General features: G+C 38.7%; 5 protein-coding genes and 1 long non-coding RNA gene across 25 annotated transcripts; 2 read left to right on the top strand and 4 right to left on the bottom strand.

Moving 5' to 3' along the window:
• The first annotated feature begins 2,011 nt into the window (after positions 1-2,011).
• map1aa (microtubule-associated protein 1Aa) lies at positions 2,012-32,993 on the top strand. Of its 3 annotated transcripts, XM_056258981.1 has the most exons (8): positions 2,012-2,210; positions 3,555-3,656; positions 20,551-20,633; positions 22,608-22,748; positions 22,864-29,863; positions 29,969-30,201; positions 30,406-30,602; positions 32,957-32,993. In XM_056258981.1, exons 1-7 carry the CDS (start codon positions 2,027-2,029, stop codon positions 30,559-30,561), a joined length of 7,899 nt encoding a protein of 2,632 aa, XP_056114956.1. In that variant the 5' UTR covers positions 2,012-2,026; the 3' UTR covers positions 30,562-30,602; positions 32,957-32,993. The 3 variants fall into 3 exon arrangements, with proteins under 3 accessions (XP_056114956.1, XP_056114955.1, XP_056114957.1); XM_056258980.1 differs by lacking the exon at positions 32,957-32,993 and having other exon boundaries at positions 30,406-30,945; XM_056258982.1 differs by lacking the exons at positions 2,012-2,210; positions 3,555-3,656; positions 32,957-32,993 and adding an exon at positions 12,068-12,162 and having other exon boundaries at positions 30,406-30,945.
• Positions 32,994-35,092: 2,099 nt separating this feature from the next.
• On the bottom strand, positions 35,093-36,086 carry LOC130091224 (uncharacterized). Its single transcript, XR_008807786.1, has 2 exons — positions 35,465-36,086; positions 35,093-35,428 (listed from the first exon to the last, which is right to left on the bottom strand). It is a non-coding gene; the product is annotated as an uncharacterized LOC130091224 (long non-coding RNA).
• Positions 36,087-37,017: 931 nt separating this feature from the next.
• Positions 37,018-70,155, bottom strand: ppip5k1a (diphosphoinositol pentakisphosphate kinase 1a). 10 transcript variants are annotated; one of them, XM_056258990.1, is made up of 32 exons: positions 70,092-70,155; positions 62,295-62,778; positions 59,973-60,168; positions 59,253-59,343; positions 59,051-59,136; positions 58,383-58,537; positions 57,271-57,372; positions 56,955-57,116; positions 56,706-56,827; positions 56,486-56,587; positions 56,217-56,303; positions 56,048-56,123; positions 54,689-54,798; positions 54,056-54,141; positions 53,843-53,968; positions 51,238-51,359; positions 50,963-51,145; positions 50,711-50,852; positions 50,374-50,597; positions 48,890-49,017; positions 48,683-48,797; positions 47,420-47,527; positions 47,143-47,256; positions 46,897-47,037; positions 46,645-46,738; positions 45,672-45,797; positions 45,302-45,331; positions 44,259-44,321; positions 40,593-40,772; positions 38,560-38,697; positions 38,294-38,407; positions 37,018-37,617 (listed from the first exon to the last, which is right to left on the bottom strand). In XM_056258990.1, exons 2-32 carry the CDS (start codon positions 62,442-62,444, stop codon positions 37,025-37,027), a joined length of 4,266 nt encoding a protein of 1,421 aa, XP_056114965.1. In that variant the 5' UTR covers positions 62,445-62,778; positions 70,092-70,155; the 3' UTR covers positions 37,018-37,024. The 10 variants fall into 10 exon arrangements, 9 of the variants coding, with proteins under 9 accessions (XP_056114965.1, XP_056114964.1, XP_056114967.1 ...); XM_056258989.1 differs by lacking the exon at positions 70,092-70,155 and adding an exon at positions 69,381-69,473; XM_056258992.1 differs by lacking the exons at positions 44,259-44,321; positions 45,302-45,331; positions 70,092-70,155 and adding exons at positions 41,357-41,416; positions 69,381-69,473.
• A 442-nt stretch (positions 70,156-70,597) lies between these two features.
• Positions 70,598-78,081, bottom strand: mtfmt (mitochondrial methionyl-tRNA formyltransferase). The gene is made up of 9 exons (XM_056259011.1): positions 77,592-78,081; positions 77,296-77,496; positions 77,020-77,142; positions 75,187-75,289; positions 74,405-74,480; positions 74,213-74,304; positions 74,045-74,123; positions 73,271-73,347; positions 70,598-70,970 (listed from the first exon to the last, which is right to left on the bottom strand). The coding sequence occupies exons 1-9, from the start codon at positions 77,789-77,791 to the stop codon at positions 70,773-70,775; spliced, it is 1,149 nt and encodes a 382-aa protein (XP_056114986.1). The 5' UTR covers positions 77,792-78,081; the 3' UTR covers positions 70,598-70,772.
• Positions 78,082-80,332: 2,251 nt separating this feature from the next.
• znf280d (zinc finger protein 280D) lies at positions 80,333-100,942 on the bottom strand. Of its 2 annotated transcripts, none has more exons than XM_056258999.1 (18): positions 100,791-100,942; positions 100,010-100,175; positions 99,696-99,922; positions 99,324-99,426; positions 94,434-94,664; positions 94,018-94,065; positions 93,832-93,917; positions 92,159-92,385; positions 90,045-90,202; positions 89,299-89,399; positions 89,077-89,223; positions 88,350-88,484; positions 87,984-88,195; positions 87,467-87,607; positions 87,322-87,384; positions 87,109-87,227; positions 86,991-87,018; positions 80,333-81,157 (listed from the first exon to the last, which is right to left on the bottom strand). In XM_056258999.1, exons 2-18 carry the CDS (start codon positions 100,173-100,175, stop codon positions 80,719-80,721), a joined length of 2,631 nt encoding a protein of 876 aa, XP_056114974.1. In that variant the 5' UTR covers positions 100,791-100,942; the 3' UTR covers positions 80,333-80,718. The 2 variants fall into 2 exon arrangements, with proteins under 2 accessions (XP_056114974.1, XP_056114975.1); XM_056259000.1 differs by having other exon boundaries at positions 94,434-94,661.
• A 1,840-nt stretch (positions 100,943-102,782) lies between these two features.
• Positions 102,783-220,518, top strand: tcf12 (transcription factor 12). 8 transcript variants are annotated; one of them, XM_056259002.1, is made up of 21 exons: positions 102,783-103,005; positions 103,919-104,011; positions 104,331-104,403; positions 136,052-136,125; positions 144,935-145,037; positions 176,731-176,792; positions 183,559-183,691; positions 183,951-184,003; positions 201,098-201,197; positions 202,818-202,957; positions 203,075-203,219; positions 203,641-203,711; positions 207,219-207,321; positions 212,030-212,103; positions 212,809-212,880; positions 213,286-213,477; positions 217,183-217,297; positions 217,483-217,642; positions 217,869-218,101; positions 218,728-218,878; positions 219,661-220,518. In XM_056259002.1, the coding sequence occupies exons 2-20, from the start codon at positions 103,940-103,942 to the stop codon at positions 218,868-218,870; spliced, it is 2,118 nt and encodes a 705-aa protein (XP_056114977.1). In that variant the 5' UTR covers positions 102,783-103,005; positions 103,919-103,939; the 3' UTR covers positions 218,871-218,878; positions 219,661-220,518. The 8 variants fall into 8 exon arrangements, with proteins under 8 accessions (XP_056114977.1, XP_056114976.1, XP_056114979.1 ...); XM_056259001.1 differs by having other exon boundaries at positions 207,219-207,360; XM_056259004.1 differs by lacking the exon at positions 212,809-212,880 and having other exon boundaries at positions 102,786-103,005.
• The last annotated feature ends 5,007 nt before the right edge of the window (positions 220,519-225,525 follow it).

Here is a 225,525-nt window from a genome sequence, read left to right as displayed (position 1 = left end):
TGTGTGTGTGTGTGTGTGTGTGTGTGTGTGTGTGTGTGTGTGTGTGTGTAAAACAGTGAATGTTAAGAAGGATACAGAAAATGCGTTTGTTTTTTAGCAGACACCAAACAACATTATAGCACACAGGTCACATGACTGGCAATTATCATGTAGATGAGTATACACAATGTTCAGATTACCCTGTAGAACAAATGCAATGATCATCAACAAAAGATGTCAATAAGGGTCCATAAATAGTCAAAGCAAACCGGTATGGGGTGAAGTGTGTGTAAAGAGATTTGTGTAAGTGGACAAACATTAGGACCATCAATGAGGAGCAAAGATGAACAAGCCCATCAATCGGGTCACTATGCAGAATTCTTCAGTTAAAAAAAAGTGGAATTAGGGTGATCAGAAGTGGCCAGGGTGGGATGTGCAGCAGTGTAGGTCATTGGTGTGGCTGACATTATGACTACTACATAACGCTAAAATAATATAGAAACGTATTACTTAACTATATCTATCCCAACAACCAAAGAAGCATTGCCAAGACAAGAAGTGCTTCAAACTAAACTGAAACCAAATATAACACTAAAGGAGCTATTACTTATATAATATTGACTATATCAAGTGCACTCCAGAAAGCTGACCAGTAGGACTATATGAGTGTGATAAGAAAGAAAAAAAAGAAAAAAAATCAAAAATAAGATGTCCAGTAAATAGGACCGTGAAACATCAAAAAATGGAAATATCAAATGAGATCAGAAATGTAGCCTACTTTGTCCAAAATATCAATATTATTGTAGCTGAAGATATTTTTGAACTTTTGGAAATAATACAAACACTGGTAAAAAAAAAAAAAAAAAAAAAAAATTAAGGGAAGCTGTCACTTGAAATGTACAATATCAATAAAAATGTAACGTGTGTGTGTGTGTGTGTGTGCGCGCGCTTGTGTATGTATTTGAACATGTACACATCTGTGTAGCCTATATTTGTTAGATTACCTACATATTGATTTTGGACAAAGTATCTGATCTCATTTGATACTTTTTGATGTTTCACTCTCAAGCTTACTGGAAAATGTCCTATGTTATCTTAAGAAAGTATTGGTTTCGTGTCTGTGTGTTGTTTTTTTTTATTTTTTTTTATTTGACGCATAAAATGGGTCCTAACAAGTGAACGCCATGTAATGTTTGTTCGTTGAAATCAACAGCAGAGGGCAGTATACAATCCTTCTCCTCATGTTCCAGTGCCTGCAATAAGGACTTTGCAGTGAACCTCTTAAAGAATGCTGACTCATGACTAGAAATGTTATACATCAGATATCAGCCAGTAAAAAGCCATACTAACGCAAACAACTAAACCCTGTGAGAATATTAGCTATTTTTCATCTGCAATGGATAAACATTGCACACAGTCATTTGCAAATGTCAGTCATTATTCATTTATGGAAAATAATCGGGTGTGAATTACAAAACTCCAATTTGAAGATTAATAATGACATTAAAATTACAGTAGCGAGAATTGGCATATTTGTTCCTTTGGTTTTTTCTCTCTCTAATACTAAACAGCTGTTGGACTAAAGACCAGGATATATTTCAATTCAATTACTCAAAAAACAATGACGAGCACAACACTCGTCTCATTGTGTTACAAGTTGTTGTTCCAGATAAAGTATATGATGCTCTGTAAGTATTGTGTGGCATCTGATTGCCTCCTGACACAAATCAGATGAACAAATCTTGACTCAATAAACATCAGTGTTTGAACATCAATTTACTCTGGATTGAATCCGGGTTTCTTTTGCAGTCATTTGCAGATGAAGCGTAAACAACTCTTTCTCCCAGGTGTCCCAGAATACATTATTGATAGGATAGCAAAGTTGTCATGATGAAATGTAGGCATTTGTTGGCAGCATTATCCAATAGCAGGACGTGTTTTCCGAGCCACTCTCCCCGCTCCTCCTCTAGTCCCGCCCCCTGAGTGGGCTGGAGGATGCAGTTGTCATGGAAATGCAAGAACTCCCTCAGCTCCAGATTCGGTTACCATGGAAATGCCGCTCGGAGATGCTGCGATAGGTCCTCATGAGAAGCGGGAGATTATTCAGCACCCTGGACAGCAGCGGTGTGTCGGTCCTCCTTTCTGCCAGACGCGACACTACATTCTCATTGTGGTCGGAGAAATTTCAACAGATCACCTGCTAGATTCAGTGAAAGAACACATTAAAAGGGGTGAGTCGACAACTTTGAGGTTTTCAACTACCTATGGGTCAGCATGAAGAGTTCAGTAATCACACATAGACCGTTGCACACTTTATTAAATGCAGCACCGCATGAAGAGCTGTTAATAACTGAGCATTCACTGTAAAAAAATGTTTTGATTATTTTAACGGTTAAAGAATGTAAAAATGCTACGGTAAAAACCTGTTAATTGGTTAACAGTAAGTTTCCTCATATCCACTGAATAGATCTAACTTTACATTTAATGTAATTTTACAGTAAAATCCTGTTAATTGTATAATTTGTAAAAATGTATAATTTGTAAATTGACATTCCCTGACACATTGACAAAGCTCTTCATAATTTGGCTCCTATCTAGCTCTCAGATCTTCTTCATTGTTACACTCCTTCACGTTCGTTAAGATCATTCTCAGCAGAATTATTGGCTGTTCCAAATTTTAAGTTGAGTACATTTGGTGGTAGGGCTTTCAGTTGTGCAGCGCCAAAATGATGGCATTCTTTACCATTGGTCATTCGCCAGTTGGATTCAATTTCCCTTTTTAAAGCTCAGATTAAAACTTATCTGTTTAGAATAGCTTTTAGTGATTTGATTGTTAGATTCGTTGATTGTATGTTTGATCTGTTTGTCTGTTTCTTTGCATTTTACTGATTTACTTTTGTGTTGTATGGTGTCCTTAAGTGCCTTGAAAGGCACCTTTAAATACAAGGTAGCCTACTATTATTATTATTACATTTTATGTATTTTCATTGAAATAACTGTTTCTTCTTAGTTTTTTTTGTCTTATCAGTATTATGTTACATCTAATGTTGTTAAACTGATGTTTATTGCTTTATTTTGGTGTCTTGTGCTACCATGATGGTGTTCAGTGTTTGTGTGAAACACTCTATATTAGCACTTCCTCAACTTATGGAAAAGGTGCTAGTGATGAACATTGATTCATCATGTGACTTTTCTCATCACCACTTGTTTTGGTGGTTTCAGTGTATTACAAAGGTACAAAACAGACATTAAATAATGTTGGTAGATTAACATTATATCAGTTTAAAAAATATTTAGGTCAAATCTGTACAACCTTATTCTTTACAATAAATGTACATATCTTGCTACCATATTTCTACAATAAATTTCTGGTAACCACAGCTGCTGTTTTTTTACAGTAAATTTCACAAATTGTTGTACAATGTACAAAGACATGTATATCAGATGATATCATAATGTATTTTTTAGAAGTTATATCAATGATAAATTTGAAATCTCTGTATAATATTGGATATTGAGGATTGTAGATATTTTATCAGTGTGTTCTGTTGATTTAATAAATGTGCATCTAACAGGGATTCTGTCGTGGGATATTGATTTGACCATTTGTGACTTGAACAAGGAACTGAAGCTCTTTGAAGCAAGACACTCTGCCCAGTTCTCGTCAGAGGTGAAAGGTCAGTTATTAAAGTTTCAGAAAGATGATGTATGAGCTTTTAAAAATTATTGTGTGGGGGGTAAAAAAATTAATTGTGTTATTTTAACAAACAGCATGTAATTTCAGATAACCATGTTTTTTTTATTATTATTATTTTATATAGCTTTGTGTGTTTGTTTGTTTTGAAATCATACAAAACCTAATATGTTTAAGAAGCCTTTGATGTTGTGAGATTCAGAATCTGTTTGCTCTGCCAGAATCACAGTATTTGTGAAAGCAGGAAGCTTCCTGACATTTGACAGCTAATAATTATGAGAAGGTGAGTGTAAAACAACAGTTATGTGAAATCACATGGAGGAAGATTAGATTGCATTGATGTAAGGTCCTGCCAAACCCACCGGAGCTCTCGCAGCCAATGAAATGGCTGCATTCTGTTAATGCGCATTGTTGGAGTGCATTTGTTTATTGCACCTCGTTTAATTCCCTCATAAATATTCTACTTTCAAGTCAGTGTGGCTCTGTTTGCAGGATTGACATATGTAAATTGTTCAGCTGAGTACATGCATTTTGGAGTGTGTGGTGGATGTTTTTTGCCCATGTTATCTGTTCTTGTGCTTCAAGGATGTTCATAATTCATAATTAAGCAAGACTGAGATACACATGCCGCCAGTTAGTTTGTATATCTCTTCTCCACCAATGAATATTGTTCCACTAGAATCGAAAGCATCAAGCTTTGCAGAGACACATTATAGCGACACTCCCAGTCCCGGGACTGCAGGACAACTTGATAGTTTCACTTTAAATATATGCTCAACTTGTATATTTTATTACAGGCTCCATTATACTGTAAGTATGAAGAAGAATAAATGGTAGGCTGATAATGTTTGGACTTGAGTTATAAAAAAAACAAATAGTATGTGGTTAACTAAAAAAAAAAACATCTATTATAAAGCACATAACGTTTGTTATTTTTCTGTCTGTATTTAAAGTGTTGGCATTTCTGAGCAGCACAGCTGATAACATCATGTTATGCTGCATACTGCAACCATCAGCAGATATGAAGCTAAAGAGGATAAAGCATTAAATCTAAATTTACTTCCTCTGCGACGTGGCATACCAGCACCCACACACATACTTGCAAGCACATGATTGCATGGTCACTCTTATCACTCCTTGTTTTGTCACCTAATATTTTCCTTGTCTTTCTTAATCTCTCCATTCTGAGATGATGTATGTCATGGCTGCAATCTAAACTCTCTGTTAGCCTGCCTCCAACCATATGGTTCCTCAAATGTGACTGCTGACTCGCTATCTATCGCTGCATGAATTAATCATCAGTGTTCAATTAATCATCCTTCTTTATGTATTGATGATGATATCTTATATAATATATCTTCCAAATGACTTCCTCCTCTTTCTATTCACTAGAGAAGCAGTCCATGCGAGTCCCTATCGCTGTATAGTGAAGTCTATAATGGGCTTGGGTGTATAAGAGTGCTTGCATGTGGGATGCTTTAACCATTTCAGCGCCATCCCCAGGTTTAAATGCAAGAGAATCTGGGTATTGTGAGCTGTCTTTTATCCACCTGCGTTTAAAGACATCAAATAAGGTGGATAGAGTTTAAGAAATGAAAGACAAGGAGACTCGGTTGTATCTTCAGCAGGATTCTTTATTAAGATTGGAAGCTGCAGTCATCAAGTCTGAATAAAGGAGCTGTTGTACATTATATTTTATAGGCTTTTGGTGGGCAGTCCTTAAAGGTGTGGTCCTTACACACAGCCTTAGAAGTGACCACTAAAACAAAAGCATCTAAAGACAATACAGAAACTACCCCTGGCTATGAGCTAATAATATTCAGAGGTGACCTCTTTAGATCGAAGGAATAAAAGAGAAGGATACACCCAACCTTAGAAGTGACCACTAAAACAAAAACATCTGAAGACAAATACAGAAAATTACCCCTGGTCGTGAAACTCCACCTATCTCAAAGAATTCAAACAACAGGATCAACGGGTTTCACAACATTATTAAAGGATTTGAGCACCATCACAAGAACTAAGATAAAATCAATATCACTTATACAGTTGACATCAAAGAGGAGAGAACTTGGGTTAGAAGAGAAGACACAAACGGTTAATTGTTATTTCAGTGTCTTTTAAAATTATATTCCCACAGAACCATAACATGCTTGATATGGTTCAAGCCAAGGGCTAATGCAGCTGTACATAAAGAGTATATGTTATAGTTACTAAAACCATAAAACAAATGTTATACTTGTCCCCGGTTTCACAGACAAGGCTTAAGCCTGTCCCAGAGACTAAAATGCATGTTTGAGCTGTTTTAACTGAAAGCAACTTGTACTGACATATCTTAAAATATGTCAGTGCCATTGTTTTCTCTCAAGATGCACACCAGTACTGCTACTTAAATTCCCTAATTGAACTAAGGCCTAATCCTGGCTTAATCTAAACCCTGTCTGTGAAACCGGGCCTTGACGTACTAAAATATAAAAAAAAAAATTAAACTAAAAATGGCAAAATTACTAAAACTTGAATTAAAATTAACATGCGAAGTACAAAAATAAGAGCTGTTTCAAAATATGAAAATCTCGATGCTAAAATAACACTGCTGATAAAATAAATTTTACTAACAGTGGCCTATTAAGTTATTGTTAAGACAAACTTTGTTTTAATGGTTTCCCCAAGCCATGTGAGGGGGAAAAGCTATTCTGCTGTGTGCACTCAAGTGAAAGATGCAATTAGCAGTCTGAATAAGGGCAGGACATAAAGTGATATAATGCTCCACCACTACTGAGGGACAAAAATGCTTTGAAACCATAAAGGCTTTTTCTCACTCTCAAGGGCAGACTTTGTAGAGAGCCAGCAAAGTGCAAATCCAGTGATCTCTATGGTCCGTCAACCTCAAAAGACCAGTTCAAACAGTATTTGGGACCAAGGAAACTTAGTGGGGCCAAATACTGTTTGAACTTGGGCGTTAGAGGTGAATCAGTGTTGCTACAAGTCTGAATGAACTAAGCACATTGAGAAAGCTCTCCCACATGGGGTACAGGAATCAGCACGGTCATTTTTGCATTATTTATACTAATATTTTGAATTAGCTTTCATTTTTATATTCAGGTTTTTTTGTTGTATTTTTGTCATTGTGTTTCTGTTTTTTTATATAGCCTATATATTTTTCTATTTAGCTTTAACTTTTATTTCCGTTTTGTTTTAAGTCATCTTAGTACTTCATTTTAAACTTATTTAAAACTTCCAACATTTTTTACTTTTTTTGTTTGGGATTTTTAAGTTTAGCTTTTTTCGTCTAATATTTTTATTTTGTTCTATTTGAGGTTTATTTCAGCAAAAACAACACTGGGAAATGGAGCATAAACGATGATGTTTATCTCAACTGTGATTTCCGATAGGCTGAAAAAAATCAGGTCATTTTTTTTTTCAAATTGTTGTTCACTGGGTCATTCATTTTCCTTCCTGAAGAACCTGAACTAAACATCAGCGTATTTGAAGCAGTATGATAACTTTTGACAGAAACCCACACTGAAGTATAAAAGAGGAGTGTCTTCTTTTGAAAGCTTTCAGCTGGCTATACTGTAGGCTACATTGATGGTAAACGGAAGGTAGTTTCTATAGATTGTAAATCTGGCACATTCATATGTAATTCAGTGAATTTCTATGACAGAACCCCTGCATCCATTTAGTAACAGAGTTTGATCTTGTCCAGAAGTGGACTGAACCTGTGAAATACTCCTGTCTACTACTCCTCTAATTCTGGCTTACAGGCAAAAGCTGCAGCTTTTTCAGCAGAGAGTCTTGGAAACAAGATGTTCTTTGTTTTTACATGCGGCGGGTCTGCCTTTTTTGACAGTGACAAGTTGTTGTCTTTGTAAGCTGTGGATTTTTCTGCTATAGTGCACACAGCGAAACTAACTTCTATCAATAATGAATTCCCATATTGATAACTGGGTTACAGGGTGGATATTACATTACATCCAGTTATTTCACAAACCATGAAAAGCATACCCATCCCACAGGTGCTTTACAAAAATACTACTGAAAAAATGCAAACCTGTTGCACCCAAAAGCACGTCATTTAGTGTTTCGCCACCTACACAACGTTTCAAGGGTTAATTTATTCCATAAATTCCATTATTCCTAAAAAATATGAAAAAAGGTTTTTCATTGTAGTATAGTGTCAGTGGGGAGATGTATTAGTCCATGTCCCGCCACCATATGTGGAGACAGACTTGCTGGTTTTGTTTGCGGTGCATTTGAGACAGAAACTGACAGGGAGACGTGTGAATAAACTCTTTCAGTAATGAGATCAGGGGAGCATCTCCTCTTCTCACTCCACACAGAAGCGCTCCCTCCACTTCACCTTGGGCTCTGACAGGTGCCAGTCACTCTGCTGCTCTGTTCTGTACAAAAATGGCTTGCATTGATTTAGCCAGCAGTGGAAGTTGATGGATGAGGACTGAGCATGCTCGGTTTGGCTGGGCTGCCACTCCTGCCGCTGTGCTTGGAATACTGATCAGGATGTGAGTGCAGTGTCATCATGGCTGACTTGGAAATGTCAGAGCACAAAACCGAGTGACTTTTAGTTAATGCAAGGTGTTAAGCACGTGAATAAGAGCAGTTCTGACTTTGTTATTTTTATTTGTATAGGAAGAAACTGCATCCTAATAAATGCATGAATAAAAATATGCCATGGATGGATGGGGTATTTTTAGAATAATTCAGATGGTTATTAGACAAAAGATAGGGGTGAATCTCAATGGCAAAAAGTCTCCCGCAATCACTTGAATTCACCTATATTTATATGTATATAGATATACATACACATGTATTTATATATACTTATGTATATAATATATGTATATATATGTATATGATAAAATGACTGCATTGACTTTGAAATAAATATTATGATGAAAGTGCAATCTAGAATTCCCATATGTGTTGCTATTCCCATATGTGTTGTTGCCTCCTGAAACTTCAGCCAGGGATTTTACAACCGACACAGATGGATGGGTCCTTGAACAATCATTAGAGATCCCTTTACCTCCCCAGAGGCAGCAGGGAGGAGGCTGGAATGGTCACCATGGCCCCAGCTGTCTCAGGCATTGTTCAATTCATTTGGATTTTTCAGCAACACGCTACACGTTAATGACTCCGACCACAGCTCGCTGCTGTAATAGCCCTTATGTTTAGCACGTTTGGTTGTGAAAGCCTCCAAATGTGCAGTTGGGACTTAATTGCATGAGTTTCTATGTGATGCTCAGAGCATAATTAAATCAATAAACAGAGGAAATTGACAGGGCGGAGAAAAATGAGTGATGAGTCTATCATCACAGGAGCAACTGCAACTCACTCTGATAGAAGACGAGGAGACGCCATTCTCCAACCTAATTCAATAGCTTTTACATTTGTTTATGAACATTTCATCTTATTATATGATATCTAATGGGAGTTTAAATGTAATTAGTTCACAGGTGAAGCTATTTATACCATAATTTCTCTTTATCTACTAGGATTTTATTTTGAAATAAAATGCTAAAAACTGCCAAATCTAATCTTGGGAAACTATACACCATTGAACATGGAGCTGATTTTTCACAAACAGCCCTGAAACTTGAGCTGTTAGGTGAAGTGTTGATTTGTGATTATCTCACCTCAACGTTAGCATGGGAAATGCAAATCTTCTCTAAGACAAGAGTGTAAAAGTATAAATCTCTCCACTTATGAAGCCGAAGCAGAGAGCGCTTTTACATTGGTCTGGTCTGGTGTGTTGATTAATAATTCAGGATGGGCTATTGATTCTGCTCTTTTATACCCCTGCAGTCTGCACATGAACACTGAACGTCAGCATGCTGCTCATGCTCAGGCGACTCCAGTCTGCTTGATGGTGACATTGATTGCAGGGCTGGATCTTGCACCACACACACACACCACAGTGAAACCTGAGCCCACGCCCAGACTCTGGACCAAAGGTCTTAGCAAAAATTGGGGGGGGGGGGGGGGGGGGGGGGGGGGGGGGTTATTGTTGTAGTAAGCAAAACCATGATTCCCCACTGCTAGGGTGTAGAGCATTAAAATAGTGTCTGTAAAGAATCTTGACCATAGGAAGACTGTTTTGACATTTGACGTGCTAACAGAACACATGATAAATCAAGCTTTCCATCTACATTTTTCTGCTGCAAAATTCTACAGAAGAGGCTTTAACTCTGTGGTAATGTGCTAATGCATCACTGATTTTGCAAGAGCAAGCTTTTATCTTGGGACTGTATTGAATGGATGAAATAACTGAGATAATTCAAGAGATGGACACAGGCTGTCTAGCAGCAAGGGTGCGGCAGAGCCAGACTGCTGCTTTGAACAGTTGCTTAGGATATGTCTGGAAGTGTCTATTTATAATCTTGTAATAGCATCAATTTAAATTTGATTTAACAAATGCAAACCCTTTTTGTAGCAGCTAGACGCGTTCATCACCTCCGGCTATTAAAAACTCAATCCCTCTATTAAAAAACATCTTTCAAATGGAATTAGCTAAATCATGATTTTCCTCATTTATAGGTAATTTGTTTTTTGTTTTTAATGCAGTATGAATATTACTAAAATCTCCAGATTGGACAGTGTCCTCACACTCCTACTGTAAACACAGTTCTGCGCTGGCTCGCTGTCAGAGAGGTGGTCAGAGTCAGGCAGACTGTCTGTTAGAGAATGCTGATGGAGTGCAGTTAAAGGGGCAGATTTTGGCAGTCCTTGCCCTGCAGCTGTCGGTCTGGGATCAGCTGTACATAAACTGCTAAATGGCCCTAACTTGTCATTCTTGACAATTACAGCACCTATAGGCTGAAAAAGAGAGAATTGCTTATGTTCATGGTGAACATAAACAATATTGTTATAGAATATATATGTAAAAAGAGACATGCAGGGCCTCTTGATATGCAGAGCTTTACAATCTTGAAAGTGATTTATTAGACGGAAGGAAAAAATGTCCGATTTTAATGTGTAAACTCCTAACCTAGTCTCAAGAGAGATTTTGGATTGTGTTTTGATCTTCAAGATGACCAAGAGTCCAGTATTTGTGTATTATTATTATTACTGTATTATTGAACAGATAGCAAAATGTAATAAGCCAACACTTAAAGAGTGGTGAATCTTTGTATTAATAATAATAATACATTTTATTATACAGAGCGCTTAAAATGTTGTTATTTAACTGACCAGTCTTGGGATGGGTCATGGTAAAGGTATTTCATGATGCAAAATATTTATGCATATTTTTTAAAATGTTTTAGTCCATTGGATGTAAAACTAGGGTGAATACAGGCAAAGTGGAACGCCTTTCAGTGCTTTCTCAAACTCAGAACCATTTTTTTTACCTGCTATTAGCAAATTGGGCTCCCTTTACCTCAGTTCACTGTAAATTTATAAATGTCATATAAGTGATTAATTGGAGATACATTTTGCATTTCAAAAAGTTATGAAAAAAAACTGTTCGCTAACAGAAATTGTTTCCAGTATCTCATTGAAAACATTAAATTTTAATAATTTAGTTAGTGCTTGCCAAACACAAGTTACTTCCAGACTACTGTCAACATTGTTACTCTACCTTGGTAACAGGGTTTGACGGTAACAGAATTGACCATTTTAAACTTTTTAGCCCAAAACTCCACTTGTTAGCATAAATGCTAAGAGCACATGGCACTAATGAAATCATGGTTAAAAGATGTTGTTTAAAACAACCCACTGTTGTGTGATCAGCGATAAATTCTGTTTTCCTTTTGATATTGTGGTAACAATTGTAAGGTTTTACAAAATAACTCTTGGTGTAAGAACTTTTTGAATTAAAATATTTTCTCAGAGAGAGCACACATACCTTTCAGTGCTTTAGATCTTATCAGTGAGGGGAAAGTGACATCATTTATTTTACATAGTTGTGGGAGATAATTCCACCAATTTAAAGGCAAAGTATGGTACAGTAACACAATTGACCAAGATTTATGGGCACATATTTAAGAAAAAGTAATTTTTTAACAATTTAATGTTGTAGAATTAGGAAAATTACTATATAGGTATTTTATAAATAAAATAAAGGAAATATTACCAAAAGTAAAGTAGCCTAAAATTAAATATTTTGATTACACAATGATACATGATGGATAAAATACACGGACTAATTCGGATAACAAGATCATGATTTTCAGCTAGACACATTTTACAGAAAATATTATACTGTTATGCCCTGTAACATCTTGTGATCCATGACAATGAGTAACAAATAATTAAAATAATTAAAAAATAAAACTTTAAAAAAAGCAGAAAAAAATACGACTTTGACTATCACTGAAATGTGATCACAATCACATTGTTCCATATTTCTTATTCCTCAAGTGTCATCAAGTGCATGCAGGCTCATAGGCCACACCCACACCCTCTCGCGCACTCGCGTGTCTGTGTGCGCGCTCTCGACGTACGATACGCACAGCTCAGCATCAGCAACGGTAGGTCTAATCTGTCATATAATTCTTCAGATGTTTGATTATTGGCATATATGGTTCAAATATCTTGATCTCTGACCGAGGTTATTCATTCATGATATGTGCAGTATTGCTGATCTAGTATCGTGTCAACCGCTTACACTGACTGTCTATAGGTCTGTATCGCTTTTGGCTTGTTCACGGATTTATCTAAAGGTCGCAGAAACCCAAGCTGTTGTAAAGCGTGAAGCTACGATTATGCCATCAGTGAAAGTGCATGAAAGTAGTACAGTACGAGGAATCTAAGATGCCAAGGTGATAAGCAAAAATCTTCGACAGCATAGGGAAATATTTGAGCTAGAATATGAGGAAGAAAATTACATTTTATTTATTATTTGTTTCCTCACTTTTGCTAGATTTGTTTTCTATTTCAGCCCATGTTCTCAAGCCACTACAGTTGCGGAATTTAAATTTTTTTTGCAAACATTAACGAATTCGGATTTTGTTAGAAATCTCCCCAAAAATCCTTTTTTTTGTGAAAAACACATTATTATTTCACCGTGACCCAGATCTTAATTGTGATTCTGACTATTATGGGAATGCAGCAGGGCATCTGAGGAATCATCCGCGCGCTCGAGTGCGCGTCACCGCGTGAGATAAAAAAAAAATGTGCGCCGATTCCACAGGCCAGACATAAATCTCATAGATTAGTTAATTAGGTATCTCTGTGAAGCAGAACCAGAGTGATGGACTGAGATCTTTGCTCGTTGTAAACAGTTTCATCTTAAAGGAATAGTTCACCTTGAAAAATCAGTCATCATTTAGCCTACTCATGCTTAGGCAGGGCAGGCTATAGTGTTTCAAAAGCGAATTACTGTGGAACACATGCGGAAACAAAGATCATCTCTGGGAAAACATTAGCATCTTTTTTTTTTGGGGGGGGGGGGGGGGGGGGGTTTCATAGAAGAAAGTCATAGAGCTTTGGACCAGGATGAGTAAATGATGACAGAATAGTCATTTAATATGGACACACCTATTTGTCATGTGAAATGATTTTAAAAATATTGTCTATCTTGTTTGGTATGCTCATAACATGTCAGTTGAGCTGATACAAATAAGTGCTACAGTTTGTGTTTAGAACGGCAGTGATTGAAACATAACTTGTGATGATCTCTGATGTGGATTGTTTAAAAAAGCTATCAGACATTTGCTTCGCTGAGGTCAGATGTATTGATGGAAGGAGAGAAGGATTTTACTCCAGCAGCATCCTGTCCCCGTTTCAAATGACTGTGTGTGTGTGTGTGTGTGTGTGTGTGTGTGTGTGTGTGTGTCCTTGTAAACCCTACATTATGGGGACAAAATGTCCCCACAAAGATGGTAATACTTGAAATCCTTGTCCTTGCGGGGACATTTTTTGGGTCCAGCTGGAGAAAAGCTTGTAAATCATACTAAGTGATGTTTTTTTGAAAAATGTAAAAATGCAGAAAGTTTTGTGTGATGGGCAGGTTTAGGGGCAGGGTTAGTGTAGGGGGATAAAATATAGTTACAGTATAAAAATCATTATGTCTATGGAAAGTCCCCATAAAACATGACAACACAACGTGTGTGTGTGTGTGTGTGTGTTTGTTTACCAGTCCTTTACACCTGTTATCATTATTGTTCAAAGAGCATGGCATGACCAAAAGCACAAGCACTGTTTTTTGTCCTTGGTCTTTAATCATCAAAAGCGATTATGGATGCAAATTATTTTTGTATCATTTTAAATGATGCCTTGAAGCTTTCAGTTTACTTGCATGTAACAAATAATTTCCAAAATGGGCACTTTAAGGCCAGTGCCCCTTTGTGCTTTGGACAATTGATCCCTTTTAGTCATTTATTGCGCATTTAAATGAGCCATTTGTATTAAGTCAACTCATATTCCGCATTCATTCGCTCCAGCTGTTTACAGTGTAATGGGGTCCATTACACCGCAAGAGCACATATATGAATGAGAGCTCAACACTTGACTTGCTTCTCTATAAGGGGACTCTGTCTCCCTTGCTTGTTAACAAGTATTTGATCGAGATAAACTTGTTGCAGTCAAAGGCACGGATAGGCCAGTTCCAATGTAGTGCTCAGAATTTCACTGCTAAGATTAAGTGGCTTTAATAAGATTGCAGCTGCTTATTATCACTATAATCACTACCCCTAGATAACGGTTTAAAAACTGTTACACACCTCCTCTCTCTCTCTCTCTCTCTCTCTCTCTCTCTCTCTCTCTCTCTCTCTCTCTCTCTCTCTCTCTCTCTCTCTCTCTCTCTCTCTCTCTCTCTCTCTCTCTCTCTCTCTCTCTCTCTCTCTTTCTCTCTCTCTCTCTCTCTCTTCCTGTCTGTTCGTATCACACACAGTGTGATTCAGAGACAGCTGAACAGCAATCAAGGACAGGGCAATGAGATAACATTGGCTCAACAAATGTAATACTTTTGATTCACTTTAATGATAATGAAGTGTTGAAACATTCAGCCACGAGGCGATCACATTTACACCTCATTTTCCCCGATGAGTGAAGAGCCGGTCTTGCAAGTATAGTTGCAAATATAGTCAGGAGCAACTTCCATCTGGTGGAAAAGCTAAATTAGACCTCAGATGTCGCTCATATTGCCATATCTACTTTGAAATTATGATCTTTTTACACAAAAGCATGTGTCACTGTTCCAAAATGAGCTAATTTGTGATTTAGGGATAAAGATTTTGGAGGCATCAAAGGCAGATATTAAGTGTGACTTTAAAACTCTTTAAGCCTGTGAGGCAATCAGTCAGTTCCACTAATTTCTTGCTGAAAGCGTGTCAGTCGCCTGGATAACTTGTGCTTATCATTTAATCCTAAAAGCCAAAATTGCTTGTGAAGCTTAAAATGCACAGAGTAAAGATCTTCTCTGGATTGTTGTCAAATACCAAATTAGTCTTAGCAAGTGTAAAATACATCTGACCCCATTTGTCAGTGTTTTACATTCTCAGTTGAGTGATACTGAATTAGCTAATTTTAGAAACCATCTGCTGAGCTGCTAAATATTACTGTAACTGTGTACATGATTCAAGTGGATACAAATCACTTATGAAAAAAAGTGGTTCTGAAATAATATTTTATAGGTTTAATAAACAGTTTATATATTTATATATTAACTACGGGCAATTTATTTACTGTCTGGTACTGAAATAACAGAATTTCATATCATCCAGATCATAATAAACAGAGCATGTCCGGCGCCTGATTATTTGACTATTCTTAACCTGTAGTGCAAGCCGATAACTCACAGAATAACCCATGCTGGCTAACTGTTTGTGGAAAGAAATTAATTTAATCGTTTGCTTTACAACAAATTTGTTCCATTTATTATTAACTTACAAATTAGATCATTTCAATGTAAATGAAATAAACAGATTCCTAAATAAAAATCTATCTTTGGAATAATGTTCTTATAAAAGCACAAACCATTTCCACATCCTGACATGAATTAGAGTAGAATTTACAAATGCATTTTCTTCAGAATGGTAGTAAGGTGAAGTTGTGTGTATGCTCAATGTCACAGGAGACCATGCAGCCTGATTTAGCTGCTCATAATGTTATCTGTTCTCCATCTCAAAGCAAAAGCACATCTCAAGGTCATGTTGACAACAGCTGTCCAAAAGCATCTTATTGATTCTGAAGGAAAGGATGTCATAATGATGTCAAATGTCTTGAAAGTCAAATTTCAACCCAGCATAAATGACCAGAATTATTTGGAGTTTAATATAACAAGCTACAATTCCTTAAAAGGTTTCCATTTTCAGATAAACATTGAAAATGAAATGATGCTGTTAGAGTCTGAAGGTTAAACTGGGTTAGCACTATTTTTAGTCCACTGCTACCATCCAGAGTCCATAGTGTGATCTGCCAGAAAATGTTATTCACGGTCTTACATTAATTTTTTTATTAGACAAAATGTCTTTTTTATTTTGTGGGAGTTTGTCCAGACATGCTTTAAAATGTAAATTTATCATAGCCTTTAAAAAAAAAAAAAAATCGGTCATTGATTACTCACCCTCGTGTCGTTCCAAACCCGTAAGACTTTCGTTCATCTTCGGAACACAAATGAAGATCTTTTTGATGAAATCTGAGAGCTTTCTGTCCCTCCATTGACAGCTACGCAACTGACACTTTTGACGCTTAAAAAAGTTCATAAAGACATTGTAAAACTAATCCATATGTATGAAAGTCCAAATTGTCTAAAGAGACTCGATCAATTTATATGATGAACAGATTGAATTTAGGCTTTTATTCATATATAAACATTGATCAGCAAAAATACAGACGCTCAACCGAACCTGCTTGACATGTAATAACAAACCACTTGCAGAAGCTGAAACATGCTGCGCAACAGGAGAATGAACCTCATTGGTTCTTGAGGAAGTTCAAACATGCTGTGTAATACGAGAATGAACCTCATTGGTTCTTGTGAAAGTTCAAACGTGCATAACACACAATTAACCTCAATGGTTCCTGCAGAAGCTCAAACGTGTTGCGTAACACGAAAATGAACCTCATTGGTTCTTGTGGGAGCTCAAATGTGCTGCGTAACATGGGAATGAACCTCATTGTTTCTTTTGGAAGCTCAAACATGCGTAACACAAGAATTAACTTCATTGGTTCTCGCACGCCAAGCGAACATGCTTGTGCTTCCGTTTACCACAACTGATGTGTGAGTTGATGAATGTTTACAGTGGTGGTCAGAATTAATGGCACCCCAGGTAAATATGATCAAAACTGGCTGTAAAAAATAAATTGCATCGTTTATCCTTTTGATCTTTCATTAAAAAAATTACCAAAAATCTAACCTTTCATTGAAGTAAAAGAATTGAAAGTGGGGGGGAAATCACATTATGAAATAAATGTTTTTCTCCAAAACACATTGGCCACAATTATTGGCACCCTTTTATTAAATACTTTTTGCAGTCTCCTTTCGCCAAGAAAACAGCTCTGAGTCTTCTTCTATAATGCCTGATGAGTTTGGAGAAAACCTGACAAAAGTTCAGAGTTCCAAGTTCCATTCCTCCATACAGAATCTCTCCAGATCCTTCAGATTCCCAGATCCATGTTGGTGCTTCTTCTCTTCAGTTCACTCCACTCATCAGGTCAGGGACTGGGATGGTCATGGCGGAAGCTTCATTTTGTGCTCAGTGACACATTTTTGTGTTGATTTTGATGTTTGTTTTGGATCGTTGTCCTGATGGAAGATCCAACCACGGCCCATTATAAGATTTCTAGCAGAGGCCGCCAGGTTTTGATTTTTTATCTGTTGATATTTGCTAGAATCCATAATGCCATGTATCTGAACAAGATGTCCAGGACATTCAGCAAAAAAAAAAAGGCCCACAACATTAAAGATCCAACGGTTTATTAAATTGTACACATGGGGTAATTTTTATCCCTGTGTGCACCAAGCCCATCTAGCGTGTTTGCTGCCAAAAAGCTCTTTTTTTAGTTTCATCTGACCATATAATTTCGTCCCTTTTGAAGTTCCAGTCGTGTCTGACAACTGAATATGCTGGAGTTTGTTTTTGGAGGAGCGAGGAAGATTTTTCTTGAAACCCTCCCAAACAACATGTGGGGATGTAGGGGTTGTTTGATGTTTTTTTTTTTTTATAGGCTTTCTGACCCCAAGACTCAACTAATCTCTGCAATTCTCCATCTGTGATCCTTGGAGAGTCTTTTGCCACTCAAACTCTCCTCCTCACCGTGCATTAAGACGATAGAGACACATGTCGTCTCCCAGACAGATTCGTAACATCTTTAGTTGATTGGAACTTCTTAATTATTGCCCTGATGTTCAAAATGGGGATTTTTGCTACAATTCTTTAGCTATTTTCTTACAGCCACTTTCTATTTTGTGAAGCTCAACAATCTTTTGATGCACATCAGAACTATATTCTTTGGTTTTACTCATTGTGATGGATGATTAAGGGAATTTGGCCTTTGTGTTTTCTCATATTTATACTCCTGTGAAACAAGAAGTCATGGCTGGACAAGTTCATGTTCCTAGTCACCCTGGTGTGCTAAAAAAAGGTAAACATGAATGGGAATATCCTTCAGAGATATTTCACTCGTAAAAAATTCTAGGGGTACCAATAATTGTGGCCAACGTGTTTTGGAGAAAAACATTTATTTTATAATGTGTGATTCCCCCATTTTTGGGAGTTTGGGAGAACTAGCCTAACCCTTTAAAGGTGACATATTATGGCCCGTTTCACAAGATGTCATATAAATCTATGGTGTCCCCAGAATGTGTCTGTGAAATTTCAGCTCAAAATACCCCCCACATCATTTATTATAGCTTGTCAAACTTGCCCCTTTTTGTGTGCGAGCAAAAAACGTGACTTTTGTGTGTCCCCCCCCTCCCTCCCTCCTCCTCCTCCTTCTCCTTCAGAAGACGGCCATCTCCAGCAATAACAAAACATGCCAATCTCATCAAAATCTCAGAAATAACCAGTACAGTAGTGGAGTGCAGCCTTACATAGAGACTCAGGAAGAGTTTGCAACTTTTAGACTCCACCTGGACATTTCTGAATGGTTAGTGGATATTTATGTTGTCGTTGAGGAGTTACATTGATTCATCTCATCGACTTGCGTGTACCGTCATGTTTAACTTTTACACAAGTTGACACAGTTCCCTGAGGTCTTTATAAGACAGCTGTGACATTTTTTGGTCAGTGTTCTGTGCTCGTCTGTGCAGCCAACAACAGAACAGTTTGCATGTAGCTGTCACAGATAAAGGCGTATTTTCTTTCTAAATATGTCAGTTATTTATTTGTGAAAAGGTATTTTGTTTATTACAAATGTTGTGTGATGTGTTATGAATGTTCATTTGGAAATTGTATTTGAGTATTGCAGTAAGTTGGTAATAGCGACACCTACAGGTAAAAATGTGTAGTGTTATAACTTGTCATGTGATTTAGCTAGCTGTGTGAATATCAGAACCATGAGGAGATGTACACGAACTTAGGTGTGTCTGATCGAGAAGAATATTTGCATGGAAAAAATGTCTCCAAATGTCTCTTAATGTCCCCTGGATTTCTGATTAGAAGGCATGGATTTCGTCTGTTAATTTGCAAGTTAATGTGCTTTGTGTGTGTTGATACTGATTTAATAAGCTATGGACTTGGAAACTGTGATATGGACAGAAATACACTTTCACATTACATTATGCATCTAAATGTAATTTTATTTGTTCCGTTTTTCACGGTGTCATGATGTAAAGAAGTTGAAAGATGTCAAACAATACCCAAAGGGTGTCACGATGTTCTAGTGGTCTTGAAATAAGGTCGCGATGGCGTGACACAAGACTTCTTATGCAAAGAAGATATTAAACGTTAAGACATCAGTTGAAGCGTGAATCTTTTAATCGGAAGAAAACCTTAAGGAGCCGTTATATTGCATGTTTTGCTCGAACTTTTGCCATTGCGTTAGAACTGGTTACACTGTTATCGCTTGCAAAAACCAAAATTGTTGCGCCGTGGGTGGAAACGTGCAGATTAATGGGGCGGTAATATCATAATAAGATCCCCTTCCTACGTCAGAAGGGGGGCAAAATCTGATCGGCCTATTTTTTTAAATGCTTGCAGAGAAATGCTAACCAAAACAAAATTACTGAGTTGTCACTTTTCACGTTTCCTGGGTTAGTAGATGCACCGGGGACCCGTTTATAGCACTTAAACATGGAGAAATGTCCCCTTTAAGGTACTGAGAGTATGTGAGGACTCAGAGCTCAGTCAATCCTCAGTGTGCTATTTAAGTCCACACGCCCTTGCTCCTATCTCAATGCTGTGAAAATGACCCTATAGAAACCCTATATAGAAAGATCTAAAGCAGTGACGTTTTTAACAGCCAACGAGAGCTATGTGCTTATTATAGCCTAATGATGCACAGGGTCACATTTGTGTGTGTGTGTGTGTGTTTCAACTGTGCGATGCTGGATTTACATTTTCAGCTAGAGAGAGGATTTTTTCATCCTTTTCAGAAATGCTGCAATGCGTCGTGCAGCACCAAGACTGGGTCAGTGTAACGCAGCTGGCGGCAATAGCCACCTCACCATCCCCATGGCAACAGCCAATAGATTTGCTTGCAGGAGCTTTGCAATATTGTTTTGATTGCATGGAATTGAGAAGACTGCTTTCACAGGATTAGTGTATTCTTGCACAGGAGCGGGAAGAGAGAATGAATGGTAAACAGTAATTAAATGCATGGAGGCAGTCATTGCATCATTCCAGTAGGGTGCAACCTTTATCTCTAATGTTTCTCAAAATCAGATGCAAAATTCTTCAAAATAAATTGTATTGTCAATAATTTTTTTTTTAAACATTCGTTGTTTTCAAAAAATTTTTTCAATTTTCTTTTAGGACAGAGACTTTTGCAATACAAGAGTGATGTTCTGGAGACTGTTGTGTTGGTGAATCCTTCTGAGGAGAATATTGCTATAGAGGTAATTGTAAAAAAAGAAATTTTTTCTCTCTCCGGGTTTTTTCAACATTTTATTTGCATGCAACCACATACGCATCTAAGATATCAATTATAACGTTAAATCAATTATAACGTTAAACGCACAAAATGTAAGATTTTTGCATTAAAATATCCGAAAACCACTAGCACAGTGTTATATATTTTGTTGTCTTGTGTACTTACATTATCCCAAATGTTACCAACGATGTTTAAATCAAGAGAAATCAGCTATTTTAACCAGTGTAATGTCCCTTCTCATTGCTCCACCTGTCAATGACGTCATATCTGTTTTACCCTCGATTTCACTTCCGTAGAAACCATGGAAACACCACAGATGCTTTAAAATATATTGTGTTTTATTTGACAGGTGAGCAACTGTTTGGATACCTTTATTGACAGAAAACTAATCATTGTTACAGTATATAGCTCAACACGGTTAGTCTTATTGTTTGAATCTCTTGTTTTCTTGATTTCCCGCAAGTAACATGTTTGTACAATGCATCGAATAGACAACAATTTTGTCTTGGCTAACATAGCATAATCAGAAAGAGCTGTATTTGTTGTAACAGTAATACATTTTCTCTATCATACAGTATACTTTAAAATTAATCGGATGCCGTTTAGCAACACAAGTCATCCAGGTTATATTAATATTATATTCTAATATCGATCTAGTTTACTTCAATGTGCAACAAGTGTCTCATACAGCCACCGAGTACCAATATAACATAACTTTCAACATACATAGTATCCCATGTGCACAATACATACTGTATTTTTAGTTTGATTGTTCTGACCCCACAATTTTAATTCATTAAATAAAGTGACCTGTATGAGTAATAATTCAGCACTTGCTGAATTTTTCAATATAATGAAGTAAAATAATGTGAATTTAAGTCATCAAAAGTAACTGCAACAAAATTCAAGTTCAGGGAGCAAGGAGGCGGGAACTGGCAAACGTTAAATGTAACTTTAATTGTAATAGACATAAACAACAAACCGAAAGGAGTGCCAGCACCCGACTGCGGCATATAAGCATAATTAAAACAGCAACGTAAAAAGCCCCAGGCCTGGGTGGTCCTCTCTTGCCCTTCACTGTCGTCATTCCTTGGGACCCTGCCATACTTCATACTACAGTAACATTAATAAAACTTAGGCCCTGTTTTTACACCTGGCATTAAGATGCGTTTTGGTCGATCAGATCACAAGTAGACAAAGGAGACACATACCCGTTTACATCTGGTGTTTTAATCCGTCTCTTTTGTCCACTTTCAACCACTTCTGTCCTGGTTTCTTTGAGGGGAGGGTCTATGGGTGGGTAAATGTATAGGTTTTTTCAGATCTTTCGATGTAATGGACGAAATAAGCTCATGCAATTTACATATGTACGATGGATAAACAGAGAGCAGAAGCTGTCGTTTCTCCTCTGAGAGCTGCAAGACCACGCGCAGGCCGAATGCTGCAAGTGCGTGTTAGAAATCAGGAATGGTGAAAGAACATTGTGCTTGGTACATTTTTCATCTTCAAACCAAACTTGGGTCTTCAGCTGACAAAGTTTAAATCCTACCGGGTTAACGCTCTTCCCGTAATGTTTACGTGTTAAGGACCTCTAGAAGTGGTCAAGCTCAAAACGTTTTAGACTCCGTTTTTAGCACCTGTATTTATTTAGTGTCGTCCACTTGTGATCCGATCGATTAAACCGCATCTTAATACCAGGTGTAATGGATGAGCTGTGCCTTAAGGCCCTGTTCCTTAAAATGCATCAGCTCATCTATGAACATGATTTCTGCCTTGAGTCCCGTCAGATTGCTTTCCATCTGCTGGCTGTGGAGGTGAAGACGACAACTCCCATGATTTCACGCTTATTAATGGCATCATCAAGCTACACTTTTGTTATTGTTAACTTACATACTGTGCCTTTAAATATAACAATAAATGCATTATTTTTCTTTTCTAGTTCAGAACACTGCTCTGTGACTCAGCAGGATATAAGTTATTGGTCCTAAGTGGGCAAAGTACTGAACAGACTGGTGACATTATCCTGCAAAGTGGAGTGTTTGGTTGGAAAAATTTCTCTGACATTCTCTCAAGTCGTAGGGTAAGTAGCTATTGTACCATTACCAATCCCATAATACTTCACACAGCACTTAAGCATTTCCTTTTTATTTTTATTTTTTTAATTGAACTTTTAATTTTTCTTTCTTTCTTTGTAGATTAAAGATCTCTTAAACCAGCCATCCACAGGTCAGCAAGCCTGTTTGACTGTGTCCTGTAAAGGAGAGGGGGGCTGGAGCTCCCTAGGGTACGTACAGGACCAGAGCTTATTGAAGTACAGACTGAACCCTGAGCCTGTGTTGCCTGAGATGGAAGGTGTGAGCGAGTTCACAGAATATGTCTCTGAGACAGTGGATGTTCCCTCTCCTTTTGAGCTCCTGGAACCACCAACCTCAGGAGGGTTCCTCAAGTTGTCCAAGCCATGCTGCTATATCTTTCCTGGAGGACGGGGCGACTCTGCTTTGTTTGCTGTCAATGGCTTTAATATTTTGATTGATGGTGGATCAGACAGAAAGTCTTGCTTCTGGAAGCTGGTCAGACATTTGGATAGGATTGATTCTGTTCTCCTTACCCATATAGGGGCAGATAATCTCCCTGGCATAAATGGACTGTTACAGAGAAAAATCGCAGAGCAGGAGGAAGAGAAGAGCCGTGGTTCAAATACCTATGGAGACTGGATGAAAAACCTGATCTCACCAGAGCTTGGTGTTGTGTTCTTTAATGTTCCAGAAAAGCTGAAGATGCCTGAATCCACACTGAAAGCAAAGAGGAGCATTGAGGAGGCCTCTCTTACATTGCAGTACCTTCACAAACTAGGCATCAAACCTGAGCCTCTATATAGAGTTGTAAGCAACACAATTGAGCCTTTAACACTCTTTCACAAGTTGGGTGTTGGGAAACTAGACATGTATGTTCTAAATCCTCTCAAGGACAGTAAGGAAATGCAATTCTTCATGCAGAAGTGGGCTGGTAATAGTAAAGCTAAAACTGGCATTGTTCTGTCCAATGGCAAAGAGGGTGAGATTTCTGTTCCTTACCTCACATCAGTGACAGCTCTGGTTGTGTGGGTACCTGCCAGTCCAACTGAAAAGATTGTGAGAGTACTGTTTCCTGGAAATGCCCCACAAAACAAAATATTTGAGGGGCTGGAAAAGCTGAGGCATCTCGATTTCTTGCGTTATCCAGTTGCCACTCAAAAGGACATGTCATCTGGAGCTCCACCTCCACTAATTAAACAAACTAAAATGAAGCTGAGAACTGATAGCAAAGAAAGTCTCAAATCATCCACTAAAATGTCTTCCACTACAAAAGCGAGCAAGAAAGAGGCAAATGAAGATATTGAGTCAAAGAGTGAATCTGGAAAGGAGAACTTGAAAGTTGAAAAGAAAGAGAAGAAAATGAAAGAGACTGTTAAAACTCCAAAACCACTGAAACCTAAAACGGCGTCACCCGATTCACTTAAGCAAGAGAAAAAGAAACTACAGAGAGAAAAGTCACCTAAAAAACATATCAAGGAGAGGGCATCTAAGATGGAGGAAAAGAAAGATCAGGAAAAGATAGACGCAAAGAAAGAAAAAACAGATGTAAAAAAAGAGGGCATAGTTAAAAAAGAACTCAAAAGTAAAGAGGAGAAGAAAAAAGAAAAAATTAAGCCAGAGTTGAGAAAAATCACAAAACCTGACTTAAAGCCTTTCACCCCTGAAGTCAGGAAGACTCTGAACAAAGCAAAGGTTCAAGTAAAGCCTAAAACAGAAAAAACTAAAGCTGCAAAGGAGCAAGAAAACAGGCCAGCTGCTAAACAAGCTTCAGTGGTGAAACAGGAGAGTGATAGGTCCTTAGTCTCCTCCCCAGAGGATCTTACCAAGGATTTTGAAGCCTTGCGACTGGAAGAGGAGCTTTCCAAGCCCAAAGAGAGTAAAATACTCCCAAATCTTCTGTCAGCAGTGGACACTGTCGTCCCTCACATTGAATCTCCTGATGAGGGAATAACTACAACTGATGTTGAGACAGAGTCCCCTCATGAGGAACAGGTGCCATATGGAGTAATCACAAATAAACACCCCTCTAAAGCCACTGATAGATTTGAGGATGAATGTGCTACTACAGAAGATGACATAGAGGATGACTATGCCACAAAACTGAAAAGTGCTAAAACATCTGACTTTGTGGAGATGGGTGAAGTTAAAAAATGGCAAGAAAATGCCAAAGAAGATAAAGAGTTTGAAATGAAACCCAAAAAGAGTGAAAGTGAAGAAGATGAGGATGTGATTGAGAAAGCAGAGCTTGAGGAAGCAGAGGATATAGTTCACGAGACGGAGCTCAAGTACAAGTCAGACGAGGCTAGGAAAGAAAAACTTGGAAAGGACTGGGAGACAAAACAAAGTGACATTAAATCTGCCAAACCACTGGGTGCTGCAGAGCATGTTTCTTTCATCCAAGATGAGACCATTCCAGGCTACTCTGAGACAGAGCAGACCATCTCTGATGAGGAAATTAATGAGGAGACAGAGGAGAGAATCCCACATCTTCAGTATGATGTTGGTTCTTATGACATCTCAGTTCCTGATGAACCAGGGACTTTTGACACCATCCATGGCATGAAACCACCAACCATATCTGTTGCTTCTGAGTTATCATCAAAGGGTTTTGCACTAGACCAGGAGCCAGTTCTGTCAGCTTATGCATCCAATATAATTGCGGCTCCATTGGCTGAAGAAGAGCATATATCATCAGCCACCTCCATCACCGAATATGACAAATTATCATCCTTTGCAACATCTGTTACTGAAGATCAGTCTATAGCATCTGTGACAGCACCACCTACAGAAGATGCAGGAAAAAGCTCTTTACTCTTAGATACTATAAATAGTATACCATCATCTGTACAGACAGATGCCACTCATGGAAAGGAGTACCTCCACTCTGCTGGAACTATATCTCCAACTTCTTCCTTAGAGGAGGACAAATGTTTTAAATCACCTCCTTCAGAGGAATATCTACCCATTGTTCCAGAAACAGAACCTACAGTGAAGGCTACAGTTCCCACAAATTATGAGGATGAAGAGGATGAGGAAGAGGATGAGGATCAGACACCAAATGTTGATATGCCACTTGGAAAGATCCACGAGGGTTACGCATCTGCTGCGATGCTCCAAGACATTGAAAAAGCTTCTGATAACTTTCCCTCATCGGCTGCGCCTATTTCTCCTCCTGTGATGTATTTTGGCACACAAGAAAAAGATGAAAAGGGACTCTCACTCTCTAAGGATGAATCTAAATTGGGCGCCTCTGATAAAAGTTTGTCCTTCTCACCAAATTTGCCTTGCACCTCAGAGACGAGTATTATCTCAGAGAGTGAAGAAAGATGCCTCAGCCCAGATGACAGCACTGTGAGATTTGCCTCGCCCACACAATCAGGACCAACCAGCAGTAGCTACTCTCCCACTGAGGAAAGGTCACAAAAGACACTGATTATGGACAAAGATGAAAAAATAGACAGGGAGACTTTTGACTCTCAGAAGTATATGACCCAAGATGCTGCTGCTGACAAAATGTCTGAAAGTCTGAAAAGTGTGAAAATAATTGATGACGAAGTGGACCCTTTTGGAAAGGGGTTCTCTAGCACTAAAGCTGCAATATGTGACTCTGAAGAGGATGAAGATGAAGAGAAAGATGATTATTATGGAAAGGGAAGCTCTAAAGTGTGTGGTAAAGCTAAATACATAGAGGAGAGGGAGTGCACTTTTCTTGATGAAGAATATTCCAATGATGCAACACTCCTAAAAGAGGAGAAGCTGTTTGAAAATGAGAAAGAATCTGTGGATAAGGAAGATAAACCACAAAATGTGACCTACTTGGGCCATGAGCACAAATCCCAGATGCTCAGCTCAGGAGAGGAAGATGAAAGTGAAACTGAAGATGGTACTTACTCAAGCGTAAAAGGACCACAGGACAAGTTAGATTCCATGTCAGCAAACCAAGGCAAAAAAGATGCGTCATTTTCAGAGATAGATGACCCAAACGTGATCTCTAAAGACAGCGATAAAAGTGTCCATTTCAACTTGTATTCCTTCCCAGAGTGTGAGAAAGGCCTCAAAGGGGAATTTGAGAGGGTGGTTAGGCAAGATACACCCTATGTCGGGAAAAGCTTTACATATTCTGATGTGTATGACAGTAAATCAAGTTCAGTGGATTCCTACTCTCCAAATCTGCCTGCTGAGCACACTTTTGATGATACTGATGTTACTCTAAAGAAAACAGAAAAGGAGGATTCCCTAGAATCTTCCACTGGCAAAATGTATGACTTTAAAGCATCAGATGCAAAGGAAACATCATTAGCTTCATATAGTGAAACACAAAGTGTCTATGGGACACCACAGTTTAGAGATAACACTGAAGGAACATTCTCTGAGAAAATAAATAAAGTTGAAGAAAAGACAATTGAAAAAACCTCACCTGCTTCAGCAGAGAGAGACCCCTTTTCAGTTAAATTTGAAAACCCAGATTTCAGTGGAATGGCAGAGGTTGGTGCATCACAATCAGTCCATTATGCAGCTGACAGCTTCATCTCTGATTACAGTGCTAAAAGTACGAGTTCTATGTTAGGCCAATCTACATTTAGCACAAAAGAAGTAATAGCTGGAAACATGAAGATGTTCGCTGATGGAGAGGATGAGGATGAAGAGGACGATGAAGAGGACGATGAAGATGAGGATGATGAGGATGTAAGTGATAGTGATACTGAGAAAGGTGCCAAAGACAGACAAGAGAAAGATGCCCAGTGCCCACTGACTAGTGCTATCAGCACTGTACCTACTCAATTCCAGGATGAAAAGAAAGACACCATTACTAATGACTACAGCTTTGGCTCTGAAACTTATGGGAAATTTCTAGGTTCAACAACATTTGAATCCACTCTAAGCCATGAGGGCCCCAAGGACTCATTTCAAACTGTTAAAGGTGATGCCTCATCTTTTCCCAATGAAAGTCAAATGACAATCTCCTCTGGATTTGAACATTCTTCAAGTGAGCAGAAAAATAAGTTTGTAGAAAATGATGAGAAATGTGTCAAGTCATATTTGCCCCTCTCAACAAAGTCTGCTGAAGATAAATATTCTACTCACTATGATGGCAAAGATATTGAGTTTGACAAGCAAAAGACACCAGATGCAGCAGAGAAGAAAACAGCAGACCCTGTTTCATTGGGCATCGGTTACGCAACTATGTCAGCCACAGCATACTCTTCTTCCTCTTCTTACAGTCATTCTTCATCAGCCTCAGCATCTCTGTCCACTAGCCACCAGTTTGGGGATGAGTTAGAGACTCCAGCCTGTACTGGAATAGAGTTCTCATCTCTCAAAGATGAACATTCACCAGTAGTTGATTCACCCTTTTCCAGTTCTGGTGGGCAGGTTAAGGATGAATATTTAGAAGTATCAGAGAAACTGACTCCTGCAACCACTACTGCTGAATCCACCCCTAGTCTTGCAAGATTCTCACCATTATCACCCTTTGAGGAGATCAAACCTTTCCCTCCACATGCTGGTACTTGTATAAGTGATAAGAAGGATCCTGCTTATTCTACAAGCAATATATCAGATCAAGGCCCACAAACTCAGTGCTTTTATAAGCCGGAGTGGGATGAGGACTCAAGATTACAAGCTGAATTTGGTGCAACTGGACCTTATTCCACAATCCCTCCGACCACACAGAAAGATAGCATGCCTGAAGATCTTTATGGTGCTTCATCAACACTGACATTTGAGTGCCCTGAAAAACAGTACTATGAAGACACAGAGAGTAGTGAAGAGGAGGATGATTATATGTACGAAACTGAACAACATAAACTTCAGTACCAAAGATCTACACTTACAGCTCAAGCAGACAAGAAAGATGCCACCTTTTCCTTGGGTGAGACAATAACAAAGGACATATCTTCTGGTTTAGGAGCCACTATTCCAGATGCCCTTACCTCATATCCTTCCTCTTTCCCTGAGGCCATAAAACCAGACACAACAAATGGGCCTGCTGAAGTTAGTTTGAGTGCACCAGAGGCTTTTGGTGTAACCAGCAAGTTGGGGATAGGCTTGTCAAAAACAGAGACAAAAGGCCAAGAATTTGATGTAAAGAAAATTAGGAGTCCAGGTGAATGGGAAATGCAGCAGAAACGAGACATCTACCCAGGGGCATCCCCACCTCACTATCGACATGAAGATGAGTATGAAGAAGAAGAAGAGACTGAGCCAGAGCACCCAGCCCGTCCTCTTTCCCTCTCCACAGACCAACCTTTCCAACCCTCTTATTATGCAGACGATCCAAGCAGACACGATGATGACTCTGACTATCCTAAAGATGTTGGTATCCGTCCACATTCATCCACAGCTTCCCCAGGCTATTCTTCCTGTGAGTACAAGCAGAGGAGAGGAGACACATCTCCATCCTTTATCAACCCAAGCTTATGCCAACTTTCAAGTGACGAAGAAAATGAGGAACAGAGAAGCCAAGCATCTGATCAACAGCAACCTTCTGGGAAGACAAGATCCGACAAACAACCTCGCCACCACTCTCACAGTCATCATGGCGAGGACAGTGAATTGCAACACTTCTCTGGAGCCTTGGCTGCTGGGATTAGTGCCAGTGGGGAGGACACCCCTCCAACTTCTGTCAGTGAGCCGTTGCATTCCCAGTCAGATTCTGATGTTCCACCAGGTACGGAAGAGTATCCATCGATCACAGCAGAAAGAAACAATGACTCTGATGAGGATGCAGATTACCTGCCTGTAGATAAATCATCTGGAGCTTATGGGGGGAAGCATTACTCATCTAGGTCGCCGAATAAAAATCAAGATCCCCTCCCGTCACCAATGAGGGACCCTGCTCCTTATTCCCCTCACCCTGATGTATGTATGGTTGACCCCGAGGCTCTGTCAAGCATAACAGACAAACCAGTCAAGAAAGATACCAAAACAAAGGGTTTACGTAAATTAAGTAAGACAAAGTCCTCATCTCCTGCTCGGAAGACTGGGCGGAAGAAGTCCCCATCCAAGGAACCCTCCACTCACCCCACCTCTCTTAGGAAGAAGGACATGGATGATGATCTGTCAAGGTCAAGCCACAACACAGGCAAAGGCCTTGTCAATGGCCTTAAGAACAGTGCAGGTATGAACAAACATCTTCTATATGCAGATCAAGATGAGCTGTTGTTTTGTTTGCCAACATTACACTGACAGCATTTTTTTGTGAATTTTAACTGTTTCTTAAAAGGTTCAAATTCTGCAAAATTCAGTGCAGCTGTGCCCCCTGGTCCTCCTATCTATGTGGATCTGGCCTACATTCCCAACCACTGCAGTGCTAAAAATGTGGACCAGGAGTTTTTCAAACGTGTTCGCTCTGCATATTATGTAGTGAGTGGAAACGACTCCAGCAGTGGAGAACCGGGCCGTAGTGTACTAGACGCCTTGCTAGAGGGAAAGGCACAGTGGGGATCCAATCTACAGGTATAATATTTGTTAATTGGTCTCTCTGTTTGTCTCTCTATAGATGTCAACATTGGAAGTTTGTCATTTGCTGATTCATTTGATGGATATTCTATTGATGCTATGCATATACAGTAAATGGGGGGTCAATGAATGAAGCTCACTGTGCTATTACTAATACTTTGCTATACTATTTCTCTTACTCTTACACTGTACTTATTGTAGGTAACATTGATACCTACTCATGACACAGAAGTGACCCGTGAGTGGTATCAGCAGACCCATGAGAAGCAACAGGAGCTGAACATCATGGTCCTGGCCAGCAGCAGCACAGTTGTGATGCAGGACGAGTCATTCCCTGCCTGCAAAATAGAGTTCTAAATTCAACATGGCTCCCAGGTTCACATCTTTTCTCTCAAATGGTCCGTTACAGCCTTGATTGTAGTTTACTCACTTTTTATTTTTAACTTCTCATGGTTTAAAACAGCACATGTTGTCTATTGCCCTAAAATCCAAACCTAAATGATCATTTCCTGTGATGAGTTTAGCTACTAGAATTCAAGAGAACAAAAGGAAGACGTGCCTTCACTTTTCAGGGTGGCTTTTCCCTTTACGTTGTACAATACATACATAAGGTAATAGATTTCTTGCTGAAAATTCTTGACCCTTAGATTTTGGGCCAAACTTGTTTAAACTAGTTTTCATGGTCACATTCCCAGTCATAGTTTTATACTGAACAAGGTTACCAAACGAGTGTGATAAATACAATAACAAAGTTGATATACTGTATAGCCTTGTTTACAATGATATTTAACTGAAGCACAAGTATACCTCTTTACTTATTTATGAACAAAAGCACCAGAAAGTCACCAAATACTGCTTCTCAACCAGATTAGATACCCCTGCTTTCATCTGATTAGTTCATGTACACTTTCTCATTTGCTTTGAGGCCCTGATTTATATATCATCCTCTTACATAGCACAAACACACACTCTACATGTAAAATAATCTTCTATTAATCAAGGTTTCCCACATTCAGATACCTACTGTGCAAATGGCAATTGAGGCTATATAACTCCGCAGAGAGTTTAACAAATACCTGGGTGCTAGTCTTTCACAAATAGGAATTTAGTTAACAAAAAAGATGAAGAGATTTAAAAATAATTAAATAAAAATGCATATGCTGGACATGTAGTTGTGCTGCAACTTATGTGCTTTGCACAAAATGACTTTACATTCCTGTCCTTGCTTTGAATTTGTATAGTAGAATGACAGCATCAGCAACATTAAATTAATAATAGTAATTAAAGATTGCTACTAGATCGGGACAAAATTCTGTTTGTAAATTAATGCTGAAAAACAATTGAATAAAGAATAATGTTTAGATGGTAGGTTTATTGTCAGCACTAAATAACAGAGTGGAAGTTTTGGAGTCAAATCTTATTTTCTCATTAAATGATGTATAAAGTGTATGTTCACAGAGTTTATGATTATTTTTAGTGTTTATGACATTGAGAAGTATGTTTTATTCCTAATTTCGTCCGATTTTGAAGAAACTTCTTTAGCACCTTGTAATGATTTCCCCTTGATTTCTATTGGTTATAAAATGTATATAAGACAAAATTGCTTAATGTAAAGGAATGGGAAGAAAGGATGACTGAGAAAATGCAAGCCAATGGAAATGCATGGTATTCAATGAATACAATTATGTATGAAAGTTTTTTTCCATGTTTTTGCATAGGGTTATATGAAAGAAGTGAGCTACGGATACTGCACTTAAACCTATTCCAAAAATGTTATTGTGTGTTTAAAGTTATTCAAAGCACATTGTGGCTTTTATATGAGACATAAACCTTTATCTTGACCGGTACTGCAAGAGCTGTTGTTTTCCAATCAATAAACGATGAGGATATAGGTGACATTTTGAAGTATACAAGTAATTTCTTGATTCAAAGACTGGCAAGTTCACTGTAAAAAGTGATCAGTTGACTTAACTTAAAAAGAGGGGGCTTAAAATTATTAAGTTATAAACTTAATGCGTAATTGAAAAAATTAAGTTATGTGAACTTGACAATTCCACATGACTTCATTTTTTCAATTACGCTTTAAGTTTATTTACAGGTATCTTACAGGTAGTTAAGTCAACTGATCACTTTTTACTGTTTATTTTTTTTGTCTCTCTGTTCAGAATGAGCAGTGATGGACAGAAAACATGCTGTCATAATACGCCCAGAATTGCAAACGTTTTTCTTTGTGCATTTTTAAATATGTAAGGTTAAAAAATATCTGATCATGTGACACTACTGCTCTTGTCACAGAGCAGGATCAAAGATGAAAGGAATAATGATCTTGTATCAACGACTGATGGATAGAAAACTGTGTTAAAGTACTGTATGCGCTGCATGTATATTACCATGAGGTAACAGCCTGAACATGCATTTAAGTACTGCTATGCTTTTAGGTGCTTGGCTCAATCCATTCCTATATTAAAGAAAGAAGGTTTTAAGGGAAAACGTCTTTTTTTTTTAGTTCCGTTCCATTTGGGTCCAAATTGAAACTGTAATATTCATACTGTTCACAAGATTTTAGTTTTTACAATTCTGATTTACATAGTCTCTCTTATTGGTCAATAAGATTTGATTGTTGACCTTCATCATTGGAGAAAAATCTAGACAAAATGACAGAATACTGTATGGTTCAGCACACTCCTTTATATTTCTCTGAGGATAAATGTATGAGGATACACGGTTAATGCTTGCCTCTAATGTTTTTAAGGTGCTGTAACTTTTGAGCTACTGGTTATTTGGCTGTGCTGCAGAGATGTTCTGCGTGACATGGTGAAACCCAGATGTGACTTCGCAGTACCACAGAAAACAAAACAAACACATACAAGTACCAGACTGCAGACTGCCAGATCAAGTGACTAGATCACTGATCACGTTTTATATTCAAGATTTGTAAGTGTCTTGTGTGATTTATTTATTTTGTTTGATTTTTTTTTAAGATGACAACTGAAAAAGTTTGAAAAATAAAATAGTCGTGATGTGCTGTGCAAAACATCCCTTAGTTGCAATGTTGAGTTTGCCATCTCAGTAGAATCAAAACTGAAATATAGCATTCCATTGAGCCTAGCTGTTTAATGCATGTGATCTTAATTTCGAACTTGTATGTAATAGTTCATAGTTATATTAAATAAAGTACTATTTTAAACATATTTAAATGATAATTGTACTGAAAGGCACATATAACCAGGCCGCGCTATCATTTCCAGCGTGCAGTGTTGTTAAGAAAATGTAGACTTGGATTTATTTTTCATTTTCCATGTTTTCATTACGTTTGCTTTTATTTTTCTCTCTCTTTATGTGCAATACTCTGTATCTTTCTTTAAGCTCTCTAAATGAGTGTCTACAAATGTTGTAGAAAGGTAAACCTGATAATCACTAATAAAATATGTTAATGGAAAAATATCAACAAGTTTGAGCCTTTCCTTGAGTCAGCTGTCAGAATCATGGAATGTCTCCCACGGAAATCTAATGCGAGTATACACCTTATTTTCATTGAAATAACACTTTTATTTCAATAGTCCACTTTAGACAGTCTACTAACTATAAGTAACTTTGCAACTACATGTCAACTTATTCTACTAACCAGTCTACTAATACTCTAATGAGAGTTTATATGTTATGCCCTAAATTAATACATGATTAACTAACTGTATTTTTTCTATGTACATTTCTGAAATGCACTTTCTGTAAAGCTGCTTTGAAACAATATGTATTGTGAAAAGCGCTATACAAATAAATTTGAATTGAGTTAGTTGACAGGTAGTTGCAAATTTAATTACAGTTAGTAGAATTTTTAAAGTGGAATAAAGTGTAACCACACGTTTAAAATAAATGAAAAGTACATACGTCAAACATTATGTACTTTTATACAGAGTTATGTTAGTAAGATACTATTATAGTTTTTATCAATATGTTGAATTAGTTTTAATTTCAGTAAGGTTTAGTCATTTTGTCATGTTTTTGCCATTTTTATTACTTTATTGTTATTGTAGTGGATCAAGACCAAGTTAAACTAATGTTTCCTTGGCAACTAGTTGAAATTATTTTATAGTTTTACATAGAGTTTGAGATAAAACACTGAATATTGAGTCCTTTATTTCGATTTCAAGCCTGAAAAGACTCGTTTTGATTCATTTACTGCAGTAAACATCTTGAATAAAATTAAAGCAAAGAATGTTCTAGAACACATTCACACGATTCGAGGGTTTGAAAGAATAGGGGATCAGCCTACATAGCAGCCTCCCTACCGAAAAGCGAGCTGAATTCACATGACGATGACATCACTGTCTGGGTCACATGCCTATTATCTCTTCTTCCATCCATGTCTGTTTCTGAGAGAAAGGCATGGAAATGAACAACAGCCTTGTGTTAAAGAAAACAGAAAGCAGTGCTTGGCACAGCAGCGGGAAATGCCAACAATGCCCTACTGTTCAGTGATCCTAATCATATGGAAATACATACATTTTGGATTCTGTTTGCTGGTGGGACTTGAATTCAGATGTGATACTATGAAGATGGTTCACTATGCCTTGTTGAAGATGTGTTTCGGTTGCGGTAAACAGAATGAAAACCCTCCAGGTGGTGAAGGATAAGAACCTCGCTGTCATGCCAACGAGTTACGAGGATGAATAACGGTTAGAGATAATGATGCTTATACAAGTGTACACTTGTTGAGACAGTAAATTAAGTATTGCAAATATGGAAATGCCAGACCTAGTGAGGAAAATTTACATTTTTTTGTCGGTTCAAGTGAAATAAGGTCCACTTGTCAAATACAGAGAAACCTGGTGCTTGATTTTTATATCTAATCAGTGCAGTTCACTCATAAGAAGTTATAAAAAGACAATTGTTTTCTGTAGACAATGCCATTTTTATTTGAAACACTAAATCAAAGTGGCATTTAATACTACAGCACAGACGGCATACAGCACCAACAGTACGACACGTTTGAGTTGAATCTATCAGAGGCAGATGCTTTAATGATTATAGAAACAGTTGTCAGTGGGTTCAGTGTGCTTCGCTGTACTCTGAGCAGAGTGGAATAATTCACAGACGCTGCTGGAGGTTGGAAGTGAAATGCTCGTCTCTAGATTCTAGAGGTCTTGCAAGCTCAGTGGTCCTACATCAGTGAGAGTCGGTTACTTTTACACGCACATTCTGCATGCTCAGTAAACAACGTCCACTATCCAAGGTTTACTTAATGTTTTTTATCCTGAACAGGTTCAGATCAAAAGAAAAAGAGTACAGTATATGCTTCTGAAAAGCAGCATCTTTCTCTCTTTTTTTTTTTAAACAGTAAGCAGACAAAACTTCTTTTTTTTTTTTGTGCGTCATGGTAATCTCGGTACACGACACTCTTCATTTGATTCCAAACGGGAGGGTCACGGTACAAAAAAGTATTTCATTTGTCAAAAAGGTGAAGCGAGAGAAATGTAGTTGAAATGAAGACCACTATTTCATTATTTAAAACCACGAGAGCACTGTATGTTTTACAAAAATAAAAACTAAAATATCAAAAAAGGAGACTTACTCATTTGCAGTCTCATTGTTAAAAGTAAGCTGCATATTAGTCAATAAATATATATATAGACTAAATATATATGTATTTTATAATGATTTAATAAATTATGACAGTGGTATAGCAAGCTTTGGCAAACAGTAATAAAATGGTAGCGTTAATTTAAAGGAATAGTTCAAAAAAAAAAAAAAAAAAACATTCTGTCATCATTTGCTCACTCTAATGTTCCAAACCCATTGGACTTCTGTTCATCTTCAGTCTCAGAACACAAATGAAGGTATTTGTAATCAAACTTGAGAGATGTCCCTCCATTGAAAGTATATTTCACCTTTTAAAAAAGTAAAAGAAATATTGGCAAGTATTCTGAAAACACATGATTTCTTTATATGATGAACAGATTTAATTTAGGCTTTTTTTTTACATAAAAACATTGAGTAATACACATACATGAGCACATCAAATATGGAAAATTCCATTTTCCATATTTGATGTGCTCTATGTATGCGTGTTGATCAATGTTTATGTGTGAATAAATGCCTAAACTAAATCGGTTCATCATTTAAAGTGATCATGTTTCTTCAGAAGACTTGATTCGCTCGATTCATACATTGGATGGATTACTTTTACAACGTCTTTATGACCTTTTTAAAGCATCAAAGTTTCCTAGTGGAGGGCCAGAAACTTGGGAGTCAAGGGCCAGTCTTATGGTTTTGGAACGACGAGAGTTTTTTCAGAATCTTCGTTTTTGGGTGAACTATCCCTTTAATATGCATTTAGCTGTGTAAGTTCATTATTCAAGAGCTTGACTAAGTACTTTAGCAAACACAAACTAGTATCAAATATCACGTCCCTTTGAAAAATATCTTCCAGACCAGCTAATGAAAAAAAAAAAAATGCAGTCGTTTGGAGACAAGGAAGATAATATGTGCACATAAAAATATTTCAGTGCGTCTAACAGCTTATGTTTGCTCACTGGCCGTAGGACTAGAGTGATGCTTTACACGGGAAGCATCTCTGAATAACACTACAGAATTAAACACAAGGAGAGTTTATTAAGATTTTTAACAGGAGCATTTGAGCTTCAAGTTCAAAAGGTGACAATCGCAGGGAGGGCCTCCATTTATTCCCTTAAATTACGTAGGGGAATCCCACTTTGACTTGCTTAGGACTTTATGAAGGTCTGAGGCACTACAGCGAGAGCATGCTGGGATGGGACGAAGGACGCACGTATATGGGGGAGCTGCCCGGTCTGCGTTTCCTTCACGGCTCAGGCACATGTGGAGCTCCCACCTCCAGTGGCGTCCCAGGGTGTGGCAGGGTCTCCGGGTTCCCCCCCCACACATCAACCGTTTCCTGTGTATCAAAGAACTCATCCGGCTCGTCGGGCGTGAGTGGGGTCTGGGCGCTGGAGCCGGCCTCTGAGCTGCTCTCTCTGAGCTCCAGAAGCACAGGCAGGGAGCCGGGCATCCCGCAAGAGGACTCCGTCAGCGGCGAACTGTCTGCCATGAGAGAGCAGGGAGGAGTGGGCTCCACAGGGGCCGGACTTGACACTTCATCACGGCAGGGCCTCTCTGTCAGACACTGGCCAGCAGAGTCTGTGCCGTCCACTTCTATTTCACTGGGTTTCTCCGGGATGGGAGATGGTATGGAGGGGAGGGGGTCTTCAGAGGGGAGGCTGGTTTCGGACGTGGAAGACACACAGTGGCTGTTGTTGTGAGGGGTCGGGTGGATCTCCTCGCTGCTCTGCGGCGTGAGGGTGATCTTCTCACTGAAGCTGAAGCGAGGAGATGTGTCAGCCGTGGTGGGAGACGAGGGGCCGGCGCTCGACACTGTACTTGAGGGACCACTGCTGTCTGCATGGAGAAACACACACACACACACAGGTGCCATGTGTCTCTCATACATATGTGTTTGTGTAAAAAATGACTTCAGATGACAGTTGATTTACTATGTGCTAATTAAATAGATGTTTTTTTAAATGCATCAAGAAAAATCCAGTAACTTTATTCTACTTTGACATGTTTTTTGCTTTTTTTACTAATTCTATCATCATGAGGATCCCTTTTTTGCCTGTTCAACCCCTGTTTTCACTACTCCTTGATGTATTAGCAAAATATACACAGTTTTATTTAAAAACATATGAAAATTAAAAGCTAGCATTTATCTTTATTCTTTCTATTTATATTTTTTTGGATTTTAGTGGACATACTGTATTATTAAAAAGAATCAGCACTGTTACAATGACTTTGTATAGTAAAGAACTGATCATTGAAAAGTGTATATTTGTAGAAATCAACAGTAAATCCTTATTCTAAGAAGCAAAATCGTGAGCACGAGGCTGTCGTGTACTGCCAATCCTGTTACCTTGCATAATTATATCCCAACATACATGAAAATGTATGAATTTAGCTTGCAATGTGTTACATAAGTTGGATGGACCAGTTGTTTAAATATTAACAAATATCATTGTCCCATGCTGAGTACTGAGAGTATTCTCCATGTGAATTAGCTTAGGGTAGCAGTACTTACACCAGGGCGGCCGATCAGATCGCTGGCGCATTGAAACAGAGGAGGACAGCACTCTGTGAGGCATGTAAGATTCCCCTGTGGGCTGATTCTGGGAGTCAAACATGGCTGAGAAAGCTACAGAAGCGGAGACAAGCACACACGGTTAGGACACAAGTGCATTATATTACAGTATCAAAAGAACTGAGAGTGACCTAAACCTATGCCATGTTATTAGTCATTTCCTGGGTTACTTAAATCCATGGAAAGAGTGGTGTTATGGGCATCACCTCTGGTTGTCCTGGTGTGGGAATCTCCTGCATTCTCACACACGGCCGTCAGGAACTCGTTGACTTGTTTTAGTGAGAGCGAATTGTGGAGGGTCTCGAGGGGGTAGATGGAGGGCACCATGGAGCAGCCTTCAAAACCTACAGATGAGAGAAGTGATGAGAGAAAACAGTCCTCTATTCAGACATCAGTGTACACCTAAGAAAAACTAAAGTGTCTATAACCACTGAACCAATGACAATGGTCATTTCACCTACTGCCAAACCCTTGTTAGTGACAGAATCACAAACAGAGTCACAGGCGGGAAACATTCAGACATACATGCACACAAACAAACCAACCTCATCTTCCTTACCATTCATTCAAGACTTGGCACGTACAGTATTACATAGGAAATCTAAATCTACATTCAAAAATGAAGACTAATACATAATCTGGTAGTAATGTAGCTACACACACAACTTCAAGTAAAACAAAAAAGCTCCATTGTTAATGAATTGTTAGTCTCTATGCACTTCTTTTAGTTGGAAAAACCAAACTCTTAATGTAGATGAAAGCAACACACGTAAATTAGGAGGGAGCTGGCAGAGACGGCAATAAAAACAGGAATGGATGTGAGAACTGCACCTGCAGATCATCATGTAATCAGTGCATGACTTTATAAAAGGAGACATGTATTTCATGACAAAACATCACTTCTGACTATTACTTATGAAAATGGAGAATGTAAACAAAAAACAAGCAAGAGTATGATTATGTATGAAGTAGCGATTTAAATAATTATTGAGAGTTTAATACAATAAAAATTTGGAAAATAATAACTCACAATTGGAACAGAAATTTACAATATTCCTTTTTCTTTCAAATCATATGCCACTATCATGCAAGTCAGTCACTGTAACTGTCACTTTGATACGTCAGAGAGTCGATGCGACTGTAAGCTGACACAGTTGCAATCAGATGCCACTGGCATGCATCTGACACACAACACACCCCAGCAAACAGCAGCGAGAGATCACTCCTAATGCTTCTCCATCCTCTTCTCTGAACAACGCCAAATTCAACATCAAAACATGTTTCAATCTGTTCTGTCCTTTCTAAATACTGGTCTGAATAGCTTGCAAGAGTACCAGCACAGGTGACCCTCTTTAGGGCTCATTTATTAATTCAATCCAGCTGGGACCATTAACAAAAGTCAATTACAATCTTTTTTATGGTGTAATTAATTTTTAAAAAATTGGTAAATGAGTAAAAAAAAAAATCTGAAATATCACCTATGCATTGGTGGGAAAATATTTCTTGCATGTTATTTAGTTCCCTTTCATTAGTTCATTTTCATTACACTTCATTAAAAGTTTGGGGTCAGTAAGATTTTTGAATGTATCTGAAAGACATCTCTTATGCTTACCATGGCTCCATTTATTTGATCAAAAATAAATAAAAACAGTAATATTGTGACTTATTATTACCATTTAAAATACCTGTTTTCTGGATATATTTTAAAATGTAATTTATTCTTGTGATGGCAAAGTTGAATTTTCAGCAGCCAATACTCAGTCTTCAGTGTCACATCCTTAAGTTTTCTTTAATGAATAGAAAAAAAAAATGCATTTATTTTTAATTGGAAACATTTTGTAACAATGTAAAAGTCTTTACTGTCACTTTTGATCAATTTAATGTGTCCTTGCTGAATAGATGTATTAATTACTTTAAAAAATATTAATGACCCCAAACTTTTGAACGGTAGTGTGTTTTTAACAAGAAAACAGCGTAGCAAATTAAACAATTTTACATTAAGCACAAGATTAATCACACTTTATTTTAATTTTATTTTCCTGATAGCCCTAAAAAAATATTCACAATCTACATAAACTTCATTAAGTTAAAGAAAAACAAAAACAAGAGCTGTGTCACTGCAAGCTGCTTTTCCCAATAACACAAGCATGCTTCAAACAGCAGAGGCGCTAGAGCAAAGCTGAGGCCATTACTGCAGTCACGGCACAGCAGGGCACGGAACGACCTCCGCAGGGCTGACCGTAAAGGTACTCTAGTGGGTCCTGGCCAGAGATTAACCAGTTGCGGAAGAGGCGGAGATGGTAGGAGCATTGATGGAGGTGGTGGGCAAAAGCACTGTCCAAACAGAACGGGTGGCCAATATTGGGGTCGTTGGAAAAGCGCCTCAGCAGCTGGGCTACCTGGTGCTCTTCCAGGGGTTCTGAGGAAGAAGAGGCAAAGCAGGGAAGAGAAGAGTGGGAAGTAGGGGTTGGAAAGCAGACGGGTGAGGGCATGGGGTCCTCATGGGTACAGAGATTACCGTTTCATTTACTCAGCATGCTATCAGAAAAACTCCCCACAATAGGTCTGACAGCGTTTAATAGACACTTCTCCACATTTAAACACACCTAAACAAGGGCCTTGAGCAACTGGTCACCAGCAGGTAATCCCAAGCAAACACACAGCAGCACTTAAGTCCATTGTAGTCCACCGCCTTCATCCACAAACAATGGTGTACAGTTCTATGCACAGAGAGTGCAAAGGAAACAGTACCATCTCCTGGAGTCAACATTCATCGCTTAAGGCACAAGACCACAAGGGATTCAAGGAACAACTCACTAAGCTATACACAGACATGGTCTACATTCCCACACTGACATCTAGAACTTCTAAACAGATCTACTTTTCCTCACACTGTGAGTTCTTCAGCATGCACACGGACACTGTGTAGTTAGGCCCAGTGGATTAACTCAATCGTCCTGACTGGATTAAAGCTGCACAGTGGGATAAAGATCTATCATTTACCTGAGCCAGACCACCATAGAGGTGGTTTAACCGCCACGGCAGAAGTGTCATCCTGTGTGCCTGAAGTGAATACAGTGCTCAGTGGAGTCAAACATCACAGCCCGACTAGAATACTACACCATGAGAAGGTCACATCATTACACAAAAACTTTGTGGTCAGTAAGATTTTTTTTTTTTTTTTTTTTAAGAAAATAATACTTTTATTCAGCAAGGATGCATTAAATTGACCAAAAGTGACAGTAAAGACATTTATAATATTACAAAAGACTTCTGTTTATTTTTAACTTTCTATTCATCAAACAATCCTGGACAAAAAAAACAACAACTTTCGACAAAAATAGTAAGCAGCACAACTGTTTTCAACACTAATAATAAACATGTCTTCAGCAGGAAATCAGCATATTAGAATGATTTCTGAAGGATCATGTGACACTGAAGACTGGAGTAATGATGCTGAAAATTCAGCTTTAAACAAGTACCAAAGGAACAAATTACATTTTATAATACATTAAAATAGAAAACAGTTATTTTAAATTGTAATAATATTACTGTTTTTACTGTATTTTTGATCAAATAAATGCAGCCTTGATGAGCATAAATATTTCAAATTTCTTACTGACCCCAAATTTTTCAGTGCTAGTTTAAACGCCATTTTTATACACCTTTAACATAGATTGTTGGTAATGTTCCTGATGGCTACTAATATTGTTAGACAAATGCCCCTTCCATTCTATTTGAATATTTAAAAATTGTAATTACTACTTATTTAAATCATTTAAAAATATTACAAAAATTATTTCGTTTGTAGAGTTTTGTTGTAAATGTTGCTAATGAATGCAGTTTATAAAGAATCCTTTTACGAACCAATGAAAAATCAGGCTCAGCGGCTTGAATGCATACTTGAGTTTCATTAGGTTCATGTCATTTGTCATTAGATCATAACCAATTGTTCCAACACAAACACACATTTGTTCATAGTGTGCATTTTCTAATTACTTCAATTGTTTTTATAGTAAATCAGTAAATTATATTTGCTACACCCAACACAACTCGTTACAGAAACCTTTTGGCCTTTTTGGATTTTAATTAAAACATTATACGATCTCTTTATTAAGCCGTTTCATCATGTGCACCATTGGGAGGGGCCCACAATGTAGAAGATTGCAGGTTTAACTATCCTTGTGGTGAAGGTTGATACCCACCTGACCCACATTTACACACTTACCGGGGAAAACACAAAAGGATAATAATTAGGCTGAATGAATTTAATTTGTTTAAATTAAAGAGTGTGCACTCGTTTCAGAGACATGAAGGCAAGCGAGTATTTCTTATTAACTACATAGACATAATTAGGTTGGAGGAAAGGCTCCTATGTGAAAGGCTTCGAAGAGCTGGATGGCTGGGAATGTGTGGTGGGTAGAGAGTGTGGGATCTGGCAGGGAATGGGATAGTGTAGGTGGATCAGGGACCATCTTAAGCTTTGCATGAGATGTACTGAACACATACAGGACTGTGTCCAAATACACCTACATAACACACTGCGGTAATTCACATCAGTTTACAAGCAGCTCTTTTGCATTGTTCTTCTTGACCTTTGTTATCACCTCCATTCAGGTTTGTTTATGCTAGACAACATCTCCGGACATCCTTTTGATCACAACATATGGAAGACGATTCTTTTCCAGAGAGAGAAATACACTGATATCATCTAAACCAACATAACATAAACATGCAGATTATGCACAGCACATGTGTTGAGAACCACAAAAGACACTGGCTAGGAGTTCATCTGTTTCTGCAAGTGTGGTAGGTTATTTTACTCTCATTTTTGAAGATTTCAATTTGAAAGAAATGCTAGTCGTTTTTAGCATTTCCAAATATAATGGCCTCTTTTTCTGTAGACAGGACTGCAGATGTAGAGCGCTGAGATTTTAAGCTGCCTCCCATGAAGAATCAAAGAAAAACAGGGTAAAATACTCCTTGGCTTCATAACTCAACATTCACAACATTTAACATAATTACAGTGCACAACCACATTGAATTTAAATAAAAAAGAGAGAAGATTAATGGGGTAAAAGAGTGTCAGGTGAACCACTTCCCAGTGAACAATCCCTGTCTGCTATTAAAACCTGTCAAAACAGTGAAAAACACTGTTCATTAATACGAGAGCTAACAGGGGAAAGGTTTAATCACCGGTGTACTGTCCAGTAGTGGCTCAGATTCATTATCTTGAATATCTATTCATAATTGTACACTTGAAAAAAAAAATCATCATCTTAGTATCTCAGTATTTTTGTTATTATTTTCATAGAAATGATCACAAACTAAATTCAATTACTTTACAACATTATACAAAATATTTTAACTTGATTTCAGAGAATATATATTCTCACTTTATTTTTCTCAGTGAATTTACTAATTGTTTTTTTAATAACTTAATTCAATATATTCTCTCGGACATACACTGCTGTTCAAACATAATGAATCTTATGTAATTTTTCTTCCCAAATGTAAAACAAGACAAAAATACTGACATAAGAACATGATATTTTTTTGCAGCGTACTACACTCACCGCCCCACAGACTTGTGCACATACAAGCACAGGAAACACAAACACGTGCTTAAACTCATCCACACAAACAGTCAATCATAAACTGATTAACATTGAGTCACTGGGTGAGAGTGAGAGTTGTCCGCAGGAGGTTTCAGATAGCGATAGTGGTGTATGTGGAAAGGGTAAGAGGCTGGTTGAATGTTTAAAAAGATGGCAGAAATCACGTGAAAGAAAACAAAACCAACATAAATTTCCGAAAAGAAAATAGGTTTCCATTGGCATGCAAAACAAAGGGAGGTGGAGGAAAAAGAAAAAGTGGAAATATACTTGAAGAGAAGCAGACGTACCATTAGTCGGATGCTTTGCAAACGACACAGAAAATCGCTTTACTGCCGGCATAGACAACAACTCTGAGGAAATAAAAAAGGTCACTAGTTACCATTTTTACAGTACACCTGTGTAGGATGGGGATGGTGTTACAGAGCTGAAGGTGTGAGACTGTCAAGGATAGTAGGGTGAGGAGTGTAGTAGGGCTGGGCTTCTACTGTGACTACAGCAGGATACAGACTCGGAAACACTGGGACAGGAAGCAGGAAGAGCAGCGTTTAGTCGCGTTTTAGCTAAAGAGTGAGAATGTTTCATATTACGAGGAAGATGTTAATCTCACAGATAGGTTCACTGAGGCTATTCCTATTTAAGTAAAAGAAGAAAAAAGAAAATGACAATAAGAAGTCTGCTTAAATGTCTTCACAGAGTCGCCACAGTAAATGAGTGGATCTATTTATAACGCTTTAGCTACAGTAATATTTTGGGCTTGTCACTTCATGGGCACTTCTCTACTATAAATACAGATGCCATCTTATCAGATGTCATCTCTCAGAACAAACAAAATGGTGGACAGAAGCATGAAAAGCTTGAGACGGTCAGATCAACCCCTCACCTATGTAATTTAAGCAGCTCTGAGAGCCTGTAGCGTAACAGCAATGCCTTCACAGGACACAACCACACACAACAGTGAAGACAAAGAAACTGGGGAATGACCAGCCAGTCCTAGAGACCAGCCAGAGGTTTAAAATGAAGCTAATAAGCATAAATATAAAGGCTCATGTATACAATAGTAACAAATGAGAAAGTAAAGTTAGAACTGCAAAACGGCAGTAAAGAAAACAGGACAGGAAATGGGAACTGAAACGGGGAGAACGCCAAACAATGTGACACTGACACCTTGTGGACAAAGTGTTTCACCAGGAGAGTAAAAACTGAACATTCTGGAAGGAATCGGTATGTAAGAGCACTCCAAAGAGCACTGAATCATTTATCAAATTTAGTAATAATTTCAACACCAATTTAATGGGTAATAGTTTGCCGTTTACTAAATCTACAATCTTACCATGTTTTTGCTTCAAACTTTTTTGGATTCCTGCTGCGGTACATAAAAATATGTGCTTCCATTTAAATGATGTCAAAAATAAAACACTGCTCACAAAATATGATAAATGACAAGAAACAAAGACAATTTCAGAACGACAATAAATGACACAGCAGACTCCATGAGCTTTTGGACACCACACATTCAAGACCATGAACATGAACCAGATCTGAAATGGTGAGTATGACAGCGAGATGTGCGATACACCATCAGGACCTGATGTAACGAGAGTTCTTAATCCTAAACTTTACAGGAAGTGCCCTTTACCTAGAGTTCCTGCATTGTAAACTCTTTTATTATCTCTGTGAGAGAAGGTGGACTGAGCACATACCGTCTTTATAGGTCAAACTGCCTGAGGAGAATTTTTTGCGGTGTGTGCGTGCGTAGTCCTGAAGGTTAGGGGCACTAGAGGAGCCCCCCAGGACGGTGGTGCTGAAGAGACCAGCGCACTGAGAGCCTGCAGAGGGGGTTAGATCACGGAATTAGTGTGCACACCAACCACATGCACTTATTAATCAAAACACAGCAGTTACTGCAGAGGGAGTGAGAGGACTATAAAATCATAATACATGACTCATGCCAAAACCATTACGGTTTGGCGAACATCAATGACAGGCTAGTAGAGCGAAATCTAATGAACAAAAGACAGAAGCAATGTTCTGGGCAGGGAAATTTTCATGGAAATATATACATTATATCTATTAGGAGCAATTATGAACACAAAAAAAAAAACCTTAGCAAAACAGCAGATAAGTATGATATTAGTGAACATTAGCGTTCACATGTCATTAATAGTAGATTACACAAATTAACTTCAAATAGTTAGGTATGAAATATGTCAGACTGCATGCAGGATTATATTTTGCCAATTTTCAACCTTGTTTGAAATATGCTTTTTTACCATGCAAAATTTTAAACTTTTAGAATTGCAGCAAATTCAAGGCACTTTCTTTCATAGGTGTATAAAAAGCCAACTAAACGGTCATCACAGATTACAGCACTAATTTATTTAAAACACAGTTTAAATAGGCTAAAGCAAAACACAGAATGATTGCTCCAAAATGTCTAAAAATGAACAGCATCATCCCACCATCATGCAACAAACTCCGTCTCTGTCTGGATCTGAAGTGTGTATCCACCAATTTCCTAGGTAACGTCTATGCAAGTGGTCAGCTAATGGCTTTTACACCGGAAATAACATGCAATATAGTGTTGCCTTGGATTGAGAGGGTGTGTTCCTGTCAGGGAGAAGAGATAAACAGCAGTTGTTGAGGCTGACTGAGGGACAGACACATGATACCAACCTAATCCGCTCTGCTTCATCTCTGGAGACTGACGTGAGCAGGAGGGGAAGAGGCGATAGCTCCCCCCTTTAGAGGATGAGCTTTCCGATAGGACCTGTGCACAGACACAAATAGAACTGTTGAATTATGGTACATAAAACCCTGCCTGATTCAGTCAATTTGACGCCACAGAGATTTATACAAGTATTTTACAAAGCACACTGTACAATGATTGGCATAGTAGGTGGTTGAGTGTGATGGCGGCTGTGATACCTCCATGGAGCCAGTCTTGCGATTCCGAATCAGAGGGGATTTCCTCTGGGTGCTGATGGCCTCCGAAAGGGGCAAGGCACGGTCGGGCTCATCTCGGGCAAGATTTTCCAAACTACCAGGGTCTGTTTGCTTTTGGTCATTCTATGTCAACACACACAAACACAGATATGGAAAATTCAAAAAACAAAACTAGCTATGATTAGCTGAACAACAACCTAATCCAATACATGATGAAATTCTGTATACTTCAGCAGAGGCTGGACGGAAACCAAATCCCATCGGAGCGCTCTCCTCCTCAGATACTTTGACCCCAGGGCTGAAATGCAGTTCCACATGGAAGCGCTCTTCAGAGGATGGGTCCTGAGTTAACACAACATCACAACTGTCACATTTCTTTGAAGAACTCTTTTGAGACTACACAGTCCCCACTCAAACAAAACATTGGCCAGCTCAGTTATGACAGTTCACTTATGTTTATTCTGTACCTCAGTTGAGTAGAACAGACAGTGAGAGCAGGATGTACCTTGTTGTTGTCTTCGTAGAGCATAATGACGATCTGGGTCATGTAGTTGAGCTCAGACACTGCACTTAGATAATCCATGGCTCTCTTCCACTGCTGGTCCTTCTCCTCCTGAAACATCATATGTATCCTTTAACAGTTAACCGAAACCACAATCAAAGGTTCTTGCTCCAAAAAAAGTGTTGCTGTTCTCTCTTATTGTTCTGCATTTGTACTTTTGCTGTAGCTTTTGTACAACTTTACCCTTGTGAAATAAGTAGCATACTTAATTTTTGTTTTTCAAGAGTACTTACTACGGAAATAATATACTTTAAAATATATTTAAGTGCAAACTGAATGTAATGTTTTCAGATGCTTAAGTAGATGTTGACTGCAATTAAGTGAAAATGGATAATAGTTTAAATTTAGCTTAAATGCATTTTTTTGACACACTAAGAACTTTAGGACTTCACAAAATCTTTATAGGTAATTTCATAAATACTTCTATTGTCTTTGAAACATGGTTAAAGTATCCTGCTAAATGTACTAACAATCATTTATGGTAAAGTCACCTTTATTTATATAGCGCAGTTCTATTAAAAAACAGTGGTGTCATCGTCCAGCTCTGGCCTTTAAAATATCTGTAGCCATTTGGAATTAGAGGCAATCACTGCATTTTATCATGCTACAAACAAAGATGCTACACACATGTAGCATGAGCATTTGTTTTTTATTTTGATTAGATTAGATTATTTTGATTAGATTTTTTAATTTGAGTGAAGAAGAGACCGTTTCATTCTAACCTTTATAGTCCGAACGAAGTATCCATTGAGTATAAACTCGATGTTTACAATAAGGTTCATTAGTTAACATTAGTTAATTTATTAACTAACATGAACTAACAATGAGAAATACATTTGTTACAGTATTTATTAATCTTTGGTAATGTTAGTTAATAAAAATACAGCTGTTCATTGTTTGTTCATGTTAGTTCACAGTGCATTAACTAGTGTTAACAAATACAACCTTTGATTGTATAACGTCTTAGTAAATGTTGAAATTAACATGAACTGAGATTAATAAATGCTGTAAGAAGTATTGTTCATTATTAGTTCATGTTAACTAAGGTAGTTAACTAATGAACCTTATTGTAAAGTGTTACCAGTGCACTTTTTACATGTGTTAAGCATAGTCATGAAGGACAGTAGACAGGACAGCTTATGTGTGCGTCACTTCGATTCTCTATTTTCCTCGTCATTTCTCTTTATAATGTACTATAATACTTACATCCAATAGGCCGCCATAACGGAAGATGCTAAGCAGGGAGTGGACGTGACTCTCACTCGTGAAATACAGCCGAGTTCGGACATGCCTGCCTGGTGACAGCACTCCACGCGAGTATCTGGGATACAAAGATATGGACAAATCTCTTATGGTCAATGGGAGAGACCAAATAAAAGAAAAAGAGATGAGAGTAAAAAACAGGGCACTCACAGAGGATGCAGCTTGTTTACAGACTCGTCCTCATGTGTTCTCTGAAGGTCCAGTAGAATTTTCTTTACTAAAGGCAGACAGTAGGCATATGCAATATCCAGCTTTTCCACGTTATTAATGCCATACTCCTAAAAAAAAAAAAAGAAGTTTACAATCAGATGTACAATAGCAAATCCTGGCTTTGTGTGGAATACTGGGTAGAGGCGTTTTGGGAAAAAAATGAAAAAACAAGTCCACGTCATCCATCCGATTTTAATGGATGACGTGGAGGCAAATAACCGCCCGACGCCTCTACAAAGTGCATTAAAATCGCTTAATGCACAGCTAGCCATGGATTATCCCGCTTATACCATATGGTCATTTGTCAGCATTGACAATTTAAAGCTGTTATTGATGATTACAGCACAATATTTGACCAAAAGGATAAAATTGATGATTCTTTTCGGCAGTTACGGTTCATTATCTAGCATTCAGCCGCTTTGAATCAGACACAGAGATAAAGTAGTGCGTAAGATTACATTTATTTGATTTTGAATGAATTAATTATAGCATTTACTTGAATTATCGAGAGAGAGAGAGAGAGAGAGAGAGAGAGAGAGAGAGAGAGAGAGAGAGAGAGAGAGAGAGAGAGAGAGAGAGAGAGAGAGAGAGAGAGAGAGAGAGAGAGAGAGAGAGAGAGAGAGAGAGATTTGTACCTGCGTCTGTTCAGTGTCTCTCTCTATTAACAACGAAGCTGTGAGTTTAATTACTTCAGAATAGCGATGTAACCCCCTCTTTGCTGAGAAATATAATGTAGCAATTCAGTAGCGAAGCTATTTTATTTCTAAAAGTCACAGGGCAGTGTTGATAAGTTTCTGTACTCCTGAATGTGTGTGAGTGGCGTTTGTGTGTTTGCTCTTCAATGAAAACAGCGCATTAATGTAGAATAGTGATTAAACTGACTTGGAAATACCTGTGCATTAAAAGTTTTTTGCACACCTTCCAGCCAATCAAATTCGAGTATTCAGAGAGACCACGGTATAACTAAAAATAAACGCTCTTTTATTACCTAGAAGACTAGATCACAGTACCCAAGAGTATCACTATTTTGTAGCAAGTCGCAAAAATAGCAAAAATAAAAACATTTTAAATTCTTGAAATAAAAAAATATATATATATTAAAACTGAAATACAATAAAATATTTTTTTAAAAATGTATTTCAGGAGTTGGACCCACTTTTACCTTCAGAACTAACTTAGTTTTAAGGCAACATTTCTTATTTACATTTAGTTTAAGTTAAAGAACTAAAATAACTAAAACTAAAGCTAAATAAAACCTATATAGACTTATTTAAACTAAAACTTTAACGAAAAAATGCTAGTGAAAATTTCTAGTGAAATACTTGTATTCTGACAAGCCCTATTCACATAAGCAACTGAAGGAAAAATAAACTTTAGCTAAGAGCAAAACATACAGGTTCACGTTTCAGAATTTCCTCACACACCTGAGGTATGACAATGTCGGCTAGAGCTCGAGAGAGCTTGAAGAGTTCCCCTGTGTCCTCCAGGCCCAGGGAGCTGTTGTGCTGCACGTCATACTTAACACAGTCATAAATGTCAGGAATCTTGCTGATGTCGTAGCGGCCGCTCTTCATGCGGAAGTCCCTTTCCAACTTAGACCAGCGCTGCAGCATCATCTCCAGTGTCTCGCTGTGGTACAGCTGTAAATCTGAGAGAGGCAACTCAAACTCATTTACTCAGGTTGTATCAAGTTTATCTGTATAGCCTTTTAAAGTGCGCTTTTCTTTTCTGTCTTTTTTTAAGTGAGCACAGAGCAATCACCTGCTGATTTGGGGTCTTCAAGTCTTTTGCGGATCTGTGAGGTGAGGCTCTGGACAAGGGTGTAGACTTGATCACACATACTCACTGGATTCTCCACAGCCTTCATAGAGTTCACCAGAGAGCTGCTGCATGTTGGAGCCAGCTGGAGAAACAAAAGAGATGAAGTGGACACAGATGTGCTTTTCATTTCAAGTCAGTGGAGGGACTGAAATACACCCCATAGTTCAAAAGATGTCTGACGCTCTGATTTACCCTGTCAAAGTCTTCTTCTGTGAAGATTTGATCTTTCTGCATGATCTCATGAAGTCTGGCCTTAACCCTCTGCTGACAGCCGCTGAGGGAGTCGATATCGTTATCCAGCAGGCCATTCATATTTGCACTCTTTACCATCTGGACCAGGATGGGTGTCAGTTCCCCTTCCAGTGCCAAGAGACCCTGAGAGGCAGACAACCAACACCAGCTTAACATCCTCTGATAACTTTATATCCCTAAACCTTAGAAGACCTGTATTTGTTGTGGCTGAGGACCTTTGCAAAGGCAGCAGCAGTCATTTGCACCCTGCCCTCATCCGAGGCATAGATCTTGAGGTCATGTCGGTAGGTGCTGTGTAACCTGAGCAGGCCACAGCCTGGAAAGCCAGCATAATCCCCTATAAGTAGTCAAGAACATAACATTTACAGAGAAAAACTTGGTGAGACTAAATAGCCATATAGAACAAGTGTAATCAACCCTGTTCCTGAAAACCCACTGTCTTTCCGGGGTTTAGCTCCAACCATAATCAAGGTCTTAACTGACAATTAGAGGCATGGGTGTTGGAGCAGGCTGGAATGAAATTCTGCAGGATAGTGGGTCTCTATGAACAGGGTTAAACACTACTATTATAGGTCTGAAGGTTAACATGTCAAAGTTAACATGTCCAAAAGGTTATTTTGCTCTAAAATCTCATTCACTCAAATTTGGCAACCTCAGACACATTGATCCAAGTTTGATGTCACTGAAAGTAAACACCTTTGGTTGTTCCATATCACACAACCAATCAGTAAGCAAAACGTAAACGCAAATCTAATTTGCAAGATAAGGAAGAATGAAAGATTATCAGTGAACAATGATTAAAATGTAAGTCTGTTCCTCAGACCAAAGTATCAGAAGACTTACAGCGCACAATATGGTTTTGTGACACTTCTATGGTGTGTGAATGACATTAAAAAAATACCGCTGCACAGAAAAAAAAAAGCAGAAATGATATCTAAGAACAAACAAGAAAATGGGAAGCATATAATACGAAGACTGCTGAATAGGCACTGGGTTTTATCCCAAAATTGGGTAACACTTAATAATACCTTACATTGTATTAACTTCAAGGATCTTATAATAAATGCTTCACAGATCTTTGGTTAATAGAGTGCTCCAGGGATGGTGTATTTTTGCAAGCCAACCCAGAAGTTTCCATCACTCTGGTTTCCTCAAAATCCATTAGCTTTTGGATTATTGCAGAAAATAAGCTCTGTGACAAAAGTTTATAATTCTTACACATTTTGTTAATCAAGATAATCTTCACAAATGAACACGTTTATGAATATAGAAGCATACATACAATCTGCAGCAGCTGAAGTTAAGCTATAAAGAACTACACCACAGTTGCATGACATCAACGTCACCAAATGCCTTTTTCAAGGCACGTAAAAGCTAAAAGAATTCATGAGTGGGGTATAACTGATGTAGTATTTTGTCATAGAATAAAACGTGAAAAATATCCCGAGCTTGTGTTAACCACAGGCATTTAACCAAAAACCCATTGAAAAAAGTCCATTGACTTCTGATCAATGAAAGTTCATAAAGTTCCTAAAGTTCATAAATGCTCATTTCCGGGTTTTAGGACTTTGCAGCACTCTATGTGCATTACATTTTTGTTTAATTAGTCATTACTCAACTGTTAGTCAGTAATTTAACTATGATTAATATATTCATATTTGAAAATGCACCAAGTACTGATTTATTAAGCATTATATAATGTTTGTAGATGACTGAATAATGAACATTATTAAAATGTCACCGTCATTAATATGAATGTTAATCAGTTAGATTTAGGTGTAATGTAGGATTAGAAAGGTGTAATAAGGTGTTGAAAGCATGAGATTTGTGGACTCTAGAAAAATAACATCTAAAGGGGTTCTCAACTCTGGCCCTCGCTCAACAGTTTTGCTCCAACCCTAATCAAACACACCAACGCAGCGCCAGGTGCGACACAAGTGTCTTTTGCTAGTTTCAGCCCGAGGCAGTTATTTTCACGTCCTGCGCCACGTTGTTCAAATAGCAAATACATTTGCGCCCATTTGTGCACCCATTTGTGCGCCCATGGGCGTGTGGGTCAGGCGCATTGTTGGCGCGTTGCTATTTTGAGGCAACTGAAATAGACTGCGCCACTGACCAACTGAAACCTGGTCTAAAGTAAACATTTTTGTAATTTAAACTTTGTTTCATTTGTGGCAGTTTGCGCGTCGGCTTGCTGAAAAGATGCTCAGCTACTTCTCTGCAGCGATGCTGTCCAGTGTGTCCAGTTTCATCTGGAATGCGAAAAAAAATGTCCTCTCTTTCGGTCTTTTCATTAATGGGAGAGCTATCTAATCAGAAAAAACACATGAAGTGACCAGGTACACATGAACGATGTTACCACAATGCATCACATTCATTTCGATGTGTGTGGAATATTTAATAAGGACTCTATACTGAATATCTATACTGAATTTATAGCATTGACTATGTACAACGGAACAAGCTGCAAAGTTGTCAGTTAGTAACTTGTATGCACGTGATGCGCAGTGGTCGCGCTGCACGCTTTTATTGACTTGTGCAGTTTAATTCTCACACTTTAATAGTATGTATAACTCCTACCTTAATATAACAAGCTGTGTTACTATGAGGAATGATTACCTCAAAATGCAGATCTGTATGCAGGTACGAGGTACTTTATCTGAATTAAATACATACATCTCTCTCACTTTTGCTCAAGTGCCAGCGATTAACCCTCAGCGTGCCAGTGTTGGCATGCCTGCCATAGGTTGCCGACCCCTGGCTTAGATTGTTAAAATAGGGCCCCTTAGTGACAGACAAACAGGAGGGTTTTTTTTTCACCTTGACCTCCAGGATACATGCAGCGGAAAGCCCTGCCGAGTTCTTCAGCCTGAACTCTGCCCGCTGGAGTCAGCTCCCCCCCCCACTTCAGCACCAGCAGTATAGAGGCGCCCTCCTTACGGGTATCTGCACACAACACAAACAGCAGCACCATAATGCATGACATGATTAAAGCCAAACACGACTGAGTTTCTTGATCAACAATCCTCGTACCTTCTTCCTCACTGGATGTTTTGGGTTGTCCATGAGGAAGGTAGGTTAGCTGCACTTTCCTATTGATTCCAGAGAAATGGCCATACCTGAAAAATAGAACAGAATAGAACAGAACAGGGACAAAAGTGTAATTAGGGTGTCTACAGACCCCAAAGAAGTTTACTTTCCACTTCCCTGTTCTTGACTGACATCTATATTAACATAGCCAGAAGCACCTGCCAGAAATCCATCCAGTGCATCTATGCCATTGCTGAATGAGTGATGCTTGTCAAGAGTTGTGAAAGGGGACACTGCGATTTCATTGTGTCATAGGACAAAACTTAATACTGAGATTCTAAAAATACTGCATGTTGGGAGTATCACCGAACATAGTGTTCATTTACAACATCCTTCACCTGAATCTCCTTTAAGACACGTTACATCTATCTCCTCAGATACACTAGAAACGTTATTTTATTTTTCTGAAAGAAAGCATCTGTTAAGAATATGATGGAAATTAATGTATTGTTTTATATAAAACCCGAGCTTGTGTCTGGAAAATATGTCGTGTCAAAAGACTTAAAAGGAGGCCACCAAGGAAGACTGGAAGTGTGCCAGTTAGCATGGCCCAGTTAACATCTTACATTAACGTACATTTCTAGAACGGTCTTCAGTTGTTCAAGCTTGGACTTCTTCTCCTCAACTTCACAGTCAGTATGCTGTCCTATATCTGCCAAGAGTGTCCTGGTAATGTCCAGAACTTCCTGTGGAAACACAGATATGGAGTAGCACAGCAGGTTTTAACAATAAATCCAAGGTTTAAATGAGTGGTTCTCAAACAGCGGGCCAGGGGCCCACTATGAGGGCTCAGCAAACTTCTAAGGGGGCCTCAAGATGACTTAAAATTATGTAAAATAAGACACAACAGGTATTGAAATAAGTTTAAAAAAATTAACCAAAATCAAGGTGTTTCTTATTTTAATTTACCCCCTCAACAACCTTTTTTTTCCCTTTGAAGCACCAGGATTCCCAGAGTCTTGGAAAACCTCAATATATGAGGAAGCCTAATTTTAAAAGTTTGATTGTAGACCTGGGCCAGTATGTATAGAACTTCTAAGAAATGCTCTTAAGAATAGTCTTAAGCTTTGACTTAAGTGTCAAAAAATTCTTAGTAAAAAGTAGGACTTCTCTAAGAGTAGGACACTTTTATAAAGAAGCTAAAAGCAACTTTCAGTGAAGTCTAAGACTGAAAACTGACCCAAAATGCCCTTAACCACTGAATAAGCCAATAGTGAGCCTGCAAGGGTGAGGTCACTGCAGCATGACACCAATCATTTAATGTAATTATAATAAAATCATTTAATTAAGACACTGAAACTTTAATATACATTTTTTTATGCTTTGCATTGTGCAAAATTATCACAAATTAGTATTGATGCTGTGGAATCTTTTTCAATTGTCTCCTCAATTTACAATTGGAGCAATGATGCAAACATGGGTTCCATCAATGGATCCAACAACTCAGGGAAGCTTGCAATCCTCATAAAAGTGGCTTGATTTTGCTGCAAGATTTGAAGATCAGTTGGAAAGTCAATGAACTGGCCAAAAGTGAGGCAAAGGAAAATTGACATTCACCCTTTATTCAAATAGTATTAAAAGTGTGTTAAAGATTTGTTACCTGGGAATTAATTCCGCTGGAATGTTTAACTTGTCTAGTTAATGGTCAGCCAGTCCAGTTTTAGTGTCAACTATTCTGCAGAAGAGTTTTCCCGTTCATGTGCCCCAAGTAAGTACATAACTGCAGTACAATACAAGTTTTTACTTTTTATCTTATTTATTTATTTTTTACTCTTTCAGTGGCCTAGTATAAATGTGTTCATTATAACTTCAGCAGACTGTTTTTTTTATTTATTGTGATTGAATTTTTTTGTGTGCTTTCTGTTTTAAAGTTGGAACATGTTTAATAAATGTTTTTTTTTTATTTTTTTTTTATGAATAAATAAAAATTGTTACCTGGAGTTGTTTGGGTTTCTTTAGCTTCAGCTTGCCCGTTTTATATCCGCCATATTGTTCAAAAAGTTCAAAAAACCTAGAAGAAAAGAAAAAGCACCATATTTTTGCTATTTGGATATCAGTAATGCTTTAAGTGATTAAGTCTAATAAGCAGGTGGCAAGAACACACATGGGATTCCGCACTTCCATCTTCATCTTCTGCTTTGGTGTACGATCTCCATGACGGATCACAGCTATTACGCAGCGCAGCTCCATCCTAGCAAAAAAAAAAAAAAAAAAAAGTAATTCTGATGCAATATCATAATAGGTCACTTAAGAGTGGACACCTTAAAAATATATGAATGTTGTTGCATTAGACAATAGAAAAAATTCAAGTGGAAAGATGAATTTTACTATCAAGTCAAATGGCAAGATGTAAGTGTACCATGGGATACGTACATGGTGCCTGATGTGGTGGGTACAATAGGAATGTCCTCTGCCTCTGTAGGTATGGACCACGGGATATGGAACTGAGGAGCCAGCTCCCTCATCACAATATTTCTAAAAAAAAAAGAAAGAACAAGCCAAACTCATCCTACTGTGCAATTTTGCAACTATATGTTAATATGTTTGAAATACAAAGATTTTGAATCTTTATCTGATGATCATTAGGCTTTACCCCAGGATCTTAGCACAGTCGTCATAGTATTTCATGGAATTCTTCACAAAGCTAAATCCGTTGACATCACACACATACGAGTGGCCGTTGGCTCGGAGGAGGTCGAATCCACACACTGTTTGCTACAGTGTAAAAAGTATTTGAGAACAAAATCAGCATGAACAGGTTAAACCCTTGAAACATTTTCAGTCTGCAAATTCTTTGTACATTCATAAATTCATTCTTGAAACCAAGAAACGAGCAGCTGACCTTGAATGCCAAACACACTTTACGGGCCACAAGCTTCTCCATGGCAGTGAGCATGACTGGGTAGCGGATTTCTTTGCCTTCACTGTCTCGCTCAACTTTCCCGTCAAGTGCAGGGGACTTACGAGCTTCTGCATGAGCGTAATCTGGCCCTACTGTGTACACCTGTAACAAAAACACGCACAAAAGAATGTTGCTGCTTCTCTAAAAATTTACAAATGAAACAAACACTTAAGAAAGCAGAACTTTGCTCTATATAGATCAAGAGCAACAGGGTAATGCAATCACTGAGTAGAAAAGATGGTAAATTATTTAGTACCTTCACATCTGTTCCATCGGTTGGCATGAACTCTTCATATATATAGGAGCCAGTTTTCCTCACACTGCTCTCTGGAGAGTAAACACTACTTCTGCTCCCAATCTGAAACACATTCACACTCAAATGTTACGATTTGCCACCGTGCAACATATTAACGGTTTTGTACACAGTTTTTCTATTAAACTATAGTTCATATCACTGTAGGCAGTTCTCTAAAGCCAAAAGGGTTGTTCCATTGGCTTTAGTATCAGTACAGAAAATAAGCTCCGTTACCAACAAAAGTTTATGATTCTTACATGTTTTGTTAATCAAGATAATATTCACAAATAACTTTTATGAATTTTGACACCTAAATATAATTGCCAAAAGTAAAAAGCTACAGGTAGGCTATAATTATATAACACCACAGTCACACAACTTCAGAGCCATCACTATTCATTTATTTAAAATCTACAAGTTGAAAAGTTTGAGCTATAGTAGTTATAGTAGAATATTTAGCAAGATCGCAAATATAACCACAACGAGGCTGTAAAAGCTGACTAATCAGTAGATGAGTTTCCCTGTTCAGCATGATAATATTTAATGTCCCAGACAACCTGTGTAGTTCCATTTAGCCACTTGTTAGCAACTGCCTTTTTCAAGATACGTAAAAGCTCAAAAACAAAATCACAAAAGGTGATATATTTTATACTGATATATTATGCTGTAAAATAAAACGTGAAAATATCCAAGCTTGTGTTAACCACAAATCTTAATTCAGACATTTAACCAAAAACCCATTGACTTCAGGACAATGGAACTGGAAGTTAAAAAATGCTGACTCGTTTCCAGGTTTTAGGACTTTCCTGCAGCACGCTATAACTCTGGTTGGTAAATATTTTAAATGAATGAATGAATGAGCTGCTAAAACAAACTGAGTAGTGTTACTAGTTGCTCCCCAACACTGAATGTAGGATAAACTGCAATTATGTATTTTTTTAACACAGCTGATGGGGAAGGCTAAAATGTCAGCTAATGTCAGCATGCTCTTCTCCGTTTGCTGTGCTTGTATGACTGAGCGGATGCAGCTCAAGCTCAATGGAATAGATAATAGGCAGCCACTGCAAAAAGACCTTCCTGAAGAGGCGTTGGCTGCCTCCCCCAGCTGAAGTTGGGTAGTAGATGTACACATTATGGTCCTCGGCAGAAACAGGCTTCTCTACGAATGGTTTTAGAAAGACTTCGCCGTTAACTTCAACTTGGTCTTCTCCCTCAACCAGGTTACACTCTGTGTCAAAACAGAAAAGAAAAGGCCAGTCAAAAAACAGAGTTCCAGTGAATAGAAACAATATCTGAGCAGATAGACCGATAACACAGTCATCATCTGAGACAGGACTGTAATGGGGATTTATAGCTGGGTAAATATAGCACTTTGATTGTCATTTGTTTTAGAGCAGAATACATTTATTCAGATCCTCAGGGAACTGTCAAAGCTGCCAAGAACATAACGGCTCAGTGGATGCCAGATGGTCACATCATGGACTTCAGAGCAATATTTGTATCCTTGGCCTGTGAAACACTTAAAATTGCTATACATGAGGGGCTATATTTACTCAGAGACTAAAATAAATCAGTGCAGAGTCAAAGCAGGACACTTTGCTAATATTTCTACTTCACTTGTTGGATGATGAAGAAATAAGCAAGCAAACAACAAAAGATATCAGGAAAAAAAACTTTAGATACTCAAAAAACTCCGTCAAATTCTGTTTGTATTTTTTTGGGAAAAAAAGCTTTGACCGACCATCAGGTTTGTCAGGGTCGCGGTTTAAAACGGCATAGCGTGGCAGATCTATCCCCTCCTCCTGCAGGATACGATACACCTCCCTCCTAAAATATGATTAACAAAGGACAGAAAAAGCCTTAATCAGGTATCATACAGGATGCTGAAATGTATGCAAATATGAGATATGCAAAACTGTGGTTAATGAAAAATATGGTTATACCTATCCTGTATGTAATACTGCATATTAAGATCATTGATGAGCAGCGGGTTACGGAGCTTTGCGTAACTCACTGCCTTATCCAGGGGGAAGCCTAATTCAAGAGAAAATATTACTGTTGGTATTACGGGCATGCTAATATAAAAATAACTTGTCAAAGACACAACACAATGGTAAACAAATGTGTAGACTGTTTATCAGGTATATTTATATACCAAAGAACAAGACTTAAGATGGTCACAATTACTGATGTTTTGCTAATTTTTGTGGGCGGATTCCAGTCAATTTAATAGGAATCAAAAATGCAATCTGGAATTTCGTATGAGGGCGGAAGATTTCGTTACGCAGATCTTAAGCAACAGGTTCAAGTTGGTCACCCAAATTCGCTGCATTAACCAACAGAAAGCTGCTTGGTTTGAAAGTGACTTTGTGACCTGTGCTTCAAACTGCACATTACTACACTATTGACAACGGACCTTTTTGTATGCAAAAATTCGCTAATGTGATCGCACATTTTTTGTAATGACAACAGAGCTTTTTGTACTCAAAAATTCACTAATGTGACCGCACATTTTTTGTCTCATTAGATTAGCTAATGATGCAATAATGTTAGGTAACTGAACAGGAGACCCCTTCAAAAAAGTTGCTTCATTGAGTGGTTAATACTTCAGTGGAGAAACCTTATCTACAACCAGCTCAAAAGGGCACAGACACAAAACATACCTTTAGAGTGAAATGAGATCAGGCAGTCACAGAGTGGCCACTTTTCCACCGGCTCATTGAGTATGACGTCCTCTGGAAAGATGACCACTGTGATGTACTCAAACTTGCAAAGACGTTCCAAGATCTGAGTCATGGGTTTGGACTTAGATTTCTTCATCATACAGCAAATCCCCACCACGATCTGACGCTCTGGAGGCTAAAAAAATAAGGATTTAAATGAGATATACATCTACCTAAACACACTTACTTGTATGTACTGACATTAGAAAAAAAAACAAAGTGGTTTTCAAAAGTTCTTAAATAATTACAGGAATTACTTGAAACATACCGAAAAACAAAAAAAAGCTCTGAAATATACAAAAATGTAAAATACTCAAATGTAAAATGTTAGGCTTCCAAGCAATATAATTAATGTGGTAAAAGGAAGCAGTTCTTTTTAAACAGTAAAACCAGTAAGGAGTTGTTGTTTTTCTTAAAAGAAATGAATTCATTATTTAGCAAGGATACATTAACTTGACCAAAGTATGCATTAACTTAATATCTATTCCAAAAAAATACCCCAGTTTCCACCAAGTTCACCATTGAATAATAAGAAATTTTACTTAAAGTCCCTGTAAAGGCAATTTCAAAAAAAAAAATCTAAACACATTATAAATGTTACAAATGTATTGCTAAAACATATTACAAAGACTGTGAACTGTGAAGTACTGAATTGTGGAGTTAGACCGTTAAACAGTTTTTCACCATTGCTATTTTCCGGATTTTCTGGGCGGGGCTAAAACGGGGCTCGATGACGCACTGGAGACCTTGAGCTCCTGGACACGCCCCTACTTGATGACGCACTGGAGCCGCTGAGGCTGGCCGCTCCTAACAATATTATAGAGCACATTCACATCAGTTTGCCGCTCAATCGCGAGTTACTGTCAGTAGTATTATTAGTTACACAGCATACAGATTGCTAGCTAGCTATGCCTTCGTCACGGAAATGCGTACTACCTGGATGCGATCACCGGATCACGTACAAAACAGATCGGTGTCCTTATTTAAATTTCCGAAAAACGATCACATCAAGAAGAAGTGGATTAATTTTGTGAAGAGCCACCTTGATGGAGAGCTGAGGATCACCGCCAATACCCGCCTCTGTAAGTGATCATTTTACACGGGATAGTTTTATAAACTTTCGTCGGAGACAACTGGGATTCACTGATAATCCGCTGTTACTGGTGAATGGGGCCGAACCGACTCCCGGCTCGACCTTCATCCTCCTGTCGCGCCGACAACTGGTGCCATCATCGGCAGTGCGTGCCCACCGTGCGAGCATCTATTCCGGCTGTAGAGTTGAGTGTGTGGCGACGGCAGCTTTCCCGCGAGTGGGCGTGGTTTCAGCGCAGCCAGTGGACACGCCCCCAGCGTTTGAGAGCAGAGAATACTGCTCATTTTTTCAAGATTTTGATAGCTTATTTTATGTACTTGCTGGCTTTTTTTATCATTCAAATTTGGCTGGGTGACTAATAACACATTTTTCTGTGGTGTGACAAACTCAAAACACATACTTAATTTTGACTTTACAGGGACTTTAAGCAGCCAATCAGCATATTAGAATGATTTTTGAAGGATCGTGTGACACTGAAGACTGGAGTAATGATGCTGAAAATTCAGCTTTACCATCACAGAAATAAATTACATTTTATATTACAAAATATATTAAAATAGAAAACAGTTATTTTAAATTGTAATAATATTTTAAAATATTACAGTTTTTACTGTATTTTTGACAAATGCAGCCTTGGTGAGTATAAGAGACTTCTTTAAAAACTTAAACAAAAAAATCCAACCAACCCCATACTTCCATATTCGAAGAGAATAGCTAACTTTCGCGTTGCAAAATAAGGTGTACATGGAAGCATGCTTCCACTCCCACTAAAACAGGTAACTGAGATGGTACAAAATAAGAAATCTCTGAGAGAAAAAAAAGACGCAAAATAGTTCTACGCACAAGAAGATGAGCCAAGTTTTGGGGCAAAAATCTGAAAAATGTCCTCATGTTCATGTGGTAACATCTTATAAAAGGGATACTTTCAGTAAACTCTAGTCTACATTGTATTTCAGTTGGTAATGGGGAACCAGAGAGCAAATATTTGATGTCTGATGTGTTGCTACCATAATTCATGCTTCTTTGGCTAGGAGTCTTTAAAGAAGTCACAGTGTTGTGTTGAATGTTACATAGAAAATATGCTTCTGTTCTCAAACTATTAAATCCCCAGGTACATGAAGGCAAAATCTCTCCATTAGACCAGACACTCAGTTGCAAACCATCCATACCGAATCATCCTCCAGGTCGTCTTCGTACAGCTCCATGTCTGTCCTCATGCTGGCGTAGTCGTCCAGGCCCTCGCTCTCATCCTCCGCGCAGCCCACGAAGAATCTGGGAGCGCCGCGCTGGCTCTCGCCGGGGCTGCTGGGCTCTGACATTACAGTCCACAGCGGCAGCGACCCTCTGCTTCCTGCCGCGCCATCTCACGCCAACACGCAGAGCTGGAGGGGCACGCGGCCAGACCAGCTCCGTACCCAGCCTGCAGGAGCAGTGTTGGGGTCACCGGCAGAGTGTGTGAGTGTGAGTTAGTGAGGTGGAGGGGAGGCTGAATGAGGCCTGCCAAAGTGCACGTAAATAGTTATAGGGAAGGATGTGAAGTGATGGACTGATCACACAAATTCATTCTTCCTAATGTTGATGTTTTTCAGAGATCTTTGAGAAGGGATCTTTCTCCATGTGTCTCCATGCTTATGAAATACAGCATCTTCTTTCCTACAAAAATAAACAAACAAACAGGCTTGATCAATAAGTGATCCAGTCATTTGGTGCACACATAACATCTCTGTGAGAGGGCTGATGTTTGTATTAGCTCAAAGTCGATTGTATGGTGGTCACTAAATGTAGGCCTAGTCCTTGTTCAATTCAATTACAGGGATAGGTCAACTGAAAATGAAAATTCGGATATCATTTTTTTTTGTTGCACAATTGTAGAACAAGTATAAAAGTTTCGTCTATTACCATCTCTGAAAACAACCACAAGTAAAAAAAATAAAAAAATAAATACAATAAAATACTACAAAATACAAAACAGAGTATTTAAGAATAAATATAATAATAATAATAATGATTATCATCATTATATTTCACAGAAATATTTCACCCTATTTTACCCAAAATAGGGTGTTGTGATAATTAGTCAGTAGTACACAGTAATGTAATGCCTGTTTCATTCATACTCGTAGCTGGAGGGCACGCTCACACAGAAAGTCCACATATGAGACTCATATGCCTTGTTTCACAGAAAAGGCTTAAGCCAGTCCCAGACTAAAATGCAGGTTTGAGCTGTCTGAACTGAAAGCAACTTGCAATGACGTATCTTAAAATATGTCAGTGCCATTGTTTTGTCTCAAGATGCACACCATTAATGTTTTTTTTCGAAGGCACGTTTAAAAAAGCTACTTCAATTGAACTAAGACCTAATCCTCCTCCTGACTCAATCTAAACCCTGTCTGTGAAACCAACCCAGGACCAGTTGCATAAATAAACATAGCCACTAACTTAAGACTGTCTTAAGAACTAGTCTGACCAACAAGCAGTTAATTAGGGCCAATAAGTCTAACTTTTCCAATCTACTTTTTTTTTGTAAATGACTTGAAAAAGTTATGACCTGGGTTTCGAAGAAACAAATTAGATGAATAACTTATGACTAGTCTAACCAGTTTATGCAACAGGCCACAGACCATAAAGTCATAAAACTTATTATGACATTCCAGGAAATCCCTTTTATGGACAAAGCATGGGCATCCATCTATTGCTGCTGCAGCAGCTGAATAAAACACAGATAGAGACGTTTTGACAGATGATACATGAAGACAATAAACATAAAATTGCGACAACAAATGGTTTATCTGTGTTCTAGACATTTTGGGTATTTTCATAAGAATAAAGCATAATGCAATGCTAATTGACACAGCCTTTATCACTGTATAATAATATCATTCTGCCACATTCTGTGATGTGAAGCCACGTCAAATCACAAAAAGAAGGTTATTTCAAACCCTACTAAATATTCTCTTTTGTAACTTGGACATTAGGTTTGTAAATGCTTCTCACTACAAGTCTGGAAAACTATTTGGTGCCTGTTGCTTTTTCAAATGTACATTAAGTGACTCTGCTGCTCCATTTCTGTGAGAGCTGTGAGGTTTTTACTGTGAAGCGAACCAATCGATCCGCTCTGATCCCAGTGCTGCACTTCACCATGAAACACGCTGTGCATGCATACATTTATTTATTTAAACAATTAACAGCCTTACGGTTTAATTTCGGTTAATCGTGCAGCCCTAGATAAACCTCATACACAAACAAGCACACAACAAACTCTCACTTCACACAAACAAGCAGCTCTGTCTTACACAACTGTATCACAGGAGTGCTACTGTGGTAAATTTATTCATCGCCTAAAACAATTGTTTAGTAGCATATGCGACATACAGGTCCTTCTCAAAAAATTAGCATATTGTGATAAAGTTCATTATTTTCCATAATGTAATGATAAAAATTAAACTTTCATATATTTTAGATTCATTGCACACCAACGGAAATATTTCAGGTCTTTTATTGTTTTAATACTGATGATTTTGGCATACAGCTCATGAAAACCCAAAATTCCTGTCTCAAAAAATTAGCATATCATGAAAAGGGTCTCTAAACGAGCTATTAACCTAATCATCTGAATCAACTAATTAACTCTAAACACCTGCAAAAGATTCCTGAGGCTTTTAAAAACTCCCAGCCTGTTTCATTACTCAAAACCGCAATCATGGGTAAGACTGCCGACCTGACTGCTGTCCAGAAGGCCATCATTGACACCCTCAAGCAAGAGGGTAAGACAGAAAGAAATTTCTGAACAAATAGGCTGTTCCCAGAGTGCTGTATCAAGGCACCTCAGTGGGAAGTCTGTGGGAAGGAAAAAGTGTGGCAAAAAACGCTGCACAACGAGAAGAGGTGACCGGACCCTGAGGAAGATTGTGGAGAAGGACCGATTCCAGACCTTGGGGGACCTGCGGAAGCAGTGGACTGAGTCTGGAGTAGAAACATCCAGAGCCACCGTGCACAGGCGTGTGCAGGAAATGGGCTACAGGTGCCGCATTCCCCAGGTCAAGCCACTTTTGAACCGGAAACAGTGGCAGAAGCGCCTGACCTGGGCTACAGAGAAGCAGCACTGGACTGTTGCTCAGTTTTGCATGTCATTCGGAAATCAAGGTGCCAGAGTCTGGAGGAAAACTGGGGAGAAGGAAATGGCAAAATGCCTGAAGTCCAGTGTCATGTACCAGCTGCTGGTGTTGGTGCACTGTGTTTTATCAAGGGCAGGGTCAATGCAGCTAGCTATCAGGAGATTTTGGAGCACTTCATGCTTCCATCTGCTGAAAAGCTTTATGGAGATGAAGATTTCATTTTTCAGCACGACCTGGCACCTGCTCACAGTCCCAAAACCACTGGTAAATGGTTTACTGACCATGGTATTACTGTGCTCAATTGGCCTGCCAACTCTCCTGACCTGAACCCCATAGAGAATCTGTGGGATATTGTGAAGAGAAAGTTGAGAGACGCAAGACCCAACACTCTGGATGAGCTTAAGGCCGCTATGGAAGCATCCTGGGCCTCCATAACACCTCAGCAGTGCCACAGGCTGATTGCCTCCATGCCACGCCGCATTGAAGCAGTCATTTCTGCAAAAGGATTCCCGACCAAGTATTGACTATTAGGGTTGGGTACCGAAACTCGGTGCCAATAGGGAACCGGTTCCGACGTAAACGGTAGTAACCAGACCGAATAAGAAAGAAAATTTCGGTGCCTGATTTCGGTGCCTAACTTCATTAGGCACACACGCGCACACACACACACACAAGGTCTCTCGCTCTCTCTCTCTCCGCCGTGCGTGTGCTACACAGTTTGGAGCACAGTTTCTTCTGTCTCGCATGCGCGCTCTTTCTCGCAAGGTTTGGCTGCATTTCACGTGTAAAATTACGTGTCAGAACGCCCTCTGGGTGTGCCGATAAGTCTGAATCCCATATAGAATCAAGCCAATTCATTGGCTGATGGCGCCGCATCGACGCACTTACGTCGTCATACTATAGAGGGGTTTCACCAACGTCACGTTCTGGGCGGTAACCCGGATGCGCGGCCATTATGGAGGCACTCGGATGTAAACAACAGCATGGATTGCACTGTTTATGTACTACTGAACACATTGTTACACGAATAAACCACGGAAAAAACACGTGGTAGGTGCGAAATCATATAGAGAAGGACTTGGGAAGCAGGAGAGAGCGCAACATTTTGACAAACTAAAGTTAATGTGGTAAAGATCCGAACGAGTTAGCTTCTCTAGCACGTAACATTACTGCAATTCTTCCATCTATTTATTATCCCGACATAAGATACGTTCAGATTGTCAGTCCAAAAAAGCACATGAAATCCGTTTCAAGTTACATCCATATGTGGTTTGAAATCCTATTCAAATCACATATCAGGACATCAGCCTCAGTCTGAACGTCTTAAAATGCAAACGTCATTTATAGGAAACATGCTGAAAGTCACTGCCGAAACAATGCTGTGTTGTTGCAAATTGCCGGACGAGCAGAAAAGTAACGTTATTATTTCTGAAACCGGCGCAGACGAGCGTGGGGAAAAAGCAGTAGGCTACATACCAGCCTCCAGTAGTCCAGCGCGCCAGTAGCTGATGCTGTACCTCTCTCAACCACAAACGCCTTCTTTCATCAGTTTTTGCACTCTTTTTTTCAACTTTTGACAGTCTATAGCACTCAACATGTTTTTTCCCGATGTGACTGATTGGTACAGACCAAAACTCGACCATTTTTTAGCAGCAATAATCACCCAAATTTGCGAGTCCATTCAGTTCAGCGGCATTATTTACGTTCTGTGCCTCCAAAATGGCCGACTTCCGGATTGATGACGCGTCGTGAAACCCCTCTATGCTGTCGCGCGCGCGCCATCTGCTCCTCAGATTTCTCTGCCGAAAAAGGAAGCTGGTCGGCAGCGCGAGGAGCTTGGCTGCGTCTCGTTCCCTATTGAGAGATATGTTACACCAACCAGAGATGTTCTCTTTCATAGGTTCACTCAACGCTGCGTAGCTAAGAAGCAGTGGATTTGTATTTGTAGGCTGCTGTATCACGTGCCGTTTGAACTGACGCGCTACAGCGATCTGTCACATTTCAAAGAGCCAAAACGTTATTTATTGTGTGAATCTCGTAAAAATATTGACAGAATCTGACAGCTGTGGATTTGTTCCATATCAAAAGTAACCTTCTCTGTCTTGTCTGTCAGTGTCCTCTTTGTCCGCGATTTTTCTGTGTGAAAAGGGTCATTTGCGTGAGTCTCACGGTCAATGCGTGAGAGTTGGCAGCTCTGCCTGCTAGTAATCTCTATTAATCTCCAGTATTATTACATTGTTTGATACAATATTGTTTCATTTGATATTATGTAAATATGAATTTTTATTTTATATTGGTTTTATTATTACCATATGTTACTTGTATTTATATTGTTTAAAGATTTAAGTTAATATTGTGTCCAGTTTGGCCCTGTAAATTAAAGGGTATTATTTTTTGATAAAGTGTGTGCGGTTTCATTTTCTTAAGTACCGATTTAAGAACCGTTTAAGCACCGGAACCGTTTAAAAAATACCGAGTAGGTACTGGAATCGGATAAAACCCAAACGATACCCAACCCTATTGACTATTGAGTGCATAACTGAACATAATTATTTGAAGGTTAACTTTTTTTATTTATTATTAAAAACACTTCTTTTATTGCTCGGATGAAATATGCTAATTTTTTGAGACAGGAATTTTGGGTTTTCATGAGCTGTATGCCAAAATCATCAGTATTAAAAGAATAAAAGACCTGAAATATTTCAGTTGGTGTGCAATAAATCTAAAATATATGAAAGTTTAATTTTTATCATTACATTATGGAAAATAATGAACTTTATCACAATATGCTAATTTTTTTAGAAGGACCTGTAGATTAAATTAACTAACTAAATAATTGATGATCTTTACAATGGAACTGAATCCACACTGAACTGTCTTTAGCTGAACAACAGCCGAAATGCATTATTTTCCTGTTATCACTGTAACGCTGCTTAGATGCAGTCAGTATTGTATAAAGTGCTATATAAATAAAGGTGACTTGGCAACTAAAACTGGTTCTAGGTTTGAATTCAATAAAATACAATGAATCTAAAATATATGAAAGTTTAATTTTTATCATTACATTATGGAAAATAATTAACTTTATCACAATATGCTAATTTTTGGAGAAGGACCTGTATGTTGCACTGTACAGCCCTGATATGAATAGAGCGGTTTAATCCAAGTCTTCCGAAGAGACATGATCACTTTATTTGACGGTAACAAAAACAAGTAGATGTCATTCTGCCTGCCGTTAAGTGCGTAAGTTATACCATTTACATAATGCTCCAGCAGACAGCGACATATGTGTCACTATAGGTTATTGGAGGTGCTACAACATACTGCAACATGATCCGTAACAATGTCATTGGCACATCCATCTGTGCCAATGGCTTTATCATTCCATGTCTGTGCATAAGATGCCACGCCACTTAATGTTAATGTACCGTCTCTCCAGTTGTTTCAGAGATTAAGGCAATTAAAGTTTGATCAAATGTTGTTTAATTTTCCAATAAAATATATTCTTACATGATTAGTTACATTTAATTACCCATTAGCAGGTTGACTCATATATGAACTGGATTTTTTAAATAGCCTATTCAAAACAACAGCACTTATGCCTGTGTCATATTGCTTAATTATCATGTTACAGCTCCTGCCCTCACGTCAGCAGATTCTTCAGTCCAGACTAACCACAGAGCTCTGTTCTCAGATATCTAAAATACATTTGTGCCACTGTAACCAACCACACTGCAAAATCAACCCTTCACATCAGCTGATTGACACACATCTACACTGAATAATATAAAATAATCTTTAAATTGTTTAAAGAGACACCCCAATCTCATTTAACTACAATGCTTTCAAGTCATTCATTTTTTACTGAATCAACTAGGTAACATGATGAAGGTGGTAGCAAGCCTGAACAATTCTGAACAGTTGAATAATCCTGTAAAATAGTTAGATATAAGAAGTACGATAAATGTGCAGGAAACCTCATAACAACACACTTCAAGACTACAAGAATAGTTTGAAAAAGCTATGCATGCATCAAGATACTTGGGAATATAAAAACAAAAAAAGACAAATTAATCGATTGTCCATTGTTTGAATCCATTCTTGCCATACATTTTATTTTGGGTAAAGCTGGTTCCATACCTAACACGATTATCCATCAGCTGCACAACGTATTAGACGTTCAGAAGTATTAGACGCTCAAAATCCCCTATTTACACCTGTTCAATTGCTCGAGGAATTCTAACATAACTTGGCCATAAACCCTGCATAAGCTGTTTTTCTACAGAACTATACAATTATTGAAAAGGTTACACGTATGTTGATCGGTTTATAAGGGACGGTCAAAGTCTATGGAATTTCACATTAACGTTACACATAAAGCGTGTTTGGCTAATATTTGAAAACATAAGCTAGTATTACACATGTGTAACTGTGACAGCACAGTCTTCGTATCAGGTAACGTTAACTTAACGGTTTCAAAGCTGTAAGTTAGCTATACCAATGAACATTGCACTGAATTTCCCATTAAAATTACATGAGCGAACAAACATAACATAACATAGAATTACAGCGTAATGAAACCCCAACCAGAACAACGGGAGAAAAATACACTTTATATAATTTCTTACAGGTTTCCATTTATAAATATGTAAGAGAAGACATAAGCAGGTTGTGTGGGCTCGCTAGCTAGCAACACGGCTATTCGTTAGCTCAACGTAAACAAGACACTATTCTTCAGCTAGCCTATTGTGACAATTGAATGACAATGGAAGCTAATTTTCGGCTATATTAAAGCTCTTCGGTTTCATGCAATAATGCGGACATAAACGGCATTTTCCAGTGATGACTTACTACGTGAAATGCGAGGCGGTGTTGATGGTTTCACAGCTGTCCTCGGATTTGACAGGTTGTAAATGAAACCGAACTTTACTTCGGACGCAAAAATAAACAAACGCTTCAGCCAATGAGAGAGCAGGATTTGCTAACAGACCTCCGTGCTTTACGTGTGAGGCTATAAAAGGGCGGGACTTACGTGGCAGCAGCGGGACTTTACGGAATATGGATAGTTCACGCAAATGTTTTTAATTCTGTCATAATTTACTCACCCTCAAGTTGTTCCAAACCTCTATGAGTTTCTTTCATTTGTTGAACACAAAATAAGATTTGGAGAATGTCGGTAACCAGAGTTGACGGTAGCCATTAACTTCCATATTATTTTTCCTACTATGGAAGTCAATACCGTCAACTGTCTGGTTACCACCATTCTTCAAAATATCTTCTATCTAGTATTTTAGATAAAAAACTATCATAAAAATGTATTGTGTAGCTGGTCAGTGAATATGAATAAATTAGAACCATTCAATTTAACATCTCAAAAATAATTTTATTGTATTCACATTCGTTCACGTCACTACCTGCAAACATACAGCCCATTACTAATTTCAAAATTGTCTTAAAACAGACAAAAATGTTTGTTACAAAAATGTTACAGTGTTGTTTATATGCGATTATTCATTCCGTGATTGCAATAAATCAAAGTGAAGTGTTATTCTGCAGAAGCATATTATTGTCCTGTCCTCCTGGCAAACGAGTGTCTTTATAACTCTGGAACAGACAGGTGTTTGAGGAGGGAGATTTCTTCAGCATGCTCTGATGTAGATATCCATTAAAGAAATCTGATGCTGACAGCCTTTTCTTGAACTTCACAGCTTCAAATCCAACCCAGCCATCCTAAAAATGATGTGGAGAAAAAGACAGACAGACAACATACACAGTGCTAATTGTTACATAATGTCAACCTTATAGTAAATGTGGGCAAACCTATGCCTGGTGGTTACACTGTTCTTTTGATATAACGATTGATTGTACAATTTAGAACTGAATGTAATAGTAAAATACAGTGTAACGTAATCTGGTACATTCTGTGTTTTTATTGTTAACTAAAGCTAAAACAATTGCAAAATAATTTTTGGTCATTGAAAATTGGTTGAAATAATATTAGAAATGATTGAAATATATATTAGAAAAAGGGAAAGTTATTAGAAAATACTTGGCTTTGATCACTATAACTAACTGTAAATAAATTTTGTTCAATTATTAAAATAAAAAAAAACTAAATGGCGATATTAAAAAACAAACAAAAATGAACAACATTTCTAAAACAAACTAAAACTGATTAACTAATTTATTCATTCATTAATAAACACTATAATTATAACTATTGAAATAGTTAATTATAATTAAAAACTAAATTATAATTATTGTACTATGTGTACTAATTCTAAATATAAATACTATTATTGTGTTATACACTTTATAGTATCATTTATTGTAGCTTGGAAAAAAAGCATGGGCTCTTCCACCTATATACTCAGCAGTGTAAAGCGGTTTACTTGGCCGCCCTCGTCACAAGGTCTGGTTGTCTCTCCAAACAAGTTGTCTCCACTTGACAACAGCCCTGATTATATACAGTTATATATCTGAATTTTAACTATATGTGTCCACTGGCACAGAGGGAGTGCATCACGAGTGGTGCACTGCTTTCAAATGAATTTTCTATGGAAACTGGACAGAAGGGGATTGAGAGCAGAACAGTGTGGTCATTAAAAAGATGGGAAAAGTTTAAGAGGAAAACTTTGATGTACATTCTATATCCACACCACCAAAGTGGCAGGCCTCTGGCTGTTTGATTAGTATTAAAGTGCCCCTATAATGCTATTTTAAAGGTTCCTAATTTTGTTTTTGAGGTCTCCTACAGCAGGTTTACATGCATCAAAACAGTTTAATTTTCTCATAATATACATCGCACATCACCATTTTTCAATGATTCTCAAACGACTCGATGGATGAATCATTCTCACCTCCTTTCCGAGAGCCTGCTCTGCTCTGATTGGCCAGACAGCTCAGTCTGTTGTGATTGGTCAACCGCATACAGCGCCTCAGAACCATAACTGAACGTTAGCTCTGTCCGGAGGCTACCGAATGCTCAGCGATTGAACTGTAAAGACAGTAACGATGACGTCGATTTTACCATATCAATCTGAGCGCAAGCCCGATGGTGAAACATTGGAAGAACTAGTTAGTCAATCTGAACCTCCATCGCAAGGACAACTTGAGCAGGACGTTTCTCGGTGATACACTAACTACTCAGTTTGCGTTACATTATGAGATGTTGCAGCTGTAATTCCCCTAACCATTAGTATTAACAAGAGTATGTCCATCAACAAACCAATGTATATATTTCTAATTTATTGGAGTGCACATGTGGGAACAGTATCAATAACGGTGCATACATTAGCCAAGCACTAACGTGATGAATGACTGATGTAACAAACGTTTGTAAAAGAAATCTTGCTCCAACCTTTATCTTTACTCAAAGTAGTACGAACGACAGACGATCTGTATTAATATAGACGCAGTATTAGGTAATAGTGGCCCACAGCTGATTAGCAGAAGTATTTAAGTGAGACAGTAATAACGTGAGTTAACCGGTTGGCCAGAAACGTACACATTATTAAACACTAAAAAACTAAGTATTTTGAACACCCGGTAGAAAATATATACATCAATAATTATTCATACTTAGAGGTTGTGATTCTGAGGAGCAAGCTGGTTAAAAAAAACTGGGTGCTGACATCTTTCTAGAGCAAACGTTTTGCGAATCCCGCGTTGAACTAAAATGACATTTGAGGGCTGGTCAAGTTGTTCGCAGGCGGGCAACGTACAACATAGGAGGGCATTATGCAAATTAATCTTCTAGTGACGTAGAACCGTAAAACAGTAGGATTCGAATGAAAAACGACTTGTATTGGCAGTTCAGAGTCGATTCTTTCTTTTGGGAGACAATAAATTTATTTATTGTGCACTTTCAACTTTACAGAAAATTTACATTCACAAACAGCTATATTACACACTGCATGAAAGGGAATATTTGAAAAACCATAATAGGGGCAATTTAAGTGTATTTCTTCTGTGCCAGTGGACACCTGTGTGTGTGTGTGTAGTAACATTTCCAAACTCCATGTGCATACCTTGCAACGAACGAGTAGGATATTGGATTCTTTCTGATAATGGACAGACCCTGGTACTGCAGATAAATATGGAGCAGCTGCAAAGAAAGGTGAAAGAAAGTGTGATCCCTTACATTACTCTTTCCAGTAGACAAACCGTTAGTTATGGCGTTTTCAGACCTGTAGATTGTTTGCTTTGTTCCGAAACAGGGACTTAAATTGCTACAATGTCTCATTATCTCCTTGGTTTAGTTCGCATTTAAAAGTCAACACACAGCGTACCCAAAATGTGTTCGTGCAAGTCACATGTGTGTAAAAACTCTCATTGGTGCAAGTGCACCTGTTCATGTTCCGGAATTATGCTCATAGTGTTCATCCATCAAGATGCATATTAAAAAAATGACATAAATTATTAACATTGCAGTACAGCTGTTTTGGAGAAGAACAATGACAATTTAACAAGAAGAGGTTCTTGGTTTTTAATTGCAAAAAGTAATTATTATACAACTTGGTTTGTTGTTCTGATGGGTCGGATTGCTTTCTCACCACAAGAGAACCGCTCCAGAGTTTTCAATCTGGCCAAGACCAATTAATTCAGACAATCATGGACCAATTATTTTAGTGTATATCTGAATGCAACTGTACATACAGTTATACTGTATATACATACAGTATATACCAAAACGAACTGAAATAAGGGAGAAAACGTGCCATATTTTAGAAAAGTGAGTCAGGTGTGAAAACGCACAGTCACGGCCAACACTTTAAAATCATCAAATAAGCAAGCCTGGTTACCTGTAAACATCACGTTGCATTGGCCAACAAAGTCCAGAAGTTTGACGGGATTGCCCATCCACATTGTTTTCAAAGGAATCTGATAGATGAAAAACAAACACTGTGTTTAACGTTTATTAAAGTAACTGATGTAAATGTATATGTTTCTTAGGATCTCTTTAATCCTACCCGAGATCCAATAGCTCGAAACAGCCGATCAATGTAGTCACAGCTGTGCTCTTCCCATATTATCCAGGCCATTCTGGAACTGATTTTGGGGGCTAATGACAGTAATATAGATGGTTGTTTCATGCATTTAATTTGTTTTAACATTACCCTCACACGGTGATCTTATGAGCATTGCCTCATAAACACACTTACCAAACGATGCCCCCTCCTTAGGTTGCTCCTTTCTGTTTGCTATCCTTTCTGGAAGATGTTTTAGAGTGTCCATCAACTGTTGATTTAAATATGAGAGCGAAGTTTTAAAATCAATTACAGTGAATCAATGCCAAACAGTGTTATTGTTGCAAAAGCAGAGTAAATAACCAAATCTCGTGACAAATTGTAAATAAGTGAATCATTCCTGCAGCTCAAACAGTAGAGCACAAAGCTAGCAGAGTTGTGTCCATGGAAATGCAAAAACTGAGAAGTGTATAAATGATATATGAATGCAATGTATACTACCGTTCAAATGTTTTAAGTCTGAAATAAGTCACTTATGCTAACCAATGCTGAATATATAATTAATCATAAATACAATAATCAACAGACAATATTGTGAAATATTATTACAATTTAAAATATGTTTGCAATTTGAATATATTGTAAAATGTAATTTTGTGATGGCATCATGGCAGAGCAACATTTTTAATAGTCTTCAGAGTCACATGACATGATCCTTCAAAAATCATTTTAATATGCTGATTTGCTCTTTTCAGGATTGTTTGATGAATAGAAAGTTCAAAAGAACAGCATTTTGTAGAAATATTTTGTAGCATTATAAATGTATTTACTGTCACTTTTTATCAATTTATTTGCTGAATAAAGATATTTTTAATCTTAATGAACACAAATACTTCTACTCTATACTATAATTTATACTACAAACATAAGTAATTTTTAATTACGGAAACTAAAATACGTTAAGCGGTGGAAATTACCAGTCCGGAGCCCACAACTGCCAAAGTAGCTCCAAGCTCATCCGCAGTGCAGTTCTTTGGAATCTCATACAGCTCTTGCTGAAGAATAGGGCCCACATCAAATCTGATATAAAATAAAAGCCCTAAAATAAAAGACTTGATACATGGAAAAGAAATACAGTGGGGAGAACACGTATTTGATACACTGCCGATTTTGCAGATTTTCCCACTTACAAAGCATGTAGAAGTCTGTAATTTGTATCATAGGTACTCTTCACCTGTGAGTGACAGAATCTAAAAATCCAGAAAATCACATTGTATGATTTTTAAGTAATTCATTTGCATTTTATTGCATGACATAAGTATTTGATACATCAGAAAAGCAGACCTTAATATTTGGTACAGAAACCTTTGTTTGCAATTGCAGTGATCATACATTTCCTGTAGTTCTTGACCAGGTTGGCACACATTGCCGCAGGGATTTTGGCCCACTCCTCCATACAGACCTTCTCCAGATCCTTCAGGATTCGGGGCTGTCGCCGGGCAATACGGACTTTCAGCTCCCTCCAAAGATTTTCTATTGGGTTCAGGTCTGGAGACTGGCTAGGCCACTCCAGCACCTTGAGATGCTTCTTACGGAGCCACTCCTTAGTTGCCCTGGCTGTGTGTTTCGGGTCGTTGTCATGCTGGAAGACCCAGCCACGACCCATCTTCAATGCTCTTACTGAGGGAAGGAGGTTGTTGGCCAAGATCTCACGATACATGGCCCCATCCATCCTTCCCTCAATATGGTGCAGTCGTCCTGTCCCCTGTCCCCTTTGCAGAAAAGCATCCCCAAAGAATGATGTTTCCACCTCCATGCTTCACGGTTGGGATGGTGTTCTTGGGGTTGTACTCATCCTTCTTCTTCCTCCAAACACGGCGAGTGGAGTTTAGACCAAAAAGCTCTATTTTTGTCTCATCAGACCACATGACCTTCTCCCATTCCTCCTCTGGATCATCCAGATGGTCATTGGCAAACTTCAGACAGGCCTGGACATGAGCAGGGGGACTTGTGTGCGCTACAGGATTTTAATCCATGATGGCGTAGTGTGTTACTAATGGTTTTCTTTGAGACTGTGGTCCCAGCTCTCTTCAGGTCATTGACCAGGTCCTGCCGTGTAGTTCTGGGCTGATCCCTCACCTTCCTCATGATCATTGATGCCCCACGAGGTGAGATCTTGCATGGAGCCCCAGACCGAGGGAGATTGACCGTCATCTTGAACTTCTTACATTTTCTAATGATTGCCCCAACTGTTGTTGCCTTCTCACCAAGCTGCTTGCCTATTGTCATGTAGCCCATCCCAGCCTTGTGCAGGTCTACAATTTTATCCCTGATATCCTTACACAGCTGTCTGGTCTTGGCCATTGTGGAGAGGTTGGAGTCTGTTTGATTGAGTGTGTGGACAGGTGTCTTTTATACAGGTAACGGGTTCAACCAGGTGCAGTTAATACAGGTAATGTGTGGAGAACAGGAGGGCTTCTTAAAGAGAAACTAACAGGTCTGTGAGAGCCAGAATTCTTACTGGTTGGTAGGTGATCAAATACTTATTTCATGCAATAAAATGCAAATGAATTACTTAAAAATCATACAATGTGATTTTCTGGATTTTTGTTTTAGATTCCGTCACTCACAGTTGAAGAGTACCTATGATAAAAATTACAGACTTCTACATGCTTTGTAACTGGGAAAACCTGCAAAATCGGCAGTGTATCAAATACTTGTTCTCCCCACTGTATACAGAAATATTAAGCATATTTTATGTAACTTTCATATTTGTCCTGCCATGAACAATTACTGCACATGGCATTTACCTCTTAGGTCTTATTTGCATGATAGTCACTCCTGTGACATTGTCACCATGTAAAATTGTATGAAAGACTGGAGCAGGTCCCCGCCAGCGTGGCAACAGACTAGGGTGCACATTTAGGATGCCACTGAGGAAAAAACAACAACAACAACAAACAAACATAAATTATCGTTTATTATGAGCTTAGATCGTGCTGTTAAAACATTTAAAACAGCCCAAAATTACTACAGACAATCCATTTGATTAAGTCATACGCTTTCCCTGAATCCTCATTACTTACTGTGGCATTTTGTTGATGACGTTCTCCTTGATTAAACAGCCAAATGACACCACCACACCAACATCAAACTGGGCACTGAAGTCCACATCTGGCCATTGGTGAAGTGGAAGTCTGTTCTGCTCTGCGTACTTTCTGACTGGAGTATCTCTGGACAGCGTCACCACCTCAAGTGAATCTATGATTTCAGCTTTTGAGTCATCTCTAAAAAAAGAAAAGCAAACTAATAACATAAATAATGCAATAGGGTTATTAGCAAAAATAGCAATGTAATAAAAAAAAAAACTGGACATCATTACCGAGATACATGAAGCCGTTTCAATGATTCCAGTGCAAAATCATCACTTCCAAAAAACAATACTCTCCAGGGTGGTTTTGAAGCAGATTGTATTTGAGTTACAAAAGATTCGTTTCTAAGACGTGTGATGCAGTTGCTACAAAGTCCTTGAGACAGCAAACGTCCCCGATCAATGACTTTTAAATAGCTTAGGCCCCACATACTCTGATATAAGTTTTCATAAATGACAAAACATATCTTTAACACTAACAGCTAGCAAAATACGAAACCATCACTCCTGTACGGATAAGCACGCATTAGTCATATGAGTCATTCTAACATTTAATGCCAACTTCAGTCGACATAGTCTTAACATTTCTCACAATAACTTGTCCTAATTATGTTTATAATACTAATACGTTTTCGTAAACCAGTAGATGACAAGGTTACTGTAAAGCGCTACATGTACACACAGGCGTATGTGTGCGTCGCCATGTTGACTTTAACGTCATTTCCGCTACAGTTTTCCATAATAAAGACATATTGTGCGTTTATGAAAGCTATTTTAAATACAACATTTGCGTAACTAACGATTTTTTTGTACTTCAAAAGAAAAAACAAAAAGACTGTGTTTATAAAGTTGTTATTGTTCTTTCACGATGCGCGTTTTTTTATTAATGCCCAAAACATGAAAATGAAACAAATATGAACAATAAAAAACAAGACATATATCACAATACTAATGAAATAACTAAGAACGAGAGGATAAGAAAAAGTAAATAATAATAATAATAATAATAATAAATTATACCAGGTTAAACATTGAGAGCAATAAACCTTTGACTTTTCAAAGATTTTTAATTTGTCATGCCCATCAAAGACAAAACATAGGAATTATAGTCTACCAGAAGAATTGACAGTAGCGGGATCTTACCCCAAAAATTGCATTTGTGAATAAAAACAAATTGCCAAGTATCGATCAGATTAACAACTGAACATGAAATTTGTAGTTGTGATAAAGAAAAATAAGGTGTTATAATGTTCTGACTTTTTTTTTTTTGATAGGCACATCAATTATTAAAAAAAGCTTTACCAAACACATTCACAAAAAAAATGTAGGCTACAATTGTCTCTTCTACATCACAGAAAGTGCATTTATTTTCAATGTTTTAAATTGAGTACTATAGCATTTATGTAATATTTTAAATGTGACTTATTTTATCTTGTTTGTTAATAGATATTTGTTTCAGACTCCAATTAACTTTGTATAACGCCATCCAATTAAAAGATGAGCTGGAATAGGTTTTCTGTTAATATTGCAAACAAAGGGGTTTATATTGAATAATTTGTCATCAGTATTTAAAATCCCTTCAATTGAAATAGAAGTGTTACAAAGAAATAGGACTAGGTTTGCACTCCTTTCAAGAGAGTTTGTGTACCACTAGGAATGGCGTTGAATTAATACAATATTATATTCATTTAACGAAGCTCCAAAATAACATTTTCTGGAAAATTCTGAAAAGGAATAAAACTGACCATTGTCTTCCATCACAGCTCATTAACAATATAGATGTTATTTAAATACCATCTTAAAAAAAAAAAAAAAAAGAAGAAGATTTATTTATGTAAACAATATTCTAATTGTTCCAAAAAACAACAACGGTGAGGTGAAAATGCGTGTTTTGTTTTTAAATCGGTTCACAAAACCGGTCTGAACGATCGAACTGAAAACAACCGAACTCAGAAACGCAGGGACACCCCCCGACACCCACAGCCACAACCGAAAAGCGGTGCCATGGCTCGTATTTCTGATTGATACAAGAAGTTTGGGTGAGAATGAACCGCTGAATTTTGTCATTTATTGTTTTGGAGCACATAGAAAAGCTTAAGGATAACATAAAAATAATAATAGCTATCATAATAAAAGCAACAAAACTTCAAATGGGACTTAAAAAGCTTTTGTGTTAAACAATTACTGCAAATTATATAGGTTTTAAAACTTTTTTTTTTTAGCTGAATCATGTAGTAATAATTAACACTCGTATTACTAAAACGTACTCTGGAAAGAAAATGCGCGCCTACATTTTGGGAATAGGGGTTTTCAAACTGTTTCTGGAGAGCATCCCCAGCACTGCACATTTTTGTATGTTTCACGTACTGAACATCCAGCTCATATATTCTACTTCTCGGTTTTAAATAAAAGAGATATCCGTAAACATACAATAATAGCGAGGATCGAGGACGGTAAAAAAAAACAACAACCCTGTAATCATATGACTCGAAGAGAGCGCACGAGATAAAAGAATCACTTAATCTTTTTTAACCGGTTCTTTGGAAGGACCATTAAAAGAACCGATTCGCATAAATGAGTCTTCTCATCACTATTGTTTATTGAATTACATAGCATGAATCCACAAGAGGGTGCTCTTCACCAAATCAAACCCTTAAGAGAAAACAACAAATTGTCTCCAGTAGAAAGGCTGAGATAATACTGTGAATCATAGCAGAACTCTAGTGAATGTTATAAAAGTTTAATACCAATTAAGACAAATGAATTTCTACAATGTTTTCAGTCTCAATCAATAGGAGAAATGGTTCCCAATGCAGGGTCCTATCCAGATCAAGTACATATAACAATACATTAAACACAATCTAAAAAAAATATCAGGACACATTTCATCATTCCTAATACAGTATACTGAGAAATTGCTGAACTTGTTCTTTGTCCTTTGGAAAGGCAGATCAGGGGAATGTTATTCAGCTCCAAGTTCATTCGTTTTATGTCTCTGTTTTGTGTGATCATCTGTAGTCCAAATGGACACCACAACTGCAGACAGAAGGACTATAAAATAATCATATGTAGAGAAGAACATTCACATTGCTGCCTTCACAACTCAGTTTCAATCTAGAGGGCGCTTCTTTACAATCCTTACACTAGTAGAGAAATATTGTATTCGTACAGTATAAGATTTTAAAGTCATGTTTTAGCACAGTATTGATTTCACCTCATTTTGGGTCCAGGAAACAAAGTTCCTATTAATGCATATTTTATATAAAAAAGGGGGAGATGGAGAGCGAGTCAGTGAGAAACTTTGCTGCGTATAGAGTCTCACGATGTTTCAGGGGATTCTCAGTCTTGTTTGTTGCAGTTAACCATCCATTTCCACTTGCGAGTTCTCAGTGGCATCGTCCTCAAGGACCTTGGAAGGAGTGAGAGGTTCCAGTTGCGAGTCTGTGTTAACAGAATCAATTCCATCCGTTTTACAGAGAAAATCAGTGGGAGTTATGCCACCTTCACCTGGGAGGGCAGAAATAGGGCTGACAGGAGCCTTAGAGGGTGAGTGAGGGGAAAGGCTCTTGGGTGATTCCTCCTCTGACACATCAAGAGTGGCCCCCTTTTTGTCATCCTTCACCTCGTCTGGGTCACTTTTGTCAGCTCCAAGAACCTCTGACACATCCTCCGTTACGTTGTCCTCGTTTGGTATAGCTTGCACATCACTGATCTCAATGGGTTCCGTCTCATCTCTAGCCTCAGTATCTGATTTAATGGGAAGGAGTTGTTTGGAGTCATCGTGGGTTTCCAGTGACCTGAATTATGAGGTGCAAGAAAAACAGAAAAGCACAGGAACATGAACAGAGTGACAATGCTCCATTAATAATTATGAGCTGTAATATCACCTGACTGATACAAAATACTATTATCAGTTTTTTAGTTACAATAAAGAGGGCCACAAAAAGATCATAATTCACCACAAAATTCAGAAAAAAATGAATATATTTTGTATTAATACAATAAAGAATGATTTTAGGATCATTTGTAAGATTTTTAGCTTTTGTGAAATTTTCATGACAGTTATCCCCTAAATTCATTTGAAGGTTTTATTTAAGGTTATTTGTAATTCCCATAATTCTCAATGGTGATCTTCATTAAGGGGCTTTCACACAGGACGCGGAATGCACTGCGCTGCGCTGGCCGCTGGGTTCAGCGTTGCCCTTCAGATACAACGCGATTTGCGCTGCGCTATGCCAGAGCAAAGTAGGCGGAGTTTTCAAAAACCTTTTAAGCGGGAGTTCCAGTGGCGTAACTATCGGTAAGCAGGGTACGCGGTTGCTTACGGGCCCGGACCAATCAGGGGCCCGCTTGACTGGAAGATATTGATTGACAGCCGGGGCCCCCTATCGCATATTACTACTTTTAGTTTGATCGCATTTTACTTTATCACGATTTTGTTTTAAATAAATAATGACAACAACATATTTTACAGATCATTAAATACATGTGTGAAACGAACAATCATGGATTTTGGTGTAATTTGTTTTGAGCTGGGAGCCTGGGACTGGGGAATGCCCGGGTCGGCTGTTTAACGTTACATGCGCGCGCCACTTCATGCGTTTTCTCAGATCGGATAGCTACTGATTTATCAAAACTATTCCATTTACAGCTGGTCACATAAATGTGTTTTTGCAAAACAGATATAAATCCGATCTTCAATTTCCGCGCTATATGCAGATTTAATAGAGTTCACGTCACCGAAAGCAACAGATAAGCTGCATTTTATTGATCATCAGCTAAAATTTCTAAATCGAAGACCGCAATTAGAGAGAGCGGCAACAGTACTGGTAAGATCATTTCGTTTCTTTACTTTTAATGAAGATGATTGTGTGTTAAGCGAGCGTCTGCGACTTACTTTCACTTTGATTTGCGATAGTTTGTGCGTTGGCTTGATGAATAGATGCTCATCTGCGGTGATGCGTGTTGTTGCAGAAGCGTCGTCATATCTGACTATGACATATAGCCTATAACACGCTCTCACACGTTTATTTTTTAAATTTGACATATGTGGTTTCAACAACCAGATGTATTTACACTTGTCCAGTGTCGTCTGGAATGCGGCCCAGACCACCTCCTGAAGTGGTTTGAGCGACCGGATTCAAATCCGTCTCGAATGCGTTTCGAAGGGAATTTACACCTGGTCTTTTCACGATTGGATAGCTATACCTATACGATCACAGAAAAAGCATGAAGTGGCCAGGTGTAAACAGTTCCTTGCGTATTGCATGCAAAAGCCTACTCGTGGACATTGCCTCATCACGTGTTGTAGGGGGCCCGCCTTGATAATCCTGCATAAGGGCCCGGTGTTGGCTCGTTACGCCACTGGGGAGTTCTATATGTCAGTAATAAGGTTAGTTATTTTGATTGTTGTTCCTCCTTTCGGTCAGCAGTAAACTATGTATCTGTCCCGTGCTAAGAAGCGAGCGATAGCACTAGTCCTGCTAATGAGAAGAAATCAACACACGAATCATGAGCTCAGTTCTTTTTTAGAATAAAACATTTATTCAAACATTAAAGCTGACACAAAGGAACAAATTATATATATATATTAAAACACACCTGACATGCCAACTTGAATGGAGATATGTCTCCATGACACAGCTTTTCTGCCGATGTCCATACGACCTCAAACTTGTATCATAGAGCTCAGGAAATTCCGATACACACAGTACTAGCCGTTCATCCATTTTGATTTCCGTGTTTGTTTGGATGTCCCGTTTCTATTGGCCGCGCTGATAATCGTCACAGAGCGCAGCGGCAAAAATGTTAAACTATTTTGAACTTTGACCGCGGCGTGCGCGCGAGCAAGTCAATGGTGCGCACCGCTGCGCTTGCGCTTTGCTCGACGCAGCAACAAAACGTCTTCGCGCGGCGCAAGCCATTGAAATGAATGGGTTTCATAGCGCAGCGCAGCGCTTTCCGCGTCCTGTGTGAAAGGCCCATTATGGTGTGTTCACACCGAACGCGAATAGAGCGTCAAATACGCGTCTATCGCGTCTAGTTAGACGCTTGAACATTCGCTCGAGTTCAAATTTTTAAACTTGCGCGGAAGACATTCGCGGCAAACGCGTCGCCCAATTCGCGTCATTCGCAACGCCCGGCGCGAATGATGCGTCTATTCGCGTCTTTGCATTGACTTTGTATGTAATCCACTCGCGCAAATAATTAAATTCGCGTTCGGTGTGAACACACCATTAGACTGTCAGTGCAACGGAAAAAAAAGAGAAAGTTTAATACAATGATTTATTTCAAGGAATTACAACACTAATGTTCTAGAATCCCAAATCCTTTGACTGAAATACTAGTTTCCCCTTTGCATTACAGTATTGGATTTTTTTTCTTTGGCATTACAGTAATAAGAACTGGGGGCAAGCAAATTCTTTTTTATATATATTTTGGGAGGAAAAATGTTAATGACAGAAATCATTAAATTAAGTCAAACACTCAACTGACCGACATAAGTCCAAGCAAACTACACTGGGTTTTAAAGTCTTATTTCTTTTTTCCCCATGGATAATGTCAAAGTCTGTGAGTAAGTGATTCTTCCGTTTTGAAATTGATTATTTTCCATTAGAACGAGACAGAATTATTTTTAATACAAATATTCTTCCACTTCCCTTTCACAGCCACTCATAAGCATTTCTCTGTGGTCCACATTAATAACAATGTGTTCTTTAGCTTTAATTAATGGCAAAACTCCTATTTAAATTTAAGTAAGGTCACCCGGATACCACTTAATAGGCATCCCAATTACACTAATGAAAAAATAGAGATCATTTTTTATAATAAATGATATTTCCAAACAATTCATAGGTCAGGGGGTCTGTATTCATACCCGTTTCATCAGAAAAGGTAATTTGTCTCAATCAGGCAAGCTACACTTCCCAGTCTATTTTTACTCTCCTCTTTTCACAGCTCTAACCTCTACATTTAACAAAAATACAAATAAGCATATGGTGTCATTGTACACCAATACATCATGCGTATAACAATTACAGCATATCAGAACGTTGAGAATAACACAACTAACTTTTTAAAACGGCAACACTCTACAGAAGCACTGAAGGCTTGAGTAGTCATTGGCTAGTATTTTTTTTATTATAGTTGCCAGACTGTTTACATGGAATGCAAGAAGAATGAAAAAATTCAACATAATATAAATAGAAGTATAAAATAGAAATTTCAAACACTATTAAAGTCAAGTAAACAGTCTGTAATCAAATAAGTACAAATTATCTAATGAGCACAAATAAACAATAGAACAAAGATGCTAATTAAAAAAGCTGTGCTTTTCAGATTTTACAGGTAGTTAGATTAGTAATCAAATGTAAAACAACACTGCATAGTCTTCATTGTCTAAATCAAATATAGATGAATCCTTATTAAAGTTACAAAAGTTATGCAGTCAAGAGCATTGAGTGATTTTTTGCAGTGAGATTGTAGTTTGGTTAACATTAAAAACAGCAGCAAGAATATTAGGCTGCCATCACTAAGACAATGCACAGATCCAATAAACTGATACTGTACACGTGCATTCACTTTCTCAACTGTTTACGTTCACTTAAGTAATAAACGACTAGGTTTACTAGGATACTCGCCAATATGGAAATTTCGACATCATTTTGTGTGAAATTGTCCGTTCAAGCACAAGACTTTAAAGAGAGCTTAATTCAGTATTCACGTGCTGTCAAGATGCACCTTTCTGGGCGCGCACTTCGGATGTGCAGTTTGTGCACACAAATTCTCACAGTGCACTTAAAAACGTGTGCAAATGATAAAACTTCATGACGACGCAGCACTGGTCCGAACGGGACGGTAGGAGCGTTTCCATTACAGATTTGCGTAAAATCTTTGCGATTTTTTCTAAATGTCGATAAAAAACTATTGCGAAATGACGGCGTTTCCATTAACCGATGTTATGCGACTAAAACGTCTTTTTTTCCTCTCGCGATAAGTCATTCCAAAAATCATGGCAACGGACGTTGGTAGGTTTATAGCCTATATTACAGCCACCGCACTAAACATTATTATTATTAATGGAAGGAGACGTGGTGGTAATGGCAGGGAAAGACCCTTATACTGCAAACGGCACATAGCCTAAGGAGTTTCTGGGTGTTTCTCCCTCATTTCTGCTCCGAGGTCCTGATTGTGGAATTTTTTTGAGTTTTAGAATCCAGTATTCCCATAATTGTTGTTTCTTTTATGAATTTAATAAAGAACTATGTCTCGTATTATGTCCAAACGGTCAGTGTACTTTTGTGTCCATTCCTTTTTCCTTATGTAACCCGTAATTGCAAAACGAAAAATTAACGGTTGTTGTATTTTTAAAACGCAAAGTTGAACACCAAAATTTTAATTTGAACTGTACACACCAAAAAAAAAAAGAAAAGAAAAAAAGACGAATTTTCAGATTTTTGTTTATGACTATTTGCACCTTTATTAAAAATTTAAAATATTCACAAATTATTATAATTTTTTTTTTTAAGTAGATTTTACTGGTTTTCTAAGGCCAAATTAGAACCTGGAAATGATATTTTTCCCGCAGTGCTGCATGAGAAGAGCCATAACCACAGCCTACAGAAAGGTGATTTATAGGCTATAATAAATGTGTCGGCAAAAATACTGAGGCATTTTAATCATTTATTAATAAACTATTGTTTTCTAAATCAGTGTCGGCTAAAAACATATCTCCATCTCCACTGTAAGGCGGATGCGCCTTTAGAGAGAAATGCACCTTTCATACGGATTACATAATCAGAAGGTATTAGCTTTCGATTCGAATTTGTTAGTTTTAAAGTGGCGATTTCAAGCTTTAGCTTAGGCGATATTTTGTTTCAGTTCTCGCGCTTCAGTTCAAGGAGACCATGAAACCGCGCCTGATTGTTTTAGTTTATTTTACAAAAGCACAAAGTTTTCATGTTATTGTGAGTTTACACAAATAAAAGTAGTTGCGAATAATGTATTATTATTTTCTGTATGACCAGAAATGATAGAGTATTTTAAGTTGTTTCCACTGTTGATAGGAAAATTGAAGTGTGCGCGCCCCCGCGCTCCCTGCCATGCAGTGCGCGCTCCACACTCGCACAAACACGAATGACGTGACGAATTGCTTTGTTCCTTTTTTGGATAAAATCGTCTTCTAAATATGTAGCCTAATAAATGTTATGATAATTATTTGCGGACACGGACCCCAAACACAAGGCTTCTTTCTAAGTCAGGTGACTGTAAATGCGCAAAAACTGTTTCCATTGCAGTTTTGCGAAATATTCCTTTTTCGAATTGCCTGAAAAACCACCTCATGCGAGCGTAAACTTTTTTGCGATAAACGAGAGTTTTTGCGAAATGGACGTATTTCCATTGTGCGTATTTTCAATTCGCAATTTGAAGGGTAATGGAAACGGCATATGCTCTCTTTCTCTCATGGTGATTGTCTAGTCAAATACATTTTTTAGTCGATTTGGACTCATATGCGAGTGATTTACCCGCATTGAAATAAACAAGATTTTTATTACAATACATCTTAATTACATGCCATTAACAACTGAAAAACTATACTAAAACCGCTGATAATACAAACAACTTTCTCACCTGTTTATTTCTGATCCTCCATTGGTAACTATAAAGAAATGAAAATAGTATTTAAGTAAGACAATCTGACATCACAAAGAGAATATTTCCGCAGCGAGTTGAGGGTTGAGCATCATACCTGGCTCCATGATGACCTGGCAGGAGTGGTTTGGCCTGCTGAGCAAATGTTCGGTCATCTGGTCAGCGCCAGAGGCATCTGCCAGAAAGTCACACTTGAGACACACCAGTGTTAGACTCCTTGAACAAAAGGGGGAGGAAAAAAAACTTTCACTTTCAGCAAGTTCATAATACAAATAAACTGTAAACTGTGATATAATAGATCAAAACTTACCGCAACCCACGTGGAGCCTTCCTCTCTTTGCCAAACCGTACTTTTGAAGAAATGCTGTGGAATCTGCAGTTGAGATGGAAAAGGTCTGCTAAAGATCTGATCACATTTATTTGGAACTGTCTATTCATCCATGTTTTCCCCTTACCTGACCATATGCTGTCTGAAGGCCTTCTGGCAACTTGATCTAAACTTGCATATAGTGCACCTCAGCGATAAAGGATAATGAACGTAAGGGTCCATAACCTCTGAGAGACACTCGACACACTTATGTCCTCCTCTTGGAAGTCTGTGAAGAATAAATACTCATTAACATACTTTTTAGCATATAGGCTGTGACTCTATTTTAGTATAACACATTTATTATACTTCGTATACTTCCGTTGCTACGAGTACGCTAGGGTATGCGTATGTGCCGGAAATTTCATTATCAGCATAGTATGCATGTATGTATGTACATAGATTTTTCTAATCACACATTTTCTAAATGTGCCTTCATTTTTTTGGCACTAAATAGTTGGTCCACAAGGTGGCAACACTGGCCGGGACCATTGTTTCACATTAAAATAAGAAATGGAAGAGACTGAACAATATTGTAGCTGTTGTCTGCATTGACGAGAGCTTGTGTTGAAACAGAAGTATACTTTGTGCTAAAGAATCCTCACTTCAAACGTTTAAGCTCATTATTGTGGATGGTTCGGTTAAAGCTGAATTGGCTTGTGGTCTTTGCCCTTCCTCCATTTAAGTTTGGTTTGGTTGTGTTTGCTGGTGGTCTGACGGGTTGTTTGGCCATTTCAGGACTTGTGGGTATGATGTAGGATTTGCTTGAAACATCAGAACACATTGGTGCACCAGAAACTGAGGCCCGAATTGTCACCTAAAAAGATAAAATAATGCTAATGAGAAGGACTAATGAAAAGTATAATCCCAGATCATTCGTGATTATGTTGTTTATTATACAGTTATGTTATACAGTCTATATTATATAGTTATTTAACTTCCAATTTTAAAAGATTTGGTTTCAAGCAGACCTTGGTTCCTGGAGGCAATCCTTCAAGGTTTCTTGGCTTCCTATAGGTTCGATGGAAGTGTGTTTTGTGTTCCACTTTTTCCTTGTAGGTGAGGAAATTTAATCTGCACTTCCCACATCTTTGAATCCCCTTTTTCTAGAAAACACAATAAAAGAACACAGAACATATAAAAAAAGTTAAGTGTTAAGTTGCATTCAACAATTAAATTGTCAATTTAATTTTGATGTGATTTATTGCTAAAAAAAATTCAATGAATTGTTGAAAAAAAATTATATCTGAATTTTCTGAAGGTTTGCACTATGTAAAAATATTGCACTTTTTTTGGTGTACTATCTTGCTTTATCTTGCTCTTAGCCGATAAGACTCGTCGTTAATCTGGATTGCTGTTGCCTGGGAGAAGCCCATAAGTAAAAAACAGGGAAGGTGAATAGAGTAGGCTGCTACTGTCAGCCTGTTATATATTGCACCAAGTTGTTCGGCAGACAACCAAATCAATCCAACCTTAGAGTGAGAGCCAATGGGACAGCACACAAATGAGTTGCACATTGTGCTGACTTCAGATCAGTGAAGTCTCAAGCTCCAAATACACAGACAAAGAGACAGATGATGTCAAAAAGACTCATGTACACACTCTTTCGTTTAAATGATTAAACAAGGAGGCAATAAATTCATTTCCATATCCATACAAAACGCAAATAGAAGCATACATATGAGGTTATACACTCACTTGATGTCTCATGTAGTGTTGCATATACATATGGCCACTGCGAAGGACTTTCAGGCAAAAGGGACAAAGCAGGTCTTTAGTGTTTTCATGAACTGTGCGGAAATGGTTATCCACATCAGAGAAGAAGGAGGACCTGTAGTTACAAACCTTCAAGAGAGCAAAAACAAAGTGAGAACCAAGTATTCGAAATACAAATTACATAGAGCAATGATGAAGCTTTACCTGACAGGCATAGGGCATCTCTCCAGGTTTGTGATTGTCCCTCATGTGCTCTAGAAGCACTTGCTCCGTCTCAAAAGCCAATTCACATATTTTACAGTTGGCTGGGGAAAGAAAAGATATCACTACACTTAAAATATATCAAAACCATCAAAGTACTCCCCTCTGGTGAAATTCTCATTTCAATTACACCATAAATGACTATTTTAACCTAACCTCAAGTCCTCCAGGAAAGTTCCTACTCAAGTTTGAAAATTGTAATTACCAGTATGTGACGTGATGTGTGTTCATGTGATTTTTGACAGAATTTTTTTTTCATAGCTTTGTGAGTGCAAAAGACTGCAATTGGTGTGAAATTGATATTTTATGTATTTTATCATTCTCATTCAGCTACAAAGAATGGAGAAATGTCATTTTGTAGCACAAGTGTTAGCTAAACAACAGTACTTCCTTCCCTCATAATGCCAGGCTGGTCCACTTTGTGGCTTAAGGCCTGTTCACAAAGTTTCAATAATTATCTTAATTCCATGAGAATAGGAAAATCCACACCACGACTATTATAACATCACAGAGGATTTGCTCTTTGCAACGCAAAGTAATGCTCAACACATCACTTTGCGTTGGTGTGTGGACACTAATATACTTATAGTTATTGTTATCTTTATCGGTGATATGATATGAACTGGCCTTGATTCTGGCCAAGAACCACCAACTTAACAAGGAAAACACTTAAAAGTGTTGTGACTTACTGGTGGACTCAAAGGGACTGTGGGCGCTCTCTATGTGGCACTGTAGTTGAAAGGGAGTTGAATACTGCCGGTAACAGTGCTGACATGTAGTGTGACTCTCCCAGCTCTCACTGTTCTGCTTCTCCAACTCCAGGTGATGTTTCATGTGGTTCATGAACCTGAGTGAGAGGGAAAAGAACAGATGACAAGGAGCAAAGGATGGCATTACAAAGAGAGAGGTCCAGATAAAAGAATCCTACTAGCTGATTCACATCTCTCAGCGGGTGACCAACTCCCAGCTAAATTATTGGCCCTGTCAACCCTGCAACTTCTGACACATTAAAAATTATCACTGACAGCGGCAATGACCAGGCGTTTTGCTCAGTGAACACAAAGCAAAATACCGCAAATGCTGTACATGGATGGTGATTGTGAAATGGTTCTCTCATTAAATGACTAATAAAATAACTGAAGCTACAGCTTGTAGATATACAATCACATTCACAGAGTAAAGTCAAACAATTTTTTTCAAGTTTCGATTAAGTATGTCACCTCTCTTCCATTCTTATTCTAAGTGTGTGTGCAGAGATTTCTTAAAAAAAAAAAAAAAAAAAATCAGTAGGCGTGCCACCGCAACCACAATTGGCTTGCAGGATGCCTCAAGAGACAGTAAGAGTGAGAAGGCATTGGGTACACCTGCAACCTGTGACATTAATGACACTCTTTAAGGTAAATGCCCTGCTCCACAAACAGCTGCTGTCTGGGGAGAACTCAGTCTGACACAAGCGGGACCGCCGTTGACAAAGGTGTGACGACTAAACAGGAAAGCCTTTGATGTGCAAGGAAGTGAATGTCAAACAGATGTACAACATTCAAACAGGTAAACCACCACAGTGTCTGCTCTCTCAGGAGTGGAGTTTCCTTTTGCTTTTTCAAAATGTATCTAAAAATAAACCCATTACATCCTCCGAGAATCATGCCGTTTCAGATGTTGCAAACGAAGTTCTCATCCTATTTTTGAAACAGGTCATATTCCAGCTTTGTCTACAGATTACACTAGATTTAAAAGATACAAATGAGCAGTACATGAACTATCCACTCATCATAAACCGTAATTCATCAAATACATCTGAAGGGAAGGGAAAATGCCAAAGTTAAAGTAGCTAATGTTCAGCGCCATTGGGAATACAAAATAAAACTCATGCACAGTTAAATATAATTAGCCAAATTACAAACATACGCTATTAAAAGTCACCTTTGAACAGTGCGAGGCCTGTGCGTGTGTACTCAAGAAGCATTTGAGCTCCCAAGGGTTTTCGAGAGACAAATGAGCAAATATTCTACTTAAAGTTCACGTTCTAACTGTGCATAATAGCCATTATAATCCCAGCAATTATACTGCTCTGCTTCTTTATTTAATGATGTGTTGTTCAGGCTGCCTCTATTCACACTGCCTCACCTGCCATTGGTGCCCTGACGTTGAGCAGCCAATTTTTCAGTCAGCGCGTTCTGCAACCTCAGCTCCCCTAATAGGGATTTTTATGCGGCTGAACTGTGACCCCCGCCGCCAGAACTTGGGGTGCGCTGCAAACGCGCTTCCCCATTAAAAGGAGCTTACTGAGGCTTTTCTCACGCCGTGGCTGAGTAAAGTTATTTAATCACAAGAACAGTTCTTATAGCAGCCAAACTACCTTCCATTATTCATCTGCGGCCCCTAGAGGGAACGGGGGTCTGATAATGTCATCCATCTGAATGGGAATCCAGTGATGGGGTCTGAGAATGGCTGGTTCCCCCAGTTTCTCCCTCTCTCTCCCAACTATTGCTCTCTCCATCTCTGGGCTCCTGTAGCTAATGACTCTCATGAGCAATGTTCCCTCTGAGCCGCATGAGTCACATTGTTCCCGCACAGACCAAAACAATTATACAAAGAAATCAGATTGAAAAAACCTAGGATTTCTTGAAACGTTTTCATGTGTGACAAATTAAATATCATCTACCGGGACTAAGGTCTATAGAGATTCAACCATCTCAGCACCAGACTTGGCCACTGACTGATTACAGATGGTTCTTCAATAACATGTAATAGTGTTATAATGGGTTTTTTTTGTTTGTTTTTTTAACATTCAAACAAATACCTGATATTGTTCTTTAGCATTTTCAAACAGCTGTTGCACTTGAATGTGGTGTTGGACTTGAACTTGGAAATCAGAGATGAATCCCCTTCACATTTCCCATAGTAGAAGTCTGAAACCAGCATGATCATTTTGCCTTTGTCAGTCTCAATGACTTTCGGTGAATTGGCTTGTTTGTCAGGCTTTGATGTAGAGGGGAACACAGAATCCAACAATTCAGGGCAGCAGATCTGAAGAAGAGGGGGGGAGAAGAGAGTGTCATAACATCTCAATACTGCATATAGTGTTGGTTGTAATCCATTACTAAGTTATTCAATTACTTTTCCCTTGCAATAAAGTAAGGGATTACTCTTATTTTTGTAATTTAATTACAGTTACTTGAAACGTAATAGCATTAAATACTGTATAGACTATAGAACGGTTATCTGTAAAACAATAATGGATTTAACATCAAAATTTAACATATAATGTTAAAATGTATGTTTTTAATGTAACCTCCCTTAAAAAACTTTGGTGAGTTTATATTATTTATTTGATAGAATTAAGAACAGTTTCAGGTCTATCCTTGTATTGTTCAACTGGTCGAGGCTGATATGGGATTTAGAAAGTAATGCATACTTTTTAGAGAGTAATCAGTACATTAATCTAATAGGCTATATGCACGCATAATTTCCGCATTTGACGCAAGGATGCTCGTCAGTTTCCGGTTGGGGAGATTAAAGCGGAGGAAAACGGAGGAAAACGGGATTATGGCAGAGTCTTCAAAATTTACTGTCCTCCCGTCTTTGAAACGAAACTTTCATACGTTTAGATGTAATTTTATATATAGTTATGTTTATTTAATATAATTTTAAAAAGAAGCATAAACACAACGAGGTGTGTCTGTTTTGTCCGTTTTTGTGACTAACGCTTCTTTAGTATAACCATGGAGTATACAATTAAATATAAATTCTCGGTATTGCATTGGACTCTATGATCGGCGGAAGTTATCGAGCATCCTTAACCTTCACCGGAAATACCGCCGTGCATAGAGCCCATTACACCATTGAAGACGTAAATAGTAGCTAGTAATTAATAACTTTTTTTTAGAGTAACTTACCCAACACTGACTGCATTTCCTCTGAGGGATCAATAAAGTATATCTGTCTCTACATAAGGAGGTGGCAACTTTTTTGATATTAGGTGCCATTTTTAACTTTCCTATGTAATCAGTCATCAGAGGCTCAAACATGCATGCTTTATTGGTTCTTGTACGTCAAGCAACTAAGGTTAAGCTTCAGTTTACCATATTTGATAAGCGCTATGTATGTGCATTGATCAAATGTTTATATGTGAAAAAAAAGCCTAAATTAAATCTCTTCATTATAGAGTCTATATTTGTCTCTTCAGAACACTTGGATTAAACTGCTCGATTCATATGGATTACTTTTACGATGTCTTTATATACTTTTTGAAGATTGAAATCGTTGACCTTTTAATGGATGAACAAAAATTGAGAGAATATTAAAAATATCTTCATTTGTGTCTTATGGATTTGGAAAGACATTAGGGTGATGACAATTTTCATTTTTGGGTTAACTATGTCATAATCGGTTATTAATATTTAGATGTAGCTCAGCCTGATTTAACTCAAAGCTGTTGTTAATACAGAAAACAAAAGAAGATAGTAAACCAACCTTCATGTGACTTTTTAAATGCTGAAAGCCAAACACATTTTGACACCTAGGACATTTCTTTCTGGCGGAAAAATCATTTTCTCCAGCTGTCAAAGAAGGAAAAAAAAGATGAAAAGATGAAAAGATTGTTGCTTCTGGAAATCCTGTAATACATAATGGCTAAAAACCCATATATGTCAAGCTTACCTCCTTTGGACACACTGTTGTTTGTGTCATTTATCCTTGTGCCATTATCTGTGGGTCATAAAAAAAAAAAAGAATTCCTACACACAACCTGTCACACACAAACTTCCTCTTTCAAAAAATCCCCCAAAAGGCCTCTGAATTTTCTAATTGTTTTTGGTGTATTGAATTGATTTTTTTTATTGAATTGTAGCAAAGCGCATGGACAACAAATAAATCCCATTTTGTTGTTACTTTTAATTGCAGTGGCTCAATCATCCAAAAGTTATGGTGGGTGGATTGTATTTTCAAACCTTGGTTACAACCTTTCACTTTGGTAAATAATACACGAACCTAGAAACACTGATACAGGACATTAGAAAAAAACATTCCACAGCGGTATTCCAAACATACACACACACACAGACACACACGCTTACCTCTACTGTTCATAGGTTGCAGGGATAACGTTTTTTGTTTAACTAGTATTGGGGTGATGGCTGGTGTGTTTTGAGAGATTGAAGTAGTGTGGGATTGAGAAGAAAGGTTAGCTGGGGCCTGTACGTTGGACAAGGTCACCACATTGTCCTGGATGAGCTGCACTTGAGGCCTGTGAATGACCCCTGGCTTTGGTGCAGCACTGACCTGTGAAACTATCTGCTGACCTGCTGCTTGGGAAACAAACACACAAAATACATAATCACATACCAATTCACCTCATTAGCATTCATCAAACAATCCTGAATGTATCACAGTTTCCACACAAAAAATATTAAAGGGTTAGTTCACCCAAAAAGGAAAATTCTGTCAGTAATTACTCACCCTCATGTTGTTCCAACCACTGATCTATATAATGACTGGATAGCTCATGACGTTCTAAACTGCCACCAGGCGGTGAAGCCACCGGAAGTGTTCGAGCGGCCATCTTACGATTCCCTACCAGCAGAGGGCTCCAACGGCCGTTATACAGAGATCGGTAGCTCCAACGGCACTTTTAAGATGACCCGCTGCGCATCAACAAGTGTAAAACGAAGATCACAAAAGGATCTTGAAAAACTCCTCACAGGTTGTACTTTAAGCCCATATATAGAAATTGATATGTACAATTGTCGCTATTTCCGTGTTGTTTAAAAAAAAAATTATAGCCTACTATGCATTCTTTCACAGACGTATTCAAGTTTAAACCCAATAAACGTATTATTCAATGCATTACTTCTTATAAATTTAATTAAATGCATATATTTAATATTTTCATGTCAATCCGTGTTCAGTTTGACCACGAACCATGCGATGTCACTTTAATTCAGCGCCAGCAGCACAAACGATCTCTGCACGCACCGCACAGGACGGGCATCCGCGTGCAGTGAAAGCTCCAACCTGTTGACATGGCGGGTATGGTAAAAAATATGCACTGCAAACGGAGTAGCCTATGTGTAAACCCCTTATTTACAGTGCACACATCTGCGGCGCATTATGGCTCCGACAAGGTTTTATTCCTACCTTCACGCGGTGTCAACTCACAACGGGAGCATTTCCACGTAATTTGCCGATTTGTGGGCGCGATCAGCTCCGGTAGCCGTGTCGCAGCTGTAAACGCGCCGCAGACGTGTGCAGTGTAAATAAGGGGTAAATAAGAGGTGAAACCGGTGTACATTAACCCATACAATTTGTATTATGCATTTCCTGGACATGTTCTTGCTAACTAATCAAATACTTGAACAGACTACTGATCTATCTGTAAAACACAATCAGAAAGAGCTAAATTTTAAGTTCACAATTCACATATACTTAATTTTTAGTAAGCAGGAATAATTTCCGACTTTAAACAAATACCCATTTAAATGCTTAGGATGTTTGCGTTGTAAGACTGTTCAGGGAGACTTTAGATTTAAAGACTCGTGTCTCGTTATGCAATGTTTTCTCAGTCAAATCATACAATTTCCTATTGATTCAATAGAACGCGTGAGCTCACTAGGGAATCACAATATGGCGGCGCGGTGGCTTCACTGTTTATGACGTCATGAGCTATCCAGTCATTCTATATAGATCAGTGGTTCCAACCCCGTAAGACCTTCGTTCATCTTCGGAACACGAATTAAGATATTTTTGATGAAATCTGAGAGCTGGATCACTCCTCCATACTAGTCCATAGGCTTCTTCAGGAATTGAACTTGCCGGCCTCGAAAAGTTATTAAAGACATCGTTAAAATAGTCCGAGTGACTACAGTGGCTCAATCTTAAGTTTATCAAGCGACGAGAATACTTTGTGCGCAAAAATAACGACTTTATTTCAACTATTCATTTCCTTCTCTGTGGGCCTCGAGTCAGTTCACTAGTGTAATAGCGTAAGCTTCTGTTGTTGTACGTCACACGCATCACGCACATGACCAGCATCGGCCAATAGTGAGCCTACGTGTGACGTAGCTCTACGGAATCACACTACGTTAACTGACTAGAGGCCCAAAGAGAAGGAAATGAATAGTTGAAATAAAGTCGTTATTTTTGTTTGTTTTTGCGCACAAAAAGTATTCTTGTCGCTTGATAAACTTAAGATTGAGCCACTGTAGTCACTTGGACTATTTTAACGATGTCTTTAATAACTTTTCGAGGCCGGCAAGTTCAATCCCTGAAGAAGCCTATGGACTAGTATGGAGGAGTGATCCAGCTCTCAGATTTCATCAAAAATATCTTAATTCGTGTTCCGAAGATGAACGAAGGTCTTACGGGGTTGGAACAACATGAGGGTGAGTAAATACTGACAGAATTTTCATTTTTGGGTGAACTAACCCTTTAAGCAGCACAACTGTTTTCAACATTGAGAATAAGAAATGTTTCTTGAGCACCAAATATTAGAATGATTTCTGAAGGATCATGTGACACTGAAGACTGGAGTAATGATGCTGAAAATTCAAATAGAAAACAGATATTTTAAATTGTAATCAATCATATTTCACAATATTACAGTTTTTACTTTATTTCTTATCTTGGTGAGCATAAGGCTACATTCGCACAGCAAGCCTTAGTGCTCAATTCTGATTTAATGCTCAGATCTGATATCTTTGTGTGGCTGTTCACATTGTGTTTTTAAATGTGGCCAAGATCACATTTAAGGTCAGAGACCCTTTTCAAAATCATTAAAGGGTTAGTTCACCCAAAAATGAAAATGATGTCATAATTTACCTGTAAGACATTTGTTCATCTTCAGAATACAAATGAAGATATTTTAATGCAATTTTAATGAGCTTTCTGTCCCTCCATAGACAGCTACACAACTACCACTTTGACGCTTCAAAACTTTCATAAAGAGATCGTAAAACTAAATCACATAAATTGAGCGGTTTAGTCAATTTTCTAAAGAGACACGATCGCTTTATATGATGAACAGATTGAATTTAGGCTTTTATTCACATGTAAACACTTATCAACTCACACATCAGTTGTGGTAAACAGATTCACTTGCATGTTCACTTGATGTGCGAGAACCATTGAGGTTCATTCTTGTGTGTTATGCAGCAGTTTGAGCTTTAGCAAGAACCAATGAAGTTTGTTCTCTCGCCTCAAGCTGTTTTTGTTCGCTAATCAATGTTTATGTTAAAGCCTAAATTCAGTCTGTTCATCATATAAAACAATTCAGTCTCTTCAGATAATTTGGACTAAAACGCTCAAATCCTATGGATTAGTTTTATGATCTCTTTATGAACTTTTTGAAGTGTCAAAGTGGTAGTTTTGACACTAGAATGAATACAATAGAATGTAACTATTGAAAGCTTGTCATTTGAATGCATAAAGCCTTGCGATTTAAAAACAAGTGGTTTTAAACCATTCAAGCCAATCAGCAGCAAAAGAGAACTCATTTTGTTATATGCTGCTGCTCATACATCACTTGAGTACTTAGGTGACAGTTTACCCAAATAGCCTAAAGTAAATCTGTTCATCATATAAAACGATCGAGTTTCTTCAGAAAATTGACTAAACCACTTAATTCATATCGATTAGTTTTACAATCTCTTCAAGGCTCAAAATTGCGACCTTTTTGGTTGCATATGCTCCCGAAATTGAATCTGTGTGACCGCAATTTTTGTGGGGGCATTTGTGCGAGTGCAAATAATTGTTGTGGTACAACCTTTTGTCTACAGATAAACTGACGGTTTTTAGTTTAAATTTGTCAGATCTCTATTCTGGACTTGCACACAAACGGCATTGCAATCATTTCTCAAAATGTAAATTGTGTGAAAATATTACAAAGTTTATTATAGGGCTGTCACTTTTGTGAAAAAATCCTGTTCGATTTGAGACATAAGTGTTCATTGAATCGATTGTAAAATCGATTTTCCATGTCTAAAGACGTTTCCATTTTAAACACCAAATTTAGGCAAATCCACGGAGAACTAACAAACAACTAAGGCATTAGTAAAGAGGGCGCTTGAGACGCGCACAAGTATCTTTTAATACATATTAGTTGCGATGCTCCTTAATTTTTAGTGGGTGCTCCTAAATTTTTGCTGGTGCTCCTAACTTTTTGAAGTTGGGAGTGCTACCAACCAGTGCTACCAAAAAAAAAAAAAAAGTTAATTTCGAGCCCTGTTCTTCATGAACTTTTTGAAGCATCCAAGTGGTAGTTGCGTACTGCGTAGCTGTCAATGGTGGAACATAAATCTCTCAGTTTTCATCAAAAAGATCTTCATTTGTGTTCTAAAACAGCATTCCTCATTTCTAAAACAGAATTCTTGTGTAAGAAACAGCAACGAATGAAAGTCTTACAAGTTTGGAACGAGATGAGGATTTAGTAATTAATGACAGAATTTTCACTTTTGGGTGAACTAACCCTTTTAACAGAGTTCTTTTTAGCACCTTATTGGGCTTGAAAGGTCAAATACACACACTAACATGTCAAAATGCCCATCTTTGCGAGCAAGTGTTAAGTGAACAGTTGAGAAAGAAAATGCATGCTTTTCAGTATATTACACTAATAACAATCTCTCATTGCTCTTGACTGAATCACTTTTGTAACTTTAATAATAAATTTAATTTACACAGCGAAGACTATGCACTGTTTTTGTACATTTGATTACAATTTATGTATGGTTTCTATAGGCCCATCTAGGGCTTTATGTTTTTCAGGCAGGTCTATTTCATTTGTGTCTTTGTTCTATAATAATTTAATTGTCCTAATGCTTGTAATTAGATTCTTTGTTCACATTTTATGTTAGTTAGGCTGGTATTAGTTTTTTTGTGATATTGTATAATAGATTTTCATAAATCTGATCACCAATTTCAATATCACAAAAAAAAAAAAAAAAAACGAAGAAACTACACAAACACATTTATACCTGGCACAACAGTGAAAGTGGTTCCTGGTGGATACTGTGACCCCAAAGAGCTGATAAACGAGGTGTTGCTGTTGAGATTCTGTGGTGACGCCACAATGTAACCCTGTGATAATGATCATATAAAAATGAAATGATTTAAATTAATAAAGAAAGATTCAGTATCCTGATCAAACAGCCCAACCTATGAAAACACATCAATAAATTCAAATTCATGAATGATTATTAATAATTGGTAAAATTTTACTTCAGTGAGCGGAAGCCTATGGCTACTATGGACTAAAAGAAACTCTATAATTGTGCTTAGCATTTATTCAGCACAAATAATAGATTTAGATTACAGATTTTACCTGAGAAAAATCAGCAAAGAGTTACCTGATTGTTAATGATGATGGGTTGAGGGGCTGTTTGAGGTCCTAGAGTTGTGTTGAGAGGGATGAGGATGGGGTTACCACCTGATGGGGCTGAGCCTCTGACCATGAGTGTATGACCTGTAGCCAACATTGCAGGGTTCGGCAGGGTTTGGGGAGTCTTTTGTGATGCTGCCACCATCGAGGGGTTTTGAACCGGGACATTTCGCTGGTTCTGTTGGTTAACGGCACCTGAAGATCATAAGGAACACAATGATAAACATCTCAAGGACAAGAACAGATCGGAGGTGTCCGCATCAGGATGCCAAAAAGCTGTACCTGGTCTTGTACTGGCCGCAGGCTTGGAGCTACAGATTTCACCGACAAATATTGGTTCATCATCATCATCCTCGTCATCAACCAGATCTATTAGATTGATTTCGGGTACTGCCTTCTGCCACGGCTCCAACTCCTCCTCTTCACATTCCATAAACAGCTCAGACATCTGAGAAGAAACAAAAATTATCAGGGCAATGTTATGTGGTTAACGTAATCACATCAACTACCGACAAAATACATTATAACATACCAGGACACTTACACCTTAGCTAATGCTTGAGAGTCCAGTAAAGCTAAGATGCTATGAGTTGAAACCAATTTATCTTTGCTGCACACAGGACATAGACTATAGTTATCTAAACTTAATTAATGTAAAGTTTAGATACCCAATTATAGTGGTGCAAAACCTGTGATCCACCTCTAGCATGCATGCACGATATTATTATCGACTGTTACTGCGGACACAGACCGGCTAAAATGCTAATTCAGATCCCCAAATTTCACTCCCAGTCCCAGATATTACTTAAAATCAAAATGCAGTCAAGAAATAAGTGCACAAATGCTAAGAAATCAGAGACATTCACACATAGACTTTCTATTTAGCACATTATTCAGAAATCTGTTAGCAAGCAAGTCGGCTGTCTGGATGCTAACAGGCTAAAAGCAAGAAAAATAGCAAGCGGATGCATAGAGAAACAGCAAGCCGCACAGGAAATGTTCACTGGGTTTATGATAACACAGAGGCAAACATTGCAGATTAAAAAACGAAACTCAAACTTACCTTTTAAAATCTCGAAATATTTACTAACAACATCAGTGTTGATTCAGACAGACACGCTCACCGCGGCATGAAGCGCGGAGACTCATGGGAAATCAGAGGGGCTATTGTTGAGAAACCAGGAGGCTCACGTCTCCCACAGAACCTAGACTTTATTCAACTCTTCGAAATGTCTTATATTAAGAATACAGAACATTAAGTAATTGTGTGCTGAGAAGAAATGAAACTATAACTACTACATGAATGAGTCAGACGATATAAACTAGGCCAAAACAAAGACAAACGCCGTCTACGTGCTACATGAACACGTTCTTTAGTGATTTTAAGACTTGCAACGTGATACGTTATACTAAAATGAACAATCAAGTTTCGAAATAATTCAAGGAAACTAATGGATGTTGTAAAAACAACTAATATTAGAATAACGTCAGAAAAGCGTCGTACCCAGTAGTTTGAGGCAAATAAATGGTGATTTAACAGAATCATAAAGATAATACTATATGAGTTCAATTTGACTATAGCAACTTCACCAGTCTTGTCTCGCTTCTGTTTGTTTTGACCAACAGGTGGCACTATGAGTATTGAGATGGGCTAGGAGGAGCATGCCCTTTATAAACAATGAATGTCATCATCACCAACACATGATAGGCTACATCTCGTTCTTCCATTCAGAAAGTTAAGAAATTGAGTTTTTTGAGATTGTTTTTTGTTTTTTGGATGGCTTATATTTTTCAACTGTAACTCTGTGCACCTTTTGTTCTGGACATGCAATTGGTCTGTGACATTCTTTTTGTAGTTTCTTGAAAGTTAAATATCTGTGAATGAACTTGATTACAATTGGTTAATGTTTGGATGTATGGCGTAAACTATTTCCCCCTGTTCCCTGTATTTATGAAGTAGCCTATACTTTCTAGTTTTACTCAATATCAATATTTTGGATAGGCCTATCGGTGAATATCCTATTATTATTATTATTTTACAATAAATATTAAACACATTGTAATTTACAGCATACAAACAGCTATCATGTGTTGTAGTTCAAGTCATGCACTGTTAGTACTGAGGAATCTGCCATTTATTTGCATTAAGTTGCTGTTTGTTTTACAGCACATTTTCAATAGTGTTTAATTAGGCTACTCTTATATTGACAAACCAGGAAGACTGTTTTTTCATTTTACATATGCTCAGATTGAATATGCCTCTTCTCACATGTAAACAACAGTATTATATAGTCAATTATGGTTGTAAAAATTGTATGCAGATTCATTTATCTTTAAATATGAAAATTAGAATATTAGAGTTGTTTAGAATCTATTTGAGAAAACACACGAGTCCAAAATTAATAATAACAGCAATAACAGCAATAATATTATTATTTAAAGCAATCATACTTTTTATTATTTCTCATATCTTTTTGTTTTTCCATAACTTGTCACATCATAACTTATCATACTTAACACAAACAAACACATATATACTATATTTTGCAGTATTATTTATCAGTTTCTTATGTTGTTGCTCTATAGCCTATTCTTGATGTTCCAGTATTGTGGCTGACTGTGTTGTTCTTGTGCCTGCTGTGGCAACATTTAGAATACCAATTCAGATGATGAAGAAAAAAAAAGTGTGGTGATCAAAGTTAGGTCTAGTTGTAGCTATAAGGTTTGAAAGGGGGAATAGCAATGTCCATATGTCGACATAGTTTTGGTAAAGTGAGCACAAGTTCAAACAGTCTCCATGTATGCTGCACTTGTTCCTGCAGAACACTTGACTTAATGCAGCTGGAATTATGTAATCCATGCTTCAAATATACTCAATTTCTCCTTTTACTAATAATACACACACCAAACAAAGCCTACATTTATGTGAAGGGAGTTGTGTGGTAAACCAAACTGATTTTAGGAGGTGCTCCAGTGGTCCATTACTCCCCTTGCAAGGTTGTATGATTCGCCACACATGATATTCATCCGCACCGTTGAAGAACGCTCAAGTCTACGGCTCTGGTGGAAGGATACAATTTCGAGCGTCATTGTTGTGATTCGGTTATCGCCAAGCAAAAATGTCTGCCTAAGGGAAACTCGCAAGTTACATAGTGGATATTTGCAAAATTTAATCGCAAAAGATACCGATTTCATTATCTTTCCGACCCGAAACAAGGAAGCCTTCGCCGTCATCGGCACACCCGATCGCCCTAGTTGGAATTTTGACAGCAGAAAAGGTAAAATATTGCACAGACTTTCTGAGGGGGTTTGGACCGGGTGAAAGAAGTTGGGATGGCAGAAAAGACGGGAGCCGATATAAAGGGAACGGGGTCGGCATATGCTTAAACACTTCAGCCTGACATCGCACTGTTAATTGTCCGTGTTAAAATTAGTGTTTTGTCAGTGCTTATGGTCGATTTTCGCTTAATCTTTTCATGGTCGCACCATTATTATGAATAGGTAACTGGCAATTTGCAAACAACAACAACAGCAGCAACGTTGTTTGTAAAGTAACCATTCTCCTTTAACACAACAACAACAACAAAAGTGTGTAGCGGCAGATGTTTTGACAGCGCGTGTGCTTTCATTATGAGCTCGTGACTTTTGATAGATTGAGGAATCAAACGCATGCAGTTGAAAAATGATGCTGCGGGTCCATGTGTGTGTGTGTGTGTGTGTGTGTGTGACACCATCGAGCAGCGTCTTTCTCAACATGTCCACGTTTGGTCATCCTAAAAACCTTATCAGGCCCGCTCTATTAAATTAAAATATAACGTCTTTCCACCGTGTCATGTCACGTCATGCGCTTGCTATTATTAACACAGAAATGCCGTAACCTCGTCTAAAGCTGTCAATAATACGAAGCTGGGGAAAGGAGGTCTTGGGACTGTCTTCAGGAGCTTTTTATTACTATTTATTGAATAACACATAGGGTTTTATTCAAGGACAACCAGGTCCTTCGATTGCCCAGGTTTGTACCAAGGTGTTGGAAGATCGCAAAGTTATGCTAAAGACTGAGATGGGGATGTTTAGCAAATGTCAAGCTGCGGATGTTCACCGATGTCATTTGCATAAGCTGTGCTGGCTAGCATGAAGCTTCAGCGCACATCAGGCTTTCAGATTGAGGGGAATGATGTTTGTGTTTTGTAGATTTAGTAAAGGATCGTAAGGATGAACCCTCAGCAGCGGATTGCCGCTATCGGGACGGACAAGGAGCTGAGTGATCTGCTGGATTTTAGCGCGGTAAGACACTCATCAATGATTTTACTTCTAACTTTTGCCATTCGTTCAGTCTCTCACTTCTAAGATATGCATGATTAGATATCAAGTATGACTTTTTATATATAGCTAAAGCCTATATGTATACTTTTATTTTTCCACCAAATTAAATAAAAAACAAGTTTTTACACTTTTATATATATACATTCTCCTGGCTATTTGCACATTAATTACATTGCTACTTTGGGATCAATAAAATATTCATATTTAATATTCTTATTCATTAAAACATGAAACACTCTGTGCAATTTTAGTACCTCTTCATTTTTGTGTCTTCCCATAGATGTTTTCTCCACCTGTAAACAGTGGGAAAAACAGGCCGACCACTCTTGGGAGCAGCCAGTTCAGCACATCAGGTAGGACTTCCCGTGGAAATCCTTTAATGAAAGATTGTCTTCCTCTCACACTGTCCAGTCACCTCCTCTTGATTCCCAGTAAAGTCTTGTTGCTGTTGATTATAGGGATGAATTTCATCCCAAGGTGTTTTTGATTTTGATTTGTCTTGATTAATAAGAAGCAGGTAAGAGAAGGGTTCAGTAATGGTCTTTGAAATCAGATACATCCACTGTTATAATTACACTGAAATGAAAGGCACCACTGTTGTTAACTTGTCATGGCTGGTAGTTCAGTTTTTTTTTTTTTTAAATTGCATACATTTTTGTTTTTGTCTCCTTGGACTCCACATACAATTCTGACTGTCTTGTGAATGAAAGGTGAAACGTAGTTCTGTCTAAAATTGAAGCTGACCAAAATGTGATTTTTTTCTTTAGTTTCTTATGAGAGTGATATCTTCTTCTGCTTCCTACACACGTTACCTAACTAAGTGCTCAGTTGTTTTAAACCTTTATAGAGCAGCTAACTTGTGTGTGTGTATATATATAAATTTATATATATATTTTTTGAAAAATAAACCATTAAATGGCACTTTCTGGAGAGTTTTGTGCAAAGAAATATAGGAAAAAGTAGGTCTAGCAAGTATATTTCTGTAATTCACACAGATCAAACACAAATGCTGACTGAATAGATTGCTAGTTTATTTTGAGTATCGTTAGCCAGCTAGCAGTTCTCTTGGCAGTTTGCTGATAATCCGGTGTCTGAAGTAAAATGCTCAAAACATCTCCTGAGAAAAATCACATGGTCAACCTAGTCTTGGTTATTTAATTTTGATTTAGTCTTATTTTCCTTACCTTGTCATTCAAGGCCAGGGCACTTTTTGTACATTTCTGGAACTTTTGCGCGCTTCCACATCCCGCGCAACTACGGGTCTCCTAGGAACATTCATTATATATTGCTGTACATTTATCCGTGTCACCTAGATGCGCATGCGCGAGCGATCATGGTCGACTGACAACGAGATTAAGCAGCTGAACAAGAATACGGCCGTGTTCCGATTGTTCTCTTCTCAGCTCCGCCGAGACAAATTAGACATGCCATTTCAAAAATCTTTCATTTATTGTCAGAAATATGTTTTCAAAAGCATCACTTTCATCAAATTTTATGTGACATAATTTCCAGTAGGCAACTGACTGCAAACAGGCACATCAGGACACAAACGAGCAGGTTTATGTGCCGGGGCTGAGTACCGGAGAGCCCCGGCCCAATTTAACCACTGTATATATATGTGTGTGTGTGTGTGTGTGTGTATGCACAGTTAAGCAGACAGATCACTAGCTTTTCTATAGGTTCAGATGCATGTATGTGATAGTCTGTTTATATATATATATCTCCTGTCATAGGTGACTAAACGTTGCTGTAAAGATCATCTATTGTCTAATGTGCCGTAGAAGGAGGAAACAATCAAGCATTATTCAATCTCAATGCTTGTTTTATGTAAAGCAACAAAGCAGAGCCCTTGTTACACTCATCTGCTGTCGAGGACACACTTTTAGTGGATTACTGAATAGCAGCACAGCCGAGACTGCAAGATGCTTTTGTAAACCTTTTAATAAATGAAAAGTTTACGTATGTGATCTTGTAATCAGTTTTTGGCTCTGATGTGCTGTGATGTTTTTTTAAGGGATAAAAACATCTCTTATTTGTTTGTTGCTCCTGACACATCTTACTCAACGCAGCAGTGTTTCAGAGACGGTTTGGAAACGCTGTGGGGCGTTATTTCAAGCACTGTCAGAGATTTGTGTTTGTGAAGCATCAAGATAGTAGAGAGAAGCCATTTTGCTGTATCCATTTATAGACCCCTTTTCAGTTAGTAAACATGGTGACGTTTTTTTGTGGGCGGAGCTTAGGTGGAGGCAGAACGATTCCCCTCGCCGCTTCACTAATGCTAGTTTGCAAGTTTTGTTAGCTTGTTTTTTAACAATGACTGGAGAAAATCAGATTTTATCTTAGTGTGTAAGGTCACTCACTGTCCAGGAGGACCGCGATTTGTTATTTGCAAAAGTTAATTTTAACGGACGGAACCAGATTGGTCGACCCGTACACTCACACTCAATGGATGGACGATCTGACAGGATTAACATTACCTCGGTTGAGTGGCCTGACATCTACACCAACCTGATAGAGAAACCAAGCATAAAGAGAAACTGAGGGCATATAAATCTTTAGATGCCTATAACTATGTGCTGAATGGTCACGCACAAGACTTGTGTTGTGGGGTACGATCCGAAGCTCTGCCTAGTCGGCGCCAAGGCCAGAAGACGACCATGTAAAGAGTGACATTACAGTGCAATTTTAATGATGTGAATATTTTCTAGAAATAAAAATTCCAGATACAGCAAATTCATTTTTTAACTATGTATTTGATTATTCTTTCTTACCAGGTTCTTCAAAAAGCCTTGTCACAATCAAACACAACAATGTAGGCTATACAATCATAGATGATTCACAAATAATCACAATAGTTTAGAAAACATTATGCAATAAAATTTCAAATTGGAGCCTGTACTCCGTCGATTCTTGCACCCAACAACACAAGAAGATGACATTTAATTATAATAATAATATTTTAAGCTCCTTATTATGTAGCCGAATCAGTGCTGGTTTGTATTGGCCGCCTCCAGTTTTCCCTTTGTTTTGCCTCCAGCTAACACCGTGATGTAATTGTGACGTCTGCGCAAAAGGGGTCTATATGCTAGATAATTCAAGCTTGGCATTCCTGATTATCAGGTGAACTATATCAGGAGGAAATATACACCTTATTTTTCACGTAAGAGCATTTGTAAATTGAATGTTTCTGGCTTCCAGTTATTTTTAGCTGTACAAAACAGCTTCTTATGCTGCTTAATATTTTAATGTATTGTATTAATTATAAACATACTGGTTTGTAGCACAAGCATTTTCACTGTTTAGTTTACTGCACTTTGTTACTTTTCTTTCTATTTCTCTATAGTATCTGGTAGTATCTGGGGCGGCAGTGGTTCATGTAGGTTGTCTGGAAACCGGAAGGTTGGTGGTTCAATCCCCGGTTCCACCTGACGAAGTGTCGAGGTGTCCATGAGCAAGACACCTAACCCCAGCTGCTCCCAACGAGCTGGACGGCGCCTTGCATGGCTGACACCGCCGTCGGTGAATGAATGGGTGAATGCGAGGCAATATGTAAATTGCTATGGTGGCCGTGGCCATGGGTCACGCACATTCACAGAAAACAGCTTACTTCCACGTTGAAAAATAAGGAGGATAGGCTCTAAATAAAGAATTTAAAGGAATATTTCCAGTTCAGAACAGCATTTATGGCATAATGTTGATTAACACAACAATTATTTTAACTTACCTCTTTGTTTCTTGTTGGTTACAGGAAGGTACTTACAATGGAAGGGAATTGGGCCAATTTGTAAGCGTAAAAATGCTCACTGTTTCTATAGTTATAGCAACAAAACATGAACACTATAACATGATTTTAGTTTGAAAAAATCACTTACTAAGAGCCGTTCACACAGAAAGCATTTTTGCCTTAAATATGAACGCGAGACGCGGGCAGTGGAGCGCAAGGTCTTAAAGGACAAGTTCGGTATTTTACACTTAAAGCCCTGTTTCAAGATCGTTTCTGATTAAATAGAAAGGTTAAGATTAAAATTTGGAAACATGCTGCTGTCCCGAGAAATTTCGGTTTCTGTGGTCGCACCCCCCCCCCCCCCCCACCTCCACAATGGTTGCATAGGTGCACAGAAACAATCCTTCCTTGTTTTTGTCCAACTCCATTTGACTTGACTTGGACAAAAACTACAATAAAACCTGTTGGAAAGCATCTTTTGCAGCGATTTTTGTGTGAGCATATCAGTGAACACCCCTGACCACTCGGTGAGTTTCACGTCTTTGTAAACTAAAGTTTAATGCGTTTTAGGAAGGTTTGTTTCTGTGCACCTATGCAACCATTGTGGAGGTGGGGGGGGTGCGACCACAGAAACCGAAATTTTTCGGGACAGCAGCATGTGTCCAAATTTTAATCTTAACCGGTCTATTTCATCAGAAACGATCTTGAAACAGGGCTTTAAGTGTAAAATACCGAACTTGTCCTTTAAGACAAGTTTTTTAAAAGTTGAAAAGTTAAACTAATTTTAACTTGAGCGCCGCATTTCACTTCATGCAAAAGATGCAAGACGCGAGCTAAAGGTTATACATGTCCGTCTAGCGCATTTTACGTAGAAAATCAATGGAAAAGTAGTGCATTGGAATGGAAAAACTCTTATTGTGTAAAGTTATATCCAGTTTTTCAACTTTGTTGTAATCACAGCTCAAATACTATTTTTAACAGAAGAATAAACATTGTATGGAAATCAGCATTATAACAGAAATTATGTCAATTAAGCTCAACTTGTATTGAACCCGTATTGACTATTCCTTTGAAATGTCCATATCAGTAATTGGTATAAGAGATTTTGATAGTGTAAATGTGCAGTAAGGGTTTGGTCATGTTTCTCGCTAATCTGTCAGACCTTTGTAAAGAGCACTCCTTGTGTGGGAACGCTGTGATATGCCCTCTGTTTCATCCACAGCTCGGAGAGGCATGTATCACCTGTCTGATAACAAAATTCTCTTTTGTTGTCTCCTACACTGTTATTTCTCATGTCGTAGCCGCTGTGTGATACAGGCATGCTGCATTGTGCAAAGATAAATGTCCTTTGGTTTTTCCAGAAAAAAAGCTGTTGAAACAGACCCACCAAGAAGCATTTAAAACTAACAATAGTGGAATAGTGCCATCAGAGGATATTTCTGCAAACACAACTCTTCCTCTGTTAGACCTCACCCAGCGCCTCTTCGTGTGGGAGGCAACACTTCAACTAATTGCAGGTCAAATCAGTTCATAAATTGTATTAAATGGTTGCAAATATATATACTACCATTCAAAAGTTTGGGGTCAGTACAATTTAAAAAAAAAAATTAGTACTTTTATTCAGCGAGGACACATTAAATTGATTAAAATTGACAGTAAAGACATTTAAAATCCTGAAAAAAGCTATTATGGTTTACAAAAAAACAAAAAAAAAGACAAACAACTGCACATTTGTTTTCAACATTGATGATAATAAGAAATGTTTCTTGAGCAGCAAATCATCATATTAGAATGATTTCTGAAGGATCATGTTACACTGAAGATTGGAGTAATGATGCTTCAGCTTTGCCATCATAGGAATAAATTACATTTTAAAATATATTAAAACAGTTATTTTAAATTGCATTAATATTTCACATTATTATAATCAGAATTCTCTACTTCTTTAAACTAAGTTGTTAATTAAAAATGAGAGGACAAATTCTGGATGCATTTATTTTATTTATTTATATTTTAGATTCCCAGATAGGTTTCCTTCCCGCTGCTGTCTGGAGTTTGGCTTGGCTTTGAGCTTTTGAACTTGTACCTGAAGTCATCCTCAGAGAGTGAGCTGAGAGCAGACCTCAGACATCACTCCCCTTATTGTCTGTGGATTAGTAAAAGGCTTTATCTGCTGATTAATAATTAATGAGAGGCGAAGAATCTGTATGATTAGTATTCACAGTTTTATATCCTCTCTGTAAAAAGTCTCTGAACTCCGAAAGAGCCTCAAATATTAAGATAATTTCAGGCAAGAAAAATAAAACTGTCCTGCTGTATAATGAAGATATTAAAGGTGACAAAACCTCACTTGAGCACAGCTTATCATCAAAGGCTTCTCTGCGGATTTGTGAGTTTTGTTTAAAACAATGACGGGAGTCTCTCCCATTTAAGCATGCGTTTAAGCATGCGTTTGTTTCAGAATGGATTATTATTACAAATACGCTTCACATCTATAACCACCAAACGGGCTTTCAGTAGTTTCTGGTTAAGAAACAAACCTGTTATGTTTCTGAACTCCGGAAGGCATTGTCTCCTGAGACTCCCTCAGCCAGCTTCTGTTTCTGATGTTTCTATGTTCATATCTCTTTTTTTTTTTTTGTTATTCATTTTAATCCACCCTTGCACTTTCAGAAACATTTAGTCTTAACACCAAGCTTTCTGGATTTAACGGAAACTGTTTAGACATTTTTCTGACGTGTATGAAATCTGACATATCAACTGTGGGAAAATATATTATTTTTATTATGCAAAAACAACTTATTGTTGTGCTCTTTTAAAGAAAACATAGTGTGTTTAAGTAAAGGACCTCTTCTCTCTGACAGGAGGCTGTTTATTTTTAGCTAACCTGCTGCTTGCTCTCTGAACCATTGGGCCACGTTGCGCATGTGATGCCGTCAGAACAGCGGCTTCCTCTGGCAGGGAGAGTTCTGGGAGGGTTTTTGGACATCTCTTTTATGTACCTCAGATCACCTCATGGCTTGGTTATGGAAGATCATGCTGTTGCCATAGCGATCAAGGCCCTTTTGAAGGCAGGTTACTTGGCACGGCATGTGCATCTTTTCCAGCGCTTCAGCAAACCTCCCCCCAACAGCGGATTTGTTGGCGTTTTTGGTGATTGATTTGGATTTTTGGATTTGGCTGGGGACAACAACTTTGATGTGAGTTCAAAGAATGGAAATTAAACTAGGGCATATTTAGATTATGGTTATTCTTTCAATATATTTGAGAAAGCTGAGTTTATTCTGGCTGTGATGAATAAATAAGTGTCTTGTGGAGGACAGCTGTGTTTGAAACAAGGAAGGGATGCTGTAAACTTTCACATCTGTTCTGAAGCAGTTTGCTGGATGTCTCAGGTGTGTCATTGGAAGTGAAACAAAATAATGACAACGGGAAAACAATACACAGGATCTCTATAAATCGGGTTTCTTTTCTGCTTTGTGACGAGTAAGAAATACGATTTTTTTATTTACATTTGTAAGTCCCCTCATGCTTTCATGTTTATCCAGAAGCAATAGTAAGTTCTGTTAAAGATCCTCTGTGGTTTTCGACTAACCTTAATAGATGCCTGGAATACCAGCTCTAAGTCACTTAGGCCATTTGATTAGCCAATTCTGTTTGCATGTTTTTGCAGTTTTTCCATTTATTTTTGGGAATTCGGGCCCAACGAATTGCTAGAAGTAAATTATACATTACAAACAGCATGCAGCCTTCAAAATGTTTTAAGTAAATATTGCTGTAAAAAGGTTAAGTGAAAAGTTACTGTTACTACTGTATCCATAGTGAAAAAAAATATATACCAAAATGTTTTTGAAATACATTTATTTTATACTAAGTATAGGGCCTACTACAAATACATTTACATTTATGTACTTTATAATAAATACCCTGCAATTGGACTTTTGGTATACTAAATTGGTATACTTAAAGTGCTAACAACCAATTTTGTACATAATGCACTTTAGTTATCCAGAAATAGTGCTGAGGTCCAACTAAAGATTTATTTAAGTATATTTGACTGTTAAAGTGTAACTATTGCAAGTATACTTCAGGTACACTTTAAATCTTAATTTAATTACTACCCGGTCTGCTAACTATCATCTTCGAAATATCAACCGTCTGTGTCCTTTCCTTACGCCTCATTCCACTGCCATTCTTAATTCCCTTTTGTTTGGCCTCCCGCATAAAACACTCCGTAAACTTCAAATGGTCCAAAATTCAGCTGCTCGTATTATCACCCGTATACCCCCTCTATTCATCACATCACTCCTATCTTATAACAGCTTGTTGATAATGTATGGTGACCTTGACTGTCAAGAAAGGCGCCTAAAATAAAATGTATAATAATAAAAAAAATATATATATATTTTGCATTTCAAGACAGATATATACAGTGATTGTGATCGTACTGTCCTTACTAATAGTGATATTAAACACATTATAGGTTTAATATTAAGAAATGTGCATTGTGCAGAAAAGAAGTACTCCAAATAAAGTTTAATTATAATATTTATATCAGTAAGTCTCAAGCGATAAGTAGGTAAATATGTTAATAGATTTGTACTATACTTAGTATGAAATAAATATATTTTGGTGTAGGTTTTTTTTCACTAGGGATGTCAATCCTTGTGGTTTTGGATTAAAACCTGCATTTAAATACTGTTGATACTCCCGAAACTTTGTAGTGTGTGTACTTAGCAGCATGAAAAATAAAACTTTTATTCAAATTGTGAATGAGCTGCATACTGAAAGCTAGTCAATAGCACTTCCTTCATAATCACTGAAGCTGTAAATCACCTAAATCACTCAATAATTGAGTTCTGCACTCTTGTGAAAACTCCCATTAAAATCAGTGAATCTTTCTACATTGCACATTCAATCTCTTATGTACATTGCGTTTATACTTTGTTGCCAGTTCTAATAAAAAGATTCACAAGCACTCAGTTGATAAGCTCACGCTGAACAAAATCTCTGGCATTTTGAGTGGTATTGAGTAAGTTCTGAATAACTTCAACACTTTGATTGGCCATTGCATTCATTTGCTCAACAAGTTGTAAATAAAAATGTTAATGCTAATGTATTTTTTGTAATAATTCAGGCACTGTTTTGATGGTCCCAGCTAGCAGCAGACGGGTGGTTGGCTATTGGCTATTGTTTAGCTATTGTCCTCAAAGTGGAAAACGAAAGTCATTTCAGAGGAAGAGCAAGTTATTGCATTTTTAATTACGATTATGTAGACAAACTTTTTTTCATTATTTGTGTTTTTCCTTTTTGTTTGTTAGTAAATGCATGTTGACAGTCGTGGCTGCATCCACCAGTGATTTAGCCTCAGGCCGAACTCGCACTAATGTCAGTGTTCTAGCAGCAGTTGAGCTGATGCCGAGAGTCTTAGCGGAAGACATCTTTAACCGTACCCTTCCCGTCTTCTTTCATCGTCTTCCACAGATGCGGCAAACTCATAATAGCCTATTTATGGCAATAGCAAATTAAAAGGCTTGCTCTTCAACAACTGTTATAGTCAGCAAGAGGCCAGGTTGTGAAATTTTGAACCGCTGTTTTATTTGGGCAGAGATGAGTAACTGTGAAAGGGGGTTTTGATATTGAGAGTTGGAGGGGGAAATCCCTGGAGTTATTAATCCCCGTCGGAGCTGAAGGGCTGTGGGCGGAGCCACATCATCCTTTCTTTATGAGAGATCAACTTTCCATCACATTCCAATTTCATTACATATCTGACCCAAGTCCTACTGTATGTGGAAACAAGATTAGGGTGCTGCGAGCTTAAACCGTACCTCAGAATTCAATTTTAAAGTATTCGCCCAGGACTCAGGGAGGCACCAGAAATATTTTGCAGGTGCATCCATAATGTCTCCCAACATGCCCATCAGTACTAATCAAAACAGCAGTTATTTCAGAATCATGATGCTTGTCCATGATATGAATCGTTGGTACTCTCATTATCTTTTTTCTTTTCATTGTTTGTCACTCTTTCAATTATATAGGTCTAGTACAGTCTTAGAATTTAAATTATGATGTGCTCAATTTTTACACTTTTAAAATATTTAAAAGTCGTGAATTCATTGAAATATACCTTATGAATTATGTAAATGTAAATAAAAAATTGAAGTAGATCTGAATAACTACATTTAGTACCATGACAAATACCCAAGAATATGGGCGATATGACCAAATTCTTATTTCACGACATGAGAAATTTTATTTCACAATAATGATATACATCACGATAGTTATTTTTTGTTATTTGAGCTAATTCCTGATATTAAAAAGCAAATTACAAACAATAAGACAAATACAATATATATGTTTTTCTTGTACAATAGGTTTATTTAACATGTAGTTAGAATTAGTACAGAAATGTAGTAATCAAATGTAAAAAATAAGTATATAGTCTTCACTGTATGAATTAAATAGAAATGAATTCTTATTAAAGCTAATAAGAATGCATTCAGTCAAGAGCAGTAAGTTATTTTTTCTTTTGTTTGAATCACATTAATGATACAGAGCAGCAGGTAGGTATATTAGGCTGCTGTTACTTTAAGTTTACTTTACCAAGCTTAAACGCATATATATTTACATACACGATATAGCAAAATCTCTAACGATAGACATTTTATCCCTTGGTAACGATATGTATCGCCATACCGCCCAGCCCTACCAACAAGTTAAGGTACCGTAACTCTAATCATCTAAGAAATAAACTGCCATCTAATATTATTTTTTACGAGTTAACTGTTGAATTTTTTGCCATTTATTTTGCTCTGACCAATTCAAGCATATTCATTCCCAGGCAAATTCAGAGATTTTAAGGTACTATAGCTTTTATTATTGTAGTATTTAAAAAGCCACTGAATTACTTTTTAGAGTGTATAAATTGCCACGTTTTTGTTCTTTTAACCCCACAAACCTGTTCTGAGGGTCATCTTGCTGTGATGCCCCAACAGCCTGCAGCCGTTCACACTCCGCCAGGCCCCGGTGAGCACCAGCAGGACTGTTTCTGAGAGTGAGCAGACTTCAACTGGGAATAAGAGAGCAGATATTTGGCATGAGTGGGTGCATAATGACCTTTTTGATCTCTCAGTGTCCCTGTGGTTTTCTGAGCTCTCTGAGGAGATGGCACAGTGGCAGACCGTAAGAACTGGCCCATTTGGTCCACTCAGCATGATCCACAGGGATTGAAGTTATGTGTCCTCTTTGAATAATAAAAAATTGAGAGAGTATCAGATCTTTTTTGTCCATTTAATTTCAGACTGGTGGCAAAGCAGTTAGATGTTGAGCTGTGATGCTCATACAGTTAATGCAAAATTACTTTCTAGTAATCTATTCTATTATTATTAATTTTTTTAATTGTTATTTTCATTTTATAAATTTTTTTTTAATAGAAATGTCCTTCCAAACCTGTATGAACATAAAAAAATATTTTGAGAAATGTTTTTTTTTCTTCATACAAATGGTCGTCAATGGTCACCTAAACTGTTTGGTTACCAACATTCTTTAAATGATTTTTTCTGTTCTGCAGAAGACAGACAGTCATACATGTTTGCAACGGCATGAGGGTGAGTAAATAATTTTTGTTTTTGTGTGAACTATCCCTTTAAAACGATATTTATGACTTTCCGCACCATTGCTCAGATACTTCTGTATTGATTTGATCAATCTCTCAAACATGTCAGATGTGCCTTCTGTATCCCTGTCGTTCAGAGGGCTGCTATCTATCTCCTCTGTTCATTAAACATAACTTCTCCATCCCTCGCATGTTCACTGAAAAACTTTCACCACTTGGAGCGATAAGAGCCAGGTTCGAGCGGTTCGGCCGGGTCCAGCCTTGCTGCGCAGGTGGTGAAGTGGGCCAAAATAAGATGCTCCTTCACACTGACTCGCACTCGGCCAATAAACAACTAGTTCGTCATGTAAAGAACATAGCGCTGTTGATGGGGTCACCAATATACACTCCAAAAACTCGCTGCGTGTGACGGGCAGAGTCAGCGAACGAGTACTGGGCTGTACGTGACCCATGCCCTGATGCTTCTATCAGGATTTCCATTTTAGATACACAAAACGCTGATGGGAAGAACATTGTAGTGTGGGTCCTAATCCTCTGTAGTAGCCAGCTCAGCCTCCCTCTATGTATAGATTGAGTCGCGAGCACATTTGCACTTAACGTGGCCTGGTATTTTTAGGACTGGAGTCTGAAATGATTTTTTCCTCCTCTCTATCCTACTGTGCAAAATACCAATCAAATTGAAGTTCAATCTCTTCTCTTGAAAAAGACTTGAGGATTAGTGTGTACCACTGATTTGTTCCTCGTTTTTAATTTGTCTTTTGAAGGATTTGGAGTAATAAATTAAAGATGATGTACTCCGGCTAAAGCTTCTGCAAAGCTCTCCGATTTGCATTGTGGAGCCTTGTGCTTGTTTGCTACCATGGTAATTACTGTGATGACATTGTTCTCCTTTAATGTATGAAAATTGTCACATTTACAAGTCCTAGTGTCAAATCAAATGAACTATAATAATGTTAGTCTGTTTGTGGATTTCAGCTTCAGCCTTATTTCGGGCTGTACTTCGAAACCGACACTTGATTCGGCTTCAAGAGCCACGGCTTCCAGTCATAATGATGATAAATGCTCCATGTGTTCGTGGTTTGTCTGGGAAAGATTGTGATAGTAGGCCGAATCGCTCTTGGCAGTGTTGAGACACTTCTCTTTACCTTGCGATTAAGTGTCAGTGTGTTTCCCCCCCCGCCCAGGGCCAGAGAGAGTTAATCGATAGAAAGCTAGCATGTGTTATGTAGCCCGTGTCATTTTGGCTCGGTTCTCCCAGTGACAGATGGGATCTCTGAGGGCAGCGGTCATAAGCTCCTATTGGCTATCAATCAGTTTATTACATCATTAATATCGCGCTGTCGTTTCCTTTTACTCCTCTTCATGGGAGGATAAGTGTTTTTCTTTATGTCGGAGTACCCTTGACTCTGTCCTGCCATTAAGAAGGATGACCAGGGATGGTGGTTTTCTTGTGGAAGACAGAAGAGGTATGAGGCCGCTCTTCTGGTTTGGCCGTGCTGTCTGTTAGGCTTGGCTGCTGTGCGTGAGCTCCCCTGTCCTGCCAGCCCTAGCAGAACCCTGTGCTCCTCCAGCGGACCCCAGGGGAGAATGACGTCTGAGTGCCCTTCTGTGACGGCTTATTCTGATCCATGGTGCGAGAATGAGGATTTTACTTATTCACTTTAATTATTGCCATTACAAAGCATATTCCCCAACTCCAAGCTCATTGGGAAATGTGTCAATGTGCCTGTGGGGACATTTTTGTTTCGTGACATGTCCATTAGAAGCAGATGAACGTGTATTATGCAACGTTTTATTTTGTTGATTGTTGTACGTATAGCGACTAGGGCTGTCACTTTACGTTCGAAAATCGATTGCATAATCGATCGGACCAACCAACACAAGTTTCGAAAACGAAAATAGGGAATCGATTTTAACTGCCCTTTTTTTTTTTTTTACCAAAAATGTGTTTTAGGTGGGCAGATAAATACAGTACACAGAACATGTTGGATGTTGGAAAATAACAATGTCTTTTTTGTTAACCAAATGCTTTTTAATATTCGCTATTACTTCAATGCAAGTGAACAAGCGCGCCGTTCGGAAACGAAATGTCCGGTGAGGGGCGCTAAAAGGTTAATGCTCTATTGCATTTGATAACCTACCACCTATACTAAACCTAACCGATAGTGTTAACAAAAGCAAACAATGACAAACAAAAACAAAAAATAAAAATGCATTGCTGAAGCAACCATATAATTTTAGCTTGCTTCTACAAGTCTTACCCCTTTTCTACTGACACAGTTCCGGTGCGGGCTTATGTGAGCTGCCGGTACTCTAGAATCACAACAAAACCGCTCTGCCTGTGCATACACCGGGACTCACACTGTTTGTTTTTAGACTGGTTATATTCAGGTAAACAACACATAGTAGTATTACATCATCGTTCGTTCCTCAAGTCAATGGAAACACGCGGCCTGCTCGCGACAGGCTCCAGTTCGCACGGATGAGAACTGACCGAGAGCCGGGTTCGGCACAGGAACGCGAACCACGTCAGTGGAAAAGTGGTATCTGTGAGCTCTTTTATTGTGTTTCGCTGGACTATAGTAACCGAGTGCTCTGTATCACACGTGCAATGCTGTACCTGGTGAGCTACCTAGCAAGCTTATGCTACTACATCTGAATAGCCAAACTGATTATGTGATGCAAACATCAAAGTGAATTACAAATCATGCACTATGGTAAAAGTGTTTTGATGCCATAACATAGTATTGTGCTTGAAAATAAGTCTTTATTAAATTGATAATCTGGCCCTGTAATCATGATTTGTGTGAAAAGGAATTAAAGTTTTTGACGTTTTACTGTCACTAACGGTCTTTTCAGCTGGCAACTGCAGTGAATTTTATGTATACGTTTTTGGAGTTTTGCAAAAATGTAGGTAGAGGCACGTTTTCCAATAAGCCTATATTCCCTCAGTAATGGCCTTGTGGCGTCGAACCACATGCCTGCATCTGCTGCATTTGTGGAGTGTGTTTGCCGGTAATATTCACATGCCGTTGCATATCTCTACGTGATTCATTCATATTCATGGTGTCTCCTTGTATGTGATAGAGAAGAGGCTGAAAGTTACAGAGCGGGAAGGATCGAGTTTGTTTGCTTTTTCTCGGGCCCGGCTGATGAGCGATGCGATATCAGTGTTAGAACAGTCATAAGATAGGGCTCTGATTAAACCCTGCTAATGAGCAGCTCAATAAAAATAAATCTTCCTGATGCAATAAACACCGCCTTGATTGCAAGCACCCGGGGGTGACAGCGTAATCCTTTTGTGCACAGCGTGTTGGACGCATCCAGTGCATGCTTGAGAATCAGCAGTAATCATAGGCACATCTCGTCTGATAAAATAGCGCTTTACATACGACCCTCTGTCTTTCTCACTCTCATTCCCTTTTTATGTGCTTGGAGTAGGCATATCATGGAATGAGTACTTTTTTATAAATCATAAAAAAAAGACTATTTCAAATAAATACTGCTCTTTTAAACTTCTGAAGATTCCTGAAAAGTTGTATCATGTTTTCCAGAAGAATGTTATAAATCAGCAAAACTGTTTTCAACACAGATTAAAGTATAATGTTTCTTGAGCAGCAAATCAGCATATCAAAATTATTTCTGAAGGATCATGTGACACTGAAGACTGGAGTAATGATGCTGAAAATTCAGCTTTGCCATCACACTAAAATAAATTACATTTTAAAATATATTACAATAGAAAACAGATATTTTAAATTGTAGTAATGTTTTTAGTTGATTTTTAGTCAAATGAATACAGCCTTTTGTGAGCATAAAACACATCTTTTAAAAATATTAATAATGTTACCGACCCCCGTCTTTTGAACGGTAGTGTAGTTGTTTTGCTGGACTTTTCATTTTAACTCTTTCCCCGCCAGTCACTCTTCAAATATCAGATATCACTCTTTCCCCACCATCCGGATCAGATTCAGAATGATGATCAAAACATAGATGAAGTAGATCGAGTCCATCAACAGTCCTATACCTCGTCCTGGGTCGACTTTTCATTCGGTAACGTTTGGCAGTTTTGATTTATATGATGTTTAATGTTGATGATCGCATTATTTTACATATACATCTGCTTTCACTTGTTTCTGCTTCTTCCTGCCTGTGTTTTGCTCAGGAGATTCTTTTGTCTTTCAGAAAATGTGTAATAGCGCCCCCTACCGTATAACAGTGAAAACATGGAAATCCTGAAAATCCCATCAGTGGCAGGGAAAGAGTTGTTTTGTAAAAATGTTTTGTATGTTATCAAACATGTTTTGTATGTTACACAACCGGAATAAATAATACTTGAAACAAAACCAAAACCTTATAAAATAACTGATACACATATATGTTGGCTAGAATTCAGTTCTCTTGGGGTTCAATTGGGGTTCTGTTGTTAAATATTTTAGTCAAATGTGTAAAAGTTTAGTAAAATCCAAGTTAACTTAATTTAAGCAATTATTTGCCACCATTAAATTGTATTTATCAGTCCCTCCAGAAAAACGCGATTATGCGATCGCATGATTTAGTGCATAATCAGCCAAAGTCTGCATATTCATGCGGGGGCCGCATTTTTTCAAATACGCCGCACTTTCGCCGCATAAATTGCCGATTTCCGTGCAAAATATGCGGGGTTTGCGTGAATTCATAATCCTCACATTTTCGTTGCAAAAAAGTCACATATATCTTAGCAGAAAGTTGAAAAATGTTGCGTTTGCTTCACACAAGAGCAGCCATTTTCCCCTGTTGCCATGGGAACGTTATGAAGTGACGTAATTACGCGACGTGAACATCATCGAAAAGCTGTAAAACAGGAGCACACTTTATTTTTTTATATTTTATTTATTCATTTTTACAGATGTTGTAGCATATTCCTTTTGTAAAGCTACATAACTTGTTTGACTCATCAATGTTTTGTAAGTTTGATGTGTTTATTAAGGTCTTGTAACGCGTTGTGTCGGGAAGAAAAATAGGGATAGCTCCCTTATTGCAGCGGCCAGACAGACTCACGGAGGCGATTGGCATCTCACAACTCTTCAGAGTTGAAGAGATTTCCACGACGCATGCGCGAGAACTGAGAAGAGGACGTTCTTCTTCTACTACTTCTTGTTCAGTTCTCGCGCATGCGTCGTGGAAATCTCTTCAACTCTCGTCTCAGGCCCACAAGGAAGTAATGGAATAGTCGAATAAAGTCGTTATTTATGGGGGTTTTTCGCACAAAAAGTATTCTCGTCGCTTGATAAACTTATAGTTGAGCCACTGTAGGCACATGGAATATTTAAACATTTTCTTTAATGACTTTCTGGGCCGTCAAGTTTCATTCCCTTAGGCAGCCTATGTAGCAGTGATCCAGCTCTCAAATTTAATCAAAAATATCTTCATTTGTGTTCCGAAGATGAACGAAGGTCTTACGGGGTTGGTACAGCATGGGGGTGAGTAATTAATGACTTAATTTTCATTTTTGGGTGAACTAACCCTTTAAGGTAGTAGCCTAGTGAGAACAGGATGTTGGGGGAATCACTTTTTTTTCTCTTTTTCATCAAACCGCAATTTTTGCAAGTTCCCGCAATTTCATTGCATAAAATTGCATAAATATCCCGCATACTCCATCGCATTTTTAAAGAAAACGGGCCGCATAATCAAGGATTGTTGCCCGCAACAATCACAAAAAAAACTCAATGGCCATATACGCATTGGCTCTATACGCATTGGCCATTGGCTACCAAGTTCTCTAGTTATCGGCATTGGCCATATAAAAAACAAACATCTGTCGACCACAAATGCAAAATTCTCAACTTATCGACAGATTTCTATAACGTCTTACCGCCTAGCCCTGAGGTGAAGCATCATGGTTTTGATTTGTTATCAGGCTCCTTTGAGAAGACAGTTCAGTTAAGTTAATGCCACACATTGTCCTATGAAACGCAAGGAGGGGGAAGTGGGAGAGATATGCCGTTTAATGTGTGCTCTAACACAACTCAATTTAATTATGTGTTAGAGGAAGGGAAATCTCTTGGATTTACTCCGCAAGCCCCACAGCAGTCTGGCCCTTTTTTATGAGGAAGATAAATTTCTCATCTATTTGGCTTGTGTGCCTTAGTTCCTCGGAGGAGGCTCAAGGTTGGAGGAAGAAGCACCTTTCCTCCGTTTGCGATTGGGAACATATGGTGCGGGGCGCAGCGCAGGAAGGAAGTGTGGAAATTGCAGAGAATGAGAGTTTGGATTAATGCATCTGAACTGGGCATGGCTAGACAAATCCAGCACAACCGTGCTGCCCGGACCCCTTAACGGCCCCTCTGCTGGATGGAACGGAGGGGGAAGGGAGAGATAGGTAAAGGAACATTTAAACCCCTGCCTTTTTTCAAAGGCACTGCATTATGAGCTGTAGCACTCTTTATTGATAGGAATTTGAGGGGTGGAGTGAAGTGTGCTCAGCGGGCATGCTGGTTAAATGAGGTAGCCAAGCAGAGACAGATAGAGTGGACAGAACAGTAGGAGTTATATACTGTATATTTTTCATTCACACCTATAGGAGTGCTCACAGGCTCTTTTAATATCTGGGATTCTTTAGACAAAAAGGGATCATGCGCTCCTTTAAATATCTGTCTGGTGATCATTTTACGTAGCCTTTCTCCGATTGGCTAGATCTCATATAACACGTGCTATCTGAGCTGAAGGGCATGCCAGAATAAGTGCTGGTTGTCAGCACTTGGTGTATGTGACTGGGAATATGCAAACTAATGTAGGCCACAAATGAGTCAGTCCAAATCGGTAATTGGCATTTTGGAGCAAATGAGTAACTGGGGTGTAATTTGCTTCATACGTGTCCCCATGCTGCTTTCATCCAGCCTAGATTTTAAAGTGTATTAGTGTTCAAAGGACAAAACAGTAAATTGTAACACATCAGGTTTAGTCTTTTACTAAGGGGACAGTTCACCCAAAAATTCTTAATTTACTCATTCTCATGTTGTTCCAAACTTGTTTGGCCTTCTTGCTTCTGCAGAACACAGAATATTTCCACTGAGTGAATGATCAAATAATTTTTGAGTGAGCTGTTCATTTAAGGGTGATAACATTGTTTTGCTTTTAAAGGTCTTTTAAAGCACGATTCTTTAATCGTTCTTCGCGATTCCATTTTTCAAACTTTAGTTAGTGTGTAATGTTGCTTAGAGCATAAATAATACCTGTAAAATTATAAAGCTCAAAGTTCAATGCCTAGCGAGATATTTTATTTAACAGAAGTCCCCTTTCAAAGCCTACAGCGAACGGCTGGTTTGGACTACATCCCTCTACTTCCTTTTTTAATGATGGAAAAAAACAGACTACTGTGAAATAATGGCAAGAAAATTTCCTTGATGATAATGACGTCATGAGGTTCAATCGAATCAGAAATTGGCATGAACGTGAGCGGAAATTTGGAGAGTTGGTGGCGCTAGAGGGATTGAGTTAGAGACTCAAATCACATGGTTAATGTTCCGACTTTCCTCTTTCTGTGTACCAAATTTCTGAAATTTCCCGCAAGTGGTTCTTTTTAGAGGGAACTCGTGCTGCGTCCAATGATGACGCTCGGGGAATGCCTATGTTGAGTTGTCCTCATGAACTGCATTCAAAAAGCAACAGAACCGACTAGCAACAAACAAACAAACAAACAAACATTCAGTGTGACTAGCAGCATGGTCTGAATCACTATCAAATCCCTCTTATGAGCTGGTTCTTTTTAATGAATTCAGAAAGACTCCCAAGTTTGAGAAAGTCTAACAAATCTACTTATTACTGATTCAACATCTGAACTGAACTGTGATTTATCAAACAGGAATATTATTACAAATTTAAAAATGTAATATATATATATATATATATATATGTAATAAATAATGTAATTTATACCTGTAAATACTGTTATACTTGTTTTATCAGGATCCTTGGATTAATATAAAGTTCAAAAGAACAGCATTTATTGTATATTTTTTTGTAACAATGTAAAAGCCTTTACTGTCATGTTTGATCTATTTAAAGCTGCTGTCCGTAACTTTTTTGGGTTAAAAATTATCCAAAATAATAATAATTAAAAAAAACATAACCAGCCAGTGTTAAAAAATATCTGCTTGCTTTTGCCCGATTCAAAACGGTTAGCTTGTAATAATGATTTTAATTCCAGTGGTACTGGTGGATTTCCGCGGGAAATTCGAGCATGTCTTTGCGTCATTATGTCACATCTGTACACATAAAGAAGGCGTCCCGGCTAGTCGGCTATATTGCGTGAGGATGTTGGAGGTGGACATTTTTAGCCTTTTCTCACAGCATTAAATAATTAAACTTATGGCGGATCCAGAAAGGTTCAAACGACAATCACCAGGGACAACTGGACATTCACCACTTGTAAAACCCCAAATAATTCGGACTTCGGAGTGGGTAACGTTAGAGAAAAAAGAGACTGCAACTGGCCCACGCGAAAACAAGGATAAACATCGGTTCAAAACGGACGCAGATACGGCTTTTTTTCTTTTAGGACAGGTAAGACATTTCAATAGTTCAATCGTGTAACAGTAGCACACTTGTTCGCTTAATTCACACAGTTACGGAGTTTCCTGTCTTTATTCGTTTAGCTATTATGGTAAATATTTTGTGCTAGCTATGAGAGGGAGCAATTCACCTCTACTCCAAGCAAACCAAACCGGCCTCCTCCGAAATTATATATAGTTTTAAATATGCATCGGATTACAGATACGTGTTTTTTTTTCTTTTTTCTCAAAGAAAACCAGTAAAGAAACATTAATTTATTGGTATGACAATTAGAAATTAGACTGCACAGAAATAGAAACTGAACTACAGGGTAATCATAATACACATTAAATGTAGTCACAATGCTGATGTTGGTAATTTGAGAACAAAGTATAATTTGAAAGGTTTGACGCGATCGTTATATTTAATCAGCACGATTTACTGCAAGGCTTTCCCCCCTTAGTTGATGTGGATGTTACTTACTTGTTCAGATGACATTTTCCGATGAAAATTCGTATGTTGTCATGGTCATACTGTAGGCCTACTTCCAAAAGTAGAATGTGTGATTCTGAATGCCAGTTTCCACATCGGCGCGTGACTGACAGACTCGCAGTCTCAAAACATTGTGTTCATCCGCGCTGTTTCATGCCCATGTGCAACTCACGCAAAGTTAATAATTCCGCGAATAACTGCAATTACAGATTTCAAACAGAGATGGCGACAAAGAGGAAAAATGCCGGACTGCAGCTTTAATGTGTCCTTGCTGAATAAGAAATTCAATTATTTTGGAAAAATCTTACTGACCCCAAACTTTTGAACATTAGTTTGATCTTTTTTTTAAATAATAATAAAAACTTTAAAACACACACATTCTACTACGTGTGTTAAATTTAGCACTATTCTAAAGTGGACATATTATATGAGATGTAGATAATATATAGGCAGGGGCAGGGCATCTACCTCACTGACACTCCCCTTCTAATCAGGGGTTGGGCTATTTTGAGAGTCAAATAGTCTCTCCTTGATGCACATAACCAGATTGTTGAAAATCTCAAAACAGCTCCTTGTTTGCATGTAGGAAAACGAGCCCTGGCACTTTACAGCCCTCCCGCTTTCACAATGTTTTAAATTTTTATTTCAAGTTGGCGTGACCCATTCTCGTGTTGATCTCCCGATCTCCTCTCAATCATTAAACTGAATGTGTCAGAAGTGTGTGAGATATTTAGTGACACGTTGTTGTGTACAGAGACGTGTACACACTTTGGTGTGATTCTTCAGTGTCCTCCATGTGTGACAGACAGCGTGATATGACTCTCTGCAGTTGGAAGCGAGGAGGCCAGTCTAATGAAGATGCTTTTCCAGCCATGACAAACTCCCTTGTCACTACCACTGTGCTTCATACTGCCGTTTACGCAACCAACATTTCTCTTATGTTGTCAAACGGCAGTAAATCCCCAAATGCAACAGTGTAGGTTTGGTTTTAACACTGGTGGGGGCATTTTAAAATGATAGACGCTAGGGCTGTAGTCAACCAAAGAAATCCTTAGTCGACCAAAGTCTTGTCCTGCGCAACGATTAGTCGACAAAAAAAAAAAAAAAAAAAAAAAAAACGCGATGTTTTGATTGAACATTTTTTAACAATTGTCATAGAGCATTTATAAAACAACAACGAAAAAACATCAAAAATACATAAAACTATAATAATACAATTCTTTGAAAATTAAGTGATTTTTTTTAACTGCAAAAAGTAAGGAGCACTGTCCTAGGTCTATAGTAACAGTCACAATCGCGCACCTGACCACACCACACGCTACAAAAAATATAACTGCTATCTGCCACATAATGAAACATCCTAACAAAAGCTCTCGTTTATACAGGCTGTATATTTTTCTTTACTTTCAAAGCTATGGGTTAACTTTTGTCCAGCCGATCTAGGCGTTTTAAAACAAACACACAAAAAACCCAGAGAGCCTAAAAAAACAATCCTAATAATAGGCTGTATTGTAGGACCGCATATAGGTTTATTTTCGTTTTGTTAAATTATTTAGGCTATTTTCAAATACGTCAAGTGTACAAATAAAAACAAAAACATATCAAGAAAACACAATCTATTGAGTCAGCATGATAAAGCCGTTAAAGGGACTGCTCACGTCTTTTGCGCGCTCAAGTTCGATTTCAAATGTAGGCGCGCGGTGTGCGCGCTCATGATGGAAGCAACGCGGTCGCGGTGCGACGCGCTCTTTTTTTTCCAAGTGCGTCCACGCCACATCGAGATAAAAACATAGTGTATAAAAACCGAAACAAGTAGCGTTCTAACTGAATGAATACAGCTAAACTAGCTATATCCCTTACTGAGCACGAAGCAGCAGCGCAGCCGGCCACAGGTGCGAACCGAGTGTTCTATGTGTGTGCGCTAAACTGTGGCGCTGTTACAAAATAGCCTAAATTAAAGCATTTAAAGTTGGGGATAAACCATAGGCTAATTATATTTAGAATACAGTAATATATAACTGCTTATAAAAGGAATAAAAATCAAGGAGTAAATCATTGAAAATTTCTTTCTATTGGTAAAAAAAAAAAAAAAAAAAAATGCAACTGGTCGACCAATAAGAATGTCAGTCGACCAAGACGGCATCGACCGATTAGTCGACTAAACGACTAAAGTTGACAGCCCTAATAGACGCACATGGGAATGCACTAGGGCTGCCCACGACTAAAGATTTCCCTAGTCAACTGTAAGCCATTAGTCGATTAATTGGGGGAGAAATACTAAACCAAAATAACTACCATTTAAAATATAAATTAAGCACCACAGCGCACACATAAAGCTTGCCGCAGCGACACCAGCAAACATTGTATGAACTTTTCTGAGATCAGACAACCCGATCTCCTGGCACAGCGTATCTATTTGGCGTACTCTCTATATGTAAAGTTTTCATTTACGTGCATCTAGTACGCGAAATTTACCCGTTGACTTTAATTCGCCTTTGGCTAAGCCACACCCTAGAATGTAGATTGACCAATCATAGCGCAGCCAATAACGAGCTCCCACAAAGGTCCGACACTTTTTCACAGCGCTCCATTGCCTTTAACACAGGCGTCTCATATTTTTGGTCTCGGCAGGCTATTACCGTCGTAGTTTTATGAAAAATACGGTTAAACGTTGTGCCTGGGGCATTTGTAACACAGATACGCGTTTCCCAGAGAGGTTGGAGGGGGGTGTGCGTTTTTTTCCCTTCCCAAAACTGAAGTCAAATCCTGACAAGTGTCGTCTTGCACACGCTGCTAATAAATACAACGTTATACTCGCGTAGTCCGTTTGCTTTGTAATAACGATTATAGAAGTGAAGACCTACCCAGCTTTGCATGAACAGTGTTGCTCCTTGATATTGTTAGTCCCAGCCTCCGTCTCGATTAGTAGGATATGCAGTGGTTCATTTTTTGACTGTGACCGGCATGCTTTTGTCTCTATTTTGGATGCCTTGTTGTTCCTTGCGTTTCACCTGTATGTCGTGAATATAGCCTTCGAACGTATATTGCAGCCCCTTTTGCCTACTTCTATCGGACACTTTATTTGCTGCTTTATAAAAGTTTGATAAAATTTCAGCAGGAAGAGCTGTCACAGCATAAGCCATGTTGATACCAGAGCCCAGATGAAGTTTGTTTGTCGGACGTAGCAACAGTAACTAAGGGGGGCGGGGCTTAGCCAAAGGCGAATTGGTTGTCTAGCTAGCAACAGCATTCCGAAATGTCTTTTGGGTTCTTTAAACTGAAAAGAAACATTTGTTAAAGTTAAGTTTAATAAGTTATGGGTGGGTTTAGGGAAAGGTTTGGGGTTAGGTTCCTTTCCCTAAACATACCCATCAAGCACCATAGTGGATGAAGAAGAAACCACACAAACTTCATTCATGTGCAGCAGACACACGAGGAAAAATGAAGGGAGCACGCCATGTATTCTAAACGTGTTAATGTCTTCAAGCCAGGCAATGGATTAGGTAGGCTAGCCATTTATTTCGAAACTTAATTAACCAATGTCTAAAAAACCCTCCAATCAAGTGATTTTACTGAACATAAGAACTACTTACTTGTCTTAACGCCACAATACAAATACATAGAATAAACAAGTAATAAAATCCTGGTTGATGAGTGATGATCTTCCAGTGCTTTTTTAGCTAAGCACTCTTATTTAGTGGCACATAGTAAATCAAGACCTACCAATCCAAGCACTCTCCAGCTGTAAAACCGTGTCTGATTGGTCTCTACACATCGTCCCTAGTCTACCCACTATCCCCACCCACCATATCCGAGATCCATTTTCCATTGGTTCTATCTTTCAAATGACATTGGAAAACACTGCTCCATGATAATGACGCGTTTGGACCCCATATCATGTCACTCCGTTATTTACGCACTGTCTTATGTTGTGTTTGGGCTTGTTTGAGATACATATGATATTATAGGGTAGATATATGAAAATAGAGCACTTCTAATATGTCAGCAAGTTTAAAAGCATTCATTTTTGGACATTAATAACATCCCTAACATGGACAATTAGGCTATACGTGACACACCGTCACAATTTTTTTCCCTTCAATCTCTGTCTTCTCATATTATGAGAAAGGAACAGGATGTTGTTGGGGAGAAGTGTCTTGCTTACAATGAAGCCGCAAGTCATGTTTGAGGTTGCACGTCACCTTTTTCTGGTCATTCTTTACACTCTCGAAATGTTCCCACTCTTTGGATTCCCTGCCTGACATATTACCGCATGGATCAGCCGTGTAAGCGATCTGTCACTGCATGACTACTCAGACTAGCTGACTGATTCAAATTTAGTCAACCAAGCCTCTTTTTGTCAACTAACAAGTCGACTATTAGGGCAGCCCTAGAATAGACACACAGAAATACCTGATTCTGCAAGTGTTCTTCTTTTCCAGTTTTTTCTGTAAAGCAGGGGTGTCAAACACACGGCCTGTGGGTGCCATCCGGTGGGATGATTTGAGGAAAATTAAAAGTTAAATTAAAAAGATAATAAGGTTAATAATTTAAAACGATAGTAAATAAATTATTTATTATATATTCATAATATTTTGTGGCATCTAATGCTTCCTTCACATGCTATCAGGAACTGGAATTATGAATTTTTCAAATTACGGCTATCCTGTTAGCTTGGATTAAAATCAATCAATCAATAAACCAGTTCTTTATATATGAAAATATGAAGATGCCTTTTGAGGGTTTGTGGCATCTAAAAGATTAAAACCCCTGTATTGTATTCTATTATCATCAGTCAGCTAGTTTAATTCTTACTCTTGTGAATCTGTCCCGCAGGAACCAAGGTCATTTTCCCACAGTTTGTGTGAGTTTCTCAGCAATAATCACAATGTGGACATGCTAATAAATTACAGTTCATTTATTAAACATGTTAAAATATTACAGTTAATGAATTTCTCCCTTTTTTCCAAGTCTCCTCTCTTTATTAGGTACAGTATAATAGGGTGGTTATAGTTTGACTATAGTTATAAGTAAATTTCATGTTCTCCCTTTTGTTTTACTCCCAAATGTTTACATTTTAAAGCAGCATAAAGTTGATTCTGCACTGTATTAGTTTCTGAAGAGACCCCTGGTGTAACCAGACCTCTAATCCAATTCTTATCTAGCTAAATTTCCACAATACAAATCAGACGGTGTATATATATCCTGTCCGTTCATAGCCAAATCTACACCCATGCAATTTTGCATATCAAGGTTTTGGAGATTTATCAAGCTTTGAGGTTTTAAAATTGTTTTCTTTTCCTCTGAATTTTTTTTCTAGCTACCTCCTATAGTTGTGGCACCCGTGGGTTGGTCTTATCTTATTTCTGGTGAGTAAGTGTCGTTCTGTTGTATGGTATCAGTCACACTAATGAGAGCTGAGCGGTCATCTCTCTCTCCAGAGCATGACTCAGTCCTGGGATTTCATTGCCCCTCCTGATGAGGCCAGTGAGGGAAGATGTTCCTCTCAGGCAGCCTGCGCTCACAACATTTATCCGCTGTGCGCTTCCTCACCACGATTACAGCTCCACCGCTGAAGCCCGATGCAGTGGCCGTCTGGCCCGTGAGGGGAATGTTTGGTTTCCGTGGAAATCTGGCATGAAGCAAATTCCACCGAACGACTCAGACCTCAGGCTTTGTGATGTCACGTCTGGGGCGCTTGTTTTCGCAGCAGTGGCAGGCAACGGTCAATTGAAGTAATGAATGCGTTTCTTTTTTTTCCGGCCACCTCGTTGCCAGAGCACATAAGTGAGCCACTTGCTTCTGGAACAATTGGTACATTGCCTTTGTTTCTACCCCCCTCACTGTTGTGGAGCGGTGTGGACACCTGTTCAACAATTAAAATCCAGAAGAGAGTCAGGCTGTGCCAAGAGAAATATTTGCCTCTTAGTGAAGGTTGTGTTCGTATGTGCTGCATTTGATGTGATCGGCGATCAGTTCGGTTCACTGTTACACGTGCATTCATGATTTGCATTTCGTTCACCTTGTTAAGCACATTTAGATGCTAGGACATATGGGCATCTACATGGCGTCCAATAACTGTGCAAAAATAATTATGCAGATGGGTTAATGACAGGAATCTGAATCTATTTATTTCAGAAATGCACAGAAAAAGCAATTCACAGACATACAGCGACTTAATTATATCACTTGCATTATGAGCATGTTTTTAAAATATACATTTTTAAATAATTTTAAAATAAAATATTTGGGGGATATGAAATCAAATATATTGCAGGGTGAAACAACTGCCCTGATATCATAATGAAAATGAATTTTAGAGAAATTTTTTTTTTTTAATCAAAACCATCTGTCTTCACTCATGATATTTAAAGGTGTAGTTATGCATTCTCTTATACATGTCTCTTCTTGCTTATTATACATGCTTAAGATTATAATGCAAAACTTCTCACATATTTTGGCCGTTTAGCCTCCGATGGGTTTTATATCCCTGCGTGTAAATACCAGCACTCCCTTCCCAACTGTATAGCCACTATGCCTTTTTGCCCCAATACAAAACCGCTCACTCGACTAGTCTTTTTGTTATTAACACCGCCGTGCATTACTGACGGTTTTCGTCATGCATGCTTTTTTCCCTCATTAAAGCTGACACACAGGACAAAGACACTCTTAAAATCCCCAGTAATTCCATGAAAGCAAATTAGAGAATAGGTATTGATTAGTCTAGAAATGCAGAAGTAAAACAATGTTAAAGAAGAATCTTTCATGGTTGCCAGACGCTAAAACAGGAAAGACAAAGATTTGCTCACAAGGCAGAGCCACTGCCAAGTTAAATCCATATTTAAATCCTTCTCTGGACGGGAGCTGCATGTAAATGAATGCTCTTTGGCATCGTGCTCGAGCGCAGAATCCACGGCAGTTAGGTCGGGATGCCTATGCGTGCATAATTTGCATTTATTTTGGAGCTAATTTTCATAATTAAGCATAAAAAATTATGCCTCCGAAATAATTATAAAGATGAGCTATACGATGCACGTATAGCTGCCGATGCTGGGGAAGAGCGAGCTGAGAGCCTTGATTTTCTTGGAGTTTGATTATACTTGTGCAATTAGTGCATGCCCCGCTGAAGACTCCATGAAGCAGGATCTGATGGTAGCTTCTAACAGATTCTGCACTCAAAAAAGTAGTTTGTTCAATGAACTTAATTAAGGAAAACTTTCCCACGCAATTAGATTAGATCCGTACAGCAAGACTAAAACAAGTTCATTTGAACAAAAAATGTTTTGTTGAACCAACTTAAATCTATTAAGTTCCTATGTTAAATAATAACTAGCAGCAACATGTTAGTGTGCTAAAGATAATCACGCGTATTATTATTATTACATGTAACATATGGAATGAACAAATTAGAAGAGACTGTGTCAATACTGGCATTAGCACAGCTATTTCTCATTGAGTGAAGCAAAACGCATCATCGTCATGTACATTTATTTTCTCATTCAAGACGCCGTTTCATTCATATACATCACAATAGGGAAGAAAAGAAAATCTAATCACAACTTCCTTTTCATGACTATAAATAGGTATAACTTGTTTTCAGCATCAGCTAAAAGGTAAAGGCCAATTTGATTAGTCAAAGTATTTTACTGTCATGTTCACTAGATAGTAAGCTATCCTCACTACACTACACACTTTTAAACATGTTCAAAGGCCTTTCTGAATTTTTGGCTTTCAGCAAATCATTCAAAGGAAATCGTACTGTATGTTCAGCTGGGGACTGGGGATTGGGAATAAATGAGCGTATTAGTTGTGTGAGCTGCTGTGATTTGGCCACCGGCTCTGCAGCAGTAATGTTTCACCCTAGGCGAGTAGGAAGAGTGTATGTTTTATAAACCTCTCACACATGGACTGTAGGGCAGACTACTGGTATAAAAGTGATGAATGGCCGTTAAGAAAAGCTATAGAGGCAGGTGAAGCTCTGCACTGCTAGACTGGCTCAAGTAAAAAGAACAGTTGTAAAAAAGCCATTCGGGAAATGGCAAGTTTTTCAATCACTGACCTTGACGTAGAACATCTCATGACATCGGTCCTCAGTGATTTGGCAGATGGTTAAATTGAGCAGCTGACTCATAACACACTAAACCACAGAAAGGAGGAGGCTGTTTCTCTCTCTCTCTCTCTCTCTCTCTCTCTCTCTCTCTCTCTCTCTCTCTCTCTCTCTCTCTCTCTCTCTCTCTCTCTCTCTCTCTCTCTCTCTCTCTCTCTCTCTCACCCACACACAAACACTCTTTCTGTTTCTTTTTCATATGAGCAAGATTATTTGTTTATTTGATTTTTATATTAGACAGGCTGATTTGATCATTTTTGCAGGAATAAAACTGATGGATAGTCATAAATGTATATATACGAAATTCCTCAATGGTCCTCAGAGAGGAACTTCCCTATGAGGTAATTTCCTCTGTTTAAAATACTGAACACATGTCTCCCCTTTTACACATTCCACCTCTGACACTGAATGAATTACACCTCACAGCCTCATATCTGCCTCATAATCTAATGTTTGCGCTTGTTTCCCATTTATTTAGTATTTTTTTTCTTGTGCTCTGATTATAAGTCTTAACATGTGACCTAAAATATGACCCTGTTTACCTAATATTGTGTCAGAAATATTTTCCTTCATATCACCAAACACTATCCAGAAATTATTGAAGTACAGTAAAAAAAATTACGGGATGTGTTAAATGAGAGAAAATCCCTTTTCTGAGTTTAAAAGGCCCCTGTGGTGACTGACCTGCTCTGCTACACACACGACTCTGGTCTGTGTACACTGTCTCTGGCATTATATCAGACCACACACACACACACACACACACACACACACGTGTGTGTTAGACCTTGTGTTGGGAAAAAGAGGAACTCGCTCTCTCTCTCTCTCTCACACGTGCCTTTTTTAACTTTAAGCTATTTGTGTACCTCTTGTTTTAATCATGTGAGAGCAGAAATTGTGTATAAGATAGGCCTATATTGGATGGATAAATTGATAGAAAGAGAAATAAAGAAGGACAGATAGAAAGATAGATGGATGGAAAAGGTTTGGAAGAAAGGGAAAATACAAATAAGAAAGGATGATATAAAGATAAAGAAGGATGGATGGATGAGAAATAAGGAATGGTGGATACAAAAATATGGGTGGGTGGGTGGATGGATTGAAAGAATTGGAAAGAGAAGTATTGATGAGTGAAAAGAAAGAAGGAGGGATAGATGGATGGTTGAATTAAAAAATAAAGATGATGTATTCAAAGAAAAGAAAGAAGAACGGGTGATAGAAATAAGGAAGGATGGGTGTAAAAAATAAAGATGAGTGGATTAATTAAAAGAAAGGGAAAGAAAGAAGGATGGATGAGAATGCAGGAAGGATACATGAATGGATGGATGTAAGAAAAGGGATAAAAGATGGATGAATGGAAAAAAGGACAGATATAGTAAGAAGGAAGGATATATGGAAGGAAAGAAAAAGGATGATAAAAAAGAAATGACAGATGAAAAGAAAGATGAATGGATAGGAAAGAAAGGGAAGCATGTATGGATGTATAAATAGATTAGTAAACAGCAATCAAACTTTCTCTCTGTGTCTGTAAATAATTTGTTCAATATATGCAGATGTTCAGTTGATAGTGATTTCAGTTTATGTCACGCTCAGCCATGCAGTACAAAGATCACAGTTTTGCATATGGTCGACATTATTATGAAAATAACACTACACATTTATACATCGATGTGCTTTTTTAACCCTCTGCTCAGCGTCAGTGTTTCAGATCACCATAATTCCCCCCGATTGTTTACTCGCATTTGATCCATGTTATAATGGGCTGGAATCAGATAAAAAAGAATTGTTGAAATGACAAACATGGATTATCAATAGTGTAGAGAGATATTGATGTTTTCTTCCTCTCCAATTTTGAGGCTGATACACGAGACTGAAGAGCGGAATGTTGTTACCTGCGCAACAATATTGGCTCAAACAGCCTGAAGAAGCCAGAAATCATATATCTTTACCCAACAGCCTCAGCCAAATGTAATTTTCAAAGCCAGATATTGTTTTTGTTCATCACATACCAGATGTTGAATCAAGTCAATTGCGTCAACTTTACGTTTTTATATATTTATCCGTTTCTGTGTTTTCTGTGGCTGTCTTTTGAAACGGGAGGCATTGTAAAATATGAGGTTTATCAAACTTTCAGCGCTCAGCTATTTTGAAGAGCTTCGGCAATACATCACTGACAACTCCGAGCGGCCCGGCTGCACCGGCACAGGCTCGTCAGCGCGGGAAAGGGAGCGATGCGTTTTTGAAAGTGATTTATGTGAAGCTAAATAAATGACGCGCCATGGCCGGCTTGTAAAGTGCAGCGTTTGAATGGAAGTGTAGCGGATTAACGGCTCCGCTGCTCTCTTTCTTTACTCCTGCCAAGAGAGCCATGCTGGACACGACCACTCGCCATGAGCTCAACATTTCCACTCCTCACGTGTACTGTGGTGTCAACCATTGGCCCTGGAAAGCGTTTTCTCATAAGTCCAGCAGAGAATGATGATGGGAAATACTGACCCCTCCCCCGTTTCCGTTTAAGAAAATACATGCAATTTAATTGTCAGTCAAGTGAATGCATTAGTAAATAATACATGAGATCATTTAGTTCCACTAAAATGCAGCAGAATACAGCTGGACTGTTACCGTTTCACCAGGTGTATTATTTTCTAGTGTTTTATTAACAACATGTTTCATTAGATTTAAACTTGGAAGTTTGCTGGATGTTGATCAGTCTCATAAATACAGTCATCAGTAATGCGTCATATACTGTACACTGCAGTGTTGGTTTACTGTGAGGGAAAATAACCTTCAACTAAAGGGATAGTTTACCCAAAAATGAAAATCCGTCATCATTTACTCACCCTCAAGTTATTCCAAACCGGTATGAGTTTCTTTCTTCTGCTGCTATTTTTTTAATAAGTCTGTATAGCCTTCATTTTTTTTTTTTTTTTTTTTTTAATACTCCAGCTTAAACCTATTTATTTAATTTAGTTGCCAAGGAAATATTTTCTAATTTTCGAGTTTAGATTTTCTACAACTTATACTTTATTTTATTTTTAAGGTTTAGTTTTAGTCAACAATTTGAAGTTATGTTCTTTTAGCTTCTTTTATCAAGTTGTTTGGCAGAAAAAAAGTTTTCCTGTTTATTTGGAGTGCAAATAAATCTTTTATTTTTGAGGCATGTTTTTATTTCTAAAAATACCTTAGAAACTCTCTATTTTTTAACTGAAGTGACAGAGCCCCTCCCCCCCCAACCAACCGTTTATATGCTATACTAATTATACTACCAACTATATATAATTCTGTTCACACAGACATATGGATCCGTTTACATGATTGATTTAGTTCTTATTGCATTATTTTTTTTATATCTAATATACTAGATTAATGGTATATCGACAACAGCCCAAATAATAATACAAAATAATTTATTTTTATTTGAAGCAACCTGATGAACAATCTTTTTCTTTGTTGATGTCTGTGGTTGTCGCTGTGTTAAGGTTGTATTGGGTGGGCATTGATGGAGTTGTGAATCTGTGTTTTGGACAGGTATGGATGAAAGGACAAGCCAGGCATCATGGGCCTCAGGTGGCCAGTCCAGCCCGTCCTATGAGTCCTCTAGGGTAAGACCGGTCTTGCCTCGTCTCGCCTCACCTCAACTCACTCGCCACACACACACACACACACACACACACACACACACACACACACACACACACACACACACACACACACACACACACACACGACAGCTACTGCAATGACAACACTACAGTGCATTTCCATTTGTCCAGTTCAGAGTTATCTGTCCTCAGCAAAATGAAACATTAGTGTCTGATTTGCTTACAGGCTTTCTATTACCATAATATCACTACTGAGAGATGAGTCCAATTCCTCCAAAATTATTTTAGAAAGACACCACATCTGTAGGCTCATGATGGTAGATGCGCTCACTTTACTGACAAGAAGAAACACAATGATTTTAATCAACTGTGAAGATGTTTCACGCAGGGTCTTCTAGTACAGTGAACATTTTTCACTGTAAATTTTAAGGTAACTTGTGTTTTTACTTAACAAGACAATACATGTACTTAGTAAGATACCATACGGTGGAACACTACCGTTCAAAAGTTTGGGGACTGTAAGCTGTAATGTTTTTTAAAGAAGTCTCTTATGCTTACCCAGGCTGCAATTATTTTGAAAACAGTAATATTGTGAAATATTGTTGCAATTTAAAATAATCTATTTCTCTATTTGAATATATTTTAAAATCGAATTCATTCCTCTGATGGCAAAGCTGAATTTTCAGTCTTCAGTGTCACATGATCCTTCAGAAATCATTCTAATATGCTGATTTGCTGCTTAAGAAACATTTTTTTTAAATATTATCAGTGTTGAAAACAGTTGTGCAGCTTAATATTGTTGTGGAAACCCTGATACATTTTTGATTAATAGAAAGCATTTATTTGAAATAGATTTTTTTTTTTTTTTTATCAATGTGAATAAATGTATTCATTTCTTTAAAAATAAACCCCAAGCTTTTGAACGGTGTATTTTCACCATAAATTATAAGGTAATTCATACTTATAAGAACCATCTTTTATAACTTAATTTTAAAATAAAACGACATGTATTGTCATATTAAATTGATTGCATTTGTACCATATATTTCACAATAACTGTGATGAGGACTTTATTTAATAGTCAACAGTAGGGCTGGGCGATATAATTATAATTAGCGCGCTATAAATTCCCTCAATAAAATTATAACAAAAGTTCAATATAATGTTTATGTGCCAAAAGTGGAACGAACCAGCGCTACTCGTTTGATCTGTGCCACACAGAACATTTATCAGCTCGGCTTAAACGACAGCACAGCTCAAGCTTACTAGAGCAGATGCGTTTACTCGCTGATCAGTCTCGATCACACGACCACTAAACAGCGCTGTGAGATCCAGTGAGAAGCACTTGAATTCAGCGAAAAACACAATTGTGTCTGTGATTTAAACAGATTAAAACCAGATGAAAACGCTCTGACAGAAACAAAATAACATTGTGCCATGAACGATACAGTCAGAAGGCTTTTCAATCTACAAATCACCGTCATTTACCATGGATTTACTGTAGTAACACTAACTGTGGGATATTCATATCAAATTGTATTATATTATAAATGTAGATGTATTAAATGAGTAATAGAATATAATTAGGCTACAGTATTTTTTTTTATTAAGCTTTAGCGCCTTTGTATTTATACTACCGGTAAATGCATTTAGGCTACTGTTTTTCAGAACAAATACCTTTTACATTTTACTATAGTAGTGAGGTGCCATATGTGTGGTTTTACATATGGTTTTAATTATCTAAATGTATCTAGCTACTGTCAAATGTACATTTCTAAGAGACATAACATGTTATATTATTAATTTTCCACTCTGCAATGCAAACTGTGCCAAATATAGCATCAAAGTCAGGCAACACAAACCTGTTTCAGAATTTGAATCGCCCGTTAACATGCTGAAACTAAGAAATACATTTTTCTATTGAGATATTTATTTTGTTAAAGTCATCCTGCAGTCAATAATTTTGTCCCTTAAAACTCATCTTTGATCACCAAAATTACATATTTAAACCCTTTTTCCTTGAAAATGCCTTAAAATAGCTTGAATGTAACCGTCCCTCATTTCAGCTCAGAGATCCACTCATTGATGATCACACGTTGACGTGATTGGTTACAAGGTAGTTTGTGACGTCAGAAACACCAGCGATTTCAAACCATGTTTTTGAGACTGTCTTTGGTTCACTGCGGTTTTAAGGAGAAAATACTTATGAATTTGCACAAGGTTTGTCTTAAAGCGTATTAAAAACACCACATAGACATATAAACAAAATTAAAAACTTGATTTCACCACAGAAACTGAAAAGCATTTTACTTAAGTTTACACATGCATATTTTTGACGTAGACATTATTATAAATGTTTTGAATATTCTACCTCAGATTTATGAAATGTTCACATGTTTGGCAAGTTTTTTGTCATGTTCTTCTGACAATACATTTGAAATTGACGGCCTGGTTTCTACAACTTTCACCCAGAAGCAAAAATCTGCCTTTAAACTGCCTTTTGACATTTATCGGGATAATTATTGATATCAACTGATATAAAAAAAATGATCACAAATTTATTTTGGCCATGTCGCCCAACCCTAGCAAACAACATTTTTTTATAACAGAAAGTTGTGTCATTTCCTTAGTGCCATTCTGTAAAATTTTCTCTGGCTTTTCTCTAATTTTTCTTAATGACTATTGAGAAGCATTATAGAACAGCTGCTCCACTCAAAGAACACACTAAAGAAAATAGCTTTTTGTCTTGCAAAATCAAAGAAGGAAATGTTTTTGTTTATTCAGTTTGTTAGAAGAGACAGATGAAAGTGCACATGAAGCCTACTTGACGTTATGATTATATATTAGTAGTACTCATGACAAATAACAAATGGTTGAAGTTTTTCCATGCTCAGCGTGTGTGGCTGAACCCAGTTGGTGCAAGAAGCATTGATGCATTGATACATACCATGAGCTCAGAATCAGATTGATTTTCATGCATGCAAATGAAATTCACCTCATCAAAATAAGAAAAAAAAAAATCAACCATGGTTGTGATTTTTATTTTACGGTGCAACCCCAGTGCAGATATCTCGCTTCCTATTTGTTTGTTTGTCTTTTCCACGGTGGTGTGTTCAGGGTGCCCTGTATGAATTTCATTTCATGTCAATCTCCTGTCACTTCCTATCAGAAATCAGTCAAATGTCAGAGGCTCTCACACCACATTGTCTTGTTTATTTCCGATGCCCTTCCCCTCAGCACTTCTATAGGCGATGGCTGCGCCCATGGCCTGATTTGAATTATAAGACGGAGACGCATGAGATATCTTTGCTCTAGGAGCATGGAAATTAGTAGTTGTGACATTGCTGGGGATGGGATCAGAAGACAGCTGTTTGCACCTCCACACACACGCACACGCACGCATCTGATAAACACAATCTAAGTGTTTAACTATACTAAAATACCGTGTGACTGAGTGCTTGCTTTTCCAAAGAGACATTAGCATAAGTGTTTATCATTTACTAAGCATTTAACCTACAATATAATCATCATAATTTCCAAGCCAGTGCCTTCAGCAAAGAAAATTTGCCTCACTTATTTGCACAAATGGCCATAACTTTCCCCATTATAGTGATGAATCCGTGTCCAATGCTGCATGGCACATTTTAGGCCAGAAAATGGCGAAGTTTCCTCTAAACTTGAGTTTGACACTATTCAGACAGGATTAGTTCAACATTATTAACAGAGTTCCTCTGTTATTTCATCATGTACATGCATCGCAAATCCTGTTGAAATAAATAACACTACATGTGTGATATTCATTATGTACACCACCGTTCAAAAGCTTGAGGTCAATAAGATAATATTAAAAAATGTAAATCATCGTTTCACCCAAACGTTTTGATCATTGACAATAATAAGAAATGTTTATTGAGCAGCAAATCATCATATTAGAATGATTTCTGAAGGATCATGTGACACTGAAGACTTTCCCATCACAGGACTAAATTTCATTTTAATATATTTTCAAATAGAAAACAGTTACATTTTAATAATAGAATAATCACAATGTTACAGTGTTTACTGCATTTTTTATCAAATAAGTAATTCCAGAAACATTTACATCTTGCAGACCCCCAGACCTTTTAATGGTAATGTACATAATTAAGAGAAGGTATTAAAGGGAATGTAATATAATGAAGATTATTCCTGTATATAGTGGCCACTCTGAACTGTTCTGTTCATGATCAGACTCTCCGGATTTAAAAAAAAACATCAGATTTTTTTTTAACATCAGATTGGATGTCAGCAGTACTCAGACCACCAACTGTTGTTTTACTCACATTCAATGCATAATGAATGTGCACCAGGCAGCGCAACAAGACATTTTTGTTTAGTTATGGTTTTTGACGAAGGTCAAATTAAATGAGGAAAAGCATTGGGAAAAAATTATATACGGTAATCATAGACGTTCCTATCCGGACATGATTAGATTTCTCACAGGACCCCAGAGTTAGACGAAAACCAGCAGGTAATTTGCTACATCATTTTTTAGAGAGAGTATGTAAGAAAAACACAGATGTTTTCAATTCGGACAGAATTAAAATCACAAAGTCTGTGTGTTAAACAGTTATAGAATTTAAAGCCTGGAATACACTTTTACAATACAACTTTTGCCCAGAATTTTGCTCCGATTTTCAGTCTGGACGTGTCTGTGCTAGTTGCTCAAAGCCAGAGCCAGAAAATCGCATGGTGTATGATGGGCACAGACTTGATCTGAGACGATTTTAGAACACATATTGTTTTCATTTGTCACATGTCTCCTAGAAACAAAGTGTTTCTGTGTGAGTTTGTTGTTTTCGGAACAACTTTAAAGTCTGGTGTGACCCTCAGTCATTAAGTTGTTCTGTAACCATTTACAAAGTCCGCAAATGTATGATGACGTGCGTTTAAAATCTGAACAGATTTTAAAAGTTGCGTAGTGTATTCCAGCTGTAACGCTCACAAGTTACTGTTCAGACTTACTTCTTGATATTAATTGAATCGCAGAAGTGTCCATTGCTCATGGCTAACAACAAAGTTGGAAAGCTATTGTCTGAGGTTTGATCTTATCGTGAGAATCTATAGCACAGTTTTTTTGTGGTTTACCCTTAAAAAGCCACAAGAGCTTCAACAGAGCTGCAGCTGGTTGCTGTGAAGTGCCTGCTAAAGATTTAATCTGCGTCTTCATCCGTCCCATTACTTTTTCACAGTCTTGCTGCGCTCAGATGTCCTATCCGATAACTAAATAGAGGCTACGGCTTTTCTGTATTTCTGTGTTTTCTGCAAAGAACACAGAATCCTATCGACCAACGTTTCCCTTGGTCTCTCGCACGGAAACTGTGAACCATTTTAAGCAGGCTCTTTTTCACAAAAGTGACTCTCTCTCACCTTCTCCCTCTCTGTACGCGTGTGATTAGTGGACTGTGAACAGACTGGAGCCCCGGCTAGCTGACCTTGGCCCACAGCCAGGCATCACATCCTGGGCAGCCGTGGCTTCAGGCCTCCCATCTGACAGCCCAACCACCTCTGCCGCGCACCCCGCTGTCCCGTAATGCCTCGCTCCCGTCCATCACACCACTATCACCCATCCCCAACGCCTTAAAACGGCGTCAGGGCATTCACCTGGGATGCGAAGGAGCATCTGAGATATTTTTTTCTTGAACGGAGTGCTGGTTTGCAACGTGCTAGCTATTTAAAACAGACTAACCATTCGCCGGTGACAGCGAGAGCATGCACAACAAGCCGTGCATTCAGAGATTACAAGGCAGCAGTGATTGATGATCTAATGCTCTCACCGATCGCCTCAACGTCTCATCTTCCCATACACTGTCCTTTTCCGACACTCTGGCAAATGACATTGGGCATTCTCGAAAGGCCAGGAAGGAAAATATGGATAATAAAGAGGTTAAAGGGATAGTTCGACCAAAATCATTCCAAACGTATAAACACAGTTGAGCTTCCTCAAGAACCAGTGAGGTTTGTTCTCACATGATAAGCAAGTAGTTGAACTTCTGTGTTTACCATATTTGATGAGCTCTATTAACATTGATCAGTGCTTTTATGTGAAGAAAAGCCTAAATTTACGCATTAAATTACGCCCTAAAGACTTGGATTTACGCATGGGTGGAATGGCGGATATATATTGACAACGATATAAAGGGTGTATGGTTAGAGAGCTATATCGTTGATATCGCACTAAATATTGTAATATGTAAATATTTCCGCATAGCACAGTACTATTTGAAGTTATTAAAAATAGTTATGAAGTGCAAAAAGCCGTGATCTAATTGTATTGCTTGCACATTTGACGTTCATTTTCTGTAGTATTAATTAGGGACGCTCATAATAAAATAGTTACCTGTTAACCAACAGTACGAATTTTGATCAATTAATACTATTGGTTAAATCGTTTAAAAAGCAATTTTTCAAGATTTTTTGAAAACCCTTGTTTTTGCATGTTGCATGTTTTTTCTTTTTTTTTAAACACTATACATGAAAATTTGGGATTTTAAAAGGAGGAAAAAACTGATAATTTGGTTTCCTTTCCATGAACTTGTTTTTGGAGGGCGTCTCAAAAATGAACCGAAACTCAGCATATAGCCTACTACTTTTAGCACAGTTTTTTTCTTTCGTTTTGCTAATCTGTTAATTATTTAAGTGGAATATATTCATTCCTTTTATATATAGCCTATATGATTTTATTCTGTTTTTCTCCGTTCACAGAAGCGCTGCAGGTGCGTTACGTGTCGATGTGTGAATCCTCGTGTTCTCTTGTTTATGCTGCTATTTGCACATGTAAAACTAAACCCCTGGAAAACAGATCCCTGTTTTTTTAATGGGTCACGACACTCATTCATTCTAATTGAATTTAATTCTAATTTAACAATCTTGTCAGTTAACGGTTAGTGATCAGTTAGCAAGCTTCGGTTGTCGGCTAGGGGAAAAAAACAACTAAATTAACATCTCAAGTATTAATTACTAAATTAAATAAACCTACTGTACCTGAAAGCTTAGTTTTTTTTATTTGTATCTTTGTCTATTTTATTTGTCCTATTGTTTGTAATTTGCTTCTTTGTTCATTTTTAATAACAACACTTAAAGTAACAGTAATGACTATATCGTGATATATGTCTTTATTGTGAAATAAAATTTCTCATGTCCCGAAATAAGATTTTGGTCGCATTCCCCACCTCTACTTGGATTAAACTGCTCGATTTGTATAGATTATATTCACAAAGTCTTTATGAACTTTTTGAAGCTTGAAAGTTTTGGTGGTATGGACAGTAATCTCTCAGGTTTCATTAAAAATATCTTCATTTGTGGTCTGAAGATAACGAAAAATCTTATGGGTTTGGAACAACATGAGGGCGAGTTACTGATTTGTAGTTTTTTTGGTGAGCTATCCTTTTAATTGTATTTGTGCCTGCATCTGTGCACTGTCCTTTAGTTGGAAAGCTTACTAAATCATGCTTACCAAATTGCTGGGGAGCACAGTGCAGTTCTGGGGCTTGTTTTTGCCTCCCACCCCCTCCCACTGTGTCTCTTCAGGGGAGAAGCTATTAGTCAGGCAGTTCATAGCGTTATTAACACAAACGGCAGGGGCACGATAGGGAACCTCTCTGAATCGATTCTGCCCCACACACCGCTCCACTGCCTTTGAAATTACTCAATCTTCATCTGTTTGGAAAACAGACACAAAAACACTGATAGTAATAGTCCATGATATATACTTTTTTGAAAGCGGAGAAGGAAAATCCCAGAGTAATGGACAGCCGGCAACTGTAGGCCCCTCAGGAGAGAGTTAATATGGTTTGGGGGACACATTTGACTGTAGCGCCAGGCGGATTTTCACCGGCTCCAGGATTAACACAGCCACAGCGTATCTTTATTGGGGGGGACTCTGAGTTTTAAAGGCCCACACTGTGACCGATATTTAGACCTAAGCCCCCCAAAGCTGATAACGGTCATGAAAGGGCAGACCTCAGCTGCCGAGGAGAGAACCTGACTTATTTATTCTACTTTTTTAAGTACAAGCAGGCTTTTGGCATAAATACCTGATCTGTGTCGAGCTCTAGTCAACGCCTCACTTCCATCAGTTTTATGTCATTTTCTGATGCATCATACTGCCGTTTTGCATGCACACAAATCCTTACCAGTCTAGCACTTTTCTTTAACAATGTACAACTTAGAAATATCATCATGAATGAAGGGCGACAAAAAGTAGGATTGCCACACAAAACCAAAATGTTGCCTAGCAACGGCATTCACAACCGAGCTAGAAACTTCTAGCAGCATCTCTAAAGATGTGCGCTAGTAGTGACACTGATCTTAATAAAAATCAAAACACAATGCACTCAATCATTTTTAATGCTCAAAAATGCCTGAATTATTGTTATATCACTATATAGAATGGCAGTGTGTTCACATTAAAGAGAATGGGATCAAATAAACCATTTTAATGTGACATGAATTTTGTTGATAAATGCTAATGTTTTAATAGCTGTTTTTTTGTTGTTGTTTGTGCGCCATTAACTTTATTACAATTACACAATCGCAGCACAAGCGCTATCTTCTCTTCAGTTCTTTTGTTTGCCCATTTAATGAAATTCATCAAAGACTTTAAAGAAAGTGTTTTTTAATGAGGAGAGTGGAGAAATATCGATCGTTTCGGGGGACAGTTGACCATTTGTGCGCCCCTCTTTTCCCCCAGTAATTAGAGGAGTGTCATAGCACTCAATTAGCAGGTCCAGCTAATAATGTGTTTAATGCTGTGATCTCTTTCCCCCAGGGGTTTGGAGACAGCACTCATTATGCTGATCACTTGAGTGACAGTCGATTAGTGTCCCATGAAGGATTGTCCCCAACACCTTTCATGAGCTCCAGCATAATGGGTGAGTATCCAACCCGTTTCTCTTTCACACCCATCTTTGTGTCATCAATCCATTTAGCAATGTGTGGACCGATCAGACGCTTCTCTCTCAAGGCAGTCACCACAGGAAGTGCCAGAGATGGGTGAGGGTGTTGTCGTGTATTTAATAAATGTATATTGTATCTTATGCTCACCAAAGCTGCATTCATTTGATCAGAAATGCAGTAAAAACTGTAATATTGTGATATATTATTACAATTAAAAATAACTATTTTATATTATAATATATTCAAAAGTGTAATTTAGTCCTGTTATGGCAAAGCTGAATTTTCAGCATCGTTACTCCAGTCTTCAGTGTCACATGATCCTTGTTCAAAGATCATTCCAATATGCTGATTTGATGCTCAAGAAAGATTTCTTATTATAATCAGTGTTGAAAACAGTTGTGCTGCCTAATATTTTTGTGGAAACACTGATAAGTTTTTTTCCGGGATGAAAGAAACGTCAAAAGAACAGCATTTATTTGAAGTAGAATTTTTTTGTAACATTATAAATGTCTTTACTGTCACTTTTGAATAATTAAAGGCGTCCTTGCTTAATAAAAAGTATTATTTATATGACTTTTAAAAAAAATCTACATTCAAAAAATTATTATATAAGAAAATATCCATGATTCTTTTTAACTTAAAAATGAAAATCATGATGACTTGCCGTTCAGTGAGTTAGTGAGATTCAGTAACTGCCTTGACAGATTCACTGAAGAATTTGTCAGAATGATTCACACAGATGTGTCTTTTTTTTATCTATTCATTAATTAGTCATTTGTTCATGAATTGACTTCACAACTACACCGACCAATAATACTCATATATAATAATGTAATATTATATATTATACATAATTAATTGTATATAATATTATTTATATTAATAATAGTAGTTAATATTTATATATATATATATATTTTTTTTATTTTTTTTGCTGCTGCTGCTCTCACATCTGTCCCCAATTTCTGAATCTTCCTGTGGTGTGACTGTCTTCAGGAGTTGACCCTCCCCAGGGTGGAAGTCACACCATCAGTACAGTTTTCCATCACAAAAGACTGTCTTCTAGCTAGCAGAAAAGCCACTGGCTTCTTCCAATGGCACACTGCATTTTGCAGAGGAGAGTGAGAAGGGAAGGGAAGGAAGGGAGAGAGACACAGAGAGAGAGAGAGAGAGAGAGAGAGAGAGAGAGAGAGAGAGAGAGAGAGAGAGAGAGAGAGAGAGAGAGAGAGAGAGAGAGAGAGAGAGAGAGAGAGAGAGAGAGAGAGAGAGAGAGAGAGAGAGAGAGAGAGAAGGAGGGGTTTCAGGGGTGGTAGTGAAACAAACAGATGGGCCAAAGATCATTTTACACACACAAACCCCTTCAGCCACGGGCTCTCTCAAATCTCTCCCTTCTTTCCGAAGAGGTGTGTGAAACTCTACTGAACTCGCTCCACTTCCTCTTTTGCTTCCAAAAATGTTTCAAATAATTTTCCATCTGTATCAGTTTGTGCTTGTTTGGCCCCTTGTTTTTACTGCTTGTTTGCTGACTCCACAGACACAAAGCATAATACACATTATTCAGCATCAAGATGACGTGCAGTGCAGATTCTGAAAGTTGCACACGCTTATTTCTGTGTAATTTTGGAACATGTTGATGTTGTGGATTATTTTGTCATTGTGAAGTGCAACGTTTTTTTTTTTTTTTTGCATCTATTACTGTGTGTATATATATATATATATATATATATATATATATATATATATATATGTATATATAAACACTATTTTCTGTTATAGTGCTATCCTTCTAAAATTCAGTATATTACAGGCATTTTATGACACAAATTTTATTTTTAATAAGCAGGGTGTCATTTGTTTATTTATTTGTTTGTGCAGACTTTTTCATGACAGTTGGGGTGATCTAGCCTTTAAATTGTACATTTTATATATATATTAATATTTAAGAAACGATTGTTAATTAAAAAAATCTGTAGTAGCATTTTCTTAGATATTTATCAGGTGAAATGGCTTGATTAGAGTCACAATGGACTCTTTATCCCTTGAACGTGATTGATGGATGTTGTTATATCTGAGGTCTCTGTGTCTGCCGCTATTGTGATGTGCACGCACATGACAGCTTTATGGGCTGCTGAACCCCGGCTCTTTGTAGCATCACCCTGGAGACCGGTTGCCATGTAAGGTGGCAAGTTTACGGATGGGTGCTATTGCACGAAGCCCACCGAAACAAAATGTTATCTCTATGCCAATTGATCTGCGTGTGTGTGTGTCTTGTGCGGGTGCGTGTGTTTGTGGGTGGTGGAGGTAGGGAGGATGTTTGGTTTTCCTCTGTCCTGTTGATGCAGCACTAATTATGCCTATAACTAGCAAAATATGGAAATGATCTGGAACAATGATGTGTCAGGGAATTAGACAATCTGATTGCACGGCTAAATTGCCTGCGCTATCTGGCTGGGATTGGACGAGAAGGCCGAGTCTTATCAAATTGAATTTCAGCAGTAATATCTGGGATTTACATGGAATTACCCATTCCGGAGCAACCTCATTAAATCATCTCTGAAAGGTTATTACTCACCAATGAAAAAGGCAGAGCTCGAATGTGAATGTAATACAATTAAACATTACCATCACATGGCATTTCTGAGGGAACCCTGGCCTATAAGGAACTCGTGGGTTTATGTGACCCATTTTTTCCCTGCGTGTGCCATTTAAAAACAGAGCCGTGGTAATCTAAGTGGATTATCTCGAGACAAATCCCGGTGGTCTGCAGTTTCTTGAAGGAAATAGAAATCGTAGGCTGGAACTTGTTTGTTTACCTTTTCAAACTGTTTGTGGCTGATAAAACCTTCTAGAATCTCGCTTTTTAAATCAGACACATAAATAAGTGATATATAAAATGTAGCTTAATTTAAACGGTGGAATCTTAACACGTAAACGACCTTGTTTGTCCACGCCGTTAATGTAAGAAACGCCTCAGATTTGCTTTTATAAACCATTATCACATTAAGCAGTTTAATTTGAATGCTTCATTTAGTAGTCTTAAATATGCCTGTGGGGGCTGAATGCGTTGACCTGGTTCCATGCGCTCTCTAAGTGAAGTATGACATGTTGAGAGCAGCTTGGGGTTACCTGGGGTCAGCTATTGTGTATGATAATGAACATGTTACAGTTTATAGTGCTAGGCAGATGGCTGGTAATGACTGTTTATTTGACATAACATTTTAATTAGAGTAACCGCTGCTTGTTCTGAATAATGGAGATCCATTTTAAAGGTCACACTCTGTTCTGCTGCGTTTGTATTGGATTTGAGCTTACAGATGAACATATCAGATGTTAGGTGCAAAATGTGATTCCTCTCCGGCATCCGCCTTTACTGTGCATTTCCTTTGAGGTTTGTGTCTGAATGGATAGATATTTCACTTTGTTGCATCATCTTTATATATGGCGCATTTAGACCCCTGGGGTGAGTGAATGTGTAGGTGTGTATTCCCCCATGTGTCTGTGTGTATGCTTGAAGAAAGCCCATGGGAGGGTCTGTGTCAGTGTCGAGGTCAGAGGTCAGTTAGTCTGGGGCGCACGTGCCGGCGCCCTGTTCCAATCCTCTTACCCAGCATCCTCGTCGTCTCTCGGCATGCACGTGGGACCCACACTGTGACGGCTAAAACCATCCTGCGCTGTACACAATCCTCTTGACGCGGCAGCTGACGACATCGAGTAATGCATAATCACAAACATTGTCCAATATAAATGCAGTTCTGCACAACATATAAACTATTTCTGTTCCGTTTTCAGAAGCCTAAATATAATTTGTACCACAATTTAACCCTATATTAAATTTAAAATAACATTGATCAGCCAACCGTAGCGCACCGTCGGTGTGTGCGTTCGTGTGTGTCCGCTTGTAATGTGAGGATGGGGCGTGTTGCATAATGATGACTCTATGTTGAAGTTTTAAGCAATATTTAATAAGGCTTAATGCAGCTTTAGATTAAGAAGAAATCTGCATGCACGTAGAGAATCCTGCTTCTTCAGCGCAGCCAGTATTTACTGGTCAAACAGATTACCATCACAAAAGACAAATTAGTTTAGTACTTTGTTGACATTCCAAACTCCATGTGTAACAGTTGGCACAGACAGAGCTGCCCTGGCTTTAGACTTGATGAAACGGTCGACAACAAAACACAGTACATGAGTTTTAAATTGAATGTTCATGGGGAAAAAACGCCGCAATCAGTTGTACATGTGTTTTGCTATAAACTTCCTGAAGTCTAAGGTGAGGCTTGTTGCTCTGAAGCTCAGGGGAAGCTTGTGATTTACATTAGATGGGAATAACGCGCATACATGATCTCAGGAAGCTGTGTTTCCTGGAAAAACGCTCACCTCCGCTGGAGTTTAGTGCTGGTCTGTCAGGTCACGCTCATTTCCAGTTAACCTTTTTTCCCAAAGCATGCTGTTAAATGGCCAAAGACTGGGCCAAGCGTAATCTGCGGCTGCAGAACTCCATGGAAACCTGCAGAATTAAAACACCAATGATTCATACAGTTGTCTTCTTTCCGTCCGCATTTTGAATACTTTGAAAATGTTTTAGTGATGCAGTAAAATTTTAAAACATTAAAAATGGCAGAAACCATTGACGAAACAGTGACGTTTAATAATAAGCGCTTCTCCGATGGTGCGTAATGATCATGTCAGTATGTCTATTTCATACACACAACTTAGATAAGCTACAACAGGTGAACATCTCAGAAGGGTGGATGCACTTCATCATAGCCAAAAAGGATGCTAAAGTAGTAATATTGTTCAGTTGAAATAAGGAGAGATGAGACATGTCTTGTTGCCGAAGAACTTTACTACTACTGGTTTTATTTATCACCTGAGAACACGACACCCTGAACAGCATATTGAGCTCAATTACCCAATGAAAAGAAAGAGGCTCAATGAAAACTTTAATTTCGGTTTGGGTAAAAGATTTATTTTGACGCTTCACTACATTTTTCCACATAGCAATATGAGTGTAGTACTTTGAGATTAGATTATCATGTTTGAAGACCCCATGAAATTATTTTACAAGTGCATTTTCCTGTATTCCTGCGTCTTGCCAAAACAGGATGCATTTTTAATATTCTTACATCCATGAACCATGATTTGCTTCTTGTTTGGGGAGGAACATTCTTATTCTAAAGATTCTGATTAGACAGGAATCATCAATATTTTAGTCTGATATCCTGTAAGAGCAAGACTATACATTTTAAATCTGTTAGAATCTAATTTTGTCAACCTTTAGGTCAACCTCTCAGAGTGTTTGTCATGGTAATGGATATGACAGTGTTGATATATTGGGTCTTTGCAGAATAGATCTGCTACGCTGCTGCAGAGCAAGTACGGGACTTGCTACTGCCAATAGATACACGACACGCTGCTATGAGCAAGTAAGACATGCTGCTGCTGTACAATAGAGCATACATGAATTACCTGTAGCAGATCTATACAGGTGGAGCTGGGGAAGGTGGAGGGTTTCTGTAAGCGTGCTGCACTGCTAAGGCAAATGCTAACCAAGGTTGAGCAGCGAGCTCATTGGCTACTGATGCAGCAGGAACCAATCAGCTGTGCCCTATAGAGAATGATGTGATTGCAAGCAGGTTGAGTTAAGGACCGATCAGCCTGCGCCATCTAGAGTTTCACGACACAACTTTGTATTTATCCTTTCTTTTACCGGGAAGGTCCCATTGAAATCTCTTCTTCAAAGGAGTCCAGTCAAGAAAGTCACAATAAGGAAGAAAAAACTATTGCAACTTCTGTTTCAAAACTCAGTTATAACTCTAACTTCTGTCTGGTGACGTGTACTGTACTCCTCCAATCATTTAGTCCACTTAGACCCAGTCCCTTTCTTTCCTCAGACATCTGCCTCCATCCAATCAACAACCGATGGATAGAACCAAGTACCTGTCTTACATTTTTTTCTTTTATAATAATCAATTATCTATCGGTTATCAATATACAGTACGTCACAATAAGGAAGAAAAGATGTTGCTACTTCTGTTACATTGCTAATTTAAAACTATTAAGCAGAACCATTAACATTGTCCCTCCAAATTAGCACAGAAAATGTGTAAAAAATCATAATGATCTCACTTTACCTCAACCAGTCAAGCGCCCTCATGCAGCTATTACATTCATCTTTAGCATTTGCTGTCTTTTTTTTACAGCTTTTTTTCATCAAGCATCTTGATTTTATTTCAAGATGACATGGATTGAATATTTGACTTTGCACACTCTCTGATGAGATGAAAGGTTGAGATGAGAGAGAAGAGGACGTTGGATGAAGTCAGTGAAGTTACCATCTCTGTGTGAAATTCTGGATTTCTGCTTTTATTCACACTGATGGCTGAGAATCAAAGAGAGACAGAAGATATTACAAGGACATTTCCGGACTTCCTTGTGTCTGAGAAATTCTCTTTTTGCTGTTCTGTTCTTCCGCAAGAAAGATTTCAGCTGGTTTAGATTAGTTCGTTTTATTTAATTACCATAAGCGAGTGTGTGTGTCTCTCTCTCTCTCTCTCTCTCTCTGTCTCTCTGTTTGTGTGTGTGTTTGTCTCTCACCAGCTTTTCAATCCATGTGCCTGTCTATATTTTTAACAATGCTGACTGTCTTCTGGATGCACTCACGTTCCTGTGGCCTGCCGCACATCCTCTCTGTTTTAATCTGCTTATTATTAGCAGCATCAACGCACACACACACACACACACACACACACACACACAGCCCTGCTCACTACTGAAGTGATTCAGTAAGGCTTTGCCTTCTTTATTTAGCTGTGTACGTCAGAGCTGATCTCAGAAGACACGTCTAGTGATTGCAACCGTGTGATATCGCCTTCTAGATAAAATCTATTAGTTGGTCTAAATGTAACCCAGGAGCTTGTGTTCCTCACCCTGGACATTAGAAGGTTCACCAACGCTCCCCCGGGTCAAATCTCCATTTCTGTCTCTTGCCCAGAGAAGATCATGGCTGGTCTGGCACCTAAACGGTCCTCTCACTGGAGCGCTGTACGAAGACGGCAGTAGATATAGTTGAAGTGTTGCTGTTGTTCTCGCCTTCCCAAATGGTGTAGCCTTAGCAACAGAACGCAAAAGGTGAACTGTGTGAAAGGCGTCTCAGATTCTTAGACTGCTTTACTAGTGATGGCTATCACACCACCACAATAACTCAAAATTGCTCAGTTCTTGTTTTCGAATCATTTTGAATAAATATTGTGTAAAATGTTTTAATTTCAGTAATAACATTCAGTAATCACATAGTAAGAAAATAATTGCTGTTCAAGCCGTTTGTGGTCAGTAAGATTTTTCAATGTTTTTTTAAAGAAGTCTTTTATTCTCACCAAGGCTGCATCTATTTGATTATACATACAAAAACAGTAATATTTTGAAATATTGTTACAGCTTTAATAATTGTTTACTATTTTAATATATTTTAAAATATATTAATTTCAGCATAGCTGAATTTTCAGTATCATTACAATATTGGTACCATATTGGTTAGTGGCTGCTTTTAGGGATTAAAAAAAAAAAAAATTTGTTTAAATTACTAATAATTTAATAATACTGGTAAATTTAATCTATAACGAATCTCAAAATGAATATGAAAATGAATATGCATTTTTCATACTGTTATGATATTAATGTTGTGATGCCTAGATTTACTTGTAGCATTAATAATGATTGATTGTAATTTTTAGTGTTTTATTCATTTAGTCAAAATAGTATGTCAGACATTTATTGGTGTTATTATTGGTGTTATAATTGGTGACATTATATCAGTATCACTCAGAAGATTTTGATACATTTTTGAATGAAGGAAAATCAAGCTTCAATCTCAACCTTTTATTGTGCAAAGGTTTGTGTCTAAAGCCACAGTATAACTTTTAGGCAGTCCATTTCCTTTAGTGAAATGATATATTCGGTTCATTTCACTCTATACAGTATAGCCTACTGCAGTTTTGACTGCATGCCTAGATTAACTCATTGTTTTGAGTGTGTCACACAGGTGGTTTGCAGTCATTTAATCTCTCTCGGTGCACTTACGCCATGTGCAAAATAATTGTGGAACGGCACACTAATTTCTGAAATTTGCATCCCAACTTTCTGCCTGCAGTGCGTGTGGTGTTAGCGTGGCGCTCCCGTGCATGCCGCGCCGCTAAATGAATTCTCCATGCATAAGAGAATTGTTCTCATCTGTTTCTCATCTCCTTTGATGAAACCTAATGGCTTTCCAGGAAATGAAATTATGCAGTCATTTAGTGACAATGCAAAGTGTGCAGAGCGTTTTGTACCCCGGCTGTGTTTTTTTTTCTGTGTGCACAAGAGGAGCAGAACACAGTGATGCCAAGATGCATCTCGCTATCCTTTTGTTCAGCCGAGGGAAAGGGAAAAAAAGATTTGTCCCAGTGCTCGGCTTATCTGTTCGTATCTCGTACTGCATGTGATTTATTTATTTATTTGCCTTTTAATTATTCCTTAAGGCTGAGCATGTATGCTGTGTTCTGGCTCCCTGGTGTGTAGCGTTGGAGGCAGGTGTGTGTGTGTGGGGCCTCTGAGGGCCTCTGCTCCTCTGATTGTGACCAGGTGCTGCTCAGGTGCACGATCCTGTAGAGCGGCTACACAACACAGCAGGGCCGCAGGTGCAGTCAAGAACACTCTCTCTCTCCACCTCCTCCCTGTATACCTCCATTTTATCCTCCTCCTGCCAGTCACTCATTTGCTCACTAATGCACTCTCTAAAGCGTGTCTGTCTTCCACCTACTTGTCCAATTATGTCATCATGTCCCTCAATAGGTTGGTTTCACGTGACGTCACGCTGCTGCATCGCGAGAGCGCGAAAATTCAGATGGAGGCCAGGAAGTGAAATAGCTGAGAATCTGCCATCAATGTTTTGTGTAGTTTACGGCGGCTCCAATCATTCTAATCGAGAAAAGGGAAAGGGTTTTTATAGAGTACCAAAGATTGTCATTCATAAAGGTGAGAAATGTAAAAAGCTCACAGAAAAACGCCGTAAAAAGTGGATTTTTAACGTAACGTTACGTCTGCGGTTTGGGAGGAGCAGAGTCTGTTAATGCCGTGTCTCTGCAGCGACGGTATGTTAGCTAGCCAACGTGTTTTTTTTGTGTCTGTGTTTATATAGCATTAGGTTGTCGTTCAGGGGATCAGTGGGAATGGGACATTAAATGATCAAGGTAAATTAGACTCAATACGGACTCTCCGCAACGGTTTCCTCCATAGACGTATTCTCCATGTTTACTTCCTGCCCTCCATCTGAAATCGCCCTGCCTTCCCGCGTCATCATAATCACGTGACTGAAACCCAGCTATTTGTGTTCACTTACACTACCAAGCAAAAGTTCGGTGTCGGTAAGATAAAAAAAAAAAAAAGTGTCTCTTATGCTCACCAAGGCAGAATTTATTTGATCAAAAATCAAGTAAAAACAGTAATATTATAAAGTATTATTTATTAATTTAATTCAAAATAAAAAAATCTAAAAAGTAGTTTTGCATTTAATTGTATTTCAAAATATAATCTATTCCTATGATGGCAAAGCTGTTTTTTTTTTTAGCAGCAATTACATCAATCTTTGATTCTGGAGTAATGGCTGATGAATAGAAAGTTCAGAAGAACAGGATTTATTTGAAATAATCTTTTGTAACATTATAAAAGTTTTCGTTGTCACTTTTGAATGTCAAATTGACAAGGTTCATGCTCTTTTCCCACATTATCCCACTCTGTGTCGTTTCCAGATGTGTTTTGTCCATACAATGAATGGTGGATATTTTGGTGCAATTAATCGATAATCACATTCGTTGTCGATTAATATTTCCATTACTGGTTATTAACGTTTTTATTGATTAGTTATTGCAGGCCTATATATAAACATGCACTGTAAAGACCAACTCGCTGTTTTTCAACATCTCACGCCATGAGCGCTGGTTTTTAAGACGCTTTCACTGCCCTGCATCAAGCTGTTTTTGAATGCAAGAACGCATCCTTTGTGAATGGCTCTTGTGAATTAGTCAAGGTTGTGAATACTTAAAGAAGGCACTGTACATGACGTTTGAGCAGCCTCAACTTTAGCCACTCACACACAGGAGTGTTTATGATGCTGGAAGCAATGTGTGCTGACACAGGCTCAGAGCAGACATCTGTAGTGGTGTGGGAGTCTGGTGGCACTAGTGTGAAGTGTAGTGGATGTAGCTGGTCATTATGCAGAGCTCCAGGGTGCGCTTATCTGTTACTGCGCTCAACCAAGCGTGAAGAGCCCAAGACGGCCTGAAAGGCCACAAATCCCTCTCCTTCGCTTCTACTTCTACCAGCGCCCCTCCTCCCTCCCATCCACCCGTCATCCGCCCTGGCTTCCCCAGGCCCGGGCCTCTGCGTGGAGGGGGTGAGGCGAGCGGGCCGGCCAGCTGCAGAGATCAGCTGGGGCCTGGTGCGCTCATGTCTGCAGGGCTGTTCACAGAGGGCCAGGAGAGTTCAGAGCCTTCAGGGGAGGCGGCAGAGCTGATAGAGCCCTGCTGATAGAGAGGTCCTGGGAGCTTGCTGTCACAGGCCACTGGGGGTGACCGAAATTACAGCCTGAGCTAATCTGTCTACAATGCGTCTACGCCGTATAGAGTTCTGTTATCAAACGCAAAAGCAGGGGGAAAAAAGATCATGACAACAAAATCAACAAAAATATGAATGGCACACTGAAAGCTTAAGCCTGAAGTATATATGCAAGTAGCGCTTCAAATTCTCAGCCATCTAATTGTTATGTGCTTCTGTTGTACATGCTCTACTGTGCATATCTGTGCAGTTAAAGCCAGTGTATTAATATTATTATTCAGGTTGCTTGCTGTAAGCATGTTAACAGTTCAACTAACTTAAGGATTCCCATGGTGAATCAAAACCTGGAAATATCAGAGAATCTGAAATATCAGAGAATCTTGTGATTTCCAGGGCTGGAAAAGTCATAGAAATGAACAAAATCCCAAGAATTTGACATTTCTGTAGTTAATATAGCCTAGATGTTTAATGTATTTTTTATGATTGTGTTAGTATTTTAATATATATTTGTTTATATGAATATAATTATAGAATTAAAAAGTTCAAAAGTTTGGGTTCAGTAAGATTTTTTTAAATCAATAATTCTATTCAGCAATTATGCGTTAAATTTATCAAAAATGACACTAAAGACTTTCACATTGTGACAAAAAAAAAAAATCTATTTCAAATAATTGCTGTTCTTTTTAACTTTGTATTCATCAAAGAATCCTGAAAAAATGCATCACTTTTTCCCTTAAAAATATCAACCAGCACAACCAATTTTATCTGTGACAAATGACAATAATAAGAAATGTTTCTTGAGCAGCAAATCATCATATTAGAATGATTTCTGAAGGATCATGTGACACTGAAGACTGGAGTAATGATGCTGAAAATTCAGCTTTGGTATCATAGGAATAAATTACATTTTAAAATGTATAGAACTAGGAAATGTTATTTTAAATTGCAATAGTATTTTACAATATTTCAGTTTTTTCTTAAATATTATATATTTCTAAAATATTGCCCTTCTTGAGTTCAATCTCTATAAAAGCAGTTTTTTAAAAACATTATACAGTCATCACGAACGACTGGAAAATTCATGGAAATTCATCAGTCAAATGGTGTGGGAACCCTGTAATTTTTCTGTCCCTGGTATTGCGCCAAAGGCACTTTCAAGGAAAGTCTGTTCACTCAGCGGCCATATTTGCAACGTCTCCGGCAGCTATTTCGGGCATCCAAGACAAAGTCCTATCCACTTGAATAGGGAGTAGAGAAATGTCAAAAACTGCTTGACAAACTCCCAATTAAATAACATACTTCAAATCAGCAACAAAATCTGTAATGAACTGTCCCATAAATTGTTTCTTATGCTCAAATAGCATTTAAAAAGCTTATTTTTCAGGCTAGAACCACCAATGCGCATGTGCAGTCCTGAGCTCGTACCTCAAAATACTGACTGTTTCTATAGCAACCAGAGCTTCTAATGGCATCTGCAGTGACGCCATTGGCTCTTTTATTTAGAAACCAGGACTTATTCTGCTATATTGCACATTGCACTTTCTCCCATTCATAAGTAATATGAGTGCACCGTCTTTGTAGGCTATATCTAAAGTCCATAAGAATGCAACCCATACTTACGTTCTGACACATTTCAGAAGAATGCAATGCATGAAACTTAAGCTCATGTAGCTGGAAGTGTGTATGTCCACGTACTTGTGTAGAAAATGTTTCAGGCCTTAAAATAGTTTGATTCTTTTTATCTTTGATATCTTGTTGCCCAATACTCATGATTGTGTCCAGAAATATGCCAGATATCTCAATAATGCTGAATGACACATGAAAATGCGACGCCTACATTCTGCATCCATGTGCAGCACAGTTGGATTTACTCAGTAACACAAGCAGCATGTGGCACTTTGAGCTTTGATGACTGTATCATTAGCTGGCATTATTTAATCCAATCCCGTTACATGCATAACGAAGCCTGAACAAAAAAACTCCCAAATCTGCTTTCATCCTTTATTGGAGTGTGTATGCATGGTTATGGGCTTTCTTTCTCTCTCCTTCATGTTTTCTTTGCTGCTTTCCTCCATTTAGTTTCTTCTCTCGGTGCATTGCTCGCATTTTCCTGTATTCTCAATTACTCCACCCTTCATCCTTTCTCATGTCCCCTCTTTTCCACTCTTCTATCACCATTTTTAATCTCTCTGTCTTGCTTTTTTGATGTGTCCACTGTCTTTGTCCATCTTTTTTCCACCTCTCCTCCCCAGTTTTATCCCTTTGTACTTAGTTTTATCCCTTGAGATACTACTTGGTATCTCATGCCAATGAAAATGTTAGTGATAGTTAAATGAAAATGCAACGTTGAAGGGCAGTGATTCATTAGGAAAGAATTCTGCCAGTGAAACAAATGCAGTCTGGACCCAGAGCACCCTGCTTCTGTCAATGACTTTACCAGACTTCTGTTTCTCTCTCTCTCTCTCTCTCTCTCTCTCTCTCTCTCTCTCTCTCTCTCTCTCTCTCTCTCTCTCTCTCTCTCTCTCTCTCTCTCTCCCTCGCACTCTTTCAGCTTTCAGTTTCAAAGTACTTTATTTGAATGATTGTTTTACACAACATACTCCCAAAGCATCAAAACAAATGATGAATAGTGATGAAAAAAGGTGCCAGTAATGGTAGTATAAATATGATCCAAAATCCAATCGAATGAAATGCAATAAAAACAATCAAAATAAAAGCAGTAAGTGAAATCTTTCTTATTAGTATTATTCACAGTAGGGTAATGTTATTCCTTGAAAAATATATTTTTGTTATTTTTTTCATAACAAACTCTGAAAAGCTGCTTCTATGAGACGAAGTACTGGTCAAAATTTAAGTGAATGATGCAAACTGATGCAAACAAAATATATCATTACCATATTGATTATTATTATCTGGTATTACAGATTTTTATTTATTTATCATATCAGTCTAAATTGGATTTCATTATACTGTTGTAATGCTTACGTTTACTTTTAAAGTAATAATTGTATTTCTATACAATTACAAAATAATTTTTAATATCAGACATTTATCAGTTATTGGCCATAATAATTATTGCCATGTCTATATTACCCAGAAATGTAATATGTTTAATATGTTTTTTCCTTATTAATTTGTGAATATTTACATCCATTCACCATATCACAGATACTGAACATTTCAGTGAAGAAAACGCAGTTTAGAGGTATTTTCAGTCACCGTGTCCATCGAGAAGACGATCTCCCCCACAGTCTTTCACGCGTAGGCATGCGGTGTGGAGCGATGTCGGAGCATATGTTCTTCTGAAGGCTGATGGCTAATGGGCTGTGTTGAGTATAATTACTGAACGACCTGTTGAAATGAGAGGGGGCTCATGGGATGGACAGTAGGGCTTCTGGCTCCCACCTGTGTGTAGCCGAGCTCCTGCTGTGCCCCACAGGTGCTGCTCTTACATATACACACACTTACATGTACACACACACCTGGCTCGGGGTCTCAGGTGGTGAGCGTGCAGTCAGTCTGCCTAGAAATAACCCATCCTCCCCCACATCTAATCCAGAGAGGAGAGACGAATCCTTGGAATGAGTGTCTGTGTGTAAGACTCTCAATGCAGAAGCGCTCCAACATTTTCTTCACATACACATATAGTGTATAGAATCCAAGGGTCTGTCATTGTTTGTGAAGGAAAACAAATTCTACCTTCAGCTTTAAACCTTCATATTAAACACACATATGCAGCAATAGTGCTATAATGCTATAATACTCTTTTATTAAGATATCCTTCAGCTTCACGTCATTTGCCCTTTCAACCCTACAAACACCTTGGCAATAGAATCGCCATTGGCTAGTACATTTTTTTGGTTACTCGCCAGACTGATATACTATTATTTATATATATATATACATTCCACTAGACTTGTAGTCAAGACCGCCTAAACCGAGACCAAGACACTACCAAGACCAGAGGGTATCAAGACCAAGACCAAGACCGAGACCAAGTCGAGACCAAGTCGAGACCAAGACCGAGACCAAAAAAACAGACTAGTGTTGTTAAAGCTAAGCAATAACTTGTAATATTTTGTTTTGCATTGCCTGCCTATCTCTGCCGATTTCGAAGTCTCCAAATGAATCCATTCTGCAACTTTTAAATACATAATTATATTTTTAAAAACAAAATTATAAGCTTAAGTGCAGGATCCGAAAGTTGGTTGTTTTGTCGCTATGGTTACACACACACACACACCTTTGGCGGTGCGCTCAAAGTCATCTGTCAGTTGTGCAGTTACCCAAAATCTCCTGAATGAAGTTAAAACCCATCATGTCACTGATATGTATTTTACTAAATATTAATACATCAAAAACTACATAATGTGTGTTATTTAAATCAAGTGATCAAAGTGCTCGTTGTCGCTGCGATCAGTGCATGGCGCGGATACGGTGTTTTCTCGTGTGGCTCGCGCACACCGCACTTCACTCGGACGTGCGCTTCAATCCGTTGCGGATATCGTCGTGGATATTGTAGTATTGTATTGCTAAATCCCCCGACCACTATGTCGGTCTGAGACAGCGAGACCTAGACAAGACCGAGAGGTCCGAGACCAAGACAAGACCAAGACCAAAGACCGTCAAGGCCGTGACAAGACCGAGACCACGTAAAAGTGGTCTCGAGACCAAGACATGGAATGATTCCACCCATTAGATTTTAAATATCTAAATGTACACTCTCAAAATCAGTCAATCGAGCATTATATTATTATATTATGATAATCACGCATTATTTAATGATAGAACTTTAGTAATTAGAACTAACACTTGATAATTATGCATGAATGCATATTTGTCATTTGAACTGAACTTAGGACTGGTGGTGGTGCTTAAGATATTGTTGGTCATTTAGTGTTTCTGTAAAAAAAAAAGATAATAGTAATTATTATTATTAAAAGATAATAATCCAACTACTAATTCTACCACCAATATTAACAATATACAACACATGAGCTGCTGGGTTCATGAATGTTAATTACGTTGTCAGCGTTCGCTCTGATTTGCTGAAATTAAAACAGGGATGAGTCCCATCCAATAAGATTGCCGTGTGCTCATTAGTTCCGCCCACTACCAGAGAAACCGGCATGTCTTCTGCTTGTTCTTAAAAGCTGAATAATTACAGATGAACTCCTTTATTTTGACAGAAAAATACAAACAAGAATAGTCAGTGTTTACATGTAGCGCGTCGATTTTGCGTGGTATGTAAGACTCTCGCTCTCTTTGCGTGTGTGTGTGTGTGTGAGAAACGCGACGGCGAGTTGTGCGCTTTTACGCTTTTGTGACGAGTTTACGGTATGTCAAATACAGGTACGTTGAGCTGAATTTGAAATACTAATACAGATCGCTTGACAGAGAGCGAAACTCTCGAGCGCTCAGTCATTGTTCAGCGAGTAAAAATATATCTATGCTAAACTTATAATTGCCATCTAAGCTCTAGGTTAGGGTTAGGGTTAGGGTGAACACTGACTGAGCGCTCGAGAGTTTCGCTCTCTGTCAAGCGCTCAGTCAGTGTTCAGCGAGTGAAAATATATCTATGCTAAACTTATAATTGCCATCTAAGCTCTTATATTCTATGCTTTGACCTGTTCATGTCACTGCATAGCACCCAAATCATTGCAGAATTTGGTGAGTACAGTGTTAACTCCACCAACGGTATTAAAATATCCCTGTTGGTTGGCGCCGTCCAAGCCCTGGACTCACTTTCACACATACAGAGTGAATTGTTGTCACACGCTTCCCTCTCTGTGACACGATTTCTCTCTGACAGAACCTTGAGAAGTGTTACTAAACACTTCTGCAGTATGAATAGAGAAATGTTTTAATACTGACAACTCTTTCATTGCTTCTGACATATGCCTGTTCTCTGATATCTAAGTCTCTCAGCTACCCGAATGTGTCTTAAAACAGGATTTTGGCATGGTTGCGTGTGAGTTTGAGAGTATGCCGGCAGCGCCGCCCGAGTGGGATCAAAATTCCCCTCCTGCATTCATCCTTCTCCATCCTTCCAAGTGAGGCCCCATTGTTTAACAGTTGCTTGGCATCTGATACCAGCCGGCTTCAGTGCCTTTGATGTGGCTCAGATGATGCGATATCCATCCTGGGCCCCGCCCTCCCGTTTTTCCATCGCATTCTCGACGCACGGCATCGGCTCCGGCCACAAGCGACTATCTCGCACACACGTGAGTCTGTGTGGGTTAGCTTGAGGGGAGTCACCGTCCAACACGGCGAGATCTGCGGTGGGTGCGTGAAAGAAAGGGTTATTAGATAGCTCATCACACTCCTCCGCCGATGGGGGAGAGTGAGAAGAGGAGGAAGGAGAGGGAGAGGGATGTGTGATTATGAAGTCATCAGCCATGAACCAGTGGGGTAGGGGAGAAGCGCGCATCCTCAGGGGGCCATTGATTGGTGACCATGTGTTTGTGGCCGATAGACTGTGAAATGGTGTGTTGCTGCACGGCTGTGGCGCACCTGCGTCCCACCAAGGTGATTGATTGGTTTGGTCATGTGGAATGTTCCCATCTGGTCTGCAGTAATGCATTTCTCTCTCTCTCTCTCTCTCTCTCTCTCTCTCTCTCTCTCTCTCTCTCTCTCTCTCTCTCTCTCTCTCTCTCTCTCTCTCTCTCTCTCTCTCTCTCTCTCTCTCTCTCTCTCTCCCTCTCGCCGTCACATATCAGGGAGTAGCGGGCATTGGCTGGAGAGGGTGGCTAAGTTTGGGACCGCAGAGGTCAAAAAGAAAACATTTTCCCCTCTTTTTTTCCCCTCAGTAACAACAGCTAATCACATTGCGCAGACCCGGTCGTCCCATTGACTTTCTGAGGTGGGGGTGTTTAGGACAAATCCAGCTGCTGTGTTTGTTGACAAGTCTACACACCGACCCCTCTTTCCCATCTGGTGAGTCAGGAGATCCTGTAAACCTGTGAGATTCTGGATGGGCTGTTCCCAACAAGAAGGGAGAGAGTCAAAGCAAGGATGTTTACTTGTGGGTTCCTCAAAGGTCATCTTTACTCTATAATTGATCCAAACAAAAATGGGAGGCTGTTCTAACATCAGGGGTCTTCAACAAAGAGTCTGCAGAGGTACTAAGGGGGCAGTTATTATTACTTCAATTTAATATATTTAAAAAATAATAATAATAATAATAAAAAAAAAATATTAAAAATAATTGTTTGTTGTTTACATATTTCGAAAATCACTATACATTTTAATTTGTATTATAATTAAAGAAGATAATGCTAAGTAAAATTTAAAATATACAAGTATATCTCTATACTTGAATTATTATTGAGGATTGATTTTCAAAGTATGTATATGTTATTATGTGCTAGGTCTAAAATGCAACAAAAAAAAAGTGTTTTATATTGCATCTTTGCAAGGGGGTCCTGGGCATAAAAGAGGTTGAAAACCCTTGTCTTAAATGTACGAGACACCAGAGTCAGTCCACTGATGAGAAACCTTCCTATTTTAGAGAGACGACTCACCTTAAGATGACAGCCTCGTTCTCCACTCCCATAATCCTCTTCAATCTTCCATCTTTCTTCTGAATCGTCCTAAATCCCGTCCTTTCTCCCTCCTTTTAATTGATCTATTCATTCCATCTAATGACTAATTACATATCAGAGTGCATCAGCAGAGGCATTCATCATCGTAGAACATAATAATCAATGACATTTCAACAAAGAAAAAAATAAATATGCAAATAAGAGCTCATTAACATTTGCGCTAGCTGTTTGAATAATGCCATTGCTGACAAGACTGTAATTAACAGAAATGGATGCTGAGCTCAGGGGTAGCGTGTGTTTGAGATTGTGCCCCTCTGTGCATTTCGCTGGCAAAGAACAGAACCCTCCACCCCCTTCTACCTGTTCGGGTGGCATCGGGTGGGACCCTTGGATTCAGGCCCCGTTTATGCCGACTGTCAAACAGAACTCGTCATAACATCAAAAGCCTCAGAAACAACAGAGAGATACACAAACACTCCAGACGAGGAAACAAAAGGGTCCATTTTAAAAGCCACAGAGCCAGTGAGCGAGTGGGTGTGCTGCTTTGTTTGGCATTGTGATGTCTGTGAGTGTTTGTGTGTGTGTGTTTGCTTGTTCGTGTGTGGGCATCAAGCGTTCAGCACTCTGCAGTGATAGCTCAAGGTTCTTACCGACACAAACTTTAGACAGCTGTAGAGCTTTCTTTTTCTTTACCTCACCCTCCCTCCCTCCGTTTGCTGGTCTCCAAGTTTAGCCCCCTCCCTCCTTTCCTGCTTGCTTTCCTGTTTTTGTCAGGATTTTAAGAGAAAAAGCAGCAAACACAATAAAGCTGTTTATGTCAGATTTTGGACAGCCCAATGTGCTGATTATAACAAGTTGAAGGAATTTCCTTTATTGCGCGTGTTAGCCTCGCCATATGGCTCAACACGGAACATTAACTTGACAAGGATAATGAATTACACCGGGGTTCCAGAACTCAGAACATGAAATTCAGATAGGGGAACGTGGATGTACTTGCAGGAAAAGAAGGGCATGAGAGGTTCATTTGCATTTGGCATTACCCGGTACAAGGTATCGAGCTCCTTGTTGTGTACTGTTTAAAAGTATCTCGGTGAGTTTGGAAAATAAACAAGCGAGGCCTTCGGAATGCACTAGAATGAGAGGAAGAGAGTGAGCGGGAGGGGTGGAGAGAGATAAAGAGAGGGAGGCTGTGGAGTGTGGCTACTAATTGGCTGTTTTTGTGGCTGCGCTTTCCAATTGATCCCTTGAGATGCTTAGATCACTACCTATCTGAGTATCAAAACAAGAGCTCTGGTCTTGCCTGGCAGAGCTGTGATCAATAGGGAGCCTCCCCGGGAGCCTCTCTACACGGTCACATTTTAATTGTTCCATGCCTCTGAATGTTATCTCAATATTTAATATTGCCGGCCTATTTATACGTCCCTTATTAACCCCCTCGACTGGACTCGAGGTCCCCCTCGCTTGTGTTGGCACTTGTGAAAGTACTCAATGGTATTTACATACTCCTGTGACTGTTAAACAAATCTCTGGGCTGGTTTATTCAAAGTTGATGTGGTGTTAAAACATACTGATTTGCAGGGGGTTCGGTCAAGAGCTTCAAAACTGTTAATTAAAGGGTTAGTTCCCCCAAAATGTATAATTCTGTCATTAATTACTCACCCTCATGTCGTTCCAAACCCGCAAGTCCTTCATTCATCTTCGAAACACAAATTAAGATATTTTTGATAAAATCTGAGAGCTTTCTGACCCCCCCCCCCCCCCCCCCCCCCCCCCCCCACCCCCCAATAGACTGCAACGGTATTACCACTTTCAAGGCCCAGAAAGGTAGCAAAGCCATCTTTAAAATAGTCCATGTGACTACTAGGGGTTGAACGACTTTAGATTTTTTGAAGTCGACTGTTATGACATCGGGGTCGAGTCGACGTCGACTAGTCGCTGATGTCATTCATAAAAACACAAGAGATGGGACTGCTTTGCAACATGCCACAATTTGCAATTTATTAGCAGAAAATTATACAGATGCTGACAGACAGCTCATAATGGGGCTGTTTAACCCTGGCCACTTCATGCGTTTTCTCAGATCGGATAGCTCTCTGATTTATCAAAACGAGTCCATTTACACCTGGTCACATAAATGTGTTTTCGCAAAACGGATATAAATCCGATCTTCAAACCCCGCGCTATATATATGCAGATTTAACGGGGTTCACGTCACCGAAAGCAACAGTTCGAGCTGCATTTTATTGATCATCAGCTAACTTAATTTCAAAATCAAAGACAGCAATAAGAGAGAGTGGCAACAGCCCAAGATCATTTTGTTGCTTTACTTTTAACAAAGATGATTGTGTGTTAAGCGTCGGCGACTTACTTTCACTTTGATTTGCGATAGTTTGCACGTTGGCTTGATGAATAGATGCTCAGCTGCTCATTTGCGGTGATGCAAGTTGCCATGGTTTCGTCATATAATGACTATAACATGACATATAGCCTATAACACGCTCTTACACGTTTATTTTTAGCATTGTTGGGAGGAGTCCAATTTACATATGTGGTTTCAACAACCAGATGCATTTACACTTGTCCAGTTTCGTCTGGAATGCGGCCCAGACCTCCTCCTGAAGTGGTTTGAGCGACCGGATTTAAATCCGTCTCGAATGTGTTTCGGAAGGCATTTACACCTGTTTTTTTCACGATCGGAGAGCTATCAGTTCACAGAAACACATGAAGTGGCCATGTTCATCATTTAGGATGAAAAGAAAAAAGAACAGAAAAAAAGCTATAAATTCACTAATCTAATCACTAACGCGCAGATCCAAGTAATACAAAATAATATTCCAATAAATTGCGAGTGAATTAGAGATAAATCATTAATATGTTTAAATAAATATATGAAAAAAAAAATGTTTTAATGATTTTAATAAAGAGACTGAACTCTCATTTCCCGGTAAAACACAATGAGCGTGCGTCTTGCTTTTACTTTCGTTTTCAACAATATCTAGTGTTAAGTTTGTGACGTATTTCCACACACTTGATGTACCACTGCTGCTTTCTTGCTGCAGTGACCCTCTGGGCTCTTCATCTGTTGTCGTCTGCAACGCGGCCACGTTGTTGGTATCAAAATTAGCGCAATAATAGTGTCACATGATCAACGCGACTAGTCGACGTCAAGCTTAAAGCGTAACGGCATTGCAAGGTCGACTAATCGACTAGTCAGTTCAACCCCTAGTGACTACAGTGGTTCAACCTTAGTGGTATGAAGCGACGAGAATACTTTTTGTGTGCAACCCCCCCCCCCAAAAAAATAACGACTTTATTTAACAATTCCTTCTCTTCCGTGTCAGTCTCTGATGCAGGAGCTGGCCAAAAAACCCGGAAGCGCTGCACTGTGTTTACTAAGTGAACAGCATCAGAGACTAACACGGAAGTGAAGTAATTAAGTAATTAATGACAGAAATTAAATTTTTGGGTGACCTAACCCTTTAAAATTTGATCATTCAGATCTTTTGGTTGGCGTGTTAATAAAAAAAGCAGACAGCTTTATCGTTTCGATATAAAGGCATGTTTTTTTTTCTTTAGTTAACAGATTTCAATATTGATTTAATTTAATAGTTGCTTGATTTAATTTCTTTTTTATTTATATTTTATTTGAGTTTTTCTTTCAGAGTATTTTAGGGCTTTCGCAGTTGATGTACGCAGTTGATTATCTGTGTTACGTTTTATGTGTTATTGCTGTCTTATGGTATTTTTTTTATTTTAGGCAGGTGGGTTGTAAAGGTTTCATGTTTTATAACATACACTTTAGTTTTAGGGGAGTTGCAATATACTGGTTTTGACGATGACAATATGTAAATAATAAAATATTGATATTATGTTAATACTACACATTCAGTAGTATCATAAATAATCCAGCACCTCCAGTAACTGGTTGACACTCCAGCATATTAGGTGACAATATTGCACCTTAACGCTGGTTGCCAACTGTCGTAAAATGGAGAAAAAGAAGACGTCGACACAGTGTGTATTATTTGCTACAGAATCCGTACAAAATCATGTTGGAGGAGAGGACAGGTGAAAGCAAAACACTTTACTTACATCTGGAAAGAAGTTAGTTCAGCTATATGTGAGTTTCTTTTAAATATTAGACACCCCAGCCTGCAGGGAATACCGATCAACAGTAGTACAAGTTATTTTTGTAAATTTTTATACAGTTATGCAAACTCTCTCCACCTCCCTACACTTGAATTTTAAGTGTGATTCATTGGCCAAACACAAAATTTAATTTGAATTTGTTTGATAACATTATTTTATTTTATATATCGTTTTAATATTGTTATTGCGCATTATTTTTGCCATGATAATTGTGCAGTGAAAATCTGATTTTGTGATAGCCATATTTTAATTAAAAATTTTGCTTCGGTTAAAAAAAACGTAATTTAAAGGTGCCCTAGAATGTTTTTTTTTTTTTTTTTTTATAATGTTACCCTTATAATGTTAGTATGTTTTTTAGATAAAAAATAATCATAATTTAGAAATAAATGGCATTTTTCCTAGCCTGCTTTTAGCCTCTGATTTGAACACTCTGTTTGAAGGGGCGTGTCTGCTGTGGGATTCAGTGTAACGGCCACTGCCGTGATTGGCTGACATGCTTGCATATGAAATAGCTACGCATTACATGTGAAACTCTCTCCCGAATACTTTTACTACTGCTATTATACGTTTTTACTATAACAGCTATCGAGATTAACGAATCGTGAGATGTTTTTAAAGTATTTAGATCTATTCCCATCACATAAAATGTTGCCGTGATGAGCATTGAGCAGATGACAGTGTGTTGATCGCGAGAATGAAGATCTTATCATTGCAAAGCAGTTTCTGCACTCTCTCTAAGGCTTTCACCAATGCAAACACGATGATGTAAATACAGTAAGAGCTTCGTTGTGCAGTAACGTGCGTCATTGATTTCATAACGAGTTTGGCAAGTGTCCAGATAAACTCGCGCTGTGTGGAAAGATTGTTCTTTGATCGCTTTCTGTATATAATTTGTTCACAATTTAAATACGATTATTTTCATCCTACTAAAAGAAACGATGTGAAGCTGATATTTTAGTCACTGGCTTGACTTACTGATGCATAAACAGTATTGAACGATTTTGAGAGAAAGATTACCTGTCTGAACTTGAACAATTACACATCAGAAAGTGTTGCTTGGTAGCTCGATCCGAGGCCAGCTCTGTATTGGCCCAAGTTGAGGAAACAGTCGGTGAAATGTTTGGAAATTTCCAGAGAAAATAAAATTAACCCATTGTTTCTTCAGAGGCTCAGATGAAGGAACTAAAAAATACTTTTGTGTTCATGTGTACATCCACACTGAGCAACTGCCATGCTTCGGCTGCGCAGTTCCGCCTGGCATTGAGGGCTGGCATTATGCAAATATTTGGAGGCGTACATATTAATGATCCCGACTATTGCGTCACAGTCGGTATTGTGTGGAGAACCGACCGTTTTTCAGGGGTGTTTTTCATAAACGTGAATTAAATGAGAACGCGAAAACAGTCCAGTTTGAGATTCACTCTATGTCATGTCCATGCACTGAACTCTTGTTATTTGACTATACCAAGGTAAATTCAATTTTGAATTATAGGTCACCTTTAATTTAGCGAAATTTTATTCATATAACGATATACTGTTAGTTTGACTGCTGAAATTGCAACCATTTAGAGCATTTTTACCACTGTAATAAGCTACTGCATTTGTGTTACGTCGTGGTCTGCAACATGTACTCTACAGGTGTGTGTGCATAAACACATGTGATGTCAGGCGCGCACCACATGGACACGCATGTCAACACCTGGATGTCTCCTTGTTGCTTCTCGCAGTTCCTCACGGGGAAATTGATGAATTCATTTTCGCTTCCATCCATCACTTCTCCAGTACAGCCCCTGTTTTCCCCTGAGGGTGAAAAAACACCGTTGCTGACAAGCATTGCCGGTGATGCTGCAGAAGACTAGACTGTAAAAAAAAATCCTGTTGTTTTTGCAAAAAATGGCAGCTGTGGTTGCCAGAATAATTCTGTAAAAAATACAGTAAAATGTAAAGATATTTACAGAAGAACCTGTACATTTTAGAGTATAAAACTGTAATTTACAAACCGGTAAATCCAACAAAGCACACTGCTGCTAAAATCTATGTTCTACCTTTAACAGATACTGAAACCAGCATAATAATACAGGTGGTAAAAGAGGAAGCCACATGAAGAATCATGACGAAGTTCATCACAAGTAGCTTTTCCATAAGCTGAATTATACTAGTATACTGAAGGTGCACAGAGTAATTCACGCAAAAACTAAACACCATCATGGTAACACACATGAACACAAATAAACATTAAACAACAGAAGATGTAACATAAAACCCAAATGTGCATAACATAACAAAAACTATTAAGAAACATAATTATTTAAACGAAATACTTCCAAATGTGAAGTGTCACACAGGGAATTCTGGAAATGTCAGTTACATTTTTTCACAGTAAATTATAATTTGATTTGCCCTTTTTACATCTTAAAATGTTTAGAATTTTTACTGTAAAAATTTCATGAAATGTCTGGTTAGATCTTTTACAGTTTTTCACTGTATAAAGTAGGGGATCTTACTGTTAACCTATTAACAGTTTTTTTCCTTAGCGTATTTACAATATTTTACAGTTAAGGTTACACTCATTTTTGTATTGCTTTATTTTCTCTCTCTCTCTCTCTACTCAGCGCAAATCAAGGAGTGCTGATATGAAGACTGTTTAAAGAGCTTGGTTGCGATAACACAGGCCTGTGGTGAGAGATGGCCAACAGAAGACGTTGTCATAACTGGAGAAGAATTTTTTTTCTTTTTCCAGTGTATATTGTTCTCTTGGTCTTCAAACTATTAGTTTGATAAGGTTGGAGTGTTAGTTTAAACATCTTTTTTTTTTTTTTGGTCAGGTTGTGAGTGTGAAATCTTTGAAAGCTCATAGGCGTCAGAAGCATGAACGGAGAGTATTTCAAGGAGAGTGCATCTGTACAATCCTCTAGTTCAGTGCCTTGTTTAATGACATATTGGTGACAGAACTAGTCTGTGTCTAGTGTCTTGATTGGCCTACAAGTCGAGAGCTGCAACTGTTAAGCCAGCTGTTCACTTACCAACTCAAAACATCTCAATAACAGTTGGGCATTTCATTACTACTGACTGTTGTTGTTGAAATTGAAATCTTCACTTGCAGGGTATTTCACTCTCAAAAATGTTAGAGGTGTGATCAGTGAAACAACTGCTTCTGACATTTCTCACGGTTTCATGTGTTGCAATAGAGCATTTTGGAAGCCAAATCAACATGAAACTCTTTTAAAGGGATAGTTCACCAATAATTTGAATTGTGTCATCATTTACTTACCCTAATTTTTCCCCAAACCTTTATGACTTTCTTCTGTGGAACACAAAAGACTATATTTAGCTTTTTTCTTCTTCTTCCATTCGATGCAAGTCAATGTTGTTTATACCAAAATATTCTTCGAAATATTGTTTTATTTTCCACAGAAATAAGAAAGTCATACAGGAGGTCTGAAACAACATGATGATGAGTAAATGATGAGAGAATTTTAACTTTTTGGATGAACTATCCATTTATATAAGAACAGATGCACTGCATTAAAGGCACAGTATGTAAGTTTTACCGCTAGAGGTCGCTTATTCAAAACAATAACAAAGCCGTAGCTTGATGACTCTGTGAGTGAGTGTGGAATCATGGGAGTTTTTGTCTTCACCTCCACAAACGATGGAAAGCAATCCGACGGGACTCAAGGCAGAAATCATGTTCATGGATGAGCTAATGTGGTATGAAGCAGGGCGGGGCCGAGACCTTATATTTTATTATTTTATTATGCTTATATGCCGCAGTTGGCTGCTGCCGCTCCTTTCATTTCGTTGTTTATGTTTATTTTATGATTAAAGTTATGTTTAACGTTCCCCTCCTTCTTCCTTGAACTTTGTTGCAGTTACATTTGATGTCTTAAATTCACATTATTTTATTTTATTCTAATGAAACAAACTCAAGTGCTACATTATTACTCATACAGATCACTTTATTTGAAAAATTTAAATTGTGGGGTAAGTTAACGCAGCGCTGTTTTACTTGGTCAAAACAATCATACTATAATACGCTTGAGTGTGTTGAAAGTTATGTTAACTTTACTCTGCTTTCGCTATGAGGCTGGTATTAGACACTTGTTTCACACTGCAGTAAGCTAGATCTATATTAGAAAATCATATTAAAAAGCTGATTAAGCTTAATTTCAACATATGGTGTGGAAAATGCTGTATTATTGTTACTACAAATAACCCTTTTCTGATTATCCTGTTACCCACTTGACAAAATAGCGCTGTCTCTGATGCATGGTACAAACATGTTTCTCGCGGTAAATCTGAGACAACGCACAAATATTGAATTCTCTTTTAAGTCTTGTGCTTGAACAGACAAATTCACACAAAAATTATGTCAACATGCCCGTCTTGGCGGACTATCCTAGAAAACATAGGTTTAGTCTTAACTGAATATAAACAGTCGAGAAAGACAACGCATGTGTACAGTATCAGTGTCCTGGCTCTGTGCATTATGTCTTAAAGTGACAGCAGACTAATATTCCTGCTGCTGTCTGTTTTTAATGTTAATCAAACAACAAAAGACAAGGAAATCACTCACTGCTCTTGACTGAATAGTTTTTTGTAAGTTTAATAATGATTCATCTTTATTTAATTTCTACAGTGAAGATTAAATGCAGTGTTGTTTTAAATTTCATTACCTGTACCTAAAAACTATATGCACTATTGCATTTATTTGGGCTGTTTATATGGCCAAAATTTAAATGAGAATTTTATTACAGTATAGCAGAATACTTACATAAAATGCCACAAAAAAAAATTATATTATATCGCCCAATAATATGTCTTAGTAAGATTATATTTAAATCCTTAGTTTTGTGATCAAAGATCTAGAGGGCCCTGACAACCATCCCCCCATAGTTTCATAAAATCCTGTGGGAGATATTTGTTTTACTTGGTGTTACATTTGAAATGAAATGTTTTTAGAAAATACAGAGCCCACTGGTTCTTGAGGTCAGAAAAGTAATAAAAAATGTTAGAAGAATGTTGTCTGAGGTGTATTTTCACTGCAAAACAATGCCGCAAATTTTAAGAAAAGCCACTGCAAATTGTCATTTTAGGCTGCAAAAATCCCCCAAATAGTCCCGCGTAATCCTAGTGGGATGTATATATGTCCAGTGTTGGGCATGTAACAGCGTTACGTAATTTTATTACAAAATAAATTAGAAAAAAATGTGTAATTATTGCAAATCTCAACAATTACAAAGGGGTTACATCTGAATATGTTGAATAATATTAATTTGTTGTGTTCCAGTGCTGGAAATTTAAAAATCATTTCATCCAGAAATCTGTATTTAAACTCAGAACGATCTCAAATTTAAATCATTTGCAAAAGTCTGGTTTTGTGGTGTCTGTGCTTTAAAATGTTATTATTATAATCTTAATTCAAGTGATGAAGGTGATGATTTTGAAAGTCTGACAGTAACCAGTGTTGACAACTGTAAGGTTAAACCCTGTCTGGTTTGAATGTTTGAAAATGATTAAGAATAGAATAGAATAGAATGAGGCATTTATATAGCGCTTTCATATGTACCCAAAGCGCTTTACAATCATGTCTGGGGATCTCTCCTCAATCCAGATTAACAGTTGAAAACATTCTTTAGACATTTAGAAAAAAAGTAATCAAATGTAATCAGTTTCATTACTTTAATAAAGTAATTGAAATAGTTACACTATTTATTATATTTTAAATAGGGTAACTTGTAATCTGTAACCTATTACATTTCCAAAGTATCCTTCCCAACACTGCATATATCCAATATCTCAATATCACTAATATGACACCAATATAGAGTACCAAGAAGTTGCAGGCTATTTGTTGTTCCAAGAGGGCATGTGGAGAGTTGCAGGAGCTGTTATCTCAGCAGGGAGTCGAGTTGGTGGGGCCGTTAACCCTCCCCTGCTGACTGACAAGGTCACATGCTCCAACTTTCCTAGTTTTTCGAATGTAAATGAGCGGACTGCTTGCTTCAGCAGCACTGATCCTTATTATACCAGCTACTTCCCCAGACATTAAACACATCATAGCTGACTTGTCTTTAATCTTCAGTGATCCAATGGTTTTCCTGGCATAGCCTTTTCTCATCAAACTTCATAACCTCATCAGGTTCCTTCTGTTACGGCTGGTCTCTGTAAACATCCCATGCTCCTCCAGGCTCCCCAGTCACCTGTATGATAGATTGTGTGACTAGAACACTCATTAGCTGTGAGTCAGCAGGGGCATTGATAACCTATTGCACGGTGGCTAACCTCCACACTTCCCCGTGCGGCGGTGCTTCTCCCGTCCCCCCGCGTCAGCCACCCCGGCACCACCCCTTCCCTTAAAGCCCGGCGAGGCTGGAACATTCATCATCCGCAGTCAGATCCCGCTTCTATAATGTATGATGTGTCGCGGTAAAGGAGTAGGCGGCAGAGAGGGGAGGCCGGGTAGAAGCAGCGAGGCGGGTATTGATCAGGCCAACCCCCCCTTCATCCGTCTGTCATCGCTCCAGCTAAGAGGAGGAGGGCTGTAGAGGACGTGGCTAATCGTCAGCTTTGACTCCCACTTCTTGCAGTTCATTTCTGGAGAGATTCCCCCTTGTGACCCCTTCTCACACATGTACTCACTGTCACTTCCTCTCACACTCATACACTCTCCTCTCACCTGCTGTCTCGCATATTCTCTGAACTCTCTCTCTCTCTCGTTCTGTCTCCAAGAGTGTCTTGGCCGAGAGTGTATAGGAAAGGAAGGGGTGTGTGTTTGAGGGTGGGGGTAGTGGCCTCACAGCTGCGCTAGCTGGCACTGCTTCCTCAAACATCATCGCCGCAGCCAGCAGCCCGCTTGGCACAAACACTCGCCAGTAACACTTAAACAAATTGCTATAGCAGTGGAAGAGCTGTCTTACATTGTTGATTTTTAACATTCCGAGAGACTCTCCCCCCCCCCCCCCCCTCGATTTGCCTTTCTTCGCCTTTGGATGCTTTCAGCTTTTGGAACGCTCCGTGTTTTGAATGCACGCCCAATAATTTTGCAGAACTCGCTCTCGTTCTCTCACTTTCTCTCTGAATATCAGGCCCCCATGGGTCTCCTCTTCCTCCACCGCTCTCAGAGTCATTCTTAATTTTTCTGTTCCCCTCATCCGGTTCATTTTTTCACACTTATCTTCATCCGCTCGTCCTACATCACATCTCACACACACACACACACACACACACACACACTTTATATGTGTATGTATGTAATCTATTAATATATATATATATATAGTTATGAAACAAATGAGTTAAAAATAAATTAAAATAAGGAAATATAATTTATTTTGTATATATATAATTTATATAACATTGAATAACATATATATATATGTGTGTGTGTGTGTTGTCCTTTATAGCAATATATGTTAGCTCATTGATGTTTGTCATGATTTTAAATAATACAGCATTTTTAATACACTATTTCATTGTTTTATTGGTTAAAATTATTCTTATCTGGATAAAAATATATAAATATAGTAGTGCTGGGCAACGATTACTTGCATCCAAAATAAAAGTTTGTGTTTACATAATATATGTGTGTGTACTGTGTATAATTATTTTATATATATAAAAGCAAACATGCATGTAAATATTTAAGATGTAAGATGTATATACTGTATATATATTTATACATTTATTTATATTATATATAAATAGAAATAAATGTATAGTACATGCATGTCTGTGTACATATATATACAAAATAATTATACACAGTACACAGACATATATTATGTAAACACAAACTTTTATTTTCACCTCTCCTGTCCTGTCTTTTTTTTCTCACTGATAATACCAGTTATATTTCTATAGAGATACATGTGGGTGACTTAAATATGCCATTGTAACAATTAATGCTCATTGATGTGTGTTATAATTTATGGCTCTGACAGAATGTGGGTGTGTGTGTGTGTGTGGTGAATAGGTGCTTCTCTTTGTTTGGCTCTGCCATTGCTGTTAGCGCAGATCGGCCTTTCACTCTGGCATGCTAGACAGTTAAATGCATGTTTACCGTTCAGATCCTCTGGGACTCCTCCTTAGTGGCCGAGGTTACGGCACTGATCGCATTAAGGTCCCTCGACATGTTACAGCGCATGGCTGGGTTACGCTGCACGAGAGCATGCCAAACCATGCGTGCAACTGCTCGCTGCATCAGAGAGACCCAGGCCGAGGGAGGATGTTTTTCATGAGTAGCGCTTCCAGCTCTGCCAGGATCTAAAACAACAACACGGTCTTATAAATTATTCAGCGTGGACAGAGAGTGTGTGACAAAACACATGCTGCAAATGAATCGTTCAATGCTGGACACGAGTGCATCTGTAGAGGAAAGACTGCCTGTGTGGGAGTTTGTGTACGCCACAAACTCAGAAACCTAAACCTAACTTGAGTAGCAGTCCAGGAAGTCAGGATGAGGCGAAAAAGCCTCCTAACCTTTAAAGTCGCTGAAAGACAGATGTTTTATTCTTTTGTGGTGACTGAGGGGGAGGGAACACAATAGTTTAGCCACAACTATACTCCCTCTTCCTTTGCAGGAGTGCAAACTCTCAAATGTTATATCACGCCGATTGAGATCAGTTTACACCACAGGGGAAGCAGTGTTTTCAGTTAAACCACTGTACCTGATTACTGCTGTCTCTACGCCAGCGCAGGAACTCGCACGCTCGAAAACACGTGGCCTCGTGCACCTGAGCGCAGCAGAACCGAACCTGAAGCGCGCAAGCCTAAAGGTGTAACACAAATACTTTTCGGCATCCCAATTTAAGTTACAAAAATATTTACCTTTTCCCTGGAGTAAACAGAATTTAGCTTCACTGCTGTGTTTGTTCTAATGTTTGAAAGTCTGACAAGTATAATATATGATGTTTTTAGAGTTGTTTATCATTTTCCTTTAGGAGTCTCGTGTTTTTTTTCTCTCGCAGAGAGTTTGAAACTGCTGAGTTTAGATATTGTGAAGTGCATGATTCATACGGCTGTGCGTTGTGCACTTTTTATTTGCCCCTTGGAAGCTCACGGGCCGTTTCTGCGATAGGAAAAGAATCAAGATGGATTAGTATCGTTGACTGAGACCCGAATTACCCTGTAGTTTACTGTCAGACATGCCCTGCCTGTTGGGCAGCTAGAGAACGTACACAGAAATAAATCACACCTTATTGATGAAACATGAAATATAAATTAGGCTTTCCTGACCTTTTGCAGCCTTCAAGTGCCAAAACTCACACAGAATGTGTGAGTTTTGGCAGATATTTTTTCAGTTATCCTGTTTTTCACATGATTAATGTTTTTGTTTAATGTGTATGGTGCTGTTCTGATTGTTTGTGTGTTTGTTTATCCATAGGCAAGTCTGAGAGGCCTCCATTCTCTGGCTATGGGAGAGAGCCAGGCGTCTCTGGATGCCAGGTAACAACCACAACTTTTATTAACATGTTTTATGTAGTTTTTGCTTTTGTGTAAATCTTGCAGGTTTCTCACTTAGACCTGATTCATCACAACTACCAAAGTGCTGAAAGTGAACATGCCAAATACTCCGACACATGGCTAATTGGTTGTGAATCTTAAGCTCAGTTAAAAAATACAGCTTTGGGCTGAAAGTTTTTGAAATAAGTATTTTATGCTAGCTAAGGCTATATGTATATAATAAAATACAGTAAAAATGTTGTGAAATACTATTTAAAATTTTAAATATATCTTATAATATATTTATAATAATATATTTTAAAATGTAATTTATTCCTGTGATGCAAAGCTGAATTTTCAGCATCATTACTCCAGTCTTCAGAGTCACATGATCCTTCAAAAATCATTCTAATATGCTGATTTGCTGCTGAAGTATAATTTCTTATTATCAATGTTGAAAACAGATGTGCTGCTTAATATTTTTGTGGAAACCGTGATACATTTTTTTCAGGATACAAAAGACAGCATTTATTTGAAATTAAAATATTTTGTAACATGATAATGCTTTTACTGTCACTTTTGAACAGTAGTGTATACTAATACATTTGTAAAATTTATATAAATTTAGTTTAAACAAATATTAGTTACTGTATTATATTTGTGATACCTAATGCATGTTAACAAGAAAGTATAAAGCGGTACCAAAAATCATCTACTAATCTCAAATATCTAAAGATATGGGAACCTTATTTTATAGTTTCCGGTCAGTTTTTCACATCAGACAATGTTGAAAGAGTGTTTTGTGGAGTCTGGATGCTTTTAATCTGAATGCTTTTTAATAGCTTTTAATATGACTCAGCTCTGTGATTTAGAGGGAGAGTTTATGAATGTATTGTGTGTAGGGAGCAGGCCTTCAGCACACAGAAACATGACTTTCAGCACTCCCATTAAAGCAGGGTCACAGCGCCCAGCCCTGCTCTCCTCCCTCAGCCACACAGATGTTCCAAACAAAGCCAGGATTGTGTGAGCACACCACCTCGCTCCCGCTCTCCCTCTCTCCTGCCCGTTCATTCTCTCTGACACGCTTGACGTCAGTCAGTCAGAGAGTATACTAGAGTAGTCCTATGAGCTTGGTTCTGCACGGCACGATTACAACCCGTTCTCGGCCTGGAAGTCTCAGCACGGTTGGCTAACTGTGTGTAGTGACGTCTCAGCCACTCAGAATTGGTCACTTGTCTGTTGCCTGGCTATCAATTTCTCTGTATCTGCGCAAGCGCGCTATTTGAGCGACGTAAACACAAGTAAATAATCAAATGAAAAGAAATATTTGATCATCCTCCATAACGCAGTCGCTATTTACATCACATACCGTCTGTAAACTCAAATGCATCAGGCAACGACTGACGATGCTTAGCCAGACGTTGGAAAAGATATAACATAAAATATACATAACTAATAACAAAAACTAAGATGAAACATTATAATTAAAATGGAAAACCAAATTTGAAGTGTCACACAGGGAATTATGAGAAAATCAGAATGTAACATTTAAATTGTAAAATTAGGCCTACATTAAATGTCAGATTAGATCTATTACAGTTTTTAATGTAGCAGTCTTTTACAGTTAAAATTACAGTCATTTTTTACAGTGTATGCTCATTAGCAGAAGGATTTAGTTAGCATGCAGGGTCTTGGCTTAGATTAGATTTAATGCCATGGCTAAAATAGGATATTAGAGAAAGACTACCTCTCCAGCTTAAGTGTGAGGTCAGCGCAGCCCTCGACCCGAACAACCCTTTAATAACCTCGGCCTCTGAGCGCTGCATCCATCTCAGGAGAAGAGAAACACACAAGCACACCTTTTAAAGCACCGTGCTTTTTGCGAGCAGTGAATGGCGCTAGTCAGAACGAATGAAAACACGGCTGGCTCTCTGGCGCGTTCGCTCATTCATAAAAGAGCTTTCTGAAAGGGAATGCCAGTTCAGACATTTTGTGTGGGAACTGGGGAATTTATGCTGGCCTGCAGCTGCACAGATCAGAGCCTGGCAGAGACTCAGTTTGTCTAGTCGCCGAAGAAAAACAGGAAGAGTGAAAAAGCCGTTCGGTTCCTGAGCGAATGTGGGAAGAATGCGGGCTGCAGGGTGGCTGCATTAATATTCTGCACCCCGCGTGTTAATACGGCCATCGCGTCTGCCGCGCGCATATAAACAGATGACTATCAGGTGCAGAGATTATCGGAGAAGCAGTGTTTTTAATACGCGAATCGGGCGCCTAATAACCCAGTCTGCTTCGAAAATTGAGCAATGCACATTGCGGAACCTAATAAAAGGCCCTATTTGTTCAGCGAGTGCCAAGAATGGAAATATCTGCAGTAGTAATCTATCAAGTGTTTGGCAGTGATGGGAAGCGGTTACAGGATTTTCACAAAAGCAAACAGCCTGTCTTTTTATGAGGTTTGTCATCATTTGCAGGCTAAACCTCTCCCTCAGCAAGGTATTATTGCATCATTTGAACCTGATGTGGAACTGTACACCTTTTATTGAGTTAAATATTCAAACTGTCTCAGCCAGCTGTGGCCCCTGTATCTCTGACTGCCAAGCATCTTGGCTGCTTTCTTTTACAACAAGCAATTTCGTTGAAAAAACTGTGGATTTCACATTGGCTTGGGAAGCGAGAAAAGCTTGTTTAGAACCATTAACGATTCTCGCACGTGCATTATTCCGCTGATGTGGATCAAACACCATACAACATATTCGGAGACTGTGTTTTCTGCAATAGTAGCCTATACAGTGGCATTGCAACACTAATACTTAATCTACAGCACAACATTCATAACAACCAGTGTAGATTTCAAAACGAGTGACTCTTAAGAACCAGTTCTTCTTCATATTAAATACAAACATACATTATGAATATCGTAGTCAGATTCCCAAACAAATGTGAACCAGCTTTTTTTAGTGAATCAAAACCATACAATGCAACCCATGTAGTTCAGTTTTCGAACGGGTGACTTATTACGAGTCGGTTTTGGTAGTATATCATAAACATACAGCTCAAACCGTGTCGCTTTTTTTCTGAACAAATGACTCTTATGAACCAGTTTTTTAGTGAATCAAAACCATTCAATGCTACCAAGATACCCAAACAAATTACTCTTAAAGGAATAGTTCACCCAAATATTAAAATTCTGTCATCCTTTATGACAGAATTTATAGATTTATATTTACTAATGTCGTTCCAAACCTGTATGATCTTATTTCTTCTGCAGAACAGAAAAGAATTGAGAAATGTCAGGTTTTTTTGTCCATACAATAGAAGTTAATGGTCACCACTATTTGGTTATCAGTATTATTCAAAATATCGTATTTTGTATTCCTAGGGAATATGCTTTTTCCCACCTCGTACAAATGTATGCATCTCTACTTAGGAAAGAGGAGCTTTATTGACCATTTATCAGTTTTTTACATTATACATCCTAAAATAATACATTTTATTCGTTCTTTGCTTGCCTTTGCTTTGCAATATCTTTAACAATTCCTCACTGAAGGCTGCACTACTGTTGCCATCTTTAACCTTGCAGCAGGAAATGCCATGATCCAAACATGAGAAATGTGAAAATAGTGAAGCGATAAGAGGCGAGCGGTAGAGATCTGCGTTCAGTGGCACGATGGCTGTAGGTAAGCTCTGCGCCCGTCCCCTGTGTGGAGGATTATTCTGATTGTTGCGGCAGGATGCGGTTGACAGATGACTGCTATTATCTCCACCAATCTGCCTGACATTTCACTCAGGAAGATGATTGTTCAGATGTGAGCGGGCTCAGAAGCCCCTGTGATTCTGTCAAGTGCTCTTATAATGAACACTACTTCTCAGTATCCGCAAGATTGACCAGACTGTCATGTAAGCTGAGTACTTGTTTTAAAGGCTAAACCATGGTGGGCAGTCATTTTCCTCTCACCCGCTAACACACGGCCATGTTCATACAAACACTTATACCCTGGCGGGAAAGGAACAGGCCTTTTGTCAGTATATCGCTGTTGCGATCGCTCATACTTAGTATTAGGGATTTGAACACAGTCCAAACCGTAAGCATTAAACGTTTCTGTCATCCCAAAATGGACATCAATGATACCTCAAATTATGTGGTTTGTTGACGAGAGGTGTATAATTACTTTTCTAAGCAATCAGACTTAAGATTTTCACCTGGCAGATGAAAAAATATCACATAGACCCGAGACCTATCTAGAAACCAGAAAATGATTAAGGGCTTTTTTACGTAGCAACTGTTTAGCAACGGCCTGGCATTTTTCTTCAGAAAATGTACATTTCTCATTCATTCTATATTCAATTTAACAAAGATCTCTCTAATCCCCTTTAGTTTCATGGAACCACCAGTTCTCTGAATGTAATCTTTAAATAGGATTCAACTAATTTCACATCACTATAATAAACCACAGTAAATCCCCCTTAAAGTCACTCTCTCCCGAGTAGTAAATTAGTATTCTATCGCTCTTTCATCTGACCCCAGCGCTTCCCCCGTCTTGTTTTTGCATTGCGGCTAAAAGTAAGAAGATAATATTGCTGTGAGGATTTCATATCATTGAACAAAGGCAACACTAGTCAGTCTGCTTTGCCATGTCAATGTCAATGATGCCACCTCCCTGACAGCCTGTCACTTTGGAGAGCTCGTGTCCCCCCTCATTCCTCCTGCAGTAAAGGAGAAGCCAACCTGATTTTCACACGATCTGATGGCCCTTGTTTTAATAGGCTAAATTTAAGGAGTAGCAGCTATTTTTGCTTTCTTCTGTAGCCACGGCCAGGGCTTTGATTATGACTTCTATCCGACTTTGATATCGGATAAATGTCCTTTGTACAATGTGTTAATTTTTAAGAACTATACAAAACAGTGATCTGACCAATAAAAAATAAGTGCACTGTTTGTCGTTTTCAATTTATAAGATTTAAAAAAGAAAAACCTAAAATAATATTTAAAATGACATTTAGTAATTCTAAATAAAAAAGTAATACAAACTAAAATCACACAAACGATTAATATGATAAATATATAACAAAAAATACATTTTATTTATAGGCACCTTTCACGACACTCAAGGTCACCTCACAAATCTTCCTAAAAACATCAATATGAGAACAATAGACAAACCATATTATAATATACACTGAAGAATAAGATATTGCTCAATACATGTGCAATCATAAATAAGGCTGTTTATATAAAGAGTTTTAAGACGAGGTTTAAAAGTGTCAAGACTGACACTGTTACGAATGTCCTGGGGAAGGGAGTTCCACAAATGAGGGGCAGCATAACTAAAAGCCCTTGACCCCACACTGTTTATAATATGTAATGTAAAGTATTACCGAATTACAAAAATGCTACATACAAGCCTTCTTTATATGGGGACTTTTGTACCGTCACAGTTTAAAAGTATAAAACTTTAAAAAGCATCACAGATTAAAATATGTATGATCATTTCAGATATTGTGTGGCCCTTGAATGAAGGTTTTGCTTCACAGAAGGACACAATCAGACCTCGTTACAGAAAAAGAAAAAAACCTGAGAGTTTTTCTGCTTTTTCCGCTCTTTACTGAACACAATTGTGCAGTTATTGATGTGAGAGTGCCAGCAGCTCAGTGAAGTCCGAGGAGAAATCGATCCAATCAGTCTGACCTAGTGATTCCCTCCCCTTCTGCTCACGGTGAACTGCTATTGATCAGGCCTGATCACGGCCCCAGGGCATATCCACACACAGCCAGGGACACATCCTCACTTAAAGGAGCAGCGGGCCCAGGAGAGTGAAGAATGAGAGATCCAACAGGGGAGGGGGGTATACGACAGTGGCCAGCTCAAGCCTCATTAAACCATCTGTCTGATCTCAGGAACTGTCAGCTACCCTGTAAAAAACTGTGCCGGCTTAACTTGACAAAACACCCGGTATAGAGCCCATGAAGTCGACAGGGCCACTAGCCTGTCGATGGACAGCCAATTACGTGAGGAGAGAGCAGAGACAGTGGCCCCAAAACCCGCCTCTGATGACCGGGAGATTAGCGTTGGCTTCAGGTTTGTAAATGGTTTTCCCGGAGGCTATCGCACCCTTGACCAACATCCACTCTTGTTGCTCGTCCCAGAAAACTGGGTTAAGAGGCCAATTAGAGAATAAGCCCAATTAGCCTTATCGCCTGCTGAGTTAAAGAGCAGTGTGTGGAGGGGGATGAAAGAGTGACGGAGAATAGAAGGAATCAGGTAACAGGACTCATACTGGGAGACCCAGCATGCATTAGAGCGGTTGTTGACTACTATACTACACCACTTAACACGAGACAAACTAAAATCACACAGAAGACAACTATATAAATGAAATGTAGAACCATTATATACAGTGTGTACATGTATATATGCGTGCGTGTGTGTGTTTGTATATAGCTGAAATATAATTCTTTTTATACTGCACATTATTTCAGTTTTTACTATTTTATTCAGCTTATTTGACAAAATAGTATAGAATTTTAATATTGGCTATTTATGGGTTGTCGTTCATGTGAAAATAGAATTTTAACAATGGTAAATTTCTGTCATTTGTGAGACAATGCTTCCCTGCCATTGGAAAGAGTTGATTACTGTTTGTTTGTTTGTTTGTTTTTTATATTTAAAAGTGTTTATGTTTTGCACGCACACATTCACTTTTTTGTTCGTTTACATTAGTGTATATATGGTCGGCTTTCAGCCCTAAACTGTCTTCTTTTGTCTCTACAGCCCAGTCTGAGGTCGGACATGGGTCTGGCGAGCCCAGGGCCTGTCACCACCTCTGGGAAGTCGCCCACTCCGTTCTACTCTTTTACTGGCTCCAATCCACGAAGACGCTCCCTTCAGGACTCGGCTTCACTGGGTCAGTGCCTGTCTAATGCCCTCAATGAAAAAGCATGACTAAAGCGTCATTATTATGTTTTTATAATAAACACTAACAGACAATAACGGAAATATAATTTTTTTTATGCTGAATTCCTCGATTTCTGCCACACCAATGCTCTCATATTTGTCTTTGTAAACCTGTAATCAAAGAGACATCTGACTGAGTGCCTTCTCATGCTTGTTTACTCTTTTCCCCCCTCAAATGTCTCAAAGTTGTTTTTGTATTCTCTCCACAGATCCTGTGCAAACAAAGAAAGTGCGCAAGCCCCCTCCTGGCCTGCCTACATCTGTGAGTACAGCATCATTTCATCTTCCTGCCATCCCTTTGCTTTAAAAATAGATGCTAGCACACAAGCAGACACCAACAGAGGCGTTTAATGAAAGCCGTTGGTACGGCGACACACACATTTTTGAATTTCATCTTATCAAAGTCGTCCTCTGACATGGTTGCAGCGTGTACCTGTGCGTATGTCAAGCGCATGTACACGGGAGGCCAAACCTGCCTCACAAATCAGCTCTGTTGTGTTTGCGAATCCACCGTTTGGAGCACGGCGAGTGTAGGTGCACGGTAACGATGGTTGATTGATTTGTGAGGCCGCCCCGTCAGCACTCGCCTCCCTCTCCTCCCCTCTCCCGCGGGAACAAGGGCTCAGGGACATGAGCTGTCATGCCGCATCCCCGCCACAGCTCTTTTGATGTTTAATTAGTCATTATGTAGCCAGAACAGGAGGACAGACAGAGATTAATAAGGTGGAATTGGTGGTAAATTTCCATGGGCGATAATCCCGGTGGAGCACCAGACATTAGGATTCGGAGGAAGTGTGGAGCTCAGCTTGACTCCGCCTGTGACCCCCGTTTGCCCAACTCCCTCCCACCCTTTCTATATGCATAAATCGCACATTCGAACAGTCATTGTGGGAAAACGGAGGGCAGATAGTGAAAGCCTCCTTTTAGATTTTCCCTCAAACCACAGTGCTGGCTGCAATGAATGCGTCCCCAGATGCAGCCGCTTTAGCACAGAGATCCCCTCACGTTAATACAACAGGATTCGGATTCCTCCCGCAGAACAAAACGAGGCCTTTGAGGGCCGCGTGGCAGCAGGATTAGTCTTCGTGAGCTCTCAATAATCGCACGCAATGCAGGCGAGAAATCAAGCGCGACTCTTCCACGAGGCATGAATAAGAAGTTGCGCAATGCACTTTTGTCTTTAAATTTGTGTTTGAATCGTTGCTTGTCTGGAACAGAGTCGCTCCAGTTGATACGAGACGCGGGGGTGAAACGAGGAGTGAGATACTTTTAGCTACTAATGCTAGAGGGAAAAATAAGGGAAGACAGAAAAAGATGGAGAGGTGGGGTGGTAAGGGGGTTGAGGAAAGATTGGTGGCCTCGTGGGGTACATCTCTTTGTTGTGTAAATGGACATAGGGCTTTTATTTGTCACTACTTAACACATGGCCGCAGGTGCACTTGTGTGACTCATAACTCGAAGCAGCTCAATTCAGCGCAGGGAAGAGCGCCGGGAATATAGAACTCTGCTCTTGTAAGAAAAGGCTGGATTCTCTTCAAAATCACACTCACAACAGATGAACTTGTATGTCAGTACCTTTGTATCTGAAAAATCTGAATTTCGCAAAAATAATTTGTGAATATTCACGAATTTGCAGCTTTTCCATCTCACGTGTTCAAGAGAACAAAATCGTCACTTTTTGGGGAATTGCCACAAAATAGAAATGTAAATTATAATTACTGTGGAAACCACTATGGCTGTGTAACTGAGGCCCAGACACCTGGTATTACAGTAAGTTGCATTTTGGCCTATCGGATCACAAGTGGACGACGCTAAATACAGGTGTAAAAGGGGTCTAAAATGTTTTGAGCTTGTCCACTTTTGACCACTTCAAAAAGTAGTCGAAAACACATGCGACCGGATTGCTATCGTAGTGCAGCCACAAAAGGCTGCCTTCTCTCCGACTTAATGCGTAAACATTATGGGAAGTGTGCTAGCCAGACGGGATTTAAACTTTGTTGGCTGAAGACCCAAATTCAGTTCGAAGACGAAAAACGTACCAAGCACAATGTTCTCTCACCATTCCTGATTTCTAACACGCACTCACAGCGTTTTGCTTGATCTTGCAGCTATCAGAGCAAAAACGAAAGCTGATGCTTCGTGTTTTTCCATCGTGTCCGGTCGCGTTCATATGTAAATTGCACAAGCTTATTTTGTCCATTAGATGGAAAGATCTGAAAAAGCCCATACATTTACCCACCCTTAGACACTCCCCTTAAAGAAATCAGAACAGAAGTGGTTGAAAGTGGACAAAAGAGACAGATTAAAGCACCAGATGTAAACGGGTGTCTTCCCCCTCTACTTGTGACCTGATCGACCAAAAGCATCTTAAAACCAGGTGTAAACAGGCACTATATGTAATGGATTTAAACCCCTTTTTTTTTTTTTCATTAGACTTTTTTTTTTATTTGGTCAGGAGTTTTATAAACTGGATTAAAACTGGATTAGTAATTTGCCTTATGCCCTATGCCCAAAGTGTTCTTCAGTTTTGACCCGAGGGCTTAGCATACGAGTAAAGCCGAATGCAAAACCGTTCAATACTCCATTTGATAGCGCTCACAAACACACGCTCATTAGAAAGTTTCATACTTGTCCAGTGTCTGCGCTATTTCTCTGCAGAAGTTATAAGCGATAAAAACTCGAATCCCCTCACACAAGCACCTATGTTGTTGAATCTCCAGTAGTTTGTTATAGTTATTGTTCCGTTTTACCATTTTCTTTTTCGCCTGTAAAACAATGGGGCAGGGCAGTGTTGTTACCTTGTGGAAAAAAACTAATTTGTGCAGAAAAACTCAAGGCGCAGGTGCGTACTGAGGACAGGCGGTTAAAAAAATTGTAGTACAACATGCAAACACTATTCTGATGATAAAATGTATGTCACATGCACTGGACACATACTCTGAAGTGTGTGTAACAACCAGAGTGTACTTTGGGCTTGAGAAAGACAGCGAATAGTAGTAGTAATCTGAGTGGAATTTTTTTATCCGCATGAAGGAATTTATTGTGATTTTCATGTGCTTTCATGCAATATCCTACTAAGTTGGATAGAAACCCATTTATTGTAGATATAACACAGCCACTTGACTTTTTAATGTAAATCTAGGCATTTAAACCCGCTTAGTGTAGTGATTTTGGTGACAATAGTCATCATTGGTCGAGAGATGTTGAAGGGCTAGTCGTAAATGTTGTAAATGTGGGCTCTGGTAGCCACGGCGGCACAGGTGTAGGGTTGCTGGAACAGCTGTGTGTGTGTGTGTGTGTGTGTGTGTGTGCATGCAGTCTGCAGGGTACCTGTACAGTGGGCTTGCAGCTGCAGATGCCTCTGAAAGCTTTTGCTTGTGTAAGCAGACGAGCCCCACTAGAGGCCTGTAGAGCTGCTTGATAAACAAAATGAACACAATGCTTCCCATCATCAGACCCTCTGCAGGGAATACAACCCCCAACTCACCTAAAAATACTTTAACTATTTACCTCTTACCAGCTCATCTCTTTTTTTTAAATGCAACACGACTGATGGATCGGAATAGTTTATGTATGGATTGTAAATATTTATGGAAAAACATCCGCTCCGTTTTAGAGCAGCGAGGGCATGCTTTACGACATAAAGCCCCAAAGAAGACATGGCAGCAGATTGAGGACGTACAAATATTTATAACCGTGTTTGATTTGTGTACTTGCTGGAAGCTGAGGGAACCTTGTTAACCCTTGAACTGCGGGAAAGTTTAAAGAAAGATAGCGGATGTTTATTATAGTCTTTAAACACTTGGAGATTAGACATAAATAGGTCTGTTTTTTGTTTTTTTTACTTAAAAAATAGTTTAAATGGGTTTAAAATAAGATTTGGACAAAAAATAAATATAAAAAATTTATATAATAATAATAATTGTTATGATTATTATTACATACATTACTATTGTAATAATAATATTTCACTGTAAAATAAAAAAATCAAACATTTTATACTGCACAATAAAAAAATTACAATACTAAAATTTTCATCTCGAGTTATTCATTTTTTAAATGTTAGGCCATGAAACTTTTATTTTGGCGGATAACTGCAGGGAGACCTTAAATCTTCTCCTTTGTTGACTAAGTTTATAAATGCTTCTCATTATTACCAATGTAGTGAAATGTGTGGCATACATACTCTGTTCTCAATTTCATGTTATAAGCGACCGAAAACTCAGAGCAGATGCAGTTTGTGTGGATCAGCAATAATTTACTGTGAAGTCACTCTAAGCCACTAAAAGCACTGTTATCATGAGCTGTTTACGTATAGATCACTGTAAAATGTGCAGCGTACATCAGTGTTATTCTAGTATCATTGAAGTACTATTATAGTTTTTCTTAATATATTGAATTAGATTATATTTTTATAAATTCTGTTTTCATTTTCATTTGAGCTAATTATTGTTGTTTTGTCATTTTTATTAGTTTGTCTCTTTTTTAAATGTCTATATAGTTTTTAGTTTTAGTTATTTTAGTTTTAGTTATTTTAGTACATCAACTTGAACAAAATAAAAATGAGAAATTTTGTCTTTGCAAATAGCTGAAATAAAATAAGTTTAAGTTTATTTCAGTTAATGTTTATTTTATTTCATTAATACAATTTTTTTTTTTTTTTTTGATTTACCGCACTAAGCCATATCGGGATTTCGATTTTATTTCAATTAATCGTTCAACCCCTAGACATTATGTGAGTGCGATTCTTCCCAGTTTTACCACATGGTGCCTGGTTAACTAGTTGTTTTATTGGCTGCTAGTGTTTTCAGGAATCTCAGCTCGCAGATGAAGGTGGGGTGCTCGGCTCGCAGCTAAGAGCGTGGCAGACGCGTGTTCTGCATGTGCGTTTGGCGCAGCAGAGCAGCGATGCTTTCAGGCAGCTGTGTGGGCACCTGCTGAAGGACCCCAGCCCTCCTGACAGCCGTTCTTGTACTGCGGGAGAAAAAGAGTCAGAGGCGGATGGACGGCCCCATGACTTTGGGCGAGTAACTACATCTTGTGGGAGATTTATACTTGGCTGAGAGCCTGGAGCTGCAGCCTATGTGTGTAAATAGCCAGGCTTTTTTTAAACACCCTTGTCACAGGCACGACTGTTTGATGTGACAATGGCTGCACCGGGGCGCCGATGTTCAGCCCAGAAGAGATGATTGGAGGAAAGAGAGAGAGAGAGAGAGAGAGAGAGAGAGGCATGGAGAGAAAGCAGCAGGGAGCATTCGCCTTCCTTCGGGGTCTTTTGCATGCGAGAACACTGGCTGTGAATGACAAAAAAGATTGTCATTTGCTCTTGACAGATCGCTCAGGCACCCTCGTTTGGGCAGAAGTTGCACTTAGCGAGGAAACGAGCACCAGGAGAGAAGTGAGAAGAAGGTTATGATCCACTGTGGCGACAAGGACACGAGACTAGCGCCCAAAGCTTGGAGGATGTCATCTTGACTAGAGCTTCTCCATTCAGAAGATGCATTGTGCATTTTTGACTAGACAGCCATCTACAGGCCATGCAAGCTAAAGCAGGTCACCGATGCCACAGTGAGCTTTTTTAGTTTGTGGTTCTTCTGGGTTGTTTCCATCTCATTTTGTCCCCTACTCTCTTTGAACCCCCTACCTCTAATGCAAGGTCACAACCTGGCAGTGAAGACCCTGTGTAGTTGGACATGCCTTGGGATAAAAGGCCCACTAAAGCCCTGTAAAGAATAACAGTACAGTTTGATGTAGGTCTTTCATGTGGCCACTGCTCTTTGTTCTGGAGAAAATCTGTTCTCTTTTTCTTTTGTGTTTCCTCAGCGCTGGGTTTTTATGGTCTCACATCTCTGTTTTAAAGAGCATATTCTACAGCTATATGTATTGATTAAAAGGTCTATTTGGTTTGATATCTCTGAGCTTACGGTCTTGTGCTCTCATTCTGTGTCATTCTGTGTTCTCCCATGACCCACACAATCAGACGGTATCCTGTAACCTGTGGCTTTTAATAGCTCTCTTGATCTTCAGACATTCTACTTCCTCCCAAACTTATCTTATATTTAGGCTCATTATGTCCCACTTGTAACCATGTGGCTGTCTGAGGTTTGTCCTCTAGGTCATCAGGTCATAATCCTGCCACCAGAGGGCAGTGCACTGGGTCTGTGTGTGTGTGGGTGTGTGTGTGTGTGTGTGTGTGTGTGTGTGTCTGTGTCTGAAAGGATATGAGCTCATCAGATAAGTGATTAGATAGATGCTCCTGGCTTGTGTCTGATGCTGAACAGAGACGTGCCCAGCTCTTTATCAGTTTAGGACGAGGGAACGAGTCTCTTTATCTGTTTAGGCTGCTGAAAGTTTCCTCAGACTTCAGAGCCCTTAGACATGAAGAGCATAAACAGCAGATACATGTGTGCCTTTCAACTACAGCTAGAGTGCAAGAACACAGCATTGGAATATGTTAGACGCGCATTCAGATTTCAGATATCCGTAAATAGATTTTGTTTGTATTGTTCATGAATGCACATCCTTACAGCCGTGGTCCCTTTAAGAGCGTGGTCTGTCAACAGTCAGAGCTGATTATCTTAAGATGTGTGTAAAGCACAGCTAATCTGAGCCGCACTGGCGTGATTTACCTGGCTGTAGGGAAGCCGGCACGTGAGCCACTGGTTGTAGGTCAGTAAACAGCAGATGTCACATGTAGAGAAGGTGTTCACTGTGGGCTGTGGCTGTTGGTGCAAGCCAGGTAAGTGGGTGAGCCGCTTTCTTGTCGATTGATGTCACGTACATCGTAATTGGATGAAGACCTGTTGCTCAACTAGTGTGTTGGCCCAGACATGCAAAAAGACCTCTAAACCTGAATCTCTCTCTTGAACCTTGATGAAAGGGCCCTGGTGGATTTATCGTGTCTGGAGGAGATGCTCGCTAAATACTGGTGTTATTCTATATATAATGTTTATGTCGTTTTTTTTTTTTTTCGTGTTTTGTCTAGGCGCTATCCTCAGGCAGGGAAACATTAATCATTACAAGCACATAACAGAATGCTCATAAGCCCACGAGACCCATGGAGAGATATTTTCCTCCTAATGTGTTGTGATGAATGGCCTTATAGAAACACAAAGTTGTTAAATTAGCTTGTATGGGCTGAGATGAGCTTTCTGCATGTTTCTAATTTGCAGGCGTGGGATGTGTGTGGGGATGATGATGTGGAGGTGTCTAGTTTACAGATTGATTAGTGGGACAAGCTGTCTGCACCACCTATTACATTTAAACTCCGTAATCCCACACAATCAGTGCAGGTGAATCCCAGACCTCCTGCGTCTACGGTGTGTTGAAGAATTGGGTTGGCTCAACAATGTCCCAACCAGGTGCGACTCGACAGTTCAGTGTAATACATTATGTTTCCAGCAGTAAGTTGTATGCCCTTACTAAAAGAAAAATACTGCAGAAATATTCTTAAGTGTGTTTCATCAGTATTTTGTATTATTTTCAAGTTTTAAATACATACACTATTTTTTAAATACATACAAAGTTTTCAACATTGATAATAATAAGAAATGTTTCTCGAGCAGCAAATCAGCATATTAGAATGATTTCTGAAGGATCATGTGACACTGAAGACTGGAGTAATGATGCTGAAAATTCAGCTTTGCCATCATAGGAATAAATTACATTTTAAAATATATTAAAATAGAAACCATTATTTTAAATTGTAACTATTTTACAGTGTTACTGTTTATACTGTATTTTTGATAGTGTTTATCTTTAATTAATTGTATTTTTCTAAATGCATTGTTTAAATTTGTATCTTCCGTAGACCATCATATACTGTGTTTCCCACAGTATTTTTGTGGGTGGAGCTTGGTACCTCTAGGGGGTTCCGGGGGCATGACCCCCCGGAAGAATTTTTTTTACATTTTAAAGATAAATTCATTAATCTGGTGCACTTTGGGTCACCCGAATCCGCTGTTAAAAATAAATAATCCACCGCCAACCGCCCAAACCTATGATATTCGTTAATTTAGATATCTGCATCTGATCATCACATTACAATTATTCAAATTCTCAGTGTTAAGCATGATAAAATGATAACATATCACACTGAAGTAGGCTGCTTTAAAATGAACATTTATTTAAAATAGAAGTTCTTCTACTGCAAAATTACATTTCCTTAATTGTCTTACATAGCCTAAACAGAGGCTTTACTCCCTTCAAACTTAAATTGTCAATGTTTCATTATATCACTGTGGGAACTCTTATCAGATTATTTTTATTTTTTTTACCTTTATAAAGGGCATTTTTTCCCAAATTTTATTAAATGTATGCACCATCTTTCATTTCAAATTCGTAATTTTGATCAATACATTCAATTAGAATAATAAGACACTATAGGGCTGTTACCAATCAAATTAAATAATTTACATTGAAAAATTACAACTGTATTAAATGAGATTATAAGATTGTTTTAAATATTTTTTAATATACAAATAAGGAATGTTGAAAAGAATGATACTTTGAAACTAAACCTCCAGTAGCCTAGGTAGCGCCAGGCGACCGTCTTAATGAATGAGTCATTCATTCAAACGATTCGTTCAAACGGCTGATTTATTCGGAATGAGGCAGTTTATGAATGGGTAATTTAATCTTTGACTCAACCGATTCGTTCAAAATGCTGAATCATTCAGTAATGAAACATTGTTGCTGTGAGTTGCGCCGTGGTTCTGCTGTGATCTTTGTTTGGAACTATTTTCGCTGCTGAAACAGAACAAAAACAGTCATTGCGTCTAAAATGTAAGTGACTTAATTTTAACTATTTGTTTATTGAACTGTTATGAAATCAGTGTCTCGGTTTCAATCATGATGGTATTCAGGAAAACAGCACTCTGGTGTGAGGTTTCTTAACTGTATAATACTGTATGTTATAAATAAATTCGCGAGCTCAACAGCGCAATTTTGTTACCATCCGTACATTAGGTAGGGCTATATATTATTATCAACTATAGGCTATCAATCGCCATTAAATGATAGAAAATCAGAATCATACTCACGGTTTCGGTGATTACCTAGTTATTTTTTATTAGATTTTTTTGATATTGAAAATTGTTTTAATCAGTGTCACGGTGTGGTGTAGGCAGATGAACACGCGGAGTCAAAAGGCTCAAATATAAACTTTTACTAATAAGATTCACACAGGTACAGAGAACAAGGGCAGAAGGTGTACACACACTCACTAGATACAAAGTAAGACTAACGTAACATAGACGAGAACGGACCAAGACTGACTGAACAGAAGGGAACTAAATACAAAAGGTGATGACGAGACAATGACAGACAGCTGTGAGGAATATTAGTGTCCATGGTGAGTAATGGCATGCAGGTGATAGGTGATCAGGTGATGGCCGATGGTGTGCAGGTGGTGAACATGAGGGATGCTGGGAAGTGTAGTCCGCTGAGGTGTGACAATCAAGGCATTTGTCCGGTTGGGCAAGTAAAATTCTCTTTCACTTGTCCCTTAAAACACACACACACACACCCTGGCATGTGTTTTCCTTGATTGGTTTTCCCTGAAGAGAGTAAAAGAGTGACGCACGTTCATTGCGTTTTACCGTGATTAGAGTTTCCGTGTCTTTATTAAACTCAACACATTATAATGACTCATCTGTCATCCAATTTTTTATTGCTTGGCCCGCCCGATCCGCGGATTATGATCCGCGCAGCACTATCGGCAAACTATACGGTTTGAGAATGGACACGGGAACCCGCAACAGAACGGTTACGGTGGAAAAAGGGTATTTGAGCATTTGTCTGAGTTTTGTCGAGAGCCGGAGGTGGCACAAATTTGACGGAGGTGGCCGCCTTGTAATTCTCTATGCAGGAAAAACCCTGTATGTATGTATATATATACTGTATATATATGTATTGTGTATGTATATATATATATATATACATACTGAAAGGGCTGGGCTGACATCCTGTTGCACTTCTGGCTGGTTAAGGTAAAAGTCGCTTTGCCTTAGTAACTATATGTAACCAACCATGTTCAAGTAAATGTCCAACAAAACTGACCCGTGATTGGTTATATTTACAGTGGTGATGACCAAAATGAAGTTATGTGTGGCAGCTGTGTGGAAATCTTGCGAGAACAAAGCAAACAAGCGTTGTGAACTCTCCGGACATGTGTCCGTGATTTGTGATTTCATTTCTGTCCCTTTTCATTTGTCTCTTTCATTATTTTTTTCCGTGATCTTTTCCTCCCAGCAGTGCATTCTTTATCTGGATTTGTTTTATGGAGCCTTCAAGCATTCCTCCATCATGGCCGTCTCCCTCCTACAGAATCGAATTGAAACTGCTCCAGGTTTAAAGTGGTACCAGCCTGTCGCTCTCAACCACCTTGGACACATTTAAAAGAGTCTCACTCAGAGAAGAAAAGAGAATAAATAATAATAGAATTAGAGGGGAAAGCATAATAAAGTATCATTTTCTGGGAAGGCTTTCATCTTTCCATAACAATAATGTTGTGGATGGTCCGAGGGAGTATGGTGTTTGGACAGGGAAGCCTGCAGTGACAGACATGAAAGGGCCTGTAGTGGAGTGGGCTTTAAAGAGACCGATGCCACTACAGGTCAGCGTGTTCACAGCACGTGGACGACCTTGGCCTCCCAGTCTATTTTTGCACCCCTGTCCATTCATTCCAGCCTTTTGCTTTTGCCTCTCTTCCACTTCCACCCTGCATTTCCCTTCCTTCCCCTCATTTTCTTCTTCCACCCCCAGTGCGCCTGTCATTTGGGTTGTGTACCCTACCGCCCCCTTGGTCTATGGGCAAGAGGCCCGTGAAGGGGAGCGCTGGGTACAATGCGAGCGAGAGGAGGGGACGTCTGAGGAAATGGAGCGTCATTGCTCTCGGGTCTTGACGTCAGGCTCGGCCCCTCTGCAGCTGTTGGATGTGTTCAACAGCTCTCTGTGTTTGCTGTCACGCCACTGTGGGGGACTGTTAAAACAGCCACAGGTCGCAACTTTCAGCACCAGACTTGGTTTAGGGCAAACAAGTGCGTGGCGTGAAACTCAAAAGCATAATATCAATATATTATGATGAATAAGATCAAACTTACTGTTGAAAAGTATGGTGTCATTAAGATTTTTTTGAAAGTCACGTATGCTCCAATGCTGCATTTATTTGATTGAAAATTTAGTAATATTCAGAAATATCAATTTATTGTAACTGTTATCTACTTTAATACATTATTACATAATTTGTGATGGCAAAGCTGAATTTCTTATTATTATCAAAGTAGACAACAGTTGTGCTGCTTAATATATGTGGAAACCGTTATACTTTTTTCAGGACTGTCACTTTTTATGTTATTAAGTATTAATATATATATATTATATTATATTAAACAGTTATCCCTAAAACATTTTTTTTTTTTTGATTTACAAGATTATTGATGTGGTGTGGAAATCCTCTCCATATACACAGTCTAACCCCTCCATAAAATAGAAACAATAATCACTAAACAAAAGATTAATCAGCTAGGGATTTAGACCAGTGTGTGTTTCTGTTTCTGTGTTTGTGTGCACCTCTAAAGTATATCAGTTTAGTTTTCTTTATTTCATTTTCTGTAAAAGAACAGACAAGAATCAACAGGTAAATGAACATAAGTAATTTCAGTGTTTTGCTCGGCCCTTATTCGCACGAAAAATCCGCCATTCTAATTTCCTTTTCTGTCTCTTTTTTTTAAAGTACAAGTCAATCCACTTACTCAATTGTTTTCTGGCCCTCCCTCGCTCTTTATCCTCCATCTCCCCCTCCTCTCTTAGCCTCAGCACTTATGAGGCTTTAGGGGAGCCGAGCTCTGGGTATTGGTCCGTTGTCCTCCTCCTCCTCCTCTTCCCATAAGCCCTCCCCCCTCGCTGCCGGCTGAGTTGGTATGGTCCTGCTTTGCATAAGTTGTCTGTGAGTAGATCCATGTGTAGGGGGCCAGCACTGAAGGAATTAGTCCCTTGTGCAGCGAGTGGATGTATGTGCACTGAGCGGGTTGGTGAAAAGAGATCCTCTGTATCTGGCTCCACGTCTTTCCCAGCATCTCTGAGGCTTTTATCATGTATTGCGCCTACCCCGTGCCTGGAATGGGCAGCATGTATTACTACAACGGAAAATCGGTGAGTGCCTTCTCTCCCTAGAGGAAATGTGTGCAAGTAAACATGTTTTTCATGTGCACGGTGGGCTGTCGGGTTTAATGGAGTGGTGAGCCGTGTCAGTTCAGTGTGTTGAAACTGAGTTGAGGGTCTCGTTGCTCTCGGCTTTGCCCGTGTATGTGTGTGTGTGTGTGACTGCTGACTGTTTCCATTACCTCAGTCTGAGCTAGGTCAACATTTACTTTCATTTGCTGTTTAAGAAGTGTGAGTTGTTACCCTGATTTTAACGGCTGTAGACTAGAGAGTTTAAAAAATGACTGAGCATCTGAAATATAAATGTTTTAGAGACAAACTGTCACATCTGCAAGTCTCTATTTTCTTGATAAAAAGGCACTTATTTTGGAAGATTATTTGGTGTTGGCAAGTTGTGTGTGACTGATGCTGGCTGAGCTTGTGTCTCACCGTCAGCTCTGAGCGTCCGCTTTGCTGAGCGCTGAGACGGGCTCACAATAATAACAAGTGGGAGTCTGGGAGTGATTAAGGAAGAGAGTCTGTCTGTTGAGGTTTGACTTTCCTGTTTGCAGATTGAGCTCAGAGCAGCAGCATCGCTGTTCCTCCATCTGTTTTTAATCAGCCAGGCATTCTTCTCAATACAGGAATCCTGATGGGACTCCTAAATCTCTCCACCACAGGCCCTTTGATTTCTGTGTGCCTCTCACGATGCCTGTTTGCCTATCTGCGTGTGGTTGTCCGTGTGAACGCTCGTGTGCATGTGTGCTGAACGTTTGTCAGGTGCTTGATGATTGGATTGGTGGTACGGGCTCATGAGACAGAGGAGGAGGCGACTCGAACCTGCACTTGTGCCTCATGAGTGGGCGTTTAGGTTTACTTGAATAGTTTCTGAAAAGATAGAAAAACCTGATTAAACTTCCCTTTGGGAATGACCTGAAAAGTAAAAATGATTCATATAATTAGAAAAACTACATCAATGTGAACGAGAAAGAAGAGATGTTACACTTGTTCCTCACGACTGGCTTTCCGACTGGCATAGCAAAATCTGATAAAACTTACCTTTAGGAATGACCTCCCAAGATAAAGAATTAGAAGAATTAGAAATATATGTACACAAAAAGAAAATTATATAATTTGTGAGAAAGGGGGTTAGAATGTTCCACCTAGCTCCTTAAAAGTGAGTCGCTGCTCCCCAGACAATGCAAAGTAGAGAGGAAAAAGTTTCCAGTAGATTTCCCTGATGTCTTTCTCTCTCTCTGTCTGTGTGGGGCTCTGGAGATTTTCTCCATCTGTTTGCTGAATTTAAGAATGATCCGTTACCCGCTTCATAAGAGCTTGCTTATTAAATTTCTATGTTGTTCTCATTATTCATGCTGCTTTTCACAAGAGCGGCAGTAATCATGTTTGCGCAACTTTCTTAAATTTCCAATCTCGTTTCTGGGGACGAAGTGAGACCCCAGCTTGTGTTTTCACTTCTTTTGAGGTCATCTGACAGAGTCCAGAGTTAGCTTTCCTCGTAGGCCATTATGACAGATCTCTTTGTTCCTGCACCACAAAGCTCACTTTGATCTTTTTATATTAAGTATTTCCAGCCTTGTAATGCAGGCTGGGAGGAAAGAGAAAATGAGGAGCATGTGGCTCACTCGGGTCAGAGTTGAGCTTTATGATCCAAAGCAGTGGGTAAATGCCCAATAAACCCTTCCTTGTGTTGCTTTATTTATATCTTGGCACACAGATATCATTTATTTATTAAATGTCAGATGCTGTGAGCATCAACAAAGATAAAAGTCGCATTGATTTGTTTGAATGTCAGGCTGGTACCAATAATTTTATGGCCGGGCCCTGGAGGGCAAGCGGCCTCCCCGGCTTTGATTGGGTCAGTTTATGACGTGTGAAGTATTTTATTTCCTCTCTGCTGTTCTCGCTTTAATTCGCGTATTTATAAGTGTTTGTCTAAGGTGGTAGCTTTTCCTTTCAGATTTATAGGGCCTTCTGCTGAAAAATAGTGCTTAGTGCTCTTTTTTTTTCCCAGATACATACTCTGCCTTTTTGAAGGTTTTGTTCTGGTTGAAAGTTTGCATAATGAGTCAGCACCGTCTGTAGTTGTTCAAAGCAGACCATCGTGTTGTTTTTCTCCTCTCGAAAGGCTTCCACCTGTATCTTTAAGGAACAAAATGCTTTTAAGTTTCAAACTTTTACCGTCTGCTCTTTGTAGACAGACTTGGCTTTAAAAGTCAAAACGTGTCCCTTCAGGACAGAGCTGCTGTGTTCAATAGGGGCTCATTGTGCGCGAGTAGCGTGCCTTTTCGCCTTGATAAGTGTGTTAGATGGGAGTTGAAAAGGAAGGCCCTCGGGCTGCGATCCGACTCCAAACAAGTGACATGCAGAGGCAGATATTTTCTTGTCACTCGCGGTCCCTCTGCTCTGAACCCGTCCTTGTGGGTTATTCTGTTGTTCTGCCTTTTTTTCCTCCCTCTATAATTATTTCTTTCTCTCTCTCTCTATTCCCTGCCTCTCTCACTGTTGTCATTGGGCTTATCCATATGTTGACAGTTTAGTGGTTTTTCTGTGTGTTGTTGTGATGGATGTGGTTTTCAGATCAAAGGAAGGTGTGACAGGCAAGAAAGGAGAGGAAAAACTCATTTCACTCATCAGCGTGAGCCTTCGTCTCCATTTACTCACAGAGGAATTGAAATAAAAAATACTATTTATATTGCTTTTTGTTCGTGACTGCATTTTTATGACAGATGGAAATGAATTTAGTGATTTTGGAAATGTATACAGGGTTGATGCCCTAAAAAAATTGATTTAAAAATAGAGTCATGTAAAAGTGAATATAGTATTTATTTAATTTTTTTTGGTATGTTAAAATGTTTAAGTGGATGTAAATTGCTCTTTATGATTGCAGTCTCTAGAAATTATTTTTAAAAGTATTTTATAATCTTATAATTATCACAAATGACTGGAAAAGTCTTGGAAATGTATTGGTTAAAAAAAAAGTATGGGAACTCCAAATATACACCTCTATTAACTAATTTCTTTCCACAGTTTATTTCCATGTTCAGTATTAACTAATTTCTTTCCACAGTTTATTTCCATGTTCAGTATTTAAAAAAGAAGTACAATGTGGGAAAAAATGTAAACGTGGGTGTTTAGATCAGAGGGTCGTGAATAACTGACAGCTTCCTAATTAAAGCTCTGGTCAAAGGAAGCGTTTCCTTTGCTCTTTCTCTCGTGCTTTCTTTCATTCTCGATCCTGGTGGTGGAGCGGGGCGCCGGTGTTTTGGAAGGTTTATTAACGGGTCGGCTGGTTAGCTCGGGGTAAAGCGGACAATTAGCATTATCCGCTGCCATATGCTGCCCATTGAGCCGTGAGGCGGAGACAAAGGGCCCTCTCCCACGCCGCCCGAACCTGAGATCACCAGGGGACTTCCAGCACCCGGGTCACATGTGTGCGCCTGCACACCCACGGGAGCCCGTCGCAGCTTATGAACACACTCACTGCCAATCACATGGGCCCGTACTGCCGCCTCAGCAAGGTGCTCGGCCGCACACAGCTGGCTAAGCTGACTGAAAGGCTTTAGATGTTGATCGTAATGCAGAGTGTGTCATGACATGCTGCAGCCGTGTGTTTGTGTGTGTGATGAAGGGGATCTTTGCGTACATCTGAAATATTAATGAGTAGGGGGATCTGACAATGGAAATTCAATGCAATTAATATTTGATTATAATTACTCCTACAATAATTTCCAGAGTATTTCATGTTCATTTCTTACTTCTTAATAAAGTTATTATATTATTGCAAATTTTTAATTAAAATTTGTTGTCATGAAATGTACAGGTTATTTTACAAGTCTGTTGTTTTGGTAAATAGTTATGAATTAATAAAAAAAAAATGAATAAATGAATGAATATCAGAATGAATTCTGTTATTTTGGTCAATATTTAACTAGAGTGCAACTAATTATGAATAAATAATAAATAAATAAATTTAAGCAAATCAAAACGAATTTAGACAAATTTCTGATTTAATTATTAATGTTAGATGCTGTGAGCATAAACAAAGATAAAAGTCACATTGATTGGATTTGGTGTAAATAATTATGAATTAATTATTAAAGATAAGTTCAACTAATTTAGACTAATTTCAGATTTTGATGTATTATGTCATTTAGTAAAGAATTGTAATACAACTATATTGTCAGAACAAATATTTTAATATATTCCTATATATTTATATATTTACTTTACTATATATTTACTTATGTCTTACTTTTTATACCCTTTTGCCTCTTTGCCTTGTTTAAAAGATCGAGTCTTTCTTACAGAGCTTTAACATTATATCATGTGGTGTGATTTTATTCTATTTAGAGTAGAAGTTGCTGTGATGTTGAGAAGTTGTGTTTAACTTAAAGTAACTTGAAACACATTGGGCTGCACATCTGCTCTTCGTTACGAGGATTGGTTCTTACAGATGTGAGGGTTCAGTCAGCTCCTCGCTGGCAGGTGACGAGGACACCTGAAAGTGAAGATCAATGACAGATAATGAGCGAGTCTCTCTTCAACACGTTTACCTAGCGCTCTTTTCCATGTCATACATGCTAGTGTTTTCTCTCTCCCTCTGAGAGGTTTTGTCCCATCTGGTGCAGACGAACTGGGAGAGCCACATTACTGGGCTGTAGCCTCATGTCTTTGATCCTCCTCTGCTGGAATGGGCACTTCTGCAGCTGTAACCACTGCTCCGCTGGCCTGACCCTGGCCAACCCCACAGCTCCTAAAATACTCATGCGTAAACACAAACACATATGCACCCTAACGCCCTTGCATATTAATTCATTTGTTTTGATGCTTTTGTTCGGCGGGCGTGCATGTCGTCGTCATTATATTACAATTAAGCGCTGAAGCGCGCACTACACGGCAGATAATCCTCTCTTTTTTTTAGAAGACTTCTAAATTAGCCATCTGTTACTACAAAGAATTTGTAAATTGGCCATATGCGTTGCATTGCATTGTTTGTGTTGTATTATGCAGTCAGGTTTCGTGGTATGTGTGAATTAGGCCGAGGGTTTGAGGATACGCTTCATGACATGAGCTTGTCTGTACGGTAGTCGCTCTGTTTATAGTAGATATGAAAACAGCAGCCTACGTTCCCTCACACCTGTCTGTAAGCAGTTGTTCTCGGTCATAATGCCTGATTTTGTTTTTCTATTTGCAGGTGTATGCACCATCTCCCAGCTCAGAAGACTTCAACAGAGACTCTCCATCCTACCCGTCCCCCAAACCCCCCGGCAGTATGTTCGCAAGCACTTTCTTCGGTCAGTCATCATCATTTTTTATCACTTTTTAATTATTTATCATTTACTTAAATAAGAAACATACGTTATACAAATACGCAAGTACATACATGAATAATTGGCCAAAGCATTGCAAACACACAGTTTTGTTGTATACATATCGCATACATTCTTGCATTACTGTGGGGGTAATAAACCCCAAGTGGGCATTCTGGGCAATAGAGATTCCCTCAAATATGTGTTTGCTGTCAAACTAGCTGTGTTATCATTCTGGGAGCTAGCTATACATATATTGATTTTAACTAACTTGTTAACAAACTGTTTTATCATCATTTAATTGAACATACTGTGTCTAAATAGATATTACATTTGATGAGGAACAAACAAAAAAATTATTATCTATATAGGATGAATCTCTAGTATGAATGAAATTCGAACGTACTACATCTGCCATGTTGGCTTTGTCATGTGACCTACAGCGTCATTTGCGTCACTTTACTGGGATAGTAAAAGTGTTCATTACATGCACACTTCAGAATCTCAGCGGAAATAGTACATGATCTAGGTACTTTTTGCCTACTGTTTTAAGAATACTGTGAATTCAGACATACTACTCTTTTTATGTATTGTTTTTCTTCTACTGTGGAAGTAGGCATATTTCAGGTGCAGGAGAACTGAAAGAGAATACGGGATGCTATTCTCACTAAAGCATTACATTGTGGTCTGACATATTTTATAATGCATGAAATTGAGCTTTCATAGCTAGATGCATTTGCATTCATGTACTTGCGTAGAGTATACTTGCCAAAGACCGAATAAACCTTATTAAAAAAATTAAATAAACATTGACTAGTTTCTAGGATGTCACAGAAACTAGAGCATCCTGTGAATCCTAGAAACTAGTCATGCAGAGTTGTAATATGGACTGAGTTCATTAACAGGTCTAGCATGTATATGTTATTCTCGCATGTTTAGTAATTCTAAAGCCAAATCTTCTTCCAGTCTACTTTAGTTTTATCAATATTTTCAAACACTAAACAACTTCTGGTACGTTCCTTCCTCTAACCCACACATTAAACCTCGATTTTTTTTTTTTTTTTTTTTTTTTTTTTTTTTTCACATTTGGGAAGCCTTCTCTTTACATTTCAGTCACTGCCTATCATGCTACCGACTTCACAGACTTAAATAGTAAACCAACCATGCGTATTCCAGCTTTGCCAATCAGGACAGATAAAAATGACATGGCCATTTCCAGCCGTGTGTTTCGGACTGTGAGGAATTTCTCCTTTAAAAGTTGAGGCGGAAGCAAGTGAGCAGCGGCTGGCTGAATGTTATCTCAGCTGCGCTCAGCGCTTGGCGCAGACTCAAGTGTAAAAGCAGCCTTAAAGAGAGGCCGGTTCGTTTGACATCCTCTATCCAAAATAAGGAGTGTGGGGGTCAGGCTTCGGCTCACATATCAAACTGTGTGTTGTGTTTGTCCTTGTTTATCAGCATTATTTATTACATTACTGTCACCTCAGTCTCGCTCACAGTTTAAACTTTCCTCGGCAAGAAGTTACAAAGTAACTCATATTAAAACTAGAAAACAAAGATATTCCCCATGCTTTAATGTTAATTTTTTTTTATTTGTTGCATAATCAGATGGGACCCACAATTCCCCTGACCCGTGGAACTCGTCCAATGGGATCAGCCAGCCAGGCTATGGGGGAATGCTGGGAGGATCTTCATCTCACATGCCACAGTCTGGAAACTACAGCAACCTGCACTCACACGACCGCCTGGTGAGAACGCTTTGTGGGTTCAGATCAAATACAAACCTTTTATGTAGTATAACCGTGTTCATAGAGCTAAAAAAGTTGCTCTTCCTCTGAAGTTCCCATGTTCTCTCTCTGTCACAGAACTACCCGCCACACTCGGTGTCTCCCACAGACATCAACGCTAGCCTGCCACCCATGTCCAGCTTCCACCGCAGCAGTGCCAGCAGCTCACCCTTCGTCACCGCGTCTCACACCCCACCTGTCAACACCGCAGAGGGAGTCATGGGTACGCTGTCCTGCACATTTATAGTGTTACTCTTGATTTATCATTCTTAAGAATAATTTCACAGGAATACAGTAGAAAATAGTTTTTTTAAAACTGTACTGATATTTCACAATATTTCTGCTTTTGCAAAAATGCATGCTTGTATATATATATTTTTTTATTATTATTATTAATTTAAACTTTTTATTTTGTTTTGCCATATACAAAATATATACATCAGTCATTTTCTTCACCCAAATATTTTTGAAATATCCCCTAAGATTGTTGAAAAGTTATTTATCACTTATTTATATCAGCACTTTTTCAGATCGGGTCACACACCTAGCACCAGCTGCTACTCGCCTATAAAGAATGCATGACACTAATGTCTCTGTCAGCTCTGTTCTGATGTGAATGGCGTATCTCTGTGTGGTCTTTGTAGCTGCTGCCAACCGAGGGAATGCCACTGGAAGCTCTCAGACTGGAGACGCGCTGGGAAAAGCCCTGGCTTCGGTGAGATCCTTCTCCATTCAACCAGACCGATTAATCCATGCATTAACCATTTCAGAGAACAGGGATTTCCTTCCCTCCATATACATCCCTCCGTCTTTTACAGACGGAGAAATGGATTAAAGACATTGCGTTATTATTTTAACTACTGAGTGGTATACGGTTTCAGGCATCGTAAACATACCCCATGTTGTCCAACTTGCTTTCGGGATCTTCGTGTTGTAGACGTGGGCGAGATTACCCGACATAATGGTGCAGTTAATTCTTTAAAGGACAGGACTTGTGCTCTTAGGCTGGGTATTAGTAGCAGTGCAGAAGGTTAAGAGATTGAATAAGGTCAGAGGATCTGTTTGTGGATGTTTCTGGACCTAAGCCCGGATAATTGTGCTCTTAATCTCACAGTATACAAGAAAAGGAGCTGTACATAAAAGCCTGTGGATTATTCATTGGTTTGGATAATGAGTGCTGGCGTTCGTGCGAGTTCCTAATGTGTCCCTGAAACTGGAGCTTACAATAACCTCTAAAACTTGCCGAGCTTAACTTAAAGACTTATTTAGCTGTTGAAAAAAATCCTGCAGACTTGCTTATCCTACAGTAAGTCACAACAAGACGTTTTTTAAAAGTAGGAACACATCTGGACTGATTCAGCACTGTTTCGGACGGGAGCCGTAGACTCACCTCTCGGCTGAGGACAAGGACAAGCTTTTTATAACCTTTTAATGTTGGAACGGTTTTAGCGCCCTCATCTTCTGCGGAATTGGATGCCTAAAATCGCTGCTCTTTGATTGGGGAAAAGAAAGAAAAGAAGAAAAAATGTAATAAGATACTTTGGGTGAGGCTACGAGAGCACACTCCGGCACACAAACAAACACAAGACAGTGCGGCTGAAAGATAATCACAAATTAAGTCTTTTTGTATTTGCAGACTCAATTCTATTAGCATGATAAAGCTGCGGTGAAACGGACACGGTCGGGCTGGGGTGGAGGGACGAGGGGAGGGGGAAACGACCTAACTGCTGCGGCTCAGCTCTGCAGGCCGTCCATTGTGCCACTTTTGTTTAGGTTCCTTTTGGATGGTTTGTGCTCATTGGGCCCCCGCTGGCGGAGAGCAGCGTGACTGATGAGAGGGCGGAGATCCGTTTGTTGTTTGTAAAATGAGTGGTGTTACACTAGAAATACAGCAGTCAGCCAGGACACTCCAAATGGCTCGCTTTCACTCATTAGGTCAGCAACTGTAAGAGGTCTTGAAGCACGAGGGCGGAGACGGACGCTTGCCTGGCACGATTATGATGGATCAGATTCTGTGTTTTACTGGTGAACAGTTAAGAATAATCTAGACACAGCTCTCATGAAACATACGGTTTGGTCCAAAAGTCTAGAGATGACATGAAAAAAAAAAAAGGTTTAGGATTTTGAAAGCTTAAAAACAAAGCAATATTAATATTTCAGTTTCTACACTGCGCCACTAATTAAATAAGTACATTTGTGACACTGATCATGTGACTCTTTGTGCAGACGCAGAACATGATCATCAGGTTTTAAATTAACTTGTGCTGCTCAAGTGGAAGATAGACAAATCAAATACGAAGACATTATGAAATTCATATTCATTTCCTAGTCAACTTTTCACTAAAATTATTATGTTGATCATTTAATTTGTGAAGAATAAATGTGCACTGAATAAGCTGCTATATAAAAGCATTGTATATTACACACATTTGAATCTTCAATATCTGTTAATATCACAGTGTATTTCTTTCTTTGTATCTCTCTGTATATCACTCTCACTCTATAATCACTTGCCCCCTCTGTCTCTTTCTCTCTCTCTGTCTACTCTGAGAGATGAATGTACTAAAGCCCCAGGCAGGATTTGCAGAGTTGATTGAAACACAAAAGTGTGGCATTCAGGATTTAATAAGAAGATTAATAATGATAGTATCCGCATTTTGATGTGTTTTTAAGTCAAATGGACTTCATGATCCCCAGCAAGTGATGGCCCACAACTTTAGAGCTGTTTTTCTCAAATCCTGCCAGATAATTGGGATCAAAACCTGAATATTTCATAGTGGTTTCCATTATGGGACCAAAAACCATTTTAGCAGAATGCAGAGCATGGCTTGAATGTTTACTTTCATTTGACATTTGGCTTAACCAAAAAATCCCTTTTCAGACAAAAATTTCTAAAAAAAAGATAGGATGCTCGCTCAAACAACATCAGTCAGGTGGGCGGGGGGGGGGGACTACCGCCAGTGTTGCACAATGAGGCAAAGGCATCGGTTAGTTTATTGTGATGTGGGCAAGACTGTGCCCGTCTCAGCCGCTGTTTATTGGCCAGGCAGGGAGTGGCTTTATTACCTCTCATCCATAACTGAAGATGAGCCTGAGACGCCCCTCCACACAGCCACGGGCCAGACTCATTCACTCTAATGAGCTCCAAAAAGAGAGATTAATGACCATGTCTTTTCTCTCTGTTTCTCTGCATCATCCAGCTGCTTTTCTCTATTCCATCTCCTCCCTATTAAGTATTAGAAGTGACGTTACGGGCGCCATGTAAGCAGAATTTGATGGTGATCTGAATTAGGGCCTGCGTTAGCCAATGTTTTATATATCAGATTTTACAACGGCTTCTAATGTTGCTCGTCCAGTCATGTTTTGTGTTAATGTAACTGCTTTGAATCTGTTAACGCAGGCGTGACATAATGTGAAGCATTTTTTAAATACAGAATTCATTTCTGAATAATTGTATCTTTTGGTATACGTCTGCAACCCAGTCATATATCAGTAAAAATATCAAATAAAACAATAAAACAGACATTACTACATGGTTATGTTATGTTTAAATCATTTGATATAAAACAATTGTGATATATACTCTCGCTGTTTTGGTTTATGTCAGGTATAAATAAAGCAAAAAATAATTAAATAAAACATTACTACATGGTTATGGAATATATAAAACATTTGATATAAAACAATTGTGATATACTGTCACCGTGCTGTAAGAGTTTGGACATTTTGTCTACCTCTAATGTGAATTATTACCACCACTGTTTGTTTAGCCGTTTTCCCGCTCTCTTGCAGGGTTTCTGATCTTGTGTGCTCAATGTGGTTTCACTTATGATGTGCGACATGCAGCGGGTGTGTGGCGTGGGCCCAGGCTTTGACTTAATAACAACCACAGATGTGTCAGAAAGCCATAGAACGCAGGCTGGACTGCAGGTGTCTCACAGCATTTAGAGTGCAGGAGGGGTTGTTTTTTTCTGCAGACATTGTAAAGGGAGGCATAGGCTGTTAAAAGCCCATATGCATTCTGTGAGCATTTTTTTTTTACTGCTGCTCTGCTTGTAAAATCAGCAGAATTGATGAGCCCATTTTGGCTGAGCACAGACTGAGGGATGCTAACCGCAGCCGTAAAGCCGCAGAGGGAAACGACAGATTGCTTGTTTAAAAGGTTGAGTGTGCTACCTCACAGACTGATCTTTTTCTTTCTTTCTCTCGCTCTTGTTTGCAGATTTATTCTCCTGACCACACCAGCAGTAGCTTCCCCTCAAACCCCTCCACTCCAGTGGGCTCTCCCTCTCCTCTGACGGCTCAGGCGGGCGCTGCCACAGCAGGTACAGTGGTGACGGCCAGCGGCCCCACAGGAAGGGCAGGTAGAGCACCAGTCTGCCTCTCTGACCCCACGCACACATTCACTCCATACACCACACCCTCACTGGGCCGTCACGCAGTGGCCCTCAAAATGTATCAATGTGTGGATCGTAAAACAAAATATCTGTAAGCAAATTGGTGCTTGAAATCACTTTTGTAATTCCTTGTCATTTAATTAGTCCTTTTTCCATTAAATTTGACCAGTATTTATAATTTGACCAACAATATAAATTTGTTTTTCATGTGAAACATATAATGTTTTGTTTGTGCTAGTAAGTGTCCGTTTGCTACATTTTCAAAAGTAAAAGCTTATTGGTTTTACTATTTTTTCCCCCCATCTAATGCATTCATATATTTGAATAGGGCTGTGAATCTATTCATCTTTACAGGAATAGATTTAATTACATGATATATGCAGATTAATCAAATCTAGTATAATAGCATTTATTAATATTTACTGAGAGAAGCCGTCGAATGAGGATAATGCAAATACATTATTGTGGCAGATGACTCAATTATTGAATGTACACTGCTGTTGAAAAATTTGGGGTCAGTAAGATTTTTAAGTAAGAAATGTATACTTTTATTCAGAAAGGATGCATACAAACATGACAGTTATCAATAAATTACATTTTAAAATATATTAAAATAGAAAACAGTTATTTTAAATAGTTAATATTTCACAGCATTACTGTTTTTACTGTATGTTTGATCGAATAAATGCAGCCTTAATGAACAAAAGAGACTTCTTTCAAAAACATTTAAAGATCTTATCGACACCAAACATTTGAATGGTAGTGTACATTTCATAAAAGTATTGTTTTATTTAATATATTGTGTTTTATTTCTATATCATTGGACATGATCTTATCACTGACCTACAGTCTACACAGCAATACATTTTACAAGTTGAGTTTGTCAGTCAGTCTGAATTATACTAATGGGCTGTTCACACAGGACACATTCTTGTATTCTGTCTGCTCTTTTTAATTGTTGGTTTATGTAAAACATCCATCAAAAAGTCATTCTTTTTTGGGGCACTGCACAGGCTGAAACTCATTTCGCACATTTAGACAGACCCTCAACACAATTCACATTCTTAACATGTTGTTTGGTTTATCATTTAGAATAGGCAAGAAGGCCGTCATTTCGATTTCATTTATGGACAACCATAATAGCGCAGTCTTGTATATGTAAACATTGCATATGTAAACATGATCTGTTAAAAAACATTGATCTGAGATTCTGGAATAAGCCCTTGTCTAATGAACAATCATAGTGGTCTGTTCTTCACTGTAAGAAAAACTATCAAACAATTCATTCTGTCAGCTCCTTCCCTGTCTCAATGTCACACTGGCGCGGTGTAGCTACACACACAGCGAGCTCCGTCCTCTTCACGTAAATGACTATAACACACTGTCCCTCAGCTGCAGAGATTGAAGATTGTGTCGGGGGAGCTATGCCCTGGTTAGGGGTGGATAGATAACCCAACTACTGTGAAGATTTTATCTGCGTCTTACAAGACTGATGCACAGTCATTTTACATGAAAAAAATATATTTTTAAGCTCAGAGGGAGAGACGGAGATACTAGTTGCTACAAATGGCAGTTTCTCCGCCGGTTGTTTTGGTGAGTGGGCAGTTGTGTGTTCATTGATATAGTGGTGACAGCTGTGTCGGTGTCTGTCCCGCTCCTTAGCTTCAGCTGTTGCCCTGCTCCTCACACAGCTGTTGCCCATGACAGAGCGGCCTGCAAAGATCCTCATTTATTAGCATGACTGACTGAGAGGAAGGGAGGGAGAGGATGACTCTGCTCAGAGACAGCCTTCATCTCCACTTAACAGCCTGTACCTTACAATGTCACTTCCTCTTACCCTAGCACACCTTATCTTATGCTTTATCATTTAAAGAATTGCTTAATATTTTGCCAAAAAAACAATTATAATATACATGTAGGCCATTTATATAAATAAATAATAAATTTTTTTATTCATTTACACTACTATTCAAATGTTTAGGGTTGGTAAGATTTTTTTAATGCTTTTTTTTAAATGCTTTTGAAACGCACCAAGGATGCATTTATTTGATCAAACATACAGTAAAAACTGTAATACTGTGAAATATTATTACAATTTAAAATAGCTGTGTTCTATGTTAATGTATAAATATATACATTTTAAAATATAATTTATTCTTGTGATGGCAAAGCTGAATTTTCAGCATCATTACTCCAGTCTTCAGTGTCACACGATCCTTCAGAAATCATTCCAATATGCTAAAATTGTAACATTTCTTTGCAGTTTTGAAAACAGTTTAGTGTATTGCAGTGTAGTGTATTTATCATTTATATGTAAATGTAAAATTTATTTTACTCAGTATTATAAATCTATGAAATATATATTTTAAAAAAAAATTGTTATGCAACACATTCACCAGTGGCCAGTTGCATAAATGGCTTAGACTAGTCTTAAAAGTTAGTCATATAATTTTATTCTTCAAGACTGGCCTTAACTTTTTAAAGTCAGATACATAAAAAGGTAGATCGGTCTAATTTAAATTGGATAAGTAAGACTGATTACCTCTTAGTCTTATCTAACTGCTAGTTGGTCAAACTAGTTCTTAAGACACAGTCTTAACATAGTGGCTAAGGTTATGCAACTGGCCTCAGATATTTACTGATTAATTGGCCTGGCCAAAATATAGATATTTTGGTAGTATTTAGTCACATTTGGCACACTTATTGTCATTCTCTCTGCCTGCAGTTTTATCACATCATTAAGTTGATTTACACTCACAAGCAGGCAGTCAAAGTCCCCTTTGATATCTGGGGCCTTTTATTTATTTTTTGATATAGGTTTTTTGATTAGGGTGTTCTTAGATGTTGGTGCACATTGTTTCATGATGTTATGATTAAGCCAAAGCACATCCATCTGTTTCTCCGGATTAAACTTAAACTTAGCCATTAGACCCACTCATAGCCGGGTCTCTTCTGCCCACACCAGCCAATTAGACCTCAGCACCACGTCACGTGTGGAGTGCCGCACAGGCCCACGCTCATTTGTCAAGCTAGCCGCCGGTGAGGAAGCCTTATTAAACCCTGCATTCTCTTCATGTAGCCACAGTCATTTTTAATAGGCCCTTAATGAAAGTCTGCTTCTGAGAGCTTTAAGCGAATTCCTTCAAATTAGAGCTGCTTTAGGGAGGACGAATGGTTGGAAATTCTTTACCTAAACAACTTCCAGTCACACAATAGGTGAAATTATCTGTGCATTCACTGACTTTCGAAGATTTTCGTAACACAGGCAGGGCCAGACGTATATGACCACACCTGGTCCATCACAACACTTAACAGTATAACAACCGGCAAAATAGGAAATCTCTGATGATGTCAACAAAACAGCCTGGGTCAATGGTTGGGTCTGTTCCTGGTGGAGTCAGATTGAAGGACGGAGACCGCTGATCTCCTTCCTGAACTGATTAATGTAAATAAGCCAAAAGGCTTCCTTTGGGTCATGCTGCATTAAGAGTACTTGACCTGTTTTATGGTACACCATAGCCTTCACGCAAGACTTTTTGCAGTGCATTGTTTGCCAGTTGGAGTGAAGTAGACTCGGGAGTGAAGGCGACCCCCACTACCAGAGTTTTGATTTGTGATTAGCAGATGTGCATTCTTTTGAAACGGTGTTGATTTATGGCCAGTCAAAATCAGCACGTTTAGACCGAGACCAGACCAGAGTCATTTACATCCTCATTATAGTCCTTTCCAGCCTCACACACACTTCCACAGAACAAAAACACATTCACTGAATTCTTCCAGTGAATTTTGAAAGAAAAAAAAGTGAAACATTGAGTCTGGGGCTGAGATTGTGGCCAAGCCAAATAAAATCTTTTGCTACTACTTGAGTAATGTGGCAAAACAGTGCTTTTTCTTTTCCCTGACACCATCTGACATGAGATTGGTCACATCACTGCTCACCGTCCGGTAGTTTGTTTGTGCGAGTTGAGATCTAAGAGAGTGTCACAGTCTCATCCTGTTACGTCTAGAATATCAAGCTCCTCTGTTGAGCTCATGCAGTATTAGAGTCAAGGGAAGACACTCAGGGTCCAAGTCGTCGCCTTTATCGGGGTCATTGCATTGTTCTCCCAAGCTTTTTTAGTCATGACTTCATTAATAAGAGGAAGTAGGAGATGTCCCTCAGCACTGGTTTGTGTATGTATGCGTGTAAGGGTCGTCCTCATACCCTTCTCACATTGCAGGATATGACCCAGTCATAGGAAATGATGTGTCTGGAGACCTAGAGGAAAACAGCTCACATTGAGAATAGCTGGAATCAGCCAGGATAGGAAATGAGTTTTAGTCTATTGTGAATGTGCATCAGTACATTGTACCATGTGCACTACATGCTAAATGAAAGAATTTTATATTATATTTATTTATTTTTTAAAATTTTATTTAAATGCCATTTGTTACAGCAAACTGATAACCTGTGAATTCATTAAAAGAATCAAATCATGAGTAATTTGTTCATGAATCAGACTCTATTGGTAAAGACCATGTGCGTTGCATGAAAAACTGTGGTTCATTTCAGACGATCATTTTTAACCTGTTGTAATGAAGCCTGCTTGTTGTCATGTGTCATGTGACTAAAAAGCTCCTCTGCCTCCATCCACAGGTACAACTCAGTGGCCCCGCGCGGCTGGACAAGCACCTTCCTCCCCGAACTACGAGAACTCCCTCCACTCTCTGGTAAGAGTTCCCTCCATCTCTTCCTCCCCTCCCCCTGGCACTGAGCACTTTTTAATGGACACTGTGTCAGTAGATGACTTGCTCCTGGAGGGTAGGGGGTAGCTTTACATGGACATTCCTGGCTGACAAATGTCAGAAGCGGCACGGGGAGGGGGCCGTGTGGACCGAACAATACCCATCCCTTGGGGCGTGTCTTCTGCCATCTGTCCTCTCTTGTCCAGGGTGGATGGAGATTGTGAAGGTGGGGTGGTTAGGGATTGGTTAGGGTGTGTGATGGGGGGTGGGGTGCTGGCAGCTGCTGCGTTCAACCACTGCCGCGGGATTCCAGGGCTGACTGGGGAACTGAGCCACAACAGGAGATCAGTTTACCGAAACACACACTTTCCTTCCCACGTCATACATTCACATAATGGAGTGTGTAGATAAATATTTACTCTAATGCTTTGTATGCCAGCTGCAAGTGCATTTTTATTGACCGTCCATGAGCAGCGGCACCTCCAGGAAACAGGAAATGAGCTGTGATCGCCTGAGTGAACCATAGTTCATCATAATTAGTTACATGAACAAGTACCAAGATCTCGGCACTTGGAGCTGCACTCCGATGCTCTGCCCGGTTTCTCTGCCGATCTCTCGTAAACTCTGCTTGCTTCTCTTTCGGTCTCATCTCTCACTGTACGTGTCTCTCCTCTTCCTGTGTGACTGTAGAAAAATCGTGTGCACCAGCAGCTTCATGAGCATCTGCAGGATGCCATGTCCTTCTTAAAGGATGTCTGCGAGGTATTCCCGCTCTTCAGACAATCATCTCCTGTCCTTTTCTTCCTTTCAGTCATCAGCTTTCCTTTGATTCGGCCATGCTTTTTCTGTTTTGTGCTTTTGTTGTTTTGCCATTTCATCTTTTATTGGTCTTTTGATTGTAATAATACATAAAAATCACCATATTGCGGTTAGTTAGTGGAAAACTGTCATTGATTTTTTTGTTTATTCCAACAGATGTTGTTTAACTGTCTTAGCCTTCACTTTTTCTCTTTAATTTCTTACTTCTTTTCCTTTTTACTTTGTTTTGGAATGTTCCTTTGCTTTAAGAGAATGTCATCAAAGTCTATGTTGATGTTTGTTTTCATTGAACCTTATGTTGTTTTCTTTTTCTCTCCCTCTCTTCTTATTCTTCATTGCTCATTCCAGTCTCGGATGGAGGACCGGCTGGACAGGCTGGACGATGCAATCCATGTCCTGCGGAATCACGCTGTGGGCTCCACTGCCGCCCTGTCTAGCGACATCCACAGCCTGTTGGGACAAGCGCACAACGGGCCAATTTCAGCCATCGGCACCAGTTTCCCCGCTTCTGGATTGGTCAGCAACCGAACAGCACAAATGGTAAAGAAAACTTCACTGTCACAAAGGAAACTTTAGCTTATGTGTTTCAGAGCCTCCTGAATGTCTCATTTCTTTAGAGGTCAAAGTCTCTTACAGTTATTACAGGCAAGAGGGAGAGAAGCGCATGTGTTTTTTCATTGTGCCTCTCCAAATAGGCTAATAAACAGAGTTAAGCCACCTGTTTAAAATGAAGGCCTGGCCATGTGTTGAAACTGAACTATTTTCCACTGAGAGCAGTTTAACTTAAACCCACATACTTTCCATAAGCGTAATGGCTGGAGCGAAGCTCGTTCTCCCTCCTTGAGCTGCGTTCCTCGGGCTGAATGGGAAAAGCAGTCACAGTAGAATCTAGTAGATCAGTGCCGGTCTGGAAGACATTTCCGCACCGTGGCTCGCTGGGGCTGTGGGGACCTGCGTGATGTGAGACCCGCTGAAACTAAAGCGCTCTGTATCTCCCCCACCATCCCACGGCATTCATTCACTTTTTACAGAAAGATTTGCACACAGCTGTAATGGACGGAACAAGCGAGGGAGGCGTTTCCCAATGGTTTCCCAATAATAGGAAATATTCATGGCCTTTTTTTCTTCATTCAAAACAACATTTGGATTTTCTTTCAACTTTCAAATGAACTGACACTGACCTCTTTGTTTTTGTCCAAAGACTAAAGCAACACTCAAAACTGTTTTCGTGAATGACCACTACAGTGGAAAGTTTACCCTTGGCCAGTTGACCACGAAGATCTGACATTTCCTGATGAGCAATCCACTGTTCTCATGTAATGTTTCAAACAGGCAGTAAATGTCTGGAATGCCGTATCACATGTTATTGATGGCTCAAGTTTCAGCATGTACAATTATAAAAATCATTTTGTATAAATAACTTTTTTTATAGTTTCTTCCCCTCTTCACACAAGCCCTATGTGTGCCAATAATTTTTCATAGCCCCAATCTAAAAGAAACACATTTAAAAATCTAAATGAAACAGACTTCAAGACTGGATCCTAACCTAGTGTGACATAAAACAATAAAAGCTATATTTTCATGTAAATTCATGTTTTAAAAAAGTTTGTCGTAACAAGCTGATTGTAACAAGCTTTAGGACATGCTTTCAGTTGTTAGTTTGATTTCTGCAATGAAGTAGCAACGCCCACTGTGAAATCTCATTGGTCCAAAATCCAGCTCCAACTGTACATTAAACATCAGACATCATCTTATTTACTGTTATTGTGTCATGTCATGCAACAGTTTTGCATTGACAAGATATGCATCAGATATTAAACATCAGATATCCTTTGATTGCCTGTGATTGCGTCACATCATGCAGCAGTTTCAAACTCAAAGTGTGTCACTAAAAATTGTATTTAGACACCCAAAATTTCATGTTGGTCCAAACCTGTATGATGTTCTGTGGAACAAGATATTTTGAGAAATGTCACAGTGTCACCAAAAGTCAATGGTCACCAAAATGGTTTGGTTTTCAAAATATCTTCTTTTATGTTCCGCAGTAGAAAGTCATACAGGTTTGGAATAACATGAGGGGGAGTAAATGATGACAGAATTTAAATTTTTGGGTGAACTATGCTTTTAAAGCAGTAATTTACAACAATTCATTGCTCTCGTTTGCAACAGTGACAAAAGTGATGTTCACAAATCTTTGGCTTGGCACAGCTTATGTTTTCAGTCATGATGAACAGAGGTGCGAGAGAGGAGATTGCAGTGGAGTGACAGAGCCTCTCAGTCTCGTCTGCGCGGGAGCTGTCACACTGCTGTCAGTGGACTATGTGTTCATACACACACAAACAGAGCTCTGTGCTCCAGGCTCGACCCAAACACATACCCAGACAAGGTCCTGATTCAGCACAACCAGAATGCTTTTATTTTGGCGCACTCTTTTCTCTTTCTGTCTCCCCTCTTTTCTTTTTCCTCCCCTCGTCTTTCTTAACAACTCAGGAAATCTGACGCTTTAGTCGTGTGTGTCTGAGCTCCTCAGCTGTATGGTAATCAAGCCCAGACAAGAAAATGGCCGCCTTCTTTGGGTGGCACCCCTCCTCCTCCGCCCCTCTTCTGCCACAGACAAAGAGTTGTTTGGACACCTGTTGAGAGTGGCGCTGAGATTAGAGAGTGGGGGAAGGGGTTCGGGCCTGGGCGGCATGGAGGTTAACAGAGGCCAACAGTGACTTAGGAACGCATTCCTGAAGAAAAAGCCCCCCCCCCACCCCCTCTAATTTCTGCTCCTTTCTCTTCGTTCTCCATGACTCCCAATCCCATGGATCCTAGATCATGGGCGAACATGTGCTCCTGCCTACTGTGGCAGGGGTGGAAGGAAGAGATTTAGAGGGGGGTGCGGCAGTTTCTACTCCACTGCGTCGCCAATCGCATGGCAAGAGGTTGATCAAATCCAGATGTGTTTGGAAGCCACCAGTGACGAATGCTGGTCAAACTGTCATTTGATGTTCAGCATGAAAGGGCAGATTGTTTGTTGCCATATCCACTTGTGAATAAGCCATTTTGTTGAGTGTGCATTTAAAAAAAAAACACACACATAACCAATCTTTCAACTTTAAATCAAAATGCATAAACTTCCTTATTAAGCATTCCTTGTCTTCATGCATGTTTTTTCCAACCCACCCCCCCCAAAAATTTCTAAATTAAATAACTGATGTCACCAAGGCAGTACAGGATCCTAGATAATGTTAGCTGAAAATGTAGCTTTACCATCACAAGAATAAATTACATTTTAACCTGTATTAAAATGGAAAACTGTATTATTTTAAATTGTAATGAAATTTCACAAAATTACTGTTTTAATGCATTTTTGATTAAATAAATGCAGCCTTGGTAAGCATAAGAGACTTCTTTCAAAAACATTTTAAAAAGTATTTTCAAACCCAAATTTTTAAATGGTAATGTAGACATTGTTTTAGGCTACTGTTGTACAGTTTTGCAGCCTTCCTCAATTCTTGCCAATAGTTAAAGTAGTAATTTAATATGTAGTAAATATTAATGTAATAATTGTTTACAACAATCATAGCAAATAATGATAGATTTGAAAATGCCTAGTTCATGTCAAGTGTAAACTTCAGATCCCACCAGAATGCCACTTTTATTGTTTTTGTTTTATAAAAAGAAAGTTAATATGAATTAATAATTTTTTTATAAAACATTGCATACTATAAAAACACTTTATATACAAACAGTGTTCAAAACAATAGAGTATACAATATACATATGCTGTATGTGCTTCATGTTGGTGACCTGACGTTTGCCGCTTCCCTTCTACCACTTCCCCTAAAATCGTGTCTGAAATGGTGCAGCATCCAGTCCGCTGTTTTGTTACAATCAACCTGCCTCTCAAAGTATATAGACACACGCTTCCAAATTGAAAACAACATGAGAGTGTTCTTTGGTGGAACAGAGTCAGAACTCAGGACTGAAGTGCCTCGTGTCTCTCTGAGCAAAAATTTGGGGCTGTGAAGGTCATTCTTTGTAGTGTGAACACCACTCAGTTCTTCAGAGGGGAGGTCACACTACAGTAGGAACACAGAGACTCTCTCAGCTTTGAAGTCCAAGATCTGTCTCTTCGCCGATTTAATGTAAATCACTTTTGTTTCCTCTGCACTGATCAGATGGCTTCATGATCAGAGGGACTCTTGATGTTTTGCTCTGTTCTCTGCCTCATGTATTTATGGCGATCTGTTCTGACAGGGTTCTGTTCACCGCGAAGAGACCGTCAGCCTGAACAACAACCACGGCGGCTTGCAGGCCAGCGCTGGTCCCACCTCCAGCTCGGAGCTCAACCACCAGGCAGAGACGTTCAGAGGTTGGGAAGCTTTTTTGCACCACTTTATTGTTTTGTTTTTGTCAGCTCAATGTCCATTTGGCACTTGTTAACATGTATTGGTCATACAGTATTTACCAGTTTCAGAATTTATGATTCTTCAGTTATGATTTATATACAAGTTTTAAAACAAGTGTTTACCCAATCGGTGCATGCGTGTGTGACAGGAATCGCTAGCGCTCTGGCCGCTCACATTGCCCCATCTCTGGACCTGAAGGTTGAAAATCAAGAAAAGGATGACATGAACGATAACCAATCCTCAGACGACCTCAAATCAGACGACGAGAGTGATAAAAGGGATATGAAACGGGGAAGCACTCGACCAAGGCAAGGCAACCGTTCATCAAAGCACTCCCTCTAAAAGTGTCCTTTAACACTTCAGCATTGACCTTAGAGACAGTGAATATTCAGATAAGCTACTTTTTATGCCTGAAGGTTTACTCCTTAATGCTTGAAGATTTTAAATTTAATGTCACACCAAACACGCAGTGTTCGGGTGTTGAGGCCACATTGTTCCCTCCATCTCGTCTGACAGCTGTGAATTGTTCTGCAGCAGTGTAAATGAAGACGAGGACCTGAACCCCGAGCAGAAGGCGGAGCGCGAGCGCGAGCGGAGGATGGCCAACAACGCCCGCGAGAGGCTGCGAGTCCGGGACATCAACGAGGCGTTCAAAGAGCTGGGCCGCATGTGTCAGCTGCACTTGAAGAGCGAGAAGCCCCAGACCAAACTGCTCATTCTTCACCAGGCCGTCGCCGTCATTCTCAGCCTCGAACAGCAAGTTAGAGGTCAGACGCTGTCCTGCATAATGCAATTATGTCATGTTTATAGAAGGCCTGTCAGTCAATTAAAACACGTAATCATGACTAATCTAGGAAATGAATCTAAATTTACTGTAAAAAAAAACAAAACAGTGTTAAACAAATGCAATTAATTCTACACAATATCCAGGAGCATTTCTTGCCTTTTATCAGAAGCAACCCCCCTCAAAAAAGTGTCTGATATTTTGGTACTTTTTTTGACGGTATTATGGATATGTGGATATATTGTCTTTAACTGCTGTACAGAGTTGTTCACAAGCTACCATTGATTTTTTTTTTCATACAGTACATTGTTGGTAAATATCCACCTCATCCATCATCCATGCCAAATCTGGCATTTAAACATCTGATCGGAAAACACACAAGACATGATTACTTAAATATTATCAGGGAAAATGATTCTCCGCTGTAATCTCCACTGTCAGACAAGGATTTATCAGTAGTATTTTACTTGGGCCCTTGGCAACAGTGCTAAATTATGTTAATCGGTTCAGCAGAATAGCTGGTTTTATAAGACAATGAAAGCTACATATTATTGCTTTACAAACTCAACAAAAATGGTGAGATAATGTGAATTCTCCTCCTGTGTGCAGAGAGGAACCTAAACCCCAAAGCAGCCTGCCTTAAGAGGAGGGAGGAGGAGAAGGTGTCAGGGGTTTCAGGTGACCCCCAGCAAGCCCACCCGCCTGTGCACCCGAGCCTCACAGACACATCCAACCCCATGGGCCATCTGTGAACAGCCAGGTGAGCACGATCCGCTCCACGCAGAGATGTAAAACGGGCAGGTGGTTAAAACACGACACCACAAGCAAGATTTTTCTTTGCTATTGCTTAGACACAAGCTCTGTTCCAACCCCTAGTGAGCTGCATTCTTGCCTACCTTCCTTTTGGAACAGTATTTATATTGTGAATGCACCCGTTGTCTTAAAGGGATAGTTCATTAAACAATTCTGTCATTATTGACTCCAAACCTATTAGACTTTTGTTTATTTTCAAAACACAAAGATATTTTTAATGAAACCTGAGAGATTTCCTGAAAGTTATTCCACTAAAACTTCAAAAAGTTCATAAAGACATTAAGTAATCACTGATCAACACACACATATAGAACATCCAAAATAGTAAACGGCACTTCAAGCATATTTGATGTGCACTATGTATGAGTGTTGATCTGTTCACTATATAAAGCGATCACGTCTCTTTAGAAAACTTGGATTAAGCTGCTCAATTCATATGGATTACGTTTATGATGTCTTTATAAACTTTTTGTAGCATTAAAGTTTTGGTGTAATAGACTTTTAATGGAGGGCTTCATTAAAAATCTCTTCATTTGTGTTTCAAAGATGAACAAAAGTCTTATGGGTTTGGAATGACATGAGGGTGAGTAAAATGATGATAGAACTATCCCTTTAACCTAAGTTTTGGAAAACATACGTTTTTTTTATATACGATACACATGAGAATGCGATTTGAGTGTCAGTACAGTGGGTCATAAGCAATGTCCTTAACTTTCCCTTGCTTTTCAGATCGAATGGATCCCGATGGCGTGTGTTAGACAGAGTCGGTGACCTTGCTTTCCATGGGCGGACAGGACTCACAGTTTGTGACACAAATTTGAAAAGACAGACCACTCGAAGCAAAATTCCACCGTTAAGCAATCCTGAGATAGAAGAAAACTGGCAAGTGCCCAGCTCCCTGTGAAGACATCCCATATCGATAAGCAACTTTCTGCCCACCAGAGAAAAAAACAAAATCAAGCATAAAATCCCCTCAGCACATATCGCTGTCTGCAAGCCGTGTGCCGCAGCTGTACAATCAGAGACTGTCGACACCCCCTCCACCCTGTACGTGGAAGTTGCCTTGTGCCTAAACTGAATTGACGAATGCATTGTAACAGCAATTTTTTTCTTTTCTTTGTTTGTTTTTTTGTTTTTTTCTATTTATTATGTTACTGAGCTGTAAGTCTATGTTTAAAGGGAAAAGTTCTGACATTGCTATGAGAATCTGGTGGCGTTTCAGTAGATCTGCAGTTTGTCCTTCACATCAGAGTCATCAGTGAGCCTCTCTCCTGTCGGTCTGTGGATGGGCCACTCCGCTCAAACATGAGATTAATATATTCGGATCAAATTCCTTGCCCTTTGTAAAAGAATCTGATGGTGTTTGAACGTTCAAAGACTCAAGGATCCCTGTGTCTAAAAAAGAAAAAGGAAAAAAAGAAGTAATATATTATTTATATTTATCGTACATTCATTCCGCAAATGACAGCATGAGAAACCAAAACTACCTACCGGTAATTCTTTATGACGTATGTTGATCGTGCAGCTCAGAGTCCTCGTCACAGACGGAAAGTTACGGGTGAGGCGAGATGGTATCAGCCTGTGCGTTTTTGACCAGGACGATGGTGGAACGGCAAACTCTGGCTTTACTGAAAGGCCAAAGGTCAAACACAAGCTGACGTGTTTATACTCATTCATGAGCAGTGCAGATACGGAAAGCAGAACGTTACAAAACCCCAGCATTCCCTGCATATTTCTTAGTGTCTTAAACGGGAAAAGGGACGCGGTCTCGTCCTTATGATTCCTTTGCCATATAGTGTTATTATGGGTAAAGAGAAAGACGTATTTCCGATACAGTTGATTTGTATTCAGACATTACATTATTTGGTGGAACAGCCGTGGTCATGCCGAGGGGCATCTGTACTGAGGAATCTCTGTTATACCGCGAGACATGGCACTGTTGGAAAAGAGTTGGATTTACAACGAAGACCATTAATTCACCTGGCCTGAATTGAAGTTTTGTTTTACGTTCTTTTGTTTTTCTAAAACCATTAACAATTTTTAAAAAAGAGAAAAAAAAAAGAAGTACTCAAAGTAACCACATGTTATATGTTTATTTGTAATTGTATACAAAGCATCTCTCTAGGCTTCATAGTAAAGCGTATTTCTGTCGTGTGAAAATAGAAGGATGTTCTAAGTTACTTAGAATGGCTTTGTCTTTCCCCTCATACATTGAAGTACTTGCAGAATGTGAGCGCAATGTCTGTTCGAAAAAGAGAAGCTCTATGAATTCAAATGCTGTGAAGCATCTAAATCAGCAAACAGTGGAAATGATGAACAAAGCCGGTTTGGATCAGGATTTATTCGTTTTGTTTTTAAATCTGAAGAGAGCAGCAGTCACTCACCACTTTCGTTTTATAATGTATGCGTTTTTTTTTTTTCTTTAAGACCAAAAATGTTTTGTTTTCTTGCTTCGGATCTCTTTTTCTAGCCTGTCTGTTGTCTTCCATGCGTTCACACCATTGAAACTAGACTGCCACATTCTCATATGAATCACTCTCTCCATTACAAAGTGAAAAGAACAAAAACTTAAGGAAAGATATACGTTTCAGAATATCAGCATTATTTTCCTTCCGTGTTTTTTTTTCTCTCTTTCTTTGCTTTGTGGAGAGTTTCCTTCCTTGACAAAATGATCGTGAAATCCATTAGTCTTTGTGGCCTTGTTATACATTTCAGTATTCAAGAGCTTGTATTTTTGCCGGCTGAAAATGAATCGAGGTTTTGAGTCATCTCTTTGTCTGTTGTTTTGTTTTCCTTTTTCTTTTCTTTTTTCTGTGTTCTGTTTTTCCTCTGTTGGATATGTTAGATTTTGCTGTATGCCCTGATGCTTTCCCTCATAACAAAAAAAATCTATGAAAAGGATAAAAAAAAACATTTGGCTTATTTTTCACTATAGTTAGTCTTTTATACAATAATATTGTAAGAACATTTCTTGAATTCTAAATATTACTCTTTCTAGATTTTTGAAATCAAAAGTTTTGAGTAAAAAGTTTCTTACTTTATTTTACTATATTAGATAGTAAAAAAAAATGTACGGTTATTTACCATAACCTGTCCATTATTATAAAAAAAGATTATCGATAGCATCTTAAGAACTTAAGTAGGATTGTAGCTCGCAGTCTAGTACGTATGGGGTATTGTACGAGCTCGATGTTCCAGAGAATGTGCTCTCCATCTCTGTCTCCAGTCTGCATTGTTGGTTGATGAACGATTTGTACCCATGTCAAAATTCAAGGTATTGTCAATGCACATCAGAAAACCAGCAGCAAGAAGTCAAATTCTTTTCTTTTTTTTCTGTCTCTGTAACAGAAAACACAATATGTATATAACATTTATGTAGCAATAAATGTGCCATCTTTTTTAACTCAATTGTATGTGCCTTTATTTCCCTTTTGCAGCATTTGTCTTCACGCAGCAAATCTGGATAAAAATATAACGTTTTTGGAGGCGCACGCTAAGGGAGCTCAGTGCGAGTTCCCTCGAAAGGGAACTAAATATATATATATATATCAATTTCACTAATATCTAAATTAGTGAACAAAAGCTTGGCATAAATGTGCTGGGATTTTCAAAGGATTTTATACATATACAAACTTTATAGGTTTAGTTCACCTAAAAATTTAAATTCTTCCAAACCTGTATGACTTTCTTTCTTTCTTCTGTGGAACATAGAAGATATTTTCAAGAATTTGTCTTGAAAGAACATTGACTTCCATTGTATGGCCAAAAATAAACTGCAACTGAAACTTTGGGAACAACATGAGGGTGGGTAAATGATGGCAGAATTAGCATTTTTGGGTAGCCTGGGAAAACCCAAACGACTTCCGGCAAATTTAGATTTGCTCTGAAAGTTAGTCTGGCAAAGAGCTCATTTAAGCCCATTTCCAATCCGCCGAAATCGAGGCACCAATCAGAAACGTTGGGGCGGGCTTTACACGATGACGTCAGCGCTGGGATTTTGAAGCAGATTTTTTACATTTTTATGCAATGACATCAGTCCTGGCTGTCCAATTAAAAGACTAAACTAAATCCCAGAACTCATCTCCCTGTCTTACACATCTGCCCTAAATTATGTCTCTGTACATGTGTGTGAGAGATGCTTTCTCATTGGATTTGTCCTGTGCTGACAGATTGGGCCCCAGATCTGCTCTGAGACAGGAACGGCGCTGGGGAAGAGGTTGCTAAATGCTGGAGAGACCTCAGCCAATTCTGACTCTGTCAGCCTTCCAACACGACACCTCATCTGGAGAACGCTCCAACTCCACTGGCTGGGGGGGAAAGCTTAGTCCCATTTCCTCCTTGTGTGTGTGTGTGTGTGTGTGTGTTTGTGGGACTGTGTGCATATTCCTTCCTGCCTTTATCAAAACCGTGCCCTGGAGTGTTTACTTGCAGTCAACTAGAAAAATGGGCAGTGTTTTATAAGCATGGGACCACCATGTTTGAAAGCTAACTTCCTGTGGATCTGGCTGCCTGGGACAGCCCAGAGAGGGAGTGTCATGGTGGGCTTGCTGACAGGAGCATCTTGGCTTCTTCAGTTGGAGCATAATCAAGGTTCTCTCAGGCTGACATGCATTTGATTAGAATGTTCTTGCTGACTCTCTTCCTTTCAATGAAATTGTTATTGGGTTTATACTTAAAGGCACACTGTGGAACTTTTCAACCTTTATAATATATTACCAAAACCCATTGAGATGGTACATCGACTTACAATAGGTTGAATGACACGTCTGCCGAAGCCTGAAGGTGTCTGTATCGCTTTTACTAGCACTATGTAACTTCAGGTTTCGGGTAGGAACCCGAGCACAAAAAGAACTACAAAATTCGACCGCTTTACGGCATACGTCACTTCCCCCACCACCCCAACTTCCTCAAATTCTAACGTGAGAGCTCAACTCGCGTTTGATTGCCGGCGTCTGTATGTTGTCGTCATGGCTGAATCAACAGCTACTCGGAAGAAAGCAAAGATTTTGTCAGAGGAGACCAAAAAAAGAAAAAGGGAGAGTTTAAAATAAACATCGGCATAAAAGTGTATATAATGTAATATTTACTGCGAATTCGTGTAACAAAACTGATATAAGTCACAACATACTGCCGTATACAAATGTAAATGTTTTTTTTTTCCTTTCAGCTCATATATGTTTGTATTTGTGTAAAAGGAAAAACAAACTGAAGACTACAAATAACGGAAATATGTAGTGAGTTATATCAGTTTTGTTACACGATTTCCCGACTACTCGATTTCATCTCCAACCCATTGCAAAGAGATCCTGAAGACGTTAATTGTTTGCTTCAGGTGTGTTTGATTAGGGTTGGAGATGAACTGTGCAGGACAGACGATCGGCAGGAGCAGGATTGGGCAACCCTTGTCAATGCGACTTACCTGATCAGACATTGTTTTCTGCGTATGCTACTTTTATTCAATTTGTTTTCTTTATAGGATTTATATTATTAATCTTATATTAATATTAATATTTTGGTCAGTAGTGAATCGATTAACTTTCTCCAACATACAAATCAAATGCCGTCTGCACACACATACAGACACGGGAGGTTGACCGGTTGACTGTTTGTTGACTTTTGCGACAATGCTGCGGCGCTTGTGGCCTCTAGGGGCACTAGACGTGAAAATTACAGGTCGAGCGCACCCTAGTGGCCAAAAGTTCCACAGTGTGCCTTTAATGGCTTTATATTTGCACTTTATTTAAAATTCTTAAATTGAATTCTTCTAAATGGCTACTTCAGCAATATTATTATTAACACTTCCTTATATTACAGTAAACCAGTGCCAAGGTAGTGCTAATCAGCCAAACATAGACCAGGTCATATTCCACAAAATCAGTTCACTTTGGTGTCCTTGGTGACTTTCTTTTACTATATGCAAAAACGATGTGATCATCGCAACTGGCCCACCTTTACAGGTACTCTGCCCTGCCCCATCTGTGAGCCAGTGGCATCGCTCTTTCCTCTCCTTCTCTCCTCCTTCCAAGCACCAACCTTCTCCCTGTGCCAGCTCAAGGCTTGGTTACATCTCTCAACACTACAAGAGTTAGGTGGCTACAGCCGGTCATCAGATGGGCACCCCCCTTCCTTGGTGTTTCGTCGATTTAAGCCCATTACACCTCGGGAGGGCTCGACAGCAGATCCAGCGTCCTGGATCTACCCCTGCTGACCACCACCCAACTCTATGCCGCTTTTAGTCCTTAAACAGGTTTGCTCTGCCACCGCACCTCCCGCTGTATCCAGATCCAATTTGATGCTGTTTCCGCCTGTTCAGTGACATTGCCTATCAGCCGTTTCCTGGCCATCCCTTCAATCCCCAACAATCCGAGTGTTCTCCAGAGCGACTGTCCCGCAAAACCTCTGCAGCCAATCTCTACTGGTAGATTCCAGGCCTTCCATCCTTTTTGCTGACTCTCGAGGATAAGGCCTTGATATTTTTTGAGCTTACGCTCATGTGCCTCCTCCATCCTTTTTTCCCAGGGTACAGTTAACTCTATGAGCACCACCTGCTTGGTACCTCTAGACCAGAGTACAATATCTGGTCTGAGGCTAGTG

This window comes from Rhinichthys klamathensis, unplaced genomic scaffold, assembly GCF_029890125.1.
Source record: "Rhinichthys klamathensis goyatoka isolate OS25496 unplaced genomic scaffold, OSU_Roscu_1.1 h1tg000161l_1, whole genome shotgun sequence".
Classification (NCBI taxonomy): domain Eukaryota; kingdom Metazoa; phylum Chordata; class Actinopteri; order Cypriniformes; family Leuciscidae; genus Rhinichthys; species Rhinichthys klamathensis.
This window is presented reverse-complemented; position numbering and strand designations above follow the sequence as displayed.

Coding starts and splice junctions, on each gene's coding strand:
- map1aa (XM_056258981.1), top strand. CDS start 2,027: ATGGAAATGCCGCTCGGAGATGCTGCGATAGGTCCTCATGAGAAGCGG. Junction 22,749..22,863: donor ACATTCTCTCAAGTCGTAGG/GTAAGTAGCTAT, acceptor CTTTCTTTGTAG/ATTAAAGATCTCTTAAACCA. Junction 29,864..29,968: donor TGGCCTTAAGAACAGTGCAG/GTATGAACAAAC, acceptor GTTTCTTAAAAG/GTTCAAATTCTGCAAAATTC.
- ppip5k1a (XM_056258990.1), bottom strand. CDS start 62,444: ATGTCAGAGCCCAGCAGCCCCGGCGAGAGCCAGCGCGGCGCTCCCAGA. Junction 51,146..51,237: donor CTGCTGCTGCCTTTGCAAAG/GTCCTCAGCCAC, acceptor TCTGCCTCTCAG/GGTCTCTTGGCACTGGAAGG. Junction 48,798..48,889: donor GTAAACAAGCTGCATCCTCT/GTGAGTGCCCTG, acceptor TTTGTATCCCAG/ATACTCGCGTGGAGTGCTGT.
- tcf12 (XM_056259001.1), top strand. CDS start 103,940: ATGAACCCTCAGCAGCGGATTGCCGCTATCGGGACGGACAAGGAGCTG. Junction 104,404..136,051: donor CAGCCAGTTCAGCACATCAG/GTAGGACTTCCC, acceptor TGTTTTGGACAG/GTATGGATGAAAGGACAAGC. Junction 213,478..217,182: donor GCAACCGAACAGCACAAATG/GTAAAGAAAACT, acceptor CTGTTCTGACAG/GGTTCTGTTCACCGCGAAGA.
- mtfmt (XM_056259011.1), bottom strand. CDS start 77,791: ATGTGGGGCCTAAGCTATTTAAAAGTCATTGATCGGGGACGTTTGCTG. Junction 75,290..77,019: donor ATGCAAATAAGACCTAAGAG/GTAAATGCCATG, acceptor ATTTTATATCAG/ATTTGATGTGGGCCCTATTC. Junction 74,124..74,212: donor TTCGAGCTATTGGATCTCGG/GTAGGATTAAAG, acceptor TTCATCTATCAG/ATTCCTTTGAAAACAATGTG.
- znf280d (XM_056258999.1), bottom strand. CDS start 100,175: ATGTCTGAGCTGTTTATGGAATGTGAAGAGGAGGAGTTGGAGCCGTGG. Junction 99,427..99,695: donor CCATCATCATTAACAATCAG/GTAACTCTTTGC, acceptor TCATTATCACAG/GGTTACATTGTGGCGTCACC. Junction 81,158..86,990: donor GGAGGATCAGAAATAAACAG/GTGAGAAAGTTG, acceptor CTCATAATTCAG/GTCACTGGAAACCCACGATG.